This window comes from Sus scrofa, chromosome 5, assembly GCF_000003025.6.
Source record: "Sus scrofa isolate TJ Tabasco breed Duroc chromosome 5, Sscrofa11.1, whole genome shotgun sequence".
NCBI classification, from domain to species: domain Eukaryota; kingdom Metazoa; phylum Chordata; class Mammalia; order Artiodactyla; family Suidae; genus Sus; species Sus scrofa.
Window position 1 is genome coordinate 37,642,309 of NC_010447.5, and position 288,358 is coordinate 37,930,666.

Here is a 288,358-nt window from a genome sequence, read left to right on the forward strand (position 1 = left end):
GACAAGTACAAAATCTAAGGAGAAAGACCTGAGTAACTTAGTGAATGAATCCTCCTATCCCCCTAAACCACATGTAGGCTTGGACTGGGAAATAAATAAATATTCAGTCCTTTTAGAGCCACAAATTTGTATAACTAGTGTGTCTTGTATCATTCTTAATAACTAGAATATTCTATTAAAAAGAATCTTATACAAACTCAAATTTGAATTTTTTTATTTCTTTACAAACAATTCATTAGACACAGAATGGTTTATTTATATCCTAGAAAGATAGTAAATGGTTCTAGCTTGCTATATTTTTTTCCTCATCTTTCTTTGGAAAAAGGAAAAGGATAAACATATAAACAATGCTATTATGGAATATGATCTATAAAATGATGTCAAATATTTTGGAAATATATATTGCCATTGGAATAGACTGCTTCATGTCCTTACAATATAAAAATAAACTTATTACCTTAAAATGTATAATATGATTAAATGGATCACTATTTTACATGCATACATGTAGCTGACAAAAACTGGGTTCTGAATATTTCTTCTGTGCAGTTGTCCTTATACTTTAAGAATAAAAATGCCCAAAGTTATGACATGTAAACAACACTTTATAAATTTCAAGCAACAAAAGATTTTGCTGTTCCTGTTTTAAAAGAAAGTGGAAAATCCTATCAGAATCTTCCTATCAGTGTGATGTTGGACACATCATATAATCTCTCTTTTCCAGGGTTTAGAGTGAGGAAAATGGAGGAGATCTCAAAAAAGCTGTGGTTCTGATGGTTTCTAATAAAATCCATATATAAAAATTATATTGAGTGTTATGATCAGTAGAGAAATTAAAGAATTCTTGAGCTTGGAAAAACAACCCTCTTAAAAATGATAGTGATCACAGAATAATGAAACTTCATTCAATTGCTAGCCTTTAAAAGTAGTATTATATATTATTTGATAGTAGATGAAAATAAAATATTATAGCTTTCCAATTAGTAACTGTAAATTTATAGTAAAGATTTTTTACTATAAATTAGTAAATTCAGTTTTATAGTTAAAGTATTCTTTAACGGCAATGAAGTATAATTATCTTGATTTTCTTTAATCTTCCTTATATTCTAAAAGAGATTTTTTTTGTCTTTTTGCTATTTCTTGGGCTGCTCCCACGGCATATGGAGATTCCCAGGCTAGGGGTCGAATCAGAGCTGTAGCCACAGGCCTACGCCAGAGCCACAGCAACGCGGGATCCCAGCCGCGTCTGCAACCTACACCACAGCTCACGGCAACGCCGGATCCTTAACCCACTGAGCAAGGCCAGGGATAGAACCCACAACCCCATGGTTCCTAGTCGGATTCTTTAACCACTGCGCCACGACGGGAACTCCTAAAAGAGATTTTTAACAACTCCTTAGATGCTGAAAATGAGATGCTGGCTTTCCATTAATTAGTCAGTGCTAAGGAACCACTGTTTTTTTAAGACTGGATATCTTTCACTTCTGTAAATTCTTTGATTTCATCTATTAATTGAAAAGGAAGGACTAATACTTTTCTATTTTTAGCCACTATTTGAAGCATGGTAATTTAATCTTTTTGAGATCTAGACAGGTAGCAGACACTACATTAACTCCCTGCTATAATGTGAACATGAACAATTGAATGACCAAGCCCAGATGGGAACATTCTATATGATTTTTTTTTTTTTATTTTGGCTGCACCACAGCCTGTGAAAGTTCCTGGGCCAGTTATTGAACCTGCACCACACAGTGACAATACCATATCCTTAACCATCTGAGCCACCAGGGAACTCTTATATATGTCTCGAATAATAAAGTATTGGTTAAATAAGACAAAACTTATTGAAACCATTTGGGATGAGGAGAGCAAATGCTAACCTCTAAAAAACACCTGTTTTTCATATATATATATATACATGTGCTTCTTTGTGTTGTATCATGTTCCTTTACCTTTTTTATCAATTCCATAATCTAGGAGTGTATGTCTTATCCAGTGTGTGTATGCACGCACACAGTATAAACTAAATATGGTGTGGTATTAGACAGGTGAAATTTCTTATTTACTGTGAGGTACTTTATGTATTAAAGACATGTATAAGAATGTTTGGAGTGGAGTTCCCATTGTGACTCAGTGGTGACAAGCCTGACTAGTATTCATGAGGATGTGAGTTTGATCCCTGGCCTCGCTCAGTGGGGTGGGGATCTGTCGTTGCTGTGAACTGTGTTGTAGCTTGCTGATGTGGCTCAGATCTGGTGTTGCTGTGGCTGTGGTGTAGGCCAGCAGCTGCAACTATGATTTGACCCCTAGCCTGGGAACCTCCATAGTGCCGAGGGTGCAGCACTAAAAAGACAAAATAAAAAAAAGTTCAGGGCAACTTTAATCATAATAGTAAAAAAAATAGATTCAACCCAAATGGTCATGAGTGGGTAAATCATTCTATAGTCACACAGACAAGTATCAACAGAAAAGATGGAGCAGGAGCTTTAAATATGCTATTGTTTGAGATAGCATCTTGAACTTGTAGTATCTTTGTTAAAAAACTTGCTTCAGATAGCCACTAGGCCTAGAATGAGGAGCTATGTTCAGATCAGAACTCAAATCACAGTGTAGAGTCAGGCTTATGCAATCCAATCTGGGTTCTGACATGCACAACTGTGTGTAAAAATATATATATATTTGTTGTTTTAAGTCATTGGTTTTAGGCATCTATTAGTTACATATTTTTTTAATGAAACCTGATATTTTAGTACTTAGAGAATAATTAACATGTCTATTTTTTTTTTTTTGGTAAACTATATTTTCTTCAAAATTGTCCATATTAACCTATAGCCTTTTCCAGACTTTCCTTTTGTTACCTTATTCATGTTTGCAGAATGTTTCATTTTACATTCTAAAATGAATGGTTTGTGTATTTTCCCTCCTTTTTCTTAGTCACACAAAGTGTTGCTCAATTTTATCACCCTTTTGGAATTATTTATGTCTTAATCATGTTCTTTATAGAATGGTTATTTTCTAATTTAGTATTTTATAATATTACATTTTGTTTCCTTCCTTCTATTTTGTGTTCATTTTACTTTCTCTTCAGTCTTATCTTCATAAAGAAAGAACTTAAGGGTATAATTTTTTTTTTCTAAAAATTCCAACATTTTGGAGTTCCCATTGTGGCTCAGTGGAAACAAATCTGACTAGCATCCATGAGGACATAGATTTGATCCCTGGCCTCACTCAGTGGGTTAAGGACCCAGCATTGTGGTGAGCTGTGGTGTAGATTGCAGATGCAGTTTGGATCTGGCATTGCTTGGCTGTGGTGTAGGTCAGCAGCTGTATCTCTGATTCAGCCCCCAGCCTGGGAACCACCACATGCCTCAGGTTAGGCCCTTAAAAAAAAAAAAAAAAAAAAAAAATCCAACATATTGTCACTCTGTGTACATTTTCTGTTTGCTTAAAAGTAAAGTGTATTTTATGATTTTAAGTGTAATATTTTATATACAATTATATAACTGCTAACTGTGTTGCCTAAATATTGTTACTGATAATACAACAGTGTTCTATCATTTGCTGAATGAATTGTGTAAAAATTCCCTAACATAATTGTAGATTTATCTGATTTTCCTTATAATATATACGTGAGCGGCCATTAACTATTTTGAGAGAGACTGTGTTTAGTGAATACACATTTAGAATTATCTTGTCTTTGGAGGAAGTGAAACTTCTTTTTAGAAAGTAGCCCTTTTAATATCTAGTCACAGTTTTTCCTTTATAGGCTAGCTTTTTTCCTAGTAATTTCACTGTATAAGCTCTATTTTGTTGTCGTTTTTTTGCCATACTATATATACTTTCCTGGTCTATTTTGATGAATGTTCTCTTTGAGGGTCAGAAGAACATACATTCTGCTGGTTTTGGATAGAGTATTTTATAAATGTCAATTAGATCAAGTTGTTTGATGATCCTTTCAGGTCAGCTGTATCTTTACTGCTTTTTCTGCCTGCTAGGTCTGTCAATTAATGATAAAGGGGTGTTGAAATCTCAAACTATAGTAGTAAATTGATCCATTTCTAAGTGAAATTATATCAAATTTTGCTTCATATGTTTTGATGCTCCATTGTTAGGTATATACATAGTAAAGATTTTTAATGTGTTCTTAGAAAACTGACCACTATATCTTAATGCAATGCATTTCTTTTTCACTGAATATTTTTTGTTCTCTGCCTGATTATTTCTATTAATTCATCAGTTGTCTTTTGATTAAGATTTCTATACTATTTTTAAAGGTTATATTCCTTTTATAGTTATTATAAAATATTATCCATATTCCCTGTGTTGTATTATCCTTGTAGCTTATTTATTTTATACATAGTACTTTGTAGCTCTTAATCTTCTATACCTATGTCACCCCTAACCCCCTGTCTCTCCCCACTGGTAACCACTAATTTGTTCTTTATATCCGTGAGTCTGCTTCTTCTTTGTTATATTCAGGAGTTTGCTGTGATATCATACAGCATTTATCTTTCTCTGTCTGACTTACTTCACTTAGCATAATACCCTCCAAGTCCATCCATGTTGTTGCAGATGGAAAAATTTGATTCTTTTTTATGGCTGAGTAGTATTCCCGTGTGTGAGTCTGGGTGTGTGTGAGTGTGTGTGTGTGAGACATCTTTATACATTCATCTGTTGATGGACACTTAGGTTGCTTCCATATCTTGGCTGTTATAAGTAATACCACTATGAATATTGGGTGCATGTGTCTTCAAATAGTGTTTACATTTTTTTCAGATAAATACTCAGGAGTGGAAATGCTGGGTCATATGATAGTTCTATTTTTAGTTTTTCAAGCAAGCTCCATACTACTTTGCACAGTGGCTACATCAATTTACATTCCTATCAATAGTGTAACAATCCTTTTTCTCCAAATCCTCACGAATATTTGATATTTGTGATCTTTTTGATAATACCCATCCCAACAGATGTGAAGTGGTATCTCATTCTGGTTTTGATTTGCATTTCCCTGATAATCAGTAATGTTGAGCATCTTTTCATGTACCTGTTAGCCTTTTATACGTCTTCTTTGGAAAAATACCTATTCAGGTACTCTATCCATTTTTAATTAGTTTTTTTGGTGTGTTTAATTAGTTATTTTTGAAGTGGAAATGAGAGAGGCTATGCATGTATAAGGGAAGGTGACATATGGGAAATTTCTGTACCTTCCTCAATTGTTTTGTAAACCAAAAACTACTCTAAAAAATATTTTTAAGAATCTTATGAATAAAGTGTGAGGTTTTTAAGAATAGTGTAATTTTCATTTATAACCTCAGTGTAACAGGATACTTTACCTTATGTAGGTACTCAGTTTTTTTGGAATAGAGTGTCATGAAAAAAAATACTTATTGACCTAATTTTAGATAACATGAGGCATTACTAACTCATAAATCACTGTACAAAATTGATTTCAGTAAATATTTTAAATTTATGAGTCTATAAATGAATAAGCAAACTTTGAATTTTATTTTCACTTTATAGAATCTCAAATTAACTATTGTATGATTTCTTAGCTCAGCACAGTTATTTTTCAGACATCTCCCTCAGTAAAATGTGTATTCCCAGTCACAAAAAAGGATCTCCATAAGGGAGATACTGCTGGAATCTGTTTAGGTTTATATTAATTACATCCTTAAACTCCCTTACTTTTCATATTTGAAGTGAAGAGGCTAGACTCTTCCTAATTCTTTTAATGGGAACATTTTAATGGGAAAAATTACTAAAATGTTTGTGGTATATTCCTATTCATTTAATAGTCTTATTTGTATGTGCAAGGCAAGTCAGACAATGTTATACTGAAGAAGATTATGAGTACTACTGAGGAAAGATTAACTAGAGTAGAAAATCTTTTCCTGAAGGATTTATATTCAAAATCAACATGAGTGATTGTCAAAATTATCTTTCTGTATTGTTTGCTGCTATGTAGGAAATCTAGTTAAGAGAAACGGTGCTTAAGTCTATATTATGCTATAATTATCTTGAAGTAACTACTTTCCACTAATAAGAATGTTTATACAAATACGTTGGACCAGTAGGTTACTATAATATTTTCCTTGATGAAACAAAAAACAAAAAGTAGTGTTCTCACCAATACTCGGTAACTGAAATTTCTTTTGGTTGAAACATGTTTTGTTAGAGAAAGGGATTTCCAAATTGTGTTTGACTGAACCAATACTCAGGAAAATAGAGGGCCTGCCCCTGAAGAAACTATTAAATTGAGAAACATTTCATTTTGTCCCTCACTTTGACTTATAACTACCATATTCTTCCTGCCTGTATTTTCTGTGTTTTCTTGTAATATTTTTATTAAACAAAATAGGCTGCTTATACACATATTTAATCAATCACAAGATTTGAGAACTATAAACTACAATTCTTATTTTACTTAAAGAATCGGTTTGATGAGGAAGGGATCAAGATGGTAGAGTAAAATGACCCTGAGCTCATCCTCTCTTATGGGCACAGCAAAAACTCAGAGGAATAATCTATGAGGATGATATAAGACCAGCAGGAAAGAGTTTCCACAACTAAAAATAGACCAAAGGAACCATAGCCCAGTAGGTAGGAGGGGCAGAGATGTTGTCTAGTAAGGATACACATTCCTGGTTGGTGGCTGATAGATGGGAGGGATGTCACAACCACAGAAGTCCCCCCCCAAAGAGTAAGGGGACAGAACTACACATCCATCTGCCCAGTCTGAATCCCCTGAACCAGAAATAAGAGTGTCCAGGAAAAAAAGTTTCAGACTTTGAAAACTAGTGGGTCTTACTTTTGAGATATTTAGAGGTCTATAGGAAATAGAGACTCTGCTCTTAAAAGGTGCATGCAAAATTTTACATGTTGTAAGTCCCAGCACAGAGGTAATAGTTTGAAATGCCTCTGTCATATCTACTTACTAATCTTGGAGCATTTCTCTGGGAGGCAGGAGGCAGCTGGGATTCCCCCTGGGAACCAAAATGCTAGAGGAAACCATTGTGGGGAATCTCATTCTATCATGCTGACATGGATGCTGGCAAGTGCCATTTTAGAATCCTATTTCTAGCCAGTTAGGGCCGGGGGCCAGCATCACCCAACAATGGGACCACAGAAACTGCAAAAAGCAGGGTCTCACAGCCAGCTTGGTCATGACCAGCACACCCACAATAGTTGGCTCCATTACAGAAAAAGGGCACATGTAGCTCATATAGGGAACAATCCTGGAGCTCTTAACTCTGGTTATAGAGGGGAGCATGCTATAAGGCTAGATAGGACATTTCTTATGTAAAGTATATTCTCCAAGAACAGGAGATGTAAAAAAACATACCCAGTATATAGAAATAAACACAGAGATAGGGAAAAAATGAAGATATAGAGGAAGATGTTCCAAATGAACAAGAAAAAAACTAAGGAAAATAACTAAATGAAATAGAAATAAACAACCTACTGGATTAAGAATTCAAGGTAATGATGATAAATATGCTTACCAGCCTTGGGAGAAGAAAGGATGAGCTCAGTGAGAACTTCAATGAAGAGTTAGAAAATATAAAAAAGAGCCAATCAGAACTGAAGAATAACTGAAATAAAAAGTACACTAGAGGAAATCAACAGTAGATTAGATGATATATAGAAATGGATCAGCAAAAATGAAAGCAGAGTAATGTAAATCACTCAAGATAACAGAGAAAACATGTTTTTAAATAAGAACAGTTTAAGAAACAATTCAGATAATATCAAATATACTATCATTTACATTATCAAGTTTACTAACCTTCATATTATACAGTGTCAGATAGAGAGAAGCAGAAAACTTATTAGAAGAAATAATTGCATAAAACTTTCCTAATCTGTGGAAGGAAACTGACATCCAGCTCCAGGAAACACAAGCAAGATGAACCCAAACAAGATGAACCAAAAAAAAATCCAAACCAAGTCATTACAATTAAAATAGCAAAACTGGGCCCTGAAAAGCAAACAAACAAACAAGCAAAAACAGCAAAACTTGAAGATAAAGAAAGAATCCTAAAAGCAGCAAGAGAAGATCAACTAGTTAAATACAACATACTCCCATAAGTACAGCAGCTGACTTTTCAGCAGAAACTTTGCAGGCCAGAAAGGTATGGCATGATATATTCAAAGTGCTGTAAGGAAAAAACCTACAACCAAGAATACTCTACCCAACAGGGTTATCATTCACATTTGAAGGAGAGATCAAGAGTTTTATAGGCAAGTAAAAGCTAAAAGAGTTTAGTACATGAAACCAGCCTTACAAGAAATGTGAAAGGGACTTCCAAGCAGAAAAGAAAAGGCTACAATTGGACATAAGAAAAATAAAACAGAAAAAATTCTTGCTGGTAAACGCAAATATATAGTAAAAGCAGTGCCACCCAGTTATAAAGCTAGTAAAAAGGTTAAAAGAAGAAAGTACTAAAATTATCTGTTTCTACAATAAGTAGTTAAGGGATACAGAAAATAAAAAATTCAAAGTATGACATCAAAAACATGTCTTTCAAGATTTTCCTTTTGCCTTTGTTTTTCTACATGATTTGTCTTTTTTTTTTACATCCATATTTTTGTTTTTTCTTAGTTTTATTTGTTTTTCTTTAGACTTGCCCTGTTTATCCCCTAAGCATTGTGGAACTGTGGTTTGGTGTTCTTCATTAGTTTTGGAAATTTCTCAGCCACTGCATTTCCAAATATTTATTCTACTTTGGTTTCTCATTTTTCTGCTCTGATATTAAACTTTGTGTATATTATGCCCTTGGAAATTATCTCACAGTTCTTGTGTGTTTTGTTTTTTGTTGTTTTTATTCTTTTTCTTTTGCATTTTAAATTCTGAAGTTTATTTTGATCTATCTTTCACATCTCTGATTCTTTCTTTGTAGTGTCAAGTCTACCATTAGGTTCATAGAAGATATTCTTTACTCTTGTTATAGTGGAGTTTTTTTCCCCATCACTTTCTGGATGCATTCTTATAGTTTTCATCTCTCTGCGTACATCTGTTCTTGAATGTTATCTACTTGTTGCATTAGAGGCCTTAAAAAATTAAGCTTAGTTATTTCAAATGATTTGTCTGATAATTTCAACATCTATGTCACGTCTTTGGCTTTGATGATAGCTTTTCCATTTCAAAATGTGTTTGATTTGTTTTTAGGAATTTTTTTAATTTATGCTGTTGTTGTCATTGTTGAAAGCCAACAGTGTTAATATAAATATTTGCTAATATAAATAAAGTAGATCTTTAGTGTGAGATCCTATATTAATTTAGCTATGAATCAGCATCCTACTTAAAGTTTGCAGAAGCTACAAGTAAAGGATGATTCAAATTTCTCTGGTGTCTTTGCTTTTGTCTCACTTTGACTTTGGGCTTTTCTAAGTAATCCTCCTTGGTTTCTTCAGCAGTAAATTTTGACATTATACTGGTGCCATGCTGATATTATGAAAATGTATAGGTAAAATGAATCTCTAAAACCTAAAAAAAATCTCATTGTTTTAATATTCTTTGTCAAAGGATTGTGACTTTCCAAAACTTTTTCCTGACATTATTACTTTTTTTCTCTCTCTCTTCTCCCTAATCCTTTCATTGACATAATTCTTCTCAATCTCTTTCCTTGAGGTTCTGATCCCTATTGAATATTTCCAATCTTAGGTGACACAAAATGCCTAAAGGAGGCTGAAGTGAAAGGAACGTCCCTCCCCTGACTAGAATAATGATGTGGCTTTTTTTCCCCCTGGAAAGTAAGCCTTCACTTTGGAGAAGATTCTGGAAATTATTATTATTATTATTATTATTATTTTTTTGTCTTTTGTCCTTTTAGGGCTGCACCAGTGGCATATGGAGGTTCCCAGGCTAGAGGTCCAATTGGAGCTATTGCTGCCAGCCTACACCAGAGCCACAGCAATGCCAGATCTGAGCAGCATCTGTGACCTACACCACAGCTCACAGCAATGCCAGATCCTTAACCCACTGAGTAAGGCCAGGGATCAAACCCTCAACCTCATGGTTCCTACTCGGATTCGTTTCCACTGTGCCATGACGGGAACTCCCTGGAAATTATTTTCATCAATCACTTTTTTCTCCTGATATAATTAGATAGTATCTTTCTCATATCTTTATTATGAGAAGGGGGTATGATTCCTACAGGTTAATCACACAAAAGCTTAACCTTGGCTTTGCCCCGAAGAGTTTCTCACTCTCAAATTGATATCTACACCCAGTCTAGAATGATTTTTCAAAACAGTTTCTGCTCCTGGTACCAAATCTGGGCTGTGTCTCTAGCATATCTCTAGAGATTTTGGTGTAGGGGTCCAGGTAGGATCTTTGATTTAAGTTTTTTATCTTTTTATTGATATAAGGACAGGAGTGATAACCACCAAGTGTTTTATATGTCAGCTCTAATACTAGAAGTTCCTTTTAAAGAGTTTTAAATGTTCTCATTTATAGGATCAGAATGTGGTTGTAAATTATAGTGAAAAAAAAAACCACTTTTAATTGTTGCCAAATTACATATATGTAAATATTTTTTTTTTGGAAAAAAAGATTTTGTAAAATTAATTCTTTTCCTAATTTAATTGTTGTTAATTGATCAATTAATTCTGATTCTCCAATTGTTTTTGTAAGTGAAATGACCATATGTTGCATGTCTTAAACTGAGTAGTTCCAGTTGTTAAAAAGAAAAGAACATTTAGACTCATGTAGTTTATTTTTCCTTCCAGATCCACAGCCCCAACCCTGGCCACAGAAGATTGATGCAGATGAGTGTGTCATGACTTAACCCAGATTCCTAAAGGTACTATAAATTCTTAGATATTTTCTTGAAAAAGAGAAATGTCCTTTTCTGCTCCAGATAAATCTTATAAAATCTTACATTAATATAATTCCACTTAGGGGCTAGAGAAAGGAAGGCAGATTGCATAGCTTCAAAAACATTATTTTCTAATGCTAATGATGACATTTGCTTCTCTCCTACAGACATATTTAGTGATAAATATAAATATTTTTGTATTTTGAGTTCCTTGTGGCAAAAAAGATAATGTTATCCATTTCATTTTATTTAGTCATAAATTAGAATTCAATTTAGCTTAGAGTTCAGGAAATTTTCTTGGAGGTGAATAGCTGAGAAAAATCAGAAATTAGCTGAGAAAGAATAAGATCATTCTGTGTGGAAAAGATGGTTTACAAGCAGAGAAGAAAAACATAAATATATTAAGGGAGAAACAGCATGATGTTTCCTAAGAACAGTGAGAGATTTCTTTACCAGAGCATGAAAGAGATAGATAAGAAAGGAGTACAATTGGGGATCTGTCATGAAGGCTTTAAGAATAATGTTAAGGATTTTGGAGTCAATTTGATAGGCAAAGAGGAGTTTGTACCAAGGTGGTGTAACACATAATGAGAGTTTAAATGACCATAGTGGAAAGGAAGAAAGAAAAAGAGTGAAAGGGTCAAGAAAATGTTGAAACCACATTGGGATGATTATATGTTTCATTATAGAAGTTGAGGGAAAGATAGAAATCAAGACTCCTGTTTAGATTTCTAGGTTTGATGATTGAATAAATGGTACTGATATTTCCTAAGAGGGAAAAGAAAAGTAAGGAGGAAGACATATTTTAGATGGGATGAAAATGGGAAAGAAAGAATAGGGCCAGGCATTCTATGAATTAGGAATTTCTTACCTATAGCATATTTATAGTCAATAACATAACACTTATAGTAAAAACTATCTGAGTGACTGTAGAGAGGAAAAAGCAAAGGCACATACTCCAGGAAATATCAAAATTTAATTAATAGAAGAAAATGAGTCAAGGAAAATTACAGAACACCAATGTCTAAATGTTGCATAATTCAGTGGGCAAGTTATTTTAAGGAGTAAAATATAGTCAATAGTAAAATCAGTTGACAAAGTAAAATCAGGTGACAAAGTACAGAATATCTATTGTTCTTAGAAATACAGAATTTACCAGCTGAATTGCTTTTTCAGAGGAGATTTAGCAGAAATATAAAGGTGCTAATAGATTAAGAAATAAATGGAAATAATGAAAACACTATATCAATAGACTGAAGAAATTTAGTTGCAAAATTAAAAGCAAGGGAGAACAGTAACTAAAGAGGAAAATCTAAATGAGTGTGTTTATGCATTTTCTTGAGAAAGACTTGAACATGTTTTCAGTCCAGGGGAAAAGAGTAAAAGGATGCAAAGGAAACAACAGATTCCTAGGTAGTAGAAAGGGGCTAGAGGGCCATTTTCCTTCCTGTGACTTTGGATAATTGGTCAGTTCTGTGTGCAGATAACTATGCAGGTTGAAGATGATATGGAGGTCTGACAGAGAATTTCAGAAACAATACTTTATTATTTTATTATCCTTCTTGTTCTAAATCTGAGGTGATACTATCAAGTTAAACGTTTAGTTCTGCCAGTTTCTAAAAGTTTTTTCGTTGAAGAAAATGTTTATCTGAAATCTTTACAAAGCCTCATGATTTGTAGATGGTATGTCATTCTGAAAACAAGCACATTTTAAAAAATTATACTCCCACCCAAAATATAAACAAACCTATGTCCTCTTGTGTAGCCTACTAAACATAAATCCTCTATCGTTTGGAACTCTACAAATCATTTGGGAATTTCATTGTCTTAGGTAAAACTATGACCACATGTGAATCTTTTAATAACTTAATGAGAAATACAGTAAATTCTTAGTGTGAAAAGATAGAAAATAAGTTTGCAAATTTGCTCCCCTCTTTTTTATCTGTTCCATTTTCCTTTTTGCATTTTACTAAGCTCAGGAAAAGGGCAGCAGCTGCTCTGAAAGTGCCACACCAGCTTGTGCACAGGCACTTCTTACCCATTGTGAGTGAAATTGACTAGAATCACACACTCTTCATCAATTTCCCACTCAGTAGAAATCAGTTCTTCTACACAAGGGGGCTGCACCACATTTGCTCTGCAGCTGTAGGTCCCGTAGAGCTAAGTTGAAGAAAGAAAAGAAGAAGACCTGCTGCTAGTGAGTGAATACACTCTGAGTGGGTGTGCTTGTCTGATTTTGTGATTGGAATCAGCCTCCTAAGTAAGGAGAGCAGTGGAGGCTCAGGTTGAACTGAAGGAAGTGAAAGTTTCTTGTTTTAATGTTCAAGTTCCACTCTAACTTATAACTAATGAACTAGCATCCTGCACAGCAGTACCATGTTCCATAGGCAGCAATTATGTAAGAATAGCTTTCCAAACTTGGTAGTTCTGTGCCTGGCTGGCATACAGACTGCTAGTGTGGGAAGAAGCTTTTTACACAGATGTTAGCTAGAAAATAGATGGATGGAAGTGATGGTAGCTTACTGAGATCACAATAAGAGAGGGCAGAGATGTAAATTTAAAATCTTTAAATTCAAGCACAAGATGATTCATGCTGAAGGCTTTTTTCTTTGTGTAACTTAGGAAACTTCTAAGTGGGTACATTTCAACTAAAATCACATATTGGGGGGATCTTAGTAACCAGCCTGGTGTGATCTCCCAGAAATCTGAATTGGAATTTCCTATGGAACTTATTACAGAGCGGATCCTTAGACTATATCTTGTGAGTCTAGTCAGTAATTATGGATGAAGCACAAAAATTAGTTATTTATAACAACTTCTCAGGTAATGAATGTGCACAATAAACCTTAAGACCTGCTAGTATATACTGACCTTGGTAAATGACAAGTAGGCAACATAATTATGAAAAAAAAATTCAAAGCCACTTTCAGTTTAAATGTTACATTTTTCAACTAGCACCAGTCAAATAAACCCAGTTATGTGAAAAAATAGAAAATGAAAATTAGATGGAAAAGAACAATTACCTGAGTCATTTTGGTTATCATATGAATAGCAGAACTCATTTTGTTCAGACAGGACAATTGGGCCAAGCATTTGAAGACATTTAGTAATTGTCTGACTTCTTTGAGTGTCTTAGAACTAGAGAGCAACATGCCTACTAGAAAAGAAGGCTCAAGGGACTTGCTGAGATCTAAATGTTCCAACCTATTACAGAATTTAATTTGCACACCACTTTAGCACACAACTGCAACATATATGGCACAAGAAGTGCCTCTCCCTTTTCTAGAATCAATGGTATTTTCCTTAACTATAGCATGCCACTCCTGTCCCCAAGCCCCAACCCAAGTTCTGACCATGACTCAGAACATGTCAAAAGGGGTGCCTCTCCCTTTTCTAGAATCAATGGTATTACTCCTTAATTATAGCAATCCCACTCCTGTCCCAGTCCCAACCCAAGTTATGACTGTGTCTCAAAATCCATGTCAACAAGACTCTCTATTTTCCTAATCTCCAAATTATAGATAACCATACTGAATAAATAAATCTCATGGAAAACAATTTCCTTAGTATAGGGACATATATTAGATAAAAGACACTAGTTAATCTTCAAAGGCAGAATTCTACACAATGTATGTACATATGATAATTAATAAGCCTTTATGGGCTTAGTTTGGAAAAGTCCTATATAGACTATCTTACTTTTCACCTAATAGTAAAGATTACCTTGGTTTTTATTATGGTCTTAGAAATGAAAATTCCTCATTTTCATAAGCAATTTACTTATATAAATTATATAATCAAGGAACTAAAGATGTTATCCAAAATATCTCCATTGCTTTAATTAGTTCCTATGAAATTAATTCACTGCAAAAAATATTATTCAGCAAAAATGAGCCTAAAATTTATAATCTAATCAGTTTAAGGAACAGTTTTTGAAATTTAATTAACCTAGCTAGAACAAAAAATAATGTGCATGATTAGACTCTACCTTTAAAATGTTCAGATGTCTGTTGCTTTGCTAATCAAATATTACTAGTCAGTGCACCCCAACCTCTGCTACATACACTGCCAGAGGAATAGTTTATACACTGAAATCAATTTTGTAATGTTTATTCTGAACTTTCTGTTTCAATGAATGGGAAAATGAACTGGAGCCAATCAATTAATAATGGCCCTACCTTTTTTGAGGGCCATTTTATTGATATCTGGCTTTCTAAATATTAGCATGTCACATACCGAATAGTTTCACTGTGGAAAACAAAGGATTAGAAATGATTTTTATGCACTGGTTTTGTGCTTTGTGTAACTACTGACAAAATTTGTGTATCCCTAAAGGCATTAAAAACAGAACACATGAAATCAAATGAAAAGAAATGACAAAGTGATTATCTTAAATCATTTTTAGCCCTTAAATACATAAATGATCCAAAAACAAAAAGTTATTCTTGACATGAGTTCCCGCTGTGGTGCAGTGGAAACAAATCGGAGTAGTATCCATGAGGCTGCAGGTTTGATCCTTGGCCTCACTCAGTGGGTCTGGGATCTGACATTGCCATGACCTGTGGTGTAGGTTGCAGATGTGGCTTGGATCTTGCATTGCTGTGGTTGTGGTGTAGGCTGGCAGCTATAGCTCCACTTGGACCCCTTGGAACGTCCATATATCCATATACTGTGAGTGCAGCCCTAAAAAGCTACAAAAAAAAAAAAAAAAAAAAAAGTTTTTCTTGACAGTATGCGATATCCCAAGCTCTGTAAGGATTTCTAATGACACCTTTTCTCTGTCAACCCCAACTCTACTCAGGTCAACTTGGTAATTTTTGCCCTTCCCCTTTCTTGCATTTATAATATTTCAGCATTTAAAAAAATTACATTGTCTGGAGTTCCCATTGTGGCACAGTGGTTAATAAATCCAACTAGGAACCATGAGGTTGCGGGTTCGACCCCTGGCCTTGTTTAGTGGGTTAAGGATCCGGCATTGCTGTGAGCTGTGGTGTAGGTCCCAGATGTGGCTCGGATCTGGCGTTGCTGTGGCTCTGGCATAGGCCGGCGGCTACAGCTCCGATTCGACCCCTAGCCTGGGAACCTCCGTATGCTGCAGGAAGCAGCCCTAGAAGAGGCAAAAAGACAAACAAATAAAAATAAAAAACAAAATAAAATAAAATAAAATAAAATAAAATAAAATAAAATAATTACATTGTGGTTACACATCCTCTACTACTAGTCTTAGTTCCTTGAGATTATGGACCTAAATTTGTTTATTTGTTATCCTCAGAATTTAGAGTGTATTTTGTATATATCAGACAATTAATAAAATTTCATTGAAGCAATAATAAATGTAATTTTAAAAAGTCTTGAATATCACTGTGATACATGATGTCTTTTGAAAAATATATATTATCTCCCCATAAATCTTTCTTTCCTATCCAGCCTTTACAAACCAGAACCATATTCAGGGATTAGGAGCTGAGACTTGTTAACTCATACTGCTTATATTTCAATCATGAGACAAGTAACCTTTTCTCAAACTATGCTCAAAGTGAATTGTGTGGAATAGATTTAATTCTGGATCAGCTACAATTAACATTAGATTTTCAATAGCTTACTGTTCACTGTTGAGCTGGAAGGAATTAAAGAATGAATCATTTTAATGAAAAACAAATACTACCTAAGTAATTGTAGCTTATTTACTTCATAGATTTGTTTTGAGGTTTAGCGTTTGTTTGCAAACAATAACAGACAAGAATTACACTTAAACAAAAATCATACATTTAGCAAAAAAAATTTTGGATACATAACATATTTTTGCTATATGTAACGTAGTCCACTGGTGTTATATATGCCTCACAACAAAGTACTTGCTAGGGCTCCAAAGGTAATCTTGCGTTCTTTGACATGAAGGCATACAAAATAGAAAAGATAAAAAGATATTTAAATTGATGGTAATTGACTTGAGCTTTTCAGTCTGCTCCACGTTATTTCACACAATGTCTTTGTTTTCCCTTCTAGCACTATATATTCCTCCAATTAATGCTGATAGCCAACAGTTTCCACACCTAAAATAAATGTTACGTCAAATTTTCTAATCTGCATTTTTTTAAACCCCAACTCATGTATTTAAAATGTTTATAATGATTTTGTCTTTCTAAGTTGTCTAGCCATACTTCACGCTGGTATCTTCCATCTTTGCAATCTGACCTGTCATACATTAAAGTTAGGGAAAAGAATAGAAACTGTAATAATAAAAGAAGTCATCCATGCATTTCCCAAGATTATCTAGAGCAGGAAAAGAGGAATGGGTGTGCCTAAGGAGAGACTATACTATTTTAGAAAACTCACTTAAAATATAACACCACTTTCAGATAATCTTAAGTTTTTCCTCTTTCATAGGTTATGATCAAAGACTGAGAAACAGGAATAATTCAGTGTATATACATGTACTCTACTGAAAGAATAATTCATAAAGAGACAGGTTACCTTCAAAGAGAAAAATGTATTAAGGCCTAAAATGACCACTTCATCATGAGAGGGTGAAAATAAATGATATAACAAACTTGTCGAGATGAGAAACACTAGTTTTTCACTTCTTAGCATTATTTGGGAATGCACATTTATTTGGGGAGAGTACTTAAATACAGAAACACACAGGAGTTCCCATTGTGGCACAGTGGAAATGAATCTGACTAGGAACCATGAGGTTGCAGGTTTGATCCCTTGCCTCACTCAGTGGGTTGAGGATCTGGTGTTGCCTTGAGCTGTGGTGTAGGTTGCAGATGTGGCTCAAATCTGACGTGGTCAGGCTGGCAGCATAGCTCTGATTCGGCCTGGGAACCTCCATATGCCGTGAGTGTGGCCCTAAAAAGCAAAAAAAAAAAAAGAAAAGAAAAGAAAACCAGAAACACACAAAATTCTGCAACAACTCTGTATTAGGTGTAAAATGGAAAGTGAAGGGCTAGGTGGTTGTGGAATGAGACTGGAAATAGATCCTATTTAAAAAAAAAGAAGGAAAGGAAAAAATGTTTCCTAATGATTGTAACATATAAAATAAATTCTTATTGAGTATATCTCTTTATAAATGCAGAAATAGAGTCATAGGAAGACTTAAATAAATGTTATTATGTATTATTACATAATATAGACCTATTAAAAATACTAAAATATATAATATCTTAGCTAAGATGGCCTTAGGGATCCCTGGGGCTTGCAAAATACCAAGAACTTATTCCCTCTTTTTTGTTTTCATTTCCTCTCTGATTCTCAAAGAAATCTATATTCCATGAAATAAATCTAAAATTTTAAGCTATCAAAGGCAAAGTGGTGATCAAAGTTATGAGGTGAATAATTGAAATTTTTATGGATGCCCTGAGATTTGTGTGTTGTGATATGACTAACCTGATTAACAGAGTAGATAGAATGTTTTTCTTTTCTTTTATTATTACTCAAATTAATTTATCACATCTGTAGTTGTATAACGATCACAACAATCCAATTACACAGGAATTCCATCCCACAACCCAAGCAAATCCCCAACCCCCCAAAACTGTATCCTCTGGAGACCATAAGTTTTTCAATGTCTGTGAGTCAGCATCTGTTCTGCAAAGAAGTTCCGTCTGTCCTTTCTTCAGATTCCACATGTCAGTGAAAGCATTTGATGTTGGTGTCTCATTGTATGGCTGACTTCACTTAGCATGATAGTTTCTAGGTCCATCCATGTTGCTAAAAATGCTGGTATTTCATTCCTTTTGATTGCTGAGTAATGATCCATTGTGTATATGTACCACATCTTCTGGATCTGCTCCTCTGTCGATGGACATTTAGGTTGTTTCCATGCCTTGGCTATTGAAAATAGTGCTGCAGTGAACATTGGAGTACATGTGTCTTAGCGAGTTGTGGTTTTCTCTGGCTAGATGCCCAGAAGTGGGATTGCTGGATCAAATGGTAGTTCTATTTTTAGTTTTCTGAGGCATCTCCATACTATTTTCCACAGTGGTTGCACCAATTTACAATCCCACCCACGGTGGAATAGGGTTCCTTTTTCTCCACACCCTCTCTAGCACTTATTGTTTGTAGATGTTTTGATGATGGCCATTCTGGCTGGTGTGAGGTGGTACCTCATCGTGGTCTTGATTTGCATTTCTCTAATAATGAGTGATGTTGAATGTTTTTTTCATGTGTTTTTTGGCCATCTGTATGTCTTCTTTGGAGAACTGTCTGTTTAGATCTTCTGCCCATTTTTTGATGGGGTTGTTTTTTTTTTTGGTATGGAGCTGCACAAGGTGTTTATAAATTTTGGAGATTAATCCCTTGTCAGTTGATTCATTTGCAAAGATTTTCTCCCATCTTGTGGGTTGTCTTTTCGTGTTGTTTAGGGTTTCCTTTGCTGTGCAGAAACCTTTAAGTTTGACTAGGTCCCATTTGTTGATTTTTGTTTTTATTGTCAATACTCTGAGGGGGGTATCTGAGAAGATGTTGCTGTTGTTTATGTCAGAGAGTGTTTGGCCTGTGTTTTCCTCTAAGAGTTTTATAGTGTCTGGTCTTCTATCTAGGTCTTGAATCCTTTTGGAGTTGATTTTTGTGTATGGTGTTAGGGAGTGTTCTAATTTCATTCTTTTCCATGTGGCTGTCCAGTTTTCCCAGCACCACTTATTGAACAAGCGGTCTTTTCTCCATTGTATATTCTTGCCTCCTTTGTCATAGATTAGTTGGCTATAGGTGTGTGGGTTTAATTCTGGGCTTTCTACCCTGTTCCACTGATCTATATTTCTGCCTTTGTGCCCGTACCATATGGTTTTGATGATTGTTGCTTTGTAGTAGAGTCTGAAGTCCTGGAGCCTGAGTCCTCCAGCTCCCCTTTTCTTTTTCAGGATGTCTTTGGCTATTCTGGGTCTTGTGTGCTTCCAAACAAACTTTAAAATGTTTTGTTCAAGTGGTGTTAAAAATGTCCTTGGGGATTTGATAGGGATTGCCCTGAATCTGTAGATTGCCTTAGGTAGTATAGTCATTTTGACAATATTAACTTTTCCAGTCCATGAGCATGGTATGTCTTTCCGTCTATTTGTCAAATAGTCTTTGATTTCTTTGATTTCTATCAAATCATCTTTGATTTCTTTCATCAGTGGCTTAATAGTTTTCAGAGTACATGTCTTTTGTCTCTTTAGGTAGGTTTACTCCTAGGTATTTTATTCTTTTGGATGCGATAGTAAATGGGATTGCTTCCCTAATTTCTCATTCTGCTTTTTCATTGTTAGTGTCTAGAAATGCTGTCATTTTCTGTTTTAGTTGGTGAATAACTGCAAACCAAAAATCTACAACTGATACACAAATAATAGGAAAAATCAACTCAAATACAACACTAAAGATAGTCATCAAACCACAAGAGAAGAAGGGAAGAAAGAAGAGCAACAAAAACAAATCCAAAGCAATTAAAACAGCAATAAGAACATACATATCAATAATTACCTTAAATCTTAATGGACTAAACACCCCAATCAAAAGACATAGACTGGCTGAATGGATACAAAACAAGACCCATATTTATGCTGTCTTCAAGAGACCCACTTCACTTCTAGGGACACATGCAAATTGACAGTGAGAGGATGGAAGAAAATATTTCATGCAAATGGGGATCAAAAGAAAGCTGGAGTAGCAATACTCATATCAGACAAAATAGACTTTAAAATGAAGAATATTTTAAGGGACATAGAAGGTCACTACGTAATGATCAAATGAACAATCCAAGAAGATGATATAACAATTTTTAATTTCTATGCACCCAACATACGTTCACTACAATATATAAGGCAACTGATAACAACCTTAAAAGGACAAATCAACAATAACACAATAAGAGTGGGGGACTTTAACACCCCACTTATAGCAATGGGCAGATCAACCAGACAGAAAATCAATAAGGAAACACAGGCCCTGAATGATGCATTAAACCAAATGGACTTAATAAATATTTATAGGACATTCCATCCAAAAGCAACAGAACACACATTCTTCTCAAGTGCACATGTTACATTCTCTAAGACTGATCACATCCTGGGCTAAAAATCCAACCTCAGTAACTTTAAGAAAATTGAAATCATATCAAGCATCTTTTCTGACCACAACGCTATACGACTAGAAATCAGCAACTAGATAAAAAACTGCAAAAACACAAACAAGTGGAGACTCAACAACATGCTACTAAAAAACCAATGTGTCACTGAAGAAATCAAAGAAGAAATTAAAAAATACCTAGAAACAAAGGACACCAAAGATACGACACTCCAAAAACTATGTGATGCAGCAAAATCCGTTCTAAGAGGAAAGTTTATAGCAAGACAAGCCCACATCAAGCTTAATAGTTTTCAGAGTACAGGTCTTTTGTCTCTTTACGTAGGTTTACTCCTAGGTATTTTATTCTTTTGGATGCGATGGTAAATGGGATTGCTTCCCTAATTTCTCTTTCTGCTTTTTCATTGTTAGTGTCTAGAAATGCCATCAATTTCTGTGTATTAATTTTGTATCCCACAACTTTGCCAAATTCATGGATCAGCTCTAACAATTTTCGGGTAGAGTCTTTAGGATTCTCTAGGTATAGTATCATGTTATCTGCAAATAGGGATAGTTTTACTTCTTCCTTTCCAATTGGGTTCCTTTTATTTCTTTTACTTCTCTGATTGCCGTATCTAGGACATCCAAAACTCTGTTGAACAGCAGTGGCGAGAGCAGACATCCTTGTCTTGTTCCTGATCTCAGTGGGAATTCTTTCAGCTTTTCACCATTGAGAATGATGTTCACTGTGGGTTTGTCATATATGGCCTTTATTATGTTGAGGTAGGTTCCTGATGTGCCCACTTTCTAAAGGGTTTTTATCAGAAATGGGTGTTGGATTTTGTCAAAGGCTTTTTCTGTGTCTATTGAGAGGATCATATGGCTTTTACTCTTCAGTCTGTTAATGTAGTATATCACATTGATGGATTTGTGGATATTGAAGAACCCTTGCATCCCTGGGATAAATCCCACTTGAACATGATGTACAATCCTTTTAATGTATTGTTGGATGTGGTTTACTAGTATTTTGTTGAGAATTTTTGCATCGATGTTTATCAGTGAAATTGGCCTGTAGTTTTCTTTTTTGTGGTATTTTTGTCTGGTTTTTGTATCAGGGTGATGGTGGCCTCATAGTATGTGTTTGGGAGTATCCCTTCCTCTGAAATTTTTTGAAATAATTTTAGAAGGAGAGGTGTTAGCTCTTCTCTAAATGTTTGATAGAATTCGCCTGTGAAGCCATCTGGTCCTGGACTTTTGTTTGTTAGAAGTTTTTTAATCACAGATTCAATTTCAGTTCTCGTGATTGATCCATTCATCTTTTCTATTTCATCTTGGTTTGGTCTTGGAAGATTGTACTTCTAAGAACTTGTCCATTTCTTCTAGGTTTTCTGTTTTATTGGTATACAGTTGCATATAGTAGTCTCTCATGTTCCTTTGCAGTTCTGTGATATCCATTGTTACTTCTCCTTTTTAATTTCTAATTTTATTGATTTGAATCCTCTCTCATTTTTTCTTGATAAGTCTGGCTAAGGGTTTATCAGTTTTGTTGATCTTTACAAAGAACCAGCTTTTTGTTTCATTGATCTTTTCTATGGTTGTCTTCATTTCTATTTCATTGATTTCTGCTCTGATCTTTATGATTTCTTTCCTTCTACTAAATTTAGATCTTGTCTGTTCTTCTCTCTTGACCTGCTTTAGATGTAAAGTTAGCTTGTTTATTTGAGCTTTTCCTTGTTCCCTGAGGTGGAATTGTATTGCTATAAACTTTCCTCTTAGAACAGATTTTGCTGCATCCCAGTCTACAGATTCAGGGCAATCCCTATCAAATCCCCAAGGACATTTTTAACACCACTTGAACAAAACATTTTAAAGTTTGTTTGGAAGCACACAAGACCCAGAATAGCCAAAGACATCCTGAAAAAGAAAAGGGGAGCTGGAGGACTCAGGCTCCAGGTCTTCAGACTCTACTACAAAGCAACAATCATCAAAACCATATGGTACGGGCACAAAGGCAGAAATATAGATCAGTGGAACAGGGTAGAAAGCCCAGAATTAAACCCACACACCTATAGCCAACTAATCTATGACAAAGGAGGCAAGAATATACAATGGAGAAAAGACCGCTTGTTCAATAAGTGGTGCTGGGAAAACTGGACAGCCACATGGAAAAGAATGAAATTAGAACACTCCCTAACACCATACACAAAAATCAACTCCAAAAGGATTCAAGACCTAGATAGAAGACCAGACACTATAAAACTCTTAGAGGAAAACACAGGCCAAACACTCTCTGACATAAACAACAGCAACATCTTCTCAGATACCCCCCTCAGAGTATTGACAATAAAAACAAAAATCAACAAATGGGACCTAGTCAAACTTAAAGGTTTCTGCACAGCAAAGGAAACCCTAAACAACACGAAAAGACAACCCACAAGATGGGAGAAAATCTTTGCAAATGAATCAACTGACAAGGGATTAATCTCCAAAATTTATAAACACCTTGTGCAGCTCCATACCAAAAAAAAAAACAACCCCATCAAAAAATGGGCAGAAGATCTAAACAGACAGTTCTCCAAAGAAGACATACAGATGGCCAAAAAACACATGAAAAAAACATTCAACATCACTCATTATTAGAGAAATGCAAATCAAGACCACGATGAGGTACCACCTCACACCAGCCAGAATGGCCATCATCAAAACATCTACAAACAATAAGTGCTAGAGAGGGTGTGGAGAAAAAGGAACCCTATTCCACCGTGGGTGGGATTGTAAATTGGTGCAACCACTGTGGAAAATAGTATGGAGATGCCTCAGAAAACTAAAAATAGAACTACCATTTGATCCAGCAATCCCACTTCTGGGCATCTAGCCAGAGAAAACCACAACTCGCTAAGACACATGTACTCCAATGTTCACTGCAGCACTATTTTCAATAGCCAAGGCATGGAAACAACCTAAATGTCCATCGACAGAGGAGCAGATCCAGAAGATGTGGTACATATACACAATGGATCATTACTCAGCAATCAAAAGGAATGAAATACCAGCATTTTTAGCAACATGGATGGACCTAGAAACTATCATGCTAAGTGAAGTCAGCCATACAATGAGACACCAACATCAAATGCTTTCACTGACATGTGGAATCTGAAGAAAGGACAGACGGAACTTCTTTGCAGAACAGATGCTGACTCACAGACATTGAAAAACTTATGGTCTCCAGAGGATACAGTTTTGGGGGGTTGGGGATTTTCTTGGGTTGTGGGATGGAATTCCTATAAAATTGGATTGTGATGATCATTGTACAATTGCAAACGTAGCAAATTCATTGAGTAATAAAAAGAACAAATGGACAATGTAAAGAGAGATGGAAATTCTAAGAAGAAATTTAATAAGAAATGCTATAGGATTTCCCGTTGTGTCTCGGTGGTTAACGAATCCAACTAGGAACCATGAGGTTGCGGGTTCCATCCCTCGCCTTGCTTAGTGGGTTAAGGATCCAGCGTTGCCATTAGCTGTGGTGTAGGTTGCAGATACAGCTCAGATCCCGTGTTGCTGTGTCTCTGGTGTAGGCCAGCGGCTGCAGCTCTGATTGGACCCCTAGCCTGGGAACCTCCATATGCTGTGGGAGTGGCCCAAGAAATGGAAAAAAAAAAAAGAAAGAAAGAAAAAAGAAAAAAGAAATCCTATAGATTAAAATATATAAATGAGTTCCCTTTGTGACTCCATTAGTTAAGAATGTGACATAATCTCTGTGAGGAGGCAGATTGGATTCCTGGACTCAGTGTATTAATATCTGGCATTGCCGCAAGCTGCAGTGTGGGTTGCAGATGCAGCTAGAATCTGATGTTGCCCTGGCTCTAGCATAGGCCTGCAGCTGCAGCTTAGTTTCAACCCCTACCCTGAGAACGTACATATTTCAAAGGTGTAGCCATAAAAAGAAAAAAAAGAAGAAAAAAAAAAAAAAACACTCTTAACAGAAATAAAAAATGCCTTTAATGGGCTCAATAGTAGAATGAGCCTGGCTGAGGAAAAAAAAAACATCTCTGAGTTTGAAGATATGTCAATGCGAACATTCAAAACAGAAAATAAAAGAAAAGAAACAGAAAAGAGTCCAAAAATAAAACAGGCACAGAATATCCAAGAACACTGGGACAGTTATAAAAGATATAAGATATATGTAATGTGTATGCTAAAGGAGAAGAAATAAAGGAATATAAGAAATACTTCAAGGAACAATGACTGAACATTTTCTCAAATTAATGTGAGAAACCGAATCACCATTCTAGCAAGTGCAGAAAACACCTATCAGAATAAATGCTCAAAAAGGCATTTATGTGTAAATTAGGCATAATATATTTCACCTACAGAAATATCAAAGACCAAAAAAAAAAAAAACCCAAAAAACAAAAAACAAGGAAAGAAAGAAAGAATCTAGAGAAAGAAACAAAACAAAACAAAACTCTTACCTTCGGAGGAGCCTTCTGACCCCTCGAAAACCATGTAAGCATGAAGAAAGCACAGCGAAATATTTGAAGTATTGAGAGAAAAAGACCAACAACCTGGAATTTTGTACCCTTTAAAACTGAAAGAAAAACAAGGACTTTCTCATATAAACAAAAATTGAGGGTTTGTTGCCAGTAGGCCTACCTTGCAAGAAATGTTAAAAGTTCTTCATAGAGAAGGAATAACATGTAGATTAGAAACCCAGATCTCAGATTTGCTGAACCCAAAGCACATGGAACTTCCCAGGGATTCAACTTCTGCCACAGTAATGATGTCAAATCCTTAACCACTAGGCCACCGGGGGACTCCAGAAACCCACATCTTTAAGACAGTTAAAAAGACTATATTTTAAAATACTTGAAAATGTTCTAAATATTTTATAAGTTAATAAAGAAATCATTATGGAAACTATAAAGCATTTAGAACTCAAGCAACAAAGATATTTATAATAATTGTACTTTAAACGTTTCATATTAATTTTTATTTAAGAAGAACAAAAAAATTCAACAAAGTGAAAATAAATGAGCTGAGTGATCAACTCTAGAACTTCAACAAAGAAAGCAGAAAGTCAATTTAAATTGAAATAGAGAAAAATGATTTATGAAAAAAGAGGCAGAAGACCTCAATGGGAGTTTTATAAAAGGTGAAACTTAAATGGCCAGTAACAAATGAAAAGGTACTTCTTGTCATTGACTTTAGGTAAATGCAAATGAAAATTTCAAGGAGACATTCTGACACACAAAATAGATTAGCAAAAATTTTTAAAGCTAGCAATTCAGTGATGATTTGGATGTGGATATGAATTAATTCCATTTTAACTGTGCTGAAACAGAGACATTAAAACTTAGCTTACACTGACAAATGTCTAAGAATGTATGAAAGTTATCTGGTTTCCCAGCTCATACTCTTGACTTCTATGTTTGACTGCCTCCCATAAACATCCAAGAAAATTCTGAAAAAGAAAACGTGGGAGCCACTCTCCCTCCAAACTCCCGAAGCTCCTGGAGCTTTCCTACCACAAAGCTGTCTTTAAATTAATATTAAACTGCAAAAACAAATGATTTTGCTCTTCAACTTATCTTACCTATCATGAAGCCTCAAGATTATGTGATTCTTGGTTTTACCTTAAGTTAAAGATTCTACTTACAAAATATTCCTGGGAAGATTTATGCTCTTCACATTGAAAACATTCCCTCAAAAGTGAGATTGAGTTAACCTGTCCTCAGAAGACCAGCTCCCATTCCACCACTTTCCTTCCTCCCTCTCTCACTTCTTTGTTTCTTTTTTTTTTTCCTTCCATTGTGACAACGCTGTGTCAGACCTTATGCTAAATGTTGTAAATACAAAGATGAATAAAAATAATAACCCTTTTAGGGTAAAGTTTACATTCCAGTGTAGAAATTTATTAAGGGAAAAATTATATATTCATATGGATTAGTGCACTGCCACTTCATAAATAGCAACCCAGCTTTCTTCACAGAGATGATATTTGATCTGCTCTGTGAGATCATCATATTCAGTTGATATTCATATTTAACTATACATGTAAAAAACATTAAATTGAGGAAAATATTAATAAACAGACATTCCTTCAGTTAATTTTATTCTCCTCCTTTGAGATCATGATAAAGACAATCAACCTGTAGTTAGAATCAAGTAAAGAATTGTGGGAGGTTGTCAGATTTGATAAATTTTTTTTGAAAATTTGAAATGATAATTGCAATGTTATTTGTAGGCTCATAGGATTCCCAGGAATACATGAATTACACCAATTATCTCTAATAGGGATGGCAGACGGAGAAGCATGGAGTGGCTCAGAAATAATTTATATTGCATGAATAAATTGTCCCTTTGGCTCACATCAACAGGTTTTATGATTATGTAACCAGTTACAAAATGAGATGAAAATAGAAATTGTCACTTACAGGAACTTTCCCTCATGAAAAACTTAGAAATTTTTCACAAGTTTAAAACTTAGTTTTGCCTGAAAAACACTCTTATTACTTGGATTTTGACCATACATAAAAATAGAGAGTTATATAAAATAAATCTAGTAGTATAACTTTACTTCTAAGTTAAATATTTACTTATTATGTGCTTATGGAATAAATAAATTAATCTCTTATTCTTTGGTTAATGTTAACATATTAACACTTTTGCTCAAATATGAAGGTTTACCTTTAACCCTCTTGTTATCCTGAGTGACCTAGTAGTCAGAGAACCTTCTCAACTTCCTAACACCTTACATTTTCTCCTCTTTTTCCTCTCTTTTGTCAGAATAGAATCAGCCATACCTGGAAGATACAGTGGGTTCAGTTCTAGACCATGACAATAAAGTGAATATCATAATAAAGTGAGTGACACAAGTTTTGGTGACTCATATAAAAGTTCTTTTTGGATTTCTCATTGCGGCTCAGTGGAAACACAACTATTTGGGTTTAATCCCTGGCTTCACTCAGTAGGTTAAGGAGCTAGTTTTTATCATGAGCTGTGGTGTAGGTCACAGATGCAGCTCAGATCCAAGTGGCTGTGGCTGTGGCTGTGGCTGTGGCATAGGCTAGCAACTGTAGCTCCAAGTCTACCCCTAGCCCAGGAACTTCCCTGTGCTGCAGGCGTGGCCCTAAAAAGCAAAAAACAAACAAACAAAAAAACAGTTCTGCTAAAAATGCTAACTGTCAATTGAGCCTCAGCGAATTATACTAGTAACATCAAAGATCACTGATCAGAGATCACCATAGCAAATATAATAATAATGAAAACCTTTGAAATATTGTAATCATTACGAAAATGTGACACAGGGACGCAACGTGAACAAAAGCTATTGGAAAAATGGTGTTGATAGACTTGCTTAATGAAGGGTGGCCACAAACCTTCAATTTGTAGAAAACTAAGTATCTTCATAGCACAATTAAATGAGGTACACCTATATTTGGATTTTAAATGAAGCACTACTTCTCATTTTGTTCTTATAGTATTCTGGGGTATGTTTCTAATATCAGAAAAGTTGATGGCAAGGAAAATATAGGTACAGTTGTCAAACAAACCCCTGAAGTAAACCTTTTTTCTACTTTGCCGTAATTCTATTTTTTTTCTCCCTCTTTTTTTTTTTTTTTTTTTTTTCCATTTCAGGGCCACACCCACAGCCCAGAAGTTTCCGGGCTAGGGGTTGATTGGAGCTGCTGCTGGCAGCCTATGTCATAGTCACAGCAATGCCATATCCTAGCTGCATCTGCAACCTATGCTGCAGCTTGTGGCCACACAGGATCCTTAACTGCCTGAGCGAGGCCAGTGATCCAACCTGAATCTTCATGGATGCTAGTCAGGTTCTTAACACCCTGAACCACGACAGGAATTCCACAATTTGCCATAGTTCTATCCAAGGTAATTCTCACCTCAGAGGGGACTTTACCATGCACTATTATTTAAAATACATGTTTATTTCTTCCTTTGGGGAAATTTGTCAAAAAAAATTACTTATCTGCATTCATTTTTGTCTAATCCTATGGACTCATGAATTGGAAAGATGAATTTATTTGGAGGTTACTCTTTAAACTAACTTAGTTTAAAATTCCTTGATATAATTTTAAACTTCCAAAAGGTACAAAAATAATGAGGAATCCCCATATAATTTTTACTCAGATCCTCCAGTTTTTTTATATTTTCCCCCATTTGCTGGGAGATATATTTAATTGTAGATAAAATATTTTATGTCAGTACTTGTTTTTTCTTTCAGCACTTAAAATATTTCACTCCACTCTCTTCTTACTTGTCCACTATCATTTTATCTGTCTTTCTTTATGCAGAAAGTTTCTCCCATCTCTGGGTCTATTTAAGATTTTCTTTTTGATGCAGTTGTAAGTGGGATTGCTTTCTTGATTTCTCTTTACAATTGCATCAAAAAGAATAAAACACAGACATGAAAAGATACTCAATTTGACTAATTATTAGAGAAATGCAAATCAAAATTACAGGGAGGTATATCTCAAACTGGTCAGAATGATCATCAAAAAGTCTACAGACAATAAATGCTGGAGAGGCTATGAAGAAAAGGGAACCCTCCTACACTGTTGCTGTTAATGTAAATTTGTACAACCAACATGAAGAACACTGTGGAGGTTCCTTAAAAAACTTAAAATAGGACTACCATATGATCCAGCAATCCTACTCCTGGGCGTCCATCCAGAGAAAACCATAATTTGAAAATACACATACTCCCCAGTGTTCAGTGCAGCCCTGTTTACAATAATGAAGACATGGAAGCAACCTAAATGTCCATTGACAGAGGAACTTATAAAGAAGATTAGGTACATTTACACAATGGAATATTACTCAGCCTTTAAAAGTAATGAAGTAATGCCACTTGCAGCAACATGGATGAACCTAGAGATTATTAGACTAAGTGAAATAAGACAGAGAAAAACAAATATCATAGGAAGTCACTAAAATGTGGAATCTAATTAAAATGATAAAAACAAACTTATTTACAAAACAGAAACAGACTCACAGATTTCAAAATCAAATTCATGGTTACCAAAGGGGAAATGTGGGGGAAACAATAAACCAGGAGATTGGGATTAACATATCCCCACCACTATATATAAAATAGATAAGCAATGAGGACCTATTGTATAACACATGGAAATCTACTCAGTACTCTGTAATAGCTTAAATTGGAAAAGAATCTGAAGAAAAAATGGATATATATATATGTGTATAATTGATTCACTTTGCTGTACACTTGAAACTGACACAACATTGTGAATCAACTCTACTCCAATAAAATAAAATTTAAAAAATTCAGTCTTTATCTTCCATTTAAGTAAAATAAGCTTAGATATTTTAACTGGGAATGTACTTGGGGACTGGTATTTTCCTCTTTGGTATTCTCTGAGCCTCCTAGGTTTGTGGTTTGGTATCTGTCATTATTTATTACTATTTTTTTAATGACTGCACCCACTGCAAATGGAAGTTCCCCGGCTAGTCATTGAATCCTAGCTGCATCTGATAGTTATGCCACAGTTGAGGCAGAACCAGATCCTTTAATCTACTGTGCTGGGCTGGTGATCGAACCTGCATCTTTGCAGCCACCTGATCCCCTGCAGTTTGATTTTTAACCCACTGTGCGACAGTGGAAACTTCTGTCATTAATTTTTAAAAGTTCTTTTCCATTGTTACTTCAAGTATTTTTTTCTGTTTTATGTCTTCTTTTCCTGACTGATAATCCAATTATATATATATAATTGTATATATATATTATATATATGTATATGTATTATATTGTATAATAATCCAATTGTATATGTGCATGTATATGTATTATTATATAATAATCCAATTATATATAATATATATAATTACATGTGTTACATATATATATTACACAGTTGAAATTATCTTATGGTTTTTGGATGTTCTATTTCATTTTTTCCATTGTATTTTCTCTTTGCATTTCTGTTTGGTGAGTTTCTACTGATCTACCTACTAGCTTAACAATATTTTCTCCCATGTAAAATTTAGGGAAGCACCTCATAATAGCATAAGCATTTTTTTATTTTGTTGTTTTGTTATTTTTTTTGTTTTTTAACTGCTAGTGATTTATATGGATTCTCCTTTTTTTCATTATCCTTTACTCATTTGTTCTTACATGTTTATTTTTCCCATTAGAACTCAATAAATTAATTGTAGTTATTTTAAATTATCTATCTGGTAATTCCAAAATATATGTAATATTTTATTCTGCTTCTGATAATTGCATTGTCTCCTCAGACTGTTTGTGTGTGTGTCTGTGTGTTGGCATAACTTGTAATTTTCTGTTGAAAGGCAAACATGTATCAATCAATAGGAACTGAGGTAAATATATCTGTTATGTGGACATTTATGTTAATCTCATTAGCTGCCAGCTCCATTAATATCTACTGTACCTATAGGTGCCATAGGCTTCAAATTATTTTATTGGCCATGTTCTCTCTCTTGATTTTGTCCTTTCCTAAGTGCTCTTCACTAGTGAGAATTAATATCATGCTGCTTTTTTACCTGTAACTACACTAAAGCCCTGTCGTGGTAGTAGTAAGGAGGGGAAAGCAGCATTCTATAGTCTTCTGATGAAATCTCCACTTTTTAGACAGACCTTGTTGTGGACAAGATTGAGTTTATTTCAATAGTTACTCTCTTCCTCCCACTGCCACAGGGGATGTTTCTTATATGCTCTTTGTGAGAATCTAGTGTGGTTCCTTTAAGTAAATCAAATTAATGTGATAGTCCAAAACGCCAGCCTTCAAGAATTCTTCACCATCATGCTCATGCACACTGAGCCTCCAGAAATTTACCAAAATCCTCATTCGTACCAATCTATGGCTTCTGATATAATTAAGCAGATCTTAGCTGTGTCTCTTTGGACTTGACTGTCTCTCCAGATGAAGGAATAGCAGTATTCCAACCATATCAGTTTTCTGATAGGTCCAAGAAGAGCTGGTTTTCAATTTATCCAGCTTTTTTTGTTTAATAAAGATGAAAATGACAACTTTTGAGCTTTCTACATGTCAGCGATAAAACAAAGTATTCTCAAAATTTCTCTATTATTTTCAGTACCTACTGATAATATGCATACATACTCATAAATGAATGAATTATGCTTTCAAAATATTTTCTTCAATCTTAACAATTCAGTCTTTAAAATTGCATATTTTGGGGAGTTCCTGTTGTGGCTCAGTGGTAACCAACCCGACTAGGATCCATGGGGATGTGGGTTCAATCCCTGGTCTTGCTCAGTGGGTTAAGATCTTGCATTGCTGTGAACTGTGGTGTAGGTCACAGACACGGCACAGATCCAGTGTTGCTGTGGCTGTGGCATAGGCCAGAAGCTTCATCTCCAATTCGACCTCTATCTAGACTGGGAACTTCCATAGGCTGAGTCTGTAACCCAAAAAAGCAAAAAAAAAAAAAAAAATACATATATATATTAAAGATTGCGTATTTTATTTTAAAATTCAGAATATTTCTATTAAAGAATCTGCAGATCTTACAACATTAGACCCTCACATGTAATGTTAACATTTAGTTGGACCTTGAAAAATTCAGTTTTGCACAGTTGTCTCCCTTTTTATCTCATCTGTTAATGAAATTTAGTCATATTAACAGGTCTCTGAATCCACTTCAGTCTGATTCACCCAAAATGGAAAATGATGAACACAAAAATCCTAGTCTGTGTGGAAGAATAAAAAAAAAAAAACTGAAAGGGTGAGGAATTGTTTAGAAAACTGTATGTATTTTTAGGTATTTTTATCACTTGAGGATTTCCCAATTTCCAATTGGTCTTCAGTCTACCACCTCACTGAATGAACATAATGCTTTTGCCACCCATCACCTTCTCCACATTCCAGCTTTCTTGAAATGTAAGCCCTAGTTATGAGATGAGCAATGAATCCACTGACACAGAGGGGTCAACAGTACATGATAAAAATTATAATTCTGTACATATTATTATGTAAATCAGGTTTTATAGGGAATAATATTTTATTTTTTACTTTTTTTTTTAAGGGCCACACCTGCAGCATATGGAGGTTCCCAGGCTAGGGCTCAAGTGGAGCTGTTGCCCCTGGCCTACACCACAGCCACAGCAACACAGGATCTGAGCCCAGTCTGCAGCCTACAGCACAGCTCATGGCAACACCGGATCCTCAACCCACTGAGCTAGGCCAGAAATTGAACCTGCGTCCTCATGGATGCTAGTCAGATTCTTTTACTGCTGAGCCATGACAGGAACTCTGGGACTAATATTTTAGAGAGTGATTAAAGGGACATTTTATCTGTCATATTATAGTTCAAGTTATCTTTGAGGATGGTTATTTTATAATAAAACAATCTATGTCTTAGAAGTAATTTCAAATTAAAGAGAAAAAACTTACAAGCAGGTTTTTATAGAAACTTGTAGTTTTTTGACATGCTATATTATTTTCATAAGTAGTTAAATACAGATACACTTTAGATAAATGATACAGAGATAAAAAGAGAGGAGAGATAGAAAGAGAGACTTGATTTATACAAATAATGTTTCTTTCTCTGGAATGAAGTTAATACTTAATTTTCCTCACATTTCCTATTATTAGACTGAATGATAACTCATGTCTCTACTGAATGATAACTCATGTCTTTCTGATGTCTTGGTTTATGATATCTTGATTTAAGGTATCATGCAGTAAACCGTAATAAAATTGAACCAGTGATATCTGAAGTCAAGAGATTAAATGTGATCAGTCCCATAAAATGTATAATTCGCCTTTCCTTATTTCCTAAATTTAACATGATATATTATCACTTACAAATAATTCTATCAAAATATCAATAATTGAAATATTGGTTCACTTTGAGTGTGGAAGGGGAGATTTTAGAGTCTATGTTTTTGCCTGTGTAACTGCAAAGCTTAATGGACTTCCATCCTTTAGAGTGGTACTTTGCAATCTACTTTTTGGTCACATTTGATTCACTTAATTTAAAAATAGAAACATTCCAACTGGTGATAATATAAAACTCAGTTGCTCCTAGACTCAGAAAATAGGCTGTCATATTGTGAGTGTCTGAATATTTCAAATAATAAAAAAAAAAATGAGCATAGAAGCCACCAAGCACAATACATTTGAATATAGCAGTGTTTGACATATGCAGAGAAATTAATAAGATAAAATTTTATACTATTTTTTAAAAAAATTATCCTACTAACAGAGATATATTAGCTCATTAGAAATACACCTAAGAATAAGAGAAAATATTAAAATTCAAGTATACTTATTTAAAATACAACTTTGCTATTCTGATACTGAATTTATCAATTTGTTTTGACATTGGGTTGACACAGCCTAGGGTGTTTTGTTACTGTTTCATATGAAATAGACAATGCTGCAATAAAAGAATATAGCTGGGGTTTTCGTTCTATGTACAAAGGTAGAGAACTATACATACTTGGATGCATTTTCCTCCTCCCCACTCCAACAATTCCGTGATAACTTCCCTATAAATAGAGAAGTTAAAATGTAATTGAGAACTGGACATTTGTATGATACGCCTGCAGCAACCTTGATGAAAATTTCATTTGTTAAGAATGACTTACTTAGTAGTTAATTTAGTAGTCTGACAAAGATATTTCAAATCTATATTCTCTAACATCATCCCATCTTTCAGCAAATCCCTACCATTAGAGTAAAATGAAAGTGGCTAAAATTACAGGAAGTTGCTTAATTTTAGAAATTTGTTCCATTTTCTTGAATTAGTCTCTCAGAATCCTTCTCTGATTTTACCTTGTTGTTTGTTGAAAATAATGCCACATTTATATCTAGAGTCTGAATCACTAACTTGTTATTTGTATATGCAAAAAGCTTTGTTGATTGTCACCTCAAATTTACTATATGCAAAATTTAGCTCCTCTATATCATCCTGCGACACACATTTGCTTTCCAGCTAACCCAGTTCTGTCAACAAGTTTTTTCAGATGACTTTCTAGATTCCCTGTCTGGAAAACTTGGTCATATTTGATATACTCTTCTTTTTAAAAATATTTTTATGTTCTTTATGTCACTGAATCCTGCTAATTCTTTCTTTAAAATGAAATTCAAATTTGATCCTTTTCCATGTCTACCAGAGGTTCTAGGAACACTGTCATAATTACCTTCTACCTAGATAATTGTAACAATAAAATTTACCTTCTTTCTATTTTAACCATATTAAATTATTTAATCCACTGCTGTCCCTCGTTCTTAGGAACAAGGTTTTTTTTTTTTTACTTAAATCTTCACAAAATTAAATATTTATTGAATAAATATCTACTCTTACACATTTTAGGAAGACATCTAAATTTTTTATTAAAACTTTAAATAGTTGCAAATGACATTTAAAGTACTATTTGAGTGTGTTCAAGAAATCCAAATATTAAAACAACTTGATAAAACCATTACCTATTAAAATATATGAATAACCTCTTCATTAATTGTAGGTAACTAAACATCAACTACAGTCTTAAAAGAAAACTCATGGAAATAAATCTTCCTGAGTTTTATATGGTCCTATTATTAATCTCTGGCCAGTTTGAGTGAATATGAGATACTGGCTTCATTTTCCTTGCTTAAATGTCTTAAATATGTTATTCCATTTTTATAGTATTAAGTATTATCAAAAAAGTCAGATAACGAATTGATTTTCTTTCCCTTATATGTTTTATAATCTATTTGCCTAGATGCCCAAATAGTTTTCTTTTTATCAAAGCCAATACTTTTGCTAGGATATGTAAATCTATGGGTCATACTGTGTTGTTATAATTTTCTCATTTATAAACTGTAATATTTCAAAACTAGGTTTCCAATATTTTTTCCAATGATTTTTTTCAAAATTATATTGCTTAGTTGTCTTTTTAGAAACTCTTGTTTTTAGCTAAATTGGATTATCTTGGCCTACATTCCATATCTAGTGATTTTTCTCAAATCTATTTTATTTATTTCTACATTTATTTAAAATACTGTAAGAGTTCCTGTGGTGGCTCAGCAGGTTAAGAACCTGACATAGTGTTTGTGAGAGTGTGGGATTGATATCTGGCCTCACTCATTGGGCTAAGGATCTGGCATTGCTGCAAGCTTCAGCGTAGTTTGCAGATGCAGCTCAGATCTAGTGTTGCTGTGGCTTGGTGTAGGCTTCAGCTGCAGTTCCAATTCAGTCCCCATCCTGGGAACTTCCATATGCTCCGCAGTTGCGGCCCTTGAAAAAAAAGAAAAGGAAAAAAATAGTTTTTAAATGTCAATTTTTCCACATTTTGTATTTCTTATGTCATTATTTGTGATTATTTCTGTTTCTTCCTATTTGGTCTTTATTTGTGAGATGATTTTCAAAAACGTTCTAATTATTTCCTGCCATATATCTTTTATATATCTTTTTAATCATATTATTCTATTTCTGATTTAAGCTGTCCTTTCAGAGCTTCTATTATTTTTGTGTTAATTTTAACTCAATTTGAAACATTAGTTATATATATATATTTTTTTTCCTCTTTGAATTTAGGGCCACTTATTTATTTATTTATTTATTTATTTTTTATTGTTATTTCCCTCAACACACTTTAAAAATAATTTTCTGTGCAGGACTTTCTGTTATACTTCCACTTTTTTAGTGATTTTGACAATTCCAGATCCTTAACCCACTGAGTGATGCCAGGGATTGAACCCACACCTTCATCGATACTAGTCAGGTTCTTAACCCACTGAGCCACAATGGGAACTCCTACAATTACTTTCATGACAACTCACAGACTAGTTATTAGATAATTTTTAATGTATACTCAGATTACTGACACAACCAAAATCTGCTTGGAGTTCTCACCGTGATGCAGTGGGTTTAGAATCTAACTACAGTGGCTTGCATTGCTGTGGAGGAGCAGGTTTGATCCCTGGCTTGGCACAGTAGGTTAAAGGATCCAGGGTTGCTGAAACTGCAGCATAGGTCACAGCTGCTGCTCACATTCAATCCCTAGCCTGGGAATTTTCATATGCCATGGGTGTGGCCACGAGCAAGTAAAATAAAATAGAATCTAATAATATGAGTTTTCCATATCTGTAAGTTTACTCTGAATATAATGCCATCCCTTCAGGTATTTAACCCTCTCCTATAACTTTCATTTTTTTGTCTCTTACAATCAATTTATATAAGGCAAAAAAGTTATCTTTTAATTTGAACCAGTTCTTTTAATATATATTCATACCACTATATATATTCACACTTGCACATATGGGTTAGAGTTATTAAATTTTAACTGCAAAGAAATATTAATTCTAATTGAAAAGAAACACCTAGTTTCTTAAAAATATCATTATCTAACCCAAACATTTATTAGTTATTAATGCAACTTTTCCCTGCCTCAACCCTAGCTAAACTATGTTCTATTCTCAAAACAGCAGCAGAAGCCTTGTCTTTTTAAAACTGTAAGTCAAAACATTTAGCTTTTTTACTCAAAACAATTCAGTATCTCCCACCTCACTCAGAGTAAAAACAAAAGCTCTCCCTATGGCCCTAATCGCACTATAAGATCTGGCCTCTCTTCATCTTTCTAATCTCATCTCCCAAACATTCCCTCAGCCACCAGTGCCAGTTTCATGGGCATGCAACCAATTCCATCATGTAGGTAGAGCCCTTTGCTCAAAGGGACCCAGGCTTTAATTCTCCCTTGTCACCATCTTTAAATTCTTAATAGTTTCAATATTTTTATTTTATGTAAATTGCATAAGTGGTCCTGCTGGTCATTTTGATATTTTTTAATATGCTAATATCTCCACTATTTTTATAAACTGTTCCCATTTTCTCAAATGTTCCTTCGGTAAATTGCATGACTACCTTTCTCACCTCTTTACAATTTCCTCTACTCTCAGACTTCATCTGAATACCCTGTTAAAAACTACAGCCATTCCCTTACCATTAGCCACGTTGAATTTCAGATTCCTAGTTAGTATGCTTTATTTATATTTTTCTTCAATTCTTATGGCCTTAAAATTTCCTTATTTACTGTGATTTTGCTTTCTTTTGTTTTTATATCCCTCCGTTTGCTTGTTTGTAGACTTCACAAAGGCAGAATCTTCTGTTCACTGGCATAGCCCAGCCCTGAAGAAGCATGCCTGGTATAAGTAAGAGTTCAGGAAAACTTTGTCAAATAAGTCAATTCAGTCTTCTTAACTAGGATTTAGTCATTGTAGTTTGACTCATGCATAGCATGTATCTACAAATGCATACTCTACCACTGCAAACATTTTCTGTTTGGGTCCCAATTTCCTGAATGGCATTTCCTTGATCAAAAGAATGATACACAAAGAAAAAAAAGAATGATATGCATCTAGATATTAAAATACCTCTTTGGGATTTGAGAAAAACACTCATCTGATTTTTATGAAGAACTTTGCAGTATGCTTATTAAGTTTTGTAATCTCTCATAAATGAGAATCAGTAGAGCTCTAGACTACACAAATTATATTGCTGCTTACTTATGCATCAATGTGAAAATATATCACCCTTTCAAGGGGCTCTAAATTCCTTGTGTGAGAGTCAATACAATACAAAGGTTAAAATGGACATTATGGAGTCAGTTTGGTTAGGCTATACTCTGGTTCTACCATTATAGCTATAGGATGTTGAGATGTTACCTCCTTTCTATGCCTTGATATCCTCACTAAATATGAAGAGGGATAAAATCAAACTTCTCAGAGTTAAAGTTTAGCAAACTGAATTAATTCATCAATATAGCACATTTTGTACAGGCAAACATTAAAGACATGCTAAATAGGAACATACTAAGCACTGTATAAATTTGCTAATATAACATGAAAAAGGGAAATATCATTATTTGTGTAGGTGTACATCTTTGGTTCTTGTGAAACTCAAAAGTAATAGTGGGAAATGTCAAGTTTACACTTAAAAATATGTTTGTATATATATTGCATTGATTCAGTTTAATGACCAAAATAAAATAATATTTCTTAAAAAATTGGATATGATATTAAATCTTTACTTTACAGTTTAATGACCATAATAAAATAATATTTCTTAAGAAAAAAATTGGATATGATATTAAATCTTTAAATATTAAATAATATTTCTTAAGAAAAAAATTGGATATGATATTAAATTTTTATCCCATCTCTTTTCTCTAAGATGACAGGTGCATTTTGTGGATTGTTGTCTGGGCATTAGAAAGTTGAGAAATTATCAAGCCTGTATGATCAATGTGAAGTATATATGGCAATATAGATACGGTCTCTTTGAGAAACATGCCAGAGAGGAAGGAGACTGTTGTCTGGAGATTTGAGGTTTGTAAATAAACATAAACTTTACAGGTAACCATTGGCTCCATGCTTATTGAGAAATGCCTTTTCTTACAGTAAATAAGACTAGTACATAGAAGGGGCAAAGGAGTATTCGTTAGAATTGTTAATAAAAAGGACCATTTTAGTTATTGTTATAACAACAATGTTTATTATTACAAACAATTTAATTTCAAGAAATAATGCGTGTTGATCTCCCAGTTCTTCCTGTGCTTTTCTAGTTTGCATCATCAAGCATTTAATTGCAGTTCAGTCACATGCTTTCTTTGGCTCTGGAGACTAATAATTTTTTTCACTAGATCAGAGTCCTGTGAGAACATTGACTAATAATTTGAGCACAGAATTAAGAGAAACAACACCCCATTTATTCAATTTAGCAAAGAATTTATTCTACGACTCTGTAAGACTATGTAAACTAATAACGTAAGTAATAGAACAAAGAGCCAGAATGAAATTTTATCAAGAACTCACATTTCCAAAATAGGTTTGATAACAGTTAGAAACATTCTTTATTTCCTAGGGATCAAGAAATGTCTAAGTTTTCTAAACAGCCCTCTGGAAAGCACAAGAGTACTAGGGAAATCTGAATCTAACCCTAAGGGACAACTTAAATTCATAGCTGCTAAATAGTTATCTGATTGGTCCTGACCAGATATCTACTTGGAAACTAAGCTATAAGATGCTCAGATACACTTAAATAAATCCAGATTTCACAACTGAAGAACAAATTGAAAAGAGATTTAAATTGTAAATAAAACCAAAACAAATGATACAGGTCTTTGGTGGTATCAGGACTTGGCATCATCCTAGAGACCAGAGAATACGCATTTGCCTTAAATTATGTCACCATTCAGTGTTATGGGTAATATGAAGCCCAGTTCGTTGGGTTTTTTTTGGGGGGGCATGTCTATGATTTTCAGTAGTCCTGGCACCGGGGATCCAACCCATGCTGCAGCAGTGACAAGGCTGGTTCCTTAACCCACTAACCAACCAGGGAACTCCATTAAGCCCAGTTTTAACATAATTTTGTCTTTTCCGTTAATTAGGTAAATATCTTTAGAAAAATTATTTCATTTTTTTAAAACTAGTTAGGGATTAAGGATGCTAGTAGATCTCAGAAACTATACATAAAATATAGCATATACTATGATTTAGCCTGATTTACAGTCATAGAATTTTTAAGAGGGAAGGACTTTATAGGATGCATTGCTTTAGTTTAAATGATTAACCTACTTATGAGAAATTGTTTCATACCAGAACAATCTCAGTTATTATAAATACTGAATCTTATAAATGCCACTTATTAATTCTATGTTATAAATGAGTAATATGGAATATCAGGCTGAATATTTAAGCAAATCATTTCAGGATGATTATCCATTATGACTTACTGGTGAACTTTCTTACTATGAAGTGAAACTAACTGAAGACATAATCATTGAATTACTAATCAAACATTATAATCATTCCATAGGTGGGATAGGAAGATATTGATCCATTTATCATTAAATATAGTGAAGTTTCATGGCACTTTTAACCTCTTTTGTGATTTTTTCGGAAAGATTTTATATTTTACTTAACCCCAAGTACGTAAGTGCTAGAACATGGATAATGACAGTTTAGAGACTTACAAAATCCCTGAATAGTTTATGTGGTTGCCTAAAAGGGCTTTGGGGCCAAGATGTACTTTAGGTTGACATTCTATGTAGTCATTTATATTATAATGAAATGGGTCTACAAAGCATATAGCAGACCAGAAAAAAAAATTGGTTTTTTTTTAAGAATAACATCCTTTTATCCTTTCTTATGCCCTTACCCTCTCAGGTTACCCAGCTTGTCAAGGCAAGAAATAGCTTCTATCCCCTGCTATGCGATGCTCAGTGGGTGCTTAGTAAGGTCAGAACCAAACAAACAAGAACAAAAGAAGGAAAAGGGAACATTTTATAAAAAGGCAGAAATAATAGGAAGAAATGGAAAGATAGATATGGTCACTTCATGGTAGTATTTCACAAGCATCCTTCATGTGACATTAATTCCATAAAATAACTTTTATCTTGGCACAATCAATGAAAAAAGTACTATGTTCAAATGCTTGTCAAAAATCCAAGGCATATTTTCATATCCAGTGCTGTAACTTACAAGGAGAAGAAACATTTACATTTACTTAGCTATGTGGTTCTCAAATATGTTTGATTAGAGAAATCTTTCTATTATTCAGCTCCTGTTAAGCAGCTTCACAAATTGGGGTTTTGCACGTCATGCTATGGGAAAAAATACTTCAGATTAAATAGCCGAGTGTTGATTATTCCCTTCCCAAATGAACAATAAAAGGGTTAAATATATTCAAAAGATAAACAATTTATATTTGTTTTTTTCATGCATATGTGCTTTATTTAGAAAAATAAAAATAAAAAACTATCTGTGAGTTCCTCTCAGTAAAACTAGGGCTCCTGTCACTCTATGGGCTAGATGGTACTTTCTTCTCTTTGGTGACATTAAAAATTAATTACAGGACACTGAAAGACACAATTTCCTTTTTTTCTGGCCAATACACAGACAGGTAAAATACAGCTATTATCCCACTGCTCCCACCTTCTGCAAGTATCCCACTGTTTTGTGACCAAGAGAAACAAGCATGATCTAGCAGAAGAATTCCACTAATGCCATTTGGCTAAAGCCAAATATGAGGCTGACAGAAGAATTCCACTAATGCCATTTGGCTAAAGCCAAATATCTGTGAATTTGACAGGTCAAGTTTACCAACACTGTGAGAAAGTGTTTTGACACTCTTAATTTTTCAGAGCAAAAATTGCAGAACAATGTGACCTCACGTCATAAATTTCAGATCTCATTGGGATTAAGAAGAGAATGTTTTCTCTCAATTCCTTACATAGGAATTAAAAAAGCAACCTCACATGATTTCTAAACAAAGTCTTGATTTTTGTGGATGTTATTGTATGTTTTCTCTTCATTCACATATGTTGTCTGTGTTCAGAAAGGGATACAGTGATCTTGTAAAATGCATAGTACTATAAAACTTTTAATATCATCTTCTTCACATAGTTTTGATGGCAATAAGCTAGATGCACAGTACTTGATGCAATTACAGTGTAATAGAAAACAGGCAAATTAAATGCATACTTATAATCCAATTAGTTTAATGGAAATCTGTATATGAAAAGTGCAAGCAAATGGTATGAAGATTAGGGACATTTGAGCTTCTAAAAAATGATTTAAAAAAGGAATAATCAAAGATATGAGAAACCATAACATGTGTGTAGGGAACTATTAAGCTTATAATCAAAGATATAAAGTGACTGGAAGTGGGCAGTTATAAAACTGAGGACATGAATTATGACACAATGTTCTTAGCTGGGTGAGTGGGTTAACTGTGGTACTGCAATATAATGCTGAGAATATATACAGGTTTAGAGGAGATGAAGTATGACAATATTGATAATATAATTAAAAATTTGAGAAAGGATTAGATAACCCATAAGAACAATGGGTTGGAAAAGAATTAGGACACTTTAATTTGAAGAGATCCATAGGGAATACTGCATCTAAATGCATATTGTATTATTATTACATATTATTTTCATGCTTTCCCTATATATGATAATAGCTTTTTAAATATGTTGAGACTCAAAATTATAGTATTTGGGTATTACCCAAATTATTTAAATATTTATAGGAAAAGCATCTGCTTTCCAAATGGTTTATCAGTATTACTATTGAGCCCACAAACTATGAGGATAACAAAAGTCCTTCTTTTGTTTTACTTTTCTCAATATTAGCAAGGAAGTTCCAATTTTTGAATTATAAACAGTCCTCCATTTGAGGTGATATTTTATGCATAACGTTTGGTGAATTATATTAAATTATTATCCCTGTATTAGCATGATTTCTTCAGTGTCCTTAATCAGGAAAAATTCTCTTTTCAGGGCTACTGAGCTATAGAATTAGATCTAGATGGCACAATATTTCTTCGGAGGGCAACATGATGGAGATTAGCATGCTCTCTGAGATTTTCAAAACACAAGCTCAAATAATAAGTAAAAAAGAGACATGCCTCAGCCAGTTATACTCACCTCCACCTGTGCACAAAATTTAAATGTAGATGTCAAATATTGTTTGTATAGGTAAAACCCAATATAAGATATAAACTATTTTTCAAGACTCTAGAAATTTCTCTCATTTTCTTTCTGGTTAATACTCACCCTCAGAATTCTTAATTAATCCAAATTTTATAATCATCAATAAATACTGTGAGATCTTGAAATGTATATAAATTAATTTATATAAGATATTATCATTTGTCTTCTTTTGCTCAATATAACATCTATGAAATCAATCCATATTATTTTGATTATCAGAATTTCATCTTTTTTAGAGGTATGCAGTATTCTCTTGTTTAAATATCCTACCAACCATCCATTTTTCTTTAGGTAAACTTTTGTGTTCTTCCTTGTTTTGAAATAGAGCTATTGCAAACATTTTTTTTCATGTGATTTTGAGGACCTATATGCTCATGTCTTTGGAGCATATATGGTAGCAGCAGATTTGTTGAATCATGATACAGGCATACATTTAACTTTAGTAGATACAAACAGTTTTCCAAAGTCTTTTAACCAATTTATATAATCATCAACACTAAATGAGAGTTCCAGATTCTCCATATACTTGTCAGTAATTAATATGTTATTAATCTATTTAATTTTTGCTCTTTTGGTAGGTGAAAAGTGGTATATCATGCAGTAATTATTTGTGTTTACTTGCAGATAGATGATGCTGAACATGTTCCATGTGCTTTTTGGACTTGGATATTCTCTTATACCAATTCCTATTCACATTAGTTTCTTCAGAGATGTCTTGTTTTCCCCTTTATTCCTGAATGATATTTTCACTAGATATAGAAGTCTGGATTGACAGTTCTTTCCTTTCTGGCCTTCATTCAGAACTTTCAAGATTTTTTTTCTTTGTCTTTAGTTTTCAGAATTTTGATTATGATGTCTCATGGTATTGATATCTTTACGTTTATCTTGTTTGATATTTGCTCAGTTTCTTGTGTTTCTGTCCTTTTCCAAGATGGAGGATTTACCAGCAATTGTTTCAAGTACTCTTTCAACTCAATCCTCTTTTTTTTTTTTTTTTTTAATTTCCTTCTTGGACACCAGTGACATGAATATTAGATTTTTTTTTCATTATGACCCACTGTTTCTCAGTATTCCTATTGTTCTGTTTATTTTTTAGTGCACTTTCTCTCTGTTGCTCTTATTGGATAAGTTTTATTGCTGTATTTTCAAGTTTAGTGATTGTTTCCTTTGTTCTATTCATTATGCTCCTGAGCCTATCCATTGAGTTATTTCTTTCAGGGATTATATTTTTCAGGATTTTTTTTCTTTTATTAGGGCTGCACCTGTGGCATATCAAAATTCACAGTCTAGAGGTTGAATTGGAGCTGCAGCTGCCAGCCTACACCACAGCCATAGCAATGTAAGATCCAAGATGTATCTATGAACTACAGCACGGCTCGCAATGCTGGACCCTTAACCCACTGAATGAGGCCAGGGATCAAACCTGTATCCTCATGGAAACTAGTTGGGTTCATTACCACTTGACCACAATAGGAGCTCCTATTTTTCAGTTTTATTATTTCCATTTGGTTCTTATTTATATCTTCAGTTTCTTTGCTGAGGCTTGCTATTTCTTTGCCATAAATTTCTATTTGTTTTCATTCATTTCAAATGTGTTCATAATTGATTATTTAAGCATTGTGTTGATGATGATTTTAAAATATTTAGCAGGTAATTTTTTCTTCCAGCACTTTGAATATATTATCCTACAGCCTTCTTTCCTTCATAGTTTTGATGAAAAGATTGTTCCTAATATTATTGAGGATCCCTTGTACATGATAAGTCACTTTTCTCTTACTGCTTTCAATTTTCTGTCTTGATGGGCATCTCAGGTCACCTGGTAACTTGTTGGCCCATGGTTAAGGGTTCAGTTTCTGCTAAGGCCTGGTAGCAAGTGAAAAACTGTTCCTCAAAAGAATAGTAAACCTTTATCAGATAATTCTAACATCTCTATTATCAAATAATTCTAACATCTCTATTATCTAACATCTCTATTGGCATCTATTGATGGTCTTTTTTATTCAGTTTGAGATCTTTCTAGTTCTTTATATTATGAATAATTTGATGTTGAAACCTAGACATTTGAATCTTATGAAACGCTGGATCTTTAAACATGTTTGAGTTGGCTTGCTCTGACAATGCTCTGGCAAGGGAAAAGCAAAGTGCAACTTTGTTACTGCCAGGAAAGAATAGGTGTCCAGGTTCCCCACTTAGTGTCTCTTGACACCCAAGGTCAATGGTACTCACCATTGCTATAAGGTAGTGAATGTTCTGGCTCCCTACCATGTCTCTACTAACCTCTTCCTGTCAAGGAGAGGTAAGTCTGCCTTGTTTCTGCATCTTATACATGGCTTCCAGTTACTTTAGGTTGGGTAAGGAGATGGTTCTGTTGCTGCAGCCAAGAGTAAAAGTTTTGGCTTTCTAAGAGTATTTCCTCTAATGTTTTCTCAGGTGGAGAAGGAGAGATCTACCTCACTGCTGCCAGGTGGAAGTGAAAATACAACCTCTCCATATGTTCTCTATTAAGACCATGTTGCATTCCTTTTAGCACCCAGAGGGAAAAAAATATGTCCTAGATCTCAACTCTGTCTTCTCTAATACTTCTCATATATGCTAGGCAAAGGAGGTTGGTGCATATTGCTACAACTTGGTGCATATTGCTGCAACTTGGAGAGAGTGGAAATCTAGACACCCTATGCTACCTTTGCTGACTGGGTGTGGGTGGTGCCATTGTCTTTTCTATTGTGTTTTTCTGCAATAGACAGCTATTGTGTGAAAGTTTCCCTCTGGCTAGAAAGCTGCTTTCCTTGTTCTTTGGTTAGAAAAGGCAAATATCTATTGGGACTTTTATTTTTGTCTGTACTTGGTATTTCCAGGTTACTGACTTCTCCACCTCCAAGTTAGTGATATGTGAGACAAAGAGAAAACCCAGAAAACTTATCAGTGTGTCATTCCTCAGACCCTGAGTTTTCTGGCCTATCTGTCCCTTTTCACCCTTAAGAATATTTGTTTTATAGATAATGTATAATGTCCAGTACTTTAATGTATTTAGCCAGAGGAATAGGAAAAATATGTAAGTATGTCTACCCAGAAGGAAAAATATATATCTATTTCTGGAAAAATATATTAAATATATATATATATATCATTAGAAAAAAAAGCTCTTGTCAATAAATGTTTATTTTCTTAGAACATGGAATGAATACTAAATTTTACTAAGTTATTTAACCTACTGTTACAATTAGTGCAACATTTCACTCAGATGAAACTATTTATATGTTAGCCTGTCATTGATAAATTTATCCTGTAAGGACAGTTATCTACAATGACAGTAAATTAAGTCCACCATATTAAGAGTTTGATATATTCTAAAATAATGTATGCTTTAATGTAATTCAATTTAACTTATTACAAATATTTGACAACTACTGGATGATTATCGACAATATGAAGATAATAATATTAATATGTCCTGCTTTCTCAGGATTAAATATTATTTTGTCATGAAATATTTTCTTTCAATACACCAGTGTATTATATCTGTGAATAATTTATTTAGGATTTTATTACACTGGGATTTTTGAATATGGTTGTATTATATGGTTATATAGTTGATGACTATCATGAAATGAGTTGAAATTTTTATAACATGCTCTTAAATAACTCAAGTAACATGGAAATTAAGACCCCTTATTATTTATTGTGTGTGTACATACATGTGCTCACATGTATACACATAGATAATTCATTTCTCTTCTAAGTGCAATTTTAAAATTTACCCATTTTACCATTCTCTTCAGTAAGTATTCAGTTATAATACTAGTGGCCTTTCTCAGTAGCTATAAAAAAAGAATGGCTATACTTGATGATAAGATAATTATTTTATTTCTCACTTGATCATATTATTGAAACATACAAAATCAGTTCCTCAGGTCTTTCCAGGCATGGTCCTCTCTACTTGAGGCAAATTCCAAGATTCTAGACACCAATCCTTAATTATCTTTATTTTTTTCTTTTGGTCTATTTAGGGCCACACCCACAGCATATGGAAGTTCCCAGGCTAGGGGTCAAGTTGGACCACAGCCACAGCAATGCCAGATTCGATCCACATCTGTGACCTACACAGCAGCTCGCGGCAACACTGGTTCCTTAACCCACTTAGCAGCACCAGAGATTGAACCCATGTCCTTTCTTTATGGATACTAATTGGGTTCATTACCACTAAGCCACAATAGGAGATCCTTCCTTTTTTCCCCCTCTTTCTTGATTTATTCAACTTTATGGTCACCTCTCATCTCTACTCTGACTTACTACCTTATTGAGGTATATTTGTATATGTTAAGATTAGCCAAGGGTTGTATGTCCAGAAGGCATTTTGAATAGCAGCATTCTATATTTGAAAAATCTACCACACAAGACTCAGAATAAAATTAATGGTAAGGAAAAAACACTATGCCAATTTACTCCATCATCTTCTGATACCCTTTCTTGGTGCACTTCAGAGGATCAAAGTCAGACGTGGAATTGTAATTCAGAGGTCATAAATAGCAGAAACAGGAATGGAGTGGGAGATCAGTCCATTTGGTCAACCTCTCAACAGATAGAAACTTTCTGAAATATAGGTAAACAAAAAAAAAAAACTTCTAGACAAAGTATATTTTTGGTGAACTGTCATGAATCTTCTCTTAGGATAAAAAGACACCTGATTTGGATTACTTACTTTTGTTGTCATTGTTTTGAAAATCCCAAGCTCTAGGTCTCTAATTAAAAGGTCACTCAAACTGGCTCGAGCCAAGACCATTAATTCAACTATGTCTGTTCTTTGATGTGAACTGAAGTTTTCCTAATTCTTGTTTAGTAACTTAGCTTCTCATGACAGACTATTCTGGGATGTTCAAAAAGTTTCTATAAACTCTGTGAGGTAAAATGAACACTAATTTTGTCTCAAAGAACTTGGATGCTGCCTTCGAAATCCCATAACAGAATAATCTATGACTGGAAGGAATCCATTTTGAAGGTTAATGTTATAGCTGTTGCCACACTGTTTTGCTTAATGAGTGGTGAAGGGTCTTTCATCTCTGATGAGTCTTTTAGAGTTGATTTCTCATCCAGTGTTCTGCTTTCCCCTGTAGCCTAATCATACTTCCATGACTTCCAGTGTTTGACAGAGAAACTGCTTCTTACAAAGTTGCCATACCTATTACTTTTATTTTATTTTTTTTGTCTTCTGTCTTTTTAGGGCCACACCATCAGAGACACAGCCACGCCAGATCTGAGCCACATCTGCAACCTACACCACATCTCACAGCAACGCCAGATCTTTAACCCACTGAGAAAGGCCGGGAATCAAATCCATAACCTCATGGTTCCTAGTCAGATTTGTTTCCACTGCACCACAGCAGGAACTCCCATACCTATTCCTAATATCGGGTTTGCCTGGTCAAGTCAAGTTTAGCATTCTCCCCAGTTTAAAGTTTGAGGACATAGTTAGTTTGACCCAATGTCATCTGAAAGAGGTATACAGTTAATCTCTTATCACAAATTATTTTTAGAAAAAAGCTCAACTTGTATAACTTCACTGATAGAAATAACTTGTAAGAATTTCCTGTGTTTAAATACCATGATTATTAGTTTAGAATAAATTAACCAGAACACAGCAGTAGTTATTAGATGAATGGTAGCATTCTTTAGAATGTTAAATCTTTCTTAGTATGCACTGACTAATCAAGTACTACACTGTAGTTGCTTCAAATGAAAAATAACAATCAAACACTGTGACTTGCTGAGCTTATGACAGTTATGTGTCCCATGTTTTCTTTCTTTCAGAAAAGTGTTATGGAGGAACAGGGGAAACAGTGCAGTTTGGTTACTGGTTATCTGAATATACACATAATAGAAGGTAGTTTTCAACTATACTTTTTTCCTCCCATTCTTCAATCTTGAAGTTGTGTAGTTGAAAACTTTCATGGTAGAGAGACAAGAAGTGGTATTTAGAATTCTGTAAGGGAACAAGGAATTGAGGGCAGGCCCCTGAGATTAGTCTGTGGTGACATATGAACACAATTATAGTCTCAAACTGACTGCTGGGAATCTCTGAACCAAGGAGTAAGCTCAAAAGAGTTGGTGCCCTTTCTCTGAGAGAGCTTGGGTTTCTCTGCTGTATTTCATGGACAGCTCAGATAGAACAAAGAAAGGCAAACATGTACACTGAATGTGTAATCCGTTCAGAGGAATAAAGGTTAATTAATAGCAGAGATGGTAAGGTCACCCTGAAATTCAAGCAAAAGACCTTCTTAAGGACACTGCTGAAAAGCAAAGGCACACATAGTGATAACAGGCAACAGGCATGCATAATGGATAAAAGGTTAGATTTTGTTGTAGAGTCTACATTTTGTTTTGTTTTGTTTTGTTTGTTTGTTTTAGGGCTGCACCTGAGGCATGTGGAGGTTCCCAGCCTAGGGGTCCAATCAGAGCTACAGCTGCTGGCTTACACCACAGCCACAGCTACGTGGGATCTGAGCTGTATCGCGACCTACACCATAGCTCACAGCAACGCCACATCCTTAACCCACTGAGTGAGTCCAGGGATCGAACCCGCAACCTCATGATTCCTAGTTGGATTCATTTCCACTGCACCATGAAAGGAACTCCTATAGAATCTACATTTTTAAAGAGCTGCTAAGATATGACCACAAAATTGTGTATCAATATCTGGAACCCTAGAGTTCATATCTTCCCCATAGGATTGTATTAGTGAATTAAAAATGAAAATTTTTGTTAATACTTTAATTTTATCAGCTGCTTCATGTTCACGTGAGATCAATGTTTGTGGCTAATAATATTATAATTGTTCTTTTCTATTGTAAATTGTCAATACACAGTGTGCTCATTACCTATCATCACAATCATATTTCCTTATCTATTTGTCTGAGGCATTTAAACTTTAATGTTATAAACACAGCTTATATTAAAAATTTTGATTCATGGCTATTTGTTTTTTAATAGTGGTTTTCTTAAACTTGAGGTTGTATTTTATGCTAGAAATCTTATTCTTATTTAGGAGCTCTTCCATTTCTTTTAAATTCAGAAAATTCCCCTATCCTAATTTTGTTTTTTCTGCTGGGGCCACAACAGTGGCATATGGAAGTTCCCAGGCCAGGGGTCGGATCAGAGCTGCAGCAGTCGGCCTACACCATGGTCTCAGCAGTGCCAGATCTGAGCCACGTCTGTGACCCATACCACAGCCCACAACAATGCTGGAACCTTAACCCACTGAGTAGGACCAGGGATCAAACCTGCATCCTCATGGATACTAGTCAGATTTGTTACCACCAAACCACAATGGGAACTCCCATCCTACCCTAAATATTTTATTTATAATATCTTTATAACATATAACATGGGTAATATCATATAGAATCTAATTATGATATTATAGGGCATCAACTTCAATGTGTTTATTTGTATATGTTTCTATCTTAATTTGAAAATAGACAGTATTTCTAAAACAGTTATTCATTCCCTTAATTTTTTTTAATCAAACAATGGAAAGAATGGAGGAAAATGATAGAGGAAATGATATTGCCTATTTTAGCAAGAATGTTTTAAAAGTACCTGTTGAGTATATTATTAATAACATAGTAGAATAGAGGGCAATAATTTCCTCAAAACCTTACAAGCCCGTATCTTTTAACATTATACATGTGACAAAAAGAACAGAAGAAATGATGGCATCTGTATTGCTAAGCAACAACCTGATGAGAATAGGAAATTGTCAATTGATACAATTTTTTTCTACATAAGGTATATAGTAAAACATTACAGGAATATAGAATGTCTGTAGGTTTATATAGCATTATTACATACCTATAAATTATGTAATTAAAAACTACATTAAGTATATATACTTAAAATATAAAATAATTAAAATCTATATGTAAATATGATCTGTGAAAACAAATTTAGAATAATAAGGGGATTTTATTCTGATTTCCTCAACAAAAGGATAAATTTACAATTGATAAATTGTAAATTATTAAAATGTTTAAAAAGTAATGAAGGGGTCTTTATGCTTCACGTAGTATTGATACTGGAGTAGGATGTGATGTGTTTGGACAGGAACAGAGTTGGTTCTGTTGCAATTTTTCATGGCATTCTTTTTATTTTGACTATCATGAGGGTATTAACTATTAGAATTGATATGGAATTATGTGTTTCCTAATTCTCTTTTTCAAAAGCACTGAAGGAACAATTCAATTAAAAGAGTAAAATGTATAACAGAAAAAATATTATCTGAGAACTAAACCAAGGCTTTGTAATTTAACCATGCTGATTGACTAAACAGTTATTAAATCATAGACAAGAATTACATATATACATTTACAAAAAATGATAATAATAACAATATTAATGATGATGATAAAGACATCCAATATGCACCAAGCAGTGCTTTCAGCATTTTAGATGCATTAAATCTTCTTAGCTTCATTTAATCTTTGTGAAAACTATATAAAGAAGGTATTAGTAATACCTTCCACAACTTTTTATTTATTTGTTTTAATTCAGAATAAAAATATCAAAGATACAGCAATAATATGAAACAAAACAACAGCAACAAAAACTAAAACAAAAGCAAAAAATATGAATCTAATTCTATCGGTTTTATTGTACTATACAGATGTTTAGCACGTCTAAAAACACTTTGTTTTATTTTTCATCATATTGGGTAAAAATTACATTTTTAAAAAAACAAAAGAATAATCTCATAATTTGGGGTAGTGGTTTTCAACGGGAGGGAGGAGAGGATGAGATAGAGAAGAGCACATAGAGAGTAGTTATTTGCAGCATTTGCTTCTTAAACTGGACAGGTGATTCATGAGTGTTTGTTCTATATCTACTGCCAATAAGTGACATTTGTTATAAGTATACATAGAGAGAGCAAATAATAAATAAAACCACCTCAGAAGTTCCCACAAAAATTTTCTTAATTAAAAAATCAATTTAAATATTATAAAGGATATGTACTAAATGGACATTTCCAGAAATTTTGTATTCAAAATTCTGGGCCTTTAAAAAGCAAATGAAATAAACACTATTCTTTTAAGAAGGTTGGCTCAGTTAGGTTTACTTATGATCTTTTTGGAATATAATATATTGTGATGAACAAACTCAATAGAAAGTATATGATTTAACACAGAATTATTTTGCCTTATCACACACAATGCCATAAAAGGCTTTGCCTAACATCTTATTCACTCTCTCCATGAGTGCTAAATTTTGAAATGTCCGTTTAATTGATATAACAGAAAACACAACTAATATTCTCTTCCTTAGCCTTCAAATGGATTGTTTTGTTATCCAGGCACATAGACACACAGCTATAAACACACACTTAAAACATCTTCAGTATGTTTTAGTAAACTTTCAAAGCTTATGACTAGAGATTTTATTGATTTATTATTAATATAAATGCACATTAGAGAATAATTTCTAGAAGATGAAAAATCCTTACATTTTACTGTTAGCTAGATTCATCTCAGATATTTATATCTTAATTCTAAATATCAAACACACTGGGTTTTGAGAGTTTTTGTTTGTTTTTAGAAATCCTAAAACATTGGTAATTACTTAACTGTGAAATGAAGCAAAAATAAATAATAAATATAACTTTATATTAAAAAAGCTTAAATTTTCTACTGCTTAGATAAGAATGTTAGAAGTTGTTTCCTATACATATTTTAGCATAATTAAGAAACAAACTATTGCCTTTGGAATGGATTAGCAATGAGATCCTGCTGTGTAGCACTGGCTACTGTCTCTAGTCACTTATGATGGAGCGTGATGATGTGCGAAAATAGAATGTGTACATGTATGTGTAACTGGGTCACCATGCTGTACCTTAGAAAAAAAATTGTATTGGGGAAATAACTATTAAAAAATAATAATAGCAATACATATAAAATAAAAAAGAAATGTTTTATGTATTTATATCAACTTAAATTTTCTCAAGAGTTCTCTGGTGGCTCAGTAGGTTAAGGATTTGATGTTGTCACTGCTGTGGTGCAAGTTTGATCCATGGCCCAGGAACTTCTGCATGCCACAGGCATGGCCAAAAAATAAATAAATTTTCAGAAAATCCTCAAGAAAAAAGAATAATTTAATAGCTATATTTTAATTTTATTTCTATTACCATAAATCCTTTGCTAAATTTATGATGTTGAAGGAAAACAAAATTTTAATCTCAATAAAAGTACTAAACTCTGAATATTAGCCTCAGATTTATGTACTAGCTGAAAAACATCATTCCCTTTTCTGTTATTTGTACTTTCTACTTGACTTGTAAAACTAACAGTGTATTCATAGAAAACTCAAGGACTAAACTGCCTTTTATTTTGGAAGTAATTCAGATTTTCTTATTTCAGGTACTTGTGTCTTGTGAATTTTCAGATTCTGAGATATAAACCCCTTCATTACACTTTATAACATCTCTAAGGCTACTGATAATGTAGAATCATTAATAATCTACATGATATGAAATATATTACCTTCTTTTATTCTCTTTGCATCAGTAAAATTTTGTGGCCAACTGTTTCTAATTTTCTAAGTAATCAATATAGGTTTTTAACTTTATCCACAGCCATCTTCTCATTTTTAATTTCTTCTTATGAACCTATAAAACAAAGCAGAATTTTCTACATCTCTTTAACTGCCTGGAAAATGTGCTTGAAAATGTGTATACTTTTTTTTCCCCAAGATGTTTCTTCAGAGTAACACTTCATGTAATAAAACTGATTTTTTTCTATTGAACTCCACTGTCCAGTAAAGTATCTGCAAGCCACATCAACTATCTAAATTTAAAGTTAGTTAAAATCAAATGAAAGTTAAAATTTAGTTCCTCAGTGCACTAGGACATTTAAAGGGTTCAATAGACACATACGGTGTGTGGTTACCATAGTGTACAGTGCAGAAACATTTTCATAACTACATTAAAATAACAAAAAAGAGAAAGATGTGAATATATATTTATATTATTAAACATATGTAAAATATATATTTGGTTTCTCCTAAGGGAATTAGTATTCTGTGTATCTCCTGAAATTCTAAAACTATGCCAGCAAGAGTAAAGTGATGTGAATGTCTAGAAAGTTTGGAATTGTTATAATCAATCAATGCCATCCATAAGGAGATTAGAGAATCAAGAGTCCTTCAAAAACCACAGGACTCTGACCTTCAGAGAACAAAGATGCTTCAGTCTTTGTCATCAAGGGGAGTTAAGTGTATTCAAAAATGGAATGGGTGAAGGAAAACATAGGAAATTTTACTTTTTAAGACATTATTTTTGTATTAGCCTGACAACTCCTCCATTTCCTACAAACAGCCAAAAAAATCTTTCCTTCCCCCTTAACCAGAGAATAAAGAAAACCTAGAAACCAAAGACTCAAAAGCAGAGTTTCCTGCTACAAATGGAGGGCAAAACAGAATAATATTTTATCCATTTTGTTGTGCTATGGAAGAAGAAAAACTAGACAGTTTCTTAATATGTAATTCAACCACATTAAATTCTTCATAAATCACTCTTTCTTATTACACAAATTTGTTTTAACCCTACATTGAAAGCACACAAGTGTGTACTTGGTGGAGGGCAGGGAATATGGAAGACTAAATATGTCTTGTTCAGTGAAACATATATTAATAGACATTCCCATGGATATCATAGAATAAACAAAGTGAGTTAGTAATAAATGGCCATCAAAGCTGTGTGTTTATCCACACAGTCACACAAGGTTCTACCCAATTTTATCTTTACATTAGTGCACTACTTTGTGGCTATATGTTCACAAAATAGAATTTCTAATACGCACAGGAGGAATGGTTTTTGTTCCTTTGTATAGTGTTCTTTCTTCACAACTCCCATGCCCACTCATGGATTATAGGAAAAGTCTAATTATATGAGTAGGGTAGCTGAGACATGTTACAATAGGTAAAATGAGCCTTTTAATTTTTTTTTAATTTTGAGAACCATAAAGTCCATCTACATTATAAAGCAGTCATGAAGCTGCCAGAATTCCCCCTAACCCCTGTGGTACCTTGGACTCCACCTACTTGCTATGAGAAGGGGTAGCCAAACTAGTATTTCACCGCTATGCCCACCAACCTAGCCTTAAATGCAGAAAATGAAGAGCTTTGGAGGGAGAAAATTAGTATGTTCGCGCTGAGGTGAGGTTCACTAGGATAACTGAAGAGATAACTGTTCAATCACAGAGAGATTGGTGTATTTACCCAAGAGAGAAGCAACACTGATCATTTCTGGTTGGCTCTTTCAAAAGCTGCAGGAACCCTTAGACCCATCCCAGAACAGCCACTGGAAGGCATTCTATTTTTAAGAAACTGACGTTTGTCCTGAGTAACTCAGGAATATACATACACTCAGAGCTTGGTGCGTGTTTCCTTTCTGAGGAATTTTGAAGTCTGTTGGTTTATTGGATGAACCATGACCAGCATGGTTAAAATAAAGGAAAACAGAGAAGCAGGTGCAGGTACATAAATTCCGCTAGGTTAAACAGATGCCATAGCAAGTGGTACTGTCAAATCATGACATGGATTGTGCACAATGTATATCTTGACAGTGGCTCCAAAAGAGGTCCCCAATACACCCCATGAGAAAGCCAATATTCTGCTGCCAGTAGAAATACAATGCTGATGGGAAAGAATTATTCTGCCTTCACTTACACCAAAATGATCTCATCCGTGGCCATGCCTCCCACGAAATTGTTTTACAATACAGTGTAAATTCTAAGACACAATAAAATAGCAACAAAACACAACATTCAAAAAAGTTTCAGAAATCTAACTAAAGAAATCTTTTTCTTAGGGTTAGGGTTAGGGTTAGATATATTCGATAAAGAAGAGCATGAACAATTTTCTTTAAATAAACATTAATTTCATAGTAAAATAGCAGGCATATTATTTTTGTAAATACAAGTAAGCATCTGTGATTTTAAAGACTATTATTTCATAAATATGCAATTCGGTTTTTTTTTCCATTTTCTTATTGATTCTAAGGCTGTGCCTACACCTATTTAGTGGATAGTTTATGCAGTTGTCCCAATAACCAAGCAAAAATGTTCATCATTCAAAATAATTACGGGAGTTCCCGTCATGGCTCAGTGGTTAACGAATCCAACTAGGAATCATGAGGTGTTGCGGGTTCGATCCCTGGCCTTGCTCAGTGGGTTAAGGATCCTGCGTTGCCTTGAGCTATGGTGTAGGTTGCAGATGCGGCTCAGATCCCACGTTGCTGTGGCTCTGACGTAGGTCGGCGGCTACAGCTCCGACTGGGCCCCTAGCCTGGGAACCTCCATATGCCATGGGAGCGGCCGAAGAAATGGCAAAAAGACAAAATTAAAAAAAAGATACTAATTTGGAATAAAGAGTAGAGGCTTTTTGGTCCATTTCAGTTATCTAGATTATTCTATTTTCTTTTTTTTTTTTTGTCTTTTTTTTTTTTCTTTTTAACTAGGTTGAATTTTATGTATTTCCTGATTAGCAATTCTAACAAATGTATAAGTTTAAAGGTTCTTAACCTTTATAATAATGTTCCTGTAGCTTTGCATTTTAGTTAAGTTTTCATTATCGTCAAGTTAAACATCAATTTTATAAAATAAATGATTTCTTTTTTTAGTGAATGCTTAGGATCTATACATGTTTTAAACATCTTAAGAAATATGAAGACTTTTTCTTCTATGTTGTTAAATACCTACATGGTTTAGTGCCATCTTTTCATATCTAATACACAAATTCCTTGAATGAAACACTACTTACATTGGCTATTTAAGTGTTAGCAAGAGATAATATTCGTAATAACACAGGAAGAAATAAATCAGAGAATAAACCAGAGAATATTAGCTTCTTGAAAGTTAGTTTTTCAGGAAGCAGAAATGTCAATCCAACTTAAAATGTCGTTACAGATCTCTGTAGAGTCTATATAGTGATAAAGCTTTGGTCTGTGACATTTCAGAATATTTCCAGGTTCAGCAGTCATGCACTTTGACAAGGCTTCCTGGTGTAACTAATAACACAACAGCTATGGTGGATCTCTGGCATCTGTAGGGAATCATTCTTACATTCAGATTTACCACAGGCCTATTGTGTTCTGAAGTATTATTTAGGAGTAACTCACTGTATACCTACTATTATTTGAAATTTTATTTTTAGAGTTTATTGAGCTAAACTACAGGAGGAGAATGGGATGAATTTCCTAGCAGAAAATATTAGATGTGTCACTATTATTGAACAAATTGTTTAAATTAAATGTTATTCTTGAAGAGCAATAAAGAGATGAAAGTTATTTGTCAAGCCAAAAGAGTTTGAAAATGTTTTCCTAGACAGGATTTCTTGCTGTATTTAAGAAAAACATACAAACCTGGTGATTAAATGTGTTTACCTGTAGGGTGAAAAAGACCTTTCTGATACTTAGCCTGAGAATATATTTGCTGACAAAATGAAAATAAATTAGAACTTTTTTCAAAGAAACTGAAAAACTTTATTTCTTGACATGTCTCCCAAACAAAATGGGTGTTATCCAGTTTTCTTTGGAGGTGTTGCTTTAAGAATGCTCTAAATTAGAATAAAAGTTGAAATTTATGTTTTTAGATTATTTTCTATGGAAATCATTTAAATCAAATCACTTTTTGATCATGTGCTAAGCTTTATTCTATTATATTTCATTAGCTTTAGAGTCTTTCATTCTTTTGAGTAATTATGCCCTTTACGCTCTTTTCTTTCTGTCTTATTTCACTGTTTCACTTATTTCACTTATTTCACTTATTCACTTATTTCACTTATTTCACCATTTTTAGGAGGCAGGCTCTCAAAACATATATGTGGTATGTGTTGCCATATAATTCTAATTTTATAAGAGAGAATAATGAATCCTAGGGCTGATTTAGCCCCAGAATCCACAGTAACACTATGCCTCACTTAGAATCCTTTGAAACTTTTTTTCTCATTAATATTGATACATATTTAAGAACCAAAGAAAAAAAGAATGGAAAAGTATTTTTTTTAATTAAATGAGTAGCTCACAGCCATCTCTGGAAATTTATCAGGTATTCTTGAAGACAGATTATTCTTAAGTGTTTTGCTTAAAAACAATTATATGTGGATTATAAGTATTATATTTAAACAAACTACAGTGTATTAGGAAGACCACCCAGGAGGAGCTTTAGAACATAATAAACAAAAGTAAACTGGGAAGTAAAAGAGGAAAAAGATTAAAATATTTTTGATTGTATAAACAAATAGAATTATTCATTTTAGATAAAGGGAAAACCAGTATTGTATGTAGAACAAGTAAAAAGTGGACTTACATTGTGGGAATATATTAGTCATTATCAAACACACTTATTTCTATTATTACGTTAATTATTAAATCCTATTGGAATTATTTTGTAAAACCTCTCATTTAATCATATGGAAATAAAATTCAGGAGTTGAGCTTATAGATTTTCTAAACATTTCTAATACCATTTTATAATATTAAAAAAGAATGGTGATCATGTGGTTTTTAAGGAAACATGACGAAAAAGTTTTCTATATGTTTATGATATAATAGTAGATGCCCTATAGATATTTAGGTGGACTTTTATAATTTGACAATATGTATTATCTAAGCATTAGGAAAATTAAGCAAGGAGGGAAGGAAAAGAGTAAAGCAAGTTAAAATAGGGGAGCCATGAAGGGCTTCTTTATTTAGAAAGTTTCATTTGAGCAAAGGACTAAAGTGAATGAAGGAGCCAGCCTGTGAATGTGGATGTGGAGCATCATGAGCAGAAAAAAGAGCAATTGCAAAGGCCCTGGGGTAGGAGCCTAATTGGCAAGCTCAAAACTCAGCAAAAAAAGCTATTGTGGCTAAAACTTAAAATAGATTTACAAGGAGATCCTGCTGAGTAGCATTGAGAACTATGTCTAGATACTCACGTTGTAACAGAACAAAGGGTGGGGAAAAAAATGTAATGTATACATATAAGGATAACTTGATCCCCTTGCTGTACAGTGGGAAAATAAAATAAAATAAAAAAGAATGAGGCAGATGCCAAAAAAAAGAAAAAATTATATTTAAGATAAATTCATAGGGGTGTACATCAAAGAAGTAAATAATAAATATATGGAAATTTGGGAAATATTATCAATACACTGGTTTTCTGTGTGCAAAATGATTTGGGGAAGACAATTTTTTTGAGAAAAGAAGGAAAAAGATCTAAGTATTTTACAAAGTATCATTCTGGCTTCTGTATTAGGAACATATACTAAAGAATAGTATATATAAAGATAGTAGAATCAGGGACCTCTTTAAAAGGCTTTTGCTATAATCCAGATTGGACCAGAGAGGGAGTACTGGAGGGATTAAAAAATGCCTGATTCTATTTATATATTTTAAAGTATAGCCAGTGAATGGATTTGATGTGGTGTGTGAGAGGTGAGAGAGAGGGAGAGGGCATGGAAGACACCTGAGCTCAGGCCTAGGCAACTAGAAGGAGAGAGTTCCCATCAACTGATGCATATGGAAGACAGACAAAAGCATGCTGGAATGGGGAAAGTGGTGTCAAGGAGACCAAATCTTAGACATCTCAGTAAACCTAACAGAGGTATTAAGTAGATCACTGAATAGACAAAGATTGCATTCAGGGTAGATGCAAATATGGGAGACACTGTCATCTAAACTGCATGGGATTATCATGGGAGTTAGTACAGACACAGAAGAAAGGTTCCTGGGCCTTGATCTCTCCATTTTTAAGAGAGTGAAGAGATGCAGAGGAATCAGCAAGTGAATCTGAGGAGGAATGACCAGTGATTGAACAGGGAAAACATAAGTGGTGGGGAATGGCCCTGGAACCCAGACATTAAAATGCTCTCCTTTGAAACTATTTTCTCCCATTCTGTAAGTTGTCTTTTTGTTTTCTTTTTGGTTTCCTTTGCTGTGCAAAAGCTTTTCAGTTTGAAAAGACAACTTACAGAATGGGAGAAAATAGTTTCAAATGATGCAACTGACAAGGGCTTAATCTCTAGACTATATAAACAACTTATACAACCCAACAGCAAAAAAGCCAATCAATCAATGGAAAAATGGGCAAAAGACCTGAATAGACATTTCTCCAAAGAAGATATACAGATGGCCAACAAACATATGAAAAAATGCTCAACATCGCTGATTATAAGAGAAATTCAAATCAAAAATACCATGAGATACCACCTCACACCAGTCAGAATGGCCATCATTAATAAATCCACAAATAACAAGTGCTGTAGGGGCTGTGGAGAAAAGGGAACCCTCCTGCACTGTTGGTGGGAATGTAAACTGGTACAGCCACTATGGAGAACAGTTTGGAGATACCTTAGAAATCTATACATAGAACTTCCATATGACCCCGCAATCCCACTCTTGGGCATCTATCCGGACAAAACTCTACTTAAAAGAGACACATGCACCCGCATATTCATTGCAGCACTATTCACAATAGCCAGGTGATGGAAACAACCCAAATGTCCATTGACAGATGATTGTATTAGAAAGAGGTGGTATATATACACAATGGAATACTACTCAGCCATAAAAAAGAATGACATAATGCCATTTGCAGCAACATGGATGGAACTAGAGACTCTCATACTGAGTGAAATGAGCCAGAAAGACAAAGATAAATACCATATGATATCACTTATAACTGGAATCTAATATCCAGCACAAATGAACATCTTCTCAGAAAAGAAAATCATGGACTTGGAGAAGAGACTTGTGGCTGGCTGATGGGAGGGGGAGGGAGTGGGAGGGATTGGGAGCTTGGGTTTATCAGACACAATTTAGAATAGATTTACAAGGAGATCCCGCTGAATAGCATTGAGAACTTTGTCTAGATACTCATGTTGCAACAGAAGAAAGGGTGGGGGAAAAAATGTAATTGTAATGTATACATGTAAGGATAACCTGACCCCCTTGCTGTACAGTGGGAAAATAAAAAAATTATTTAAAAAATTAAATAAATAAATAAATAAATAAAATGCTCTCCTGGGAACGGAGTAATAGATCGGTTGTGTCCAACAGTGCTGTAATTTGGTGAGAAATGAGATATATCATCAGGTTTTAGCTCCATCGTGGTTGGTATTGGCCTTGACTAAGAGCTTTTCAGTGTTTTGATTGGAGAATAATTTCACTGGAGTAGATTTAAGGAAAAAAATCAGAGGAGAAGGATAGAAGAGCATAAGTATTTACAGTAAATCATGGGAACAGTATAGAACATGTAATAATCTAAACTGCTTATATCCACAAGTTCATTAAATCCTCAGAAATTCCTGAGGCAGGGACATATCTCTCTTCACTAAGGACAGAATAGTAACTCTAAATTTACGATGTAAGGAGGGCAAGGGTTGGACACAAATGAGGTTTATCTGATATCAGATTTTAAGTATGTAACCTGGGTCTATCTCACATTCTGAAAGAACAGAAAAGAAAGAGATTATTGAGAACATGTCATATGAGATTAGCTCTAAAGAACAAAAAGTGGAAGAAGAACATGCCAAGTTTAAATAGTGATGAGATAGGAAAGAATAATGAAAAGAGGAAAGTTCCAGTTATGGCTCATCGATAACTAGCCAGACCAGTATCCATGGGGATGCTGGTTAGCTGTCTGGCCTCGCTCAGTGGGTTAATGATCCAGCTTTGCCTTGAGCTGTTGTGTAGGTTTCAGACACAGCTCAGATCCTGTGTTGCTGTGAGGGGGTGGCCCTAAAAACCAAAAAAAAAAAAAAAAAAAAAAAAAAAAAACCCAAAAATACTGTAAAGAGTTTTTTATAAGCATTGTTTTTGCTGCAATCTTTACCATTTTCTGCCTGATTTTCTTTAGTTCTCTTTAGGTTTCCTTAGATTTGTGACTATGTGCTTGCATAATTTATACACTCTATGCTACTAGGCTGCCTCTTTAAGACATGTAAGGACACTCTTGATTACACTGAGAAATAAAAGACTCATGGAAAATAAGAAAAAAAAAGGCTATTTTAAAGATTATGATGAATTAAAAACAAATATTTTAACATACTATTTATTGAATTAATTTACTTGTTTCGTGTGTTTAGGAATTAAATATTAACATTAGTGTAAGTACGAGCCTGACAGTAAAAATCTATAAAATCAAAAATTCTCAGAGTTTTGTATTCAATTCAGCATGCATCACATTGCAAATATGTAAAAAATCTTTGTATCTAGTATTTGCTAACCAAACCTTATTTTGAAGAATAATACAATTTAAAGCAAATCTAAGTGTTAGATCTACAATATGTTGACCAAACTGAAGATCATTTGGTAAATTTTCATATCTTCTAAGTGCATGAGCATTAAGACTCCCCCTAAATTAAATATGATTCCTTTTCAGATAATTGGCATTGACATGCCTTATAATAATATTTTAAAATAACCATTCTTGGAGTTGTCATCATGGCTCAGTAGTTAACAAATCCGACTAGGAACCATGAGGTCGTGGGTTCAATCCCTGGCCTTGCTCAGTGGGTTAAGGATCTGGCATTGCCATGTACTGCGGTGTAGGTCGCAGATGCGGCTCAGATCCCGTATTGCTGTGGCTGTGGCATAGGCTGGCAGCAACAGCTCTGATTAGACCCCTAGCAAGGGAATATCCATATGCCATAGGAGTGGCTCTAGAAAAGGCAAAAAAAGACCAAAAAAAAAAAAAAAAAAGAAAAGAACCATTCTTGATAAGTCTGGCTAAGTAAGGGTTTATCAATTTTGCTGATCTTTTCAAGAACCAGCTTTTCCTTTCATTGATTTTTTCTATGGTTTTCTTTGTTTCTATTTCATTGATTTCTGCTCTGATCTTTATGATTTCTTTCCTTCTACTAACTTTAGGGCTTGTCAGTTCTCTCTTGAGCTGCTTTAGATGTAAAGTTAGCTTGTTTATTTAAGCTTTTTCTTGTCTCCTGATGTGGGCTTGTATTGCTATAAACTTTCCTCTTAGAATGGATTTTGCTGCATCCCATAGTTTTTGGAGTGTCGTATCTTTGGTGTCCTTTGCTTCTAGGTATTTTTTAATTTCCTCTTTGATTTCTTCAGTGACCCATTGGTTGTTTAGTAGTATGTTGTTGAGTCTCCACGTGTTTGTGTTTTTTGCAGTTTTTTTCTTGCTGTTGATTTCTAGTCGTATAGCATTGTGGTAGGAAAAGATGCTTGATATGATTTCAATTTTCTTAAAGTTACTAAGGTTTGATTTGTAGCCCAGATGGTGATCAATCTTAGAGAATGTTCCATGTGCACTTGAGAAGAGTGTGTATTCTGTTGTTTTTGGATAAAATGCCCTATAGTTATCTATTAAGTCCAACTGGTATAATACTTCATTCAGGGCCTGTGTTTCCTTTTTAATTTTCTGTCTGAATGATATGTCTATGCTGTAAGTGGGGTGTTAAAATCTATGATGCCAAAATCACTCTCATACCAAAGCCAGACAAAGATACCACAAAAAAAGAAAATTACACGCCAATTTCACTGATAAACATAGATGCAAAAATCCTCAACAAAATACTAGTAAACCACATCCAACAATACATTAAAAGCATTGTACATCATGTTCAAGAGGGATTTATCCCAGGGATACAAGGGTTCTTCAATATCCACAAATCCATCAATGTGATACACCACATTAACAGACTGAAGAGTAAAAGCCATGTGATCCTCTCAATAGACACAGAAAAAGCCTTTGACAAAATCCAACACCCATTTCTGATAAAAACCCTTCAGAAAGTGGGCACATCAAGAACCTACCTCAACATAATAAAGGCCATATATGACAAACCCACAGTGAACATCATTCTCAATGGTGAAAAGCTGAAAGAATTCCCACTGAGATCAGGAACAAGACAAGGTTGTCTGCTCTTGCCACTACTCTTCAACAGAGTTTTGGATGTCCTAGACACAGCAATCAGAGAAGTAAAAGAAATAAAAGGAACCCAATTGGAAAGGAAGAAATAAAACTATCCCTATTTGCAGATAACATGATACTATACCTAGAGAATCCTAAAGACTCTACCCGAAAATTGTTAGAGCTGATCCATGAATTTGGCAAAGTTGTGGGATACAAAATTAATACACAGAAATTGATGGCATTTCTAGACACTAACAATGAAAAAGAAGAAAGAGAAATTAGGGAAGCAATCCCATTTACCATCACATCCAAAAGAATAAAATACCTAGGAGTAAACCTACGTAAAGAGACAAAAGACCTGTACTCTGAAAACTATTAAGCCACTGATGAAAGAAATCAAAGATGACACAAATAGACGGAAAGATATACCATGCTCATGGACTGGAAGTGTTAATGTTATCAAAATGACTATACTACCTAAGGCAATCTACAGATTCAGGGCAATCCCTATGAAATCCCCAAGGACATTTTTAACACCACTTGAACAAAACATTTTAAAGTTTGTTTGGAAACACACAAGACCCAGAATAGCCAAAGACATCCTGAAAAAGAAAAATGGAGCTGGAGGAATCAGGCTCCAGGTCTTCAGACTCTACTACAAAGCAACAATCATCAAAACCATATGGTACAGGCACAAAGGCAGAAATATAGATCAGTGGAACAGGGTAGAAAGCCCAGAATTAAACCCACACACTTATAGCCAACTAATCTATGACAAAGGAGGCAAGAATGTACAATGGAGAAAAGACCGCTTGTTCAATAAGTGGTGCTGGGAAAACTGGACAGCCACATAGAAAAGAATGAAATTAGAACACTCCCTAACACCATACACAAAAATCAACTCCAAATGGATTCAAGACCTAGATAGAAGACCAGACACTATAAAACTCTTAGAGGAAAACACAGGCCAAACACTCTCTGACATAAACAACAGCAACATCTTCTCAGATCCACCCCTCAGAGTAAAGGTTTCCACACAGCAAATGAAACCCTAAACAACACGAAAAGACAACCCACAGGATGGGAAAAAATATTTGTAAGTGAATCAACTGACAAGGGATTAATCTCCAAAATTTATAAACACCTTGTGCAGCTCCATACCAAAAAAAGCAAACAACCCCATCAAAAAATGGGTAGAAGATATAAGTAGTTCTCCAAAGAAGACATACAGATGGCCAAAAAACACATGATAAAACATTCAACATCACTCATTATTAAAGAAATGCAAATCAAAACCTCAATGAGCTACCACCTTACACCAGCTAGAATGGCCATCATCAAACGTCTACAAACAATAAGTGCTAGAGAGGGTGTGGAGAAATAGGAACCCTATTCCACTGTGGGTGGGATTGTAACTTGGTGCAACCATTGTGGAAAACAGTATGCAGATTCCTCAGAAAACTAAAAATAGAACTATCATTTGATCCAGCAATCCCACTTCTGGACATCTATCCAGAGAAAACCACAACTCGCTAAGACACATGTACTCCAATGTTCATTGCAGCACTATTTTCAGTAGCCAAGGCATCGATACAACCTATCCATGGATCAAGAAGGTGTGGTACGTATACACAATGAAATATTACTCAGCCATTAAAAGGAATGAAATATCGGCCTTTTTAGCAACATGGGTGGACCTAGAAATTATCATGCTAAGTGAAGTCATCCATACAATGAGACACCAACATCAAATGCTTTCACTAACATGTAGAATCTGAAGAAAGGACAGACGGAACTTCTTTGCAGAGCAGATACTGACTCACAGACTTTGAAAATCTTATGGTTTCCAAAAGAGACAGTTTGGGTGGTGGGGAGATGCACTGGGGTTGTGGGATGGAAATCCTATAAAATTGGATTGTGATGATCATTGTACAAGTATAAATGTAATAAATTAACTGAGCAATAAAAAATTTAAAAAAGAAAATAACCATTCTCTTTATGGAGAAAATAAAAATCTAGAAAGTTTTCAATTATTTCTTCTTTTATTAATTTCCCTACTTGTCTGTACCTCTCTTTATGGGATATTGCATAATCATCAGATCTAGTGCTGAAAGAATCTTACTTTAAAATAAACAATTTAGGGAGTTCCTGTCATGGCACAGTGGAAACAAATCCAACTAGGAACCATGAGGTTGCGGGTTTGATCCCTGGCTTTGCTCAGTGGGTTAAGGATCTGGAGTTGCCATGAGATGTGGTGTAGGTCATAGATGCAGCTTGGATCTGGCATTGCTGTGGCTCTGGCATAGGCCTGCAGCTACAGCTCCGATTAGACCCCTAGCCTGGGAAACTCCATATGCCATTGGTGCAGCCCTGTAAGGACAAAAGACATAAATAAATAAATAAATAAATAAATAAATAAATAAATAAATAAAATAATCAATTTATTTTAAATACCAGTTACAACTGAATTTTTAAAGATACGTTTTAGAACAATAGTTCATTTTTTCCTGTTTGGGTAATTTGAAATGATTGAGTTGGACCTGTAAAGAATGGTTACTCATTAGGGACAGTAGGATGATATATAAATTCAAAGTCTCATCCAGTTTGGTCTGACCTTGGTGTCCTGCTGAGTCACCCAGTGCTCCCCTTGGTACACCTGATGCTCTCATAGAGAAGTGTACAAGATGCAAATGTCTCGCTTAGTCCAGTCAATATACCTGCTCCTGCTGGTCTCTTTGAATCACCCAAATCGTTTCTTTCCCATGCTTCCTTGTTCAAATCCTAGCTACTCAATAAAGACCAATTCTATAGTCACCTCCTTTCTCAGATATCCCTGATCTTTTGCTGTGAAAAGAATTTTCAGTTCCCTGTACCAAACTGAACTTTATTTGTATATCATTTGTTGAGGAATATTTCTACTGTCTATGTTTTATTTTAGTTATTTATGTGCATGCCTTACTGATCTTAACTTCATGTTTTACCGGATTCATTTCTCACTGTCAGTTCTATTATACCATGGCTTCCAAATCTGGATTTATTTCATACCATCTCCTGGTCACTTAAATTACACCTCAGTTAAATTTATAGTGAGGGATCATGGATATGTTTTTTATAAAACCCTTGAATTTTTGAAAATATCTTTGTGTAGACATCACTTATGACAGGAGCACCATATAAAAGCTAATGATATCTACCCTTAACATATGTTTTAGTGAAAATTCATATCTAATTAATCATGGTATCCATTAAATAACAACCAATATAGTGACCATATCTTTTACTTTGTACACTGTCAGCTTTTAAAAATGATCATATCATGAATGAATGGCATGATTTATATTTTGCATTCTAGGATATATTTCTGAGCCCTAAACTTGTATGTCCAAATGTTTATTTAACAGATTTTCATATAATACCTGTCACAAGAAACTTTTTAGCAATACTACTCTTTCATAGTCATACTGTCTTGGATAACAGCACCCTCTCCACGCAGTCTCTCTCGACATAAAAAAGGAAGTCATTTTTGACACTCCCCTACATCTTCCATAGATCAAAAATATATTTTAAATATAAATGTTTTGTCACTTGCTATAGTCAAAGATTATATTTATCTTTTGTTTTTACTGTTAACAGCCCCTTGACCAACCTCCTTAATGACTCCCCCTTCTAATTCTTTTTCTGTGAGAATGCAAAGTATTCCTCAATAATTTTTCAAAAATAACATCAAATTACCCAACTCGTGTACATAAACCTCAATAACTTTTCATTGATTTTTATTTATTTTATTATTTTTATGGCCACACCCACAGCATATGAGAGTACACAGTTCAGGGATTTAATCTGAGCCTTAGCAACAACCTAACCCTCAGCTGCAGCAATGCCAGATCCTTTAACCCACTAGGCTGTGGATCAAACCCTCACCTCTGTAGTGACCTGAGCTGCTGCAGTCAGATTCTTAACTCACTATGCCACAGTGGGAAATCCTCATTGCATTTTAAATTCATGTTTTAACTGCTATCTTGGCATATGAAATTATTGTACTACCTTTGTGCTTAAATAATATTCCGTTTTTTATAAAAATAAATAAAAATAATCAAACTGTTGAAAATAGCACTAAAAGCACCCTTTTTCCTCTTCTCTCAGTCAGCCCAAGCCTTTGCAAGGCGAATGCTAGAAAGAGAGGTGTTGTAAAGTTTTCTTTTGGCCCTAAAATGTTAACATTAACTGCAACAAAGGCCTAACTAACTATCTTTTTGGAAATTACACAGGTTAGCAAATGCCAATACAAAAAGTAACTCTTATACTTTCTGATTATATTACAGCAACTAAAGCTTTTACACATTCATGCAAATTTTAATATTTCAAGAAAATATGTATAAAACAGTATATAAGACTCTTCGTGGACTGCCAGCCTTTCTTCACTACCCATTATTCGCCTGCTATTTCTATATTTTAAGGACATTGACCTTCTCTTATCTCTTAAAGTACACCAAAGTTTTTTTTACAAGTGAGTCTTCTATCTGTCCTGATGAATGAAAATGTTCTCAGCAAGTCAGTGTTTTCAAACTTATATATGAAGATGTATATCTAAATGATGAATATTCTTATTAAAGTAAATAGATTCATTCTGCTAATTCAAGTATTAAATAGTCTATAATTATTTTCAACAAAGATATGAAATATATCAAATGCAAAAAAAAAACCTCTTCCTACACTTACACTTTATTCATTGGAAAAAGCTGAACCAATTAACATTTTTATCCAAAAATAATAGGAAATGTTGCAAAAGGGCTGTTTTCAAATGTTAATAAAATGCTAACCTGTAAATTAGTAAGAAAATAGAATTTTTGAAAATAATAGTGTATTACTACAAAGTTAAGCCCTAACCTAAATTAGGAGATATTCATTTTCAAGACTGCTAGTCTTTAACAATAATCAGATCCAATAATTAGATATTTATTATATACCTTCCCTGACAAAATTTTTTTGAAACCTGTATAGATGACTGAAGAATGAGTATATTCTGCTATGGCACCACTGATATAGGAACTTCATCTTTAACATATATTCATTGCCCTCTTTGAACAAATAAGTGAAGCAAGAAAGGGAGTGAATCATGCGAAGAGCTGTAGGAGAGACGGAAAAAAGTTATCTGTTTTGGACAAATTAAATTTGTAATACTTTTTATGTTTAAGGTCTTTATGGCTATATACCAAGTAGAGTAAATGTTGGTTTGTATTTATCATATCATTTCATTGTCATAACAACTTCATGAACATAGGATATTATTATTCTCACTTTTGGGAGAAGAAGCTGAGGCATACATGGGATAAGCAGTTCTTCAGGATCATGGATCTGGTATACAGCAAAGGAAATCAAAGACTTAGGTCTGTAGGCCTCAAAGTGCATATGTTCTCCTGTGCAGTACATTATCTGAAGTATATTATGTTCAAATAATCAAATTCAATAAGCAATGATGCATTTTTAGGCATATGTAAAAACTGATGAAGCTCTTAGTTATTCTAACCAGGATTTTCTAGAAAGTTTATCAAACCCAAATAAGAACAGTTTTGTACTCTACTCCTAACATTTTTTAAAAAATTGCTTAAGAGTTGAAACTTTCAAACTAGAGCATTAAATATAGAATACTATTTTCCACTATTTTCTAAATGAGTTAATTTCTCATAGCATATTTATTCCAACTCATTATTGTCATAAAAGTATAGCTCATACAAAGTTATATATGGTATAGTCTTCTAAAGCAATAGCCTGGGGCTAAATAAATATAACTATACATTCTAATATAATATGATTTTATAATCATTGAAATAGTTTTTTTGCAGAATATGCCATATGTTATATCACCAAAGGCAAAGCTCTTTGACGGAAGTAGAGAAGCCAAGAGGGGTGGCTGGCAGGGGTAATTGCAGACTGATTTCTCAACTAACATTTAGTAATTTAAAAAAAATGGATACAAAAATGCATTAAACAAAAAGAATTTGACTATTCAAACTAATTTTGTTGCTGAAAAGAAACCACAGGCTTTATCTCTCCAAATGAAGCTAAACAGACCAATACTGAATAACTGTCAGTCTCCTGTACTGCAATTTTTCTACAGTGCAGATTTTTGTGGAAAGAGCCAAAAGATGTTTGTTGTTAACATGATTTTTGGTACACTGTGTTTAGCTCTGGTTTATGCTTTTGCTATAAATGGTTGGCATAGGTTCTCCTAAAATATGTTGTATTTTATACAAATGCAGTTATAGTATTTCTAACATCTTGAAATAGAAACATTGAAAGGAGAGGAAAGTTATTTTAATTTAAAGACACATTCCTCCATCATGAAAAATTGGTTTCAATATAAGAACAAGGGATTCCGGGGAAATGACAGTAGCATAATATTTATTCTCCTCAAATACCCTTATAAGAGTCAATAGAGCAGTTAAATAGCAAACCAAAATTGATAGGCCACATTTACAACAAAATTATCTCCACAAACCCCAAATCCAAGGGTGGAGAGAAAACATGATAGCTACAAGCTCTATGTTGTCTCAACCTTTATACAGATGGAAGCATGGAGAAACAATTAGGCATTTTACGATCTGAAGACAGGATTTTCACCAGGGACCCATTTGAAAACAGCAGCTAAAATTAGGAGGGGTTTTGCCTAATCCATAATTGGTCAGTTGTACAATCTGTAGGAGGGTCTGTTGGGACTAGAAACATCCAGGCCTTTGCATTTTTAAACTCGTTCGTCATGACCAACTTCCAAAACAAAGCTGAACACTAAAATATAAACTGAGAAGTGAGTTACTGAATTCAAACTTTTCAGGACAAGGTGGATAGAAATGAAGAAAGGAAAAAGTCTAGATAAAAGTAGGGGAGTGAAACTGAGCCAGAAGAACCTCATATTTTTAAATACTAATTTACGAAAACAGATGTGAGAGCTCTGTGAAGTTATAAAAGTTATTCTGAAAGAAATTTTTATTTAAAAATTTAGGAAATTTATAAAGGTTCAGGTTTTCATTTCAAAATAAGCCTTGGATATATAGCTAACTATGTAGAACTATGACTAAATGAGGAGAATATAGAATATAATTACTATGTGCTGAAACAAGGTAGATTTAATAAAATTAGAAATAACTGAGGACAGGAGAGAGTGCATTTGAAGATCTTTTGAATGTGCTCAGTAATCATTTTAGTTTTGGAAGTATTTGCATTGTTATGTGGAAACAGTGTAGTTCTGATGTGGAATAAGGCAAATGGATAAATATTGAATACTATAATTTTATCACCCCTTTCTGTACCTGAAAACAGAATCCTAAAGGTGAAAGAGATATAGATGTAAGTAGAAAAGGTTGAGTAGTCCTCCATTCCTGAATTCAAATTAGAAAATTACTATAAACTTGTTAGGTATTTTATCCATCCATTGATCAAGTCATTGTTCTAACAAGGTTTATTTTCCTCTAAGTTCTATCCACAAAATTGTATAGAAAAAAAGGAAAAGAAAGAAAGAGAAAGAGAGAAAAATCAGGTAAAAACAAGCATTCCTAGCATGCAGACTGTAGACTTAAAATATCCTTTCCCACTAAAGATAATCAGGACTTGTTGGAGGAATGGCTGATTCCAGTTCTTAGGCTGAAAATGACACAAAATAAGCCCAGAATATCTTGTCATTGCAAATCTATCAGGATCACACCAAAAGAGAAATGATTCAATGTGAAGAGGTGCTATATCTAAAGATAAGATAATTGGAGTGTCAAAATGGATTGGATTTATATTACAGTAGTGAAACCCATGAATTGTGTTTAAATACATTAGATCCTAATGTATCTACTTAGTTACCTTAGGGGATGAGAAGTAATTTTGTTTTATAGTTTTATTATATCTGGAAACCTATACAATAAAAGGAAAAATAAGGGATTTATCTAGATTTTTTTCCCCAGATGAAATGTTTTTAACTACTTTATTGCCATAATTAAGTAAAAAATAATACTTTATTAATATAACAAATAACAAACACATATTTAGCAGGTGAGGAAAAGTGAAACTTTATAAGACTAAGCCTAGTAATAACTAAAAATGAAATTATAATTCCACTCTCAGTGAATTAGTAGATAGAGGCACTAAGCATAAAAAGAGACAAGTTAGAAAAATCAAAATCATGTGTGATCATGTCAAAAAAAAAAAAAAAAAAACAAGCTAAATCTATTTTCTTCCCAGATGCAGAAAATACAGAGGGCAATGGAACATATGAATTATAAAATGAGCATGTAATCAGTAAAATCCAGACAGGGAAAATTTGCAATTTAAATGAATTATGATTTTCAATTTGATATGTTGTAAGGGAAAAAAATAGAATTTGCACCTGTAAATTAAAAAGCCTAAGAGACATACCAAATTTTAAGGAAATGAGTAATACTAAACTATCTTATATAGAGATGCTTTTTTAGATAATGAAAAAATAAAAATACACAGGTAGATAATACCTTAAAAGATAAGATTGGAGGGGTGCTGAAAGTTTTGATTGAGGTCTGGCAAATAGAAGAGTTTCTGGGCTCCCAAGAGATAGAATATCTATAATTCTTTAGATATAGCTAATTAAGATAATTAGGTAATTTCTATAAATTAATAATATATATACTGAAATATGTAATTTTATAAAATAAAATGGCCTTGTACTTTTAGAGTGTGGCATTTTTATTTGAACATTACGTTAAAAAATTTACATCAATAAATAGGTAACTAAAAGATATTTAAGGTGCACATAGAAATCTATTAAATTGCTATTTTATTGTAATTATATTTATTCATTCATTATTTTTTAAAAAGATTATTCATTTTTAATGTATAAACTGTGCCCTAACCACATAGCTAAAATTTGTAAAACATTTTTGTATGTAAATATGTTATAACTGTTTGTCTGAATAATGTGAAAAAAAAGGAAAAAAAATGAGGGTAAATTGCTCCTCAGAAATGTGCCAATTTATACTTTGTTATTTTCTATTTTCTGCAATTTTCCAACTAATCATAATCTTTACTTTTTTTATAAATGTTTATAATCTTAAAAATTTTTCACAGAACTCTATGTTTTCATAATCTTTTAATAATTGACATATTTAATATAGTCCCACTGCTAAAAAAATTAAAACAAAGAAAAACTAAGAACAATTTTAAAACCAGATTTTTGTGATGATGGGTTACTGGGACACTTTCCTCAGACTTTGTCATCATAAAACCTTATGACTCATCTCAAGTTTTATCCTAAATTATATATTCTTTTTGAGGCAAAGCTTGATTTAAAAAAAAAAATTACTATGGAAAAAATCACCTAACGTGAGGCACCTGAGGCATATGGAAGTCCCCAGGCTAGGAGTCGAATCAGAGCTGTAGCTGCTGGTCTACGCCACAGCCACGGCAATGTAGTATCTGAGCTGCATCTGTGACCTACACCACAGATCACTGTAATGCCAAGTCCTTAACCTGCTAAGCAAGGTCAGGGATGGAACCCGCATCCTCACGGATACTAGTCAAGTTCATTACCGCTTGAACCACAATGGAAAATCCGAGGTCTACCCTTCTAACAAATTTTTACATGGACTATATATTACTGTTGACTATAGGTGCAATGTTGTACAGCATATATCCAAAGTTTTTTCATTTTTCTTGACTGAAACTTTACACCCATTGATTAATAACTCCCTGTTTCCCTTTCCCACAGCAGCTGGCAACAACCTTATCACTCTTTGATTCTAGGAGTTTGACTACTGTGAACAGTTCATATAAGTAGAATCACACAGCATTTATTTTCTGTGCCTGGCTAATGTCACTAAGCATAATGCCCTCAGGTTTCATCCATGTTGCCACATATTTCAGAAATGCCTTCTTTTTAAAAGTGCAATAGAACCATTGTGTGTGTGTATGTGTGTATATATATATATATATACATATATACACATATATATACATATATACATATATATACATATATACACACCATATTCTCTTTTTCCACTTGTGTGTCAATGGAAATTTAGTTTGTTTCCGCATCAAACCTTGATTTCTATAGATATGGTCTATTTTATTAAATTTGTTTTCCTATTTTGCCTATTTTTCCTAATAAGTATTTCATCTTTATTTGATTTATATCAAAAATTCCTTATACACTTATTGTAAAGATCCTTTATATACTCTGCCTTACAAAACTTCTAAATGCTTGGCTTTTCACTAAAAATTTTATTTTCCCAATGTATTCATTGTACATGTAGTCAGTGTGTTTCCCAACATAGTTCTATGTTGCCCTTGTTTGGTATTTTGCTTTTCTCTTGTATTTGCTACTATAGATTCAATTGTTTGTATTTTTATATTCAAATACTAAAGGCTTTGGAAATTCATTTTTATGCATGGTATGAGATGGGAAGATCACATAAGCAAAAATAAAATTCTTCCAAATTTCAAATCTTTTAGGAAATTACGTTTCAATAAATTTAGGAATATTTAGACATTAACAGTGAGTAATAAAGCACTTAATAAATAAAAGCACTTTTTTAAAATGATTTTTTCCATTATAGCTGGTTTACAGTGTTCTGTCAATTTTCTACAGTACAGAAAAGAGACCCAGTCACACATGCATACATTCTTTTTCTCACATTATCCTCCATAATGCTACATCATAAGTGACTAGATAGAGTTCCCAGTGCTATACAGCAAAATCTCACAGCTTATCCATTCCAAAGGCAAACGTTTGCATTTATTAATTCCAGATTCCCAGTCCATCCAAATCCCTCCCCCTCCTTGGCAACCACAAGTCTGTTCTCCAAGTCCATGAGTTTTTTTCCTGTGGAAAGTTTCATTTGTGCCATATGTTAGATTCCAGATATAAATGATATCATATGGTATTTGTCTTTCTCTTTCTGACTTACTTCACTTAGTATGAGAGTCTCTAGTTCCATCCGTGTTGCTACAAATGGCATTATTTTGTTCTATTTTATGTCTGAGTAGTATTCCATTGTGTAAACATACTACATCTTTTTTTATTGTTATTTTTTATTAATTAATTTTATTACATATATAGGTGTACAACAATCATCACAACCAAATTTTATAGCACGTCCATCCCAAATCCTCAGTACATCCCCCACCCCCAACCTGTCTCACTTGGAAACCATAAGTTTTTCAAAGTCTGTGGGTCAGTATCTGTTCTGCAAAGAAGTTCATTGTGTCCTTTTTTCAGACTCCACTTGTCAGTGATAGCATTTGATGTTGATGTCTCATTGCCTGACTGATTTCACTTTGCATGATAATTTCTAGGTCCATCCATTTTGCTAAAAATGCTGTTATTTTGTTACTTTTAATGGCTGGAGTCATATTCCATTATGTATATGTATCACATCTACTTCTTCTGTCGATGAGCATTTAGGTTGTTTCCATGTCTTGGTTATTGAAAGTAGTGCTGAAATGAACATTGGAGTACATGTGTCTTTTCAAATCATGGTTTTCTCTGGCAAGATGCCCAGGAGTGGGAGAAGCACTTTAATTTTAGGATAAGTCAAGATTTCAATGAGGAAGTTTTTGAGGACATATTTTGTTTTTTGTTGTTGTTCAGTTAAGAATCATTTATTTTGAAAACCTTTTGATGTAAGTAATCAATTGGTAGTTGAATTAGGCCAGGATGCTTATCTAGTAGTGAATATTGTTAAATTGTAAAGCCTTGGAATCTTTTCTTTTTAAATTTTATTGAAAACTGATTTCCAATTTCTTTTCATTTCTGCTCTACAGCAAAGTGGTTCAGTTATACATATATCCATTCCTGTATAGGTAATCCCAGAATATTGAGTAATTTCGCCTGTGCTATACAGCAGGTCCCTGTTGACCATCCATTGCATATACAATGTGTGCCTATTCCCATCCTAAACTCCCAATCTGTCTCTTCACACCACCTTTTCTCTTTGGTAATCATAAATTTATTTTGAAAATCTGTGAGTCTATTTCTGTTTTACAAATAAGTTCTTTTGTATCATGTTTAATTAGATTCCACATATAAGTGCTATTATATGATATTTTTCTTTCTCTAACGTCACTGAGTATGATCATCTCTAGGTCCATCAATGTTGCTGGAAATGACATCATTTCATTCTTTTTTATGGCTGAGTAGTATTCCACTGTACATACATACACATCCTCTGTATCTATTCTCCTACTGATGGACATTTAGGTTACTTACATGTGTGTATTATTGTAAATAGTGCTTCATTGAATATTGGAGTACATGAATCTTTTCAAATTATGGTTTTCTCCAGCTATATGCTCAGGAGTTGGATTGCTAGATCATATGATATTTCTCTATTTAGATTGCTAAGGAACCTCTACATGGCTGTCCACAGTGCTTCCATCAACCTACATCCTCTCTGGAAGTATAGGAGAGTTCCCTTTTTCTCCACACCCTCTCTATCATTTATTGTTTGTTGATTTTCTGAGGATGGCCATTCTGATTGGTATGAGGTGATCCCACATTGTAATTTCAATTTGCGTCTTTCTAATCACAATATTGAGCATCTTTTCATGTGTTTTTTTTTTTTGGCCATCTGTCTGTCTTCTTTGGAAATATGTCTATTTAGATCTTCTGCCCATTTTTTGACTGGGTTGTTAGCTTTTTTGATATTGATTTTCATGAGTTGTTTATGTATTTTGGAGATTAATTCCTTGTCAGACACTTCATTTGCAAATATTTTCTCCAGTTCTCTGGGTTTTCTTTTTGTTTTGTTTATAGTTTCCTTTGCTGTTACAAAGCTTTTAAGTTTAATTATGTCCCAGTTGTTTATTTTTGTTTTTATTGCCATTATTCTAGGAGGTGAATCAAATAAGATATTGCTGCAATTTATGTCAAAAGATATTCTCCCTATATTTTCCTCTAAGAGTTTTATAGTATTTTGTATTGTTTTTAAATCTTTGAGTTTATTTTTGTGCATAGTATAAGAGAGTGTTCTAATTTCATTCTTTTACATTTAGCTGTCCAGTTTTCCTAGCATCACTTCTTGAAGAGACTGTCTTTTTTATATTTATTTATATTATTGCTGCCTTCGTAAGATTCATTGACCATGGGTTCACATCTTTATTTCTGGGCTTTCTATCCTGTTCCATTGATGTATGTTTCTCATTTTGTGTCAGTGCCATACTGTTTTGGCAACTATAGCTTTGTAATATAGTCTGGAGTCAGGGAGCTTTTTTGTACGATGTTAATAACTTGGTCTATTGTCTGATTGTATGGAAATTTATATAACTTTTTGTGTTAATTGATAGAATAGTTCTGCAATTTTACAAGTATATCCTTGATATGTTTGAAAGCAATTTGGCTATATTAATTCTATCTGTGAGTTCTCCCAATAACATGGCTAACATATTTTCTGTTGATTAATCTATTATTTGACTAGATGATTAAACTGACATGACTTTTTTTTCCTGTGTAGACACAATCTATGCATATATTGGTAACAACCACTTGAGATTTATAATAGAAAGCATAATGGTTAAATTAATCAACAAAATTCTATAGACTATAAAGCATGACATTTGAATTAGACATAATTTGTCTAATTCTAATGACGAAAGCTGTTTTCAAGTAGAACAATAGACTGTCATCACATTAGTTTTGCTCTTTGTAAAATTCTTAAAGTATGACAGTATATGCTAGCATCCCACACATGTTCTTAAATTTTGTTATTTTGCCCTTCACAATTCACATAGAGGCAATTAGATAAGTATAATGATATGGAATTGAAACTAAAGAGTTCCTTCATTCCACATTCTTAATGAATTTACCTTTGTCATAACTGCATTATATTTATGAGACACATTTTTTATGACCATTGTCAGCACATTCATTTTTTTCACTTTCCAGTAATAAGGGAGGATTCAGTAAAGTATCTTAGTAATTGCACAAACCAAAAACAATGCTGTACAGAGAACGATGACACTGTAATAACTGAAATTTAGCTCTCTGGCAGCATGATTAAAGCTTAAAAGCTCAAATTTTCAAACAAAACATGGTTTAGGAGTGATAATATATAATGTATAAATATATAGATTGTAAAAAGTCAAACATATAAAAGGCAAGATTTAGAAATAAAAATTCTATTCTAAGTTTGATGGCATATTGATTTTAAGAATCTAGTAGAAAATTAAAATATTTCTTGAACATTGTATAATTATCTATGCATTATTAAACTATAATTGAAGAGTAAAATCCATTCATCTTTTCTATCTTAATGTACTTCTCCTAATCTTCTCTATTTTTCAGATTGCATTGTCATTCCTTCATATGCTTAGACTGAAACTTTTGAAGTTATTCTTTTCTCACTTTTATCACACTTTTCATGCAATATAACAGTAAATTTTATTGTTTTTACATTAAAAATGTACCCAGAATCTGGCCATATTTCACTATTTCCTCTGTTACCCTCCTTGTCCCAACAGTTGTTTTCTTTTCCATCTACTATGTTTATTGGCCAAATGTTTTCCTACCTTTGTTCTTACTTTGAAACCATAAAGGTCCAATGTTAACACAGCATCTAGATTGACCCTTCTAAAACATAAAATATATCTTGTCACTTCTCTACCAAAAACTTTCAGTGGATTTCTACTTCATTCAGAGTAATATCTACACTATTTACAATAGTCCTTGATGTTATATATAGCCTTTCAATATGTCCCTGACACGATCTCTTGCTGTGCTGTTACTGACTCTGCTCCATAGCACTGGTCTCTCTGCTAAGCCTTGAGTATTCTAACAGGTAACTACATGTGTGGTTACTGTTTATGCAACTGGAGCTGTTGTTCTTCAGACACATGAATGGTTTGCTTTCTCCCTATTTTCAGGTTCTTTTTCTTCTTCTTCTTCTTCTTCTTATTATTATTATCATTGTCTTTTTAGGGCCATACAAGCAGCATCTGGAGGTTCCCTGGCTAGGAGTCAAACTGTAGCTATAGCCACTGGCCTACACCACAGCAATGCCAGACCCGAGCTGCGACTGCAACCTATACCAGAGCTCAAAGCCACACCAGATCCTTAACGCACTGAGTGAAGCCAGGGATTGAACTTGTGTCTTCATGGATGCTAGTCAGATTCGTTTCCACTGAGCCATGACAGGAACTTCTCAGGTTCTTATTATAAAAAAATATCAAATTTTTATTGACGTCTCCCAAACCAACCTATTTGAAATAATACCACTTTTCTTGACCCTCTGTCTCACATAGCATTACTACCACCACCATCTGATGTATTTATTTTATTTACTTGTTTGTTTCTAGTCTATTTCCAAAATAAGTCTCCACAGAGAATGGTATTTTCCTATTTTGTTTACTGTTGTAGCAGCCCAACATCTGGATTAGTATCTATGACATATTCTCCATCCATATTTATGAAATAAATTAAAGACTGTAAATTTGTATTACAACTGATTCTTGTGGCAGCCATGTATTGAGTAATGACTGTCAGGACCTCCTGACACTGATGTCATGTGATCCAGACTTCCCCCACAGGTACTCCCTTTTCTCTGCAGGCCCCATGCACTCTGAAGAGTTGCCTCCTACAACCAGCCCACTTCTCCCTCACTGAGTGGGCTGGGAGCAAGTACACCTTATTTTTGGTTGTGTTGAAATACTTCTAGGCCCAAGGTGGAACCACTTCTGCCCTGTGTGCCAAGTCAGCAGATGGAAACTTAGATACCTCTCATGTCCCTGCAAATGCTCTGCTTGACCTGAAACTCAGGATATCTTTAAGCCAATCCCTAAAGGCCAAGCCAAAGGCTCCATACGAATTTCCTTGTTCCCTCTTACCCCAAACAAGGTTGACTGTTTGGTTCCAGCCAATCTGGTATTTATTTTCTGCTTTTCTCTTCCCGGTTCTTTCTTCAGTATCTGTAAAAGCTACCTGCCTTTTGCCCTATTTTTCAGTTCTCTAAAATAAGATTGTTCAGTTTGGGAAGTTTTAAATAAAGTTTGTTTTCTATCACCTGATTTGTCCTCTTTAATAATTTTTTAACAGGTTTTGTGATGGAGAATGGGATCCCAAGCTGACTTTGAATGGTTTACAGAACATGTAATGCCCAGGTGAGGCACCCACTGACCTCTCCGCGTGATTACTGAGGGCCTTGAGTAAGTCACTCTGGAGTTTAAGCTCCACTCCCTTGTGTGCAGCTCTCCAATCCAAACAAACTTTATTTTTAAAATGTACAGATCTTGTTCTTAGGAAGTTTCTGGGGTTTCAGAAAGATTCCAAGGCTTTTTAGAATTCCCAGAAAGGTTCTGGGTCCCAGAAAGTTTCCAAGTGTGTTAAAATTTCAAAAACATGGAATAGTAATGTTGATTAAATACATATATGTAAAATCTCTGTGTCCTGAAAATAACAAAATATTGAGGAGAAAAATTAAGAAAGAATGTTTGTTATCAGATTGAAGAAATATTCTGTTCCTAATTTGAGAGTTTTTACCAGGATATATCTTGGATATTGTAAAAAGATTTTTTGTTTATTAAGATTATCATATTTTTTTCCATTTGCAGTTTGTTAATATAGTGAATTACATCAACTGATTTTTAAGTGTTAAATCAGTCTTATATTCTTTGGTTAAACCTACTTGATTACAATTCATTATCTTTATTTGTCAGGATTCATTTTGCTAAAATTTTATTTGATCTTTGCATCTATATTCTTGAGGGGTATTGTTCTGTAGTTTAACTGAAATATATTTGACTGGTTTTGGTGTCAGGATAATTATGGTCCCATAATATAAACTGAGACATTGTACCTCTTAAATTATCTCTAAGAGTTTATGTAGAATTGCTATAAATTCTTATGTAAATATTTGATACAAATTAATAAAGTAAACTAATTTTGCTGAGCATTAATATTTTCACTAAAAAGTCAATTTCCTTAATAGATACAGAGCTATTCAGATTTTCTGTAACTTCTTTAGTGAGATGCTGTAGTTCTATCTTTAAAGAAACTTCTTTGTTTCATCCAAACTGTCAAATTTATTGGCCAAAACATTAATAATATCCCCTAAACATCCTTTTAATATTTATGAATCTAGAGTGATATAACCCCCTCTCATTCCAAAGGTTAATTTGTTTCTTTTTTTTATCATCCTCGCTGGAATTTTATCAATTTTATTGATCTCAAAGAGCCACCTTTGGATTTCATCGATTGACTCTATTGTTTGCATTTCATATTTCATTGATTTCCATTCTGGTCTGTATTTTAAAGTTTGTTTTAATTACTATGAGTTTAATTTAATATTTTCCTTGTTTTTTAAGGTGAAAGCTGAAGTTGTTAGTTTTGAGACCTTTCTTTTTTTCTATTTAGACATATTGTGCCATAAAAATACCAGTTGCTGCTTTGGCTGTTACTTGCAAGATAAACTGAGACACATTAAAATTTTCAAGAGTTTAATCATACATCAATTTCCATGGGGCAGCACCAAACTGAAAATGGTTAGGGGTATTCCTTCTACAGGAGCTGGGAAAGGCTTTTCTAGAGCAGATGCAGATGTAAAGCAAGGAAATTATTTGGTTCTGTATAGCTTAAGTGGCTTCCTTTTTGGGAAAAACCTGGTTGGCTGTTTGCGATTGGATGTTCTTAGATTTTATTGAACATATGTATGGGACTTGACTTTCCCTTAGGTTTTGGTTTGCCTACACAGGCTATTGAGGCATCAGAGCCACCTCAGTCTAACAGCCTCCTTGTTTATTTACTCTAACAGCTACATGAACAGTTTTTTAGTGTGTTTTTTTATTTTCCTTCACTTCAGAGTATTTTCTAGGGTCATTTTTTATTTCTTTTGATATGTGGATTGTTTATAATTGTCTTATTTAGGCTTTAAATGTTTGGGGAATTTCCAGACATCCATATATTCAGATACATTGTTTTTATTTTTACAAAGTTTGAAATGCCTTCTCTGTTTGCTGAAGAGTTTTCTTTTTCAGTTAGGTGTTATTTGGAAGTTATTTCAATCCTTTGACATGGATTGAGACTTGTTTTTATGGGCTAGCATTTGGCCTATATTAGTAAATGTTCTGAATGGGTTTGAACATTTTCATGCTGCAGTTGCAGTACCTAGCGTTCTATTAAGTATCAATTGGGTCAATATGTTCATAGTGTTTTTCAGATAATTTATGTTGTTACCAATTTTTTAAATGTATTTATTCTATTATATTTTGAAAAATGAGTTTACATGCTTACAACTATGATTGTAAATTTGTTTTTTTTCAATCAAATTCTGCTTCATACCAGTAGTTATATATGTTTAAAATTTTTATGTCTGCTTGATGAATTGACCCTTTAATCATTACTTTATTTATTTATCTACCTATCTATCTATCTATTCATTTATCTTTCCTGGTGATCTAAGTTTCTTGTGTTATAATCTCTCTTCAACCTTGAGAACCTCTTTTAGTATCTCTTGTGCTACAGGTTTGTCAATGACCACTTCTGTCACCTTTATTTTATCAGAAATTGTCTTTAGTTTGTTTTATTCTTGAAGAGTGTTTTCACAGGACATAGAGTAATTAGTTGATTTTTTCCCCCAGTATTTTAGAGTATTCTGGCCTATTCCTGATGAGATGTTAGTAGTCATTCTCCTTTACGTTTTCTGTCATTTTTGTCTGGCTGCTTTAAAGAGTTTTACCTCTGTATTTAATTTTTCTCATTTTGATTATATTATGCATACCATAGTTTTTTCATGTGCGTCCTGTTTAGGAGGAGCTTCATGAGCCAACACATTTACATTTTTCTCTGTCTTTTGAAAAAAATTGGCTTTTACATTTTTACACACTGAAATATATTTTCTACCCATTTTTCTCTTTCTACCTTCCTCTAGTCCTCTTTAAAATGTTACACTTTGTATTATATTCACTGGAGTTTCTTAGATTTGAATACTTTCAATTATTTTTCTCTCTGTTCTTCATATTAGTTTATTGTATTGATTTATCTTTATACTACTTCACTACTTTTTCTGTCTTAAACCCGTTATGCTGTTAAGAACATTCAGGTTTTTTTGTTTTTTTTTTTAATTTTAGACACTATGATTATTTTGGTTCCAGAATGTCCATTTTATACTTTTTTCTCTGTCACTATTTCAAACATTTGTATTCATTTTGAATCACACTTTATTTCATTAAGCTTAATTATAATAATTGTATTAAAATCCTTATCTGCTGGTTTCAAAATCTGGATGATAGTAGATCAAAGTTGGTCTCAATTGATAGACTTTTTGGAATGGAGTACATTTTCCTGGTTGATATTATGTTAACTAATTTTTTAATTTTACTTTAGACATTTTTATTATTTTCTATTGGAGACTCTGGGAGTCCTCCAAAGAGTGTTGTGTTTAAGGGTCTGTTGTTTGTTATTATGGCTGAACTAAAATTTAAACTCCTACTCTTTGGTGGCAACTTGTATCTTTAGATTTTATTTTTTATTCTAGCTTAAATATATCATACCCATGGATAATTCAGGGGTCAGCCAAAGGCTTCTTCAGAGTTTATATACAGAACATAAACTTCTGCTTTGGGGCTCTCCCATTTCACCTTTACTTTCTAATGGCTGTATTTGCTCAAAGTTATTCTTTTTTTTTTCTTAATGCCAGATAGACTTCAGGTTTTTATCAAGGTTTCAATCACCCTACATGGAAGTGAGTTCAATCTGTTAGAAAGAAAATTCACCCTACATGATCCATGTTTTGCCTCTCCTTTCAGAATCATCCTATTTTGATTCACTCACCAGCAGCTACAAGTCATATTATTTTCTCCAAAGATTATAGTTGTTATCTGTGAGAAGGTGAGAAATGGTGGGAGCTTACTTAGTTTTACTGAAATTAGAAATTTTGTCAATCAATTTTTGATATCCATCCTAGTGTAATTCACATGAGGAAATTATGATATTTTACTGAAACCTCAGGAAATTCATGTGGAATAAAATCAATCCCAATCCTTATATTACACCATACAAAAAAAATAGCTTAAAATGGGTAATTGTCATGAACAGGTATCCTAAAAACTTCAAATTTATGTGAGGAAACAAAGGAGAGAAATCTTATGATATTAGGGTAGGTAAAGCTTACATAGATAGCATCTAAGAAGCGATATCATAAAATATCAATAAATGTGTGTGATAGCTAGTCTCCAAGATGGTCCTGGTCACCCACTAGTACTTCCTGGTATTCACACTTTTGTATAATTCCCTTCATGTTATACTAGGGTTGGCATGCGTGACCAAAAGATTCTGGCATTTGATCACGAGAGATCTAGAGCCAGAAACGTATATCTAGTTGCTCCTAGATTACTGACCCCCACAACTATGTAAGATAAAAAATGTGATTTAAGATGCTAAATTTGGAAGAAATTTGAAACATAGCAAAAGATAACTACCAAATGGGGTTTTATAAACAATAGATAATTGTGTTATTTTAAAGACACTGCTAAGAACATAAAAAAGGTAAGACCAATGTAAAAAATTATTCACAAAAAAATGTCTGCAACCAAAGACTTGTAACTAGAATATTTTTAAAAATCTCTTATAACAAAAACCCAATTTTTAAAATAGACAAAAAAATTGGACACTTCACCAAAAAAGATAACAGAGAAAGAAAAACAAAAGCACAATGAGAGTAGTTCCCACTGTGGCAGAACAAACCCAACTAGTATTTGTGAGGATGCAGGTTCAATCCTGGCCTCATTCAGTTGGTTAAGGACCCAGTATTGCCCTGAACTGTGGTGTAGGTCACAGACAAGGCTCAGATCCCAGGTTGCTGTGTCTGTGGTGTAGGCCCACAGCTGTTAGCTCTGATTTGATCCCTAGCCTGGGATATATGCCCCAGATGCATCCATTAAAAAGAAAATAATCTTTTTTTTTTAAATCGCAATGAGACACCACCATACATCCATCCATTGCAATAGCTAAGTTTAAATGTCTGGCAATATCATGTGTTGGATAAGACATGAAACACCTGGAACTGTTTTTTACTGCTAGTGGGAACCAAAATGCACAAACATTTTGAAAAATTCTTTGACAGTTTGCTAAAAAGTTAAATGTACACTTATCATGTGGCCCAGCAATTTCTCTACTAGGTATTTATCTGAATTATTGAAAATACTTCTCTAAAAAGGACTTATACGTGAGTGTGTTTACTTTCTTCATAAAGGTGTCCATACGCTAGCACTACTCATTAATACAGGGAACATATGATGAATTTAAAAACATTAGGTTGAACAAAAGAAATTAGATGCAAAAGGCTAAATACTATATGATATTACTTATATGAAATTTTAGACAATGCAAAACAATTCAACAGTGATAGGAAGCAGATCAATGGTTGCCTGGAGGCGTTGTGTGTGAGGGGGATTGACTGCAAAGAAATATAATAGAATGTTTTGAGATAATAAGATCATCGAAGTGCTAGTTCTATGACTACATGATCTTGTAAAAATTCATTATATTGTGCACTTTATATCTGTGCATCTTATTGTATATAAATTTATTTTAAGTTGATTTAAAAAAATAGTACACTTTTGTAGGGCACATAAAATTATACATCATTATTTTTATTGGTAAAGTTAAGCTTAAATACCTGAGATAAACACCAAATACATACCTAAACATATTTTCTAGGACTATATTCGTATTATTAAATACAGGTCTAAGATCTATTTACAGGCCTTAATTTCATATCTATGAATACTTGTCCATGTTTAAATAAGTTGCAAATGTAAATCAACCATGATTTGTTTTTGTAAACTATGTGTGTGTTAAATGTAAATGTCAGGAAGAGAAATGGAAGAGGTGATCAAAAGAGACTAATAGTATAAGAAATAAAAGAGGAAACAATAAGTAGTTTGTTCTATACTAAATTAGAATTAAAGTTTATCCATCTTCCTTTATTTCAAAAATATTCAGAACTTGAATTTTTAATATTTGATTATTCTACATAATGATGTGAACCTAAACTACATTTAAATAACACAATATAACTCTTTGTGTACTTTCCATTTTATTATTATCCTGTCGACTTTTTTCCAACATTTGTCTCTAGTTATTTATTTCATGTTTGGAGGAAGAACACTAAGCTTGGATACTAGAGGACAAGATCTTTACCACTTGCTAGTTATTAAATGACTTTGGGTAGATAACTTAGAGTCTGTGAATCTTAGTTTAATCATCTGTGAAATGGGCATTCGATTGGGAAGGTGATTGATCACAAACATGACTAGTTCTGAAGTTTCAGATTTTGTGGTTAAAGTTCAAGTTAACCATATGCACACATACGTGTATATAATACAGAGAGATCATTTATGCTGAATTTGATTTTGATTTCCATTTTATGTATGAAAATATGAAATAATTATCCTCGATAATGACCATTTACATAGCTAATTCAATTAAGTGTTCATTCCACAAAACTCCAATTGCATGTTAAGTGCTCTGGTGATTAATTTTCTCTCTCCATGAATCTTCTGATGTGGATTATAAAATTTGAAGGAAAAAAATCCCCTAATAATCCCTAAACAATAACATAAATAGGTTCTTTAAAACATAATTTATTGAATTCTATTAGTATTATCATTGTTGTTACAGTATATCCACTTCATATATATTCCTTCATGTTCTTTAAAAAATGGCATTAAATAAGTTCCCATTGTGGCACAGTAGAAACAAATCCGACTAGAAACCATGAGTTTGCGGGTTCAATCCCTATCCTCCCTCAGTGGGTTAAGGATCCGGCATTGCTGTGAGCTGTGGTGTAGGTTGCAGAGGTGGCTCCGATCTAGTGTTGCTGTGGCTGTGGTGTAAGCGGACACTGCAGTTCTGATTCAACCCCTATCCTAGGAACCTTCAACCTCTGTATGCCATGAGTGTGTCTTTAAAAGCAAAAAAAAAAAAAAAAAAAAAAAAAAAAAAAAAAAGGCCTTAAATAGAGGTTTGAATAATAAGTTACTGGTGTAAAAAAATGTATCCCTTATACATTTGTAATTTTGTGTTCTTAGCTTGTTATCTTCAAGTCACTGATAAATAGAGGTGCCAAGTGGCAAAGGCAGGTTTCAAAATATACAGCTGGTTTTTTTTTTGTGTGTGTGTTTTTTTGTTTTTTTTTTTTCATTTTCTTTATTTTAGTTTTAGGTGGGATTTTGTGAACTCATTACATTTTTTGTGGATTATTTTTCTATTCTATGTGCAAGAAAGCAAAAATGGAATTGAAGCCTCTAAAACTCTTCAAAATACACTGTTGCCATTCAAGAAAATTACTAGAAGCTAAGCTATTTGGTGTTTATAAAAGCATCAGTTAACAGAGCTTGAAAATCAGTATTTCAATATCTCCATTTAAAGTCAAAGTGAATGATTTTATGTCATATTAATCAGTATTGTTGTAAAATATATAAGGCTTTTAAAATATATAGGGCCATAAAGGATGTCAAATGAGATACGGGGGAATAATATATAGTCTGAATTTAAAAAAAAAAATTCTTAAAAAATACAGGCTCTAACAACAGCTTCACATTAATATGTATCCTACTTCTCCACTTCTGGGGTTTTTCTCTCTCTTTTTTTTTTATTTGGCCATTATCTTGTGATAGTCCATATAGCCACTGTTGTAAATTGAAACCCATATCTTTCAATATTGATAAGAAAGATGAGAGTGACTCATGATAAATAGTCATTAATACCTCATGTTTCCCAGATGATTTACTAAACCATTTCTTGAAAATTGCTGATAGGAATAGTCATTCATTTTAGATGCAGATCTTCCTTTGAAATTTTCATGTTCCACACATGTCATCTAGGAGAAACCTAAAAATGTAAAAAAAAAAAAAAATCCACAACAATATTGGCCGGCATTTTAATGTAGATTGTTACTTTGTGTGTAAAAACTTTTTATCCTAATCATAATTGTTATGAATTGAATCCTAACATCAGCCCTCCTGAGTCTAACTTGCAGCTTCAACACTTTGTCTTTGGATGAAACACATAACCACTGTAAACCTCAGTTTTCCTACCTGTAGGATAAGAAAATATTAGGAGATATCTCATATATTTGCTGGGAGGTAGGAAGTAAATACTACCTACAGTGCCAGGTATAATACCTGGAATAAACCAGGGATTAAAACTTTAACTCGCCTTAGTCTATTCCAGCTGTTATAACAAATACCACAGACTGGGAGGCTTACAAAAAAACATTTATTTCTTATACTTCCAGAGGCTGGAGGTCCCAGATTATGGTTCATCATGGTCAGATAAGTGCCCTCTTTCCACACTTCTTGTATCTTCACATGATGAAAGGGGCTAAGTAGCTCTGAATAATATCTTTTTAAAAGGCACTAATCCCATTGATGAGGGACTCACACTCATGACCTAAAATGATCACTTTGGGTGTTAAGATTCTAACATGTGAACTCGAGGAGGTGGGGGGAGACAACACTCAGACCGTAGAATTTGCATTGCTGTTATTACTCTTATTTTGTTATGTCATTGTAAAGAACAACATACTATTCATCAATTACATTAATTGATACTAATTACAGAGATGGGTCTATGTCATCTTTATTAAATAAACAATGTTAATAGAATTTAGTATATATTATATTTCCAAAATGTTAATTAGCTTAATTAGCACAATTGCTTAATAAATTTGTGATGCAATGTTCAACAAAACTTCTTAAGTAAATATATTTATAAAATGTGAAGATAATAAATTCCACAAAGGGATCTTTTAAAGGTGATAAATGTACTTTTATGAAGTTAAATGGAAACTTCTAAATTAGCCAATTAAATCTCAAATATCTTTACTAACGGAAAACAGTGCTTTTAGGAATGTTCTAATCTACCGCCCCCCTTTTAGGGCCACACATGTGGCTTATGGGCATTCCCAGGCTAGGGGTCGTATTGAGCTGCAGATGCCAGTCTACACAGCAATGGCGGATCTGAGCCACATCTGAGACCTGCACTGCAGCTCACAGCAATGCCAGATTCTTAACCCACTGAGTGGGGCCAGGGATCAAACCCGAATCCTCATGGATTCTAGTCAGGTTTGGAACTCCTGGTTCTAATCTTAATAAAAGAAAAATGAGGAAAGGTAATTTAATACACTAGAATGATGTCCTAGAAGCAATACTTAAGAGCAGTTTAGTCATAGTGTAGTCAATTTACTGATTGTAAGGCAAGCAGAGTTCAAGAAAGACTTTTGTAATGAGCTGGGATCAAAATTAGGACAAGATAATTCTGCATTCTGTTCTTTAAATATTAAGTATAAGTGAAAAATAAAAGAATTGTTTTGCTAATTTCTCAAAAAATTTGACACAAGTAGCACAAAATCCAAAGATTAATCTATATACATTATTGCCAAATTTACCAGGTATTTTATTTACCTGTTTTTATATATTTGTTGAGGTAGTTTTATGCATTCACCCTAAGTAAAACAGTTGTTCTGAAGTGATTCTCAGGATGGTCTATTCCGTTATATTGAAAATCCTCTAGGAGTTCCTGCTGTGGTGGTATGGTGCAATGGGTTAATCGCCCGACAAAAGCAGCTGGGGTCGCTGTGGTAGTGCAGGTTCAATCCCCTGCCAGGTACAGTGGGTTAAAAAAGGGAAAAAAGAAAAAAAAATAGGAAAATCCTCTAGAACTAGAAGATATATTAGAGAAAAGATGCCATGATGAATTATAAAGCATAAACTTCAAAGGGAAGTAGAAGAGTCATCCTTACATATGACTATTTTCATCTACTGAGATCACGAATGAAACCTATGGGGGGAAATAAGCTTTGTAATATCTAAAGGCAGGAATTTGATGTACCCTAAGATCCACTCCTTTGATGAAACAAGTTATTTCATAAATATCCCTTTACTTTGATGTCTCAACATGAGAGGTACCAGGATATTAGACATTGATTGCACTAGATGCACAGATTGGATCTATCAGAGGAGAGATTGCTGTTTGAGAGTATCTGATTAAATTGTCCAGAACTGTTTTCTAGTTTGCGCATTGCAATGGAAAATCTGAGGAAAAACTTATTTTTCTTCCTTCTCAAAGATTTTTTTAAATATTTTCTTCTCCTTCATAGATTTTTTAAAGTTTGTTTCACTTTTTTTTCCTCTCTTTTTTGATTTTCTTTACATGGATTTTCCTAAAATGTTATGACTTTTCAATCTGCCTAATTAGGTAATGTGTTAGTCTGGTAAGTATTTCTGATTTTTGCTCCTTTTTTCATTGTGTTTCATTTTTTTTTTTTCCTTTGGAGTATCTCATATACGGAGGATATCTATTGTCATCTGTCTCCCACATCTACTAAAATATTTGCAAATCTTTTTCTTTTTTTTTTTTTTTTTGCCTTTTTTAGGGCTGCACCCATGGCATATAGAGGTTACCGGGCTAGAGGTCAAATCAGAGCTGCAGCCACTGGCCTACACCACAGCCATAGCAATGCTGGATCTGAGCCTCATCTGCAATTTACACCACAGCTCATGGCAATGCAAGATCCTTAATCCACTGAGTGAGGCCTGGGATTGAACCCGCATCCTCGTGGATACTAGTTCATTTCATTTAACCACTGAACCACGATGGGAACGCCGTAAATCTTTTTTTTTTTTTTTTGTCTTTTTGCCTCTTCTAGGGCCACTCCCACAGCAGATGGAGATTCCCAGGCTAGGGGTCTAATCAGAGCTGTAGCCACTGGCCTATGCCACAGCCACAGCAACACAGGATCCGAGCCGCGTCTGCAAACTACACCACAGCTCATGGCAACACCGGATCCTTAACCCATTGAGCAAGGCCAGGGATCGAACCCGCAACCTCATGGTTCCTAGTCGGATTCGTTAACCACTGCGCCACGACGGGAACTCCTGTAAATCATTTTTATCTGTGTTGTTTTCCATTAAAATAGGATGGTAGGGTGAGGTGCATTACCACTTCTATCTTCTTCACTGTACCTCAACATCTCTCCCATCCTCCCTCCATACTTTATCCATTACATTATTGGACCCAATTAGATTATTAAAACCAATTAAAGCCTACGGTTAATAAATAAATATACACCTTCTTAATTCCTTTCCCTTCTCTGCCTCAATTGTACTCTCTAAATCCTTATCTGTTTTGGCAATGCACTCAGCTTTCTAGCACTTACCATTTTAAATTCAGAACAAATAACCTCAAGTGAGACTTTAGTGCTCCCGGAGAGTGTTGCCTTTCAACTCACATGTGTAAAAGGACAATTTTACACTTTCTTAACATTTTTTAATATATAAAATTTTTTTCCTCTTCTCATTACTCTCTGCTTATGACTTTATTATCTTCTTATTTTACTTGGAAAATTCAAGAAATTAGAAGAGAATTTCCGTATGAGTCCGCCATGACTTCCACAAGGTATTCTGCGTTGGTAACTATACAGTATATTTTCTCCTGTTGTTTTGGGTGAATTATCAGTGTGCCTCTCAACAACTAACTCTTCTACCTCCACACTGGTTCTCATGATCTCTGTGCTATTAAAATTTTGCTTTTTAAATGGTATCTTCTCTTCTGAATTATAATTATTCTCTCTGTACTAAATCAAACATACTGAACATTTGCCACCTTAAGAAAAACAACACACACATCATAGATAACACTCCCTGGACTCAACTCTGTGCTTTCAAAACAACTTTAAAGAAATGTATCACTCTGTCATCTGTTCCCTTTCCTCATTCTCTCTTGAACTTACATTTGAATGAAGCCCTTTCACTCCTCAATACCAAAACATGTTAAAGTCAGCAGTGATGTCCACATTAATTTTCATTCTACTTAATTTATAGACTGAAAATTTAATGCATTTGAATATCACTTCTTTCTTAAATCACACTCTTTATGTGACATCCAGAACACACATTTCTCTTATTTTTCTAACTTAGTATTTTCAGACTAATCTGCTTACTCTTCCAAAATTCACCAATGTTGCAATATTGGTATATCTCAAGGATTAATCCTCTGGCCTTCAGTATGTACACTAAATCCAGCCTTATCTCATTTAGTCCCACGGCTTTAAATATCACTTATAAGTTATCTAATCCCAACAATTTTTTTAATTATCTTTCCTTCCTCCAAAGTGAAAATTCTATGAGAACGTGGAGTTTATTTTGTTTATTGTCATATCTTCACTGCCTAGAACAATGTCTGAATGTTGTTGAAGGATTACATGTATAAATAAATAGACATATGATCTCACTGACAAATTCTAAGCACTTGGCAAGATTTGATCTAATGTTCTGTTTTACTCAGAAGAGATTTTCTCAGTGTTGTAACGACTGTTCCTCTTGACAGAATACAGACAAGCGCAGAATAACATATATTAACAAACTGTCTTCCTTTCTGCCACTTTTTATATAACAGTGTATTTATATATTCCTAATTTTTCCATATATTACTAATTTTTTCCTCCAACAGTTGGACACACATTTAAGGACCCATGAGGTCCCAGGTAGGAAGATAGGCCATGATGATGTAGTCTTGTTGGCAAACAATTGTAGGTCAGATGCCAGTATATTCCCTTACTGTCTGCCCAAGCATTTTCTGAGTAGCAAAGACTGAAATAAATGTTAAGGGAGGGAAGTGTGATGAGGATGAAGAGTAGAATTCTAGATGCCTTGGAAGTTCTCATTGTGGCTCAGCGGGTTAAGAACCAGATATAGTATCCCTGAGGATGTGGATTAGATCCATGTCCTCAGTCAGTGGGTTAAGGATCCAGCTTTGCTGCAAGCTGTGGCATAGGTCACAGATGCAGCTCAGATCCAATATTGCTGTGGCTGTGGTGTAGGCCTGTAGCTGCAGCTCCAGTGGACCCCTAGCCTGGGAACTTCCATATGTTGCAGGTGCAGCCATTAAAAAAAAAAAAAAAAAAAAAAAAAAGGGAAGAATCTAAATGACTTAAGAAAATATCTCCACATTCCTATGAAATTAGAAAGATAAATAAGTGGTATACAACTGTAAAAGAGGAACCAAACTCTTTTCTTTCATAGATTATGATTATGTATTTACAAAGTAAAGGGTAGAAAATAGATGTGAAAAAAATTGTCAGGTCAGTCTCCCAAAACAACATAAATAAAAGCAAAAATAAACCAATGGGACCTAATCAAACTGACAAGCTTTTGTATGGCAAAGAAAACCAAAAAGAAAACAAAAAGACCACTTACAGAATGGGAGAAAATAGTTTCAAATGATGCAACTGACAAGGGCTTAATCTCTAGAATATACAAGCAACTCGTACAACTCAACAGAAAAAAGGCAACAACCCAATTGATAAATGAGCAAAGACCTAAATAGACATTTCTCCAAGGAAGATATACAAATGGCCAACAAGCACTTGAAACAATGCTCAACATCCCTGATTATTAGAGAAATGCAAATCAAAACTACCATGAGATACCACCTTACACCAGTCAGAATGGCCATCATTAAAAGTCCACAAATAACAAATGCTGGAGGGGGTGTAGACAAAAGGGAACCCTCCTGCACTATTGGTGGGAATGTAAGCTGATGACACCACTATGGAGAACAGTATAGAGGTACCTTAGAAAATGACACATAGAACTATGTATATGTATATGTATATGTATATGATCAGCAATCCCACTCTTGGGCATATATCTGGACAAAACTTTCCTTAAAAAAGACACATGCACCCACATGTTCATTGCAGCACTGTTCACAATAGCCAAGACATGGAATCAACCCAAATGTCCACTGACAGATGATTGGATTAGGAAGATGTGGAGTGTGTATATATATATCATATGTATGATATATATATATATATATATATTATATGTATACACACACACACACACACACACACACACACACAATGGAATACTGCTCAGCCATAAAAAGAATGACATAATGCCCTTTGCAGCAACATGGGTGGAACTAGAGACTCTCATCCTGAGTGAAATAAATCAGAAAGAAAAAGACAAATACCATATGATATCACTTATATCTGTTATCTAAAATATGGCACAAAGAAAACTTTCCACAGAAAAGAAAATCATGGACTTGGAGAATAGACTTGTGGTTGCCAAGGGGGAAGGGAAGGGAGTGGGATGGACTGGGAGCTTGGGGTTAATAGATGCAGACTATTGCCTTTGGAATAGATTAGCAATGAGATCCTGCTGTGTAGCACTGGGAACTCTGTCTAGTCACTTATGATGGAACATGATAATGTGAGAAAAAATAATGTGTATATGTTTGTGCAACTGGGTCACCATGCTGTATAATAGAAAAAAAAGTTAAAAAAATGCTTAATTATGAACTACTCAAACATATATATAGAAGTGAACTTTATATTAGTAATAAGCAGTGAGGAAGTTAATTAAAGCATTGCTTTCATAATTGGCAAAATAAATATATGAAATACCTTTTAATAAACTTTTGTAAAATATGAAGAATATACGAAAACGTGGAAATGACTTTGAATAGGTAGAAATGCATAATATGTCCTTAGATATGAAGCTGACATATTTTTAAAATGCCTTTTTCCTAAATTAATATTTTTAAATAATAAAAGCTTTATTTTTTGAACTAGAGAAACTCTTACTAAAGTTTATATTAAAGAAAAATATTTTCATTTGGGTATCAAATGATAAAGCTCCAGATAGCAAAGTAAGTCATCAATCAATAGACTGACAGATAAATGGAGCATAGTAGAGAATCCAGAAATAGCCCCCAAAACATAAGTTGGTTTTATCAATGAAAATTAGCGGGGAAAACATGGATCAATAAAGAGATAATTGTAGGGAATTGACTAGCTACTTGAATAAATCTGGACTTCTACTATGTATTCTATTACAATATTAATCCCAACTTAAAAATGTAAACATAAGTACAAAAATAAATGTAATTTTATTTTCCTCTTCAACTGGATGCCTAAGGATGACTAAGAATGCATAAAATCTATGAACCATAAATACAAAATTGAAAAATTTACTCATAAAAATGGGAAAAGCACAATAAAAAAAATTTAACAAATCCATAAGACAGATTGAAAGATATTTGCAATGCATAACAGATAGACAATGATAATTTATTTCATTCATAAGCAGCCATTTCAAATCAATAGAAAATAAAAAAAAATAGACAAAATATAAGTTCACTTCTTTTGGAAAAAATTAAAATAAGTATTCATATATGAAAATGTACTTAATTTTAAAATGTAAATTAAAACAAAAATCAGAAAATATCTTTCTAAAGCAAGACAAAACTCTGGATTGGTGAGGATGAAGGAAAATGTGTATCCTTACAGAACAGGAGTTCTTGATCAGCTTAGTAACACTAAAATAATTGCATGTCAAAAATATTTTGGAATTTTAGTAAAACAAAACTATTGCATATTTCGAAGAATTTGGAATGTGACAGGGGCAACCAAGTGAAGGAGATTCAAAAGTAGTAAAAGCAACAATTAATGCGAATAAACAAAAATTCTTAACAATTTAAGCAGTGGATCTATCATTTGAGCACTTTTATCTACTTATGTTACATTTTAATAAAAACATTAAAATAACAACAGAGAAGAATTTCAGATAATAAAAAAATTAAATCTGATTTTGAAAGAAAGGAAAAAATGTTTTCAGGTTGATAGTCCATTAAAAATATGGAAGACAAGGTAAGCTTAAGTTCAAAACAGGAAATAGTAAGAAACTTTGGGGGTTTTTTTGTTTGTTTTTTGCCTTTTTGCCTTTTTTAGGGCCACTCCCATGGCATATGGAGGTTCTCAGACTAGGGGTCTAATCAGAGCTGTGGCCACCAGCCTACGTCAGAGCCACAGCAATGCAGGATCTGAGCCGCATCTGCAACTTACACCACAGCTCACGGCAACGCGGAACCTCAACCCACTGAGCAAGGCCAGGGATCGAACCTGCAACTTCACGGTTCTAGTGGGATTCATTAACCACCGTGCCACGATGGGAACTTCAAGGAACTTTATTTGTTAAGAGAATTTCCATTACAGTAGGAAGTGTGAATAATATGGTTAGAAATATTGGTATAAATGATTATGATGAGTTACTGAGCTAATTAAGAAATTTAAAATTTACCTTGAATGTAATGGGATTCTAATAAAATATTTTTGAAAGATCACTTTAAGGTCACCTGAAGAATGGATTTGAGATGGAAGAAAGATGAATTGCTCCGTTATAGAGAAAATGAAGGTGAGAAATTGTATGCTAGTGGCAATGAGGATAGAAAGATGAATTCAGATTTATAGGAATTGGGATGACAAAGCCTTGGTTAAATGATTGAAATGTAAAATGGGAAAGATGCTTTTCAAAGACTCTCAAAGAACACATGAAGCCTTAAGGGGAACTTCTTAAGGATCTCATAAACTTTGAGGCAATCACACAGATAGAAAATTCAAGATAAAGACCAGTTTGGCAGAGAAAGAATGAAGCTGGGGAAATTATGTAATTAATTAGGGGCATAATGATGCTCAAGTTCTTGTTAAACTTTGTGGTGCAGGTGTCCATCAGACAGATGAAACCAAGACTCTTTAGCTATGAAGCAGATTTTAGGTGAATCTGAAAACATAGTGAAGAAATCACTGAAGGAAAATGTGCCAAGTAAGAAGAGTGGATGACAATGGACAGAAATTTAGATCTTACTCCCACATAATTGTATGATGGAAAGGAGCTGGTAATAATGGGGGCAGGGCAGGGCATAGTAGTTAAATGCTTGGGGTGAGTTAGTCACATCTTCTGGATTTAATTTGCCTCTGTTTCTTACTAACATTATTATATGGCAAGATGGTTTCCTATCTGCAATAAAATACTCACCTAATAGTGTTCTTCAGAAAATTAAAGAAGAAAATGTGTTTGGAGCACTCATTAGTGTATTCTAAAATTCTAAGTACCTTATGAATAGTAACTACAGTAACTAATATAAGATGAAAAAGCAGAAAAGATTAGAGAGTATAAGAAGAGTGTGGTATTAAGGAAACCACAAGAATATGCTATTTAAAAAATATTTTAAAAGAACAAAATTCAGCTTAACTGTTACTTCTATTTTTTATTTATTACTCAGAAGATAGAACATTAAGACTGCTGGGGATCACTAACTCGCTATTCCACTTCTAGCAGTTTATTGTACAGACGTATCCCTGTGATCAAAGATGTTCACCACAGCATTATGTAAAGCAAACAAAAACAATGGGAAAAGTGGTTTTTTTGAAATTAGAAGCTTTCTGAATACATGATTGGTTTTCCTAAATATCCATTCAGAAAAAAAGAAAAGTTACACATATTTTGTTATACTATGTGTACTGGAATATTATGGAATAATAAAACAACATTTGTAAAGAAATTTAAGTAATAGAAGTCTAGAATGTTAACAAAAAAAAGAATTTGTAAAAAAAAAATTTTAGATACTCAAATATTTAAATAATAACAGAGCACTTACTAAGAAGCCATAGTGTTCAACGTGAATTCCAAATATTAACATTTATTCTTAACAATGACCTATGAATGGGTGCCATTATTATTTTATCCCTCAGGGACCCTATGAGTCTAGTTTTAGCATTGCCATTTTAAAAGAAGAATCTGAGGCAAAGGGATTCTTGCTTTTTGTCACATAATTATTAAGTAACATGGTCAAGATTTAAAGCCAATCTGTCCCAGTCTGTGCTGTGAACCACTAAATTCTATCAGAAATACATAGCAAAAAGAGACTGAAAAAGAAATATCCTAGACCTATAGTGTTAACAGCAATTATTCATCTCACCTTCTCAAGGGCTTTATTAATCCTGTCCTTATTCTTTCTCTCCTTCATCATTAATCTCTCCATTTCTGCTGATTGATTTTCCATTATCAACCATCTCATAGAACCAGGTTGCTCTGTTATCAATCATCTTGTAGAACAAAAATAAATAAATCAGTTACCAAATACTAAATTAAAAATTACACTAAAAATTACACTAAAAAAAAAAAATTACACGGAGTTCCATCGTGGCTCAGTGGGTAATGAATCTGTCTAGGAACCATGAGGTTGCGGGTTTGATCCCCGACCTTTCTCAGTGGTTTAAGGATCCAGCATTGCTGTGAGCAGTGGTGTAGGTTGCAGACGTAGCTCGGATCCCTCATTGCTGTGGCTTTGATGTAGGCCAGCGGCTACAGCTCTGATTAGACCCCTAGTCTGGGAACTTCCATATGCCTTGGGAGCGGCCCTAGAAATGGCAAAAAGACAAAACAATAAAAATAAAAATAAATAAATAAATAAATACACTTTAATTCTCTGTTTCAGCAAAACACTTGAAAGAGTTGCAGGTGTTTACTCATCTCCTAGTCACTCGTCCATCATTGTGAGAATCTGTACTGTGTCAAGTTAGCTAAACAAGAATTAGTTTCCCTGAATTCCCCTCCCTGCCTAGTTCTGGTTTGCATGGGTCACAAAAGACATTGTGAGCAAGTTTTAGACAGTGGAAGTGAAGTCATGCTCTTTTTTACTCTAGGAAGTACAGGGGAGGGGATAAGGTGCTATTGCAGCTCTAACAGGTTGCCCTGTATCTGCTGGCTCAGCAGGCTGGGTTGGTCTGCAGCTGAATCCACAGCAGCTTTAGCTACAGCCTCATCTCTTCCTTAAGGATCTAGGACTCCTCAGCCTTTTGCACTCTTAGCTCACTGACAAAAGCCACCAGCTCTTTCTGCAGGAAACCCCTACTGTCGAAGCTAGAGGCTTGGAGGTTATAAGATACCAATGTCAGTTCCATTCTTTGCTCATAGAGACAAATTTTTAAATATTCTAGTTGTCCCATGTTGCCCCATTTCACATTAATATCTATCTTCCCTTGGTAATTACACTGCTAACTTCTGACCACAGCTCCACACAGGAATAGCATAAAGATTTCTTGCAATAGCTAAAGTTGAATCACTATAATAAATTGTTTATTTATATAAGTGGTTCTGTTTCTCTGATCAAACTCTGAATGATAAAAATCCCTCCCAAAATGAATTTTGTTTCCATCAGGCTAATGAAATGTGTTCAGGTACCACTTATCTCATACCATTTCTTCCCAGAAATTCAGCCTATTTGAAATACTTTCTTCTCTTGTTTATAGTCACGTTCTCAGGATTTTCTCTGCTACCCAGGTTTTCTTTATTTTCCTTGCTGACTTCTGCCTCCTGCCCCCAGTTTTTAAATGTTGGAATGTTTCAAGCCCAAACTCTCATTTCTATATAAAACACATCTAAATGGACTCATCCATGTCTATATGCTCCTGACTTCCTACTTACAGCTTCTCCCAGATCCTTTGAGATCTAGACTCGTGGAGCCAAACTGCCCCCTTGATATTTGAACTTCCATGTTGAGCTGCATCTTCAAATATAATATGGAAGGCTAGAACTCTTGACGCCCTCCCTTCTCCTCCCAAAACGATCTTGATCACATCTTTTCAATCTCACTGAAGAACAGAGATGACCCAGTTGCTTAAGCCACATACCTTGGAGTTTTTCTTGATAATTTTGTGTTTTTATGACTTTACATGTAATTCCATTACATATGGAATGCCTCTGGATGAAGACAAAGTAGATGACCAAAAGCTATTACTTGAAGTCATTAAACCTGAGGAAATATGCCACTAAAGTTGATTTTTCTAAGAGAAAAATCTGGGATATATTACTGTTTATTTTATCAATAAATTTGTAAAGCTGAAATATATAAATATTAAGTCATTTTGTTTAGAGGGAAAACTATGTCCTCTTGCCTCATATCTATTGGTTGCATATATATATAATTATAAATGTTTGTTTTATCAATAAATATGTAAAGCTGAAATATATAAATATTAAGTCATTTTGTTTAGAGGGAAAACTATGTCCTCCTGCCTCATATCTATTGCTTACATATATATGAGATCCAATAAGTCACTTTAGCTCTAAAAATCAGTTGCGTCAGGGAGTTCCTGTCGTGGCTCATCAGGTTAAGAACACGACTAGTACCCATGAGGATGAGGGTTTGATCCCTGGCCTTGCTCAGTGGGTTAATGATACCACATTGCTATGGCTGTGGCATAGACCAGCAGCTGCAGCTCTGAATCAACTCCTAGACTGGGAATTTACATATACCACAGGTGCAGCCTTAAAAAGAAAAAAAAAAATCAGTTGTTTCATCTGTAAAATGGAGAAAACTATATTTTCTTTAGCTAGGTCACTGACTGGATGTGAAGATTTTGTAAAAATATTTATGACACTTTTTAAATGATAAAACTCACATTATGTTATGCTGCAACTATGCTTAAATGAAAACTACATTCTTACTTTTTTCATTGTTAATTCTATGGCCTAAAATTGTATTTCTGTTAATACTTCTAGTTTTCCATGTTGAAATCTTCCTATCTATTTCTGCATATTTCAAGGTAAATGAAAAGAGCCCCTCCCATCCTCTTTCCCCATCCTTAGACCAGAGGAAGCACAGGATTTAAAGATGTTAGGTGTATGACCACTAATAAGTACACAGTGGATGTAGTTATCTGTTAGTTTATGCCCAAAGGAAAAAATGCAACTCAGACCACAGATTATGACCTTTGAATATACAGTATATGACATAGTGACCTCAGGTTGAGGGAGTAATCGGGATATATGTATATTTCTATACTTCTTTTTTTACAATCATTAGAATCACTGAGTTTAAATGATCATATTGTTTTATTATGGTTTCTCTAAAACAGAGAGAGGAAGAACAGAACAAGGACACCATGTTAGATTTATAAAGAAATAATGTCAAAATGGTTAATGTAATTCGCCAGTTCAATAAACTGGATTACATTTTAGTAGGACAAAAGATCAACGAAAGCCTATTTATATTCATTGGCTGAAGGCTGAAACAGCAACCAGGTATTACTCTTCCTATTTTTAGGCTCATTAGCCGTGGCTGTCATATTTGTTGGGTACCATAGCATCCAGATTTTTTTGGACAGCTCAGCTGTTTTTTGTTTTTTTTATTTTCCCCCCTCTCACGCAAAGATTAGATAGTAACCTATAGCAGGTGAAAAATTCAATCAGTAGCCAGGTTTGAGGCTTATTTTTGTTGTTAGCTTTTTTCTCTATATTTTTCATAATGATCATATCTTCATAAGAAAAACCTTGAAGACCCGGGAGACTTCTCTCAAGTATGATTATGCTTTGAAGATTAGAAATGGTATATATTTCTTATTTGCATAATATCCTCATCTATTCACTTTACAGACTTGTGTGATGTAGTATTATGCTTTCTCTCTCTCTGATTATTCCTTAGGCAAGTCAAAAAGTAAGGACTCTAATAACATTATTTTCTCATTAAATTACCTTTTCTTGGTTCTGCAGTAGTCAGTATCACTATCCTGAAGAGGCTATTGTAGGTGTTCTACAGAGGATTTAAGAAATACATCTTTGGTAGATAATTGACTTAAAATATTTCATCTTACAAGTCATCCAGTTGATAATAGACATACATATTTTGTTTTTTTCTAATAAAACATCAAACACACACACACACATGTACGTGTGTGTGTGTGTGTGTGTATACATACACTAATAATACTGAAAAATAAAAACAGGTATAAAAGAAATAAAACCAAGGTATATTTCCAAAATAAAATTATATTACTGAACCACTATAATGGATAATCGATGGCATTACATTCCTTTTTGATGGTGGTAGTAATTTACAGTATTAGACTTTTTTCTTAAAAATTATTAAAAGCATAATGGTAGTTTTACTATATCGTGGATATAAGAAAATGTGTTATTAAAAATCTTCTTTATTTTGTATTGTTACCTAACCAAACTTGGGTCTGCTTCTCCACATACAGTAAAGCCAATCTCCTGACACCAGGTTGTGGTGGTTGTGGTGTGTTTGCGTGTGTGTACATTTGAAATGGATGAAAATGTCTGTCTTCTCTTTATATACTCTAATATTTCAACCAAAATATAGACTTGCCATAGTCATCCATATCCATATTAAGCATTGATTAACTGGCTGATTGCAAATGCCACTCTGGTGGCTACTGAACAATGAGAATTCATTGTAAGTAGCTTATCCCCTAGGAGTTTGCAACCTATGGCAGGTAACTTTCTCTGGATACTTATGGCAAGGAAACATAGGGAGTTAGAATAAAAACATCAAATCGTGGATAGTTTGTGAGGTATCTCCAGAATAGAGCAGTCAATGGCACATGAATGTCAGTACATTTTATAGTCAGGAATGAAGGCAAATATATAATTAAGGTGAAGATCAAGGAGAGTAGCTGTGGGAGCCTGATGTCCTGACTAGGTGATGATTTACTAACTTAATTATTTCAGAATCTTCCCAGGTAAACGGGGATGTCTGTTCTTTAATGGATGTTGTTCTCAGACATGCCACTGGGTATTTGCTGACATACACAAATAACTATATCTTATTCAGTTTAAAAATATGTCAGGATTCCTGATGGTAGGTTTCAGTAAATGCCTTTGGATTTCCTTTGCTTAATTAGAAAATTTACATCAATTGCCCTTTTTTTTTGGGGGGGGGTGTTTAGGAGATTTCTCAGCACTGGCAGTCAAAGAGCCAAGCTTGCTAGACTGAAGAATACTTTCTCTAATACATATAATGTCAGAAGGATGAAACAATATAGAATTGAAAAATGTTGGTACTTTTCATGTGCTTCAACCTGAATCATAAAGACAAATAATATCAGGAACTAAATTAAAAGGATTAAATATTTTATGTTTGATTAGAAAAGGGAATATAATGGTAAGGTGTTATAAGTAAAAATACATATGTATAAACATCTGTATTCTGAAAACTTTAGTACACTGAAGATTATTGTTCTCCATCTCAAAATCAGTAAGACTATTTAGGTTCTTTAGAAAAACATATCTTTTATTTTTTTTTTCTTTTTAAGGCTGCACCATGGCATACGGAGGTTCCCAGGCTAGGGGTCCAATTGGAGCTACAGCTGCTGGCCTACACCAGAGCCACAGCAACATCAGATCTGAGCCAAGTCTGTGACCTACACCACAGCTCAAGACAACGCCGGATCCCCAACCCACTGAGTGAGGCCAGGGATTGAACTGGCAACCTCATGGTTACTAGTTGGAAACCAGGAACTCTAGCAAAACATATTTTAGTTTTGCAAATGAAGGAACAGGAAAAGTGAAAGAATCAAAGATTTCTCACCAATTAGTTTCATCTAAAGGATGTTAATAATTTCTTACAATTTTCACTTCACCCTATAATTCTACTTTTATTTATTTTTACAGCATGTGATCTATAATTTCCTTCTCTCTCTCTCAGAAGAAAAATGTAGGAAAATAGGGAGGTGTTATTATATGATAAAGACCAGTTATTATAAAAATAAGAATAATAAGATTAGGGAGTTCCTGCTCTGGTACCGTGTGTTAATAAACCAGTTTTTCTCTGTGGAGGTACCGGTTAGATCCCAGGTACATTACAGCTTCAGCTTAGATTGGATCCCTGGCCCAGGAACTTCCATATGTCACAAGTGCAGCTAAAAACCCAATTGAAAAATGGGCAGAAAGCCGAAATAGACATTTCTCCAGAGAAGACATACAGATGGCCAGTAGACACATGAAAAAATGTTCAACATCATTAATTAGAAGAATGTAAATCAAAACCACAGTGAGGTATTACTTCACACTGGTCAGAATGGCCATCATTAACAAGTCAACAAATGCTGGAGAGGATGTGAAGAAAAGGGAACCCTCCTTCACTGTTGGTGCGAAAGTAAATTGGTACAATCACTATGGAAAACAGATGGAGGTTCCTCAGCAAACTAAATAATAGAACTACCATATGATCCAGCAATCCCAATCCTGGGCATCTATCTGGACAAAACTTTCATTCAAAAAGATACATGCACCCCTATGTTCACTGCAGCACTATTCACAATAGCCAAGACATGGAAACAACCTAGATGTCCATCAATGGATGAATGGATTAAGAAAATGTGATACATATATACAATGGAATACTACTCAGCCATAAAAAAGAACAAAATAATCCCATTTGCAGCAACATGGATGGAACTACAGACTCTCATACTAAGTGAAGTAAGTCAGAAAGAGAAATACAGATACCATATGATATCACTTATATGCTGAATCTAAAATATGGCACAGATGAACCTACCTACAGAACAGAAGCAGACCCACAGACATGAACAGCAGATTTGTGGTTGCCAAGGGGGAAGGGGAGGGAGTAGGATGGACTGGGAGTTCAGGGTTAATAAATGCAAATTGTTACATTTGGAATGGATATACAATGAGGTCCTGCTGCATATCACAGGGAACTATATCCAATCTCTTGAGGGTAGAACATGATGGAAGATAATATAAGAAAAAGAATGTATGTATATGTATGACTGGGTCACTATGCTGTGCAGCAGAAATTGACACAACAGTGTAAATCAACTGTAATAACATTTTTTTTAAAAAGAATAACAAAATTAGGTTCATTTTTTCAGCTAAATAAACCTATGATTATGTGGAGAACATGGTTATTTCCCACTGGAGTGTTGTTTTAAATACTAGATGACTTTACCTGTACTATTTCAACGATCACCCGAGTAATATTTAAGGGAACAGTTCTTTCAAAATGCTGTCTTCTTTAAAATAACAGACTTATTTTCATTTCCAAAATTCTTTTTTTAAAATTAATTTTATCAGGAATCTAGAGCTGCAGCCATAAATGGATTAAAGTAGACTGAAAACTAATTAAGTTGGTTTATTCATGTAAAATGTTTTATTAATTTCTATGTTCCTACTAAAGAACACAATCTTAGCATAAGGATAACTGAGAAATACTGATGGACAGAGTGGCTTTATTAGCCCAGCTGGCAGTTCTGGCTTAGTTTCTTACTCCTTTTATACTCTTGAGCTATCTACATAAAGCACCCCTCATGGTAACCATAGGAACACTGTCCACTGTGATTTCTTGAAGTGGAAGAATAGCCAGTGCCTAAAGACATCTATGAGGAAATATATGAACATAATTACATCCTAATTATTATATATGATATCTCACATTGTATATTGGATGTTAATGTTCTCTGTGCCTGAATGAAGAATTAGATCTGTGACCTTTCCTCCACAGATGATTCTGATGGATGATGTTGAAAGCAAATTCTCAAGATTTGGGGGGAAGAAAACTAATGAAGGCAATAAAGCCTTTTAATTTTATTCATGATGGAGCTCGTGAGTTTAAAGCTCTCTTAAAAATTCCTATCTAACTTTAGCTGCTTCAAATATATCTGTTGGTAGATGGAAACTCACCTAGCAATTTTTGCTTTTGTAAACTGGAGAGACCACTTTAAAACTCTTTTTCAATATTCCCTGAACCATTATAAGGAATAGTATATATCTTGAAATTAAAGAACTACCCAAATTAGTTTATAAATATTCTGTCCATTATGTAATTTGTTAATATTTAAGTTAAATATTACTAATTCACTATTTTTCTCTGTTATATATTTATTCCATACATTAAAATTCAATGCTTCCTTCAAAAAAGAAAACATTAAGTTATTATTAACTCTGTAGCTTTTAGGAAATTTATATTTAATAGAGTTTTATAGTAGCAAATTCCAAATTGCATCATTATTTAGTCACGTTTTATGAATCAATGTGAGCTATCAAGGCATCTCCCTTCAGGATCTGGAAGCAATTTTTCTTGCTTATCACATAATGTTCATAGCATTGTTTAAAATTTATAGTATAAATTAATAATCTGTAAATTTAACTTTAAAAATATACAATAATTTGACGAGCATTAAATAATACACATCTTATGGTATAAGCATTTATTGATTAGTCCAACAATGTGCAAATCAAAATCTTGATAAATTCTAAAACATTATTTTAACTAACAACAACAAAAATGTTTTCTTTAAAAAATTTTTTTAAAAATTCAAATGACAGTATATTTAATTGATAGGATGTTATAAAGTATGTGAACTAGGGGTTCTTGTTTTGGTGGAATAGCAAAGTCCTATCCCTAGTATTCCAAATCTGGTTCTCCATTGGGCCAAATCATCAGGGAATACATTAGCTTTCTGACACTCCTGTCTCCCCTTCTGATATAACCTTGCAGTTGCACTGCAGTCTTTTAAAAGAGTCAAAATACAGAGACTTAGATTCCTTCAAGGAGGCTGTAACATTCTCCAATCATCAGCAGAGTCTCCTTGCTCCAGAAGAAGCCACTTTACCTATTACAATGCCACCAAAGTCAGGGAGAGCTAAAATACTGGACTCTGCTCTCCAGATTGTAGAGAAGACTGGGGAGCTAGGGATTAGGCGAATGACTAAAGCTCATGTTCTCAAGCAGGATATCTCTGCTTCTCATGGACTTTGATGAATGATATATAAAGATATTGGCAACAATGAAACCATTACAGATAGCTGATTCTAAGTTCAAGATGCCTATTAGGTATATGTTAATTTTAATAACAATATTAAAGGGGTTTTTTTGTATTCACACCTCTGCATTTCCAGAATGCAAACCTGCCTGGTCAGTGCACACTATCCATCTGAAAAAGCATTCATATTAAAATTAGCAAGACTTTTAGATGCAATAACCCAGACAAACCCAGTAACAGAGTGTAGAGCTAATTATTTTACCCATTTTTTTTCTACTTACAGGTTTTCTTTAACCCTTCTTTTTCTATAGGACTAGATTAAAATCTTCTTGGTTACAAAATCTTTGATACTTCTGTTTGAAGTGATTGAGATATGATTCTCTTGGAGAAATAGAAAACCATGCCTCTCTCGACAAGAAAACTCAAAAGCTTTGTATCAGTATAGAAAAGGGAGATAATTATTGAGTATGCATATTAGATTACATGCATGCAGATAGTCCACAGATGACTGCAAAGTATGGACAAGGAAAAAAAGATAATTAGAACTTTCTGTGGGATAATTATTTGCATGAGAGACAAATGGTTATACCATGTTATAGTCTTCTGGACTCCTCATAAGAGTCTCTTGGGTAAATTCTGGAGGTATGTATTTTGAGTTCCAAGGATCAGAAAGCTTTCAACTTTACAAGATGAAAAGGTTGAGTGTACTATGTTTTCAAGGAGACGTCCTTGAAGAAGGAGAGAAGTTGCAACCTTCCTCCCTTAATTAAAAGAAGAAAATTTCATCATTTTATTATTGCCGTTCTTTCCCCAACAGAATATCTTGGATCCCACTCACATGCAGATGTCTTTCTCTAGCAAGCTTCAGTTTACTGCATATTTTTCATTCTTTCTTCCCTTCTTTCTTACTATCAATTATCTATCTATCCATCTATCTATCATCTATCCATAGTAATAAACTGTAATAAGTTGAAATTCATTAGGTTCCTTATTAAATTAATAGTAATAAAAATCATACAAGATGCTTAGAATCTGAGTTGTTGGTCATGAAGGCTAGATTCTTAACAAGTATAAGAACTGGGGGCATATTTATGCCAGGTTAAATAAGACATTCTGGTTTTACATCTGTTCTTGAGAAGGAGGGAAATACTAAGCTGTCCTGTCTCTATGGGTAAAAATTATCTTCAATAAGAAAGATGCCGACTGCTGCAAAATTGGTGGCTTTTTAAATTTAGATGTGGAAAATGATCAAGATGGATGATATTTATTAAACTACACTATGTCTGTTTCTCGGAATCCCTTGTAACCATTCCTAAGTAAGTCATCCCAAAGACGAGTACTCTTGTCCATTTAGACGTAATTTTTGTTACAGCAATGAATTTTTCTAGCATTTTATGGCTTAAGTACTATTTATTATGCAGTGTTTCCTTTTATTCCTATAAACCTATAAATTCAATATAATTATATCTCATATGTAATAAAAATAAAGCTTAGAGGTATCAATTGATTAGCCCAAGATCATGCAGCTAGAAACAGTCAGGTTGCAGCTCAAAAAATAGTGCCTGTCATGATTACAGTTATACTGGTATACAGGCACACAGGAGTGAAGTATGAATCACAGTCTTTGCACTGTGAGAAGGTATAATATTTTGAAGGGTTGAGTGGGGGAAATATAAATGCATGCGGTCTTAAGACATTGTTTGAACATTACGAAGTAGTGTATGATACCAAATAGTGTAATGCAAGAAATAGGTGCTTATGGATTTGGAGAGATAGATCATATATGTTGAAATATAAAGGCAAATATGCATGACAGCAGTAAAACTTAACTGAAAACCTTGAAACTTCGTTAAGATTTTGAGAGATGTGAGAAAAAAAGATGAATCATAGCATCATTTTACTTGTGTCTCATTACCTTTTGGAGAATAAAGATATGTGAGTTAATTATCCCAGATATTCTGAGTGAGGGACTCATAGTGAGTAAAATCTGAAATCACATACAAAGTAATTTGTATTCATATGGCATTGTTTAACTGACACAAAATTTATGTGATATGCTAGCCAATAAATATATTGTATAAAATGAAATAAAAATCTGATGTTAACTAGGCTGTTTTAAATAATTAAGAAAATAGTAAATTGCAAATCCATTATTTCCAAGATCCTCTATTTTTTTTGTTGTTGTTGTTCTTTTTAGGGCTGCACACATGACATATGGAAGTTCCCATGCTAGGGGTCAAATCCCATGCTGCAGCTGCCAGCCTATGCCATAGCCACAGCAATGCAGGATCTGAGCCATGTCTGAGACCTACACTACAGCTCACAGCAATACCCAATCCTTAACCCACTGAGTGAGGCCAGGGATCAAACCCTTATCCTCATGGATACCAGTAATTACTGCTGAGCCACAACAGGAACTCCCTCTTTCTATTTTTTAATCTCTGTTTTTTATGACTAACAGAAGCTGTTTTTCTAGAGCTATCTGTGACTTTAACCCTGCTGTCAAACTCAGGTTCCAAGTAATTGCACTTTCCTTATTCACATTCCATTTGTCCTCCACTTACAATACAAGGAAAAAAAGCTCTTCTCAAATTGATTACTCACGAGAATTGGCATTTTCAAGATAGCAAGGAACGGGTCTTTCACAGATCAAAGGGTTGAGCACAGGAGAGGAACACATTCAAATATTCTATGGTCATAATGGCAGTACTGAGAGTAATTTTTTCCCATTTTTTTTTATTGGAACTTTTAGCTCTTCACATTATGATATCTTTAGGTAGTTTAAATTCTGAGACTTTGACTTAACATAAATTTGCATAGGTGGACTAACCCATACCAGATTAAGTGTTTAAGTGCTTACCAGATTTTAGTCTATCACTAAGTTCAATAATTATATCAAAATACCTGACCTGCAAAAAATTTAAAATAATGTATCTTTGCTTTTATTTATCTGAAGACCTAATTTTAACTCAAATGACTGACTAACATCAATATTACAAATGACATAATGAAAATAGCAAATTTAGTCTAAAAAAGAGTTACATTTAAGGAAAATACCAGTTATTAAACTGACATATAATGAACAATATTTATAATATGATTTTGCATTTTTACCTTCAGGGCCTGTGTGTAATAGAGCAACAGAAATGAGAGAAATAAAACAACATGTTGTGTCAAACCATGAAATAATGTATGAACTAGAATACATTAAATGTATTCATAAAAGCTGGAATAAATCATAGAAAAGTAATAATTCAGATAAGATGATTCCTTTAGAAAAGGACTTAGAAGATTTAACTTTGTGAGGATGATTTTGAGCGTGAGGTAAAGAACATGTATAATAGAAGGAGACGGTCTAAAGAGCCAAACAAAGAAGTCTAGGACAGAGATAGAACAGGAAATCATATTTATTGAGCATTACAAAGATAGCAGGAACTCTTTTAAATGTTTTACATACTTGCTGAATTAAACAAGTTGGCCTAACCTGTAGAGACACCCTGAGATTTTTCTTGCCGGTGCTAATTCACCATATCAAAAAATAATGATATGTTCAGATTTATGACTTTGTACTACAAAGTCATTGCTTTGTAGTTTTAAAAGCATGAAATGCATCACTTTCTTCGTTAACTAGAAAGATACATTAGCAAAGTATACATACATATATATATATGGATTAGTATTTTATTTGCTATAATTCCATCAATAATAATACTCAGAAATATGATTTTACTTTGTTGTATCTTACTTTTTTTTCTTGGTCTTTTAAGGGCTGCACCTACAGTATATGGAGGTTCCCAGGCTAGAGGTCGAATCGAATCAGAACTGCCGGCCTACACCATGGCCACAGCAATGAGGGATTTGAGCCGCATCTGCAACCTATATCACAGCTCACAGCAAGTCTGGATCCTTAACCCACCGAGCAAGGCCAGGGATAGAACCTGCGTTCTCATGGATGATAGTCAGGTTAGTTTCCACTGAGACACGATGGGAACTCCATTTTGTTGTATCTTATTATTACAAAATATTTTTGTCTTAATCCAGCTCAGCCACATGTATAAGGAACTTGTTGAAGGTGTATGAGAAATGTAAAAAGATTTTAAAATATACCAAGACTTTTTTCATAATTATATTTCCTTTACTATTCAAGAGTCAATAGGAAAATACAATGTTACTGTTTTACAATTTCATTAAGATTTAATGAATATTTATAGAAATGCAAAACATTGAGGTAAAAGCATTATTGTTGATAATACTGCATAATATTAATGCAGTGATGAGCAAGTAGTAGTCAGAACAGCCAATTATATTCATAAGAGTTTTCCTACATTTTAATTTTAGGAGTAACCTGCAAATAGCGAAAAGAAGCTAATATTAATTTATTTTTTACAATCTGAGAATAACTTGGGCTTAGCACAAATTTAATTTAAATCATTTAATTAGGTATGTGCATTAATCTTTACTTCTCATGTGAATAGTTTATATTCAGACTGATAACTATATGGTACTGCAAATAGTGAATCATTTACAAAAGAAAGAAAATACTTGGATTTATTAAACTTTAGTTTGAGTGGGCCATTTATTTAAGTTTTATTTGTTCTCAATAAATCTAGCATTAAAATCTTTATTCAAATACACTCAAAATTTTTCAAAATAGGGATATTCTACCAGCTTATACATAAGGCTTACATTGGGGGACAGATATTGCCAAATTATAGGTAATTGTTATAATGATTTTTGGGGTACATTTGATGTCTGTCATCATCATCATCATCACTCTCACAGCCATTGCTTGGTATGAACTTTATACTTGAAACAGTCGTAAGCAATGTCTTACCTATTTTCACATTTAATTTCCAAGTTTGAAAAACTGAGATCACATACTTCTAAAATGGTGAAATTTTGGTTTGCTTGTCTAAACCAAGCATCTTCTCTCTGGGCTCTTTTCTTAGATCCCACTTGGGATACCCTGGGTGACTATGAGGTTCAACTCTTTCCTTATTCTGAAGTTAACTGATTACTAGTCAGAAATTCACTAAATTTTGAAGTTATTCTTCATCTTCTCCGTCTCCTCACACTTGCATGTAGCTCTTTTTTCCTCTGTTGAAGGGCACATCTCTATGTGCAGCAGCATCAGTTACAGCATTGGACAAAATGCGTAGTCCACAGTCCTGAGAAACGAAATGTTCAGTGAGGGAGTGTGGGCTGGGGGTTAGGGTGATGAATTGAGAAGTTCTTCTTGTGTTTTATCACTTGAGGTGTATTAAAATCTAATAATTACCCTAATGTAAAATCTAATGTTTGTTTTGTGTGGTGGTTGTTGTTTGAATCTGAAATTTGACACAAATTTAATCTAGTATCATGTGATCGCTTCAGCCTTTTCTTTAATGACTATTTCCTTTGCACAGTACTTTGCAGAGTTAAAGCTTTTTTACTTGACGTATATTTATTCATTTATTTTTCCTTATTGGCTGCCCCATAGTATATGGAGTTCCCAGGTCAGGGATCTAATCCAAGCCATAGTTGTGACCTATGCCACAGCTGTGGCAATACCAGATCCTTAACCTGCTGCATCCAAGCAGGGATCAGACCCACGTCCCTGCCTCTGAAGATACTTGGTGATCCTGTTGCACCACAGCAGGAATTCCTATTTTTAAATTATCCAATTTTCAGAACAATGATTTGAAATAGAGATAAATTGTTATCATTATTTTTACATAGGGAGGAGTAGGAAAGGCCACATCATCAAGGGGAAGAAAAAGAATTGAATTATCTTTCTTTTTTTGTCTCTATCGATTTGTTGTCTTTTGGTAAAACATCAACAAACTTGCAAATAACACATGGGCAAAATAAATAAAGTAAATTAAACTGTATTGAACACTGATGCATAAATAACACACACAAAACCAATGAAATCGAAGAGAAATGAGTCACAATTCTTACAAAGTTTATTTTTTAGAATGCTTTAACTGTATATCAATTATTGTGATGTCACCATTTTAATAAAGAATGTGACATTATTATAGAAAAAGATAACATAAGAATCAATACAAAACAATGGTTTAGCCACAAGGGTTTAACAGCAAGCTTTGTTTTTTCTCCTCTCTGTGAGACTTTTCTGAAACAGATTTCTCAGTAGCTCTAAGAACAAAGATTTGCCTATATCATTACTTTGTCATTTCTCCCCCTCTGACTACCTTTGTTCATAAACTTCAAATATTATTGAATTTGTTTATTTTGCTACGTGGTTGAATTACTTTTAACTAGGAACTGGGGATTTCTAATCCTCTTAAGTCAAATTATTTTCCTTCTCCACTATGCACTAATGCACTCATGATTTCAGTTGATAATACAACATGTTCCTTAATTGGCACTTTCTCTAATACAGGAGGGCTTATCTAGCTTCAGACTTCTCCAGCTTTGCTTGTACTTTCCCCTAGGTATGAATTATGAAGGCCATCAATGTGTGGTAGAGTGGAAAGTTAGACTAGCTTGCATCACCTTATTTCAAATTCTCATTTTTCTCCCTGCTGAGCAAAAAGTTGCACCTTACATGTACTATAGAATTCACCAATGACATATTTTCATCAGGATTAGAGATACTTAAACAGCATTAGATGAAATGTTGATCCATTTCAAACCCATGTTCACTTAACGATTTATATCACACATTAACCTAAATGTTGTTTTTACACAAAAAGTAGAGGGGGAAGATCACAATATCTAACAAATGTTTAGTTGAATTCACAAAATAATGATTTTTGGTAAATAAATGCCTTTTTAAAATCTTGGAGCTAGAACAGCCTAAATATTTTTAATATTTCATGTTCATATATTTCTATATTTTCATAATCTTGGTTTTATTATGTGATATGTTGTCACTTTATCACACATGAAGTTACACCATACTTTATTACATTAATATATATGTTAACGTAATTAAGTAATATAAATATATATTTATATCTTTTAAATGTCCATGAAAAATCAACAAGCCTCTACCCTATATAAGTAAATATAGTTGTTTTTATAAAGGAATATTTTTATAACTAGTATAATCATACGTTGACTTTGGCCAAAAACCAAAAAAACGTTCACCTATTAGCAGAGGAGCTTCTTGGTGAACCTGTTAAAATAGAATATTCTGGAGTTACCATCGTGGCTCAGCGGTTAATGAACCTGACTAGGAACCATGAGGTTTCAGTTTCCATCCCTGGCCTTGCTCAGTGGGTTAGGGATCTGGCATTGCCGTGAGCTGTGGTGTAGGTCGCAGATGCGGCCTGGAACTCACATTACTGTGGCTGTGGTGTAGGCTGGCAGCTGTAGCTCCAATTAGACCCCTAGCCTAGGAACTTCCATATGCAGTGGCTGCCCCCCCCCCCAAAAAAAAGACAAAAAAAAAGAATATTCTAATTGTACATGGTAATCAAATGAGTTAACTTGTCGTGAAGGATTGCTGTTTACAGTTCTTGAGACAAGTTATAAAAATAAAAGACTTTTGGGTTTTTGTTTTCTTTTTTTTTTTTTTGGTCTTTTTTAGGGCTGCAGTCATGGCATTTGGAGACTCCCAGGCTAGGGGTCGAATTGGAGCTGTAGCTGCCAGCCTGCACCACAGCCACAGCAACACCAGATCCTTAACCCACTGAGCGAGGCCAGGATCGAGGCTGCATCCTCATGGATGCTAGTCAGATTCATTAACTGCTGAACCATGATGGGAACTCCAACTTTAGTTTTTATATTTGATTATTGGCCTTGAGACTTGTACCTGTGTCAGTAATCATAAACCAAGTAGTATATAGCTATAAAATTCCAAATTACTAGCTCTGAATCAAATTATGCCCACTAGAATATAAACTCCTTGAGGACAGAGATTTTTGTCTGCTCTATCCCAGAGTGTAGAGTAATAAAACCTTGCCACATAGGAGGTGCTTAACGGATATTTGGTGAAGAAAGGAAGTAAGAGCGGTAATAATTCAGAAGAGAGGCAGAGATTTCTTTACTACCCACTGGGAAGTCTTTGCCTGTCAAGGTTATACTTACTCTGATTGACAGTCAAAGGTGTAAGGACAGGTCTGACACAAATACATCCACCTTTATCTCCTTTAATATTAATTCAATGTTAAGCCCTCTTTCCACCTGATCACACTAAATGACATTTCTGGTCATTCCTACCTGTCCTTATGACAATCTTCACATTTTCTGCATCTATATTAACTTCTCTCTACCTGCAACACAGAAAGACAAGTTTGTGGCTGAGTGGTTAATGAATCCGACTAGGAACCATGAGGTTGCAGATTTGATCCTTGGCCTCACTCAGTGGGTTAAGGATCTGGCGTTGCCATGAGCTGTGGTGTAGGTCACAGACGTGGCTCAGATCTTGCGTTGCTGTGGCTCTGGTGTAGGCCGGTGGTTACAGCTCCGATTAGACCCCTACCCTGGGAACCTCCATATGCCATAGGTACAGCCCTAGAAAATGCAAAAAGACAAAAAAAAATTTTTAATTAAAAAAATTAAAAAATAAAAATAAAAAAATTAAAAGAAATACTTTCTAGATTTCACAAGAGAATCAGGGAATCTTTGTTGAGCTACCTAATTTTTCTACTGACACTGTGTTCTCTAGTAAAAGGATCACTATCTAGTGCATTATAGGCTTTCACAGAATATTTCTGGAAGGAATTTATAATTACATAGCAAAAGTTTCCATTTATGACATGTAAAGAGCTAATACACCCATACCATTAGCATGGATATGTATATTTGTATATGTGTGTGTGTATATGTATGTGCGTGTTTTTTGAAATATATACCAAGATTATTTATATATAGATATCTTTATTGAAATATAGATGACTTTTAATATTAGTTTCAAATGTACAACACAGTGCATCCAAATATTTTTTGTCTTTTGTTTTCTAGAGCATTCTAGCATGTATTCAGTTAATCTAGGGCACTATCGGGTTATTAATAAATGCGCCTTTTTTTTTAAAAGAAGAAATATATTCCTATTTTGACTTCAAAAAGGTTTAATTGCTTCATCAAGGGACTAATTCCCATAACTTTCATTCTCTTTGTGGTTTTGTGTCATGGCTTCTTCAGAAAAATTAGTGTATGAGGCATTAAGAGAGGTCATGCCATCTAGATCAAAACTAATTTATATGAAGATTCAAAGGTCAAAAAAGGAAAACATAAGCTTCACATTTCTAGAATAACTTTCCTGAGCCTAGCAATGGTGCTTAGCACTGAATGAATCCATAACATTAATGAAAAGAACATTGGTTCTGAAGACAGTTCCAAAAGAGTAATTTCATCACTTTTTTAAGTCAATGGCAGCATCTTCAGAATAAATATTTCCATAATATAGTGAAATAAAACAAGATCTGTGTAAAGAAACACCCCAGTATATTTATTAAAATAACAATTACCCAGTAATTCTTCAAGCTCATTAATTATTATAGCTTTTACCAGAATGGTTGGCATTCAATATTCTTTATTCAGTTCAAGAATAATTCTTGGTTGCATAATGTCTATATTAGTCCTGAGAAACATCTCTGTTTATTGAAAATGTACTTTTTTATTTGTTTAGAAAAAACCTGACTTCCAGTTGAACATTCTGTATTATTAAAGCATCAGCAGAAATGTAGACTTTTTGGTATCCATTTAGGTAGACAGTAGCTCATTTTATAAGTAGAGAATTGGAAAAACAAAGCCAAATGAACCAGGATATGTGCATATATATGTTTGAGGAGGGAATAAGCATGTAGTTAAGATAACATTGATGAAATTTTAGCATACAGAAAATGTAACAAGGGTATTGAAATGTCATGTATAATACCCTAAATTTTAATATCTTATCCCAAGGAAGTTTGCATCTTTTTTTAAACAAATTTAAAAAAGCTTAAACTTAGGTAAAATATTTCTGGTAACAAAACTAGCACTGTAATGAATTTATGATATACATTCTTTGATTCTCTGGAAAATATCCTTTTTACCTTATGCTTTAGAGAACCACAGAATTTTGCCCTTATCAATAATTTAACAATGCATGGAAAATAAATTGTCATTTCCTAATGAAATTGTCATTTCTTTAGGATGTTTTTTGATGTCCTTAGGGAAAAAACTACATGATGAAATGTATTCTCAGCTAATAAGCATTTGAATTTAACAGAAAATTTAATCTTGGAAATCTCTCTTCATAAGGAGCAAAAGAATAAAGAAAAAAAATTAATTTGAGTTTAAGAATACTGAAACGCAGTTGAGTACCTGGACAATTCCCTGAAATGGATAGATGGGCTTGTGGAAGACCCTGGGATTGGCTTCTAGCTCAGGATGCTGAGTTTTGGTGACTGTGTTATTGTAAATATTTCTATGAAATTAGGTCACAGCATGTGTTTGTGAACCATCCTGTTTGCAAGCTTATTTGAGAAAGCAAACTAATTTTTATTGGTAAGATGCCCAAAGCAATTCAGTTATTTTTTTAGGCCACAGAGCAATGAGTATAAGAATGAAGGTAAGGCCATTCAGGAAAAAAAATAGATATATATCTATGCCACATAATAAAAGTTAGCTGTTGTTACAATAGCTCTTGTTTGTTGATGCTGGTTTATAATCCAGCATCAACAAAATGAGAGTCTAGGTCAGTCACTAAGGTATACATGCCAGGCATTAATTCTGTGTTCTGACTCTAAGAATACACAGCACCTGCAAAAATTCCAAAGACAGTCAGATTCTTTGTCTCAGTCCCTTGGCATCTCCTAATTGAAGTACAGAGCTGAGCAGAAATACCACACACACACACACACACACACACACACACATACACACACCATTTATTAGCTTTTATATAACCGCATATTCCAAAGGAATTTGTTGAAAGAAATTGGTTACATAATTTAAGGGTCTGAGTAGACAAGTTTGAAAACCATAAGGTAGACAGACAACTAGGAAAAGCAGAAACTCTTAAGAGTTTAAGGACTCTGCTCTCCCAAATGGATTGAATGAGGTCCACCCAGTTTACCTAGGATAATTTCCCCACTTAAAGCCAACTGAATATGGACTTTAGCCACACTTAGGAAACATATTGACAGCATACCTAGATTAGGGTTTAAATAACTAAGTAATCTGCCCAAGTTGTCACAGAAAACTGATCATCATAATGAGTCATTAGGTTCAGTCAATATTCAAGGAAAGGATAGTAATATCAAAGAATTTTTAGACATGTTTTAAAGTTACCACTAACTGGGTTTTAATAAATTTTTATTTAAATCTGAAAGGACAATGGGTATTTTCAGTTACATTAAGATGTATATGTATAATATATGTATACATGCACACATACATTAGAATATGTTTATTAATGTGCTTTCCCTATGTTTATGCATAGCAAAAAGACTGTGAATTAGGTCTTGGAATTATGTTTGAAAATCTCTAATTTTCATTTATGAGTCTTTCTATAGTTTCTATGGCTTTTAAAGTGATTACATATATTTTATATGTACATATAAAATATTAAGTAGATTTTAACACTTTCTTTGCGAAGTCCAAATAATTATCCATAGAAATATAAAATACTTCTAACACCTGTATAGCATATAAACATTTGTCTCCCAAACTCATCCCGGAGGTATTTTCTCAAGCCACAATAAAATAAGAATATGTCCCCTACATGACTACTTCTTGCCCCTTCTCATTAATTCTCACTCTCCTCCTCCTTCATACACAGACACACATGACATTGTAGACAGGCCAATCTACAATCTGTTTTAAAGCGGTAGATGAATAAAGAGTAATCTATAGGTAATCAAATTCCACAAAATTGCTGATGTATGAAAACGACAGTCTCTGATTTAGTCACATTCATTTGGAAACCTACAGTTGTGAAAATAATATTTAACCAGCTTATTTATACATAGAAACTACTACTCAAAACAATTTAAAATGAGCCCCTGTGGATAGAATAGATGGGCAGAGTTGACACTTGCAAATGAGCTTAATCTGCTTGTCCTATAGATAAGAAACTTGATGTGGCAGCTCTAGGCTGCATCACACTAATTTAAAAGACTGAAAACTCCAAGTCCATTTTCAAATCACCAGCTAAATAACTTGATGAGAAAGTCTTGTGGCATTGACAGAATCAGATACTTTCCTTGTGTTCTTCTGGCTTTTATTTTTGTATTGTTTAGTTTGTTTTTTGCCTAAACTTTTATCTGTCACATCATTTTCCTCTTTGGTTCTCTCAAAACAACACTTTTAAAATAATATTTATAAAGAGGAATCTAGTTAAACTAGATGAAATTGATTAAAAATATTTAAATTAGCTCAACAAAATGCTGATTTTGTGTGGGATAAATTAAATGGAATCTTTGGTCTAGATTGATACATTTAACTTTTTTTCACCTCTGACCACCTGCCTTGGAGAGTCTGTTCTCAGAACTTTAGATCATAAATGGTGAGATTCAGCCAATGACTGAGTGTAATAACAAGTTCAATTATTGAAAACACTGAAACTGGAAATTAAGAGGTAGTGAACTCAGGACGGTCTTGTGGTACTTGATGGTATGTTGAGTTATATACTCTTAAGAATCTTTTTCAACCTTCATCACTCAGAGTTTCTTCCTGAGAGTGCTTATCCGAGCAAAAGCATGTGACATATACATCTAAATGCACAGTGCCCTGTTATGTCTTTGACATTGATATTTTAAGCCTTCAAAAAGAACATTTGTTTTCAAACTTCTTTTCCAGGGACTTTAATACTCATTAAAGACCTTCTCTCTCTCTCTCTCCCTCTCTCTCTTTCTCCTCTCTCTCTCTCCCTCTCTCTCTTTCTCTCTCTTATCGAAGAGTGGTCCACTGGTTTAGGAAATTAAGTCAAAGACCTCCAACCATGCAGCATTACCAGTGAAAACATATAAGCTTAAATCATTCAACTCAGAATTCTACATTATAGCATGAATTTCAAACATATATTGAATGCTCAACTGACCAGGAAATAAGAGAAAATAGTTTATGTGGGAATTTGTTGAAACATAACTGAGTTATGTCTGATTTTAATGTACTGGAATATACTTAAAGGATAAGGAATATAAGAAAACTATTAACAGATTTAGCCAAGAGTCTATCTTTAGTGCAATCAATCTGTATTAGGAGGACTCCAGTTTACAAGGCATGGAAGATAGGAGACTTACTGTATTTTATGCAGTTCAGACTACTTGCCACTGTGGAAACTGTCATATTTTATGAGTGACAAACATACATATATGTGAGTTATTGGAAGTGTTCAGGTATTATATACAATGGATAAATAATGGCAATTCCGGTGCTGTTTAGTCCAAAAAAAAAATTCCTTAGAGGATGAATGACAACATTTCTCAAATATGTGAAGACTTGCCATGTGGAAGGAAGATAAGACACCGTGAAAGTAAATTTATAGAGCAAAGCGAGTGAGTAAACATTACAGTGAGGATGGTTTTGCTCAATATAAGAAATAGCAATTAGACTTGTCCAGCTAGGGATAGATCTCATAGGAAGTAATAAAGCTTCCCATTTTTCTTTCTACTCACAAATTTTATTTTTTTGTCTTTTTTTTTTTTTTTTTTGTCTTTTTAGGGCCACATCCACGGCATATGGAGGTTCCCAGGGTAGGAGTCTATTCAGAGCTGTAGCCGCCAGCCTATACCAGAGCCACAGCAATGCCAGATCTGAGCCATGTCTGTGACTTACACCACAGCTCACGGCATCACTGGATCCTTTACCCACTGAGCAAGGCCGGGGATGGAACCCGCAACCTCATGGGTCCTAGTCGGATTCATTTCCACTACGCCACGATGGAAACTCCTCACAAATTTTATTAATAAGAACAAACGCCCTTACCAGATCACCATTTTGTCAACTCCGCATACATTAGCAAAGGGTTTGAGAGTGTCATTTTGGCCCAATAGGAAATGGACTTACAAAGGTCTTTTTAAAAACTAAGCTATTTGTAAGCAGAAGCATGTCACTACTTATTTCTCAATAATTGAAAATGTTGAAACTGGATATTAATTTCTAGTGAACTGATAGAGGGGCTTTTGATATTTGATGGAAAATTGAGTTATATACACTAAGGAATCTTGTAAGATGCCAAGTGGATTTTTATAGCCTTAATATAGCTCACTAAGGTAGATTCAAGAGAGCTGGGCTTTACAATTGCCTTTTCTTAATTTAATCATTGAGAATTACTTAGCCTCTCTGGTTTTCATGCTTTCTAAATGAGAGGCTCACACCACATGACAGTCATGGTTCTATTTCATTCTTTTTTCCCCAGGTTTATTGAAATATCATTGACATAAAACATCTATAAGTTTAAGAGGTGCAATGTGATGATTAGATACATATAGATATTGCAATATGATTGGATCCCATCCACGATATTTGTTTAATTATTCCTTATAGCTACTTTCCTGCTACAGTGGAGTTTTGTGAGACAGAGGCCAGCAAAAAACTAAAGATACTTACTATCTTGCCCTGTAAGAAAAATTTCAAGGAATCATTATGTGGCCTTAGAGAGGAAATATACCTTGCTTGTAAGAAATCCCCAAAGGATTTTCCTTGTTTTTATTATTTTGGAGGTAAATCACATGATGGTTGTTAAGATTATAAAAGACAATAATGTGAGTCCCATTGTGGCTCAGCAGCAACGAACCCTGACTAGTATCCATGAGGACTTGGGTTGGATCCTTGGCATCGCTCAGTGAGTTAAGGATCTCTCATTGTGGTGAGCTGTGGGGTAGGTCACAGACGCAGCTCAGATCTGGCATTGCTATGGCATAGGCCAGCAACTGCAGCTCTGATTTGACCCCTCATATGGGAACTTTCATATGCAGTGGGTGCGGCCCTTAAAAAAGCAAAAAAAAAAAAAGAGACAAAAATGGTTCAGTAGAAAAGCAGGAAGTTCCTAATGATTTATAGTAGCTAAATTTCTGTCTTAGGAACAAGAAGGTTGAATTACTGTTTATTTAAATGACAGTAATTTGATACCTTCAATATATGATATTTTGTCTAACTTCAAGTGTCATTTCATCTTTAGCATTCAATAATAAATCTTGCTATGGCTTTAAGGATTGAGAGAACAGTTAATGTAAGTAACTATGCTCTACCTGACAGACAGAAGATTTATTAGAAAGTCTTCATTTCTCTTCTACCTCATTTTTCCTTTATTCATCTACTCATTTATTTCTTCTTTGCCAAAAAAAATCACTTCAAAAATCTATATTGCTGAAAAGTGTCGTGAAGGCATAACTCACCAAAATTAGGCAATTCAAAGATAAGGCAATTTCTAACACACTCCCAGTTTTCTGTTGATTTGTTCCTTTCTTCTTTTTACATAGCAGAAGAGGAGGAGTTTTGCCATAAGTCAGGTTAACTTAACATCTGATAATTAGTTCCATGTGATTGGTGAAAAGTATTGCTATCCATAAAACACACCTAGTTTCAGACCCTATCAGCCTGTAAACATAATGATGCCATTACTATATCTGTGTGAGTCTAAAACTGCTTTTTTAGCCTTATTATTTAGTGCTGAGATAAAAATTTTCAAATCAGTTGGGCTCTCATTGAAATTACTTGGGAATTGTGAGTAAATCTTTTCACTAAAATACTGAGAACAAGTTGAAAAAGCTTTGCGTTTATTGCCTAGAGAGGTGAAGTTAATACTATTTTTTCCTCCCTCTTCCCACAACTTTTGTTTTAGAGAATTTAAAGTCTTCCCAATACCCTTGAGTGTGACCTGGAATCAGACAGATGGGAGCTTAACTGCTGGCTTAGGTTGACAGTCAATGATTTTCCCAACTTCTCAACCTCAGTTTTCAAATCTCTAAAATAAGGCTACTAATCTCTTTCCAAACAGATGTTAATAGTTTTAAATAGAAGGCTAAGAAAACACACAGTAGGCACTCTTTCTCATATGCACAAGTATTTTCTTTATTGATATAGAACACTATGCTTAGAATTGAGTTCCATCCAACCTTACTAAGTCTCACATATTCCAGAACTATTAAAAGAATGGTAACCATTGTTCCTGTTTGAAAGATGTCTAGGAATGATTAAACAGCTGCTCTGGTTCTAGACAGGTCAGTGGCTAGATTGAAATGACATAACACATTGAAGAGACAAAGAAGGCGACCGATTCCCTAATATTAATATTCTCCTACCCATTTATCTAAATCAATTCTAAAGATACACATATCGAATCAATATTTCTCAAGTGAATGAATGTTTATACACCAAAATAACCCTGAGTAAAGAGGTAGAACACATTATTGAGAATATGTGGCCCAGGTATCCTTTATTTTCCTTCTATTTATTTAAAAAATGAAATAAAATATTTTTAAAGTAATATACATGCATATTTAATTTTATGCTCTAATGATATGATCACTCTCTGTTTTAGGTGCAAAAACTCCTTTTCAGAAGGTATGCGAATGACCTAATAGTAATTGGTAGAGGAGTTTTCAGGAACAAAAGAGGAGATAAATTGTCAGTAAGTCCCTTTCCATAATGAGTCAAGAACTATTAACAAAGAACCCCCTGTTGGGAATCTGCAGTCCTTGTTTATCTCTGAGAAGTTACTGGGCTTTTTAAATGCTCTTAAACAAAAGGGAAGCTTATGTGATTAAAAACAATGGCTCTGAAATAGATCACAATCTGGTCTTTAACCAACTGGATGATCAGTAATTTGCTGTAACAAATCCTCATGCTAGCGCTTCTGAGGATGCCTGAAAACAATAACTCAATGTAAAAAAGAAATTTAAAGTTTTAAATGTTTAAGTTAAATGTTTGATTATGTCAGAAAGTTCATACACTTTAAAGTTTTAATAAGGCAGTAGAAATCATACAATAAAGTCATCAAATTTAAAGAGTTTATGTGTTGAAAGTCTTTTTCTGTACCACCCTCTACAAATATATAAAAACAGAAAAATTTAGAAATTTAGCAGATGTTCATCACTGTTTTAAGTTATCCTGACTTGTAGATTTTGTCATCTTTTGTTTTCTGACATAAGTGACCTCAACCAATCCAATTATATGTTCTTGCTCATACACAAAATGCAGTTTAAAATATGCTCATGATTTTCTTGTTAGGTGTACACGTTGCAACCACCATTTAGAGCCAGCATTGTAAAAATACACTATCACAAGAAATTCAGTCAAAATAAATTCATTTTAGCTGGCCAAAAATTGACAAAACCTTAAATGACTCAGTGTTTAAGCTTTATAGTTCATTGACAATGCAGTAATATTAAAGGATTAAAATCAAATGTTTTATAGGTGTAAAAAACAACCAGATTTTAATGATAGTTTGGAAGACCGTACATCTAAGAAGTTGCCACATTACAAAATTTTTGTATCTCAGTGGTAGTTTGTCATAAAGTGTACATAACCTGTGAATTAATTTATAGGATTAAAAAATAAATTGTTAAATGTAATGGTTTTTATTACGACTATTTCCAGAAAGTGAGCTGTATAGAAAGAGTCTATTGTCACTGCAACAGGAAAGGGGAAACAGAACAGCTCTTTCTGTATGCTCTTGGATGTTCCAAGAATTAAGACTTTAATCATATACTGGCAACTATTGAGAATTTATATATTTGCAGATTAATCAGTGTGAAGTAGATACATATTTTGGGGTATTTTCATGGATTTCTACATTCTCCCTTATTTCTACAGTGCTTCTCCTTTCCCTTTAACAAAGAGTCATCCACTTTTTTTTTTTCTTTTGGATAGATGGAGCATCTTTACTAGCTCTTAGGTTCCTGCCAGTAAGAATGCCAGGCTAAAATTATATATTTCCTAAGATGTTTGATATACTAAAGATGTTATATTTTTATCATAAGGCTATTTTTGACTATAGTACTGTTCTGATAGGTTACATTCTTCCTATGAACATTCGTTAAAGGATACAGATCTGGACAATGAAAAAATTATATATAAATAGGATTTAATAAAAAATACTTATTGATGTATTTACAAATGCTTAGTAGTGTTCTGTACTTTGGATCTGTTGATTTAACCCCCATATTCTATTGGTTTATTTCTTTGTAATTTCACATAAAGAGAATGGCTACATGGTTCTCATTTGCTAAATTTTCAGTTTGTATTTGCAGTGTTTGGCTTATATTAATAAGTTGACTGACATGACCTTTGGGTATACCAGTTACCTGACTGAGAATAAGTATCTTCTATTTTGACTTCTGTGAATTGTTTTATAAAAGAAAGAAAGAACAAGAAAAAGAAGACTGGAAAATTAATTTACCATTTATTAAAATACAAAATATTTTTAAAAAGCTCTCAAAGAATCACAACTGTCTCAATAAAATTAACAAAAGTAAAATTATGGAAACTTTTAACCTTTAGATCAAACATAATTAGCAACATTAGTAATTCCCCATTTAGAAGAAAATAGAAATAGAAAATTATGGTGTTATAATTTTTTTTCTGTAAAGAGGAACCCAAATACATCTTTGTATAGGATTTTATCTAGCATTAATTTTATTTTCTTTGTGTGTATAAATATAGTTTAGTTTATTCTTTTTTTAATTACTCAATGAATTTTATTACATTTATAATTGTATAATGATCATCACAACCCGATTTTATAGCATTTTCATCCCAAACCCCCAGCCCATCCTCCAACCTGTCTCCTTTGGAAACCATAAGTTTTTCAAAGTCTGTGAGTCAAGAAGTTCTTCTGTAAAGAAGTTCATTGTTTTTTTTTTCAGATTCCACATGTCAGTGATAGCATTTGATGTTGGTGTCCCATTGTCTGACTGACTTAACTTAGCATGATAATTTCTAGGTCCATCCATGTTGCTAAAAATGCCAATATTTCATTCATTTCCTTTTAATGGCTGAGCAATATTCCATTGTCTATATGTACTACGTCTTCCTTAACCACTCTTCTGTCGATGGACATTTAGGTTTCCATATCTTGGCTATTGAAAATAGTGCTGCAATAAACATTGGAGTGCATGTATCTTTTTGAGTCATGGTTTTCTCTGGATAGATGCCCAGGAGTGGGATTGCTGGATCAAATGGTAGTTCTATTTTTAGTTTTCTGAGGAATCTCCATACTGTTTTCCAGAGTGGTTGCACCAATTTACAATCCCACCAACAGTGTAATAGGGCTCCCTTTTCTCCACACCCTCTCTAGCACTTATTGTTTGTAGACTTTTTGATGATGGCCATTCTGGCTGGTGTAAGGTGGTACCTCATAGTAGTTTTGATTTACCTAGAATTAATTTTAAAATAAAGGCAATTTTAGTAGTTGATGTTGTCATGAGCGGGAGATAATCTTATATCTTATTTGCAAATTTCAGGGCTGTCAGTTAATCTTTATTTTAAGGAAATATGTAGTTACTTAAAAGAAAAATTTCATAGTTCATGGTAGGAAATCTTGTAATTCAAATGCTCTAGCTTGTTCTAGTCGCTACTTAATCTTAAAATGTGCTGTTTGTCTGTTCCTTGTGTTGAATTTCTATGACACTTGCTTTCTACTCTCTCAGTAAAATAAATATATTTATATTAATATTCATAAAATGAAAACAATGACTAGAAATTAAGTCTAATATTTGACATTTAATCTGTGATAGATGATCAAATACACACAATTTTACAAAAATTCTAAGACATATTAGCATGAGGTAGTATTAGGGAATACCAAACTTTTCAACAAGTTTGTAGAGAAATTCTACATGTGACTGAGAATGGAAATAAAAGAGAGTAAAATGTCATCTTTGGAAGCCTGTAATCTGCTCTGGATCACCCAACTACAAAGGGTCAGATCAAGTCAAGAGTAAAGTGATGCTCTATAAAATATTAAAACAGTTTGATGAGAGGTTATGTGACTTTTAAAGGTTACATGTATAGCGACTGAGCCAAATAAACCTTAAATCTCCTGAAATCATGTCAAGTGATATTACTCCAATGCTAATATATCCGTTAGATATGTAACTGCGTAAAATTCTAGTACTTTGGTCTTCATAAAAGACATTTGTGGGAGGGGACTCTTAAATGCACTCCATAAGTAAAATTACGATGTAGATGGTCTGAAAAACCCAATAATAGATAAGTGACCTACCTTTGGTTTTGTCACATAATGCAATTTTCTATTTTTTCAAAGGATCTGCCTTCCTAATTAATTTGAACTACTAGTAGAATGAATTTGGATTATATAAACAGGATGTAAAATATATGTAAAAAGATTATATACATTAAAATTGACAATAATGAATAAATTCCAGCCCTTTCCTCACTAGCAAGCCTTCACAGATTTTTTAAAATTTATTTTTATTTATTTATTTGTATATTTTTTTTGTCTTTTCTAGGGCCATGCCCATGGCATATGGAGGTTCCCAGGCTAGGGGTCTAACTGAAGCTGTACCCTCCGGCCTACACCACAGCCATAGCAACGTGGGATCTAAGCCAGCATCTGCGACCTACGCCACAGCTCACAGCAATGCCAGATCCTTAACCCACTGAGCGAGGCCAGGGATCGAACCCGCAACCTCATGGTTCCTAGTTGGATTCGTTAACCACTGAGCCACGACAGGAACTCCCACAGATTTTTTTTTTTTAAATAGGCAGTTTTCAAGCCTTCTTATGGAGAGGGGATTTGAAAATAAAAGTATCAGAATGGCAATGCTTTTAAGCAGCCCACCTCTCCTCCTCCTCTGGACTGTTCAGAGTTCTGAAGACAGTTGTACATCACTTTCACCTGCAGACAGTGCTGTAAGAAAATATGATACCCTTATGGCCCTTGATAACCTGCGTCACTAGTGTTAACAGAAGTATCCTGAGGAAGATAGGGTTGTTAACAAGAAACCTCATTTCCGATGACATTTATTTTCCATCTGAATGGGTTTCCATGGAACAATACTTCAGGCTTATCTCAGTCTCCATGTTGTCTCTCTCCTCTCAAGAAAGAAAGAATGATCAGATTGTTGAATTAGGGAAGGGGAGTCTGCATATACAGTTCAATCTTTTCCACTCTGTCTTCATCTTTTGTATTTCTCTGACTGCAGGGAATTTTTTTATAAAGTCGTTTAACTTTATTTGAATCTGTTGACCTAAACAATAAAAGACTTAGTCATTTTACCAGCAAGTAGGGTTTACTTGAGCACAACAAAAAATTGCAATTTGGGCTATGGCATCTATGGCCAACCAGAGGCAAGTTCAGAGAACAACAAAACCAATATTCAAGAGAGATAAACTCGGAGTTCCCATCGTGGCGCAGTGGTTAACGAATCTGATTAGGAACCATGAGGTTGCAGGTTTGATCCTTGGCCTTGCTTAGTGGGTTGCAGATCCGGTGTTGCTGTGAACTGTGGTGCAGGTTGCAGTTGTGGCTCGGATTCTGTGTTGCTGTGGCTCTGGCATAGGCCGGTGGCTACAGCTCCAATTAGACCCCTAGCCTGGGAATCTCCATATGCCCTGGGAGCAGCCCTAGAAAAGTCAAAAAGACAAAAAAAAAAAAAAACAGAGAGAGAGAGAGAAAGAAAGATAAACTCAAAATTCATCCTCTCATACTGACCAGTATAACTAAGTATAAATGAAATCAATAGTGTACCAGATTAACATGCTGCATTTTAGGTCGGTAAAACAGCCCTCCCTTGCCCTGAGCTCTGGCCCCTTGGTAAAGTAGAGAAAGGATTGTTCACTACATGATCATACCATTAGGTGAGAACTTTCCTTTATGCAATTGGGTGCAGTATGGTCTGCACTCCAAACCCATAGCGCCAGCACGCAAAGTCAGTCAGTAACTCGTGGCATCAGCCATGCTCCTGCTACAACCTCAGGTGCTCCTTCCATGCCTAGGCATGCTGGCGGCAAACACACAGGTGTCATTACATGTTCTTGCAATAAGCCTAGTGGCAAAGCCTATAGTCTATTGTTAGCAGATTTTGAGGACTTTCTGTGACTTGTGCTGGTGTACACTGGGATTTGTAGCGAATACTACAATCCTCCCACAGTTAAAATTACTACCATAAAGAGTTCCTGTCATGGCTCAGTGAAAATGAATCTGACTAGTATCCATGAGGATGAAGTTCGATCCCTGGCCTCACTCAGTGGGTTAAGGATCTGGCACAGTTACAGCTCAGATCTGGTGTTGCTGTGGCTGTGGTGTAGACTGGTGGCTACAGCTCCGATTTGATCCCTAGCCTGAGAACCTCCATAGGCCACAGGTGCAGCCCTAAAAACTACCTTATAACTACCTTATATTTCCCAACACTCTTTTAGTTAGAAAGGATCCTACAGTTGAATTAAGGCAGTGGCCTATAAGGTGAAATAGATGTGACATTTTTAGTTGGGGCAGTGATTTAAGCTCAAGAGTGGTTATTCCTTCCCCTTTTTGCTGACCCAGCAACTAGCAGCAATTGTAGATCATAAAGCTACAAGTTAGTATATTCTAAAAATGCCTGTTTCTAGAACAACACTCTATCCACACCAACCCATCTGACTGTTTATAATCCAGCTAGGATTGGCTTCACGGGTGTGATCTGTGAAGCTTAGAAATTCCCACTGTTTGATTTAATGCTCTATGGTTGTCATCTTGAAATTCTTAATAGTTTTTTGAATAAGTTATCAAATTTTACTTTGAACTGGGCTCTGCAAATTATATAGCTAGTAATAACTTCCAACAAAACCTATTTAGTTCTTTCTAGGAAAGGATTTTTAAAGTCTACTCTAATTAGAATAAAAGAAAAAATAATTTATTTTAAAATTTTATTATTTAAATACTAAATTTATGTACTAAACTTCCAGAAGAAATGTAAACAGGAGAACTGTCCAATAACACCAACAAAATATTATTTTGAGAGAGTTCCCTGATGGTGCAGCAGGTTAAGGACCCAGCATCGTCACTGCTGTGGCGTGGATTTGATCCCTGGCCCAGGAACTTCCGCATGCTGAGGGCACAGCCAAAAAGAAAATAATATATATATTCTTTCGAAACCCTGCAAGTAGCAGTAGCTTTTTGTTCTTCACTACCCAAGATACCAAAGACTAGAGAACAGACATCTTTACAGAGCTACTTTTAGAGTGAGAAGGAGGGGAGAGAGGAGGGCTAGAGGGGAGAGGAAAGGAGAGGAGGAGAAAAACATTTTCTGACTTTGCTTCCAAGAGAAGCCACATAACCTCTGCCTTATAATCTTAGTTCAGGATTCCAAATCTTGCTTGGGAATCTGCTTGGTGGAAATGTGTTACTTCTGAAAACTTAGCTTCAGGAGTGTGAGAAATGAGGAGTTCCCACTGTGGCTCAGAGGTGAAGAACCTGACTAGTATCCATGAGGACATGTTTGATCTCTGGCCTTATTCAGTGGGTTAAGGATCTAGCCTTGCTATAAACTGCAGTGTAGGTCACAGACGTAGCTGGAACTGGCATTGCTGTGGCTGTGGTGTAAGCTGGCACCTGTGGCTCCAGTTTGACATCTAGCCTGGGAACTTACATATGATGAGGATGTGGACCTAAAATAAAAATAAAAAAAGTGTGAGAAATGAGATTTCATCTTTCCACCTTTCCATTATCTAGTTTACAGAAAGAGATGGTTATCAAACCAACCTACAATATTTGCCATAGACAAGATTGCTCTAATTCTGGGATTGAGAGTTAGCCATCCCAAACCTCATTCTTCAGTGAAAAGATTGTGAACACTATCACATTAATGTTTTTTTTTTTTTTTTTGTCTTTTGTCTTTTTGTTGTTGTTGTTGTTGTTGTTGTTTTTATGTCTTGGGCCGCTCCCGCGGCATATGGAGGTTCCCAGGCTAGGGGTTGAATCGGAGCTGTAGCCACCAGCCTACGCCAGAGCCACAGCAACCGGGATCCGAGCCGCGTCTGCAACCTACACCACAGCTCACGGCAACGCCGGATCGTTAACCCACTGAGCAAGGGCAGGGACCGAACCCTCAACCTCATGGTTCCTAGTCGGATTCGTTAACCACTGCGCCACGATGGGAACTCCCTAATGTTTATTTTCTATTTTCTTATTTTCTAAAAATTCAGCTGCATACCAGATTTCCTCCTGAATCTCAGATCCCATTATTTAAATTTTCAATAGAAATTTCCACTTGATGTCTGGCAAACATTTCAAACTCAATGTAAGCAAAGCTTATCATGCCATCTCCTAACACTCTCTTCCATAATTGTTCCCTTACTCCATGATTGATACTACAGAATCCTTAGTTATTGCAGTCAAAATCTCTGGTGTCATTCTTCCCAACATCATATGATGGCTTGCAGACAATATCTTAAGTGTATCTCTCTAAGCATTTTTTTATTGTTGCACCTGGGGCATATGGAAGTTCCTGGGCCAGAGATTGAATCCTAGCTGCAGCTGTGGCAACATCAGATCTTTTAACTCACTGTACCAGACCACAGATCAAAGCTGTGCCTCTGAAGTTCCTGTTGTGGCTCAGTGGGTTAAAAATCTGACTAGTACCCATGAGAATGTAGCTTCAATCCCTGGTCTCAGTCAGTGGGTTAAAGGATCCAGCATTGCTGAGGGCTGCAGTGTAGGTCACTGATGCATATCTGGAGTTGCTATGGTTGTGTCAAAGGCTGGCAGCTGCAGCTCTGATTCATTCTCTAGTCTGAGAACTTGCATATGCCTTAAGTGTGCCCACCACCCCCCCAAAAAAACCCTGTGCCTCAGCAGCAACCTGGACCATCGCTGCAGTTTCTTTTTTAAAAAAAAAAAATTTATTATAGCTTATGTATAATATTGTGCAAATTTCTGCAGTATAGCAAAGTGACCCAGTCATACATATATATACATTCCTTTTGTTATACTATCTTCCATCTATCCCAAGAAACTGGATATAGTTCCCTGTGCTATACATTAGGACCTCATTGCTTATCCATTCTAAATATAATAGTTTGCAACCCCAAAATCCCAGTCCATCCCACTGCCTTCTCCCCTCCTCCTTGGCAACCACCAGTCTCTTCTTTCTGTCTGTGACTCTGTTTTTGTTTTGTAGATGGTTCATTTGTGCCATATTTTAGATTCCACATATAAGTGATATCATGTGGTATTTGTCTTTCTCTTTCTGAATTTCTTCACTTAGTATGAGAAATCTCTAGTTGTATCCATGTAGCTGCAAATGGCATTATTTTATTCTTCTTTACGGCTGAGTGGTATTCCATTGTATATATATGCCACATTTTCTTAATCCATTCATCTGTCAATGGACATTTACGTTGTTTCTCTGCCTTGCCTATTGTGAATAGTGTGTCTGCAGTTGGATTCTTTTTTTTTTTTTTTTTTTTTTTTTGTCTTTTTCTAGGCCCGCTTCCATGGCATATGGAGGTTCCCAGGCTAGGGGTCGAATTGGAGCTGTTGCCACTGGCCTACACCACAGCCACAGCAACACAGGATCTGAGCTGTGTCTGCAACCTACACCACAGCTCACAGCAATGCCGGATCCTTAACCTGCTGAGCGAAGCCAGGGATTGAACCTGCAACCTCATGGTTCCTAGTCGGATTCGTTAACCACTGCGCCACGACAGGAACTCCTGCAGTTGAATTCTTAACCCACTGTGCTACAGCAGGAATTCCTCTTAGTGATTTGTTTTCCTCAGTACCACTGAAACCAACTGGTATCCCTAGATCACTTGGCTTTTTCCTAAATTTTGCCCATATAAATCTATGGAAAAGGATCTTTAAAACAAAAAAGCAGCTTTAACCGTGATGCTTTATCGCTTAACCACTCCTCGATTACAAAATGAACTATTGCTTGGGTCTGTATCTTAATGAGTTGCGCGGTCATCTTCTAGCTCTTATCTTCCTCTCCATCCTCATACTTTTTCATATGCTATCTTGTACTTTTATGTTCTATTTATACTCAATTTCTTTTTTTCAGCTTTCAAGCTTTCTCCATACATGCTATTCCTTTGCATACAGTATTCTCCTACCTCTCCTCCAAATTTTGTATACCTTCACTTGGCTAATTCCCATTCTTAGGTAAGGACTTGGCTTAAGACCACTTCCGAATTTTTCTCACTGCCTCTCTCTGCTAACCTCAAATTATTACACCCTATTCTCTTGCATTCTTTGCTTTTCCTATACTAAATGAGTGGTAATTGCTTTTCTGGTTGTCTTTATTCTCCTAAGACTGTATACTCTATGAGGACTGAAGACATGATTGTCTTGTGTTTTGATGCATCTCTATGCCTAATAAAATCCCTCACATGTAATATGCTATCACAAAGCTATGATAAATAAAATGAGCAAGATCAATGAATGAATACAGGAACAAGTGATTAAATAAAGGAAACTCTAACTTAGGCGTCTATATAAGTTTTCTGCTTGTCAGATTTACTATTTTTTTATATAGTGAGATATTATGGAGTCCTAGAGACCTAAATTGCGTCCTTGGATACCCCATGGACTTACTAATTCAATAAGTATAAAATTACTATGTGCCATGCTCAATAACTTTATGACTTTGGACATCCAAGTTAAATATTCAGGATCCCAGGTGAATTATTTGCAATATCAGAGTAGTAATGTTTTCTCAAAAAGATCAAAAGTATGTGGTAAAAATTAAATAAATATACGGAATTATAACTTTTTGGGGGTTGATTTAGCTAAATAGTTGGATTTCCTTTCTAGATGTTGTTTATATTATTGAAAGTGGTTTTGAGAAGCTTATTCTCATTAGAACATAAACATATGACTAATATATTAATATGTTCTATGAGGAGGATATATTGAGAATGATAAATTATGAGATTTTAACTTAATAAAAACACTCTCTGTATCATTGTTCAAATTTATGGTGACCATCCCAGAAGTTCAAAGTGCAAACACCTTTTTTTTACTTCTCTTAGGATTTGTAACCCTGAAAAAAATCCATACTCCAGCTCAGACTTTGAAATGTTTCTCAACAGCTGAATTTCTCTTACTTCAATATTTCATGTGTTGGTACACACACACACACACACACACACACTAACTGAACTACTCTATCTGTATAATATCTCATAGAAATGATAGTTTAGTCCATCTTAGAAGTAAAACTCATCTCTTCTCCTGTTCTCTTCCTGACACCAATTGAACTACAGACATAAGTAGGAATAATCAGGAGGAGGAAGGGTGTATGTGTGAACATCTGCCATGCCCAATTCTAGTGTTCCCACTCATGCTTGTATTTTATATCTCTCCCAAATTTAGACTTGAAATTCAAAGGGATGTCATTGTGCATTAAATTAATCTGATTGCCCTCAAAATGTCCATTATTGGCACAATTTGCACTTTAAGGAATACTTTCATTGTTATAAAATTTCAAACACACTTTGAACATAGCTCATGGCTTCTACCCTGTATAGATAACTCTACTGTTTTTTTCACATAATCTAATAAAGACCTCTATATAATTTTCACGTGTGTAATGTTACAACCATATCATTAACTTAATACCAAACATATTCTTTTGATTTCATATATAGTGCTCCTTTTGCCAAAAAGGTTTTCTTGGGATTTTTTGTTTGTTTGCTTTTTTGTTTGTTTTTTTCTTTTGCCTTTATGTCTTTCCCTTGCCTTTTGCCTAGGTATTTTCTTTTCCTCCTTCAGTTTCCTAAATATTTCCCTGACTTCTTTGACTTCTGCACTTTTCATGTTACAAGGTGACTTCTATATCTCTCATGGCACTTACACATTTGTAATGTCAATTTATGTTTTTGTATGTCATTTAATGTCTCACTCAGCAGATTATAACGAGTTAAGGGTCCTTTTCTCTTTGTGTTCACAATTGTGATTCTAGCACCTCACGTATAAATTCACACACAAGAGGCTTTCGATACATGGTTTAGAATAGGTGATCTCCAAGTCCCCAGGGTATGAAGTAGGTGAATTTATAAGTCAAATTGAAACACAATCAATTTAAGTACGTAAAAATTATCATCACCATATATAAAGTATAGGGACAGAAATATAAGAAAGACAAAAGAAGGTTGAGAAAGGAAACTACCACTCACGAAGTCCCTTACTTTCCAGTGGTCCACTATAATTCTCACTATAAGTCCACACCCTTGCTATTATTTTCCTTTTACAGTAGAGAGAGTCAATTACAGTGTAATTGATTGTTTCAACTTCCTACACCTGGAAAGTGTGTGTGGAATGACATCTGATCATCTCTAATGCCCACCCTCTTTCCACCACTTCAGATTTGAACTACTGAAGCTTGAGTTCCCGCTTTGATTCTGTTCCGACTTGGCTCTAGTCTCTCCTCTGAAGAATGAGTTATGTGGAAATTGGGAATTTAAACCTATCTTAGACTCACATCTTCTTAATTGCGTTTTCTCTTTCTCCATAAGTGCAGCCACAATTTAAATGCTTCTGCAATTGTTGATTACTGAACTTACAATATGCCAGATGTTATCTCTTTTGAATAGTGCCCACACACTGCAGGTGCAAAATGGAGGCCACAATTGAGCAAATTTAGACTTAAGTATCTCAGTTTTCATTTAATCTATATGCTTGGCCATGTAAATCATTTTCTTCTGACGTTTTCAGCTTTATCTTTGCCAGCAGACTTATTTTACATTACTTTAAAATCTCTGGAAAGTCAGAGTGTTACATTATTTAGAATAATAAAAAAAGTTGCACCTCTAAGATAAGAGGTATTGTATTTCCCCAGACTATAAAAAGAGTATGCTTACACAATTTTATTTGCACAAATATAATATAGCTATGCCAGTCATGCTTTCTAGAGAACAGAACACTGTATGGGATATGGCTATAAAATGCCAAAAGTCTCTATAATCACAGTTATTTTTCATTTTAAGTAATGAGTCCCTTAATATTCCCTCTTAATTTTTTAAAAATATAATCTCTGTTCACTCTCCTATGCTATCATGTGCAAAAATTTAAAACTTGTAACTCTGTGGCATCCACAGTGCTATTTCTGTTGGTTGGTATACCTACACTTATGAGGAAAGACAAGGACAAATTCTAATATATTTATAGAAATGGTAATTTTAGGATATATTCTAGATCACTATTTTCTAGCATCTGAGCAGCTACTGTATTTCACTAAATCCAAAACAAAGTCAATTGTATGATAAACCATTATGGTAATTGCTATTAAGAAAGAACAATAGGAGAACATTGCCAAAGTTATTTCAGTATGTTTCTTTTTTACTCTTATGGGAGGATATCTTTCAGACTCAATTCAGATTTTTAGTTCACATATTATTCTTGTATATACATTAAAAATATAGATAGGAGAAATAATTTAAGTTATTCCTAAAACATTCCATTTAGAATCTGTTTCTTTTGAATCACAGAATTGCTGTTCTCAGTATTTTACCTAAGAATGATATGCCCTGTGGTGACCTCAAGAATACTGTTGATACAATGATACACAATTCCTTTAAAGAATTCTCTACTTCTGTCTCCAAAATATGGTTCATGTCATTACTTCTGTTCTGCACACTAGATTTTGTTGCTTTATGAACTTTCTGGAGAATTTCATGACATATCTTAAGAAAATAACAAGAAACAATATTTTTTTTCTCAAATGGTTTTAAATACCCTATTGATATAAAAATGTTGGGGTGATGGTTGTCCAGTCATGGCACCGGATATAACAACCAAATTTCCTAAAGCCCAGACAAGCTTCCACTGCTTTGTGTATGACAATTTTAAGAGCCATCAACATTTCCAAGAACTTAAAATATAATTAAATAGAGCTGCTTCTTAAATAAATGAACGTGAGCTAACCCAATAGCAATCTATATTCACTAGTGTTAAACCATACCTTATAAGTGGTTTTATTGACTATCTGTTACCATGTTTCTGCTACATTAGCGCAAGATTCGCTAATCCAGTAAATTGTCATAATATAGGTTTCCTCTCTGGAGATTTTAGACTTAACCTTTGTGTTCCTAGTTCTGTAATCTCTGTCACTTGCTCTTCATTATGCCCTCTTCATATCTTGCTTTAATTTAGCTAAATAGTTGGAGAACTAGCCACTAAGTCCTGCCCTGAGACAGAGGTATGTAGCTAACATTTTATGGGCATTTATCTTTTATGAACAGCCACTCTATTTTTTATATTTAAACCTCAGGAATAATTCAAGATTTATAATTGCCATTTTTAAATGACATAACAATGATTAGTTATATAATTTAACAAAAATAATCCATAGTAGAGTTTGCTTGCTCGAATAAAAATTTTAGGTATCCTTTTCACATCCCTCCTTCTTCTTCTAACTTTTAATTCCATATAAATTAGCCAACATATATGGTATTTTCTCCTCTTTAATTTTTTATGATATTTTCTCCATTTGTAAAATGCTTCCTCCAGTTACCATTGTGGTGCAGCCGAAACGAATCCGACTGGGAACCCTGCGGTTGCGGATTCGATCCCTGGCCTTGCTCAGTGGGTTAAGGATCTGGCATTGGCATGAGCTGTGGTGCTGGTTGCAGACACAACTTGGATCTGGCTTTGCTGTGGCTGTGGTGTAGGCCAGCAGCTGCAGCTCTGATTGGACCCCTAGCCTCGAAACCTCCATATGCCATGGGTGTGGCCCTAAAAAAAAAAAGACAAAAAAAAAAAAGAAGAAAATGCTTCCTTTTTCAGCACTACTACCTCATTTAAACCTATTGAAATGCAAATCAGACTTAAAGTTTTATTTGGGGTTTTAGATACCTTCATTCCAAACAAGTCTTGTTTGAGAAAGTCCCTAGAGAAGCTGATCAAGTTTCTTGATTAGAGCTAGAATTTAAAGTTTGTTGGAAATAGGCAACAGAGATGTAGGACCAAGATCAAAGACTATAAATTTGGCGCACTGTCTTAGTACTTTCTTAGGGAAGTAAAGTAATTCATAGGAAGTGACAACCACTATAGTAGAGATGGAGACTCAAGTACAATGCTGAGATTTGTCATGATATGTCAAAGACTCAACTCTGCTGGTGAGTTCTCTATTCTGAAGAAAAAATAATGTTAGAATATACATACATATGCTGCTATGGAGTTGGTTTAGGTAGAAGTTTCAAAAACATAAGATAGGAGAGATTATGTGCCCAGGTGTATAATATTTCTGCAGAAATGTGTGGAAAGATTCTTATTCAAAACCTGCAGTTTATGAGCCAGAGATTAGTCAGTTTGTAAGTTAAATAAACAAACTCATCTGATCGGATCGTGAAAAGTCAGTGACTTAGGTCTTCATAATTCTTTGTCTAAAATATGTACTGATGATTCCCCGCAGGTATATATGGGTGTATGCGTAGGGATGGGGGATGGAATATTACCAAGATAGCATCTTTCACATGGATCCAGCGGATCCAATTTTCTTTGGTTTACTGTAGGGTCTATGGCATATTTTCCTAATAGAAAGCCTGGGGATATGGTGGTACCCAAGTCTTACCATTTAAAACTTTGTCCTAGTAGCTGCGAAGATAGAGGAGAATGAGCTAAACTCATACTGAATCAGGACTTTGCAAAGTAGTTGTTTTTAAACTCAATACCTGCTAGCTACTGTTATGCCATTAATTTCTGCTTTTTTTCTAATAGCTGAGTTGAAAAAATATCTAGTTAAATGAGAGGTTTCAGTACTTAAGATATTCTTGCATACAAATAATGGCACAATAAGAATATACAAATTAGCCCAGGAAATAGAAAACTTCAATTATTTTATGCCTCATTGGAAGATGAAAGTATCAAGGAAGGTCTCTGGGGATCAGAATGCACATTGGTATTATTCAACACATTCATTAAGCAGTCAGTAGAAAATGTAAACTAGTGCACATCCAAATCTATAATAATAAAATGCTAGAAGCTAGAGATAATAAATCAGCTTTATCAAAAATACAGATGGATCTGGACAGCTTAGGAAATTATTCAGATGAAGAGATGAGTTTTAATGGAAAGAATAGTTCAATAATGCATTTGAAGAGAAAGAATACATATCAGAGAAATACAACTTTAAAAAGAAGTTAAGATACATATGAAGTAATTACAGAGAACTCTATTTTAGTGTTTTTGTTGATAAATTGAAAAGTTTAGTGTCACAACAATGAAGAATAATTATGTTCTAAATCCTCTAAGTTGAACATTGTGAAAAGGCGAGAAAAATTATAATACCACTTAGCTAGACAATAGAATTCTGTTCATATGCTTAATGGAGACTTTTTTAAAGTTATGGCAAAGTAGCTGTTATAATAAGAGTTGGCAATTTTAACTAGTGTGGGGATAGCTGTTTGAATAGTTTTGTGTTTAAAATATTGAATTCCCTTCATATCCCCAATTCTGTAATTTCAACTCTATCCTCAAAGTTTTATGCTCCATCACACTCTTGTGCTATTTCTCCAAAGTCTCAAATCCAAAGCAACATGCCAACTCTTGGTTTAAATTTAAAATGCAGTGAAACTTATCAAACCAAAGATCCACAGCTGACTGTTTTGACTAAATGAAACAGAATTCCAAACTCTCAGATATGTGTGATATACACACTCTTACCATAAATTAAGCCAGACTATTTCCAGTTTTATAAATCGTTGCATCAGTTAGAATAACAGGAAAACATTATTAGAATACATTCAGTATCAGTTTGTCCCCAAGGAGATAAAGAATAACCAAAATAATTACTAGTTATTTTACATAGAATATATCCCAAATTTAGGAAATTGATGGAATTATATATAAGGCCTACTGAGATGGTAATCTCTATTGTAAATGTTTATGAACTTATGAAAAACCTGAGAGGATTTAATGTGATCGAAGAACTTTTGAGCATTTAAAAAATATAAATTCCCATCCTAATTCTGACCCATTTGCTCTGTGGTCCTGACAAGCCTCTTATTATATCTGGGACTGAATAAAATCATGGCGGGAGTTTAGGAAAAAAAGTAAAAGTCTTATATAAAGGCAACATATCATTATTAATATCATTAATATTAGTTTCAATATTATTTATTTATAATGTTTCAAGTAAAATAGAATCATTTTGTTCTTGTGAGAGTTCTTAAATATATTCTTATTAAACTTAACTAATTTGATCCTCCAAACACCTGCGTAGTAAAATCTTATCCTTTATCTCTCTCAGGCCCCCTGGTATTTTTCCTCCTTCCTCTTTTTTCTTAATTTTAAGAAAATAAATCCATTATCTTAGGTCTCTTTCTTTTACATATTTTCGAGTATTTGTTTTGGTTAACTATCCCTCCTGTCCTGGATAACTCTGCTTATCATCAGCAGCAATGGTAATGTTTTGAAACACCTCCGATAAGTCATAATTACTATCACTTTTCATTCTATATGAAAGCCTCTTCTGTCATTTTCTCCAGAATGGATAAAAAAAAAAATTTGGTATTCACTGTAGGTGCTTCACTTTTATAAATGGTGTTTCCTCCTGCATGGCTTTCTGCTGCAGTCCCAGAAGCACTTACTAATTCTGAAACCCTCTCTTGGGTGATTCTCCGAATTGGAAATTGTGACCTTGAGGCTGTACTGATACATCACTTCTTATGTGCTCTGATTCCATGACTATGTTGAATTCCAGAGAAGAGCATCTTTCCTTTAATGTGGGAGATTAATTTGTCTCAAGAGTCTTTGTTTTTCTTCCCTTGTGGAAAACATTTCATGTTTGTGCACACTCTGGGCACTGAACGCAAGTAGGAACATATGGCCAGTAATATACTTATGATGTATTCACATAGGAAAACGTGTGGGAAAGGTCAGGTAGAACTATATAAATCAGGCAGTAAACTCAGGAAAATAATTTCATGATATAGAATGTATGAGTCAGAGAACAATATTTTGAATGTGTCACACATCTTGGAAAGTACTACTATAATTAGTAAGAACTGGACCCATTTTAAATGATTTTTTTTTTACATTGAACACCATATATATATATATATATATATAGATAGATAGTATGGTACACTAATACTAATATATATATATATATATATATATTATGGTACACTAATACTAATATATATATGTATATATATAGTATGGCACACTAATACTAATATATATATAATATATATGATATATACAATATAGTGTGTATATATAATATATATAATATATACAATATAGTGTGTGTGTATATATAATATAGTATAGTACACTAATACTAACTAATACTAACAAATCACATTTTGTGGGCTAATCAAGATTACTTAATAATAGTAACTACCACCCAATAAAATAGTCTATTAAGATTATTCTAGCTTACAAGAAAGGAACCTAAGTTCCAAGTACTCCAACGTAGTAAGCATAAAGTAGAATATGTTTTCATCATAGTTTAGAGGGCTCTGAGATCTTAAAAACTGTCTTCACGTGTTGGGGAAATACTCTAGTCAGGAAAAGTATCAGTCCCTGTGTGCACTAAGGAAGCCAAAGACATGGAGGTAAAAGCAACTCTTTCTAGCCCTTATTCCAGACTGACCAGTTATAAAACAAAAAGCCTGGGACCAGAGTTTGGGCAATACTCCTACTACTGAGGATCGCAGATGTATACTGAAGACCTTGATAAAGTTATTTGAGAAAGTCTCTACACTGCTGATTCTGTCCTGAAAGCATACATTCAAGAGGACATGCAATAAATTATGGATTGTTTAAAGGCTCAGTGTAATACAATGAAATGACAATCATACTGAAAACCAAGGTCTTGCTGGGCAAATACTACACTTGACTGTGACCTGACCTACAGAGACCCTGTAGGTCTCTCCTGACCTACAGGGCTCAGCGTTGTCATTGTATTCTGTTACCTCCATAGCTCATATTCAGTCTTCACTACGTTGTGTTGTATATCAGCTTCCTACTGGAAAAAAAAAAAAAGGTGGCTTAATTAAAGAGGAAATATCACTAAATATTATGAAACTGATTATAATTTATAAAATTTATAAAATTATAATATTATAAACTGAGGAAATAACCATAGATGAAAAGATAAGAAAGAGCAAGTATGTCTCATGTTTGAATGCACATGCATATCACATCAAATGGTCTTTTTTCCTAAAGGTAAAATATTAAGTGTTAATGCCAGTAAAACAGGGTGTTTACTTCTTTAAGATAAACCATTGACTTTATCCTAAAGTTTATAGCTCTAACATACTCAAAGATAGCTCTCTAACTCTTCACCACTGCTTTTCTTTTATCTTTGATGTCATTATTTTTAAGCAGCTATGTAGTCAGTCACATTTATTATCAAGTGATAACAAATGACACCAAGATGATATTATATTATGTCAGTTTAGACCCTTTTTTAAAAAAAAAAATTACTTTCTTTTACTAAGGACAGTAAATCCACATGTTAGGATCTTCCTGGTCCAACTAAGGTAATGTTAATGAGTTTAGTGAAGAGACTGAAATGCACTAAATGTGACTCATATCTAGATCACATGTATTGCTAAAGTTCGAGCCAGCTCCCCTCAAATCACATGAGTTAGGATTGAAGAGAGAGTTGTATTCCAAAAGAAAGGCAAAGTGCTTTTACCAAATGAAAGGAAAATGGTTGCTGGGTAAGCAAAATAATAGATCTCCAGTATAAATGGCACCTATGGGAGGCAATGAAGATTAACATAGACTCTAAGAAAAATAATGCATCTTCAGAGCTTAGAGAGTCCTTGAACATTATCACTCCCTTTGTTCAGTATTTGGATAGGATTTATTGGCAAGCACTGTGTTAATGTTGTCTTCAATTAGCAAAATGGAGCTGAAATTATCAAGATCCTGGACCAAAATGCATCAATTGGTATTATAGCCATACTTACTAAACCTGCTCTCAAGTGAAGCCAATATATTTTCCAGCCAAAAAAAAAGGCTAGGCCACCGAAACTCAGCCTGTAGAAATGTAAAAGAGTTGTTGATTGCTTGAAATAAGCAGAAATAGGAACAGGCAGCTGGCAGGAAGGAATCAGAGAGGAGCTAATACCATTTTGGGGGGGACAAATCTCTACAGATCTATATTACAGAGAAAAACTTCAAACACAAAGGCATGTCATGAAAACAGCAACCTCACCTGCTAAGCAGAGGGAAGCTTTCATAATTATCTGCCTCAGAACATATACTGGCCCTTTTAGCCTCATCCTCCACTACCACAGTCAGTTCCAAATATTAAAATATGTAACTATTTTTTATACCAAATATGTATAAATACCATACAAACATTCAAGACCATTGCAGATTAAGGGTAGCTATGAATGTATACAATATAGTGATACTGAACAACTACCAACCAATCAAATAAACACACAAACAAGAAACTAGCAATGAAAATTTCATCATTAAATCCCCAAAAGCAAAATAGAGACTCTATAATTAAATCCCAGGTAAATTTGAAGCTACTTGGGGGGAAAAAAAAAAGGATGATTAAAAATTTAGAACAAGCACATTGTTTGGTTGCCTTGAAGCCAGGGAAATTGAAGTTTGCATTATATTTTATTCATATAAATTATATTAGCAAGATCTTGTGTATGTGCACTGTATATGGTTTCGTCTCATCACAGTTTACTAAAATGTGTGAATGTATATGTATATGTGTCTGCATGTATGCATTTATATATGATACCCCCCTTCAGTGACTTATGTGTTTATCTCTTCTCTTAGGGACATGCTATAGAGAGAGCAAATCTTTTGGTCTGATTTAAATGCAGTAAGAGAAAAAGGATTAAGTGCCTGCACTTTCATTTAGCAGGTTCAGCTAGCTTATTTGTACATCTAACATAATCTCTTAAAAATTACCACAAGCAAAATATAACAGATTGTAAACGGTTGCTCATATTAACTTAGCTAAGTACTTGTAATCTGCCTAAGCGTTATTTAACAGAACCGTAATTGCAAAACAGTATGATACCTCCAGAGTTTGGAAGACTGTTATGTGACTAAATCATATTTAGCAATCAGAACACTAAAATAGAGAATATTAAAACAGTAAATACTTTTCAAATACATATTTGAAATTGGGGAAAAAAATCTAGTTCTTTCCCCTAGTATTTCATTTCATTAATCTTAACTTAAATCAGATTCAAAATATAATAAGGAAAAAAAGAGAAAACCACTGTTCTGAAAGAGAAAGCACTTTTGATTTGTAAGAATGGGGTTTTGGTGAGAGAGAAAAGGGTTTTCTAGCATTCCAGAAGTTCAACTTTAAATATTTAGAGCAAATTTTGAAAAACTGGGATATATAATTTATATTATAAAATATAAAGAAGGGAAAATTCGCCACAATGATCTTCCAGCTCAAAAGGACATACGGATCGTCTAGGTCAGTGGTTTCCCAACTATTGTTTCTGCACCAGCGGCATCACCTGGAAATTTATTAGAAATTCAAGTTATCAGGCTCCATGCAAGACCTACTGAATCAGAAACTCTGGAAGTAGAGGTCTGCAATCTTTGTTTTAAAAAGCTCTCCAGGTAATTCTACTGCATCCTTAAGAAGCTCTGGTCTAGGTAAAAAGAGATTTCATAGGAATGATTTACAGATAGTTGTATAAAAATGAATCATTACACCTGTCCCACCCAGAGGCCAAACCCTGGCCAACAACCACCCTGAGGAGACAGGACAAATCAGTGGGTATGGACTTCCGCCTCCCTTCTGAGCACATAGTGCACAAAGAATGTAAACTTTTTAAATTTTTTTTTTTGTCTTTTTAGGGCCACACCCACGGCATATGAAGGCTCCCAAGCTAGGGGTCCAATTGGAGCTGTAGCTGTCCGCCTACACCACAGCAACGCCACAATCAAGCCACATCAGCAACCTATACCACTGCTCACGGCAACGTCGCCAGATCCATAACCCAGTGAGCAAGGCCAGGGATCAAACCTGCATTCTCATGGATACTAGTGGGGTTCGTTAACCGCTGAGCCAAGATAGATACTCCCAGATTGTAAACCTTTTATCCTTGTCCTATCCATCCTGAGGCCAAAGCCCGACAGCAGATTCCTAGTCCTTGTTAGAGCAGAGAAAGCAGATGAGGGTTCCCATCTACTCTCAAATGGAATCAGAAATGTTGAGAAGATCTAACGTTGGCAAAAAGGGGACCCAGAGTCTGAAGATCTTGGTGATCAAAGGCTGTGGCAGAAGACATAAATATTTCAGAAAAAAAATGGTACCATTCTCTTTCCTTAATGCAAGATAACATAACATTCTGTCCCTGCTCCAAACAGAGATCACATATAGAAGGTATAGAATGAGAATTCTCAGAGTAATTGAGCTATCTTTAATAATATCTTGAAAAGGGGGCTTACAGTTAATTCATTTTTTTTTTCTTTTTTTGTCTTTTTGCTATTTCTTGGGCCGCTCCCGCAGCATATGGAGGTTCCCAGGCTAGGGGTCAAATCAGAGCTGTAGCCACCGGCCTACGCCAGAGCCACAGCAAGAGGGGATCTGAGCCACATCTGCAACCTACACCACAGCTCACAGCAACACCGGATCCTTAACCCACTGAGCAAGGGCAGGGACCGAACCCACAACCTCATGGTTCCTAGTCGGATTCGTTAACCACTGCGCCACGACGGGAACTCCAATTAATTTTTATTTGTAGAAAAGTAATGGAAGCTACTTTTTTTCTTATCATAGTCCATAAACATTCATTTTAAAAATGCTACCATTAAAATAAGTTGAAGTCTTTAATAACGGTAAAAAAAAAAACCCAAAGTTCTCCCTCAGATTATGTAATTGATATTTTACTTTTAGCTTGGAAGACTTGGCCATGCATTTATATTAACCATTTCAATAACACATTCAATAAGTATGGGTTGTACCCCTAGCATTATTCTAGGTCATTCTTATCTGTTATTTCATTTATACACATTATCTATATACATAGATTCATTTATAATGAATCTATAGGACAGATTATTTTATATGTGAGAAAAATGAGACAGTTAAATAATTTCCCATTACACATCATACTACAGTAAGACACAAACATAGGTGTGTTATATCAAAACCCAATATTTATGTTATGCCAGAGTGTTAACAATAAATGCCTGAAGGACTGTATGGCTTAAGTACTAAAGATTTGTTTTCCATTATATATAAGCATTCAATAAACATATGTTGACTGAGTGGATAAATACTATTCAATTAATACAAACTCACTTTTGTGTTGGAACCAGATGGGCCTCTTTTACCTACTTTATCTAGATAGAATCACCTTTTTCCCTGAGTTTCTCTTTAAACTGATTTATATTCCTTTCTAATACTTACCACCATTTGACATATATAACTACTTGTAAATACACTTGCTTTTTGTCTTTCCCACTCATGTATAAGCTCCATGATAGCAGGGCTTTGCCTCTGATCCAATGTATCCTTAGTGCTAGAAATACAGTGGACATTCAATGAACTATTTATAAATCAAATAACAGTATTCTTTTTTAATGACATAAATATTTGTGAATAAACACTAACCTTCAGCTAATCCCTTTTCCTTCCATTACATAGACATTGAATGCTGATAAAAATGTCCCATAGCTTTATCTATGGGATTTAAGGGGACATTTTCTAAACATTTGCCTGAGTTTCATATGGACTTTAACTCTGTTTAACCCTGCTGCCCCTCCCCAAGGTGGCCACTTGTATGTTTTTCTTTTTTTGTTTTTCACATGTTTGAAGCTGATAATGTGACACTACAATGTAAGCTTGTAGAATGGCCATAAGAGGCATTTCTAGAGAAAGGTGAGAAGTGAAAGACTGAGAAGACAGAGACGAATTAGAAGGGGAGGCAATGTGGGGATTAAAACTTTACCTGCCTTCCACAGATTTATACCACCCTCTTGTGATAAAGGTCATCCTAAACTCCACTGGGCTACTGTCAAATCAGCCGGGGGTCCCTTTTACCACCTGCCCATCATGGTTAACCCAGCAGGGCACAGCAAGTTACCAGGTAGGGAGCCAATTGTAACAGAAACACAACTCAGAACAAGAGCACCAAATGAATGGTTTCAGGACAGCAATCTAACACTCAGCAATTCTCAGGAAACTTTTATCTCTTCAGGTTGGGAGGAATTTTGGCTCTTATTTGTTTTCACCTAGCAAAGACATCATGTTGTCACTAGGAGCTCCAGAAAAGTGTCTGCGGAGTCCCTGTCAGTCTTGGCCAGTTTTCAGCGATGTCCTATATAGTGCATTAAATTTTATGCTACCAAAAAGCAACCTATGAATATCTTGATCCCTGTGCTAAAGACCCAGCTAAAGTGTAAATAATTTCCTGATTGGCTGACAGATGGGCTTGGGATGATTTAACGCTTCAGTCCTAAGAGTGGATGCAATAGCTGTTAAGAAGTCACCGCTTTGCTCACCTAGGTTACAGAAAATGTGTTGGTATATTTTTCCTTTCTTTTCCTTCTTCCTTTTAGAAATTTATTTATTTTTTGGCCATTGTGATTTTTATTCTAGTGGCCTTTGCCAAACAGGCAGATGATTGTGTTCATCTGCTAAATTTTTTTTTTTTTTGCTTTAAATCAATCATATCTTTTCTTGAGCTTCTTATCAGTTTAGTCTTATTTTCTGAGTGCCCCAAACAAGAGGAAAATGACTAAGGGAAAAAAAAGGCAAAACATGTTTTACAAGTATGCTTCTATTAAAATCAGAAATATTAAAAAAATAATAAAAATATTTTTAAAATCTCTAAACATAGATTTGAAGATGAAGTTATGTTCACCCAAAGAAGTCATGTACTTGCATTTCTGATGTGGATACACACAAGAAACCCTCAAGCTTCCATTCCTTTGATCATAAATATAGAGGATATTGAAAGAAGTGACATTGAGAGAGGGAAATAAATAGAAAACTGAAAGCTATTTCCACAACAGTGTAAGAAATAGCCCAGAGCTTTGGGAAAAAATAGCCGAAGTTAGAAGTTTTGCCACCTTCTTGGTAGCTTGTTTGTCATTTTGAGGAAAATAATGAAACATCTTTTCATAAGAATGTTGCCCTTTGGTGCTAAATAAATATACCATTAGTCTAAATGAATTTCATAGGACCTTCCTCTTCCTTTGTTGAATTGAATATTCCTTTCAGAAATGGAGATTTGTATGATTATGGAGCATGAAAACGGAATTCCGGAACACAGTCAGGACCTTTGAGAAACAGAAAAAGAGATGGAATGTCCAAAAATTATGACAACAGAAATCTTAAAATGTGGTTTTAATTTATAGAAAAAAAAAAAAGATTTCCTCTAAAGAAATAAAGTCAAGTTATCCCAGCTGGTACACTATCACTTCCCTGTGATTTTTTTTTTTAATTTTTAATTTTTGCTTTATATAGTAAAGAAGAAAAATAATACACTTTTCAGGTAAATTTATGTAATAAAAATATCAGTGGCAAGTGGGCACAATCAGTTTATATTATATACAGAGTAGCTTGGTTTTAATGAATGGTTTTATAGGAATGAATAGATAGACAGCTTATTGTTTCATATAATGTAATCAATGGGTTGGAGTGTTGCTTGTTAATGAGCTTGCCTGGACAGGATATTCCAGTGTAAGGAAATCTTTAATGGTGACCAAAGGTAGAGAACTCATTATTCCTAGATCTAAGGAATGACTAAATTCCCCAGTTACTGTATCTGAGGACTGTCAGGAAGAGGACTGTCATTAGTTCAGCATAACTACCTGATTATCCGCACACAGTAAAATCTTATTTTTTTATGCAAAAATGGGTTGCATTTTAGAAAGCCATTGTTGCATGGAAAATGTATTAAAAGAGCTCTGAGATACGTGCCTAATGTTTTTGTATTGTTGAGGAGTTTGGAAGACAGTGTTATGCATACAGATGTGCTACAGATCATTAAAGATCAAGAGCTTTCCAACTGCAAAGTCAACGGGCTGAAAGAGACTAGCAGCATCTTATTCAGAATTGGAGGTTTGAGGAGTAGAAGCAAAAGTGACATTCTAATCAGCCCCTACCCTATCCTATCCAACATCCTGATTTGCATTGTAGATTACAAAAAAATAGTGCACATTTTAATTTAAAATTAATATTTATGAAATACTTTACCAAAACTTTTTCAGAAAGTAGTGTTGTGTAAGAAAGTGTTGGCATCACATCTGTTCCAATTTGTGAAGATGCAATGAAAATAAGTAAAATATATGCCTTAGCAGACTGATTTAATAATGGGCTTTCTGTAAAAGAATGGGAGAAATAAGGCATTTACTGAAAATATTAACACATTTTGATAGATTTTTTCTTTTGAAAGGAAAACTTTAGATGTGAAGTTTGGATAACAAAATAAGATTTCAAATTTAAGAATAATATGTATCTCTTGCTTTAGATGTGGCCCACAATTTGAAATGGCTGAGATAAACATTTAATAGGTAATTCCTCTGAGGTAGACATTGTAAACTTTGAGAAATCAAAATTGTCTTAGATTTAATTTATTGTTAATATATTCAGTAAGGAACAAAGAATATTATACATATGATATGTTCTCAATAATAAGAGGAAAGCCTATTGCTAGAAAGTTCTAATGTCCCTAATTAAAGAATATAATTAAGGACTACTGAAAGAAATGTATATGAAATAGGTCAGGTATCCACAGCATCAGGATTTGACTACTTCCCTTTTGCCAGATTTCTTGGCAGTTAGCTTAACCCTGCCATTGCTTCTAAGACCCAAATTCTACCTTGTTAGGAAGAATTTAATTCACTAGCAGTTGGTCAGCAACAAGTTGTCATTGCTACCAATCTGGCTCTGACCATAGAGGTAAAATCAAGAAATTAACAGGTACATGATGTATACCACAGGGAACTGTACACAATATTCTGTGATAATCTATATGAGGAAAGAATCTGAAAAAGAATGGATGTGTGTATATGTATAATTGAATCCCTTGATTGAATAGCAGAAATTATCAAAACCTTGTAAATCAACTATACTTCAATAAAACTTTAAAAAATAAAAGAAATTATGCTTTGTTCTATAACAGGCAATTGTTCTGGCCTCTTATGCCGAAGCTGCTCCTTAGATTGACTAAGTTAGCATTTCTTCAGTCCCTCAAGCCTGAACCCCCGCTTGTGGCTCTTGTCAGCCCTTGTCCTCCCACCTTCCAGAGACTGCAACTAATCCTCTAATGTCCACCACCCTGCTATTTCATGCACTTATTTTTATTTAGTTCATCTACCAGGATCTCTGAAGAGTGACAAGTCTTTTTTTTGGAGGGGGTAAACCCATGACTTATGGAAGTTCCCAGGCTAGGGGTCGAATGGGAGCTGTAGCTGCTGGCCTACACCGCAGCTACAACAACGCCAGATCCAAGCTGAGTCTACAACCTACATCACAGCTCGCGGCAGCTGGATCCTTAATGCACTGAGAGAGGCTAGGGATCGAACCTGCCTCCTCTTGGATACTAGTCAGATTCATTTCCGCTGAGCCACAACAGGAACTCCAGCTCTTAAATTGTTTGTTGCCATGCTCCCCTGGCCTGACTATCAGCAATATGTTGATCTCTCTCTTGGAAAGTCCTCAACGTCTACCAATTACTATACCTGTCTTCTGTCACATATTCTCTAGATACCTTATTCTGCATTTCAACCCAACCAAACCTTTTGTGGGGGGAAAAAAAAATTCATAGGCTTTACCTTAAAATGGCACCTGGACAACAGCTTAAAGGCAGATTCATTCAACTCTGGAAAATTTAAATGAAAAAAACAGTAAAACAGTGAAAATATCTCTAAAACAACATAGAATAAAATAGTATAGAAAGCTGAGGAAAATTGAGGACAAAAATCTTGAAGAAATTTCATCTGACTACAAAATACAATTTCTATGAGACCTAGATGATCTAGTTTCTTGAAAGTATAGAAAAACTCATATGAGTCTAATGTTTTTATGGGGAGAGGGAAATTTTGACTACTTTTGGTCATGGATCCACTTAAGAATGCTCTAAAAATGCTATGAAAACTAGTGGTCATTTATTTCACCAAGAAAAAAAAAGGACAAATATATATTTACTCCAGGTTTTGCACACAAACTTCAAGTTTCTTTTAAGAATTAATTGAATCAAGTATATAAACCACTGACTTCAACACACTTTTAGCTCTGTGCCAGAATGCTATCATTCTTTATGAAAGAATTCCTTGTATTCTTCTGTTCCATTTCCTCCCTTTGCTCTTATGCTGTTTATGAATATAAGAAAGGTTCGTTTAAAGATTCTAGTTTTTTGGTTTGTTTGTTTGTTTGTTTACCACGTTTGTTTTAGTATGGAAAAATACTATCAAGAGATATTTTAAGAACTTGAAAAGTCATCATCATTAGAAGGAACACTAAGTCATAGATAAAGTTATTGACAGTGTAGATTTAAAATAATAATGTATAATAGCCAAAACAAAAAGCCCCTTTAAAAACTAGCCAAGCACTATGGAGAACAGTATGGTGGATTGGGAGCTTGGGATTAATAGATGCAAACTATTGCCTTTGGAATGGATTAGCAATGAGATCCTGCCATGTAGCACTGGGAATTATGTCTAGTCACTTATGATGAAGCATGATAATGTGTGAAAATAGAATGTGTATATGTATGTGTAATTGGGTCACCATGCTGTACAGTAGGAAAAAAAAAAGTTGTATTAGGGAAATAACAATTAAAAAATAAAAAAAATAATAAGTAAATAACGAAATAAAAACTAGCCAAGCAAAAGTCAACAAATCAAATTGACTTTGATTAGGACTTTATTTTATTTATATGGAATAAGAGTAGAAAATTTAGTGGCGTGTAAGGACAGAAATTATTTCTTATCTACATTTAGACAAGATAAATCACCTTCATGCTTAACTAGACTGGCTAAATACAAAAAGCATTTGTGCCTATCTATTTTCTACATTTCACTTTACCCCTTCTTGCTTTATGCACATGCATGTGCCATAATAGTACATCTCCTCATGAACAGCTCATCAGAGGGCCTATCAACATCGAGATCATTTCTTGGTAAGTAGAGTTGTTGGTGAGCAGCACATACTTCCTGGCGTCCAGGCTTTTTTTTTTTTTTTCTTTTCCTTTTCCAGGCAACTTCTATTATATAATGTGTGCCAAATAGCCTGAAGAGGTAGCTACTGACACAGGGACCTGAACCCACATCTCTTTTCTGGCACTAAAAAAATGTTACTAATGAGTATGGTTTTGGCTCTTAAACAAGAACTGAATTTATAAGATTCCCCAAACACATGAATTAGAATTCCTCACATGCATTCACCATACTCCAATCACTTGGTAATGTTCCTGCCACATTTGCCCTTTCTGAAAATGCTCCCCAGATATGTATTCACCTCTTTAAGCAAACAGAAGAAGTAATAAGAAAACATGCTTCTGAGTCACATTTCTTAATGGGACACAGGATGAAGGATTCTTCTCTTATTTTTATCTCCATTTGGAAATGATCCCTGTAATATTACCTTTTAGCTCAAGTGTGGGTGAGTGCCGTGGGGACTGCTATAGTGCAAGTCACTTGAAACAGAGGACATTTTTACATGATTCTTGCAATTTTTTTCATACTCAGTAGAGAAATGAAATTGAGAACCAAAATCATTTGTACATAGTTCTGAATTCCCTACACTCATTTTCTCCTTTATAGTGAAAAGCAGACCTGTGTAATAAGAAGCATTAAAGAGAATGCAATTTATTGCTAAATCAACTATTTGTGGGATGGGATGTATGTGATAGTGACTGCAGGGAACAGAGGCCTTGTTTTTATTCTCTTCTTTACTACTGACTTACTATACCACTTCTATCCATGCAATTAACTTCTTTATTCTTGATTCACATCTAATTTAACTGTAATGGTCATTATGAAAATCATAACAACATGTATGTATTTTCTTCTCACTTAGCCTTTTGTGCTTCCAACAGATGTAGAGAAATTCTTTAGGGAACTTCTTTAGGGAACTTTATATTATTAGACATTATATCATCTATCCAATATTTTTGCTAAGTTTCCCCCTCTGTCTTGGGAATATTCTATCCAATGCTTTCCAAAGCTCTACGGAGTAAGAAGACTATTTGTCTTCCCCTGTTACTCATAGCAAATTAGACCAGTCTATTAAAACTGCAAGTCATTGCATATTAGTCAATCGTAAAATGGTTTAAAAGCATTAAAAAAAAGAAAATAGATATTCTTTTCAGTTTTATATGTGTGTACATCTACTGAGGCACAATGTTAATTATATTTATTATCATGGCTTGAGGTTTCAAAAAGTTAGAAAATCTCTGAATTCTCTATTTTGTTATGATATATATATAATATATTATAATTTTTATTTATCTAAAAATTTACATTTGTTTACTAGACTATACTCCTTTTGAGTGACAATTATAAAACCTTTTTCTTCTCTATAATATTCAAATATATATATTACTACAATCTTACCGTGAGAAAAACAGTAGACAAATCCAAATTCTGCCAAATTCCTGACTAGTAATCTTTAAAACTATCAAGCTCACCAAAATCAAAGAAAGTCTAAGACTGTGACAGCTAGGCAGAGTCTAAGTAGACATGACAACTCACTGTAATGTGTTATTCTAGATGAGATACTGGAAAAGAACAAGGATATTAGGGGAAAAACTACAGAAGTCTGAAAGTGTGGATTTTAGCTTCAGGTAATAATGTGTCAATATCAGTTTACTAATTGTGACAAATGTACCATACTATTGTGTAATATTAATAATAAGAAAAACTGAGTGTGGAGTGTACATATACTAACTGCACTACCTTTGCTACTTTTTGGTAAATCTATATCTTTTCTAAAATAAAAAAATACAAGTATAGATTTTTCTAATTTTAATTAAATATAGCATGAGCCACCTAATTCTCTACTTCAATATTAAAATAAATCACCAAGATTTAGATCCAAATAACTTGAGACCTTTTAAAATAAGGCTTTTAAAAAAAATCAAAAATTTTATGTATTAAGAAATGATCAAATTCCATTCATTAATAAGTCTCACCTCTGGCTAAAATTATAATATCAAAATTAATTTTCATAAATTTTATTTAAATTTCGAAGAAGCCAAGACATGAGAAAGATAAAATAGACAAGTACTGTCTCTCTGCTTCCACAATAGTTAGCAAACAAAAGTATTCAAAACTAACGCATAAAAAGTCTTTTGGGGTTGAATTGAAAAAATAAGATTTCATCTTATACTTTGTTTCTCAAAGCCATTAACTGATTTCATTCTTTTCTAACTAAGAAGTTCTTTATTATTTTGCTTATTTCCAAGGCTCTGAAATCCTTCCTTACCTCTGATACCATACACATATCTGCTCCATCTTCATTGTCAGTCTGAACATCACTCTCAGCCTCACAATGTTGTAATAATTGCTTTTTGTCTTAACCCCACTTTCTCATGCTCTCCCATTCATGCAATATCACAATAATCTTAATGACAAGTGCTACATTCGTGGATACTATTAGGGCTCCACTCTTGTGGTTTCTTATTTCAACCCTTTCACTTAAGGAAAGGATTTAATCGCTTAATTTTGATTACAATCAGATTTACGTATTTCTGAAAATCATGAAATGAGAAAAAAATGTATCTCTTAGGAAAATGGTACTTGGTGTACAAAAAACAGTGACAAATTTTTATTTTTAAAGAGTATTTTAAAGAAATAGCATTATTTTAAAATATTTAAAATCATGATATAGAACACTATTTTCACATATTTCTTTTGAATTTCACAAATAGTTTTCTCCAAATGGTAAGACTAGTTGGTGTATAATTATGCCCCAACATTTTGTAAACAAGAAAAAGAGCTTCTCTGTGGGGAAAAAAAAAAATTGTTTTGTTTTGTTTTTCTCATTCCATAGTCATTTGTATTTACTTACATTAGTGATTGTTAGATGACTTGAAGTTCCAGTGGGGAGAGGCTTTAAAGCATGAGTACTTAACCAGTCTTATAATAGGTGTTGAAAGCCTCAAAAGTGAACAGACAGATGAGTCATTATTCATATAGAGGCTGATCAAGCAGACCAACTTTCTTTAAGAGTGTGAGAGGAATGTTGCGTTATTAAACCTGACTTACCTGTCAATTACCTTACTAATTATGTCTGTGAGCCAAAATGGTCAGTATACGCCAAAGATCTAGGAAAAGCATTGCCAGTTTATTGGCAAGATCTTTGAGTCGAGTGTGTCTCTATGCGTGTAGGGGGTCGGGGGTGAATTGTGGGTATGGAGTATCTAAGTGATAGTCTTACATTGTTAGCCTTACATTCCAGAAAAAGCAATGGTCCCTTGGAGATGAAAATGTTTGAATGATCATTTACACAAAATGCTGGCTTCTATGCCTGTGGTGAGTTGTCAGTAGTCAACCTGGAATTACCATCACTTCCTTCTATGGCCAGAATATGTTTCCCATGGAATCCATGTCCCTGTATTAGCACAAGCTAGAGTTTCTCATTAAGAGGAACTTGAGTAAAATTAGGAAGGTGAAAGTGAAGTGATCACTGCTAAGGTAGTGCTGGTCAGACATAATGGTTTAGCAACCTTTCTGACTAACAGTTCTGCGGAAAGGAATCTTGTCAAAGTCCCTGTGGGTTTTGTGGTTTCTTTCCCATCCTCCTCAGTTACGCTTCAGCTAACATCATTAGTAACTCTTTTTCCAGTGCTCCAGCTCTGGGTTGACCTACTTTCACTCCCTCAGTTTCTGCCAGAAATATGTAAGTTCAAATCCCTTTATTAAAACCCTTATTCCAGTAATATTCTTTTCCTAACAAAATTCAGATTAAAATGATCCCTGAAATTAACAAAGGGGAAAAATAATATTAGGCAAAAGTAAAGTTATATTATATATATATATATATATATATATATATATATATGCAGACAAATTAAATTCTTAGAAACATATAAATTAAAGAGAATTAGTTCATATGATTGATAATATTAGATCATCTTTTTCTGGCATGTAGAAATTCTCAATACTTTGATAATAGTAGTTGGAGCCATCTGAAAATACTGTTTCTGTAAATCAAAATGGTTGAATGTGGCTCAAATAATTTGTATCCATCAGGAAGAAATAATTATTTTTTAAAAGTAGGGTAACATTTTCTTCTAGATAGCCCTCAAGTAGGAAATAAGCACAGGAGAATGGTGCAAAAAAGCTCTAAGGAGTGTACTTGAGTGGAACATTAGTGACCTCAGAATGTAAAAGGGAAATAAGAACTGGGAGAAAGTTTGAAAAATAAAGGCTTTTCCAATTTAAAAGCATTTTCTTGCTGTCAAGCCTGAATGATTTTCTAGAATGTAAGAGCACCATATAATTTTGAAAGAAATTGCATTTAATTTCTTTCTTTTTTTGGGGGGGGGTCTTGATATAATTCTGTTGAGTGAGACTTCACCTTTCCATTCACTAAGGGAATCACACTATGATGAATTCTAATTTTTTTTTTAATGGCCGCACCCACAAGGCATATGGAAGTTCCCAGGCTAGGGGCCAAATCAGAGCTACAGCTGCTGACCTACACCACAGCTCACAGCAATGCCAGATCCTTAACCCACTGAGCAACCTCAGGGATTGAATCCGCCATCTCATTGATCCTAGTCAGGTTGGTTATCACTGAGCCATGACGGAAACTCTGAATTCTGAATTTAATCAGTGTGTTTCTAACCCATACACATATTTAGGGAAGGATAAAGAATTTGGCTTCCAAAAGACGTGCTCTAGTGTAGTTTTCATCACCTCTTTAAGAAGGATTAAAGAATATTTATGTTAGAGCATTTGGTTATTGTATTAGAATAAAAGAACTGAATTTAACTTTTCCCTTCTTTTAATTATATCCAGGGATAAGAGAAATTTAAAGGGGAAATTTTAGAAGAGTTTCTTCAGGTACAATCAATGTGAGAAGTCTGGCAGGTGTTTATTTTTAAAAGTGGTGAGATTAATGTACTCTGAGAATAATGCAATGAGGTATGCTAAAAGATTGCCTGTAAGTCAAGACAGGGAAAAAGTGAAATGCAGTTAGGAGAATGTAAACCTTCTATAATTTGTAAGCCATTTATAATCCAGGGTCATTGCAATCATTTAAACCCATATAATGAAATTAATGCCTTATTTGGTAAATTTCTACTAGATAGCAATGCTAAAAATAGTATAGAAGCAAATGCAAATCTTACCACATTATAAGATATACTTTTTGAAATTTTATGCTCTTTAATTTGTGAGATGATTTCAATTACACCATTTTCACGATCTATTGTATATAGATTATATTGTACATAGCTTCTGTATATTGTATATAGATTCCTGAGAGATACTTATAGTCAAAGGTGAGCTTGTATGATTGTTTCCTGTTTTATATTCAGATTCTTTGAATTTCATAGCTTCATTCATATTGGTTGCTCCTTTGGGATTTTCAGTTTGGGAGGAGCCTATAATTTCCAGATAAAGTGATTAACTGCATAATGATGATTACATTAAATTAGCATATGGAAATATAGCAACACACTTTTCATTAAATAATAACATTTTCTTATGAAATTATTTACTTTTGCTCTTTACATTTTATAGTGAGTTTATTTTTTGTGCATGGTGTGAGGGTGTGTTCTAGTTTCATTGATTTACATGCGGCAGTTCAGTTTCCCCACTACTGCTTGCTGAAAAGACTGTCTTTTTTGCATTTTATATTCTTGCCTCCTTTGTCAAACGTTAATTGACCATAGGTGTCTGGGTTTATTTCTGGATTCTCTATTCTGTTTCATTGGTCTGTCTGTCATTTTGGTACCAGTACCACACCGTCTTGATGACTGTGGCTTTGTAATATTGCCTGAAGTCTGGGAGAGTTATGCCCCCTGCTTGGTTTTGGTTCCTTAGGATTGCTTTGGCAATTTTGGGGTCTTTATGGTTCCATATAAATTTTTGGATTATTTTTTCTATTTCTGTGAAAAATGTCCTGGGTAATTTGCTAGGGATTGCATTGAATCTGTAGATCGCTTTGGGTAGTATGGCCATTTTATGATATTAATTCTTCCAACCCAGGAGCATAGAATATCTTTCCATTTCCTTGAATCCTCTTTAATTTCCTTGATTAATGTTTTATAGTTCTCATCATATAAGTCTTTCACCTCCTTAGTCAGGTTTATTCCTAGGTATTTAATTTTTTTTGGTGCAATTTTAAAAAGTCTTGTATTTTTATATTCCTTTTCTAATATTTCATTTTTAGTTTATAGAAATGCAACCAGTTTCTGAATTTTAATCTTGTATCCTGCTGAAACTAGTATCTTAGCTGAATTTGTTGATCAGTTCAAATAGTTTTTGTGTGGATCCCTTAGGGTTTTCTATATATAGTATCATGTCATCTGCATAGAGTAACAATTTTACCTCTTTTCTTCCAATTTTGGATACCTTTTATTTCTTTTGTTTGTCTAATTGCTGTGGCTAAGATTCCAATACTATGTTGAATTAAAAGTGGTGAGAGTGGGCATCTTTGTTTTGTTTCAGATTTTAGCGGAAGGCTTTCAGCTTTTCTCCATTGAGTATTATATTGCTGTGAGTTTTGTCCTAAATAGCTTTTATTATATTATGTTCCTTATATACCCACTTTGGTAAGAGTTTTTAATCATGAATAGACGTTGGACTTTGTCAGTGCTTTTTCTGCATCTATTGAGATGATCATGTGGTTTTTGACTTTTGTTAATGTGGTGTATGACATTGATTGATTTGCATATGTTGAACCATCCTTGTGAACCTGGAATGAATCCCATTTGGTCGTGGTGTATGATCTTTTTTATGTGTTGTTGGATTTGGTTGGCTAAAATTTTGAATATTTTCAGATATATATTCTGTATTAGGTTGAATTATTTGTAAACCATAAATAACACTTACCATCTGTAAGTCTGTAGTTCAACAAATTTTACTAAATTTACAGTTGGGGAATAATCACCATCATTCAATTTTAGAACATTCCCATCATTCCAAAAATGTTCCTCATATCCCCCAATTTTGAATCTTTTCTATTGTTTCAAGAATACAAAAATAAGAGAAAAATGAAGATATTAATTTAAATAGTGCTATTCCCCTAATACAGTGGTTATAAAAATGTGAGCTGGTGAACTTGAGATTTCTCCAAAACCCAGATGGAAGACCAACAATGTCAAAGCTGTGTACTCATAATGGAGAGATACAAGGTAGCATGGACAGGAATACTTGATATTCCTGTACAAGTAATACTCAATATGGAGTTCCCTGGTGACCTAGTGGTTAAGGATTTAGCATTGCTACTGCTGTAGCTTGTTGTGTATCAAGTTAGATAGTAGATACTTAGATCTAGGAACTTGTGTATGCCCCGAGCATGGCCAAAAAAAAAAAAAAAAAATACAAAAGAAATACTTGATATTGAAAATCATGAATGCAGTAGCACATACAGGAATCCATTTGACTTCTATTAAGCAAGATATTTAAAGAATTTACAAAAATGTAAAGAAAAAAGTTACTCTCTTCTTTTGGAAAATATAGTTATTTTTCAAGCAAAATATATTATTCACGTTAACCTATAATAAACTTACTACTATTATTTTAAATGAATTTTTAGATATTTTTAAATTTATGCTTTATTTTATAACACAGTAAATATTGATAGATATAAGAAACAGAAACAACACTCTTCAGGTTCTATAAACTTTTACATAGAGTACCACGTCTATCCTTCATGCTCCACACCATCAGTATCAAGAAGAAAAACATTGAGAAGTGCTAACTCCTTAACACTTGGTCTTATGAAAACAGCTTTCATAGGATCACTCAGAGAGATTTCAAGTGTGTTTACTGTAATTTTCAGACCCAGAGTAATGGTGTTTGGCTTATCCTTAAAATCTAAAATGAGCTCTAGCAAGAGGATAGAGGTGTCTATATTGGATTTAGCCTAATAGCCAAGACATTGCTGATGCTAATAACACATAAATATTTCCTGTGAAACAGATAAAGTCTATAAGATAAAGGAATAAATTGTAGAGTCATCTCAGTTCATCATATACGGATGTAAGAAAGACTGGAGGGACTCAGTATCAAAAACTAGAGTGACTCCTGAGTGAAGACTGACTTAATTTGCAAGCAGCCTTCAAAATTAACATGTGTTACTTTGAGACAAAGGGAGCTACAGTAAGAGGGGCCCATAAGAAACCTAAAATTGGGAGAGGATTAAGATGGCAGAAGAGAAGGACTGGAGCTCAACTTCTCTCATACAGACAACAAAATTCACAACTAAAACCTGAGCAATCTCCACCCAAATGGACTGGAAACCTTAAAAAAGATACCCTACTAAAGAAGAAAAAGTGGAGGCCACATCAAGAGGTAGGAGGGGTGATTTTGTGACATAAACAACCCCATACCTCCCAGGTGGGAAGCTCCATAGACTGAAAACTAACTGGTTCACAGAGACTCACCCAAAGGAGTGAGAGTTCTGAGCCCTACATCAAACCCTCATGTGCAGGGTTCTGGCACTGGGAGAAAGAACCCCTGGAGCAGCTGGCATTGAAGGCCAGTGGGGCTTGTGCGCAGGAGCTCCACAGGACTGGGGGAAACGGAGACCCCATTCTTAAAAGGCATACACAGACTTTCACGTGCACTGGATCCCAGGGCAGAGCGAGGTCTCCATAGGAATCTGGGTCAAACCTGACTGCAGTTCTTGGAGGACATCCTGAGAAAACAGGAGTGAACGTGGTTTGTTGTGAGGGAGGGACATTGAAGGCAAAGCTCTCAGGAATAAATACAGCAGCTGCCTTTCTCTGGAGGTGGCCATTTTTGGAAAACCTGGCCCCACCCATCAGTCATCTCTGAGAAGCTCCAGGGCAAACAACAATCCAGGTGGGGTCACAGCCCCGCCCCTCAGTAAACAGGCTACCTAAAGAACCCTCAGGCACACAGCTGCCTCTAATCCCATCCAGAGACTAAGCCCCACCCACCAGAGGGGTTAGAATCAGCTCCACCTACCAGGGGGCAGGCATCAGCCCCTCCCATCAGGAAGCCTACAGCAAGCTTCCATACAGACTTCAGCCACAAGGGGGCAGACACCAGAAGCAACAGAGGCTACAACCCTTTTATCTGTAAAAAGGTCACCACCCCAAAAACCTATAAAAATGAAAAGACAGAGAACTATAACTCAGATGAGGGAAAAATGAAAAACCCCAGAAAATCAGCTAAGTGATGAGGAGATTATTAGCCTCCAGGAAAAAGACTTTAGATTGTTGATGCTGAAGATGAAGCAAGACATTGGAAATAAACTGGAGGCAAAGATGCATAACTTACAGGAAGCACTGAGCAAAGAGATACAAGATATCAAACTTAAACAAGAAGAGATGCAAAATACAATAACTGAAATAAAAAATTCCCTAGAAGCAACCAACAGCAGAATACAGGAGGCAGAAGAACGAATAAGTGAGGTGGAGGACAGATTACAAGAAATTATGGATGCAGAACAGAAAAGAGAAAAAAGACTGAAAACAAATGAAGAGAGTCTCAGAGATCTCTGGGACAATGTCAAACGCACCAACATCCATATTATAGGGGTGCCAGAAGGAGAAGGGGGGGGACAGAAAAAATATTCCAAGAGATAATAGCCAAACACTTCCCTCACATGGGAAAGGAACCACTCACTCAAATCCAGGAAGCACAATGAGTACCATATGAAATAAACCCAATGAGGAATACACCAAGATACATATTAATCACACTGACCAAAATTAAAGACAAAGAGAAAATCTTGAAAGCAGCTAGGGAAAAGAAACAAGTAACATACAAGGGAACCCCAATAAGTATATTGGAATATTTTTCAGCAGAAACTCTGCAGGCCAGAAGGGAGTGGCATGATATACTTAAAGTGATGAAAGGAAAAAAACCTCCAACCAAGATTACTTTACCCAGCAAGGCTCTCATTCGGATTTGAAGGAGAAATCAAAGCCTTCACAGATAAGCAAAAGCTGAGAGAATTCATCAACACTAAACCAGCCTTACAACAAATACTAAAGGATCTTCTCTAGGCAGAAAAGAAAAGAGAGCAACAGGAAACAAAAATTCCACAAGTGACAAGGCTCACCATTAAAGGTATATATACAGTAAAGATACGAAATCATCCATGCACAATTATACCACCAAAATCAGAAATCATGAGAAGAGGTGGGTACAAATGTAGAACACTGGAGATGAACTTGCAACTAATAGACCAACAACTTAAAACAATCTCATATACATATAGACTCATATCAAAACTTCAAAATAACTTCAAACCAAAAATCTACAATTGATATACAAACAAGGAATCTCTAAAGAAAAAATATATCTCATAGTAAATAAGTGCATAATCCACCATGAAGGGGGTCATTTGACATCATTCTTGGAATGCTGAAGTCTTCTTAGATCTGATTCTGATTTCCTCTCCATCAAAGAATTTATGATAATTAATTTATGATAATTAATTAATGCAACTGTACAATTAAATAATACAGTTCTACAACTGTATTATTAATAACCATTTCTCTCCATGGTACAATGTAAGGTCTATAATGTCTTGTTAATCACGTCACCTAGAATGGTGTAATGCCTATATTGAAGAATCAGTAAAATGTAACAAATTGTGAGGACATATTTATATAATTACTCTGTTTTTTAACCAATTTATGCATTTTATATTTTATTTATTTTCAGAGGGTGTATTATTTTTGTTATTCTTACCAGTTATTCTTTTTATATGCTATATAAAATATTTAATGGTATATAAGGCTTTCTTCTTTATAAATTTTAGTTGCATAATATACACAATTTTAATATAATGCTAATTTTTAAAGAAAAATTGAAATGTAATAGATAATACTAAATAGTAAAGATGAAAGCCATACAAAATGGGATAAAGTATAGAATAAATTTCCTATTTGTCTCAGCATATTTTCCATTCCACTTCTCCAGAGGGAGTCACTTAATCTGTTTCTTAAGATCCATTATATAATAATCTGTGTGAATGTAATTGTGTTTAAATATATGTATTTTATTCTGTACAAAAAATTAAAATAAAATTTAAAAAAAAGAAACCTAAAATTCCCACAAAATATCTTTTGAAACTCTTAATGGGTGGGATGGAATGAATAATGGAAGACAAAAACTTCCTTCAAAAAAACTGAAGAAAAACATAAAAATATTTTTGAAAGGCATCGGAGAGCTACTGAAGGATACGACTAATAGAATTAATACATCTAACAAGGAGTTTAAAAAAAACACAGAAAAATGATATATGAATCTGAAACTGCATTTTTCCTAGTGAATTTGAAAATTTCATGTGTGAACCTGGGAGTGAAATCTAACTTTTCTCTGAAAAGGGGCCACTGAGCAGCAAAATTGAAAACATGAAAGGCCTCAAACACATGCTATCTTGAAACATTTGCCAAAATCTAAATATTCTTAGGGTAGGATGCTAAAAGACTGATTTGAAGTCCTCTGAAAAGCAGAGTAGAGTTCTCAGAAGTATCATAATTCTTCATGGACCAGCCTGGGGGAAGGACCACGGAAACCCTACTTTATGCTAAGAGTTCTAGGAAGGCTATGGCTTAGGAACAAGGATGATAAAAAGCCTCACCAATTCTGTAGCCCTGCCACACTTATTGCATTAAGAGAATCAACTCATGTCTTATCTTTCTGGCAGAGAAGAGAATGCACCTTCTATGAATGTATTACCTGGACTCTCTAATTTTTCATGCACTATGGCTGAGGACAGGTTATGTGATTTTTAAAAAATGAGAAGCAAGCATACAATAGAAACAAACCCACAGAAGATAATGCTATTGGATTAGCAGAAAATATTTATTTGAGCAAAGAAAAAAAATAGGGAAAATATATGTAAAGATAAAGAAATTCAACAAATCATTGACTCTATCAAAATAATGAAATTAAATTTCTGTAAGAGTTTGTGAATAACCGTTCAGGCTCAGTGCAATATTAAGCACAGTAGAAGGCAGGTTAGCAGAAAATAGACAGTCTGAGCCCTGGGGGAGAAAAGGATAGAAAATAATATTAAAATTCTCAAAAGAAATATGGAGCATAGGAAAAGCTTTGTTATGTTTGTAATCAAAGTTTCAGAAAAATAACAGAAAATGAGGCAGAAACATAGCCTGAAATTATAGTTGAAGAATTTCCCAAACTGTGAGAATGTCAACCTACTGCTTTAAAAAGTCTAGAAACCCATAAAAAAGGAACACACACACACACACACACACACACACACACACACACACACACACACACTCCTAGCCTTTCAAAAGGATAAAACTTCTGAAAACTTAAGATGAAGACAAATTTACTAGACCAGGCAGAGAAAGAGGAAAGACAAACCACTTCTCCAAGTTTTTCATTTCTGCATTTTAGCCAGCTCAGTGGAACAGAGGAACACATTTTAAGATTAAAAGAAATTTAATGCCAACTATGTTTAATATTTCACCATCATTCTCTGGATGGTTATAGTAATTTAGGGACTGTGCTTTCAAGTACTCTAATTAAAGGAAAATAATTGATCTTAAAGGAAAGAAAGCAGAAGAGTTGCAGATGTGCTGGAGTTCTCATCTAGGGAATGGAGAAGGCCTCCACTGATGAATTTTAAAGAAATGACAGAAGAAAGTTCTATATGATCACTTCTCCAAAAGTGTGAGTTCAGTGTACTGGCTCCTTGAAAGTGTAGTAAAACATTTTATCTCTTTGAAAAAGATTATAAAAACACACATACACAAATGAGACAGATTCTAGTACCCAGAAGTAAACCTAGCACATAGAGTCAAGGCCAACTAATATTTGATAAGGGAGCCAAGAATACTCAATGGAGAACTGATAGTTTATTTAATAAATGATTCTGGGAAAAGTGAATATTGACATTCAAAATAATGAATCTGGACTAATATATTACACCCCTCAAAAATTAAATGGAAATTGATTAAGGATTTAAATGTATGGCTTATTTTTAACCAAACTGAATATGTTGATATATATTATCTGGTATTATATGTATGTTATATAAGACATAACTAGGAAAAAATAGAAAGAGTTTTTTCCTAGTTGAATATAAGTTGTCATTAAGCAACTTTTGGAATCCTTATATTTAGGGCATTTTTATTCAATTCAAAGGTGTGTATGTTGGCTAGATTTTGTCACAATTCCAATTTGAATGCAACACTAGTGATTCATCCATAAAAAGTATGTTTGTTTAAACTGCTTTTTGAATGGAAGAGATGATTCAATATGAGCCATTTGCACTTTCTCTATGAGTCACTGGGTGCACAGTAGCATAGGTCTGTAAATGATTGATGTACTACTTTTGTTGCTAAATAGACCAGAGGATGAAGAACTGTTCTTGATAATTAGTGTATCATTGGTTACTAAGCCACCTTTCAATAATTTGCTAAATTGATTTGATAAATAACACCCTACTTGCATAAAAATTCTAATGAGTTTCAAAAGAGTCTAATATTTCCTAGCCTTTAATGTATTCATGCAGTACCAAATTCATCAAACAATATATAAATCTTTTTGTCTTATATTGAAAGTTGCATGAAATTGAACCATGCATGTATATTATAAGCAAACTGTAAAAAATGAAAGTATTTTTCAAGAAGAGAAAAAAATTAGTTCAGCATAGACCTTTAGAAAAGTCCAAAATTAATTAATCTGACAGGTTTTTTTAGAAAATATTAATATCTAATATCTTTAGAATATTTTCCACATGTCAGGCCAGGCATTTTTTTGGCCAAGTATTATTCATTCATCCAAGTGTTCTTAGAATCCCTTCTATGTTGTTCCACCCAAGAGTAAAATAGACAAATGCCCCTGCTCAAGTGTAGCTTACATTCTGTTAAAAATTATTTTATTTAAAACTTCATGCAGCAAAGAAGTTAGTCCTTAGTACTGGCTCCATCTTACAGAGAAATGACTGAAGTTTGGACCATCTTAATGATTTGATCATGCCCACATAGCTAGTAGGTAGAAGGGCTAGGCATGAATACTTGGTTTATTTCTCAACTCAGGAACTCTAGTAATTGACCACTATTCTCTATTGCCTACATGTAGAAATGTATAAAATATTATATATACTGGAGTTCCCTTCATGGCCCAGCAAAAATGAATCTGACTAGCGTCCATGAGGATGCAGGTTCGATCCCTGGACTCTCTCAGTGGGTTGAGGATCTAGTATTGTCATGAGCTGTGGTGTAGGTTGTAGACATGGCTTTAACCTCACATTGCTGTGACTGTAATGTAGGTCAGTGGCTATAGCTCTGATTCGACCCCTAGCCTGAGTGCGATCCATATGCCATGAGTGCGGCCCTGAAAAGACAAAAAAAAAAAAAAGTTATTTGATTATTGTATAAATTAGATCACCAATATTATAACTGTCAGTCTTTCAAAAATAATGAACAGTTCCTATCAAGATGAGTTAGATGCTCACTTTCACCAAATCCTATATAAACAGTGCCATCCACAATATTACCTTCAAAAATCCCTTAGGGAAGATCCATGTTAAGACTATTTCTTACTAAATAATCAGAGCCAGTTTTGTTCTTTTTGTTTATTTTCTTTGGGGCTTGTACCCTAGGTCTGCAGTAAAAAAGCTACCACAGTGTAGGTGGCTTAAATTAATTGAAATTGATTCTTTCTTAGTTCAGGAGGCCAAATGTCCAAAATGAAAGTCAACATTGGTTCCTTCTGGGGGTTCAGAAGGCAAACCTATTCTGTATTCTCTCCTAGTTTCTGGTGGCTGCTGGCAATGCTTCATATTCTTTAGCTGCTGGCAACACAACTTTTATCTTCTACCTCTATTCTCCCTATGTCCAAATTTATTTTTTCTTTCTTTTTTTATCAATGCATTATTTTTTTTCTTTTTTCTTTTTTTTATTACTCAAATGAATTTATCACATCTGTAGTTGTATAATGATAATAACAATCTGATTTCACAGGATTTCCATCCCACAGCCCAGGCATATCCTCCCACCCCGCAAACTGTCTCCTCCAGACACCATAAGTTTTTCAATGTCTGTGAGTCAGCATCTGTTCTGCAAAGAAGTTCCGTCTGTCCTTTTTATAGATCCCACATGTGAAAGCATTTGATGTTGGTGTCTCATTGTATGGCTGACTTCACTTAGCATAATAGTTTCTAGGTCCATCCATGTTGCTAAAAATGACAGTATTTCATTCTTTTTAATGGCTGAGTAATATTCCATTGTGTATATGTACCACATCTTCTTGATCTACTCCTCTGTCGGTGGACATTTAGGTTGTTTCCATGTCTTGGCTATTGTAAATAGTGCTGCAATGAACATTGGAGTACATGTGTCTTTGCGAGTTGTAGTTTTCTCTGGATAGATGCCCAGGAGTGGGATTGCTGAATCAAATGGTAGTTATAGTTTTAGAATGAAATTTTAAAGAATGAAATTAGAACACTCCCTAACACCATACACAAAAATAAACTCCAAATGGATTCAAGACCTAGATAAAAGACCAGACACTACAAAACTCTTAGAGGAAAACATAAGCCAAACACTCTCCAACATAAACAACAGCAACATCTTCTCAGATCCACCTCTTAGAGTATTGACAATAAAAACAAAAATCAACAAATGGGACCTAGTCAAACTTAAAAATTTCTGCACAGCAAAGGAAACCCTAAACAACACGAAAAGACAACCCACAGAATGGGAGAAAATCTTTGCAAGTGAATCGACTGACAAGGAATTAATCTTCAAAATTTATAAACACCTTGTGCAGCTCCATACCAAAAAAACAAACAACCCCATCAAAAAAAGGGCAGAAGATCTAAACAGACAGTTCTCCAAAGAAGACATACAGATGGCCGAGACACATATGAAAAGATGTTCAACATCACTCATGATTAGAGAAATGCAAATCAAAACCACTCTGAGGTACCACCTTACACCAGCCAGAATGACCATCATCAAAGAGTCTACAAACAGTAAGTGCTGGAGAGGGTGTGGAGAAAAAGGAACATGAGTACACTGTTGGTGGGATTGTAAATTGGTGCAAATGTATTTTTTCTTATATGAACACCAGTCATTATTTGAGCCACCATACTTTAGTCTGACCTCATCTTTTTTTTAATTTTATTAATTAATTTATTTTTTTCTGCTGTACAGCGTGGGGACCAAGTTACTCTTACATGTATACATTTTTTCCACCCTTTGTTCTGTTGCAATATAAGTATCTAGACATAGTTCTCAATGCTACTCAGCAGGATCTCATTGTAAATCCATTCCAAATTGTATCCAATAACCCCAAGCTCTGATCCCTCCCACTTCCTCCCTCTCCCCCTGGGCAGCCACAAGTCTATTCTCCAAGTCCATGAGTTTCTTTTCTGTGGAAAGGTTCATTTGTGCTGTATATTAGATTCCAGTTATAAGTGATATCGTATGGTATTTGTCTTTGTAGTCTGACCTCATCTTAATTGGATTACCTCTGCAAAAATCTTATTTCCAAATAAGACAACTCCCACAAGGTACCAAGGAATGACACTTGAACATGTATTTCAGGGGACACAATTCAAAACACACAGGAATTGAACAATACAACATAAAAGTATATAAACTAGGAGTTCCCGTTGTGGCGCAGCAGAAATGAATCTGACTAAGACCAATGAGGTTGCAGATTCAATCCCTGGCCTTGATCAGTGGGTTAAGGATCTGGCCTTGCTGTGAGTTGTGGTGTAGGTCGCAGATGTGGCTTGGATCTGGCATTGTTGTAGCTGTGGTGTAGGCTGGCAGCTGCTTCAATTCGACTCCTAGCCTGGAAATCTCCATATGCCATGGGTGAGGCACTAAAAAGCCAAAAAAAAAAAAAAAGTATATAAACTAAAGATCATGCTTAAAATTATATAATTAGTTTTAAGTTTAAAATAATTTAGAAATATAAATTCCCGGAGTTCCCGTCATGGCACAGTGGTTAACGAATCCGACTAGGAACCATGAGGTTGCGGGTTCGGTCCCTGCCCTTGCTCAGTGGGTTAACGATCCGGAGTTGCCCTGAGCTGTGGTGTAGGTTGCAGACACGGCTCGGATCCCGCGTTGCTGTGGCTCTGGCGTAGGCCAGTGGCTACAGCTCCGATTCAACCCCTAGCCTGGGAACCTCCATATGCCGCGGGAGCGGCCCAAAAAATAGCAACAACAACAACAACAAAAGACAAAAAAAAAAAAAAAAAAGAAAAAGAAATATAAATTCTGACCAGTAGATCAGAACAGTGCAAAAATCCATACCTGAAAATTCTTGTAAGAAATTTAGTTGAATGAAAAATTTTGTTTCTTCTTATGCTTGCCCCAGAGTATATGCCTATTGAGTGAAATGAGGAGAGATTGTCTCCTGTTTGTTCATCTACTGTTTGTTGTTGAATTAATGCATACTAAATGGGTATGTAATGTGACTTTATTATTGTATGTTTTGAAAAGCAAGACTTAGCACATTTTCTTTTATCATTTCAGGGAGCATGTCTGAAATTTGAAACTAATCCTTATCAATAATTCATAGACTCTGAGTCAGTATTCTTTGATATTTTTCTTAAGATAGTCCTTAATGTTTGTGAATATTTTATCAAATAAAATAAAAACAAAAGCATGTGATTACTGCTTAAGTAGAGACAAAGAATGTAACATGAACATAGACTCCATTTAAGTTTACACATCAAGTGTAAAGTGAAAAGGTTCAATGATGATGCTGAACTCTTCAACAATATAGAGAAATCACTGAACCACATCTAGAAGGTGAATGTGGGTTCACTGATAGGTAAAAAATTATGATGTATTGAAACTAAATTTTATTGCATGAGCCAGAGGCAGTTTAGAGAATAGGAAACATCAGTGATGTCTGAGGAAAAAGAAGGATCATGAATGTCTTTGGAAAAGATAATACAAACATTATTTTCAGGTTAAATATAACCATTTTGTAGGAAATAATTTTCAAAGACGTATTTTAACTCAACCATTTTCCCAAAGCTATTTATTTATTCTCAGATCTGCCATTAGAAAATGTATGAAATTAACATTGTGTCCTAGTTTATCCAAACTTGTAGCTTAATGGAATGAAAGGAAGAATTACATGTCTTATCAATGGCTAATGTGCTATTCTTCTGAAATAACAACAGTGTGATTTGTATATTATCCTGATAACAGACTATACCAGAAGAGAACAACAACAAAAAAAATTAGCTTAGTTTACTGGAACTGTGGCTCAGTAGATAGTATGTTCAGTTCTGGATCAATACGCTGTAATCAATCCCTTGGCAGTATTCAACTAAATCTGGCCAGCATTTATATCCCTAAATTAAAATACATCACAGATTAACCAGAGCTAAACAAATTCAAATACCTTTGTAAGACATGGCTGAGCACACAACGACCCAGATACTTGCCTGCTTGAAATCCTCTCACCTTCAATGAGCAATTCATTACTATAAAAAGAGCTTCAAAATTGTTTAGAGAGTGGTACCAGGTCTCAAATTAGCCTAATTCTGCAGAAGTTGGTTTCATCATGTACAACACAAATCATCCAGAGCTGCAAACAAAGACTTAATGTGAATGTGAAAAGGAATCCATGTATCATTATATTATTGGATGTAGTATTAGTTAAAGTAGTATGAGATTTTTATAAAATAGTCTAATCATAGTTACAATAATAATAATAAATCGTATCCCCAGTGCTTAGGTTTAATTTACCCTACAGTTATTTCTAAAAGAAACTTAAAATATATAAACTGAAATACATAACTACATCAGAGTTTGACATTGTTTTTCCCAGTAATTTATTAATTTGTTTCTTAAATTTGAAAGTCTTGATATTTAGCCCCATTAAAAATGCACTTGATGGTAGAATTAGAGTTGTCAATATATATTATGATGCTAAAGAATTTTATGTGAGGAAACATAGTCTTCTGTAAGTGTTTCTTTTTATTTTTTCTTGTTTTATTATTTTATTTTTTCCACTGTACAGCATGGGGACCAAGTTACTCTTACATGTATACATCTTTTTCCCCACCCTTTGTTCTGTTGCAATATAAGTATCTAGACATTGTTCTCAATGCTACTCAGCAGGATCTCATTGTAAATCCATTCCAAGTTATATCCAATAACCCCAAGCTCCAATCCCTCCCACTCCCTCCCTCTCCCCCTGGGTGGACAAAAGTCTATTCCCCAAGTCCATGATATTCTTCTCTGTGGGAAGCTTCATTTGTGCTGTATATTAGATTCCAGTTATAAGTGATATCATGTGGTATTTGTTTTTCTCTTTCTGACTTGCTTCACTCAGGATGAGAATCTCTAGTTCCATCCATGTTGCTGCAAATGGCATTATATTGTACTTTTTATGGCTGAGTAGTATTCCATTGGGTACATATACCACATCTTCCTAATCCAATCATCTGTCAATGGACATTTAGGTTGTTTCCATGTCTTGGCTATTGTGAGCAGGTGCACGTGTCTCTTTTAAGTAGAATTTTGTCCGGATATATGCCCAAGAGTGGGATTGCAGGGTCACATGGAAGTTACATGTATAGATTTCTAAGGTATCTGCAAACTGTTCTCCATAGTGGTTGTATCAGCTTACATTCCCACCAGCAGTGCAGGAGGGTTCCCTTTTCTCTACACCCCCTCCAGCACTTGTTATTTGTAGACTTATTAATGATGGCCATTCTGACTAGTGTGAGGTGGTATCTCATGGCAGTTTTGACTTGTATTTCTCTTATAATCAGGGATATTGAACATTTTTTCATGTGCTTGTTGGCCATCTGTATATCTTCCTTGGAGAAATGTATATTCAGGTCTTTTGTCCATTTTTCCATTGGGTGATTGGCTTTATTGCTGTTGAGTTGTACAAGTTGCTTGTATATTTTGGAGATTAAGCCCTTGTCCGTTGCATCACTGGAAACTATTTTCTCCTATTCTGTAGGTTGTCTTTTTGTTTTCCTTGTGGTTTCCTTTGCTGTGCAAAAGCTTGTCAGTTTGATTAGGTCCCATGGGTTTATTTTTGCTCTTATTTCTGTTGCCTTGGGAGACTGACCTGAGGAAATATTCATGAGGTTGATGTCAGAGAGTGTTTTGCCTATGTTCTCTTCCAGGAGTTTGATGGAGTCTTGTCTTATATTTAAGTCTTTCAGCCATTTTGAGTTTACATTCGTGCATGGTGTGAGGGTGTGTTCCAGTTTCATTGCTTTGCATGCAGCTGTCCAGGTTTCCCAGCAATGTTTGCTGAAAAGACCGTCTTTTTCCCATTTTTTGTTCTTGCCTCCTTTGTCAAAGATGAATTGGCCATAGGTGTCTGGGTTTATTTCTGGGTTCTCCATTCTGTTCCAGTGGTCTGTATGTCTGTTTTGGTACCCGTACCACACTGCCTTGATGACTGTGGCTTTGTAATATTGCCTGAGGTCTGGGAGAGTTATGCCTCCTGCTTGGTTTTGGTTCCTCAGGATTTCTTGGGCAATTCTGTCTTTTGTGGTTCCATATACATTTTTGGATTGCTTGTTCTAGCTCTGTGAAGAATGTCCTGGGTAATTTGCTAGGGATTGCATTGAATCTGTAGATTGCTTTGGGTAGCATGGCCATTTTTACAATGCTAATTTTTCCAACCCAGGAGCATGGAATATCTTTCCATTTCTTTACATCTTCTTTAATTTCCTTGATGAATGTTTTAGAGTTCTTGGCATATAAGTCCTTTGCCTCCTTGGTCAGGGGTATTCCGAGGTATTTGATTTTTGGGGGTGCCATTTTAAAAGGTATTGTATTTTTGTATTCCTTTTCTAAGATTTCACTGTTGGTATACAGAAATGCGACTGATTTCTGAATGTTAATCTTATATCCTGCTACTTTGCTGAATTTGTTGATCAGTTTGAGTAGTTTTTGTGTTGAGTCCTTAGGGTTTTCTATGTATAGTATCATGTCATCTGCATACAGTGACAGTTTTATCTCTTCTCTTCCTATTTGGACGCCTTTTATTTCTTTCGTTTGCCTAATTGCTGTGGCTTGTTCCAGATTTGAGTTTGAAGGCTTTCAGTTTTTCTCCTTTGAGTATTATATTTGCTGTGGGTTTGTCATAAATGGCTTTGATTATGTTAAGGTATGTTTCCTCTATATCCACTTTGGTGAGAGTTTTGATCATGAATGGATGTTGGACTTTGTCAAATGCTTTCTCAGCATCTATTGAGATTATCATGTGGTTTTTGTCTTTTCTTTTATTAATGTGGTGCATGATGTTGATTGATTTGCATATGTTGAACCATCCTTGTGAACCTGGGATGAACCCTACCTGGTCATATTGTATGATCTTGATTCAGTTTTCGCAGGCTCTAAGATTCTAGAAAGTTGACCATTTCTTCCAGATTGTCAAATTTATTGGCATGTAGTTGTTCATAGTATTCGCTCATGGTTTTTTGGTATTTCTGCAGTATCCATTGTGATTTCTCCTTTTTCATTTATAATTTTGTTTATTTGGGTTCTTTTTCTCCTCTTCCTAGTGAGTCTGGCCAGGGGTTTGTCAATTTTGTTTACCTTTTCTAAGAACCAGCTCTTGGTTTTATTAATTTTCTCTATTGTTTTTTGAATCTCTATTTTATTGATTTCCTCTTTGATCTTTATAGTTTCCTTCCTTCTGCTGACTTTAGGTCTTTTTTGTTCTTTTTCTAATTCATTTAGGTGGAAGGTTAAGTTGTCAATTTGAGATCTTTCTTCTTTTTTGAGGAAGGCCTGTATCACTATGAATTTTCCTCTGAGCACTGTTTTTGTGGCCTCCCATAGATCTTTTTTTTTTTTTTTCCCACTGTACAGCAAGGGGGTCAGGTTATCCTTACATGTATACATTGCAATTACATTTTTTCCCCCACCCTTTCTTCTGTTGCAACATGAGTATCTAGACATAGTTCTCAATGCTATTCAGCGGGATCTCCTTGTAAATCTATTCTAGGTTGTGTCTGATAAGCCCAAGCTCCCGATCCCTCCCACTCCCTCCGCCTCCCATCAGGCAACCACAAGTCTCTTCTCCAAGTCCATGATTTTCTTTTCTGAGGAGATGTTCATTTGTGCTGGATATTAGATTCCAGTTATAAGTGATATCATATGGTATTTGCCTTTGTCTTTCTGGCTCATTTCACTCAGTATGAGATTCTTTAGTTCCATCCATGTTGCTGCAAATGGCATTATGTCATTCTTTTTATGGCTGAGTAGTATTCCATTGTGTATATATACCACATCTTCTGAATCCAATCATCTGTTGATGGACATTTGGGTTGTTTCCATGTCCTGGCTATTGTGAATAGTGCTGCAATGAACATGTGGGTGCATGTGTCTCTTTTAAGTAGAGCTTTGTCCGGATAGATGCCCAAGAGTGGGATTGCAGGGTCATATGGAAGTTCTATGTATAGATTTCTAAGGTATCTCCAAACTGTTCTCCATAGTGGCTGTACCAGTTTACATTCCCACCAGATCTTGAGAGTTTGTGTCTTCATTATCGTTTGTCTCCAGGTATTTTTTAATTTCCTTCTTGTTTTCCTCATTGACCCATTGGTTTTTTGGTAGCATGTTGTTTAGTCTCCATGTAGTAGGTTTTTTCTCATTTCTTTTCCCATGGTTGATTTCTAGTTTCATACCATTGTGGTCAGAGAAGATATTTGAAATAATTTCTATGCTCCTAAATTTGTTGAAGTTAGCTTTGTGTCCCAATATGTGGTCGATTCTTGAGACTGTTCCATGAGCACATGAGAAGAATATGTATTCTGATTTTTCTGTATGTAGCATCCTGAAGATGTCAATTAAGTCTAACTTTTCTATTGTGTCCTTTAGGATCTCTGTTGCTTTATTGGTTTTCTATGTAGAGGATCTGTCCACTGACGTGAGTGGGGTGTTAAAGTCTCCTACTATGATTGTATTCCCATCAATTTCTCCCTTTATGTCTGTTAATATTTGTGGTATGTATCTGGGTGCTCCTGTATTTGGGGCATATATGTTGACGATAGTAATATCCTCTTCTTGGATGGATCCCTTAATCATTAGATAGTGTCCTTCTTTGTCTGTCTTTATGTCTTTTGTTTTAAAGTCTATTTTTTTCTGATATGAGTATAGCAACTCCTGCTTTCCTGTAATGTCTATTGGCATGAAATATTTTTTCCCACCCCTTCACTTTCAATCTATATGTGTCCTTTGTCCTAAGGTGAGTTTCTTATAGGCAGTAGATTGAAGGTTTTTGCCTTTTTATCCACTCAGCCACTCTGTGTCTTTTGATTGGAGCATTCAGTCCATTGACATTTAAGGTGATAATTGATAGATGATTATTTATTGCCATTTTGAACCTCGTGTTCCAGTTGATTTTATGGTTCTCCATTCTTCCTTTCTTTTTTTGGTTGGATGGTCTCCAATTATTTTCTGCTTGAGTGTTTTTTTGTTTTTGTTTTTTTTCATTTTTTGCTAATGCAATGTTTGGTTTTGGCTTGTGGTTGACCTGTTTTTTAAGTATGCTAACCCCTTCCTTTAATTGTGTATTTTAGTCTGATGGTCCTATAGGTTCAAACACTTCATTACTATACTAAAATTAAGAAGAGAAACAAACCAAAAAAAATTTTTTTAAAGAGTCTATTAATTTCCTTACTTCCCTTGCCCACATTTTATGATTTTGATGACTCTTTTTTTTCTTTTTAATTTTATTTTGTTTGAAACATGTTCATGATTAAATCTGTATGCTGGCTTATTTGAGTGACTGCTCTCTGATTGTGATTTCCTCAATCATCCTAGTTCTTCCTCTCTTTTTTTTTTCGTCCCTTTTCTTCCTTTCTTTTTGGTTTAGAGAAGCCCTTTCAAAATTTCTTTTAGCCTGGGTTTTGTATTGCTGTATTCTTTTAGCTTTTGTTTGTTGGAAAAAAATTTATTTCTCCTTCTATTTTAAATGATATTCTTGCTGGATAGAGTATTCTAGGTTGCATATTTTTTCCTTTTAGCACTTTAAATATCTCTCGCCATTCCCTCCTGGCAGGAAATCAGCTGATAATCTTATGGTGGTTCCCTTATAAGTAACATTCTGCTTTTCTCTTGCTGCCTTTAGGATCCACTCTTTATCACTAACTTTTGCCATTTTTATTATAATTTGTCTTGGTGTGAGTCTATTTGGGTTCAACTTGTTTGGGGCCCTCTGTGCTTCCTGTATCTTGAACTCAGTATCCTTTAGATTTGGGAAGTTTCCAGTGATAATCTCTTAAAATATATTTTCCATCCCCTTATCTTTTTCTACTCCTTCTGGAATTCCTATTATGCATAGATTGGCCCACTTTATATTATCCCATAGGTCTCTTATATTGGTTTCATGTTTTTTCATTTGGTCTTCTGTCTGCTGTCCTGATTGGGTGATTTCCATTATTCTATCTTCTACATCAATAATTTGTTCTTCTGCATTATTCATTCTGGTTTTTACTGCTCTTAGTTCAGTTTGTATCTCTGCCAATGAATTTTCTAATTTTTCTTGGCTCCTCCGTATATTTTCTAGTTCCTTTCTGAGAGTGTCTGCATTACTGTTAAATCTTCTCTTAATTCCTTCAGTATTTTCACTATTTCCCTTTTGAACTCCAAGTCTGTCAGACTGCAGAGGTCTCTTTCATTGTTGACTGCTTTAGCTGAGTTCTCCTGTTGGTTTAACTGCGGGTGGTTTCTCAGCTTCTTCATCTTGTTTGTTGTTTTCTTTTTCTTGGTGGAATTGTACTCCCTGTGGCCATGCAGGGTTTGCCTTGGCACTGCTATGGAATGTTTCCTGAGGGCTGGCGTTATTGGTCAGTCTTCTTTGAGGCAGCGTGGCTTTTCCAGTGGGTGGGCAGGGCTGACAGAGTCTCTTTGAAGCAAAGGAGGACTTCCTGAGGGCAGACAGGAATGGAAGCATATTTCACTTGGCTGGGCAGAGCTTGCTCTGGTGTTTTTGGGCTGTGGGGCTCTTCCAGGAGGCTGGCAATGCTGGGCAGCTGTTCCACAGGAGTGCTGCACCCACTGAGGGCAGGAGCAGCTAGCTGGGCCACTGAGAATCTAAGAGGCTCTTCCCCAGGGCAGCTGAATGGGCAGGACTGCCTTGGAATGGAGGCAGATATTGCACGGCCAGGCTGAGCTTGTTCTAGCTTTTCTGGGCTGTGGGACCTCTTGCAGGGGGCTGGCAGTGCTGGGCATCTGTTCCACAGGAGTGAAGCACCCCCCAAGGGTGGGAGTGGCTAGCTGGGCTGCTGAGAACTCAAGGGGCTCTTCCCCAGGGCAGCTGGAATTGGCAGGACCGCTTTGGAATGGAGGCAGATTTTGCATGGCAGGGCCGAGCTTATTCTAGCTTTTCTGGGCTGTGGTCCTTTTCCAGGGGGCTGGCAATGATGGGTGCTGCTCCATAGGGGTGTAGCCCCTCCAGAGGGCAGGCAGGCCAGGGCAGGGAAAGCCCCTGTGGTGGTCAGCTTCCCACAAATGGTGAGGCCAGCCCTCTGGGATGGCAGGCAGTCTCAGGTCTGGTGTGCCAGCATGGGCTAGGGGGTGGGGGAATGCACTGGGAAGCACAGCTTTGTGATAGCTGGTGGGCAAGTCAGCTTGCTATGGTGTGGGGAGTATTCTATGGCAGCCCACCCCTTCTCTTCTACCCTCCTCAACACTGGCACCTTGTCTCTCCTGCAGATCCAGCTCTTCTCCCAGGTTCACTCTGATGTGGCTTTCTGCCCCCCAGCCTTAGTGTATTGCTCCCTCCACCTGCGATGCTCCACTTTCTAGACTCCAAGGCAGTTTCTGCCCCACCAATCTGATAGACCGCTTCCTAGACCCTGGGGTGGTTTCTTCCATGTGAACCCGACTGACCAGTTCCTAGTTCCCCAAGCAGTCTCCGCACCGCCCACCCCAGCCTGTTCCCAGCGACTAACCTCCAGAGCTGCGGTCTCAGTGCCCAGCTCCCACCCAAGCGACTCTGTTTTTGGTGACTGTGCCAGTAATTCGGATGATCTGTTCATTTCTCACTCTGCTCTTCAGGTCTCAGGCTTACTCCTGTGCTCTTCTCTGCATCTGGAGATCCTTCCGATTCGGTTGATCTTTCCATTGGGTAGGTGACTTTCCAGGGTATGGGATCCCTTTCTCCTCCACAGTTCCCTTTCCAGAGCATCCGTCCAGCCCCAATTCCACTTCTCTCACTCTCCTCTTTTCTCCTGTTTTACCCAGTTTTGTCACGAGATTCTCGCTGTTATTGGAGTTTAGGTTCTTCTGCCCCCGATTATTGCTGTTCTGTGCAAGTCGTTTAACCTGTAGATGTGTTTTTTTTTGTTGCATTTGTGGGAAAGGGTGAGCATGTCCCCCTACTCTTCCACCATCTTGCCTCTCTGTAAGTATTTCTTAATAATTAGACACTTAATGCTTAATACATAGTCTTAATTGCATAGTCTAATTTCTATTTACATAGAAAGTATTTTGAAAAATAATCTGATATAGGTGACTTAAAAATCAACTAAATATTTACTAAATAAAATGAATATCTTTCAAAATTTAAAACAAAAAAATATAATGGTAATTGATATTTTACATGAATATTTTGCATAAATAAAAACAATTCTAAAGCTTTTTTCGGCCTGGTACAATACTCTTGTTTTTAATGTAATCCTAGTTTTAGCAAGTGGGTAGATTTAAAAAATTAGAAACAGAGTTTAAAATTAATAATAATAATAATTTAGGGGAATCTTGGAAGTAAAATAAATATTTCCTGTCTGAATTAATTCAACTTTATGTACCTAGCTTTTCATTTTTGATTTTGATGTATGCATTTTATTTCCATAGCATATTTACCATAAAAACCACTATCTTTACCTACTCACACTGAAAAAAAATTGTCTTTTTATGCTTTCTCTTGGAAATCTTAGACAAACTGAATCACCTTTTATGTCGAACAGATCTTAGTATCAGGATGTTCTTGGTTTAACACCACAGTCCAATTCACCACAGTATTTGGTTTGAGGCAGTTATTCAAAAATAGCACAGAACTGAACCTTTTTGCCCATTGGATTTAGTTTATCAACAAGCCAAAGATAATGTTCATCATACATTATTTGCATTTAACTGATTAGATATGTGAGTTGGCAATCTTTTTAAAGATTTTTATGGGAAGTGTAAAATATATATGTTGATATGCCAGCATTACATAAATGTACATTATAATGAACAGAGTGATCATCCAGGTTACGTTAGAGAACATGGAGAACATACCCATCAACCCCATTGTATCCCTTCAGGTTACATTTCGTCCCTCACTCCTTGAGGTTAATATGATCTTGACTTTTATGGAGATCACCTCCATGATTTACTATATAGTTTTACCTTCTATGTGTGCATCAAAGTAGAACAGTTTGTCCTGTGTATGTAATTTATATCAGCAAAATTATATCTTATCAACATATTATTTTAGTGTACTTCTTTTGCTTAATATTTTAAGATTCACCCCTGGTGTTGAATCAGCTTAGGCTGTTTTGCCTCTTTGTTAGATAAATTTACATTTTATAGTAGTTCCCATTATGATTCAGCAGTAAGGAACCTGACTAGTATTCATGAGAATGCCAGATTGATCCCTGGCCTTACTCAGTGGGTTAAGGATTCAGCATTGCTGTGAGCTGTGGTGTAGGTCACAGACACAGCTCAGATCTGGTGTTACTGTTGCTGTGGCTGTGGTGTAGACTGGCAGCCGCAGCTCTGATTAGATCCCCAACCTGGGAATTTCCATATGCTGCAGGTAAGGCCTCCCCAAAAAGAAAAATTACGTTTTATAAATATAACACAATCCATTTATCCATTCTAATGTAAATGACCATTCAGTTATTTCTAGTTTAGGAAAATGATGAATGATGCTGCTACAAGCATCTCTATGCATAAGTCCTAGTGTGCCTTTATTTGCAATTCATTCAGAAGTGGAATTATTTGTTCTTAGGAGTACATATCTTCAGCTTCAGCAGATAGTTCCAAAGAGCTTTATGAATATTTATGGCAATGAATACATAAACTAGTAGAGTATTAAAATTCTCATTGTTCCATAAGTTTTCCAACACTTGGAATTGCCAGATTTTCTGTAAGTTTATTAAAGATGTTGCTTAACTTTTCATGTGATACTGTCAGTATCATTTGCAATTGTTTTTCTGTTTTGAAGTTCTTTTTTTTTTTTTTTTGTCTTTTTAGGGCCACACCTGCAGCACATGGAGGTTCCCAGGCTAGGGGTCAAATTGGAGCTAAAGCTGCTGGCCTACACCATGGCCACAGCAATGCGGGATCCTTAACCCACTGAGCTAGGCCAGGGATCAATACCGCAACCTCATGGTTACTAGTCAAGTTCATTAACCACAGAGCCATGATAGGAACTCCTGTTTTAAAGTTCTTATTCAAGAGTTTTGCCAATTTTTTAATGGGTTGTCTTTTATTTTTCCTCTTTGATAGACCTTCTGTATAGTCTGGTTATGAACTGTGCATCAATTACTGTGGATAGAAAGAAGCTCTTGATTTAGATGTAGATAAATTTGTCCATTTCTTCCATATCATAAACACTCTATGCTCTATGTTTCCTGTTTAAAAGAAAGTTCTCTAGCCATGTTCTTGGTCAAAATTTTATGTATCTTTTTCCTCTTATTAATAGCTTTAACATTTTTAATGACAAGGTCTTATTTTATAAAATATAGCATACTTGCAATATATTGCACAGATCTTTAGTATATAGCTTTATAAAAAATTGCAAACAAGTTTACCTATTTATTTGCCATCCAGCTCAAAACATATGCTTTTAACAGCACACTAGAAACTTTTCATATCTTCCTCCCCAATCACTCCCACCTAAACATAGTTATTATTCTAAATTTTAACACATTATTTGCTTTTATTTGTTTGTAATATTTGTATAAATGGAATCATGTGATATATATATGTATACTTCTTATGGTTGTCCTTATTTGCACAGCAGTTTTTGGAAAGATATTTCAGGTAGCAGTCATTTGTTCCTTTTCATTGCTGTGTAGTTTTCTACTTTCTATTCCTTGAAATACAGGCAATACTTAACTTGTATTGTGATAGTCATTTAGATTGTTTCCAGTTTAATACAAATTTATATATATATATATATATTTATATATATAAGATGCTTATAACATTATAAGCATTCTTGTATATATTTTTATGTACATGTGAGTTTATGTTTGTGATATGTACTAGGAACAAAATCATTGGACCACAGAGTATGCTATTTCTAGTGTGAGAAAATACTAAACAGTTTTCCAAGTGTATATTACTCTATTTGTCATGCCAAAGATTTACTGGGCTTCTTGAATTTGTGGACTGTTGACTTCATTAGTTCTGGAAAATGCTCGACCATTTTATCTTCAAACATTGCTTTCAAGCTATTTCTTCCATTTGCTTCTTCTGAGACTCCAGTGATATGGATTTTTAGCATGTCTCACTGTATTTACTATTTTCTTATCCTCTCCTAATTTGAGTCTTCCTATCTCTCAATATAATATTGTATTGAACTGAAATGCTTCTTCAGATCTATTTTCCAGTTGACTGGTTCTTTCTCCAGGTATGTCTAACCTGCTCTTAGATATAAAATCTGCTTTTGAAAACTATTTAGTAGTTTCCTCATTTGCTGTTACTGTTGGTTAAGGTCAAGACATATATTTTCAAGAAATTTTATTTGGCTCTCTGTGGCATATCTTATTGTTTCTTATTTCTTTCAAAATTATTAAGCTTTTCTTTTATCTACATGAGTGTGGTAAAATGTGTGTGTGTATTTGCTTAATTTGTGGGTGATAAATCTAAAACAAGTCACTGTTGATCTATTTCTGGTTTATCCTCAGGTTTTGCTATCTCAGTCATTTCTTTGCTTTTGTTTTTGACTGTTGTGACTAATGTGGAAAAAAAAAAAAAGAATCAGAAACTTTTATGTCTCAAAGAAAGCATTTCTGAGTTCTGGACTTACCTCTCTATGGACTTGTATTCTTTGAAATTTTGACTCTGCTTCTTCAGTCTTTTGATAGCTTTTTGATATTTGTAAGATACTTTTTTGGTATATTTCATTCATTTAAAAAATTATCCTCATGGAGAGAATTGCAAAAATTGTTCTACATTTTTATATCAAAGAGAATAAGAATAATGACTAATAATGTTTACCTTATTAGAATTATAAACCCCCACTAAAGACTCATATCTATGTCAGATTTTAGAGATAGCTTAAATGTTTTGTTTTATACTGCTTTTATATAAGAATTTTTATATGTATTTTACCCCCAAATTATAATTTTGGATATCTAGTATTTATACAAGACAAAAGAAATGGTACTATTTGACAGGAGTTTTTCATCGATAACGTTTTAGTACCTCAAAGATTCTCAGTACTAAGTAGTGTTGCAAAATAATGATGACCTCATCTTTCAAAACATTAGTAAAACATGCTTTATGAGTTTGTCAGTGATATCCCATATTAGAATAAAGCCTTGGAGTTCGCATCGTGGCTCAGCAGTTAACGAACCCAATTAGTATCCATGAGAATGTGGGTACGATCTCTGGCATCACTCAGTGGGTTAAGGATCTCACCTTGCTGTGGTTGTGATGTAGGCCAGAGGCTGCAGCTCTGATTTGAACCCTAGCCTGGGAACTTCCATATGCCATGGGTACAGCCCTAGAGAGACCAAAAAAAAAAAAAAAAGTATAAAGCCTCATATAAGAAAATTAAAATTTTAGTGAATAAATCATTGTTTTGGAAGCTTAGCTCACATTTTGCTAATTTTTATTTATTTTTTTATTATCCTATACTTAGTTTCATTTCTTATTTATTGATTTATTTCTCATTTTCTTAATTATATAATAATTCTTTCTCTTTTCTTCATTCCTTTTCAATCATATGTCCTTAAACAAGTCTCATTTCATGTATCATCTCTTAGTTTTTTCATATCTTTCTTCATTTTATTACAGTAATTAATTAATTAATAATATATCAAAAAATTAATTATTGGAATAATCTCTCTAGCAGATTTAATCTCATTGAAGATAGGAGTTATATCTCAAAAATGTGTATGCCTGGTTAATGCCACAGAACTCATACATCCTAGTTCCTCAAAAAATAGTTCATTAACTATATTAATTGGTTTAGCTATTTTAATTCAATCTTTTAAGTGTTTGAGGAAACTCAAAATAATATTTAATTAATATATTATCACTTATTTTATATACACTAGGGGAGATATAAAGCCTTAAATTCATAAAGTTTAAATAGTCTAAAATCACACATTTTTAGAAGTGCTAAATCTTAACAATTTTAGATGTAGTTAATCATTTCTCTCCTATATTCTTACTATATAAATTATGTCTGATGATTGTTTTTGTCTTTAAGCCATGCTAATTGTTCAACTGTTACAAAAGAGAAATGATATGTAGTTCACTTCAGAAGCAGTGCTTTAAGGTCATTGCAATGAATCATGAAATTAGAATTTGAAAATGCAAAAACTCTCTTCAAAGTGAAATAGATGAACAACAAAACCATCAGGCAAAATTAGCTAAATTTATTATTGATTTAGGATGTAATGGGAAATAGAATGAGCACATAGAATAGCATATATTTCTGTGTGCTGAAATTGACTAAAATTTAATTGATGGACAGCTGTAAAGAATATCATATTTCTGACTTCTCCTCCAGTTTTTGATGATAATAAATTTATTAGGATTTTGCTTATCATGACTACAATAAGAAGGGCAATATTTTCTCTGATGCAAAAGTTACATGAAGTATCTGGCTGAGGATAAAGCAAATAGATTTAGAGTTTTTTATGGTTTAAATAGGTCTGCTAACTCAAGATCTAGTTATCAAATGACAGTAAGATAATTGGTTTTACAAGTAAATTTAAGATACAAATACATAAGTAAATATGAATACATTTGGTTTTCAATATAGGCTCTCATAATTAGTCCCTTTCCATGTATTTTTATGCTGTGCGAATTTCATGGGGAAATACAAGTTTTCTTTCCCAAAATACCTTCTGAAAATGCATCAATAATATATACAAAGATTAAAATATAATCAAAATTTATATGTTAACTGTGGATAAGAAAATTTCAAAGTAATTGAATCTAAAGATGTAGTTCAAATAAAAGTATAAAAGTATATTTTATGTATAAAAATATAAATTTTTGTGACCTCTACTTCTATTCATTTGTCAGATTGAACTGATGGATGATTCTTTCTTTCTGTTTAGACATATGTAATTATTACTGTATGGAATATCAATAGATTTTGATATTGAAAGGAAGTTGAAGGCATGTAAATCATAGGACTGATGGAAGAATATGAATTTGGTATAAAGTAATTACACCTAGGATTTGAATAGTTACAAAAGGTTGAAAATCAAGGACAAAATCCCTCGACACCATGTGCAGATTCAAGAATAACTGATATTTAGTATGTCAACCAAACATTTCCCCCTGCTTGCTTAGTGTTACTGCACTAGATTTTGAACAGAAACAAGTATCTGAGGTTGCATATGGTAGAGTTTTGAGGCTAAATTCAACATAAACTATGCAGGACAAGAACCCTGAGCATATAAACTGATGGTATGACTTGTCCCAAACTGGTGAAATCTGTAAGGACATGGCAGAAGTACAAAAAACGGTCCTGCAATAAAGTCTCTGTAATTCTTAGTACTTTTAGGAGTCTGGATTTATCCCATTGAGGATGGTCAATAAATTAAGTTATAAGATTTATAAAGAAGTCCAATGGAAGGTGACTGCCAACAGATCCACAATGAGAGAATTTTTAAGTCAAGGAACTAATAGTCAGAGATAAAATAAGAATCTATAAAAGTATCAAGATTTTAAAACAATAAAGTCAGGTTTTAAGAAAATACAATGGATCTTTAAAAAGTGAAAAAATTCAAATTATAAAATAATAAACATCAATAGACAAATTATACCATACATTTGATCAATTATCATGTAACATTATAGACTTAGAAGATCCAGTGTAGTTCTATTTGACTTAGCAAAATGGTGAGCAGAGGAGTAGAAAATAATGGGATGGGAGAATGTGAAAGAGGCAATATTAATGATAGTTAACAATTTCCAGAGTTAATGAAATACCTAACCACTTAGATTGAAAAATTAAATATTAAGTATATTTTATGAAACTGTGGAACCTCAAAGTCTGAGAAGGAAAGTTAAAAACTATCAGATTAAAAATCTAAGTGTCTCCCAAATTACACTAATAAAAATTAAGCATATTTCTCATCCTAAGATAGCATGAAGAAAAAAATAATATATTCAAGCACATATAAAAAATATTTTTAATCAAATACAGGCCAAAAGGGAGTGGAAAGATATATTTAAAGTGATGAAAGGAAAAAATTTGCAACCTAGAATACTCTATCCAGCAAGAATATCACTTAAATTAGAAGGGGAAATAAAGAATTTCTCCAACAAACAAAAGCTAAAAGAGGACGGCAATACTAAGCCCATTCTAAAAGAAATACTGAAAGGGCTTCTCTAAATTAAAAAAGAGAGAGAGAGAGAGGAAAGAAAAAGAAGAATTAGGATGGAAGAAACCTCAATTGGAAAGTAGTCACTTAAATAAGCCAGCATACAGATCTAAACATGAAGATGTTAAAAAAAAAGACATCAAAATCATACAATGTGGGGAAATAAAGTAAGAAAATATAGATTTTTTTTTTATTTTAATGATGTGTCTGAGCCTATATGACTATCAGGCAAAAGCAAACAGATATAGGAAGGGTGTAACATGCTTAAAAAACAGGGCAACCACAAACCAAAACCAAACATTACAGTCACAAAAATTGAAAAGAAAAGTAATCAAGCACAAAATAAATGAAAACCAACCAACCCAAAAAAGAAAAGAAGAGAAACATAGAGTCAACTGGAAAACAAGGTTTAAAATGGCAATAAATACAAATCTATCAATAATCACCTTAAATGTCAATGGACTGAATGCTCCAATCAAAAGACACAGAGGGGCAGATTGGATAAAAAAGCAAAAACATTCAATCTGCTGCCTACAAGAAACTCACCTTAGAGCAAAGGACACATACAGATTGAAAGTGAGGGGATGGGAAAAGATATTTCATGCCAATGGACATGACAGGAAAGCAGGAGTTGCAATACTCATATCAGAAAAAATAGACTTTAAAATGAAGGCCATAAAGAAAAGACAAAGACAAAGAAGGACACTATTTAATGGTTAAAGGATCCATTCAAGAAGAGGATATTACAATCATCATCAATATATATGCCCCTAATATCGGAACACCCAGATACCTCCAACAAATACTAACAGGCATAAAAGGAGAAATCAGTGGGAATACAATCATAGTAGGAGACTTTAACAACCCACTCACAACAATGGACAGATCTTCTAAACAGAAAATCAATAGGCAACAGTTGCTAAAGGACACAATAGAAAAATTAGACTTAATTGACATTTTCAGGATATTACACCAAAAAAAAAAATGAGAATATACATTCTTCTCAAGTGCACATGGAACATTCTCAAGAATTGATCATATACTGGGGCACAAAGCTAACTTCAACAAATTTAAGAATATAGAAATTTTATTTCAAGATTCTTCTCTGACCATGATGGCATGAATCTAGAAATCAACCACAGGAAAAGAAATGAGAAAAAACCTATTACATGGAGACTAAACAACATGCTACCAAAAAACCAATGGGTCAATGAGAAAATCCAGAACGAGATTAAAAAATACCTGGAGACAAATGATAATGAAGACATGTCCACTCAAAATCTATGGGATGCTGCAAAAGCAGTGCTCAGACGGAAGTTCATAGCAATACAGACCTTCCTCAAAAAAGAAGAAAAATCTCAAATCGACAACTTAACTCACCACCTAAATGAATTAGAAAAAGATGAACAAGAAAAACCTAAAGTCAGCAGGAACTATCCTAAAGATCAAAGAGGAAATCAATAAAACAGAGATTCAAAAAAAAAATAGATAAAATCAGTAAAACCAAGAGTTGGTTCTTTGAAAAGGGAAAAAAAATTGACAAACCTCTGGCTAGACTCACCAAGAAGAGGAGAGAAAAAAACGAAATAAACAAAATCAGAAATGAAAAAGGAGAAGTCACAACAGATACTACAGAAACACAAAAAAACATGAGAGAATACTATGAACAATTGTTTGCCAACAAATTTGACAACCTAGAAGAAATGGACAACTTACTAGAGACTTACAGCCTGCCAAAACTGAATCAGGAATAAATAGATCAACTGAACAGACCGATCATTAGAAGTGAAATTGAATATGTTATAAAAACACTCCCTACAAACAAAAGTCCAGGACCAGATGGCTTCATAGATGAATTCTACCAAAAATACAAAGAGGAACTTACACCCTTCCTCCTTAAATTTTTCAAAAGGTTGAAGAAGAAGGAACACTCCCAAAGACATTCTATGATGCCACCATCACCCTAATTCCAAAACCAGACAAAGATACCACCAGAAAAGAAAACTATCGGCCAATATCTTTGATAAATATAGCTGCAAAAATTCTCAACAAAATTTTAGCCAACCACATCCAAAAATATATAAAAAAGATCATACGCCACGACCAGGTGGGATTCATCTTAGGTGCACAAGGATGCTTCAACATAAACAAATCAAATCAATTAACATCATACACCACATTAACAAAAGAAAAGTCATAAACCACATGATAATCTCAATAGATGCAGAGAAAGCATTTGGCAAAGTCCAACATCCATTCATGATAAAAACTCTTACTAAAGTGGGTAGAGAGGGAACATACCTTAACATAATTAAAGCCATTTATGAGAAGCCCACAGCAAATATAATACTCAATGGAGGAAAATTGAAAGCCTGCCCACTAAAATCTGGAACAAGACAGGGATGCCGACTCTCACCATTGCTATTCAACATAGTACAGGAAGTCCTAGCCACATCAATCAGACAAACAAAAGAAATAAAAGGCATCCAAATAGGAAGAGAAGAGGTAAAACTGTCACTGTATGCAGATGACATGATACTATATCTAGAAAACCCTAAGGACTCAACACAAAAACTACTCAAACTGATCAACAAATTCAGCAAAGTAGCAGGATATAAGATTAACATTCAGAAATCAGTCGCATTTCTGTATACCAACAGTGAAATCTTAGAAAAGGAATACAAAAATACAATACCTTTTAAAATGGCACCCCCAAAAATCAAATACCTCGGAATACCCCTGACCAAGGAGGCAAAGGACTTATATGCCAAGAACTCTAAAACATTCATCAAGGAAATTAAAGAAGATGTAAAGAAATGGAAAGATATTCCATGCTCCTGGGTTGGAAAAATTAGCATTGTAAAAATGGCCATGCTACCCAAAGCAATCTACAGATTCAATGCAATCCCTAGCAAATTACCCAGGACATTCTTCACAGAGCTAGAACAAGCAATCCAAAAATGTATATGGAACCACAAAAGACAGAATTGCCCAAGAAATCCTGAGGAACCAAAACCAAGCAGGAGGCATAACTCTCCCAGACCTCAGGCAATATTACAAAGCCACAGTCATCAAGGCAGTGTGGTACGGGTACCAAAACAGACATACAGACCACTGGAACAGAATGGAGAACCCAGAAATAAACCCAGACACCTATGGCCAATTCATCTTTGACAAAGGAGGCAAGAACAAAAAATGGGAAAAAGACGGTCTTTTCAGCAAACATTGCTGGGAAACCTGGACAGCTGCATGCAAAGCAATGAAACTGGAACACACCCTCACACCATGCACGAATGTAAACTCAAAATGGCTGAAAGACTTAAATATAAGACAAGACTCCATCAAACTCCTGGAAGAGAACATAGGCAAAACACTCTCTGACATCAACCTCATGAATATTTCCTCAGGTCAGTCTCCCAAGGCAACAGAAATAAGAGCAAAAATAAACCCATGGGACCTAATCAAACTGACAAGCTTTTGCACAGCAAAGGAAACCACAAGGAAAACAAAAAGACAACCTACAGAATAGGAGAAAATAGTTTCCAGTGATGCAACGGACAAGGGCTTAATCTCCAAAATATACAAGCAACTTGTACAACTCAACAACAAAAAGGCCCACACAACCCAATGGAAAAATGGGCAAAAGACCGGAACAGACATTTCTAACAAAGAAGAAAATATGCAGATGGCCAAGAAGCACATGAAACAATGCTCAACATCCCTGATTATGAGAGAAATGCAAATCAAAACTACCATGAGATAACCACCTCACATCAGTCAGAATGGCCATCATTAATAAGTCTACAAATAACAAGTGCTGGAGGGGGTGTGGAGAAAAGGGAACCCTCCTGCACTGTTGGTGGGAATGTAAGCTGATGCCACCACTATGGAGAACAATATGGAGGTGCCTTAGAAATCTATACCTAGAAGTACCATATGACCAAGCAATCCAACTCTTGGGCATCTATCTGGACAAAATTTTCCTTGAAAAAGACACATGCACCCACATGTTCACTGCAGCTCTATGCCCAATAGCCATGACATGGATACAACGCAAATGTCCACTGACAGATGATTGGATTAGGAAGATGTGGTATATAAACCCAATGGAATACTACTCAGCCATAAAAAAGAACAAAAGAATGCCATTTGCAGCAATGTGGATGGAACTCATACTGAGTGAAGTAAGTCATAAAGAGAAAGACAAATACCACATGATATCACTTAAATCTGGAATCTAATATAGGGCACAAATGAACCTTTCCACAGCAAAGAAAATCATGGACTTGGAGAACAGACTGTGGTTGCCAAGAGTAAGGGGGAGGGAATGGGATGGTTGAGGAGTTTGGGGTTAATAGATACAAACTATTGCCTTTGGAATGGATTAGCAATGAGATCCTGCTGTGTAGTACTGGGTTCTATGTCTAGTCACTTATGATGGAGCATGACAGTATGCAAAAATAGAATGTGTACATGTATGTTTAACTGGATCACCATGCTGCACAATAGAAAAAAATTGTATTGGGGAGATAACTATTAAAAATAATAATAACAATAAATAAAAAATTAAAAAAAATTTCCTAAAGAGGAGTTCCCGTTGTGGCTCAGCAGAAACAAATCCACTAGGAACCATGAGGTTGAGGGTTCGATCCCTGGCCTTGCTCAGTGGGTTAAGGATCAGGCATTGTCACAAGTCATGGTGTAGGTCGTAGACGCAGCTCAGATCTCACATTGCTGTGGCGTAGGCTGGCGGCTACAGCTCTAATTGGACCCCTCGCCTGGGAACCTCCATATACCGAGGGTGTGGCCCTAAATAGGAAAAAAAAAAAAGTTCCTCAAGGTACTACTTAAGGGAAAACTGTACTTTTTATAGATATCTATACTTTATTTATAGGCAGGAACTTCTTTTTTTCCGTTACACAATGTTTTTCACTTGTTAGATTATTTGGGATAGAAACATGACAGGCAGAATAAAAGAATTGGCTTACCTAACTGCTACTATTCTCTCTCTCTCTCTCTTTTTATTCTTTCCTTCTACAGCTGCACCTGTGGCATATCAAAGTTCCCGGACCAGGGTTGGATCAGAGCTGCAGCTGAAGCTTACGCCACAGCACAGCAACACTGGATATGGATCTGAGTCTCATTTTTTATCTACACCACAGCTTGCAGCAACTTTGGATCCCTAACCCACTGAAAGAGGCCAGGGATTAAAATGCATCCTTACAGAGACAATGTTGTGTCCTTAATCCACTAAGCCACAATGGGAACTCCTAACTGCTACTAACCTTGTGAATTTAAGCAAGCATTTAAACATTCCTGGTATCTTTCTTTGATACTATGTATTATTAGACTTGATTATCTCAAACATTTTCAGCTTTAAATTTATAAGAATCTAGCTTTCTGTTTCACATACTTAATTAGACAGAAACTGTGTAAAAGCAATTTTGGTCAGATAAGAAAGGATTCAGTTAGGTTAGGCAGATGATGCCTGACAGAAGGTTAAAATGGAACTAATGGTGTAAATTAATAATAAATAAATGAGCATCTACCCTGGGTCACTGATACTATACAAACCACCTGTGATTAGACTTTACCTCGTGTTTGTCCATAATTTATGCCCTATGAAAGACATTGCTCGAAATAGTGGCCTTTTAGTTCTTTGGGAAACTGTTCTGTTAGATTTATCTTCCATTTCATCAACTTTTCTTATTAGCACAGTCACCCTAAAACCCCAATCTCTAACACTGCTTTACTGTGAAAACACACCAAACATTACATTGTTCCAACACAATCTCCAAGCTTTTCATTTTCCTTTTCTGTTATTACTTCAGCAACTCTTCTCCTTACATTTTGTTTCCTACCCATATTATCTAATTGAGACTTTCTACCTCCTATTTATACACCTAAATTCTCCAGTGAAACCCAAAACCTAGAAAAATGTAATGTTGGCTTTCTTCATGCCTACCCTCAGATTGCTGAGCCTTGGATCAGCATCACAGTACCAGTGAGATAACTAATCATTTATAATCACTAGCATCAGTGAGTCTTCTAACCACCTGTGCAATACGTTACTTAAAATAATTTCTTTTCAGCTTTGTGAAACTTCCCATTTCTCCCATTATATACCATCTTCAGCAGAAACTTCAATTTTCTCTTCAGAGAGAAAAGAGAAAAATATCAGTGAAGAACTATCTCAAATCCCCACTCAAATCTACAAACCAGTATAAATTTTCACTGCTCTCTATTCTTTCCTTTCTGTCACAATACCACAGTTGTCATTCTTCCTTTCTAAAATCAATCTTTAAGTTGGCCTTTAAGTTAATTTTTCTCCTCCCCTTTATATTCAGTATCTTCAATTCTTCCAGCTATACTGTCTCTATCCCTGTTTTCATACAAACACTACAGTATGAACAAAAATTATTCTGTCTTGAAGACACCTTTAACTTCAGCTATAATTCTATTTCTTGCATTTTATAGTCTAATTCTATAAATACATTTCCAAAATCTTTCTTTTTTACTTCTTCTTCTTTTAAGGGCTATACTGGCAGCATATGGAAGTCTCTGGGCTGGCCAATGCCGTGGCCATGGCAATGCCAGATCCGAACTGCCTCTGGGAACTACACCACAGCTTGGAGCAATGCCGATCCTTAACCCACAGATTAAGACCACGGATTGAACCCTCATCCGTCATAGATACTAGTGGGGTTTTTAATATGCTGAGCCACAATGGAAACACCTAAAAGCTTTGTTTCTATTTCACCATTTCTCATTTACACACCTAAAGATCAAGTGAAACCATCTTAGCAAATGGTACCAATGACTTCCGGGGTCACTCTAATCCGTGACTGCTTCTAGTCTTGCTTAATCTATCACCCTTCTGAATAAGTGACACTTTCATTAAAACACTATCTTCTCTTCAAGTTTGATTCCATTTTCTCCAAGTAATTTTCCTTCTTTTTCAATTCCTTCCAATGGTCTATACTATCTTTGAATATTGGATTTCCTTGTGCATTCTTGCTCAACTCCATTTCCAATTTACTATTCCTTCTCATGCATTACTATGGTTTGCCAAAGCCTGAAAATATGTATTTCCAACACTTTTTTTTTTGCTTTTTTTTTTTTTCCTCGAGCTAGACCTGAGGTATCTGGAAGTTCCCAGACTAGGGGTCAAATCAGAACTACAGCCTCCTTCCTGTGCCACAGCCACAGCAGCACCAGATCCAAGCTGTGTCTGCAACCTACACTGCAGCTCAGGCAACACCGGATTCTTAACCCACTGATCGAGGCCAGGAATCGAACCTGCATTCTCATGGCTACTAGTCGGGTTTGTTACTGCTGAGCCACAATAGGAACTCCTCCAATACTTTTTTGAACTTTAAATATGTCTATCTATCTATCTGTCCATCTATATATCATCATTATCTATCATCTACCTACCCTACAATTTAAATTCAAAAAGAAAATGTCTGTCAATGTGGACCAATTGTCCATTTCCTGCAAGCTGCCAGATGTGTGAATTTCTTCTAGAATAGAACTCTTGTCCTCTCTCTAACCTCTCAATCACTCCTTGATTAAAGAAGGAGATATTATCAGTTGATTTTTGGAAAAAACAAAAAGCAGAATATGATTATCTCTGTTCTTTTTCCCCCCATATCATGACTGTTCCTTCAGCATGCCTTTTGTTTAGTCTTATGGTACACTCAATTGCTTCAATCAGAAGGATAGAAAATAGAAGTTGATTTTGTCTTCTTTTTCCTCATGCCCTTCATCTTTACATATCCAACTAGCCTTGTACTTCTCCAAACTCTCATTGTTAACCTTCTATTTCTGCCTCCCTCTCTCTCTCTTCTGACTACTGCAATGGCATTCTAAGTGGAATTCCCGCATTGCTTCTTGCATCCCATGCAAAGAAGATAAATTACAAAGATAAATTACAGCTCCAATTTATCCTTTAAAATGAATGCATAGTTATTTATATCACATCACTTTAAAATATTTCAATATTTGTAGTTATCTATAGGAAAAAGTCCACCATTCTTAATCTGGTTTAAAATTGGTATATTATTAGGTTCTTGAACTTGCCTCTCTTCTTGGCTATCTACCAGCTTGTTTGTTAAGAATTAGCAGTAGGCTCCTCAGAATTCTTCAAGGTGTTATATATTTTTATCAACTTGGATTTTTTATGCATTCTTTTCCTTCTCTATTGGACAATTTCTACCTTCCCTATTTGAACCTATCCACTTAGGTCATATCTTTTATTCTTTTAGATCTTAGTTCTCAGGTTAACACTAATCCCTGTGGAACTTCTTTATTGGTTACTGAAACAGATTAGGTAAACCAATTGTATGCTCTATACTGCATTCTGGATTTTCACAGCCCATAATGGCAATTAAAACTATTATTTTATTTATAATGATTTGTGTAATAATTGCCTTCCTTACCAGACCATAAGCTCAAAGGCAGAGCCCTTTTTTTTTTTTTTTGATCCATAATGGACTCTTCACCATTTAGAGAAGTTTAGTAGATAATTGCTTAATTAATGAGAAGCCAGGAATGAAGTAGGAATTTCATAGAAAACTATGGCAGGAGGGAGGTGAAGTAAGAGAGTGTGAAAATAAAGATGGTTATTTTACATCTGATAGAATATAAGTAGGAGAGCAATTATGAATATCAAAGGGATTGAAATAAAAAATTGTTTTGTGACTATTAAAATATTTAAATGATGTAAAGTCATAATATTTTTTTCAGACTACTGAGATTATGAAACTGAATATAACAATATCATCCTATTACATAATAAAACCTTAATCTGAACTGCCATTTTTGACTCAACAGAGCAACTATTAACTATATTATTTAAAGGTATATATTTGTTCTTGGGTCTGAAAAATACCTAAGCTCCAGGGAAGAGCAAAATGCAAATTTATACATTGCTTTTTGTATTTATTTTTGGAACATTCATAATGTCAGTATAAATAAAAACTTCTGCCTTCATTTATATTGTCAGTAAATAAAAGATTGATATATATCACTATTGTGAAAGATGAGAGTGGATATGCCTTTTGCTTTTCTTTGTTAATTCACTCAGGTAGAACACCTCAAAATGCAACAGATTAAAATGAAACATTTTGGAGTTCCCGTGGTGGCTCAGTGGTTAACGAATCCGACTAGGAACCATGAGGTTGCAGGTTCGATCCCTGGCCTTGCTCAGTGGTTTAAGGATCTGGCGTTGCCGTGAGCTGTAGTGTAGGTTGCAGATGTGGCTCAGATCTGGTGTTGCTGTGGCTCTGGTGTAGGCCAGTAGCTATAGCTCCGATTAGACCCCTAGCCTGGGAACCTGTGGGAGCGGCCCTAGAAAAGGCAAAAAGACACACACACACACACACACACACACACACACACACACACAAATGAAACATTTTGACTAACTAGCTCATTTTAAATTTATATATCTTTTCTTGTATGTTCTCAATTACTTATTTTCCATTAATAATTATTACTACTACTATTAGTATTGCTGCTTTGTGTGTGTATATATATGTGTGTGTATATATATTTTATATATAATCCTAGGGTATTTTTATAGAAACTTTAATAAGTAGGTCTTGGAATACTATTATCATCTCTTTTCCGGATAAAAGGAAACTAAAACACTGGGGAGATGTGATTTGACAAAGACCTCACATCCAGTAGAGGCAGCACTAGTTTACGCTCTGTAATGTGGTTGCAAAGGCCATGTTCTTTAGCACTATTTTATAATCCTCAGACTGCTATAAACCTAGCTATACTATCGTCTGTTCTAGTCTTACTTCCAATGTCAGTTCTGAAGGAGCTATAGCTGTGCTGTGTCCATTAAGAAGAACACTTGACTTGGAATCCAACAGTGCTAAGTACAAAGTGTAAATCCATCCTATCTTCTATGTCTTCCAGAGACCAGTGGGCTTCTCTGAGGCTTAGTCTTCCCATCTGACAAAAGAGAATAATAACATGAAATCTATCTAATCCACGGCATTATCTTAAAGAAAGACTATGTGATTAATATAAAAGTTTTTGTAAAACACTATATAAATTTAAGCAATATTGATGAATAAATCATTTGCACTAGCATTTTGCTATTACAGTAAAGAATAAGAGTTGAACTACATATCTACTTTGAGACATAATTTATGACCTTGGTGGGTTTTTTTTTTTTTTTGGTTTTTGCTGGTTTTTTTTTTTTGTCTTTTTGTCTTTTTGTCTTTTCTAGGGCTGCACCCACAGCATATAGAGGTTCCCAGGCTAGGGATCTAATTGGAGATGTAGCCGCTGGCCCATGCCAGAGCCAGAGCAACATGGGATCTGAGCTGTGTCTGTGACCTACGCCACAGCTCACGGCAACGCTGGATCCTTAACCCACTGAGCAAGGCCAGGGATTGAGCCCACAACCTCTTGGTTCCTAGTTGGATTCGTTAACCCCTGAGCCACAATGGGAATTCCCAACTTATCACCTTGTAACAGTTAATTATCCCATCAATTTCACTATTTGTAAAATGGAAATAAAAACTACTAATCTTGTAAGTTAAGGTATTTAGGTATTTGTAAGGTGAATGACATGAGACATATATTAATTCCTTAATAAATGTGAATTCCCTAATGTTTTCCCTCACTGCCCTAGGATTCAGAGACCCAAGACATGATTTTTTGGCTTCTTTTTATGTTTGCTTAGTTTTTCCTTTCTTTCCCTTTGGTCCCAGAGCTTGGATTCTTTTGGCCAAATTATAGTTCTCTTTTTCCCAAATTTGGCGTAATCAAACTGGACTGATCTTTTTACATGGTACATTAGTATATTTTTCTTCCTGACCAAACAAACTTGCTTTATCAATTCTCTTTTAGATTATGATTCAACTCTGACTCTTTGCCGACCTGTGTGGGGCTCTGCACTGCTTTTTCATTTGCATGTGAGTATGTGAGCACCCCCCTCCTCCGCCTTTTTTTGCTTTTTTAGGCCCACAGCTAATGCATATGGAGGTTCCCAGGCTAGGGGTCAAATTTGAGCTGCAGCTGCTGGCCTTTGCCACAGCCACAGCAACACAGTATCTGAGCCACATCTGCAACCTACACCATAGTTCACAACAATGCTGCATCCTTAACCCACTGAGCAGGCCAAGGATCGAACCCGTATCCTCAAGGATACTAGTCAGGTTTGTAACCCGCTGAGCCACAATGGGAACTCCCATGTGTGCCAATTTTAAATGTACTATTGCTTTTTAGAACATGTATTTTATCTTATTTTTACCTTGTGTAGTACTGAGTAGCCCAATGATGTCATTATTCATCTTTTACATAATTTGTAAATATGTAATAGCATTTCCTAAAATTGCCATTGACCTTGCTTGTATACTAATTTAGGTCTTTCAAATGTGAAGAAAAACTGGATGATGCCTTCCCAGTTTGTTCTTCGATGACAGCAATTGTAGTTCCCAAAGAGGCAAGTTTGGATGGTGATGTGTTACTTCCTAGGAGCGCACCTTGTACTCCTTTTTTCCTGCCCTTTTCATTCCAGTGTAGCTTTGTGATATTGGGGTTACAGAGCTTTTCCTTCTCTTTTTCCTGATGAAAATGTTATTTAATTTAGAAAATACAACTTTTCTATCCACGCAATGATGGTGTTACAATTGTCAAGAATTTTCCATTATACATTTTGTTAACAAAGACTTCAAGTTCCCTATAGTCCCTTGTACATTTTATAGTCAGGGGAAAGGATTTTAGGATAGGGCAATTTGTGGTTCTTTGTATCTGCCTGTTTGTCTCTTCAGTTTGGGGGACAGATAGCAGTTTGCCCCATTACCTGAACTTTCTAATGGAACTAAGAAGATTCGTTGATTTTAACCTTGTCCAGACTTTTTTCTTGTGAGAATGGGGGAGATGACTTCCTAACTCCATTGACATAAAAGTGCTACAGTTCATTTAGCCATTCACCTGTTGAAGGACATCTGGGCTATTTCTTGATTTTGGCTATTACAAATAAAACTGCCATAAACATTCATGCATAAGTTTTTGTGTGAATATAATACTTCATTTTTCTGGGATAAATGCTCAGGAGTGCAATTATTGGGTCTTTAGTAGTTGCATTTTTAATATTAAGTTAATTTAATTAACTTAATATTAATTTTTAATATTTGGTTTTCAAGAATAGCTGTGCCATTTTACATCCTCACTAGCAATGTGTGAATAATCCAGTTTCTCCATGCTCTCACCAGGATTTGATATTTTTGCTATTTTTTAAAAAACATCCTGCTAGGGAGTTCCCGTCGTGGTGCAGTGGTTAACGAATCCGACTAGGAACCATGAGGTTGCAGGTTTGATCCCTGGCCTTGCTCAGTGAGTTAAGGATCCAGCGTTGCCGTGAGCTGTGGTGTAGGTCACAGACGAGGCTTAGATCCTGTGTTGCTGTGGCTCTGGTGTAGGCTGGCAGTCACAGCTCCGATTCGACCCCTAGCCTGGGAACCTCCATATGCGGTGGGAGTGGCCCTAGAAAAGTCAAAAAAGACCAAAAAAAAAAAAATCCTGCTAGATATTTAGTGATATCATAGTGTGTTTTTCCTTTTTTTCTTTCTGACCATGCCCACAAGCATGCAGAAGTTCCCAGGCTAGGGATTGAACCCATGCCACAGCAGAGACTCAAGCTGCCGCAGTGACAATGCCAAGTCCCTAATCCAAAGTTCCAGAAGGGAACTCTTATAGTGTGGTTTTGATTTGTATTTCCCTAGTGGCTAATGAGAGTAACATTTTTTATGGGTTTATTTGCTATCTGTATATCCTTGTCAATGAAATGCTTCCTTATATCTTTAGCATATTTTGTAATTGTACTGTTTGGTTTTTCTACTGTTGACCTTGAGATTTCTTTACATATTCTAGATATTAGTTCCTGTGTATGTGTTTGTAAATCTCACAGTCTATACCTTGTCTTTTCATCCTCTTGATTGGGTCTTTGGAAAGCAAACATTTTTAACTTTGAAGAAGTCCAATTTATCAATTTTCTCTCCAATGGAATGTATTTTTGGTGGCAGGTCTAAGAACTCTTTGCCTAGCTCTAGATCCCAAAAAGTTTCTATTTCTAGGTTCTCTCTTCTGACCCATTGACATGTATTTATCCTTTGCCATACTGCACTGTCTTGATTGTTTTATCTATATAGTAAGTCTTAGGATCAGGTAAAGTGATTTCTTCCACTTTATTCTACTTTGTCAAGATGTTTTATCTTTCCATAAGCTACAAAAGGAACATATGAAGCCACCCTTGTAAAACATATCAAATTATAGAAGATTCATGTATTTTGGGGAAGTACATTTTGGTAACTTTAAAGAAAAATATCCTTTTTTAATCACACAGGAGGATATATATTTGTTTCCCAATTGTGCATCCTCTCCAATGGACTTAAGACTAAGGCTTCTAACTCCACATAAAGACTGAAAAGTTAAATGCTTTACATTTTGTAACTGAAAAGACTTAAAGTAAAAAGTGGGCCTAGGTGGAATTCTCATCTTGTAGTGGTAGATATTGATAAAATCATGTTGCTTTGCTTCTATCACAGCAACTCAAGATGGCCAGAGTCCTAACCTTTTATGTGATATGACTAGGGAGAAGCTTGGAGTAATTCTGAAAAAGCAGCTTTTTGAGCAGAGTTATTCCCAGATATTTAGAGAGTGGATTGAGCTTGCCCTCACGTGTTCAGTTTCCCTTTTGTGGGAAAGGCTCATATTAAGAAGCTGATGTTGCCGGCACAAACTTGGAGATAAAGTGATTAAGCAGAAATGTCCATGAGCTATTACTTCCAGGACTGTATCAAATTATCCCACATAGGGTATTCCTGGTGCTAGGAAATATGGCATCTCTCTTCATCTGATTTCAAGCTGGAAGTGTGTCTTACTGACTAATAGGGATTAAGATAACCCTCTGCTGATCCAGATTCAGAGCTCTTTAGCAGGAAAATAGCTTCATTAAGGGGTGCTGCATCTTAGAGTAGGCAGCATTTATATATAGTGGAGATTGGAGGAAAGCAGTACCTCCTATGGCATTAATTTGGGAAGATTTTATGGAAAAATATTTTCTTTTTCTTTTTTTTTTTTTTTTGTCTTTTTAGGGCCACACCCATGGCATATGGAGGTTCCCAGGCTAGGGGTCTAATTGGAGCTGCAGCCACCGTCCTATGCCACAGCCACAGTGACACCAAATCTGAGCAGCTCATGGCAATGCTGGATCCTTGACCCGCTGAGCAAGGCCAGGGATCGAACCTGCAACCTCATGGTTCCTAGTCAGATTCATTTCCACTGTGCCATGATGGGAACTCTTCTTTTTTTTTTTTTTTTTTTTTTTGGAGAGTTAAGTTTTATTTGGGATATGGTGAAATTAGGACTTAAGCCTGAGAGACAGCATCTCAGGTGGCCCCCTTTTCTTTTTTTGAGAGAATAGTTTCAATAAAAGTCTAAATATATTCATTCTGTTACATAATTTGGCATCACAAACAATATGTGAAAAGATAGGGAAATATACGCTAAAGCAGAAAGTGGTGTAAAGGTGATTCAAAAATCTTAAATTGTAATTATTTCTGCTAAGTAATTTTAGACATAAAGAGATGTCAGGAAGTATGAGTTTGATCCACATTACTCAGCATGGGATATTAATGGGAAAGACACCAAGAGAATAGACTGTCAATGACTTTAATCGCCCAGAATCTTCCCTCCACCACTTTAGTTAGGGCAGTACTTCTCCCTTCATTCAAATCATGGGTTTCTGATGGCGACTATTGATCACAGTGCTCTTTCTCCTTGACCCCAAGGGTAACAACTCAACCTAGTTAGGCCAACCATACAATTTCAGCCCTCAACTATAGCAATTGTTTCTATTATGGTTCATGTCTCAAGCCAAATGGATCAGAGTCATTTTCTAGCACTGACAGATAAGTATCTGAGGGGTAAGTCCGAATACCTGGAGTCAAAAGTATGCTAACTCTTAGAGAAAATAAGTCTGAAAAAAATGCTAGGTAGAGACAATATTCCTTGGATCCATTTTACCCTGAGGTAAGTTTTACCTTGTTTTATTTTTTTCATTTGGTTACTCTAGCCAATAATTTTAAAAAAATGTGTTTTTGCTTATTTTTTCCTTAACTTTTATAAAGACATTTTTGATGAGTACAACAAAATTGAGAGGAAGATACAGAGACTTTCCATATATTTCCTGCTTAAGGAGTGCTCCTCAAAAAAGCTCTGTTCCTCTAAATAATGAAGCCACTCTTGTCAAATGGGTTGGGCCTGTTGCAAACCAGCTGTAAAGAAACTGTTCCTGTGGGTAACCAGGTAAGTTTCAGACTTAAACATCATAAATCCCATGTCTCTAATCTTTCCACAAGTCAAAAACCAGACATTCAGTAATCCCAAGATATAAAGACTGAGCTTTCCCAGTCCAGCTGTTAATCAACTCTGATTCTACATCACTAATATTTTATTTTGAAAGGCTTTATTCTGTTTGCATCTCTCATATCATTTTATGACTGTCTTCAGATCTTGTAGAGAAAATGTGGAAAAGAACTCTTGGTCAGTGGGTTTCAGAGCTAGTGTTCTGGGTATGGGGCATCCCTATTTTTTTTCCCCTGTTCTTTGACTGCTCAGTATCTTATATAACAATCCTGATAATAAACATGTAATTCTCTTATTTAGAGGCAGACACTTCCACAGTCAATATTTGTTTCAGGGAGCATAGATGTAAGCAGAAAATGAGAGTATTTGAGGTGGTGATGGAATTACTCTACCTGGCTGATACTAGTGTCATCATTTTTTGTTTGTTCCCTCTTCTCCTGATGCATAGCACATCAAAGTTCACAACCTTTCTGAAGTTTCCCCTTTCATGAACAGGTTTTAAAATACATTTTCTTTTTCCAGATTTGTCTCTGTCTCCACATCAAGAATTGCTCAGATTTTGTTCCACCTAGGACAACATTTTTTTGCCATGCTTTTTCCTACTCTAGGATTTTATACATCTTATTATCTTTATCTCGAATATTTCCTTGTCTACCTATCTTTTTAACATAGCTACAGCTCTGTAATTATGCATATCTTCCAGAATCTTAGATTCATCACTCTAAGTTAGCTTCTTGGAGTTCCCTTCATGGATCAGTGGTTAACGAACCCGAATCTGACTCGCATCCATGAGGACGTGGGTTGGATCCCAACCTTGCTCAGTGGGTTAAGGATCTGGTGTTGCCATGAGCTGTGGTGTAATGTCACAGATGCAGCTCAGATCCCGCGTTGCTGTGGCTGTGGTGCAGGCTGGCAGCTGTAGCTTTGCTTTGACCCCTATCCTGGGAACCTCCTCCACATGCCATGAGTGCACCCCCACCCCAAATAAAAGGACAAAAAAAAAAGTTAGCTTATCTTCTTGTATTATGATACAACACTTGAATTTGGACTTCAGAGAGTTTCTGACAATTCATTTTTATCCTCTATAGAATTTGTAGAGGAATCTTCAATTTAATATATTTTGTCAGCTTTGAAAAATTCTCAAATATTACCTGAAATATAGCTTCTGTCCCTCCTTTTCTTTGGAGAGATCACAGTTATGCTTATCTTTTCAAATTTTCTTGCTTGCTTCTTGCATTCTTTTTCTCTATTTTCCATCACTTTTCAGATCTGTACTTCAATCTCAATAATTTTTTTTTAATTCAGGTAAGTTTCTGATTATCAATTTTCTTTTATAGTGTGTCCAATAGAACTTTGAATTCGCCTACTGGATTCTTATTTTCAGTTATTATATTACTTTAATAAGCATTTTATTTTAGAATAGTTTCATATTTACAGAGAAATTATAAAAAGTGTTTTGAGGATCTTCATATATGCCATACTTAGTTTACTCTTTTAACATCTGACTTAGTATGGTACTTTTGTTAAAATGAATCAATATTGATAAATTATTATTAACTAAAGTCAAAAGTTTATTATGATTTCTTTGTTTTTTTCTAATGCCTTTTTCTGTTTCAAGATCTCAACCACGATAGCACATTACATTAAGATGTGTGCCTCCTTGGGCTACTCTTAAATGTGACAGTTTCTAAGACTTTTTTTGTTTTGTAGATCTTTACAATTTTGAGGTTATACTCATCAGATGTTTTTCTAAAAGATTCCTTAATTGAGATGCATCTGATGTTTCTTATGATAAGACTAAGGTTATGTGTTTTTCAGAATAAGACTGCAGAGGAAAAGTGCCATTCTCATCACATTATGCCAAGAATACATACTATCAGTATGGCTTAGCTCTGTTTATGTTAACCTTGACATCTGGCTGGAGTAGAGTTTATCAGATGCCTCCATTGTAAACAATCTTTCCCCTTCATTTCCATGCAAGCAAGTATAGCCAATTTATCTTGACAAAAGAGCAAAGGCAATTCAATGGAGAAATTACAGTCTTTGCAATAAATGGTGAGATACTATGTTTATCTGGCTAAGAGGTGGTCTGTGTTTAATGTTTTCACAGCTGTATATGCCAGAGACTTCAAATTAATTTAAGAGTCCTTGTTTCTTTATCTCCTTTGACTTTGTGTTTCCTTAAGTACTCTTCTAGGAGAGATTCTGAATTTTGTGTGTCTTTCAGCTGTAATCCATTATTATTATAATGGAGGCCTGTTGGTGGAGTGAAAATGTACAGGGAAGGCCTGTCTTCTATAATCTTTAATTAAATCTCTGTATTTTTGTGAGCTTGTTCCTCTGGGTGATGACCTTCATAAATGTTTCTATAGTAGTATAGCTTTTTTTTCTTTTCTTTTCTTTTTTCTTTTTTTTTTGTCTCCTTTAGATGAGATAGGAAATTAGAGGAGGATGGAGTCTTGAGTAAATCACTTCCCCCAACCTGTATAAAGATCTGGTAAGTTTTTTGTTTTTTTTTTTTTTTTTTTTTTTTTTTTTTTTTTTCCTGTTGGAAAGTAAGCAATATTATAAAGAAAATTCTGGGAGTATCTGACAATAATTACCCTTCCCCCTTCCCTGTCAGAGCCACAGGGCATCTTTCCAGCATATTACCTAAAAAATATAGTGGGATTGCAAAGTGTGAGGCTCCTTCCAAGATCATGGACCCCAGGTTTTTCTTTTTGTCAAGCTAGTCCTCACTCAGCTTCCATAAATTCATCAACATGCCTATGTAAGCATTTCTGCACATTTCTGGTTTCAGTAACTCCTGCTCTAAGCAAGCGGTTCTTAACTGTGGCTTTTGATTTGCCTTTCTCTCTGAGTTTCATGGTGGCAATAGGCCTTGTAATCTCAGTTATCTGATGGATTCAATAAAAGTCATTGATTTTCTTTTTGTTCTGCTCTTTATTCTTTTAAGGATGGGAGTGACAACTTCAAAGCTCTTCTTTACATGTTGAAACTGAACCCAAAAATAGCCAGCCATTGGATTTTTAACTTCAAGGATGTTAAGCTGACTCCTTTTAAGAATTTGAAATGTATATTAATATAACTATCTATTTTCTATTCTTATCACCGTATTAATCATACTTATTTAGGAGTTATTTTCTAATGTCTGTGTTATCTAAATCATCTATTTTTTCTCTTGGATTTCAGTAATTTGTTTGTAAACATGTACCTTGTATATTTTATTTAATGCTAGATCTTGTATATGAAAAATCAGAGAAGCTCTGGATGATATTTTATTCCTCAAAAAAGGGTTAAATATTTTTATGGAAGGCAAACAGAGTAGAAGCTGATTCCTGTGATCCTTAAGAGGATTCATTTTAAGCTTTTTTTTTTTTTTTTCCAGGGAGAACACATTCAGCTTTGGCTTTACTTCTAAATCATAGCCCTTACTCCTAGGCTGTGCTCCTCTGAGGTCATCACTAGAAGCCAGAATTGTTTGCCTGTGTTCTTTATCTTGGCAGTTCTTGAACTCCAACCTCTGTCTCCCTAGTATTGCACTGCCGATGCAATCTCTGAATAGTTGTCTAGCTTCCCAGCTGCTAATTTCTGTAAAAATTGTTGTAGTATCTTTCTGAGCATATTCATCTTAGGAGCTGACAAATATCTCAGGGGAAATTTCACTCAGATACTTGAGTTCACTTTTTGTGGCTTTCTCTTCTATGAGATTTTGTCCAATCACTTTGTAATTTGCAAATTCCAGTCTCTAAATTAGCATAACTATCAATTACATTAACTAGCCTTAAATACTCTCATAATTTTTATTGTCTTGAACTATAAAATATAATGTGTCCATATTGGAAACTATGTGTATATTTGAAAATATATTCAACCAAAATGAATATTTTAGGGTTTTAAAAAAAATCATATTCACAATACGGAAAGTCTGATCAGTCTAAGCGATAGTAATCAAGAGAAATACTTGCTAATCCAGGGTTTCTCCCCATTTTTGAAACATTTAAAGTAAATAATGGATCTGTTAACATTTTAAAATAAATTCAATTGCCGTGTGTTTATCTTATTTAGGATCTGCTTAAATCCTGTGGTATTTGGGGGATTCCATTTTTTTGTGTGTGTGTTTTTGCCACTTCTTGGGCCACTCCTGAGGCATATGGAGGTTCCCAGACTTGGGGTCGAATCAGAGCTGTAGCCACAGCCTACGCCACAGCAACGTGGGATCTGAGCCGCGTCTGTGACCTACACCACAGCTCATGGCAACGCTGGATCCTTAACCCAATGAGCAAGGCCCAGGATGGAACCTGCAACCTCATGGTTCCTAGTCAGATTCATTAATCACTGAGCCATGACGGGAACTCCCAAGGGGACTCCACTTTTTAAAAAATGTAGTACTAGTAAACTGAGAAATAGTTACCCTGAAAAAATGAGAGATATATCAGCTATGAAATATCGGTTATAAATAAATAAAAAGAGAATTTTAAAAACTATTTTTCTTTACTATTTTCATGTGAGATTATGTAGTTTGGTGTAGTGGAATGACGTGATGGTAGCTAAGTGAGGAACAACGGCGATTACAACACTGTTCGCCTATTAAATGCATTTTCTTTCCTTTAATTTCCTTATTTAAAAAAAAATAAGACACATGAATCTATTCCGTATTTGGAATTTAGACTGCATATATCTCTAGTAATAATGTAAATTTATTTGTGAAAGAATACACTTACTGTAATGGTTACATTTATAATATTATAAATGTATACATTTATTGTTAGATATTATTGTTACATAATATATATACACAATACATATATTGTTAGATATTAACAATCTCTACTATTATAATATTATAAATGTATACATTTATTGTAAATGTATATGTGGAGAAAGAAGAGTGAAAGAGAGAATTTTGATAATGCAATTTAGGTAAAATAACATGGCTAAAAAATGCATTTTAGTTAAAGTTACATTTTTAATTTATATCTCCTCCATGGCAAAAATAAATCTCTTAGTATTCAGTGCTTGGTGCCTAATTAAACTTTTCCTTGATTTCAAGGTTTTTTTTGGTAAATAGTATATTATTGTTTATGTACCTTATATCCCCAGGAAAGTTAAACCAAAAAAAATTTTTGAAGAAAATAGCTCTAATAATCACACACAAAAAAGTGCTTACAAACTCCATAGTCGATGTGTTCAGATATGTATTTTAAATAAATATTAGTCTAAATTTCTCATTTTACAGATCTACATTGATTACTATTGTAAAAACTAACTACTATAATTTGTTATTGCATACTGTGTACACACACACACATTCACACACAAACACATACAGATTTGAACTATTGCTTTTTTGTATCTGGGACATTTTCTGAAACAAGTACCAGTATTTTTCCATAATTAGACTTTGTGAAGAGCCATATTAGATTATGGCAATTTTAGCAGGAACTTTTTTCTCCCTAAATAGTTAATTTAGGAGATAATTAAAGAAAGCAAAAGAATGTCCTTGGTGAGTGTTAGTTGGATCACTGCTTGATAGGAATAAAACTAACTAGGGCAACATGAAACCTGCAAAAGAACAATGATAAAAAATTAAAGAACATTCTTTAGAAGTTCAAAGTGGAAACTAAAATGGTTAGATATTAACATTCTCTGCTATGTCTTTCAGAAAAATATTCCATATTCACTTCAATAATAACAAACTTAAAAAGAAGCCTAATTAAGAACTTATCAGAGGTAGTACCTTTTTTCTTTCATTATAATTATTACTTTCCTCATTTATTTTAATTACTAGATTTCAAATAATAAAACTTAGGAATAGAAAATTGACTTGATAATAGAAAAATAAGGATTTTTCAGCAAGGCCTAAATACACACACACACACACACACACACACACACACACACACACACACCAATAAATACCTTTGTACACGCTAACCAGAATCAATCACTTTAACATTATCATATTTGGTTCTTGCGGTTTTTTGTTTTGTTTAACACATAAAACATTCTACATGGCTAACTCTCCACTTTAATAATGTCCCCATTGAATGCAGTCTTAACTACAATTTAGCTGTCTACCTCCCTAAAGGCAACTGATATCATGATTTTTCATGTACATTTTCTTTGCATTTTTTTTCTGTTGTAGTTGATTTACAGTGTTGTTCCAATTTCTCTTGTACATCAAAGTGACTCAGTCATACATATACATACTTTTTTTTATATATTTACATCATTGTCTATCCCAAGAGATTGGATAAAGCTCACTGTGTATAGCTCATGGTCTGCCCATTCTAAATATGCTAGTTCGCATCTCCTAACCCCAAACTCCCCATCAGTTCCATTCCATGCCTGCCTCTCCCCCGGCAAACACAAGTCTGTTTTCCATTGCATGTACACTTCCAATCTACTCTTGTTATTCTTTAATGTGTAATAGATTACATTTGCTTTTTAAATTTGCGTAAATGTTATCCAAGTACATCATTCTTAAACTCGTTATTTTACTAAACAACATTTTTGAGATCTATCTGTATTAAAAGAGATAGGTAGATATATCTAATCCATTCCTTTATCTGGTTGTATAATTTTTCTCTTACATTTCCAATATATATCTATTATACCATGTCTTATGGATCCTACTTCAACAGAATGAAGCTGGAATGTTTCATGTAGAAATTTGCTTTAATAGGCATTAATTGATGAGTTTATTCGGTTTACATAATTATTCATACTTAAATTTTTATTTCTTGTTCTCTGTGTTCTCTTATAACATATTTTTGTTGGTTCATTTTAATTTTTTCCCATTTCTTATTGAATTGATAAAGTATTCTTAATTTTAGTTTCCATCTAAGGGTTTATTTATTTTATGCTTTTTAATCAATGGCTTATGACGAAATATTTAATGTGTATTTTATACATGTACATATTCATCCTTTATTATAGCAGAAAATTAATTTATATTTTTAGCTTATTCTTCATTTTTGCCTAAATTTCCTGAATATTGCCTTTTACATTATCATGTGATTTTTTATTCATCTTTTAGTTTCTAAATGCAAATAAAATTATGTGTAATCATCTGGCTAAAATGATTTACCTATTTCTTTATTCATCATTACAGCTTCTTTTTAATTTTTTCCCTATGTACTATTTTTTCTTTGCCAAGCCCTTCATATTTCTTACATTCTTAAATTATGATCCAGGTTGGCATAGAATATTTGATTAATAATTTTTTTCTTTTGTCTTTAAAAATGTTTATTTTTATTTATCTCTTCTTTATTTTATTTTTTTATTTATTTAATTTTATTGTTATTATTATTTTTTTTATATTTATTTCCACCATTCAATTTTTTTTTCTACTGTGCAGCATGGTGACCCAGTTAAACATACATGTACACATTCTATTTTTGAACATTATCATGCTCCATCATAAGTGACTAGAGATAGATCCCATTGCTACACAGCAGGATCTCATTGCTAATCTATTCCAAAAGCAATAGTTTGTGTATATTTATGCCAAGCTCCCCAACCATCCCAATGCCTCCCTCCTCCTCCTTGGCAACCACAAGTCTGTTCTCCAAGTCCATGATTTTCTTTGCTGTGGAAAGGTTCATTTGTGCCCTATATTAGATTCCAGATTTAAGTGATATCATGTGGTATTTGTCTTTCTCTTTATGACTTACTTCACTCAGTATGAGTTCCATCCACATTGCTGCAAATGGCATTCTTTTGTTCTTTTTTATGGCTGAGTAGTATTCCATTGGGTTTATATACCACATCTTCCTAATCCAATCATCTGTCAGTGGACATTTGCGTTGTATCCATGTCATGGCTATTGGGCATAGAGCTGCAGTGAACATGTGGGTGCATGTGTCTTTTTCAAGGAAAATTTTGTCCAGATAGATGCCCAAGAGTTGGATTGCTTGGTCATATGGTACTTCTAGGTATAGATTTCTAAGGCACCTCCATATTGTTCTCCATAGTGGTGGCATCAGCTTACATTCCCACCAACAGTGCAGGAGGGTTCCCTTTTCTCCACACCCCCTCCAGCACTTGTTATTTGTAGACTTATTAATGATGGCCATTCTGACTGATGTGAGGTGGTTATCTCATGGTAGTTTTGATTTGCATTTCTCTCATAATCAGGGATGTTGAGCATTGTTTCATGTGCTTCTTGGCCATCTGCATATTTTCTTCTTTGTTAGAAATGTCTGTTCCGGTGTTTTGCCCATTTTTCCATTGGGTTGTGTGGGCCTTTTTGTTGTTGAGTTGTACAAGTTGCTTGTATATTTTGGAGATTAAGCCCTTGTCCGTTGCATCACTGGAAACTATTTTCTCCTATTCTGTAGGTTGTCTTTTTGTTTTCCTTGTGGTTTCCTTTGCTGTGCAAAAGCTTGTCAGTTTGATTAGGTCCCATGGGTTTATTTTTGCTCTTATTTCTGTTGCCTTGGGAGACTGACCTGAGGAAATATTCATGAGGTTGATGTCAGAGAGTGTTTTGCCTATGTTCTCTTCCAGGAGTTTGATGGAGTCTTGTCTTATATTTAAGTCTTTCAGCCATTTTGAGTTTACATTCGTGCATGGTGTGAGGGTGTGTTCCAGTTTCATTGCTTTGCATGCAGCTGTCCAGGTTTCCCAGCAATGTTTGCTGAAAAGACCGTCTTTTTCCCATTTTTTGTTCTTGCCTCCTTTGTCAAAGATGAATTGGCCATAGGTGTCTGGGTTTATTTCTGGGTTCTCCATTCTGTTCCAGTGGTCTGTATGTCTGTTTTGGTACCCGTACCACACTGCCTTGATGACTGTGGCTTTGTAATATTGCCTGAGGTCTGGGAGAGTTATGCCTCCTGCTTGGTTTTGGTTCCTCAGGATTTCTTGGGCAATTCTGTCTTTTGTGGTTCCATATACATTTTTGGATTGCTTGTTCTAGCTCTGTGAAGAATGTCCTGGGTAATTTGCTAGGGATTGCATTGAATCTGTAGATTGCTTTGGGTAGCATGGCCATTTTTACAATGCTAATTTTTCCAACCCAGGAGCATGGAATATCTTTCCATTTCTTTACATCTTCTTTAATTTCCTTGATGAATGTTTTAGAGTTCTTGGCATATAAGTCCTTTGCCTCCTTGGTCAGGGGTATTCCAAGGTATTTGGTTTTTGGGGGTGCCATTTTAAAAGGTATTGTATTTTTGTATTCCTTTTCTAAGATTTCACTGTTGGTATACAGAAATGCGACTGATTTCTGAATGTTAATCTTATATCCTGCTACTTTGCTGAATTTGTTGATCAGTTTGAGTAGTTTTTGTGTTGAGTCCTTAGGGTTTTCTAGATATAGTATCCTGTCATCTGCATACAGTGACAGTTTTACCTCTTCTCTTCCTATTTGGATGCCTTTTATTTCTTTTGTTTGTCTGATTGATGTGGCTAGGACTTCCAGTTCTATGCTGAATAACAGTGGTGAGAGCGCAAATTTTGACATTTGGTAAGATGTGGTATTTTATTACCAAGCTCTTAAAGAAAAAGGTCAATATCTCTACCTATGGAAGTAACATCAGAAAAAAATGTCAGAAATTAAGTGTGCAAAGAAAAGGTCTGTAGATGTCTGCATTTTCTATGGATATTTATTAAGTGTGATAGATAGTGGTTTGTAGAGGGGTCAGAGATGAGAAAACAGTGAAGTAATCATAGCATTTCAAAGCTGATAGAGGCTCCAAATTTCTATGTATTCGAAGTTAAAGAATACAGTAAGCAAATTTTTCTTAAAATGTAGACTAATAAGACAATCCCAGAGATATTTTATCTTTTCAAATTATGTTTTCTTATCTACCATTGCTATCATCATCTTTGGGAAACAGAAAATGAATATAGGAACAGTTTTAACATTGTAGAAAAATGCTTATATAATCAGCATTGAGAACAAAAACTCAATTTTGACAGTTTAACAATAAATATTTTCAAATAATACCATTTAAATAAATAAAAATCAATTATTTATTTGCCATGTGTTTTGAAATATTTTTAAAAATATACAATGTTTGAAAGATTTAAAACAAAAATATCCAAATAATGTGTTATAGAATTGCAAATAGGAAATAGTAAAAAGGACTACGTTGTGTAGATGGGACTTTTTTATCTTTAATTAGCCCAAGTAGATATTCCATAGTTAAAAAAAAAATGGTAACATAGATTCTCTTGACTTCACAGCTTTTTACTGGTCACAGAAACTTAGATCAGATATTGAAAAATAGAAAATGTTGTTGGTCTCTTCTATAGTGAGATAATAATCAAAATGAACTCATCTACACGAGTGAGTTATTTAAGTAATATTTGTAGAAGTCCTGAATTTAATTTTGAAAGGATTTCAGAGGGAAATGGTTCCATATTATGTATTAAAAGGAATGCCAACCAAGTGTAATGCTGTGTGACAAAGAAAAAAAAAATTGGGTGGCATAATTCTAACTCTAAAATATTTATAACTCAATGTGGTTATATGTTAAAATTACAACAAACTGTCTCCAAATTACTATTTAAAATGCTTTAAGTGATCTCATTGATTGCAAGCACTACTTATTGAATAGCTAATATTTTTCACTGTCCTTGGTGCTGAGGGAACAAAATGAAGCAAACATTTTTTGAATAATGTTCTTTGAATGTCCTCAACTAATGGGTTTTTTTCTAATAAGAAACCGAAAAAGTAAAAGTAAACAATTCACTAGATAACAATGGCATTCAATTATAAATTAACTAAATAGTGTTTTAATAAATTAATTATCAAAGTTATTCATGTCATACAGATCAGGGTTTTACAATAACTATATTCTTCAAGATTCTTAGGTGTTAGTCAAAATACAATTGTTCTAGTCATGACTGAGAGAGAATAAATACATCGAGCTAACACGCACACACACACACACACACACACACAATTTTAACCAGAATTCAAAAAGAGTACAAGGTACCTAGGATAATACTGCAGAACAAGAAAAAAAATAGCATTGAAGAATGCAAAAGAAATAGCTTTACAACCATCTCATTACAGAGGTGACTTCAAAAATATGGGATAAAGAAAATGGGAGAAACTAAATGACTGTGTTGCAATCTTTCTGCTTGCCAAGAGCAAGTAATGATGACTCCCACCAGGGAAAGCTAAATTGAGAATTGAGAAATAGCATCAAACAGACATAAAAATAGAAGATACTGTGTTTTTTAAACAAGGAAAAGTGCTTCCATTAGGCCATTTTATATAAAACATTTTCTATTTGTCCATTATATGCAACTCAATCATTATTACATAAGAAAGGAAACTAAGTCTTATATCCATCATATAGTTACTGAAATGGAAAAAATAATACAAAAATTTAATGCTGTGAAAAGAGTAATTTTCCAGTTATACTAGACCTGAAATGAATCAATAAAAGAAGAAAAGAAGCAGCAGTATGTGAACACATGAGGAAAAGTTCTGAATAAACTCATTAGCCCAGAAAAGTGGTAAGTAGAAGAGGGAGTGGGAATTATACTATTAGGCTCCCAAGAGGAGTTTTTTTCAATCTTATAGCAAGTTGATGTCCCAAAGCAATAAAAGAAATCTATAAAAGAAGTAGCTGACCAGTCCTATCACAGTCCAGAGATGAGAGGACCATTACTTACATTCATCAGGAAAAGCTAAAAACCATGGCTCTGAGCAAATATCAAATAACATATTAAACAAATAACTGATTGTGACCTTTCAATGTGCCTATGGTTTACTCAGGTTCCCTATGAAGACAATATACAAACAGAGAAAAGATTGATTATATACTAGCGGAGAAAAAAATGGAAGATAACCTCTGTGTGAAAATAAATTGCAATAAAACATATAAGGAGAGTGCCTATATATGAATTTTTCATTTCTAGGCTACTGAAAACAGAACAATGAACATCTATTTCCTTATGAAATATAAGCTTTTCTGATACGATCTTTACATGGAGATTCTTTTTTTTTTTTTTTTTTGCATGAAGATTCTTAATTGACTGAGTTCTTGCCTTGCTAATGTTGAAGATGGAGAGACAAGCTTCTGGTCACCGTGGAATAAGGAGGACCAAATTTAACCTCCTATTGTAAATAACCAGAAAAAAAAAGACAAAAATGTATGAAACATCTTCTTTCAGTTACTGGACAACTGGCAGTACAGGACCGTGTTCACTGAAAGATAAGAAATAATTGAGCAAACCTTCCGGTCATCCCAGAATTCTACTTGGACAAACCAATAAGGAGGGAGAGTGTAAGCAGAGCATGTGTTCTTGCTTAATTGAGGAGCCAGAGATTGGATTTCATGGATGCTGAGGCAGCTGAAAGTTGCAGCATGGAATTTCAGATTGGAAGGAAATGCTAAGAAAAGAACATTCAGAAACCTCCACATGCCAGTCCCTTAAATATGTATAGATTACTCTATCAGTCAGGGTCTGCAGAGAATCAGAACCTATAGGAGATGGATAGAAGATAGATGGCAGGATGATAGATGATGGATAGATGGATAGATAGGTAGATAGATAGGCAGACATTTTAAGGAATTGGCTCATCTAATTCTGGGGACAGACAAGTCTGAAACTACAGGCAGTCTAACAGACTGGAGACTAAAGTAGAAGCTGATGTAGCAGCTTTGAGGCAGAATTTATTTTTCTCCAAAAAACTTGATTTTGTTCTTAAGGCTTCCAATTAATTGGATGAAGCCCACCCACATTATCAACTCTTTCACTTAAAATCAACTCTTTGCAGATGTTAACTGAATGTATAAAATACTTTCAAGACAAAACTTAAATTAGTGCTTGATTAAATAACTGGGTACTACAGCTTAACCAAGTTAACATATAAAATTAACCATCACAGCTACTAAAATACACATGCAGGGGGTGAAACTGTACAAGACTGTGCAGCCAGAAGGACTGTGAATTGATCCAGAGCCCACACAAAGAAGCACTACAATTCCAATCAAACTGAGACAGAGACAAGAGTCCCTAATGATATCAGGCACATTTAGTAAAGGCCACAGAAAGACCACTTAAGGAAAGGGACTAAATTGTCTATGTAATGATGACTACCCAAGAGCCACCCTATAAATATTAAAAGCAAATCTCAAAAGTAACAAATAGAACCACTAGTGATTTAACGACCTATATGTTACAACTCAAAGCCCAAAATTGTTTAAAGGAAGAAATGTCCAGAAACACATTCATAACACTCAGCATGCAATTTCAAAGAATGCTAGCCATATCAGGAAGCAAGAAAATGATGTGACAAGGGAAAATCATCAATCGAAATGGACCTAGAAAAGAGAGTGTTAAAAGAAATTGACAGACAAGAGCATTAAAATATCTATCATTACGTCAAAGTATTTGAAAGAAAACATGAACATAACACTGAGGAGAAAAATAGAAGGTATGCGAAGGCCTAGATAGATATAGAAATTATAGTATCTGTAGGGACAATTCACTGAGTGAGCTTGACAGTAGATTGGATAATTCAGAATGCAAGCTTATTATACAATAAGATGTAGAAATAGAAAATAGTGATGCGGAATGGAAAAAAACACTACATAAAGATGAAGAGGGCCTCAGTGGCCACCATAAAAAACTTATATAGAAGGAAATACTAGGATGTTAAATATGAGAAGGAAAGAAGAGGGGAGTATATTTCGAGTTTGTAAGCCTCTTCCCTTGGTATTACATTGAACAAGAAGATAGAAAATCAGTAAACGTGTAGAAGAATTAAATGCTATTAAAAATAAAATTGACCAAACTGATATTTACAGAACATGTCACTCAGTAAGGGCTGAACACAGCTGTTTTCAAATGTTCAAGTAAAAACAAATCTCAAATTGTTCAAAGTATGTTCTTTGACTACAAGATTAAACTAGAAAATGATACCTAAAAGATATTTGGAAGTCCTCAAATATCTAGAAAATAAACAACACATTCTAGATGAAATTCCAAAATAATGTTAATTAGCCCAAGTAAAAAGTACAAATACATACATATAAAACCAAAATAGATAAATAGAAAGTAGGTAGATTAATTTTCAATCATATCACCAAATATATTAAATATAAATAGATTCACTACTATAATTAGAGGACAGAAAGTGTCAGACCCCATAAAAACAAGATCCAATAAATGCTGTCAACTTTAAATATACTTTAAATATAAAAACACAGGTAGAGTAAAAGTTTGGAAAAAGATATACTATGATAATCATCAAGAGCAGAAAAATACATCTTTTCCCTTCTTCCTCCAGTTAATTATCTCCACTGGCATAAACTAAGCAGAATCTCATTGAAAAGAAAGAATCAGTTGAAGTTCTCTTGTGGCACGACAGTTTCAGGATCCTGGATTTTCACTGCTGCTGCTGTGGTATGGGTTTGATACCTAGACCAGGAACTTCCACATGCTGTTGGCATGGCCAAGAAAATAAAGAAAAGAAAAGACAAAAGAAACTTTCATAAGGACAGAAGTGGTGCAGAGTTATAACAGAGAATCAGCATACCCTCATGTTATAAAATGAATGACACAGCAAATAGTTTTGAGTGTAGAGAATTAGAAGCAGCAAAGGGCAGCAGCGGAGGGTTGCCAATTTCCTTATCTTGTGAAGCAAAGATGAGATTAAAAAAACTATTTAACTTTGGAGTAAAAAGATATAAAAATTCAGAATAAAAAGAAATAGAGATTTAAGAATAGAGACTTGGACTTGGAGTGTGTTTTGCTAAATGAAATGTAAGACAGAGAAAGACAACTACTATATGATATCACTTATATGTGGAATCTAAAAAATACAGCAAACTAGCAAATATATCAAAAAAGATGCAGACTCACATATACAGAGATAAACTAGTAGTTACCAGTCAGGAGAGGGTAGGGAAGAGAGGAAATATGGAGATAGGGGATTAAGAGATCCAAACTATTAGGTGTAAAATAAGCTACAAGAATATATTGTACAACAAAAGGAATATAGCCTGTATTTTAGAGTAAATAGAAATGTAGTATAACCTTTAAAACTTGTGAATCCCTATATTGTACAACTATAACTTACATAATTATTAAAAGAATAAATAGAGGTAAATATAAGAAAAAAATTAAGTTTAGTATTATCAGGAACAAAAATTTGAGATGTATACAGAGGTATAAACTACTACAGGGAAACCACTTTCCAAATCTTTCAAAGCATAGAGACTGATGCCATAAGAAATGCAGGTGAATGCATTTTACTTGGAATTATAGCATTCATAGAAACTAAAAGCAAATAAAACATTAAAGGAGATAATTTGTGAGGATTAGGACTTGAAGTGGAGGAGGGTAATGATAAATATTTAAAGTCATCTGGATAACTTTATTATTGCTCTTTTACTTTTACCATGGGTGTTCTGCCTAAGGTATTTCTAAGACTATTTAGATCTGATTTCTAGTTTTTTCTTTCTAAAAACGCATTCATAAAACAAGTCTTTATTGGAGCTCCTGTTGTGGCTCAGTATCCTGCTAGTATCAATGAGGATGCAGTTTTGATCCCTGACCTTGCTCAATGAGTTAAGGCTCCTGCATTGCTCTGAGCTGTGGTGTAGGTGGTAGACGTGTCTTGAATCCCACGTTGTTGTGGTGTAGGCTGGCAGCTGTAGTTCCTGTACAACTTCTAGCCTGGGAACTTCCATATGCTGCAGGTGTGGTCCTAAAAAGCAAAAAACAAACAAACGAACAACCAAAACTACTATTTTGATTCTATCTTATGGAAGCCAAGTTGGCTAACATTCTAGGAAAATGATGCTGCTAATTATAGACTTCCTAATGGAGACTGTGATGACATAATTCCTAAGAATCTGTACTTTAAAGATCCCTGATAAAAACCAGGGAGACCAAGAAAGCCTACATTATAAAGTTACTCACCATACAGATAAAGCTGGCATGACCACCTCCTCAATTATTATCTCCTAAAAATACAGAATATGGGTCTTAAAAAGGAGCTAATAAACTATTGCATCAATTTTATGGATGTGGAAACTGAGACCCTAAGAAATTAAATGAATAGTCCAATTAGTTATTATGATACTTTAGTTAAAAATCCGTATGATTCACACACTTATTCTGTTTCCATCCTGCCATGAGTATAAAGTACAGCCTCTATTTGAAGCATTGGAGTGTCGCTTTCCATTATATTTATCGTAAATGTGCTCAACAAATGACTAAGCAGAAGGTAAAGTCAATAAATACTGTGACATAAATAACTTGGAGTCAGGATCTTAGGATCTATTCTTGGCTTCTTTACCAACATGTTTGATGTTCATTGGCAAGTCACTTAACCTTCTTGTACTTCAGTAAAAGTGAAGACAAAAGCAAATCCACAGACATATTGTGAGATTCTATGACTAATGGTGCTAATTAATTCAGGATGAGTCAATATCCGTGTGCATCTACCAAAGATAATAGGCATTATAAAAGAGTCCCCACACAAGGCCATAAATACACTTCTTATACTAACAATTTGAAATGGCTCCTATTAGATTATAAATATATGGATTTTGTCTTTCTCATAAAGTGTATCCAGACACAAGCTAGCCTGTTTCCAAGTCATTTTCAACAGAGTCGCACAGAGGTAAAAGTTTCTCATAGTCAGCAAATATATAGGGCCCCTGGGGGTACCTCCTTCAGCACAAAAATGCCTCTGCTTCTACCCTGGTCAGTGTCCTCAGTGACTGAATTGAGTGACCAATCTCATTGGTAATTATTTAGGACTTTGGAAGGAAAATTCTTTTTACATAAGTGGTTGAATTAATTCATCAGTTATGACTGCCTAGGCTGTGTTCAACGCTGTGCATAAAAATGTCAATGTCATTGTCATCGTTATCGTCATAAATGCCCCTGTGGATAACCCTACAATAGTGAGAGATGAGCATCAGTGGATTAAAGTGGAGTTAGGTCAGTGACTAGAAAATTCTGATGCATTCAATATTCTTCTCTGAGATCCCCCTGCAGAGCATTTCCTTAATAATGCAAACTTTATTGGCTCTTTCTTTTTCTCATTTCATTCTCACTACTGACTCATTTCTGCTAACAGGAGGCATCTTTTCAATAAACTATATACAGCCAAGTTTTTCCCTCATGCTGTGCTTTGAGGAGAAATTAAATTAAAAGACACATATGCATCATATAGGTGCCCTATTACCTATCTAAAGATTTCACTCATATTATCCCCCACTGTACCCCATTTAGAATCGCCAGAATTTTTCTCTCATTGATTTTTTTAAAAAAGTTATATGGACGTACTGTAATATCTCCTATCACAGAAAAGAAACTTTCTTTTTATATATTTCCCCTCTAACTATGATATTTCCCTCTACTCTCTCTCTTGCTCTCTCTATTTTTTTATTTAGCTTTTAGGGCTGCACCAGTGGCATTTGGAAGTTCCCAGGCTAGGAGGCATATTGGAGCTACAGCTGCTGGCCTATTCCACAGCCACTGCAATGCAGCATCTGAGCCACATCTGTGACCTACACTACAGCTCATGGCAACATTGGACCCTTAACTCCTGAGCAAGTTCAGGGATTGAACCTGCGTCCTCACGGATTCTAGTCAGGTTTGTTACCGCTGAGCCACATGGAAACTCTCTTTTCCTCTACTCTCCTCTTCTACAAAGGACCTAAAATGATTTCCCTTTGCTCTATATTACCACTGCTTCATTTTTCTTCTCAAGCTATACATAACATATTTTTCTCTCCATTACTCTATCCAAATGTCATTCTACCACCAGTGAGCTTTGCATTGCCAAATCCAGGGGTCAATGATTATTCATTATCCTACAGGACTAGCATTTGACAGTTGACCACTTCTTTTAAAGTATTTCCTCTTCTTGGGCTTGGGGATGACACATATTCCTGCTTTTTTTCTTTTCATTTTCTCCCCTTTTATTGCTCTTTTCCCAAATCCTGTTCATATATTTTTTTTTAACTTTTAAAGTCTGGTATGTTCCAGCATTCAGTCTTTGGACCTCTCCATTTGTAATTACCTTACTCTATTAGTGACCTAATCCTGGCCCATGCCTTTGGATGCCATTCAATAAGTTGATATCCTGCAATATTTCCCAGCCCCGATTTTCCCTAAACTACTACCACCCCTTGGTTTTCAAATAAGCGTTAATACCTGGTGACTGCGCTCTGGCCACACTGACCTCCTTACAAGTATTTGGGCATAGCACGCAAGCTTCCACCTTGGGCATCTGTATTTCTTCTCTGTGCCTGGAATGCTCTCCTCCTTATTCTTTTATACTCTGGGAGGATTTGCTTACCTTACTTAGATCTCTTTATATTGTCATTTCCTTTAAGAGAGTTCTCCCTAATCACCTTATGACACAACACCCACTACAGGACTTCTGTTTGCCCCATTCTCACATTTATTAACAACATAAATGTGTTCATGTTTCAGGTAATGCTCTCGTTCCTGACTGAACTCCAGGAGACCTTTAGAGTAGAAAGAGCACTGGTTTTGGAGTCATATAATCCTTAATTTTTGACCTACAACTCATCTGAGACGCTATCTTGGACAAAATACTCAGTTCAATCTCAAATGTAAAAATGCAGTCATTATAGAAAATACCAAAAGTAAAGAACCCAACCATCTAGTTAGATTGGCGGGGGGGGGGGGATAAATTTATAACAATAATAGCATTAGTCAGCATCTTGTACCATAATAAAATTTAGAGCCAAGACATGTAATTATAATCATTGTAGTAAACTTATAACAATTTCATTCGCCCTTAGCATTTTGCCCTTAGGTGAAAATTGAAGTCACCTTTTCTGTAAATTGGAGGCATAAAAATGTTACGTGTTTTTTAATTTTAACTTTGTTTTGTTTAATTTTATTTGCTTTTTAGGGCCACACCTGAAGCATATGATAGTTCTCAGGGTAGGGGTCAAATCAGAGCTGCAGCTGCTGGCCTACACTACAGTCATAGCAACATGGGATCCGAACTGCATTCACAACCTACATAGCAACGCCGGATCCTTAACCCACTGAGCAAGGCCAGGGATCAAACCCTTGTCCTCATGGATATTAGTCAGGTTCATTACCACTGAGCCAGAACAGGAACTCCTATTATGCTTTTTTAAATTGTTGTCTTTTTTGTTGAGGTATAATTGATGTATAATATTGATTTGATAATTGTATATATTGCAAAATGATGACAATAGGTCTAGTTAACATTATGACCATACGTAGTTACAAAATTTTTTTCTCGTGATTAGAACTTTTAAGATTTATTATCTTAGCAACTTTGCTACGCATGCAATATTACTAACTATAGTTGCCATGCTACGTTAAATACCCATGGATTATTTATTTTATAACTGGAAGTTTGTACATTCTGACTCCCTTTACCCATTTTGCCCACCCCTAGTCCCCACTCTGGCAACCTCCAATCTGTGCTTTGCATTTGTGAGCTTGTGTCTTTGGAGTTTTTTTTTTTAAGATTCCACATAAAGGTGAGATTGTGCAGTATTTGTCTCTCTCTGACTAATCTCATTTAGCCTAATGCCCTCAAGATCCATCCCTGTCACTTCAAATGGCAAATTTCATTCTCTTTCTGGCTGAATAATATTCCACATTTTCTTGATTCATTCACCCGTTGATGGACATTTAGACTGATTTATATCTCTGTTATTGTAAATAAAGCTGCAGTGAATACAGGGATGCATATCTTTTTGAATTAGTATTTTGTTTTCTTTAAATAAATTCTAAGAAGTAGATATGCTAGATCATATGGTATTTCTATTTTTGACTTTTTGAGAAAAATTCACATTGTTTCACACAATGTTTATATCAGTTTACATTTCCACCAACAATTCATAAGTGTTCTCTTTTCTCACATCCTTGCCAGCACTTGCTATTCCTTGACTTTTTGATGGTGGCCATTGTGAAAGCTGTAAGACGATATCACATTGTGGCTTAGGCTGGCATTTCCCTGATGATTAATGCTGTTGCACATTTTTTTGTGTGCTTTTGGTCATCTCTATGTCTCATTTGGAAAACTGTCCATTCAGGGTCTTTACCCATTTCGTAATTGAGTTCTTTGGCTTTTTATGATATTGAGATGTCAGAGGTTTTTAGAAACATCTTTTGAGTATTAATCCTTTATCAGATATATGATTTGCAAATACATTCATATATTCTTACAATTAGTAAGTTGCCTTTTCATGTTTTTTTGTTGTTGTTGTTTTGGTTTGGTTTTTTTGTTTGTTTTTTGTTTTTTGTTTTTTTTGGCCATCACATGGCATATGGAGTTCCCATGTTAGGGATCAGATCTGAGCCATGGTTGCTGGACTGGGCATTGAACCTACATCCCAACACTCCCAAGACACTACCAATTCTGTTGTGCCACAGTGATAATTCCAGGTTTACTTTTCATCTTGTTAATGGTTTCCTTTGCTAAGCAGAAACTTTTTAATTCGATGTAGTCCCACTTGGTTACTTTTGCTTTTGTTGCCTTTGTTTTCAGTGTCAAATTCAAAAAATCATTGCCAAGACCATTGTCAAGGAGTTTATCATATATGTTTTCTTCTAGGAGCTTTATGGTTTCCACTGTTGTTTTGTGGTTCATTCATTCAATTTCAATTCCTCCAGCCACTCTTCTTTGACAATACAATTTTTTATAATTCTATATCAGTTTTGTCTTATTTCACTGATTTCCCAGTATATTGCTTGAGGAAAGTTCATCACATTCTCTTAAGCCATCAGTACATACATATTTCCTTTTATAGACATCCTAATCCCTCTTTTCTCAAAATATAATATAATAACATTTCAAGAACTACACATAAGAATTCCTCGTTGTACAACAGAAATTATCACTACCTTGTAAATCAACTATATGTCAATAAAACTTTTTAAATGAAAAAAAACACAAAAAGAAACAAGAAATCAAAAAGAAAAAATATCCTAAATTTCTTGAACCCAAATTCTTCACTACCCATTTACTTTCTCACTTTCTACACATTCATCCTTTCAGTTAGTCACATCTATTAACTGCCTACCTTGTGAAAGAAATTAAATATTTGGTTTCGTATGTAAAAATATATTTTTCTCTCTTAAGTCTGATACTCTGTATTGAAACTTGCAAAATTCTCAGCTTGTATGTTTCTCACTAGCCTAGTGTAGGCTTCAGCGAAGACTAAACAGATGCACAATTGCCTAAATGTAAAGTACCCAGTATTTCAAAAGCATTGGAACAAATGATGATTTTACCTTTTTTTTTTCTTTTAATCCTGAAACAGATATTTAAAAATTGACTGCATAAAATTCAGGATTGGTGACCCCACTTTTGCATTATGCAGATATTAAAGCACAGACAACCAGAAAAGAAAAAATAAACTAAAAACTTATCCTTGTTGTGCAAAACACCCAGAATTATATCTTCAAACCCTCCCCCCCATATATTTAGTACTGATAGGTTAAAAAGAAAAAAAAAAAAAACAGAAAAGCAGGGATAATTGCTTTAGGATTATAAAAAAATCCCACACCAACACTTCTCATTCTACATGAGCCAAAATGTCCTACTGCTCTGTTTCAGTCCCAATTTTATCCTCTTTCTCATTTCCATTTATCCTAGTATCTTCTAAACATGCCTCATTCAAAATCCTCTTTCCAAATCTGGATTTAACTGCGGCTATTTCAGGCTATTTTCCTGTACCCCAGAGTTTTTCCCAGTAGTGGTCTGATATGAAAAATATGCCTTCAATTATGGCAACCTCAGGCCAAACAGAATTTTGTTTTTGTGTGAAAATAAGTAGCCTAAAGTCCATAACCAAGATTAAAAATGTCCCTAGAAAATTTTAATAAAACTTCCATTTATTGTTGTCTTGTTTCTGAACTTAATTTTTAAAATAGAAGATTTTAAATTTCAAAAGAAACAGTTAAAATGATCACAGTTAGGCCTTACTTACCTAAATAGTTAAAGCTTAATATTTTCTTTAAATCTGTATATACTTCAGACTATTATATGGGACCTGATAACCAAGTCACAAATAAAGGTTTAAAGTCCAACTTAAAAAATCCATTATATAAGAACATCAGACATGTAGATATTATGTCTCTTCTGTACTTATTGAATGAGGCAAACATAGCTGAAGTACATTTAAGCTACCAATAGCTTTCCAAGAAATATCCAGTTACCCTTAGCAAATCACAAATATTTTAGACAAGAATAAACCTTTTAACTTGAATCACCTTGTTTAAACTTTATCATTTCTACTAGAGTGCAGATATTGTTATTCTCAAAATTTAAATTTCAGAAATGACTTAAGTGATAAAAATGTTTTCCTCATTCAAATTAGCATCATAATTAAATAATTTATTTCACTCTGAGGAATATATCTGATGAGACTTAATTTTAGATTTCAATTTTTTTCTCCAGTTTATTAATTAAAGTTTATAATTTCACTAGGTCTGTCATGACTTTTTAAAATATATCAAAAAGTATGTAAATCCTAACCCATCATTTCTGAGAGCACTACATCTAACAGCTATTTTATCCTAACTTTTATACAACTCTCCAGCTCATGATAATTTTTTTACCCTTAAGGTTAAATTTTGACCAAACCTGGATAAGAAGTACACTTATAAACTTATGAAAAATATTTTCAACTCAGCAAACATATCTTCTTTTATCTAAATAGTATGTCAATTCCCAATGTTCTGTTTCATGTGAAAATACACCAGAAAATGATCATTTTGAAGCTAACTAGTTTTCTCTATTTCCCCAGCCCCCAGGTATCCAGCTCAGCTTCCATCTTGGGGCTAAAATATTTATTACCTGTCCCTTCTCCAGAAATTGGAGGGAAGGAGAAAGGAAATCCCATGAAAATCCTGGAAATACCTTCTTCTTGTATTTTAAATTATTTTCCGACCTAGTACTGTCACCCACTTTTTTCCGTGTGCAAAATGTGACTTTTTCTATTTAATTGCCACTGAAAATCCTAAATAAGTTATAAATATGCATTGTCTTTTTATTGTTCTATGTATATATTCCCATTCTAATTGGATAGTGGTTCTCATGGCAACTTCCAGTGAAAGCCCTTTATGCCAGCTGATGAAAAGCCTACAAATTGTCCCCTGCTGTAAGAGGCTCATTTCTTTACATCTTAGTAGGTCATTTATTTCTTCTTTGAAAAATCCTCAGCACACTCAGTATCTGTGTCTGTTTCTGCTTTGTTATACTTGTTCATTTTTTGTATTTTTTTAGGTTCCATATATGTGAAAATGTTCAGTATTTGATCTCTGACTTACTTCACTAAGCGTAATAGTCTACAGCTCCATTCATGTTGTCACAAATGGCAAAATTTCATTATTATTTTTTTTTTGTCTTTTTGTCTTTTGGGGACCACACCCATAGCGTATGGAGATTCCCAGGCCATGGATCTAATCAGAGCTGTAGCTGCTGGCCTATGCCACAGCCACAGCAACACCAGATCTGAGCTGCATCTGCGATCTACACGGCAACGCCAGATTCTTAACCCACCATGTGAGGCCAGGGATTGAACCTGCAACTTCATGGTTCCTAGTTGAATTTGTTTCCACTGCACCAAGATGGGACTCCCAAAATTTCATTCTTTTTAATGGTTACGTAATATTCCATGTCTATATAAACCACATCTTAATCTATTCATCTATTGATGGACCCTTAGGTTACTTCCATACATATATACAGGGTGAGGGAGAGAATTGGAGCAAGGTAGAGACCCCAAGCTACTAGGGTCATGCCACCTACATGTTTTAGTCTTCACAACATTTTTATATGGTAAATACTACTACCATCCCAACTATACAGATGAGGAATCATGTCAGAGAATTTAAAATCTTGCCAAAATCCTAAAGATACTGTGGTTGATTCAGCTAACAGCTTATTCAAGATTGTACTGATCTAGTGGATTTTAAGAAAGGTCCTTGTGAGAAGAACAATTCCAAAACATTTACCTCATTTACCTCATTTGCTCCAGAACAAGCAATAGGATAATCCATTAGCATTGGCTTAATCAGTAGATAAACTTTTAAAAATTCAGTTTTGTTCAGTTTTTAAGAATATTGGATTATCTATTTTCTATTCATGAACAGCAAGAAGGAGTTTCTGTGAGTCTCATAAATGAACTAAAACATGATACCTTTGCAGTGTTTCCTAGTTTTTAATTGTTTTTATTCATAACCAGATTAATCAATTTTATAATTCAAATAATATTGATCATAAATTTGGTCATCTGATACTTTTAGACTCAAGATCACAGGAGTTTAGTTATACATAATATGGACTCCAACTCAGCATCTTCTAGCTACTAGAACATTTACTGGCTATTTTCTATGTAAGCATTTTGCATCCATAGGATTTAGAGCTCCACAGAATAGAAATTATATTTCCTATTTTCCTATTTCCCATAGCTGCTTCTATAGCATCTATGAACATAAATTCTTATTAAATATGTATTATGGATGAATAAAAATATCAAGATATGGGCCAAGGAGAATAAGACAAAAAGGAAAACCTTCATCCCATCATTACTTCTAACCCTTATTATACTGTGATGGATACTTTTATGTGTTGACTTGACTGGGCTAAGGAATGCTCCAATAGCTGGCAAAATGTTATTTCTTGTGTCTATGACGCTGTGTCCAGAAAAGAGAAGCCTCAAATCACTAGACTAAGTAAAGAAGTTCACCCTCACCAATGCAATAGGCATTATCCAATCCTTTGAAGTCCTGAATGTAACAAAAAGGCTCCCAGACTTTGTAAAGCCAACCTCTAGGCTGGCCCGAGGCTCCAGGTGCCAGGCCACTTTCTGCAAACCCAGGCTCTTAGGTGGCTCCACACCAGGCTGGCTCCCATGGACCCAGTTTCCATGCACACCTCAGTGGTCACCAGTGCCTGATCAGTCCCAAAAGACCCAGGATCCAGGCCAGCCCACATAGATACGTGTCCAAGAGCCATCACTGAAAACATAATTGTTAGGACCACCTCAGTGATCTCAGGCTCCAGGTCCACCCCTATGGACCCAAACACCAGGCCTGCCCTCCTGCTGATCTAGGCACCAGAACTGCCTCATAGAGGATTCTAGCAGGAAGCCCACCCAATGTCAACATCACACTGTCCACTAAGAAACTAACTAGTAAAATTCTCTCCCTGACAAAGCCAGTCTGTAAAGATGAGAAGAGTTACCTCAAATGCACGGATAAGCAATGCAAGATGGCAAGGACCATGAAAAATGAACATCCATCAAAGGAAACCAGTAAAGCTACAAAGCTACAAATAAAGCTGCCCTCAAAAAAATGGAGATCTAGGCACTGACCATAGGTCTATATAATACCCCCTGGTGACTATAGTTGATAATACTGTATTATGTATTTAAAAGTTGCTAAGGGAGTAGATTTTAACTGCTCTCACATTGTAACCCTTAAAGGTACACATGTTATATTTCAATAAAACTGGGTGGGGAGAGGAAAAAGAGGCAGAGGAAGAAGGGCAGACTTCCTCGCTCTGCTTGAACTGAGACATCCATCTTCTGCCATTTCATTTGCTCCCTTTATTCACAGGTCTTCAGGTTTGAACTAGAATTATAACACCAGCTTTCTTGGGTTTCCAGGGGCAGAAGGCAGATGGTGGTATTTCTTGGCCTTCATAATCATGTGAGCCAGTCCTTCATAATAAATCTCTTCCTATATATCTATTTATGTATTCTGTTAGTTTCATCTATCTGGGGGACCTTGACTAATACAGATTTTGGCACTCAGAGCTGTACTAGAGGAACAGAATTTTAGGATTAAGCTCAGAGATTCAAAGAGGCTATTTCCTACTTTTTCATTTTCTTTCCTATCCCTCAACAATACATGCACATATACACATAAATCACTTGCATTTTTGAGTTATATTGAACTCTGTTTTACATTATATCTTACATAGAAGGTTATGCTGAATTAAAATATAAACATTTATCTTGTGGTGGTACCATAATTTCTCCTTCAAGTACTAGGTACAATTATCATTTACAATCACTCCATGGCCTTAACTACAAACAAAGTCATCCCTCGCCTGGGAATTGTATACAAGGCTCTTTTGATGGTGATTAAGACTTTCTTTCTATTAAAATCCGTATCATCTTACATCAATGCTGCTTGAAGAAAGGAGATGCTTTCAGTTTTGTGGGCTACAACAAATCCTATTTGCTGATTCAATCGATGGGATGAAAATCAAATGAGACAGCTCCAGTCTGGAATAGATGGACAGAGAAAATTTTAGGTCATAAAACATATTCACCTTTACATGGGAGAATAGTATTGCATCAAAATTATCACAAGTTTTCAGTAGCATATCAGGATTAAGTATTTGATTATTTCGCTGTTGGGCACAAACAGATCTTGGTTACTTACCTTCAGCTGGGGAATGGCTTTACTTTAAGCTATGGATCTCTCTGAGCATGCCGCTCTCCTTGCTGAGATTTGATGTCATGTCTCCTCTGTGAGTTTATGCTAAGGTCAAGCCTGAAGGAATTGTAGCTACCAGGGGAGCTCCTCTTACGATGGTGGCAGAGATGCAAAAGAGCAAATAGAAATACTAGTGGTTTCCTAAAAGGAGTTAGCACTTGTCACTTCTGTTTTCTTATATTAGCCAACACAAAACACATGTTTGAACCTAAAGTCAAGCAGCAGAAATATATACTGTACTCCATCTCCTGGAAAGTCACATGGCAAAGGATATGAGAAAGAAGAGTGAAAAGTTAGGATCAATATAAAATTATTAGATACAGAGAAATGTTACACCATGGGGATTCTGATACACCACCACAGCAATGGAATTGAAGAATTATTATATTTGACTGAATTTTAAAATGTAAATTGATGCCCAAAGTTACAATAGAATTGATACCACAAAATGAATCCTCAGGTTGTACTTTAGTAAAGAAGCTTGACAGTAAAGCTTTATGCTGAAATTCTATAGGAATCAACACTTTTATCAACCTAAAGAGAAGCTATCAAACATGCAGAAATTCAAAGAGGCAAGTAAATGGTGGTAACATGTAAATATATGTCTATGCTAATGTTATGAATTTCTATAAAAATATATTCACTTGGTCTCTCTTCCATCATTCATATATTCAAACTATTTTAATATGAAATAAATGCTTTTATCTACATTCTCTTGTGATAAGGAATGCCCATAAATATAGGTTCCTCCAATATGGTTCAAATCAAATCATCCATTTCTTAAAATTGTGCAATGATAACAATTGAGCACATCGCATAGAATTTTGTATTATGGCCTCACGTGTCATGCTAATTGAGACTGAAATTTTTAGAACCTATTGAAACTTCTTTGTTAAAACATTTTGAAATTTGTTTTAAAAAGTAGCAAAGGAGAAACACTTGTTCCTCAATCTGGCTTATGTTAAGCAGACCATGCATTGCAATAGAAGTGTAAACACAAGGCACTCTGAATACCATTTTATCATATTCTCTGGGCCTTTATTTCCAACACAAGAATCAAGTAATTTACAGTGCTTTCTGGACTATTGTATTTGAATATGAGATGAAAGAAATAGCTGAATTTCCTCTCATCGCATGTGATCAGGATCACCAAGGGGTTAGAATCTCCAGAAATGAAAGTCTGAATCATTTTACCAAAAAAAAGAACAGCATCCAGCTGAGATGCTGAAGACAAGGGGAACATGGAAGGGTTATTGTAGGCAGGAAGTTATAAATAAGATACATAGTCTTCTTATGCATTGAATCAATGTTTTTTGTACTATTCAATGCTTTTTACTGAAGTATAGTTGATTTACAATGTTTCAGATATACTGCAAAAGTGATTCAGTTATACATACACACACATATATTCTTTTTTAGATTCTTTCCCATTATAGATTATTACAGGATATTGAACTATATTCAGTATAGTTCCCTGTGCTTTGTAGTAGATCCTTGTTTATTCTGTATATAGTAGATTGTGGTATCTGTTAATACCAAACTCTTAATTTATCATTCACCTGCTTTCTTCTTTGGTAACCATACATTGTTTTCTATGTCAATGAGTCTGTTTGTATTTAAGTTCATCTTTATCATTTTTTTTTAGATTCCACATATAAGTGATACCACTGCATATTTGTCTTTCTCTGTCTAGCTTACTTCACTCAGAATGATAATCTCTATGTCCATCCATGTGCTGAAAATGGCATTATTTCATGTTTTCTATAGCTGAGTGATATTCCACTGTGTGTGTGTGTGTGTGTGTGTGTGTGTGTACACTTCGTCCATTCATATGTCGATGGACATATAGGTTGCTTCCATGTCTTGGCTATTATAAATAGCGCTATGAACATTGGGAGGGGAGCATGTATATTTTTTATTTTAATGGAATATAGTTGACTTACAATGCTGTGTTAGCTTTAGGTATAGCTGATTCACTTTTCTGACCTGAAAAGGGGGGATATTTTATCCTCATTTTCTTTCTTGTTCTCTTCCCCCTGCCCCGTGTGTGTGTGTGTGTGTGTGTGTGTGTGTGTGTGTGTGTGTGTGTGTGTTATTAACCAAATACCCTTCTCTTTCTCCCCACTTTTATTTTGTGTAAGTGGTTGATAGTTAATGTTAAAATGTAACATAAGTTACAGATTATCAAAATGAGGTAATGACTAAACTTGCAAAGAAATAAATAGCACCCAGAGACTGAAAGAGTAACTAATGATACTTAAGGACTTTCAATATTGGAGGACAGTGAGCAGGTATTCATTTGTATATAGAATTAAATTTATTATATAAGTAAAAGAAATAATTTTGTCTTTCTTTTTTGGTTTGTACTTGTAAGTATGATTAGAATATCCAGATTCAGTAGACTAGGAATAAATACTGGGATCCTCATTTGTAACTTCTTCAGACAATACTAATGCTGTTGATCCATGGACAATACTTTTAGCAGCAGGCCTTAAAAAACTACTGTCTTAGGAGAGCATTTAATAAACAGGCAACAAAAATACATTGTAAAACAATTTACATGTGGGGCAAAGTCTAACTTTCATTCACGTCTATTTCTTAACCCCTCCCTTCTTTAAATTTTTGATTTCAGAAATACAATTCTATGATCTTTTTTCTGTCCAGAGAGTTTAATGTATGTTTTTCTAAATAGTTTTGTAAGATCCATTAGAGTATATGAAGTTAAAAAAATAACAAAATTGATAGTAACCTTTATAAACATGCATGAGATTTGCCAAATTTGTGATTGACAATTATAACTTAATATAAATTTGTGTGTATTAGAATAACATTTGAATCTGTTAATAATAACACCTCAAAAGGATACAGCACATTTTAAAATCACAGGTGATTTGTGGACTTATTAATGATGGCCATTCTGACTGGTGTGGGGTGGTACCTCATAGTAGTTTTGATTTGCATTTCTCTAATAGTCAGAAATGTTGAGCATTTTTTTCATGTGCTTGTTGGCCATCTGTATATCTTCTTTGTTAGAAATAGCTATTCTAGTCTTTTGCCTGAGAGTATGTGGAGAAAAGGGAACCCTCCTGCACTGTTGGTAGGAATGTAAATTGGTACGACCACTATGGAAAACAGTATGGAGGTACCTTAGAAAACTATATATAGAACTACCATTTGACCCAGCGATCCTACTCTTGGGTATATGTCTGGACAAAACTTTCCTTGAAAAAGATACATGCACCCCTGTGTTCATTGCAGCACTATTCACAACAGCCGAGACATGTAAACAGCCTAAATGTCCATTGACAGCTGAATGGATTAAGATGTGGTATATATACACAATGGAATATTACTCAGTTATAAAAAATAATAAAATAATGCCATTTGCAGTAACATGGATGGAACTAGTGACTCTCATAATAAGTGAAGTAAGTCAGAAATAGACAAATACCATATGATATCACTTATATCTGTAATCTAATATATGGCACAAATGACCCTTCCCATAGAAAACAAAATCATGGATATGGAAAACAGACTTGTGGTTTCCAAAGGGAGGGGGAAGGAGGGGGGTGGACTGGGAATTTGGGGTTAATAGATGCAGACTATTGCCTTTGAAATGGATAAGCTATGAGATCCTGCTGATTAGCACTGGGAACTCTATCTAGTCACTTATGGTGGTGCAGGACAATGTGAGAAAAAGTAATGTATATGTGTATGGGAAACCTGGACAGCAACATGCAAAGCAATGAAACTAGAACACACCCTCACACCATGCACAAAAATAAACTCCAAATGGCTGAAAGACTTAAATATACGACAGGACACCATCAAACTCCTAGAAGAAAACATAGGCAAAACACTCTCTGACATCAACATCATGAATATTTTCTCAGGTCAGTCTCCCAAAGCAATAGAAACTAGAGCAAAAATAAACCCATGGGACCTCATCAAACTGAAAAGCTTTTGCACAGCAAAGGAAACCAAAAAGAAAACAAAAAGACAATTTACAGAATGGGAGAAAATAGTTTCAAATGATGCAACTGACAAGGGCTTAATCTCTAGAATATATAAACAACTTATACAACCCAACAGCAAAAAAACCAATCAATCAATGGAAAAATGGGCAAAAGACCTGAATAGACATTTCTCCAAAGAAGATATACAGATGGCCAACAAACACATGAAAAAATGCTCAACATTGCTGATTATAAGAGAAATGCAAATCAAAACTACCATGAGATATCACCTCACACCAGTCAGAATGGCCATCATTAATAAATCCACAAATAACAAGTGCTGGAGGGGCTGTGGAGAAAAGGGAACCCAACTGCACTGTTGGTGGGAATGTAAACTGGTACAGCCACTATGGAGAACAGTTTGGAGATACCTTAGAAATCTATACATAGAACTTCCATATGACCCCGCAATCCCACTCTTGGGCATCTATCCAGACAAAACTCTCCTTAAAAGAGACACGTTCACCCACATGTTCATTGCAGCACTATTCACAATAACCAGGACATGGAAACAACCCAAATGTCCATCGACAGATGATTGGATTCGGAAGAGGTGGTATATATACACAATGGAATACTACTCAGCCATAAAAAAGAATGACATCATGCCATTTGCAGCAACATGGATGGAACTAGAGAATCTCATCCTGAGTGAAATGAGTCAGAAAGACAAAGACAAATACCATATGATATCACTTATAACTGGAATCTAATATCCAGCACAAATGAACATCTCCTCAGAAAAGAAAATCATGGACTTGGAGAAGAGACTTGTGGCTGCCTGATGGGAAGGGGAGGGAGTGGGAGGGATCGGGAGCTTGGGCTTATCAGACACAACTTAGAATAGATTTACAAGGAGATCCTGCTGAATAGCATTGAGAACTATGTCTAGATACTCATGTTGTAACAGAACAAAGGGTGGGGTAAAAACTGTAATTGTAATGTATACATGTAAGGATAACCTGACCCCCTTGCTGTACAGTGGGAAAAAAAAAAAAAAAATACCCAGACTCTCTTAATGCCAGCACTACTGAACCTCTTTGCTGTGAGGGGCCATTTGTTGCACTGAAGAATGCTTAGCAGCATTCTCAGCCTCTATCTACTAGATGCCAGAAGAAATTCCTTCCCCTACAAAGAACAATAAAAATGTCTTCAGAGGTTGCCAAGTGTCTCCTGTGTGGCAAAATTGACCCTGCTTGAGAATTTCGAAAGATAATTTCACTGGACCACAACTAGGAAAGTCTGCATTAGTATAAAAAACGATTAAAAAATGCATTAATATAAAACCCCCAAATAATACTAATCAGGGGTCCATTTCTCAAGTTACACTTGAAAAAGGAAAGACATGACAAAAGGATGAAATGATTATGCAGAAAAAGGAATTGATCAAATAACAGTAGATACTACTGGGTAAACGTCATGCATATATTTACTGCAGTTTTTCTAGGACACATAAAACAGGTAATTATTCAGAGAAGTTTTTAGTTGCTAATCTGGTATAACAATTTGACATTTTTTGTTTCTTTAATTTACAAATTAGAATTTCAAGTGTATATTTTAAAATTATTCCTTGAGAATACACAATGGGACACTAAATAAGTAACAGAAATTGCCTATGAAATGATAAATACAACTCATAAACCTGTTTGCTGGTTACCCAGTCATTGATCCCATTACTAAATCCCTCAGGATACATAAATATGCAAGCTAACAAGAAACAGACCCTCGCTATTTGTAGGGCACTTGGAGCTACAACAGCGTCCTAAAAAGTGAAGGAAAGGCTGACCTTTGTTTTCAACTAAATGATTTTTCCACCAATACTTTCAGGAACAGATTTTAGAATTTAGTTTTGGGTCAATCTACTTCCTAAGTAATTTTTTTTTTTTTGTCTTTTTTGCCTTTTCTTGGGCCGCTCCCATGGCATATGGAGGTCCCCAGGCTAGGGGTCTAATCGGAGCTGTAGCCACCAGCCCACGCCAGAGACACAGCAACGCGGGATCCGAGCCACGTCTGCAACCTACACCACAGCTCACAGCAACGCCGGATCCTTAACCCGCTGAGCAAGGCCAGGGATCAAACCTGCAACCTCATGGTTCCTAGTCGGATTCGTTAACCACTGCACCACGATGGGAACTCCCTAAGCAAAAATTTTGAGGCAAAATATATCTTAGTTTCATGAGCTCTCATATTAACGTTAAAAGGGCTTGGCTGGACTTGAGAACACTTTAGCTCAGACAACTCTCTGTGAAGATAATCTGACCAAATCATGCAAGAAGCATCGTCAGGTGATAGCTAGGACCATAGACTCTGGAGGCAAGTCAGCTTGGGTTGGAATTCTATCCCTGTCCCTTGGAAATTATATGGCATTATAAAAATCAAATAAACTCTTTCAGTTCCAGTTTTCTAATGGTATAATAGAGATCACAGATGTTTAATGTGACCATGTGAGGGAAACATAGCAATACTCAACTATGTTAGTTATCAGTACAGGAACTAATATTTGTTGAAAACCTGCCATGTGTAGTCATTTTCCTAGGAATGATAAATGTTGTGGTAATGAATTTTCTTGCTATAAGTGAGACTAATAATGTTAGTTTCACTATTGAAGAAACTTAATTCTCTGTAAAAACAAAAAACATATACTAGCATGTTTACAGTAAATGATAGACCCCTGATAAATATGGTACCCACTATGTCATGACTTCCTAATACATTATGACCAAACTAGATACTGTTTAGGTCTTTAATATAAAACATAAAAATGATAAAGATGACTTTTAGCTAGTCTAAAAAATTTGGATATTTCTGTGTGTTTACCATTGCGTACATTTTAAGTTTTATGAAGAAATTCCCCAAAATTTCTCTCCCATGTGTCCTATTGATTTTGTTTGTTTCTTTGAGACCAAAGATTTGTGTTTTGTTTATCTGTGTATATTTCAGAGTGTCCAGCACAAATGTTCTTATCTAGTTGATCTCTGAAAGTGGAGTTTAAGTGAGGTAAATTGAATTGAATTGCCTTAAACTGAAAGCTCCTTTCAGCCCTGCTTATTCTGTAGGTTGCTGGAGCTGAAATGCTTCAGACAGCTGTTTTTCATTACTTTATACAAAATAACTGCAAGGCTGGGAAGAAGAAATGAAAATGTCTTGATACAAAGTGTTAATATGATTGCCAGGCCTTATGCTATTGGAGCAAATTGTCCGTCTACAATACCTGGCTCAGTCCCAGAGCATTTGGTTTCATAGCTTGCTGTCTTCTTTGTGTGGCTAATCATGATTTTTAATTGAAGTGTACATCAACTTTTATGTATTGGTTTGGTCACTGACATGTCAGTAGTGTGTAACTCTCCCAATGAACCTGAATTTAACTCCAACCCCATAAATTAAGTTCCAGGATTACTTTTTAAAAACTTCTCTTGGCTGCCACCTTGTGGTGGGTTTTTCAAAGTAAGAAAATTCAATCTTGAAATACAGATTTCCAACCTTGTTGAGTTTGGTAATTTACATATGAATAATAGATAATTTTGTAATGAGGTTAATAAAGATCTAAAAATAGCACCCCCTGATATAAAATTACCATTTATGGTAAATCTGTCTTTCCCCCCATTATTTCTACAAGTAGTTTGACAGAATAAACTAGGCAAAAAATATTACTTCAGTCCCTAAAAAAACATATGTGATATCATGGGAGGTTGGGGTTAGTAGATGCAAACTATTGTATTTGGAGTGGATAAGCAATGAGATCCTGCTGTATAGCACTGGAAACTATATATAGTCACTTGGGATGGAACATGATGGAGGATAATGTGAGAAAAAGAATGTGTGTGTGTGTGCGTGTGTGTGTGTGTGTGTGTGTGAGACTGGGTCACTGCTGTACAGTAGAACTTGATAGAACAATGTAAATCAACTAGAATAGAAAAAAATAAAAACCTAAAATAATTGTGTTTTTTCATTGGTTACTTTATGAAATTTTAAAATTAGATTTGGCTACTTCACAAATATTAATATAAGAAGTTGCATGTATTATAAGACAACTTACAAATTACGTTCAACTTTTAAAAGTATACAGTTATAATGAACGATGGTTTACCAGCTAATTTTATAACTATTTAAATAGCAATTACTAGTGGATAAATAACATGATTTTTTAGAGTATTTGCAATACGCACATTCATATTTTTTTTTCTTGTCTTGATGACTATGGGTCATCTGCTCCCTGGGAATATATCTAATATGGTATAAAACTAAGTTAATCACTTGTCCAAGCAGACAGTGAGTTTTATCAGAAGAAATGAGATCATTCGATAGTGACTTATCCTTAAAAGACCAAGATAATTGTTATAATCTAATAACAAAGTGAAAAAGGAACACAGGTTAACCACACTACCATCAATCATATTGATGCAACAATGTCTAAAGCTTTAAATTCATAAACCAGGTGAAACTATTGGAAGGTAAATTCAGATAGTAATGTCTTAAGAACTCTGCTCTTGAATTTCCCACCATGGCTCAGCAGAAATGAATCTGACTAGTAACCATGAGGATGAGGGTTCAATCCCTGGCCTCGCTCAGTAGATTAAGGATCCAGCGTTGCCATTAGCTGTGGTGTAGGTCATAGATGTGGCTCGGATCCCACGTTGCTGTGGCCGTGGCATTAGGCCAGTGGCTACAGGTCCGATTCGACCTCCCTGGGAACTTCCATATGCTGTGGGTGCTGCCCTAAAAAGACAAAAAAAAAAAGGAAGAACTCGGAGTTCCCGTCGTGGCTCAGTGGTTAACGAATCCGACTAGGAACCATGAGGTTGCGGGTTCGGTCCCTCCCCTTGCTCAGTGGGTTAATGATCCGGCGTTGCCGTGAACTGTGGTGTAGGTTGCAGACGCTGCTCGCATTCTGCGTTGCTGTGCTTCTGGTGTAGGCCGGCAGCTACAGCTCCGACCCCTAGCCTGGGAAACTCCATATGCCGCGGGAGCGGCCCAAGAAATAGCAAAAAAAAAAAAAAAAGAACTCTGCTCTTTAACCATTTTCATATAGACTGCCAAGATTGCCATAGAGAGAGTTGTTGGTTTCATAGAACAAATTAAGAAATCCTGACCTCAGGAACCTGCTGTATAGCACAGGGAATTCTATCAATATTCTGTGATAATCTACATGGGAAAAAACCTGAAAAATAATGGATGTGTGAATATATATAACTGAATCACTTTGTTGTACAGCAGAAATTATCACAACACTGTAAATGAACAATACTTCGATAAAATTTTATAAATGAAAAAAAAGGAAATCTATTTCTACACCTGAAAATGGCTAAATTCACCCCAGATCTGAGTGGGGCATTACCCTGATATAGTAGTGAACTCAAGCCTCATCATCCTCAGTCTAGGGAAACCTGGAACACTGGGAGAATCCACATCTGGACCTAAGTCAAAGTTGCTTTAATTCCTAATGGTCAGGAAATAACCCTTGTTGAGATTCAAGCTTGAATGGAAATTGTAATCATTTTATCTTTCAACAAGAAAACAACCTAGAGATAATTCAGACCTCTCAATGCAAAATTTAATTTGAGGGAAAAATTTCATAAGAAGACAGCATCAAAAATGGCAGCCTCAGTTAGTCTTTCTTCCAGTCCAATTCTAGATCAACAACTCGATGTTTATGTTCTTATGGACACTTATAGGTACTCGCATTCATTAGGAATTCTGGGAATTATATTTTGTACCTACTACCATGTAGGATATTTTTTCATTATGTTAGTATTGAAATAATTCACCATGGTATGGCCTTTTTCTAAGAAAGTGATGAGAAGAGAATGCAAGAAGGTAGCATCATTTGAATTATTTTTCTTAATTTATTGAACATGTATCTTTCATTTAGGTAGGGTCCAGCTTTCTCAAGGTTTATGTTTTAATGACTTTATGAAATCTTTTTCACTATGCCTTTGAAGTGGTCCTGTTTTCTTCATGAAAGAAATATACTTAAATTTTCTGAGAGCCATGTTTTCTCTCCTTGCTTGCTGCCCTAGGATATGAGCAACTAGAAACTCTATCAAAAATAGTCTTAATTTACTCGCTAACATTCACTCTCTTGGTAGGAATAATTTTGATTAGTAGGGAAAGTGCTTTCTCATGGTCTTCCTTCACTGGCAAATAATGCATTGCATTTGTGTCTTTCTTGACTGAGCCTAGAGCCTTTAGATTCATTATCCAATTAATCCTCCTAACATTGCTATAAAGTAAGAATGGGGAGTAAATTCCCAATCTACATGTAGGGAGATTAAATGTCGTATATTATGTCACCAAGCCAGTAAAAAAGCAGAGTTAAGAAAACTGCTTAAGGCCTGCCTTTATTGCAATATTGGGTCATTATTTCTCATATTACAAGAACCTCTTCAGAGATAACTGGTACTAGGAGTTGAAAACTAGACAGGATTCTTTATATTTAATTGTAACAATGTTCCCTAAAATGGTCTTTTGAAAGAATAATTGGTAACATAAATGTATTTATATTGGCAGAGCATAGTGGACAGTATTTTAATGATTTAGAGAATAAAATCACTTTTGTTTTTCTAATTATAAAAGCTAGTTAACATTAATTAATAAATGACAATATTAATATTCACTAATAAGTGAATGTGGAATTAAAGCTTTTGAACTTTCTCCATTTCATTTATTATGAATTAACAAGTTTAATCTGTTCTCTTTCTCACATGAGAATTATGCAGCTCAATCTCATTTTTATTTGATTACTTAAATTATGTATTTTTGAGATTTTTTACATTCCTACAAAAGCAATTCAAGGACCACCATCATTTTTATTGTTTATATTTTTAAATGAGATTTAATTTAATCTGTAAAAAGACTGAAAAATCAAATATTAAATATCTTACATATTTCTCTATTTCTCATCTTTCCCTGCTACATCAGAATACCAGAAAAATTAGTTTCTGCATGGTATGTCTGATTACACTGATTATACTTCTGATATGTCAGAAGTCCCAGAAACACAGAATTCCCTGTAGGTTTTCCAGCCCAATTCTGCAAGCCAGGGAAGACCAGAGATTCAGATAAGCTTCAGCCGCACACTTGAACTTTAGGCTCTTTAGAAGAACACAAATTTAGATTTGTTTGAGATTTTCTTTGTTTAAGTCCACAGATAATAGATCTGAAGGAAACTTTTAAGACATCTCTGAATTTCTCTTTTGCATAAAACTACTTTAGGGAAAAAGCTGAACGTCCGAGGGCACCTGAAATAAGATGAGTGGTGTCCCTACTCACTCTGGTAGATTGATGCCACCTTATGGAACTCAAGGTTCACTACATCACATGTTGAGAGCCACAAAAACCGAGTCCAGAAGAGGGCTTATACGTGAAAGTCAGTCAATAGGAAAGCATTTCGATGTATAAATAAAAGACATGGGATTAAATATTAAATTATATTATAATACTTTTTTAAAAGATTAAAATTTTCATAATTTACATTGCATATATTAACCAGACATAAGATTCATTTTCTACTGCTAATATAGGAACAAATGTGTAGTCATATTTCAGGAAAAACTGAATTCTTCTGTAATTCTTTTTTTTTTATTTCTTCCCTATCATTTTATTTTACTCTTCATTTCCTTGTTCCAAGTTATATATAGACTGCTAAGTTACTCAAATGTGGCTAGTAGTAGAATAAACATATATATCTAATTTTTAAATTATAGTAATTGTGCTAATATTGAAACTAAGCAGAAGGACTAACCCAGGAGATAGTTCTTGAAAAGACCTCTGTGAGTTTTGTGTAAAGCGTATAAACACAGGGGGGTTGGAACTCCTATTAAATCATACTAAGCAATGAATAAGGAAGAATTAGGAAGACATCTGTACCTTTTAGTTTAAAAAAAAAATGCTTTCAGGAAGGATGAAGCTATTGAGATGCACTGGTCTCCACTGTGAGAATAGAAAAGGGGAAGCATAATGCAGATTTAGTCTGGAACACAACTCAGGCTCTGGGAATATTGGACATAGGGTCTAGACAAGAGCTCTCTTCCAAGTGAATTCAAATAGAGTTTTAATTTTAAGATATAATGAAATATAAAAGGCAGCATATTGGACATATCAGATAAATTATAGATTACTTGAGGGCTGTAAACCCCAGAATCTTTCATTGATCTAAACACTTAGGTTCAAAGATTATCAGAGCTGGCTGATCAATCAGAATTACCTGGGCCTCTTTTACATGATGCTTTTCTGATCAGTAAGTTTTCGAATGGTCTGACTCTGAATGGTAGCTCAGGTAGGTGTCACAAGGTGGTGGAATCTGCATAGATTTCCAGCTCCAGGGATTTGAATAGACATATGAAATTTATTGTTATCACTGGTCTTTTGTCTGCTGAAAAATTTTCATGGCACTTCCTGACCATTTTCCTGTGAATGATCTTCCTAGTCCCTCTTTGCCTAAGCATTTGTCAGAAAATATTGAGGAAGCACCTGTGAGTCTGTCACAACCAGGGTCAAAATGGAGGGGTCAAAACGGAGGTCCTTAGGAATAATTTTATTGCATCTGTGATGTTGATATTCTTCTACTCCTTATTCTCAGTAGCAAAGGATTCCCAATAACATCCTCAATAGCAGCCGAACCCCAAAGAGCAGTGTTAGACATCAGGTGCTCACTCTTGTAAGGACAGAGAGAGATTTTCCATTTTATTTCTGTCTACTGTCATCAGAATTTAAGGGTCATGTGAACATGATCTCCTTTGGTTCCTCAGTTTCATATAATTCTGATTACTATTTTCCATGTTATTTTTCCTTGCCTTACCATCCTCGACTTTATAACCTGAGAGGCTAACTTACCTTCTTCACTGCCACATTTCTTATTATACAGTAATCATGATTCACTTTACTCTTATTTTTCTCCAGATGAAAAATAACCAGTTAACTCAACGTTAAGTCTGTCCTTTCAGAGTAGCTATTCAGGTGTTATTTCTAGATTTTGTTTTTGCTTGGTTTTTTTCCAGTGAAAATATTGTGTTGGTTTCTTAACCAATGTGCTCACCATTATCAACTCAGATGGTGAAGCAATCTTCCAGAGAGGACTCAAGCAAAATTTTCATCACCAAGATGAGAATTGTGGTTGTAATTTGTGATCACAAAACTAATCTGAATAGAAAGCAGTGCAAAATTATCTGATCTTAAAGGTGCATGCCTTACTTCACCACTCCTTCACAAAACCTTGAAAGCCAGTCTCTGCCACAGGCCCTGGACTATAAGTTTTTCTGGTTGCTGCTATATGTAGTAGAGCCAATAGCAATGATGTCTACAACATCGACCCAACACCCAACTTAGAATGTATATTCCATGTCCTTAATGGCTTCTAAGGCATTGAAAACAATCTCCCTTAGGAAAGTTTGGTTTGTAGATAAAAAAGGGAATAATAACCAATCCAAGTGCACAATCTGTTGGAGTATAAAGATCTCTCCTTCCCATGTGCATGTTCTATAGGAAAGTATGGCAGTCTGGATGCTGAGGGAGAATGTTTGCTGGAAGGAAAGTAACACAGGAGAGGAATGAGGAAAGTGTGTAAAGTTATTGCAAGAAGACTGAAGGTTCAGATCAGAGGTTGGCAAACTTTTTTCTTAAAGAGTCAGAGAGTAACTATTTAAGTTCTGAGGACCAGATGGTCTCTGTTGTAGCTACTTAACTCTGCTCTTGTCGCATGGAAGCACCTATAGATGATACATAAACAAATGAGCATAACTGCGATCTAACGAACATTACCAATACAGACAGCAAATCAGATCTGGCCCATAGGCCATAGTTTGCCAACATCTGTGTTAGGGTATAGTTAATATTTTATGTAGTTATGTTATAGAAAACGTACGAGAGTCATGAGTTCAAGATCTGTCTCTCACTAGTTATGTAGAGACATTTTTTTCCTAGTTAGCAGAATTTTTACATCTGTAAAATGGGAGGCTTAAACTTATCTTTTCTAAAGTTACTCTCTGCTCTAAAATTATACAATGTGATTTGTGTTCATTTATCTTTTCTTCTCATTTTTAAAACAAATGTGATTGTGTGATTTTACAAAGACTAAATAAAAATCATTCAGAAAATGATGCTAACCATTTCAATTTTTGAAAATGGTTAATTTGTGTGGTAGAGAAAAAAGGAAAGGAGCTCTTGTTCCAAATATTTGGAATGGTTTCTTAGTTTCATTCTGTGTGAATTTGCATTTGTCATGACTCCCTTAAGAAATTCCAACAGAAAGCAGGCTGAATGAAGCCCTGAGGAGTTCAGGAAAGATGCTATTAGGAAGTTCCCACTGTGACTCAGCATAACAAAACTGACTGGTATCCATGAGGATGCAGGTTCGATCCCTGGCCCTGCTCAGTGGGTTAAGGATCCTGCATGTCTGTTGCAGTTGTGGCATAGGCGAGCAGCTCTGGCTCTGATTCGACCCCTAGCTTGGGAACTTCCATATGCCAAAAGATGCAGTTGATATCTTTTTTTTTCCCCTGACTCAAGTCTGTCTGATTTCCAGGAAAAGACCGCCATTGTTTGCTGATACCAAACCATTCTTTTTATTTTAACCCTCACTCCTGATGAATATTATTGTTTCTGGACCCCATTCTATTCATTATTAACTCCAAGATTCTGAAGATGACGCCTTTTGTGGGCTTATAAAAATCAAAGTAACTGTATTTCGTCAACCAAAAAATAATGCAAGTGCCTACAATAAAAGATTTATTTGAGGTCTTAAGAACTGCAGTTCAGAGTTTATCATACTAAGTGAAATAAGTCAGACGGAGAAAGACAAATATTATATGATGTCACTTATATGCGGAATCTAAAAAAAAAATGATACAAATGAACTTATTTACAAACCAGAAACAGACTCACAGACATAGAAAACAAACTTATTGTAACCAAAGGGGAAAGCTCTGGAGGGATAAATTAGCAGTATGAGATTTACACACTACCATATATAAAATAGATAAAGAGCAAGGACTTACTGTATAGCACAGAAAACAACGTTCATATCTTGTAATAACTATAATAGAAAAGAATATGAATTTTTTTCTATTTACTTACCTACCTATATGTATGTATGTATGCCTGAATCACTTTGCTGCACACCTGAAACTAACACAATATTGTAAGTCGATTATATTTCAATTGCACTTTTGGAGACTGATTTGGGTAAAACTGTAAAAGTGTTTTTAGAAAGAGAAAGAGTCAGCAACCTATAAAGACAAAAAGCTGCAGTGTTATAACCTGGTGGAACTGTGATTGACTGAGCTGAATGAGAAAATATTTGTTCTTAAGGAATCATGAGTTGTTTTAGGGTAGGGGTCCAATAAGAAGATAGACTGTCTCAAGGTATTTTAAAGTAAGGGTCTGATAAGTATCTTGAGTTTCTGGCAGACAGTCTGGATATCTTCAGTAGGAAAATAAGTAGTCAGAAGTTCAGATTCTGTCCAGGCCGAGACATCCATAAGTTATACCTCCTCAAGGGCCTCCCGGCTACATTTTAGAGAGTTCTCTTAGAAATACAGACTCCAATTTGATTTTCCTTTCACAGTTTCTATCATTTTCAATTTTTCTATCCATGTAGGCATTTTGTGGCTTGTTTGAGCCAACTTCTTTGTACAAATAGAAAAATGTAATTACTCAAAAACCCTGCAGAAACTAATGTGATGCTGCTCTGCCTTGTCCTCCACCAGATCCAGCCCTGGGGATCTCATTTACCTACTATCCAGCCCCATAGAATGAGCTGACCTCTCTGGTGGGTCCAACCATTCCCCTTAATCCAATCTTCGGGTAGAGTTTCACAGAACCAGAGCTATGCATGTATCAATCTGATGCTCAAATGTTGAAATATGATGAAATAATATGATGAGACAACAACTTCACCTATTCAATCAAATAAAATACATAATTGTTGATTACTTATTTTACATCAGGCACTAATCTGGGAAAGTAGATTCAAACTTAACCATTTACCCTAGGATAGAAACATCTTCTGGGAATACTGAGGCTAATTACCTGGGCTTGTGTTGCTAGAGTGCAGTTAGAGCTAGTTGGTGGTATTCAGTCTAGGTAGTCTTCACTGAGGAGCTACATTTCAGCTGTTACTGAAGGATAAGTGATGCATCACTCAACGGTCAGAGAATGAGTGTTCAGATAAATGCAATAGATTAAGCCAAAGTAAGAGGAATTAATAAGAATTTGGGAAGAAACAGCAAGCTCAGCATGCAAAGTATTGAGAAATATGACCTGAGGTCAAGATGAAAATGCAGACTGAAAATGAATTATAAAACCCTTGAATCCTGTATTATGGAATTTGGATATTTTTACCCCCAAGGTGAAAGAGAAAACACTGAACACTTTTGAAAGGAGGACTAACATAATCAGATTTAGAAAGTCAGCCTATATGACATAGATGGAAATGTGTGAGTTGAGGGAAAATCTAGAAGCAGAAAGAGTGGTTAGGAAGGCCACACATTATGTCTCACAAAGAAGAGGCATTGAACTTAAGGTGGGTGATGAAAATGATGAGAGAGGTGAACTGAGACATTTTTCAAACAAGATAATGAAAAGTTAGGAGTTGTATAATATCTGGCACTTCTGTTGTTTCTGTACTTGCACTGCTAAATGTTTGCTCCTCGCAAGGATGGTTCTTCTTAAAAATGTATTTACTATTTATTTATTGTTTAAATTGATGGCTAATTAGAACTAAATTTTAGGTTTACTACACCTGTGTTGGAGCTTAGCTGATATTGCCACCTCTGATTTCATCATTTGCTGGCTTTAAAAAAAAATGAAATAGTATATACCCATCACTGTCAAGTTTATTTTATACCATTTATTTATTTATTTATTGGCTGCACTCACAGTATGCAAAATTTCCCAGGGCCAGGGATCAAACATGCTCTAGAGCAGCGAACCAAGCCACAACAGTGACACCAGATCCTTAACCTACTGTGCCCCTGGGGAACTCCCATTTACTAGTATTTTAAACCTGATTCATTGTATTCTAAAAATGTTTACTTCATATGTTCTCTTTTCCATTATTATTCCCCCTTCCCACTTTATAGACCACATATTCCTCTGTCACAGATTCTCATGGTAGTAAATTTTTAATACTCTCTGAGAATTAATATGAGCAGCAACTTTTTATCTTTAAAAGAATAGCTTCAGTAGAATAATGTACAATAATGGCTGCCCAATTCATAGTTTGTCAGTAAGAAAATATTTGGTTGTGATGATAGTTGTACAACCATAAATATAATAAAATTAATTAAGTAATTAAAAAATAGTAATAACCAGTAAAAAAAAAAAAAAGGAAACATTAGAAGTTAAGGCCAGTGAGGTAAAATATTAATTGGGACAGTGAGCGCAATGATGTGGTAACTTGCTAGAAAGAAGCAAAGAAGTAATCATGTTATTATTTTTCCGTGAAAATAGAAGCAAGTGGAAGTAGAAATAATATATTAGACCAGCAAACTAATAAATATATTTTAAGGTTTATTATTATATAATTTTAATAATCATAAACACGTGAGCAAATTTTTACTTTTGCCATTTCATGCTGTTTTCCAAAATATGATTTGTCTGCAAATGAATTATTTTTTATTGAGGTATAATTGATTTACAACATTAGTTTCAGCTGTACAACATAATCATTCAAAATTTTTTTGTTGTTGCTTCGTTTTCTTCTTTTCTTTTTTTTTTTTTTTTGTCTTTTTAGGACTGCACCCGCGGCATATAGAGTTTCCCAGGCTAGGGGTTGAATTGGAGCTGTAGCTGCTGGTCTACACCACAGAGACAGCAAAGCCAGATCTGAGCAGTATCTGTGACCTACCACAGCTCGTGGCAACACAGGATCCTTAACTCACTGAGCAAGGGCAGGGATTGAACCTGCGTCCATCTTCGTGGATGCTAGTCACAATCGTTTCCGCTGAGCCACGACAGGAACTCCTGGTTTTCTTATTCTTACTTTTTGGTGTCAAAAGCAAAACCAGTAGATAATAAGAGAAAGATTAATATCAATATGTAAAGTGGTATGTATTTAACATCTATGAGAATATACCTTTTAAAACCATGTATCAATAAATATTAATAAATAATTATGAAGTACCCATAAGTAATACATACTAAATTGAGATTTCAATAAAGAAATAAATTTTTAAATGTGGTCCATTTTAAACAATTATATTCTATATAAGAAAATATGGTGTCTAATATAGCAGGTGGCGTTTAGAAAATGCTCAATATGGATATGATGACTGAATTAAATCAATAAAGAAATGATTTCCTTTGCCAAAAGCAGCCCTCTAGAGCATTTAGTGACCATAGGACACCTTCTAAGAACCACCATTGTACTTTTGTTCTTATTTCAATCAATTAATGATGCTTACTTTTATCTTCTCAGGATTTTTTCCTAAAATATCACTTGATGCAACTTAAATAGTTCTAAAATCTTGCTTTTCATGTTTGACTTAACCAAGTATTAAGATATAATGACTTTATCATTCATTTATGCTTTATATCTCCTATTAATTCATATAGGTTATCAACATTTAAAATAAGTAAAATTAACATTTTTAGTATTTATTTAGCCACTACTGTCTGGAATTATGTTCTGGGAATAGAAAGATTAACAGAAAGTCTTTAAATGGCTCATAGTAGTTGCCATAGAGCTCATCAGTAATTATGCAGTAAGATAAATGCTAAATTTGATATAGGTATGCCATACTAGAACATGTGAATTTAATAAATTATAGCCTACAAATACACATTACTCAGTATACATTAGACTGTGTGTAAGTGCCATTCTCATTTACCAATCCTCTAAGATCTCCTGGTCCAGTAGGAGCCATTTTAATATCCTGTGGTAAATGAAAAAAATAGAACAAACAGAAACAGTGCACAGACTGATAACCTCTGTGTCCATTGGAATCCTCCAAGAAGCAGAGGCCAAGATGGGATTTGATGTGCAAGAAATTGATTTGGAAGACGACCACTTAAGAAAGATAAAGATAGGAGTTCCTGTCGTGGTGCAGTGGTTAATGAATCTGACTAGGAACCATGAGGTTGAGGGTTTGATTCCTGGCCTTGCTCAGTGGGCTAAGGATCTGGCATTGCCGTGAGCTGTGGTGTAGGTCACAGACGCAGCTCGGATCCCACGTTGCTGTGGCTCTGGCATAGGCCAGGGGCTACATCTCCCGTTGGACCCCTAGCCTGGGAATCTCCATATGCCATGGGAGTGGCCCTAGAAAAGGCAAAAAGACAAAAAAAAAAAAAAAAAGAAAGAAAGAAAGATAAAGATAGAAGTTCTCATCATGGATCAGCAGAAACGAATCTGACTAGGATCCTTGAGGATGAAGGTTCAATCCCTGTCCTTGTCCAGTTGGTTAAGGATCCAGCATTGCTGTGAGGTTGGGTGTAGCTCACATAGGCAGCTTGGATCTGGTGTTGCTGTGGTTGTGGTGTAGGCTAGCAGCTCCAGCTCCAATTCTACCCCTAGCCTGAAAACCTTCATATGCTGTGCGTGTGGCCCTTTAAAAAAATAATAATAAAAATAAAGGGATCAGGAGTAGGAGGGTCTCATCCATAAAAGGAGAGTGTAAATTAACAATGGGGTAGAAAGGGCCTTGTTGTAACGCAGCTCTAAGAGAGTCTTGGCCAGACTCATGAGGAATCTCAAAGCAGAAGTTTCCCATTAAAGCAATCTTTCACCTGACAGGAGGGGGCTGGCAGTTGTACACTTCCATGCTTCACCATGGCTGGTTGCTCCTGAGAGAAAGTGTGCCCTTAGTGTAAATAAAATGATGGATCAAAGAATGGGAGCAGGCTCTCCGTCAGTCATGGCCACACAGCAGATTCTCTTAAAAGAAACCTAAGTGACACCATCAGAGGCCGCTTTTCCTTTCAGGTTTGGAAAGCTATTCTTCTGTGGTTCCCATTAGCTTTTTTTCTTTTATTGGTATTTTTACACAGGTACACAAGCACTATGTGCTTATGTTGTAATTTTATTTTTTTAATTTAATTTTATTGGTGTAGTTGACTTACAATGTTCTATTAGTTTCAGGTATACAGTTTCGGGTGTAATCCTAAGATTGGTTTTGAAATCCCATTGTCTCCTCTTCTTGAAAGAATGTATAGAAAGGGGAGTTGGAGATATGAACTATGACCTCTGTCACTGCAGTTGGTCTTGGGAATGAAGCTGATACTAACCTTCTCCTTTATCCACTAGTCATTCTAAACTCCTCTCAGCCTCTGCCATCACTTTAGCTTGTCCTGATGGATTATCGATGATGTGACACAATCCTTCATTCCTAAGGGATCTAAACCTTTGATGATCACATGCTTCCCAGTGCAGGTTGTTGAATGTGTATTACCTTATAATTAGGTGAAGGCGTAGCTAGAGCTGCTGCCCACTGCAGGTTGTTGAACTTGTCTGTTCTCTGTTAGGCAAAGAAAAACCTAATAGATCACTTGGATTCCACATAAATTCTTCCCTGCTTCCTTTGTGTGAAAACTGCCCTATGTCCTCTTGCTGATCAGGGTCAGTTACCCCTGCCAACATGGTGATTCCATTTTCCTGGACACAAGGAGCTGTTCTAACTTAATATTCAGTGATTCCTTTGCTGTGTTTCCTTTCTGTATGCCCACTTTGGAGATTGCAACTTCTCCCTTTCAGAGCTATGAGTTTTGAGTATAAGGGACATCAGTGAGGTCTGCCAACGACGGGCCATAGAGAATAATAATTAGTAAACCTACTCTTGCTTCCACCCAGTCTTAGTCTGTCCAAGCTCCTGTGATAAAATACTACAGACTAAGTAGCTGATAAAGAGCAGAAATGTGTTGCTCAAAGTTCTGGTGGCAGGAGGGTCTGTTGAGGGCGCTCTTCTGGGGTTGGGAGGCAGAACAGATAAACTTCTGTTTATCCTCACCCAGGGGAAGGCACCAGGGTTCTCTCTGGTGCTTCTTTTATAAGGCACTAATCCCATTCATGAGGACTCCACCCCCACGACCTAAGCCCTTCTCCAAGGACCCACTCTAATACCATCACATTGGGCATTAGGTTTTCAACATATATGAATTTTGATGGAACAGAGACATTCAGAATATAGTGTATCCCTTGACTCTAGGACTCATATTCTTCATACTGAGGGCACCAAACACATTTAGAACTCTCTTTTTAGTACACGTCCTACCTCCTGAAGGATGGCACCTCATCATAGCAGAGTATTGCTTCTAAGATGGCATTTTGGTTGTGTCTTAGATAGGTCACTACAGTACTCTATGAGAATGTCTGCTTCTGGATGGTGAGGTTTGTGATAAGATCAGTGAATTCCATTACCACAGGTCACACTCTCATACTTTCTTTGCTGTAAAGTGAATCCCCTGATTATATACTAGGCAATGGGATTCCATGTATGTATATGAGGCATTTCACAATCCCCCAGAGTGTGTTACTGGCTAAGGTCCTCTAGAAGGAAAGTCAAATTCACACTAGAATAGTTACCTATTCCTACAAGGACAAACTGCCAGCACGCTAGGGTGGAAGTGACACAGTATGGTAGAATTGTGATTGAGGAGTTGTTTTCTCACCTCATGGAAAAATACCCAGTTGGGGAGCTCTGCATTAGCCTCTGTCATTGACATATTGGACATTCAGTCACTTATGCTTGATCGACTTTGGTGAGTGGGGGTCCATTACACAGAACCTAGGCATAGCCTCTATATCAGCCATTATTAGGACACTCCATTTATGTGCTCATGATGTAAGTTCCAAGATAGCCTATTACGAAGGCTGACTGAAGGCTGGCCTTTGTCTACCTGGTTGACCAGTGCCTCTTTGACTTCACTCAGCAGGGATCAATATCCTAACAATGAGTTTTCCCCAATTTATGGGGTCCTTGTTAAGTTCTGTGTTCCAAGAAAGTGCCCATAATTTAACAAATTCATGCTTATCCAATCTTATGTTGTGATCAAGCACCCTCAAAATCCAATCCCAGGAATCCCAGGACTCCTCTGGGTCCTGCTCATACATGCCAAACTATTATTATACATACCTTGGTGTGTAATGTCTGTGTTTCCTTAGGAGTCACAGCATGTTCCAGCTGGTAGATACATGCTGAAATTTAACACTAGCCACAGGCCTAGCAGCCAAGAGAGGGAACACAGCTTACCCTAGGGTAGAGAGGATGGGTACACAGCAGTACATTCCTCAACAGTGAAGTGGTGTCTTTCTTTAAGGAAGGATGGGCTACCTCTACTAACTCTGAGGACTGAATGTAGCCAACAAAGCATAAATCCTCAGGGGAATCTATCCTATGTGTCAGGGTCCCAGTGTTTTTGTTTTTGTTTTGTTTTTTTCCAACGAGGCCCCTGATTTTTCCATGGCTGAGGGTTTAAACATCCTTGGAGGTTTGCAACATTGTCAAATCCTGTGACTGCTCCTCAGTTTTTTGTCTACAGATGGTAAGAGCTTCTTTTTAAGCTACCAAAGATGATCTCTGGCTCTCATACTTAGGACTTAACTGGTTTACAGAATGCTTAGTTTTCATTATCTTTTTAGGGTGGTCAGATAATTCAGCAATAACCTGACAATTCCCTTGTCCTTGGAGGCATTGTTCACCTCCATATCCTTAAAGTGCCTGAGCCATCAGATTAAAAAGGATTTTTTGGAGTTCCCGTCGTGGCGCAGTGGTTAACGAATCCGACTAGGAACCATGAGGTTGCGGGTTCCATCCCTCCCCTTGCTCAGTGGGTTAAGGATCCAGCATTGCCGTGAGCTGTGGTGTAGGTTGCAGACGCGGTTCGGATCTGGCATTATTGTGGCTGTGGTGTAGGCTGGAGACTCCAGCTCCATTTCAACCCCTAGCCTGGGAACCTCCATATGCCGTGGGAAGCAGCCCTGGAAAAGGCAAAAAAATAAAAGAAAAAATAAAAAAAAAATTAAAAAGTATTTTTCCTTTACCAGACTATTTACCAAGTTCACCACTGATGAAATCTTCAGCAGTTGGGCAACAATGGACACATGAGCTTTAAACCATGATTCAGGTCTAAGAGATGTAAAAAAGGGAGGTAAGAACTGGGTGAGAATCCCACTCATAAACACTCACACATATATTTCCAGGCAAATAGCAAAATATTTTCAAGTTATCCAAAATATGGCCAGTAAAAAATATACAAAATTTAAAAAAATATTTAAGTTGCATGTATTTTCTGAAATCACCATTTAAAAATCCCTTTTCCTGATCATTATTACAAGTCTATCAAAGGCCCAGAATCAGGAATTCTTTTAATCTTTGGAATGCAATATCATATTTTATTCTCAGGAGAACAGAACTTCTGGAACCAGTGACATTAATGGGATATAGTTACTTGAAGAATGGCATTTAAAAAAAAAAAGGAGTATAAGGGCCATTCATTTACTTAGAAACATTCAATGTACAGACAGTAAAACACTTATCGATGTCACCAGAAATCAGTTGAGATCAGAAAGTTCCTCAAGAACCAAATACCAGAGAGATTTCATAATATAATTTTTGCAATTCTCTTTTATATAGGCAAAAGTAGTTTGTCCCACTGAAAAAAATGCAGTCAGATTTCTTTAAAGTGGCACGTTCTGGTGCTGCAAGTAACATCCTTACAAATTTCAATATCTACCAAAGAATGTCTTTATTTTCAAGTTGAGAGCACATTATATACTATGATTTATGAATTTAAAGATAAAAGAACTGTTCTTTTATGAAAAGGTTTCCAATTTCATAAGGAAATTACTACTATTATAATTTATTTCCTAGTAGTAAGATTGCTGTCACCAGTTATTCAAGCACATTTGCCTTAAAGATGCTGTTGTTATCCTCTGACATTTATAGACTATAAGATGTTTTTGTAACTAACATTTTCAGATGTTAGCAGCACCAGCTATTAATTACTTTGCCTATAATGTATGCATATATTTCAACTTCTGGAGAATGACGGGTCAGGAGAGAATTAATATTTATTGAGAACTAATTTTAAGTCAAGAGCTGTGCTAAGCACATTATGTACGTCTTCTTCTGCAATCTTTAGAGCTGGATGAAATAGACATTATCCCTATTTTAAAGATGAGGAAGGAGTTCCCATTGTGGCTTATCAGGTTAAGAACCCAAAATAGTGTCCGTGAGGATATGAGTTCAATCCCTGGCCTGGCTCAGTGAGTGAAGTATGCAGCAGTGCTGAAAACTGTTGTGTAGGTCGGCTCAGATCTGGCATTGGTGTAGGCTGGCAGCTGCAGCTCTGATTCGATCCCTAGTTTGGGAACTACCATATGCCACAGGTGCAGCCGTAAAAAGAAAAAAAATAATATAAAATAAAGATGAGGAAACTAGTGTCCCAGAGAGCCTGAGTAGGTGGATCAGGTCCAATAGCTACTAAATGGCCAAGTTGGGACTAAGAACTTGTTCATCACTGTGTCATATCCCAGGACACAATTCTGCAACAAGACATAAATATATTGTTACTTCAAATACTAATTATAAAATACTATACTATCTTACTAAATTAAATGTCAATTGACAACACTATGTTTAATATATATCAGGCAATGCTAGAACTATAAACAGGGTATACAGCAGAGTCCTTATCTTCAGTGAACACACTTCTTATATATCAACTCATGGTAAAGATAATTTGCAACGTTGCTACCAAGACAACCTCCGGGAATATTCAGATGTGAAAGACCCTGTGGAAAAACCCTATTGTGGGGGGTTTCACTAATCCTATCATTTGTAATTTTAGCTAAATTTAGGCCTATAGACATATAGACATTCCTGGATAATTATATAGAAGAAAGCTCTGCCTCAGTTATCCTGTCAGCAAAAAGGAAGAAACACTAATTGTTCATAATAATGAACTATTATGAAAAAGAAAAGCCAGGTAATATTCTATGTTAATGTAATCACATAGCTGCCATGTATCTGTCAAAATAATGTCAACATGCTTTCATGTACACCATTATATTGAGTGATACTCTGCAAATCTTAATATCTTTATATCTTCTGTTTCATATCTGCTGTTCTTTTCATGAGTCTGTTTCTATTTTAACAAACCCCATACTAGAAATAACTGATGCCAGCTCACAAAAGCCAACTATAAAACTTTTGGGATTTTACAAGCCAGATGTTAAACATAGTCATTATTAAAAATTAAATTATATATTAAGTTATATTTGTATAGAAAAGAATTTAACCTTGTTCATAAAGATGTCTAGTCTTTTCCCTTGGCTTCTGGGAGGTAATCACTATGCCCTTAGAATGTCATGCCTGATAGGAGTGTTTGCCATGGGTCCATGCGGTTTAGGCAGGGGATTCTGAGTCATATCAACAGTGTGATTTGGTGTTTTTTGTTTTTTTTTTTGTTTGTTTGTTTGTTTTTTTTGCATCTGGATGCTCCCAGGCTAGGGTTCAAATCGGAGATACACCTGCCAACCTATGCCACAGACAGCAACACAGGATCTGAGACATGTCTGTAACCTACACCATAGCTCATGGCAATGCCAGATCCCTGACCCACTGAGCAAGGCCAGGGATTGAACCGCATCCTCATGGATACTAGCCGGATTCATTTCTGCTGCACCATAAAGGGACTCCCACCAACAGTCCCTTTAGATTGTGGGTTCTAAGTCACATCAACAATATGTTTTAAACTAGGGACTTTGGGTCATCCAGCTTGACCTCCTGAAGGGCTGAAAACTGAGATCTGTCTATTCTGCCGTCAACCACTTCTATGAGTTTGAGCCCCAGTAAAGACTCTGGACATAGAGGCTCAGTAGAGCTTTCTTGTCTGATAGTCTCCTTCACAGAAAAGCTGCCCAGACTCCGTGAGAAAGGACAACTGGAAGCTCCACACACAATAATCCCCTGTACCTGCCCCATTTCCATCTTCCCTTGGCAGACTTTATCAGTATCCTTTCCCTGTAACACACTGTAGTGGTGACCACACAGCTTTCAGTGAGTGTTTGAATCCTTCTGGCAAATTGCTGAACCTAAGGGCCAGTCTTAGGAGCCTCCCAAACTTGTCACTGGTGTCAGAAATGAAGGCAGTCTTGTGTGGACTCTTCCCTCTAACTTTGTAGTTGGTTGTTTCAGCATTAAAAACGAGAGTAATAAATACTCGCAATTCACTATTTCCTAACTATTTTATAACATTTTGCTCTGTGGGTTATTTATATCTGTTTTAAATTTATGTTAGAAATGTGCAACTGCATATCTCTTTCCAACTCTGCATTAAGTGATAATGTGATGAAATCTTAAATTTGGCCATAATGGCAGTATTTACACCATGGAAATCAGCAGGTACTACAAATTAACTCTTGAATACTTGCTTTTTTGATCTTCTAAACTTACAAAAATGTTGGAGAATGTGTTCATAAAACTATTTAAACTTACAAGTATGTGTATAGCCATTACATTTTGTGAATAGTTCCAAAAATGAGAAAATATTTCTACTGTATTAAAAAAAATATTTTCTTATTCAGCAAAGAAGTATCACATTATTGACATGAGTAAAGTTCCAGATACATCTTCACTGTTTCACTTTCAACTTACTAATTAAGAAAAATATCAACCAACATTCACACAGGAACTATAATCATTCATCGATTTTTGCCATGGTTTAGCTGTGGATAAAAACAGCTGTAAAAATAAACTATTCTGTGTGACTGATTGACTATGAATACTCTTTAGTAATGACTATTGTACATTTGACTATTATTTGAAAACTTTGTCACATATCTTTTATATTTGTAAAATTTATGGTAAACTTATATGGTAGGTATGCATCTTTTTCTGGAAAATCTGTTGTTAAACATTTACAGTGACACAAATGACTTTAACTATTAAAACTCTCTAGAATTCCCATGTCTTCCCATTTCTTTTGTTTTTGTATTCACTTTCCACTTGTAGTCTAATAACTTTTACTAAGATTTTCATGTTGACTATTCCAAAAATTTGAATATTCAATCCTGGTGTCTTTTTCAAACTTTGGAACATATCTGATTCTCCACACTGTTGTTGCATAAGAACCTCAGTCAGAAGTTCAAAGTTTGACCTTACTACTGTTAATTTACCTTTGCCAACAACAAAACTGTTCTCCAAAGTTGGGCCTCTTCCTGCATTCTCCATCTCAGTCAGAGACAATATCATTTAACATCCATGTATGCTTTCACATGCACGTGAGACCTTGTCTGAAATGGCCCAGCTTTATCACTCAGTGAGTTCTGCTTTGCCTCATTTTGGTAATTTAAGTTTTACCACAGGAAAGCCACTCTTGCCTTTTTATTTTAATTCTCCATCTACTGATACTAGTTAGCAGTATTTGACTGAATATCAGTATTCAATCAAATACTGATAATTTTACAAAGTCACTGTTTCTTGAATCTGTACTCTCCCCTGGCTTCCTTTATTCTAGTTAGACACTCAGTCTCTGACTTCAATTACTGAAAAAAATTCTTCCCTGTGTATAACCAGTTTCTGCTAAGCTTCGGTGATCTACCTAGAACAACTCTCTAACCTTATCACTTTCCTCCTCATAAATTCTTCAACAGTGCTTCATTCCCTATACCGTATGAGAAGACATAGCTCCTTATGCTATGCAGGGTCTTGCCTGATATGACGTGAACTTCATCACCCTTGGCCATGTTTTATGCTCCAGTCATGCTTAACTGTTTCTAGTTCTTCCATACATGATTCTTTATCTAGGCTTATTTCATAAGGCTGCCTCTTCCTTCTGGAATGTTCTTTCTTTCATCTTCTTCTAATTCAACCCCTGAAATTTCCATAAGGGATCCTCTTCTCGGCAAGAGAAGAGAGAGATTTCTCAGTCAGAGAATTTTTGTCCCCATGGACCCTTTTGCTTATCAATGAGGTTAATACCTGTGTACTTGCATATTGCATTGTCATTATCTGTTCATGTCAAATGTCTCTCTCCATAGAATTTAAAATGTTTGAGGGTGTCTCTCTGTCTCCAAGACTAATCACAACTGCTGGTTCAAAGTCAACATTTAAAAAAAAGAAAGAAAGAAATTGGAATTCCCATTGTGGGTCAGCAGTAACAAACCCAAATAGTATCCATGAGGGTGCAGGTTCGATCCTTGGCCCTATTCAGTGGGTTAAGGATCTGGCATCACTGTGGGCTGCAGTGTAGGTCTCAGACCCAGCTCAGATCTGGTGTTGCCGCATCTGTGCATAGGTTGGTAGCTGCAGCACTGATTCACCCCTAGCCTTGGAACTTCCATATGTGTGGCCCTTAAAAAAAAAAAAAAAAAAAAAAAAAAAGGCGACATTAGTATCCTTTATCTAACTGAATTGCTTAAAACAGATTATTTTCTACTTCTCTTAAAACTATTATTATTTTGGAGTTCCCGTCGTGGCGCAGTGGTTAACAAATCCGACTAGGAACCATGAGGTTGTGGGTTCGGTCCCTGCCCTTGCTCAGTGGGCTAACGATCCGGCGTTGTTGTGAGCTGTGGTGTAGGTTTCAGACATGGCTCGGATCCCGCGTTGCTGTGGCTCTGGCGTAGGCCAGTGGCTACAGCTCCGATTGGACCGCTAGCCTGGGAACTTCCATATGCCGCGGGAGCGGCCCAAAGAAATAGCAAAAAGACAACAACAACAAAAAACCTATTATTATTTGTTTTATATTATTGACTGTTTTTAATTAATATGTCCCTTTATTTTGGGATATACTTGAGAACACGAACTAGTGGAGGTTTTTTTCCTAAATTTTGTAACTTAGATCTCTCACTTCCACTCCTTTCTCTTGCTAGCTTTTGTTTTAGAATGCACAATGTCTGCCATTTTGTAATGATGAACTAAAAATATTGCTATAATTATTTAAATATATTTGTGATTGTCTCTTTTAAATCTCACAGTTTCAAAATGTCAAGAGAGTTGTATGTTTAGATATTAAGGCATGTGATTATATCACATAAAATTATCAACACAGTGAAAAAATTTAGAGTCCTTGAAGAATAATTAATGTCTTATATATCAAAACAAAATACTCATGTGTTTTTTATTAGGTACTTAATATGTACAAATAAAACATTACAAATTGCACTAAAACTCAGGTTTGGTAAACTTAAATTATCCCAATATTTTAAGTCATGAACAATCTAAAATTTAAATACTCTGCCCAAGAAGATCAGGTCTCCAAACACACACACACACACACACACATACACACGCATGCACACACACACACACACACACACACACACTACTGTCATGATTTTTTTTAAATTGAAAAATCACTCAGAAAATTTCCTCTGGTATTTCTTTCCCATACCCCCAAAATATTGACTATTAAATACCCCCTATTGCTAGAAAAATATCTTATCAAAGTGCAGTTTCCAATGATATTTGAAATAAAAATAGCTTCTATCTTGGGTGCTAATGACTTTCAATTTACTTCTTTATGCTAAAACTTCATAAACATGTCAGACCACATGGTTAAACCTTCAGCACTCATATATACCCATGTGGCCATGTAAACAAGCATTTTCTGCAAAAGTTTGTAATTAATCACAGTAATAAAAGCATAATGATGTTACCAGTTGAGAATTTAAAAGAGAGGGAGTTCCTGTTGTGGCTCAGTGGTAACAAACCCAACTAGTATCCATGAAGACATGGGTTCGATACATGGCCTCACCTAGTGGGTTGGGGATCCTGTGAGGTGGGCTGTGGTGTAGGTCACAGATGCGGTTCAGATCCCGTGTTGCCACGGCTGAGGTATAGGCTAGCAGCTGCAGCTCTGATTCAACCCCTAGCCTGGGATTTTCCATATGCTGCGGATGCAGCCCTAAAACAACAACAACAGCAAAAGAATTCAAAAGATAAAGAAAATAAGGCACAAAACATTTGAGAAGAGATAATACAAAAATAACATAAGTAGTCAGCAGCGGCAGAAATGAACAACCCATTGCTAAAATTCAGATTTAAATTCCCACCCTGTCTTTTTTTTAAAAAATTATATGAATTAGATCTAAAGTGATTTTAAAGTTCCTCTAGGATTTAACTATAATGAATAATTTGAATTACATTACTACTTCAAAACTTAATTAATTATATGCCATAAAAAGCCAGAGGTATTAGCTCCATTTTATCGTTCCAGTTACAGATTGCTGAGTAACAAACCCACACAAAACTCTGGCGGCATAAAGAAATAACTATTATATTGCAGACCTCATGGATCAGGAATTTAGACAGGACACAGAAAAGAAGCAGTTTGTCTCTGACCTGCAAAGTTTGAGGTTTTAGCTAGAGAGACTCAAAATCTCAGGACAGGAATCATCTGGAGCAGTCTTCAGCCATTGGCCTGGTGTTTGACACTCTCCGCTGGCTAGGATCTGCTAAGGTTCATGACCAGAACAACTTCACGTGCCCTCTTCATGTGATCGAGGCTCCATCCCAGGATGGTGACTAGATTCCAAAAGCAAACACCTCAAGATGACCAGGCAGAAGGAATATCATCTTTAATGACCTCATCTTGGTCACTTCCACTGAGGCACAGGTCCAGGTCCAGTCATATTCAAAGGGAAACAACATCGGCCCCATCTTTCATGGAGAGAGTGTCAGCATCATATTGGAAGAACTGTGTGTGGGAAGACAGACCAAGTTGCAACTACCTAAGGATAATCTTCTCTATCTTCCTACAAGGAAGATCAAGGATGCAAGTAGGGTACTTTTAGGTAGTTTTTCAAGGTAGACGCATGCTGATAAAATGAACATTAAATAGCTTGAACTTTCTTAGGTTCTTTTTTTTTTATTTTTAATCTGAATCGAAGCCAAGGTTGGTTTTAGAAATCAATCCCAAACCATACAAATGAACCTATAATAAACTTGAGAGGCAATGCCCATAGTGGGAAGGTCTTGGACTCTGATGCCACATTGCTGCATTCCTGTCCTGTTGCCAACTCTCATTAGCTGTAGGACCTCAGACAAGTTACCCTTTCTGTGCCTCAGTTTCCTCCTCTAAGGGGTTAAATATCAGAGTACTCATTGGGGGCTTTCGATATCTTGATAGCATATAGAATATTGCCTGAAATATCATAAGCACTATAATCTGGGAAATTACAAACCTTACATTAACCTTACATTAACACTTCTGACAGCAAATCCAGACAGCAAAACCCCTGAGAAATAGTGTTTGTGTTTTTAATCTCATACACAAGCTTTTTATTTTCTGTTTGCAAATCACTTTCCAGTAGAGCAAACTGGGCGTCCTGATTTGGCCAAGGTGTCATTTTAGCAAATTCTACAGAGACCTCCCTGAAGCAGATATATTGTAGCTAATGTGTTAGAATACTTTCAGGGATAGGAAGCATGGAAATAGTTAAACAGAGTGCAGTTATGTCTAGCCTGATTCTCTGATATAGTTCGTAAGTGTGCATGCGGAAGTAAGAGGGAGATCATCTATTTATTCTCCTCTAAGGTAGTGACAAGAATTCCTCTACTGGTGAATTTGCAATTAAAATATTCTCTATCCCAGGCACAAATATTCAGTTTTATCTGCTGTCTGCACTCTGTCCATTATATAAACCTTGCAGAAATAAATTAACGTTCCCTTGCGCCGCCATTCCTACCACATAAATTGTCATTTTAAATGGCAAGAGATTAAGAAACCTCTGAATAGTGAGTTTTCTGATATTTCCAGAGTAAATAAATTGCAGTAAGAAAAATTAACTTCCTCTATCAAAGAAATGATATCAGTAACCCTGCCTAAATTTGAGAGCAATATCATCCATGGAACTACACACAAACATTACATGTTTAGGATTCAAAATCCTACCAACTAATATGTGGTGCAAGCATTTATTATCATCAAAGAAGAAAAGAAGGGGTTTCATCTCAGTGATATATAAAAACGAAACCGAGGCAGAGCTGCAGGAAGGAGGGTATATTTTGAAAAATAGTGTTTCTTATGGACTCAAACATGTGCCAACGAGCAAAAAGAAAATAGTTTCTAACAAAAAAATATACACTCTCAATAAATACTCATTCTTTAAGAAAATATAAATGAGAGATTTATAAAGCTCCAAGCACTAACAAGACATTGAATAAGATGGTGAACTAAATCTTAAATGATTTCCTACCCTCATGGAACACACAGTTCAGTGACAAAGGAATATAAGTAATCAAATAATCACATAAATGGTCACAAAACTACAGACCTCGTAAAGTTATGAAGTAATTTATAGATTTAATAGGGCAAGAGTTTCCATTGTGACTCAGGAGATTAAGAACCTGACTAGTATCCATGAGGGTATGGGCTCGATCCCTGGCCTCGCTCAGTGGGTTAAGGATCTGGCGTTGCCCTGAGCTGAGGTGTAGATCACAGATGTGGCTTGGATCCCGCATTGCTGTGGCTGTGGTATAGGCGGGCAACTGCAGCTCTGATTCAACCCCAAGCCTGGGAACTTCCATATGCCACAAGAGCAGACCTAAAAACGGAAAAAAAAAAAGATTTAGTAGGGTGATTTTCTCGAGAGGGATGTTAAGTAAAAACATAACTTGATAAAAAGGGTATAGAAGGCTGGATTGCTCCAATAAGGGAAGGGCATGAAAAAAGCCCCAGGAGAGGAGGCAACTGGGTGCAGAGGAACTGGGATTGCCAGGGTATAAAGACTTACTGGAGGGAGGCTGGCCAACTGAGGCTGAGAGGCAGAGAGCCAGATTCTGCTGAGAGTTGTTATTTATATAACTGCCTTAATGTAACTAAATATTCTTCAGATGATAGTGAATTCTGCAGTGTCTTTGGAAGAGTGTTTCCTCAGACTTCTTCTTAAGGAGATTTTTTTTTTCTTCTCCTGAAAACAGTTGAAAAGGTTTTTTGTGTTTGTTTTTTGTTTTTTGTTTTTATATAATGATTTTTATTTTTTCCATTATAGCTGGTTTACAGTGTTCTGTCAATTTTCTGCTGTACAGAATGGTGACCCAGTTACACATATATGTATTCATTCTTTGTTCTCACATTATCATGCTCCATTATGAGTGACCAGACATAGTTCCCAGTGCTACACAGCAGGATCTCATTGCTAATCCATTCCAAAGGCAATAGTCTGCATCTATTAACCCCAAGAATAGATGGATGGATGGAGTGCTTGGAGGTTTTTTTTTGTTGTTTTTTGTTTTTTTTAAGTGTTTTAGGCAGAGTTTTCCATGTTCAGGCTTGGATCTTTAAAATTCTTCCTGGTCTTTACGTAGCACAGAAAAAGAGTAGAGTGAGGAAACAAGTAATGAGATTGTAATCCATGGAGAATAAATTAAATTAGTTGTGGGGCAGTTGAGGTGGAAAGACATGCACCCAGAATCACACTGTCTTTCCCTAAAGCTTTCTTTTAATGCTGCTGATACTCACCTGGGTACCAAAGAAAACCAAAGTCCTTTCGGACTCTGTTCTCTCCTTCATTTCTATATCCAATGGCCTCTTAAAGAACTCTTAAATCCTCTCTTTGTTTATGCCTTCATCAGTTAGTGATCTAAATTGCTGTGAATTTCTTCTAATTTTGTATCTTAAAAAGGGAAAGAAGCTTGGGGAGGGAAGTGGAATTTGCAAGAAAATTGAACCATTCCTCAAATGCCTTTGTATGGTGAGAGCTTTGTATAGTGGGAGCAGCACTTCACCAATAGCTGCATATCTGGCTTGAAGGAATCAACCCCAAATAATGTTTCTAAATCCAAAAAAGAGAAGTTAATAATGAAGAGTTAAGAAACCAAGCATGTTCTGAATCAAGAGTGGACAGATAGGCAGGTTGGAGCTTTGACAGGAAATGAGTCAGTACTCTTTTGAGTTTAAGAAACTGAAATACAGCTCAATCTGGCTTATTTAGAAACAGAAATGTTCCCATACTAGAGAGCCTGCCTATAACTGGGTGGACTTCAGGCATGGCTCTATTGAAGTTGTAAAATTACATCTTCAAGAAATGATTTCTCCTCTTTTCTCCATTTTCTTCTATATTAGTTTTAACCTGACAAGGCTCTTCTCCATAATGATGGCAAACAATAAATAAAAAGTTGTATTTTACAACTTAACCTTAGAGAAATCGAGCGTTTTTTTTTTCCCTTGATATAGTCAGTGCCATGCAAAATTCATAACGCTAATTGTTCTTGGGTTAGATTGGATCACACATCCATCCTTTAATCAATTACTGTGAATCTTATTGACCAGACTTGTCAGCCTGGCCTGCAATACATGAATAAGTAGTGGATACTCAATAAAAATATTGAAATGCTTTTATCAGTAAAAGGGAATCTAGAAACTCACAGCCAATCCGAGTTCACTACAAACAGGCATAAATAAATCCACTGATAGTAGAGCAATAACAGCTGTGTTGCCAAACCCCCTACAACTCTGGTTATAAGTAAAAATGTAACCTGATTATCTTGAGGTAGTCAGGTCATGGAAATGAAATGCACAACCAACTAATCTCCCTCTAAGTTTCTCTACCTAATAAATCTTCTCCTCATGCAGAGCTATATTATAAAGCAAAGATTGATCGTATCACACAAATAACATGTAAGTTCTCTTATAACCAAATCCCAACATGACCCTTGTCCAAATACTTGACTAGCAAAAATGCATTTAGATTTCAAATAAATGCTTTTTAACCCAATTTTGTACAATATTATTTCTATTACCTGAATTGGCCCCCTCTTTTCTACTTGGCTAGTAAACCTGAAGATTTATTTCAATAATCATTAATTTCCCACCTCAATATTCAACCTAAGATTGTAAGAATCTAATAGGAAAATGTTAGGAACCCTCTTAAAATTGCTAACTAAAGTAACTAAGGAAAGAATTTCTCTTCAAAGTAGTGCTATAAAAAGGAGGACCCCTTCCAGGACCCGGGAGTGGGCTTTTGTCTAACATTCAGAATTGAATTTTCCGGAGGAGACACCTGTGCTGACAAAAGCAAAAAATTCCATTAAGAGGTGCCTGGGCAGAGAAGAGTAGGATAAGGAAACCTATGGTAATGAGATTAATTTCTGGGTTGTCTCTGGCCAGTCATCTTTCTTGGCCCATATTTGGTCTGACTCAGGATCCTTCCCGTTGGCCCAAGCATCTCTCAGCCAAGATGAATTCTAATGCCAAGGATTCTGGGAGGTTGGTTGTCTCCTCCCTCCTATTGGCCTCTCCCGAATTCTCCAGTTTGTTTTCCAGGCAGCACCATGTTCTTGTTGGGGCCTCCTGTTATGAGACAACTCATGCAAGTGGTTATCATGGTGCCTGGATAGAGGGAGTAGTTTTAGTCAATGGTTCCCTAACAATAGCCTTCTTTCAACTCTGATGTGCCTTTCCCTTGACACAGAGCTTTGGGTCTAAAAAGTAAACCTGAGTCAAAGGAACACAAGATGACCCTCTAATCTGTTTCATCAAGCCTGTCACAAACACCCACACACTTTGTTTTTAATTTTTATTTTTTCTATTATAGTTGGTTTACAGCGTTCTGTCAATTTTCTACTCTACAGCAAATGTAAATTCTTTTTCTCACATTATCCTCCATCATGCTCCATCACAAGTGACTAGATATAGTTCCCAGTACTATACGGCAGGATCTCATGCTTATCCATTCCAAATGCAATAGTTGGCATCCATTAGCCCCAGATTCCCAGTCCATTCCATTCCCTCCCCCTCCCCCTTGGAAACCACAAGTCTGATCTCCAAATCCATGATTTTTTTTTCTGTGGAAAGGCTTATTTGTGCCATATATTATATGTCAGATATAAGTGATATCATATAGTATTTGTCTTTCTCTTTCTAACTTACTTCACTTAGTATGAGAGTCTCTAGTTCCATCCGTGTTGCTGCAAAGGGCATTATTTTTGTTCTTTTTATGGCTGAGTAGTATTCCATTATGTATATATACCACATCTTCCTAATCCAATCATCAATCGATGGATATTTAAGTTGTCTCCATGTCTTGGCTATTGTGAATAGTGCTCCAATGAACATGTGGGTGCATGTGTCTTTTCCAAGGAAAGTTTTGCTCAGATATATGCCCAAGAATGGGATTGCTGGTTCATCACACACTCTTTTTATCTCTGCCCAAATAGGAAAATAGGCCCAAAGAAATACTAATTTGACTAGGCTTTCCCTCATCAAGAACAGGCAGTAAGAGTTTCCCTTGTGGCTCAGTGGGTTAAGGACCAAATATTGTATCCATTGTTTCAATCCCTGGCCTGGCTCAGTGGGTTAAGGATTCGGTGTTGCCACAAGCTGAGATATAGGTCACAGATGCGGCTCAGATCCCACATTGCTGAGGCTGTGGTGTAGGCTGCCAGCTGCAGCTCTGATTCAACCCCTAGCCCAGGAACTTCCATATGCCACAGATGTGGCCATAAAACAAACAAACAAACATACAAAAGAATGGGCAATAATAACATCTGTTCTGACATTGACAGTAACTCCCTTCACCCTTTTTAGCAACAAAGAACCTCCTTTTATTATTACTATTAACAATTGCCTCTTTTAGGAAACTTTCTACAACCCTATTCATCCAGGAAGAATTAGAAGTGTCCTGCCTTTGCATAGAGCTTCTACTTTAGGCTTCTATAAAAGAAAATACTTTTTTTCTGGGTTTTAATTGTTTATTTAATCTCTTCCACTATATCATTTGTTCTTTCAGACCAAGGGCCCCTTCTTTCACTCCCAGAAGTTGCCAAAACATGTACTCAGTAAATCTTTGGATGATTGAATTAATGGTCAAATGGTTGATGGACAGATGGATGACATAGTAGAGAATGCTGTTGCCCACTTTGCAGGTCCTCTACCTGCTATGCTGAAATACTTCTATCCACACTGTTCACAGTGTTATCCCCTGTAACAATTAATATCTATTCCCTTATCTTGAGAATTGCCTTTGCTTCTGTGCCTTTCTAATCTCAGAACTTGACCAGTGATTGACTAGGGTGAAATAATTGCCAGAGGTAGGACTAATTCTGTGGTACAAGTTGTGTTACAGAATATCCTTTATGGGTCAGATTAAAGCACATCTGCAAGAGAACCACAACCATACTTAGATTTCTCCCTGCTTTGACCTGATTCTTTTCCATCCCTTTTTCTAATGGTATTCCTGAAAAAAATCATTTGAACAAGAACTCGTGTCAGGTTCCACTTCCAGGGAAACGGCCTAAGATATATGAATAGATAAATGAATGAATGTGTGAATAAAGTAACATTTTCAGAAGTATAAGTGAGAATGAAAAATCTATTAATTCCAGGACTAGGGGCAGGAATGCAGCATGGATACTGAAAATGGAGTTGGAGAGTAAAGATCTGTGACAAAGTGCAGAGAGCAAAGGAATCAAATACAGACATGAAGTCATCCTGGAACTATCCTTGAAGCTTGATAATCAAGTTTAAATATGGTATAGACCCAATGACAACTGTAATTCAAAAACACAAAGCTAAGTAAGTCAAAGCTAGGTGGCATTTGCACAGTTGATAAGAAGTGTAGGACAGAACACAGAAGTTGGTAGAGTTCATGGAGTTCCTGTTGTGGTTCAGCAGATTAAAAACCCAGCTAGTGTCCATGAAGAGGCAGGTTTGATCCCTTGCCTCACTCATTGGGTTAAGGATCCACCATTGCTGTGAGCTGTGGTGTGGATTGCAGACACACCGTGGATCTGGCGTGGCTGTGGTGTAGGCCAGTAGCTGTAGGTCCGATTCTGCGCCTAACTCAGGAACTTCCATATGCCATAAGTGTGGCCAAAAAAAGCAAAAACAAAAACATAAATGAAAAAAAAAAAAAAGTTGGTAGAGTTGAGGTAGATGGAATCCAGGTCCAGGTGTCTTGATTATATCTCATCCAAATGAGGAAATAATGTGGTCTTTTTTTGTTTGTTTGTTTTTCTGAGAACAAGACTCAATCTCAAAATGTAGTGACACAACATTCTACTTTTGTGGATCTAGGTTTATATATGTGAACTTCTTACACCCTTTTCAGTATCATAGTGTTGATCTGTAAATTTCCACATAACCTATGAAATTATTGGTCATCAAACCACTCCAGCTTAAAAAATATTGTGTTATGAAGTGAAAACTAAATGTGATAACATGTAGCAAATATAAATGTCAAGAGAAGATAATCACCAAAAAATATTTCATATATCTCAGCACCCTTCCCCCTGTAACAGAAAATATGCCTCATTGTCTAATGGATAAATTTTAATAACCTTCAGTGATGCAGAAGGATATGAAGGCTATGGAATACTATAACCCCAAAAGAAAGTCTAAGACTTCCAATGGCAGAAACATAAGGAATTCCAGTGAAAAATGTCAGGTTCTTCCAAAACAAACTCTAAAATGGAGCTCTGAATGCAGGAATTTGGGGTATGTGCTATTAAAAACACCACTTGTGGAGTTCTCTTGGTAGAATAGTGGGTTAAGGATAAGGTGTTATCACTGCACGGCTCAGGGCTCAGATCACAGCCGTGGCTGGGGTTCAATCCTTGGCCCTAGAATTTCCACATGCCATGGGCATGACCAAAAAAATTAAAAGAGAACACCACCTGTGAGGAGAGAAGAAACAGAAATAAGCAGATAGAAAAACTGAACTACTGATGCTGATGTGACATATGACCCAGGAAATCCCATTGGCACTCTGAAACAGCAACGGTCCTGACTGGATGATGTAATGAATAGAGGGAAGCAGGTGGGAGCTATGTATCCCAGCATGGACCAATCCCTGTGGGTGGGCTATTCTCAGGGAGAAATTATGTCAGCCAAGGCTGCTCCCAATTCCAGAAAAAGACTCAGCTATGAGCCATCAGATACCTATATCTCAGTAGCTGGAGCATCTAGGAAGCACCAGACAGCACCCACTGCATTTGAGGGGTGTGTGTGTGTGTGCGTGTGTGTGCGTGTGTGTGCAGAGCACTTGTGTATTACACTGCCTTGCCTTCCCTGCTAAAAAGCCAGATTTTTTTGTTCTATATACCTGCTTTTGCAAACATATTCACACAACAAAAACCTTCTCAAGGGAGTAAAATCCAAGCAGCCCTTGTACAATAATGGTGTTGTTACTCTCACAGCTTTATCCCAATGGGACATTTACAGCCTCCCTTAGCAAAATTCTAACTGTAACTGGAGCAGCAGAGGAGCATGTTTTCGACAGACTAGTGTAATCCTTTTTCATCAGAAGCTATTAAGAATTGCCAAACTCAGTTTTGCATTTTAAACCTTGTTTTACTTTCAACTAGAAATATCAAACCATTTCAGAAGCAATCTCCATAAAGAATCAAAATAACTTCTTATGACAAGCTAACAGGTTCATGCAAAATCTCAATTTTAAACTGGCTGAAGAATAAATAACCTAAATTCCCTTTATTAAGATTTTTGTGCAGAATGAATATATTGAAATTACACAAAAACTCTTCCCTCTGACAAAAGACTGAAAATCCCTAGGAAATGAATAATTGTATTTGCAAAATTTTAACAAAACTACTTTAAATGTTCATAACCTAACACTAGCTATCATGGAATTTAGTTATTTTTACCTTTATAGGTGTCTCTAAAATTCATCTTAAATAACTTATCAAAATGAAGTAAGCACTTGTGTCATCCACTGTACAATTTCACTAGGAAATGCTTTTCATAGGTTATTGCCAGGTTTTCCTATTCCTTATTCACAAAACTTATAGTGCCTAAAACTCTGAATTTTCTCTGAAGGCCATATTCTCTGAAGACAAATTATATGCTTATGGCATTGATTGTGATGGTGGTTCACAGGTGTGTATGTATTTACTAGCTCATCAAACTGTATATATTAAGTATCTTTAATTTTTTGTAATGTCATAATACCTCAGTAAAATGTTCCCATGGCATAAGGAATTTCCCAGACCAGGGAATGAATCTGACCCACAGCTGTGACCTATACCACAGCTGCAACTATGCCAGATCCTTCATTGACTGTGTCACAGAGGGGCTCCCAATGTTCTTTTTTTTATTTTTATTTTTATTTTTATTTATTTATTTATTTTGTCTTTTTTGCCTTTTCTAGGGCTGCTCCCATGGCATATGGAGGTTCCCAGGCTAGGGGTCTAATCAGAGCTCTAGCCACTGGCCTATGCCAGAGCCACAGCAACGCGGGATCCAAGCCACGTCTGTGACCTACACCACAGCTCATGGCAACGCCAGATCCTTAACCCAATGAGCAAGGACAGGGATCAAACCTGAAACCTCATGGTTCCTCGTCGGATTCATTAACCACTGAGCCACAACAGGAACTCCCTGTCCTCTTTTTTAAAAAAGGATTTAAACTTCATGTAAACAGAGAATGTTTATGTTTTGCCACTGTATTTCGAGCAGCATCTCCCCAGTAAACTATTAACAGGCAAAATAATTTTTATCCCAAGGCATACACTTACAGGGTAGATTTTAACTAAAAGAAAGAAAACTATCTGAATAACATATAGAAGCTGAAGCAACATTATTGGAACACATCGATAAATGTATTTACTACATTAATTATTCTCAATACGACACAGAGAAGATATTTTTAAACAAAACAGGAGGAAGAATTTGTACAAATATCCACGTAAAGTATGAGTTATGCATATTATAATGATTGAAAAAAAGAACAAAGAGATGGGATACAAAGTTTGAAAAATGAGTGAGCAGGCGATCAGTGTGAATAACTCTCTAAGAAGGCAAAAGAAAAGGAAAAAAAGGAGATAGTATACAAATAAAGCTTAAGAAATATGTAGAATACAGGTAGAAGGACATAGAGACCATATGCAGATACTGTGAATTTCTGAAGAGAAAAAGGAAGGAAGGGAAGTAATAAGGGAGGAAAGAGAAAAAAAGTTTAAAAGAAAAGAAAGAAAGAAGGAGGGAGGAAGGAAGGAAAGAGCTTACATACATACAAATAGGAGGAGAGAAATGATAAAATGACAATAAATGTCAAATAATTAGAGACCTCAGATTGACATGACTCATAGAATACAAAGAATTTTATATAAAGAAAAGCTAACATACACTTAGTATACTAAAAAAAAAAGAAAAAGAAAGGCTTCCAGAAAAAGAAAAAAGAAAGAGATTACCTAGAGAGAAGTGAAACTCAGAATTTTCAATAGCAGCCCCAAATGTAAAAAATAAATAAATAAATAAAAGATAAAGTATATAAATTGAGTAATAATTGTAAAGTGGTTGATGGGAAATAATGTTGAACCTAGTTTTACATATCTAGCTGTATTTAAGTGGTAGATATATGGAAGCCCCCCAAATTAGCCACTCAAAGACCCACTTAGAGAACACTCTTAAAGGAGTAAGAAAATATAGAAATTCATGAAAAAAGCTGTAAAACATATAAAAAGTAAAAATGATTGAGTAATTTTATAAAGTAGATCATTGTCTAGTCAACTAAAAATATATATGAACAGAATATTTTCAGAACACTCCAGAATTAAATTTCTAGACAAAAGAAACAAGATGAGAGATAGGGAAGATGGAAGACTTGTAAAATCACACTAAAAAAACAATGGTGTTCTCCTGGGGTGCACAGTGAGGTAGCAGGATGTGATATAAGTAGAGGACAGATATGAAGTACCCTTGATGCCATGCTAAAATATTATTGATTTTCACCTGAAGCCTTGGAAAGATTTAGGTAGAAAAGGATTATGATGTGTAGAGATTTTGGAGAGGTAATTCTTTCAGTGATGGCTTTGAGTTTTAATGGGAGAAGCTGTAGTGAAATTAGTTATGAGGCCAATTTATATCATATCATATTCTATAAAATGTGTTATATTACATAATAATATTATTGTTATTTAATGTACTACTTATGTTGGTTGGTGATGTGGCCAAAATTAGAGCAATGGCAGTGAACACGTGTAGGTGAGAGACTGGGAGGTCAGTTGGTTTAATTAAAGGATGTATACTAAAGACACAAATCACGACAAAGGTTGACAGTAGAGGAGGTGTGGGATAAAGATACTGAGTTCTTATTTTGTACTTTGTGCTTATAACACCTGTGGGACATTCAAATGATTGTTCTCCAAGCCATCTGGAGTCTTATCAGAGTTGTGTGGATGTGGATTGTGAATTTGAAAACATTAAAGCAGAGTGAGTAATTACACTTGCTGTGAAGGCTGAGCTTGCTCATTAAGGAATGAGAAGGAAGAGAGTAAGGCTACAGGTGGAAGCCTGGGAGGGGGCGGTGTGAATTCAGGATTGAGCCGGAGAACAACTAGAAAATGGACCTTGTGTATCATATCTAGCACCACAGAAAAGTAAACCCACAAGTTAGGAATTTTATCAGTTTTGATACTTAGAACATGGAATCATGCTTGGCACAAATTAGCTTCTCAATAAAAGCAGGGCATTCCCAACATGGCTCAGTGGAAACGAATCTGACTAGCATCCACAAGGACGCAGGTTTGATCCCTGGCCTTGCTCAGTGGATTAAGGATCCAACGTTGCCTTGAGCTGTGGTGTAGTTCACAGACATGGCTCGGATCGTGCATTGCTGTTGCTGTGGTGTAGGCCAGTAGCTACAGCTTCCTTTGACCCCTAGCCTGGGAACCTCCAAATGCCTTAGGTACAACCCTTAAAAGAAAAAATAAATAAATAAATAAATAAAATAAAACCATATGCTGTTGAAAGGAAGGAAAAAAATGAAGCCAAATTCCCATAAGAAATTCTCAGAAATACAGATTTTATTATTATAATGGAGACAAGAAAGCTGCATTCTCTGTCTTTTTTTATTTCAACCATCAGGAATACACACTTTTCTAATGCATACATATAGGGTATGCATCTTTAATTTTCTCCATTTCCTCTGATGTTAGACAATCTCATTCTGAAAACAAAGGGATTGCACTGGGGACCTTATATTCTGGGAAGTGAATTATTATGGGAAAGATTCTCAGTTTGGAAGAAACTGGTGAATCAAAGCCTTCTAGTTCACACCAGGGCTTATGTAATTTATTTTCAGTTAAGAACTTTCTTGTACACTAATCTAAGTTATTTAGTTGGTCTTATAATTCTCCCTTCCCGTGGGAGGGGGGGGAAAGAATATGGCATTTCCCTAAAGGAATGAGAACCACCATCAAAAAAAAAAAAAAAAAAAAACCCTCTCTTAAAATAAGTTCAGGGAAATAAGGTGAAAGGGACATACACTATAAAACTTTATATATAAACAAGGTTACATATGCTCAGCAAACTAATAAGTAGCCCCTTTTGAAATATTTTCAGGGTATTTTAAACTGCTAATATTAGTGAATTTTATACATACATGTTTCTTAAAAATAAGAATAAAAGTAATTGATATCAGGGCATCAATTTAACTCAGGGTTAGAATCTTAGAGTTTGTTTACTAGGATTGCAAATACATGCAGAGATGACTGGCTTCCAGGTAAAGAAAACATGAATATTTAAGACAACATAGAAGTGGGCAATGTTTTTGTTATTTTATGTATATTAAACCAGTATTTCAAGACCACCACACTGTCTGTATAACTAATGCTATATTTAATATTATTTAATGATTTAGTAATGTATCCATCTTAAGTGCAGAGTTGTTCTAAAAGGTTATACTTAACCAACAGTTTAAAAGATGTTACGTAGATTGTAATTAGGGAAAAAAGGGCACAGTTTATGCTGATATATGCATAGAAGTGCTGAGCATTTCTTCAAGACACAACCAGAAATGGCATAAATCTACAAAGGTATAAATCTACAAATTTCAAAGATAACTTGAAGTTAATTGCATACATTACTAAAACAGAAGCATTCATTCTAAATATTTATGGACAGGATTGATCTCCTCCCTTTTCATGTACTCTAACCTATTGCATTCTTAGTATATTCATCAGTGTGAAAGTCTGGGAGAAGAAGTAGTACCAAAAATATGATTGCAATACTTTACTGTCCTTCAGAGGGCCTGTGAGAAAGCATGGAGCAAAGGATAATAATTACGCATTTAGAAATGATTAAATATTAATGCTGCAAACCTCACAAGTGATGAAATGATGAAATAAATTGCTGGTACTTTAATCCAGACACATTTAGATTAACAGGTTGTCTGTAAGACATTTTGATGAATGGCCTATTCTTAGTATAGTACTGACAAGAATTCAAGATCTTTTGCCTCTGGTACCTTGTTTTTTAATTGGCTGGTATCTGTACATGTATTAGAACCATGCACTGATGTTAACAAGTGCTTTTTATCCAGACATATAAATATGTGGTTAGATAATCAGTTTTAAAATTCATGAGTAGCACAGAAAAAATAATGTCTATGCTGGAGATATTAATGACCACTTTAAAATGGAAAATATATTTCTTGAACTAATGTATCAGAGGAAGTTACTATTCAAATAGAATAATTAAAATATTAAGTCAGCCTTTCATTAAATCGCGTTCATTTTTTTTCCGGTCAAAGTATTATTTCAAATTTAGATAGAACATCTTTAGGTAATTTTTGCTGTAACCATTTTACCATTTAACATAAGATAAAAATAGATTTAAATGAAGTATAATATTTTCTTAAAGTTTCCCAAGTTGGCGTATAAATCTACATTATTGTAAAATCATTCTGAGACTAGTAAACACCCTAAGTTTTTGTACATTATGGACAAATATGTAAAATATTTCAAATAATCTTAAATTATCAGAGGTCACCTGTGGTAAAGATAGGAAGGAAATTCCCCTTGGCTCAGATGCCTAGTATATAACCCTATTCCACAACTGCTTCATGACAGTCAAGATATAGAGATTACTTCAGTTTCTCTATATCTACTTACTCTACTCAGTTTCTATATCCATAAAAGAGACTCCAATATGTTGCTTATAATGATTAACTTCATTACTTTATTTGTTATATTTTTCTATTAATTTCCACCAAAGTGGAACAAAACATTGTTTGTAAACAAAGCTCTGTATTTATTGAGTAGCTGAGAAGCACAGTAATTTTTTTCTTCAAAGAAAAAGGAAAAATCCTCTTGAATGACCCAAGGAAATTGTGAGGAATACGAGCTATTTTAAGTGCTTTTCCCCTAAGTGGAATAAGACACACTCCCTTCCCCACTTCCACACCCACTGCAATGAGAAATACTAATCTTCTGTGTTTTCCAGTAGCACTATTATTCTAAAGAACAGGATGCAACTGGTAAGTAAAATGCGCCCTACCTGACTCCTGGCAATCTATCTGAGGGTTTTAGAAATCCTCTAAAAAGTTATCTAAATAGCATATCAGACCTAGTAATCCAATAGGATTTAAACATTGTTGGTTGCCTAGATGGATTAGTAGATAAGGGGATCATATTGGTAATCTTGGAATGCTTGTATTAATGATTGCCATTGCAGTGCATCAAAGTCATTAATTTTGTAATTATCAGTAATTGATAATTTATCAATAATTATAATTTTGAAAAATTAATTTCTCTCAAATAATATAAGATAGCTGAGACAATTACTCCAGTAAAGAAGTGAGATAGTCAATTTTCCAAATATTCTTGATGCTAAAGAAATGGCTTTAATTTGCATTCATTTTTTTTTTACTAGTACTTTATCCTTCATCATGCTCTTGTATTTTAACTTCTGTGGGACAAATTGAGCTGCACAGAAATAATTATCGGACACGTGACCTCCGAACATCATGTTATGTTTTTAATGTACTTGTTCCTTGGGAAAGGAAATGACTCTGAACAGGGCCAAAAATAAGGCTCGTGGGCATTTTCAGAACTGTATATCTTCTGTTCTTACCGACCACAAGATCTTTTACTTTTTCTTCACTTCAGTACTCTGTCCTTTATTGTTTCTGTCTCTCTGACTTTGTCCATGATTTCTGCCCCATCACTCTCTCAAGCTTTGTGGTGCAGACTTCTAACTATTCTTTCTGTAAGGACTGGCTAGTGTTGCTCGCCTCAGGCCTTTGAACTTTGAATGATGGCTTCAGTCCAGAAAGCCCTTTGCTTCTTACCACCTTTCAGTAGTTAATTAGCTCACTTTCAAGTCTGCTGAAATGTCACTTTCTCTGGAAAGCTACTCTGACAACCCTATTTAAACCATAACCTCACCTACCTGCCCTCCTGAGCCCATTGTCATACTCTGTGTTTTCTTCCATAGTCCTCAGCACTTACTGGAACTTTATTTTTACTTTATTTGTTGTTTCTTATCTATTAGACATTTCTTGATTGTCTACTTGATATTCCTATCTTATGTATTTCAAATTCCTAGACAAAGGCATAACACATAATGAACATTCAAAAATATTTACTATAATGAACATTCAAAAATATTTACTGAATGAATAGATTAAATTATAGACAGTTACCTAGACTGGAAATGACAACATGAGCACTTCAAATAAATCATAAAATACTAGAAGGTGCTGAATATTTCAGATGACTGTGATTGCAGTTACCATCTGTCCCACTCACTCATTTTGCAGCTGAAGTATCGCACCTTGTGAGGTTAACTGATTGCTAGAAATCAAAAAGCTAGGTATTTTAGTCTGGGTATTCAGGAAACCTCCAGTTTCCTGGAGCATGACACCCAAATCATGATCATAAGGGGCTTTTTAAAATATTTATTTATTTATTGCTTTTTAGGGTCACACCTGCAGCATATGGAAGTTCCTAGGCTAAACATCAAATCGGAGCTACAGCTGCCAGCCTACACCACAGCCACAGCAATGCGGGATCTGAACCACATCTGCAACCCACACAGGATCAACACCACAGCTCATGGCAACACTCTATCTTTAACCCACTGAGTGAGGCCAGGGGTCAAACACATACTCTCATGGATACTAGTTGGGCCCATTACTGCTGAGCCATAAAGGAAACATCCACAATCACAAGTTTAAAATAATACATTTTTTTTCATTGTTTAAAATAACACAACTTAGCTTATTATAGCAATATATAACACATTTCTACCTGGATTGTTCTTAAACACCTGCTTGCTTTATTTTATCTTATTTTTTTTTCTTTTGTCTTTTTGTATTTTCTAGGACCACTTCCATGGCATATGGAGGTTCCCAGGCTAGGGGTCTAATCGGAGCTGTAGGTGCCGGCCTTCACCGGAGCCACATTACTGCCAGATTTGAGCCGCCTCTGCAACCTACACCACAGTTCACGGCAACATCAGATCCTTAACCCACTGAGACTGGGGATGGAACCCGGGGACTAGGAACGTTCCTAGTCGGACTCATTAACCACTGAGCCAGATAGGAACTCCAACACCTGCTTTCTTTTGCCTTTAGTTCCAAGGTTTAAGTTAGATTTTTTTTTTTTTTAATCTCCCTCACATCCGGTAAAATCCAAGGTTGTATCTCCCTTAGATCCCATGAGCACTGAGTGAGCATTCTTAAATATACATCTTGGCTGTGTAGCAAAATTATGTTCTCTGAAGTTTGTTATATTACTTTAGGCTCATAAACATAAAATAAAATAACAGGGATGGTAAACTGGACTCTGCTCAGTGTTTCAGCACTACATACAAAGAACATGAAGAACACAACAGGTGACGAGTAGACCTATAGCTTAGGGTGCTGGGTCACCTGCTAAGAGATGTATAATTATTTTTTTTCTGCCCTTCAGCTTTATCTTCCATATTAGACTGTGAAAAAAGAGGTGGGAAAACCCTAGAAAGAATTATTTTGTAGCGACTTGCCAGAGTGATATATGACCTCCCTGTCTGGAGTGTGTGTGGCAGGGGGCAGGGATTCCCTTCTCCAGGATGAACTAGAAGGACTTAAAGGGGACCATTTAGAGACATCCATGGCAAGAATCTCCTGAAGGCTGAGGAACATGACGGCCCATAACTGACTCACATATGAGAGTCTGAGGCCAGCATGTGGCTGAAACTGATTTGGTTTTGGAGTGCAGATTAAAGGGAATTATATTGGGAGGTGCTGCATTTCCACTGAAGGAGGGCAAAGATGGAACACAGTCAGTACCTGAGGAAGGCTGCCAGCCTGGGATTAGCACAAAAGGGATTGTTCCAAAGAAACTGGAACAATCTGACCAGGAGGGACAGAAGTTAGGAAATAAAGGTTAGGAACTAGAATGAAACTTATACTTTTTAGCCTGCTATGGAATTTAATGTTGCACAATATAGTTCATTCTTAATAATTCAAAATTCATTTACAAGTGAAATGAGAAGAATGAGAGTTTTTAATAACATTGTTAAACAAAGAAAATAAAACCCTTAAACATATCCTGTTTATAAGCCAAGATTTATGGACATTTGTTATACAAATATTGTTCCTTTACTTGTGACAAATTTTGTGTTTGATAAGCTGCAAATATGTTCCTAGGTCTTGATACTACATAACCTTTTGTATTTCATCCCAGAAGATTTTTTTACATAAGATAAAACAAAAGAAGAAATCAAATTATGCACAATTGCTACATTCTAACATTTCTACTAAACCATAGAGAAATCTCAACTCTGTGTCCTAAATAAGGAAATTATATTTGTATATCATCAAGTAAAAATCTTTTAGATCATAAATTATGGGGTAAAAGCATTTCATCCCTTTGAAAGTAGTGATGAAGTTATATCCATAAAGCTTGATTATGAAATAAAGGTATTTGTCTACCTGCCTGAGCTTGAAGGAATTTGAAACAAAATGAAAGAAATCTCAGAGGCTGAGAACTAAGAAACATCAATATTATCTTCAATACAAAAAAGGGGATTTAAAAAAAATTAAGCACTTTTGACGGATGGTTGACTGTTGGTTTTAAATGTTAATCTCACAACACAATAAATAGTTCTAAGTTTATTATTTACAAGAAACATTCCTTTTCTGATAATTATGCTTAATTAGAATATTAAGTATTCTAATTAAATATATTTTATCATTCTAGGGTTTATTCATGACTTCTTTGCCAATACTCTTATATACTCAACATAGCCTATTTATCATTTATATTTTTTCATTTCTTAATGACTTTTATTTTTCTCTTCTATATTTATTCTTTATTTTACAACCAACTTATTAAATTTTTTTAAGTTGAAAACCATTTACCTTTACACAAGAGTTGCAACAATAATGCAACTTCTATTTATCCTTTACCCATTATTACTTTATCTTCTTTGTTTTTGTCCCTGATAAAATTAAATACAAATAAATAATAATATTATTATTATTATATATGTGCTCTTTTATGGAAATATTTGAAAAAAAATGTTGCAGACTTTATGGGCCCTTTATTCCTAAATATTCTATCATGCATCTCCCAGGAATAAAGATATCCTCCTATGTTGTAGGCAATAACTGAACTCCTACTTGCTGCATACCAAAATTGGACAAACATCCATGCCTATTTATAGGCTATGGTAGACGGTCTTTAACACTGCATTTACAGGAAAGTAAAATTTATCAAGAGCACACACATTCTGCACCAGGTTCAGAGGAAAAGGTAAAGCAGAAGAGAGCTGTGCATGACCAATTTCTCCTTAATTTGACAGTATGTTAAGTCATGGTTTAACCCCTTGAGCAAAGAGCATGAAGATGGAGAACCCCCAAAAGTGTTACATAGTACATTAGTGGAGCTACATGGATAAAACACCAATAGCATGAAAAGAATTTGTGTCATAAAATGTATCATATATTTGCAATGTTGTGAAATTTTACTATTTGAGGAGGCTAGATACATGAATGTATATTTCACTAAAACAAAAACAAACAAAAATGCAAATATCCTTAACCATAAATAAGCCTATTAGGTCTCATTCTCATTCACAACAAATGTAAATCAAAACTACATTATGATACCATTTCTCACCTATTAGTTTGGCAAATATTAAAAATGTGAAAACACAGTCTGTTGACACACCTGGGTGTTAGGTTTGCTAAGGGAGGATTGCACAGGGCCAGGTTGGTAAAGCAAGAGAGTTTATTAAGGCTTCAGAGGGCGCCAGGCTGAGCTCAAGATGGTGCCAGCCCTGACTGTGAGGAGGTGCTAAGCTTATAAAGGCTCTGTGGTGGGAATCTGTGGCTGGAATTCATGGCGGGAACTTGTGGCAGGAACAATGAAGAAGGAGGAGGGGAAGGTTAAGGGAGGGGTAGGGGGTCGAGTCCCATGACAGAGGGTAGTTAATGCTTGTAGGTGATTAATCTATGCAGGCAATTGTTTTCCTCAGGCCTTTGTTTCCTTTTATTTTTTTTAATTTATTTTTTATTATTATTTCCCCTAACACACTTTTTTTTCCCCCCACTGTACAGCATGGGGACCCAGTTACACATACATGTATACATAATTTTTTCTCCCATTGTCATGCTGTATCTAGACATAAGTATCTAAGTAAGTATCTAGACATAGTTCTCACTGCTACATGGCAGGATCTCATTGTAAATCCACTCCAAGAGCAATAGTTTGCATCTGTTAACCCCAAACTCCCAATCCCTCCCACTCCCTCCCCCTCCCCCTTGGCAACCACAAGTCTATTCTCCAAGTCCATGATTTTCTTTTCTGTGGAAAGGTTCATTTGTGCTGTATATTAGATACCAGATATGAGTGATGTTATATGGTATTTCTCTTTCTCTTTCTGACTTACTTCACTCAGTATAAGAGTCTCTAGTTCTATCGTTTCTTGTTGCCCACTTTGAGCATCCACATTCCTGGAGAGGGTGTCCACAGAAGGTCTCCAAGGTGAACAGCCCAGCCACATTTGGGGGATGGAGAGGGAGGGGGTTCTGTCTCCATCCTCATGGGAACCTTTCACAGTAGAAATATAGACACTTATATATCACTAGTAGGGGTAAAAAGTTTAGACAGAAATGTGGTAATATTTAGCAAAATTACATAAGCTTGTACCTTTTGGTCCAGTAGCCATACTTCTAGAAGTATATCTCAAAGTTATGTCAATGAAAGCACCACCACCAACAAAACAATATAAAACAACAATAAAGAAACACAAGAAAGATGTATTAACAATTTGCAAGTCTATTACAACATAATGCATAATAGCAATAGACAAAAGTACAAATGCCCAACATTGTAGTGAAATAAAGTAGATTATATCCAAATTATCATAGTACATTTCATAGTAAAAAAGAATGGTGCATGTGTCTCCACAGTGTAATAAAGTGACCTCTAGGATATGCCAAGATGTAGTGCTAAGTGGAAGAACAAAGTGGAGAAAAACCTGTATATACTATACTGTGCTATTATTTATCAAAAACAAACAATAACATAAAAACAAAATAGGTGTCTATAGGTGAAAAGAGAAGAAACAGTAAAGGAAAGAGGATAACTACCAGACTATTCTGAATATATCTTGTTTTTTGATTTAACTCTGTAAAGGCACATTTAAAAGAGTAACTTTATGTATATCTAGAATAGAATATACTTTAAGGACAAAAAGAACTGAAAAAGAAATGATGTGCTTATAGTATTCCTCTGTTAGTATTGTTAATACCATTTTCAGACTGTTTTGAATATTGTGGAATAATGAAAATGACTAATTATGTTGCGAACCACGATCTCCTGTGTGGAAAATACAGAGGAACAGATGTAAAATTAACAAGGCTAAGTAAATATCCCTTAAGCCTAATTTGAATTAGAAATATCAGGAATTAATAATATAAAATCCATAAAATATTTGTACCTCTCAATAAATACTCTATGTTATATATTACTGGAAACAATTCAGTCTTGAATAGGAAATACACAATATGAGCCTAGGACATCTTTTCACACCAGGAAGCATGTAAGATAAATCAGTTGAGTTTGTAGGAACTAGATCCACACTCTTCTGCCTAGTTCTTGGGATACTAATACACCACACCCACTACTATACAATTCTGAGTAAATCTCATCAATAAGCCTGCCATGCAAGACTATAGACAGTGGGGGTGGGAAAGATTACTATGGAGAGTTTGAAATATGGTCATGTACTCAGGCAGCTTTACTTGATAGTTAGATGATTCTTTTAGGGCAACATCACTCCTCCACCACTTCTGAAAGAGATCTGGCAATAATGAAAACAGATAGAAGGTATTTATTACATGCCAGAGTTTTGAGGACTTTCCTTCTATTTGCTAATTTCAAACTTGAGTCATTTTACAGACTAATAAACTAAGATGCAAACAAATTAAGTGGTTTACTCTAGGTCATACAGCTGGTAAGTGGTACTCCTAAGCTCTAAATTCAGACAATGCAAATATAGAACCCATACTCTTAGCCACCATTCTAAATACTATCATCCAGCACAGCTCAGTCATGCTTTATGAGGAGCCATTGACACTGTAGCTGTCATAGGAAATATCCATCACTTGGGAAAGAATGTTTAGAACTGGAAAAATGTTTTAATTTAGTGCTATGTGTTAAAGAGTAGTTATTGTTGCCATTTTTCTCTTTGTTCACAATACTACCACCCCCGCACATGTACATAAAAGTCTCTTTTCCTTTCTAAGAACTTCAAATACTTATTATTTAATTGAGGGACAACCTCTGGGTCAGTGAAAAATTTGGAGTTTAACTCTAAATCACTTGAACTTGGATGTAAATCTTCTAGGGGATAGAGATTAACCCACCAACTATCACCAAGAAAGAAATTAATATATGTTGAGATTTGAAGCCCTGACTCTCAGGTACTAAAGCTCGTACATATGTTTAAATCAAGCTACCCTGTGAGTCAGTTACATAATCTCTCTTATCTTCAGTTTTCTTACTTCATAAAGATCTTATAAACAGAAATGGATATAGTAACTCCTACCTAAAAAACTCAAATGCACTCTAGCATTACTTTATCATTTTCACTTTTTCCTTTATCATTCTTTTAATGTTCAACACTCCACATATTCACATTTTGCTTTTTTAGCTTAGAGTGATAGTGATGATGGTAAGGGTAATAAAATTATAAAAGGGTGAAGAGAAGGCAAAAGAGAACGAAAGGATAATAACGTTTTGTTCCTGTTCTTCCTACAAGCAATGTGTTTCATCATAAGAAATAAAATAGAAATTATAAGTGAGGAATACAAATGTCAAATGTAAAATAATCATGTTCCTGTGGCCCCTAGATAATTAGGCATGTAATTTTCTCATTTTAATAAGAATAGGGACTTGTATGGTGTTGTCTTTCTCCAGAGGGTCTGATGATTTGGCTCATTGTTTCCAGTCCTGAACTGTGACAGTGGAGTGAGTATACTTTGTCTGAAAATATTATCTCTGCTGTTATGTTATATCTTAAGAGAGCATTAGGGATTTTTTTTCAAAGTCTACTTCTGTAGCAAAAATATCTCTTAAGAGTGGTCTTCCAATAGTTATTAAATAAGTTTTGTCTCAAACAGTTTTCTGCAGTTTGAGCTGGCTATATTTTATAAATCTAATAAATATATATTTATGGAATTATCCCTGCTCACTTTTGGAAGTAAAGTTTGAATGGATGAGTAAATTGGGGGAAAGATTTTCCAGCCCTATATCCTCTGAGAGTTAAGTGGTTCAACTATTTTCTAAAATGCATGTTTGATTTATATCCATTTTGATAATTACCTTTTTACTTTTCATGATATAGAAGACCAATTTAAGTAGATATAGTATAGCACTTATGTAACAGAATCCTAATTGTTCCCAAGAGAATATTGAAGCTTTAGTTTTTCTAAGTAACATTAATGCCACTTATCTTTAGAATGCAGTATTCTTTACAATAACAAGCATCTTCCAGCAGCTTTATTAATGGATTATGTATAGTAAGAGTTCTGTCCTAAAAAAAAATGGTAAATGAGACTGAAAACTGTTGCCATATCTGGAAGCCTCTCTGTCTCTAGTGCACCTCAGTAATAATAAGCTTATTACCTAATATAAGAATCCATTAGAGTGTAAATGTAAATGCTATGATGCTGTGAGCCTCTTCTTTATATAATTAACATTTCTGAAGTTTATCAGAGATGTTAAAAATCTCTGGTTGTAACACGCCACTATTGTACATACAGGCAATATAAGACATCAGCAACAGGAATCTGCCTGGTCCCTTTAGCAGTCCAGGCAGAGTGTGTCTTAGCTGTCCAGTCTATTTTAGGAACCAGGATCTAGAAATCAGTTATTGACCAGAAATTATCACATTGAGATGCCTATGCATAAATTGCAAGAACTTTTTTTTCTCATTTAAGTACTTTATAGTGAAAGGATTAATTGAGAATCATTGAACCATACCATGGAATAGAGGGATAATTTGTACAGAGAGTTAACTTAGAATAACCATGTACAAATATATTAGAAATAATCTCTAGCATAGTTATTGTATTAACTTCCAATCCTTTCACACTGGGATTGAAGAAACACTTAAAATCAGATATAACTGAGGAGAAAGTCCCTAGCACTATTCCATTCATGCCTTTTTCTCCAGTGTCTTGATATTGTGTTGTCTGCTGCAAGAATTTATTTCAAATTACATTTTCAGATTTTGCCTATATTTGATCAATGTTTAAAGCTTAGTGACAGTCTATAATATTGCTATGGGTTTCACTTTCTCTTTTTTTTATCCCACAGATGTAAAATAGATTATTGTGTTCTAATCCACTCTGCTGTGTATTTACTTCCTAGTTTGCTTTTTCTTTTTCTTTCTGTGACACTGTGAAGAATATGCAAACACCTATCTTCCTTGGCAGTTCCCAAGTTGAATCTAAGCTATAAAAATTACCACTTGATGCAGAATTCAAGGACTCAATAGTACTCCCTATAAGTAACATTGACTGACTCTCTCATCACTGCATTGCATCCACTCTCCACATTCTGGGGCTTTGCAGGTCAAGCCAATCCTATGTACACTGTTGACCCAAGAGGGACATTGACAAAGTGATGTGGTATGCCTCTGCCTTTAGAGTGGCAAGTTACAAAGTTGAAGAGGGAACACTGGCCCACCTATGCATGGCAGACTAGTTCTTGCTCATTTGTTTGGGGATAAATCAGAACTGGTCATGTTGAATAAATCCACACTACCTAGTAAAGAATTGTGAAGTCACAGATTAGCTCTGTAAAATAAAGGAATTTATGGACCATTTAGTATGCAAATTAAAGAGTTGCAAAATATTGCAACTGTCTTTAGCTTGCAACTTAATAGGACCAGTGAAATAAGGCAAGGGTGCATTTAGGCTTGAGAAGCCTAATTTGCACAACAGATTTAGATGATTTGACAAAGATGTATTTTTAAAAATTAAAATCAGTTGAAATTAAATATGCAAAATGATCAAAATATGCACAGTTATATTTAATGACAATAAAATTACAATAAAATGATAAGAGTATTATGGAAGATAGAAATATGGTGATGGATTAAAATAATCTCTGGCATGAAAACTTATAAAAGAAAAATTTTTATAATTTGAGTATTTCTCACAGAAAAAGAAATCTTGAAAATTGTGATGCTAAAAAATAAATATTCTATAATCAGTACTTTCAAGGAAATTAATACCTATTAATAAATAACAACTATTAAATAATTATACTGGTGTTTAAACATAATAAAATGAATATCAAGGCAGCTGATAAGAATAAATCCTGTCATTTTATTAATCAATATATCCAAGTTGAAAGAAAACCTTTCTTTTGTTTCAAACATATTAAAACCTTCTATTTTTGCTTCTATTAATCCTTGAAAAATTGTATATTGAATATCTCAGTACCTACTGTTGCAATAAATTTATAAAGTGAACATTTATAATGGTATGACATTTCTTCACTGAAATCCATTGCAAATTAAAGACCCAGTAACAAAACTATTAAGTTTAATATTACATGGAATTTCAATATCATTATTATAATATTTCCAATTACTTGACAGCATATAAGAAATAATACTTCTCATCTGATATAGAGGAAATCCAGTTCAACCTATAGATCACAGTTAAGGTCAATTTAATCTAAGTCTTGATAGAATTGCTAAGAAAGAATACCAGTATGACACCTGGGATTGGATTAAGCATGTCACTTTAGAGCAATCAGGAAGCAATGGGCTTTTCCTGAACAATTTGAAATAAAACAGGAATAGCCACAAATACGGCATTGAAAAAAAAATACATGTATGTATGTGACTTACAGCCTAATCTTCCCCTTAGGTAAGTGGGATAAATAATAAGTGTGCTCTATGAGTGAGACAGAGACGCAGAGTAATTAAAAACACTTGCTCTTCAACCAGGCAGCCTGGGTTTGAATCCAGGTTCCGCCACTTGCTGTGTGATAAGGACCAAAAATTACTAAACATTTCTGTGCCACAATTTCCTTAAGTTTTAAGTGGGAATGGTATCATTGCCTACATTTTTGGCTTGTTGCTAGAATAAATTATGGTAATGTATTTAAAGCATGGAGAGCAACTCCTGACACAGAATGAGTGCCCAATAAGCATTCATGTTAGAAAAGATGTGTATCAGTCATTGTTTATTTTAGAAAAATAGAAATCATTTTGGGTATTACAGGCACAAAATAAGTTATTAGAGGAAGTTAGGTATTTATAAACTTGTTGGGAAGCTGGAAATGTGAAAATCAAGGGGATGCCACAAAGTGTTTTGGTCACATCACAGAGATTGTGTTTTAGAGGTCAAGAATTTGTTTTGCCACCTAGAAATCAGAAATACTAAAAAATCCACTGCCAAGGTCATAGCTGACCAGAAGCTTTGCCGCTAATGACTAAAAAAAATCAAACTGAGTCTGATTAGCCATTACAAAAATTCTTGGCAGCCAAAGCCTTCAGTAAGCATTAAGCATTATCCATTGCAAAAGGAATTATGTTACTGTTGCTAGAGAAAGACTATCTGTCTAATTTTTATCTTTAAAAATTTTGATATTTATTTTGTTTATTTTTTAGATTCATTATATAAGTGACAACATATGATATTTGTTTTCCTCTGTCTGACTTATTTCACTAAGCACTACTTCCCCTCACTTCTGACTCTTGCTTCTTCCTTCCTATGGAGCAGAGTTTGAATAAAAGTATTCTTGAAATTTTACCAAGCCTGTTAGGTTTCAGTTGGAAATCCTAACACATAAAAATTTATGGTAAGAAATCTGACATCCTTTTTAAAAAATTTTCTTGATTTTTTTATTCAAGTATAGATTTATAATGTGCCAATTTCTGATGTATAGCAAAGTGACTCATTCACTTTGTTATATTATTTTCCATCATAGCCTATCCCAGGAGATTGTATATAGTTCCCTGTGCTGTACAATATGACCTTGTTGTTTATCCATTCAAATACAAAAATTTGCATTTACTAAGCCCAGACTCCCAGTCTATCCCACTCTCTCCCCTCTACCCTTTGGCAACAACAATTCTGTTCTCTGTCTGTGAGTCTATTTCTATTTTGTGGACAGGTTCATTTGTGCCATATTTTAGATTTCACATACAAGTGATATCATATGATATTTGTCCTCTTTCTGACTTACTTCAACTAGTACGAGAATCATTAGTTGCATCCGTGTTGCTGCAAATGGCATTATTTCATTTTCTTTTACATGGCTGAGTAGTATTCCATTGTGTATACGCACCACATCTTTTTTTTTTTTTTTTTTTTTTGGCTTTTTAGGTCCTCACTTGTGGGATATGGAAGTGCTCAGGCTAGGAGTTAAATCGGAGCTACAGCTACTAGCCTATGCCACAACCACAGCAATGCCAGATCCGAGCCACATCTGCGACCTACACCACAGCTCACGGCAATGCCAGATCCTTAACCCACTGAGAAAGGCCACATCCTCATGGATTCTAGCTGGATTGTTTCTGCTGTGCCACATAGGAACTCCCTGCACCACATCTTCTTAATTTATTCATCTGTCGATAGACATTTAGGTTGTTTCCATGTCTTGGCTATTACAAGGGCTGCGTATATCTGTGTGTATCCTTTTGAATTACAGTTTTGTTTGGATATATGCCCAAGAGTGGGATTCCTAGATCATATTGCAGTTCCGTATTTAGTTTTCTGAGGAACTTCTATACATAAGACGTGAGTCATAAAACTCCTAGAAGAGAACAGAGGTATGATAACTCCTTAATATCCATGAGATAGTTCAGTTCAGTCTTCGAATCTCAACACTGGACTTTCCTTCTAAGATGAGCAGTGAAAAAAAAACAAAAAACAACAACAAAAAAGATCTATTCTGAGGCTTATTTTTTTAAATACTCTATGTTATAAGGGGAAATTATTACCATTTAATAATTTTAAATATAAAATTAATTAAAAACATCTAATTCACAATAATGACAATACAGAGGCTAAAAAATTTCTAAAAAAGAAATATATGTGTAACACAAGCAGAAAACTACAAATTTTTTTCTGAAAGGTGTGAAAATATATGTGAAGAAACACCAAATGTTTGGAAGAAAATATTAAGTGTTTTAAATAAAAACATTCCTTAAGAATTAATATTCAGTGTAAGTAAAATAAATAAATACAACGTTCTTCAAAAAGGAGACAAAAAATATTATGTAAAATTAATACAAATAGTGGTAATGAGAGTTAAACTTATGAATATTAAACATATTATAACCAATAATAATTAATAGAATATTAGACTAGTAAAGACAAAACTGTCAGAAAAATAAAATGCAATCAATGAGAAAGAACCTCTCACTTATCATTTGATGAAAAAAGAAGGGTTATACATGGTGTTAGAAGAGCCGATTAAGGTCTGAAGAAAAACTCAACCTACACTCCTCAAACTGTTTCCATAGACATAAAAGTTAAATGTAAAAAAAAAGTGTATATTAAAACTACACTACTGTAATTATTGATTTTTTAATGTTGGAGAATGGATAGTTTTTAATGTTAAAACTCAAAGGAAAAATAATCTCAAAGTGAAAAAAGGAGAGATGTAAGAATATGATCATGAAAAATTTCTGTACTTAAAAAATAAAAAGTAACAACATAGAGGTTGCTTACAATCACAATGGGTTTAAGAGTTTATTTCCATTGTAAGATGTTAATATGAATTAATAATAAACAAAACGATATTTATTATAGATGGGAAATGATCCATCTCACTAATAAGCAAAGAAGTAAATATTTTACATTGGAATATTATTTTCATAAATGAAATTAGCACAAAACATTATTGAATTAAAAATATACATAATTGATGCAGGAATCATATATTTTGGTTGAAAAAATATTGGCACATCTATTCAGTAAATATTTGTCAATGTATTTAAAAAAGATAAGATGTTCATATTCACTAAATTCATTCTTGGGATTCTATCTTATGGAAATAATCCCAAATATGTCAAAAAGTATAAGTAAATATTCATTGTGTGTTATTAATATTATTAATATATAAAAGTTCCATAGATAAAAGTTAATTTTTATAAAAATGTATTGAAATGAACCATTAATGAAGCGATAATATAACGCTTATGTAAGTTATAAAGTCTAATAATACAATGAACCCACTGTGTGCTCCACACTTCTATTCTATGCCTTCTCCCCTTACAGATAATCCCTATCAGAATTTTGTCTTTACCTTGTATAAAACATAGATATTTCTAAACAAAGTTTTGTTTTTGCATATGTGTAGGAACTCCATAAGTATGCATCCTACTGTAAGTAATTATCCATGGTTTGGTTCTTTTCCTTTTTATTTTTCTTTCTTTTTGAATTAATCATTATATCTAAGATTATCTGTATATTTGTACTGTGGCTGCATATTAGTTTTCCAGGACTGCTCAGCGGTTTATTCATCTTCCTGTCAAAGCTTACTTGAGTGATTTCTGGGTATTGTCTCCTAGGAATGGTGCTGATATTCTTAGTCTCCTAAGTGTAGAAGTACAAAACCTCTCTAGCATATAGAGTGAACTCTCTGAGCAATACAATATGTATATATACTTCCAGTTTAAAAGATAGAACCAGGAGTTCCCGTTGTGGCTCAGTGGTTAATGAATCCAACTAGAAACCATGAGGTTGAGGGTTCGATCCCTGGCCTTGCTCAGTGGGTTAAGGATCCGGCGTTGCCGCGAACTGTGGTGTAGGTTGCAGACGCGGCTCGGATCCTGCGTTGCTGTGGTTCTGGTGTAGGCTGGCAGCTACAGCTCCGATTCGACCCCTAGCCTGGGAATCTCCATATGCCACGGGAGCAGCCCAAGAAATGGCAAAAAGACCAAAAAAAAAAAAAAAAAAAAAAGGTAGAACCAATATGTTCAGCATAGTGATTGTACCAATGCACTCCAGCCTAAACAGTAAGCATTCCTACTACCCAACTGATACAAATCTTTATCAACATGGGCTAACTAGTTTTATTTTTTGCCGATATCATGATAGTAAAACTGTATCTTATTGTATTCTTAACTTGTATTTTCTTAATCACTAATTTTGGCATCTTTAAATGTTTGATATCTGATTTTCTCTTCTATAAAATGTACATTCTTCTTGCCCATTATTCTATAAGATTGTCTCTTTCTTATTGAACTTTGTATTAATTTGTTCACTTATCATAAAATATATAAATATATACATAAATATATTATTATATGTCAATATATTAATTACTATACATTTATATAGTTATATAAAATATCTAAAAGATAATATTTTGAATTTGCTTATTCTTTTTCCACTATATATGTGGCAGATAACCTTCCCTGAGAATGTGGCTTTTATTTTCATTTTCTCTATGGAGTCCTTTGATTAATAAAAATTCTTAATTTTGAGCTATTTCCTTTATTAGTAGTAAAATTTATGTCATGTCTGAAAAATACATTTTTAATATATTTGAATGTATCAATCACTTTGGCACAGTAACAAAAGCCCCAACTCTCAGTGGTTTACAACAATAAATAATTACTCTTACACGCATTACAGGTCAGCATGTGTGAGGAGGTGATGCCTTCCTCTTCTATGTGTTTTCTAACTCTGGATCCATACTGAAAAGAGAGGTCTTCATATGACGTAAGTTGGTTTTATTACAGAGAGAAAACAGCAAGATAGTGGCAGAAACATGTAATAGCTCTTAAAGCTTGGATGCAGTAGTGTGTATTTGTCCCAGGCCCTTGGCCAAAGCAATATTCACGGACAAATACAATGCGAATGGGTTGGAGATGTACACTTATTGCACATACAGTTTAGCAAATCACTTATCAAGCAAATCAAAGTCAACAGGTGAAGATGGGTAATTCTTTTAAAGGAAAAATGCATATTTGGGGATAATGCAAGTTATATATTTTATTTTTATCATATTCAAAATCAAAATTTATACACACAGATATTTTTATAAGAAACGACTGACATAAAATACACCAAATTACTAACAGTTGCTTTTCTTTTGATGTGAAGTTATTGGTAATTTTTCTACTTTTAATATTATATGGACTTCCCATCGTAGCTCAGTGAGTTCAGAACATGACAGAGCATCCATGAGGATGTAGGTTCAAACCCTGGCCTTGCTCAGTGGGTTAAGGATCCAGCATTG